This window comes from Anomaloglossus baeobatrachus, chromosome 2, assembly GCF_048569485.1.
Source record: "Anomaloglossus baeobatrachus isolate aAnoBae1 chromosome 2, aAnoBae1.hap1, whole genome shotgun sequence".
NCBI lineage: Eukaryota > Metazoa > Chordata > Amphibia > Anura > Aromobatidae > Anomaloglossus > Anomaloglossus baeobatrachus.
This window is the reverse complement of record NC_134354.1, coordinates 140,158,953-140,447,310: the sequence shown is the minus strand read 5'-3', so window position 1 is coordinate 140,447,310 and position 288,358 is coordinate 140,158,953. Positions and strand designations below refer to the sequence as shown.

At 45.6% G+C, this 288,358-nt stretch overlaps 2 protein-coding genes across 2 annotated transcripts; one reads left to right on the top strand and one right to left on the bottom strand.

The window, feature by feature from the left end:
* The first annotated feature begins 74,485 nt into the window (after positions 1-74,485).
* Positions 74,486-226,722, top strand: GDPD1 (glycerophosphodiester phosphodiesterase domain containing 1). Its single transcript, XM_075335398.1, has 10 exons — positions 74,486-75,044; positions 153,465-153,507; positions 168,411-168,546; positions 181,344-181,389; positions 186,147-186,268; positions 206,371-206,460; positions 217,047-217,180; positions 220,197-220,256; positions 222,087-222,138; positions 225,021-226,722. The coding sequence occupies exons 1-10, from the start codon at positions 74,909-74,911 to the stop codon at positions 225,141-225,143; spliced, it is 942 nt and encodes a 313-aa protein (XP_075191513.1). The 5' UTR covers positions 74,486-74,908; the 3' UTR covers positions 225,144-226,722.
* An 11,049-nt stretch (positions 226,723-237,771) lies between these two features.
* LOC142286541 (eosinophil peroxidase-like) lies at positions 237,772-268,714 on the bottom strand. Its single transcript, XM_075333369.1, has 13 exons — positions 268,633-268,714; positions 266,194-266,287; positions 265,600-265,775; positions 262,459-262,579; positions 262,146-262,275; positions 260,694-260,900; positions 252,461-252,782; positions 251,012-251,172; positions 248,563-248,815; positions 246,535-246,705; positions 244,137-244,374; positions 239,127-239,338; positions 237,772-238,075 (listed from the first exon to the last, which is right to left on the bottom strand). Exons 1-13 carry the CDS (start codon positions 268,706-268,708, stop codon positions 238,053-238,055), a joined length of 2,184 nt encoding a protein of 727 aa, XP_075189484.1. The 5' UTR covers positions 268,709-268,714; the 3' UTR covers positions 237,772-238,052.
* Positions 268,715-288,358: the final 19,644 nt, after the last annotated feature.

The window sequence follows — 288,358 nt, the reverse complement described above, 5'->3', positions numbered from 1 at the left end:
TACCCATGGGGACTGCTTTAGGTCATCCGATGGTCTCCTTTGTCCTCCAATGAAATGATAAAGAATAGCAAATTTTTGGGTACTCACTGTAAAATCTCTTTCTTGGATCCTTCATTTGGGGAACACAGCTCTCCCGCCCTTGTGTTCTATTGTTTAATAGGTTATGTTGTTACTTCGCCTATTGCTTTCTCACTAACTTATGATCTCCACACCAATTGGTGGGTGCATACTACTGAGCTGAGTGTCATTAGCATGTTGCATCAGATGCCATACGCTCATGTGACCCCGGCCTTCAAGGGAACCTGTCACCTTGGGAAGATGCATACCCGCAGATATAGGGTTTATCTGTAGGTAAATGGCATTAAAATGATGCCCAACCGCCTTACTGAAAGTGTGGTGGCTGGTAGAAAAATAACATTTCCTTACAGGAGCCAGCGGCTTTCAGTCATAGGCAGAGTGCAAATGGCGATTACAGTTATTGCGAACAACAGCATAGCAAGCTGTAAATCAAAATGCTGGCGCGTGCTTACAGCAGTAGAGTGAGCTGTGCTGTAAGCGAAGACTGTAATTGTTCCTTGCATCGTATGATTAACAACAGTCTGCTCTCAAGAAGAAATAAGTTCATTTTCTCCATAGCCACACTTTCAGTAATGTGGCCAGAAAGCATTGTACCTGTAAAGTAACTTATTTACAGATAAATAGCTTTTTCAAAAGTGACAGGCTGCTTTTAAATACAGATGCTTACAGCGGCATTTAATTGTATTCCACTATGCATGCACATGCCAACTCCTTGCAGCCTGTTCACAATACCATTGTAGGGAGTTGGTGGATTTCCATGGTAGCCCAGGGCTTCCTGAAGACCTCCAAGGCTGTAATTTTGGTCCTGTGAATTGCCTCCTCGGACCGGTCTTCATAGTCTCTTAAAAGACTGCTCCCAACCCTCTGTGTTTTTCTTGTCTCTGGAGGACGGAACACAAGAGACAGGTACTGCAGTGCGAAAACGTACCTATGGATAGACTCGTGGGAGGGTCCATCCCTCTTCTTCCTCCTGGCAAGAGGTTCAGGGCTGACCTCTCTTTTAGAAAGGTCCATCAGCCTGCACCAGTAGATTTGGACGATGCTCCTGACGCCGAGCCACTTCCCTCTGCATGAGGGCTCTCTGATTCCTGCAAAGATGACCGTAATACAGCTTCCGGAGCTGTACATTGCATGCATTCCACCATGTACTATATGGAGCAGGAGGATGACTGGAGGGCAGCAGTTACCCTAAAGTAATATAAACTTGAGGGGTAAACTGCTTTAGGCTGGGCTGTGTGGAGACTTTCTTACTGATGCAGCTGGTGTGCAGAGCTGATATTAAGTAGTAAACATAGAAGATTTTACCTGCTTGGCCACCCTTGGTTCATGTAAGCTGCCCAGAGATCTTGTGTTCCCGCATGAGAGTAGGTTCCTATCTCTTAGACTGCCCTTATGATTTTTTTTTTTTTTTTTTTTGGTTCCTTGGCGGGGTCTGGTGCAACTGTGAAAAAAATAATCTAGGAGAGTTGCAGGGAAGACAGAGATGTGCGGTGTGCATTTCTAGAGGCATACCATCTGTGGCGACATGATAAATCGTCAGAGAGGAACAATCATCTTTCCTATTGGACATGAGGTTCATGAGTAAAGAGAATGTAGAGGCGGCGGTCTCCGGCTTAATCCTTCCTCAGGTATCACATTCCAGCTCCCGCCATAAAAGACCAAGAGCGGAGATGGAAGAGGATCAATCCATAGACTCAGACCAATATGACGAAGAGATGACGGTGGTCCCTCCAGAGGAGGGAAAGAATTATTACTTATAGCTGTCAGAAACACCATAAAGGTGGAAGAAACTGAGAAATCTCAGTTCATACAGGATGAGATGTTTGGGGGACTTAGGACCCAGAGGAATAGTCTTTCCTGTCAATGATCATATTCAGGCCATGATCATGGAAGAATAGGAAGACACAGAAAAGAAATTAGTCATCCGAAGGGACTTCAGAGACAGTCTAGCTTTCGAACCGGAAGAAGTGAGCATATCGGAGGAAGTACCGAAGATTGACATTTCAGTGGTCAGGAAGACCTCCATATCCTTTGAAAACTCGTCCAGTCTTCGAGATCCAATGTACTGGAAAACTTGATGACCTTTTAGAATGGACCTGGGAAACCTCAGCGGTGGTAATCAGGGATAATATAGCGGCCACCTCGGTGGCTATATCTATGCATCTCTAGATTAAGAACTTGGAAAATCACCTGAAAAGTAAAACACCCAGAGATTATTTTAAACTCCTGCTACTTAAGATGATGATGGCGTTTCTGAGGGATGCATTGCCAGAATCTGTGAGCTTTGGAGGCCAGGAACAATGCCTTCTCAAACTAAAAAGTGTTCTATCCGCTAATCAGGTCTGAGAGTGTTCAGCCCTGTATTAGATGAGATTCTAGAACAGGTGTCTGATAAAAACAAAGAGTTTGGGTACCTTCACACTTAGCGATGCAGCAGCGATCCGACCAGCGATCTGACCTGGTCAGGATCGCTGCTGCATCGCTACATGGTCGCTGGTGAGCTGTCAAACAGGCAGATCTCACCAGCGACCACTGAACAGCCCCCAGCCAGCAGCGACGTGCAAGCGACGCTGCGCTTGCACGGAGCCGCCGACTGGAAGCTGCGGAGACTGGTAACTAAGGTAAACATCGGGTATGGTTACCCGATGTTTACATTAGTTACCAGCGCTGTGTGCAGGGAGCAGGGAGCCGCGCACACTGAGCGCTGGCTCCTTGCTCTCCTAGCTACAGTACACATCGGGTTAATTAACCCGATGTGTAATGCAGCTACATGTGCAGAGAGCAAGGAGCCGCGCACACTGCTTAGCGCTGGCTCCTTGCTCTCCTAGCTGCTATACACATCGGGTTAATTAACCCGATGTGTACAGCAGCTACATGTGCAGAGAGCCGGAGCCGGCAGCACAGGCAGCGTGAGAGCTGCGGAGGCTGGTAACTAAGGTAAATATCGGGTAACCACCTTGGTTACCCGATGTTTATCTTGGTTACAAGCTTACCTCAGCTGTCAGACGCCGGCTCCTGCTCCCTGCTCGCTTCATTTGTCGCTCTCTCGCTGTCACACACAGCGATGTGTGTGTCACAGCGGGAGAGCGGCTTTGAAGAAAACGAACCAGGGCTGTGTGTAACGAGCAGCGATCTCGCAGCAGGGGCCAGATCGCTGCTCAGTGTCACACACAGCGAGATCGCTAATGAGGTCACTGCTGCGTCACAAAAAGCGTGACTCAGCAGCGATCTCGGCAGCGAGCTCGCTGTGTGTGAAGCACCCCTTTCCAGAAGAGAAATCTAAAAGATACCAAACCTTTTGTAGGTCCTATCCCCCTGCAGAGCCAGGAAAACAAAGGGAAAGGCAAGTCTGGGAGATGGAGCTATCCAAAAGGGAGTAAGGGTAAAATTTCCATGTTTGGGTCAAGATCAGGCCTTGGTAGATAATGACGCCATCGGGGTAGGCTGAAGACTTAACTATTTTTAAAGGGGTGAGTGGGTGCTTCACTCAATTGCAGAGGGATACAAAATAGTATCTTCTAAGTTACCATCAACGTCCTCCCAGTTTCCGTGTCATGATTCATGCACAGCGCTGCCGTTCCTGAGCCAGTGCATGTATCCTGCCTCCGAGAGGGGCCTGTTTGTTCTGGTCTTGTTTCAGGGGTCACGCTACCATATCTTGGTGCTGTTGCCTCTGAGACGACACCAGTGATATTTCTGCTCTGCTGTATGCTCCGTTCCTGTGAGACGTTCTCTGATTCTTGTCCTGCTACCTGGTACTGTTTATCCTAACTTCTCCTCCCCTTGACCGACCTGGCTTCCATCACTCTTGCCTTGCCTGACCTCCACTTCCCTTGACCGACCTGACTTCCATCCCTCTTGCCTGACCCGACCTTCGCTCCCCTTCACTGACCTGACTTCCATCCCTCTAGCCTGACTTAACTTCCGTCCCCCCGACCTTACCTGACCTCCGTTTCCCCAGCCTGTCCTTATCTCCGGCCTGTCCTCATCTCTGTCCCTTCTGCCCGTCTGTAACTCTGTCCCTCCTAACCATCCTTTTGTCCATACCTCCCTGTCCTCCAGGGTCCTGTGTTCCCCACATCCTCCCCTATGCTTACTTGCTCTCCCGGTTTCAGATCTCGGCTCTGGTCTTTGAATTTGGCTTGTTTTCTCCTCTGTACCGACGTGACATCCCGGCTTAGACCCTGACTGATCAACTATCCCTGCTCTTATTAGTAACCTCTAGTGGGCTATTATCTAACTACACTCACGAGTTCTTTTCCTACCTGAGTCCCTGCGCCCCCTAGTGGTAGCTTGACACTCATCAGATATGGGCAGATGGTCAGAAGCTGTTACAATCTAAGGTGATAGCCCCTGTCCCTGCGGTGAAGCAATACAAAGATCATTTACTCTAGTCCCCTCTATAAAAAAAAAAAAGCCTTCGAGAGAGTACCGTCCGATTATCAACTTAAAGTCTTTGAGTCAGTGGATAGTGTGCAAACAATTTCAGATGGAATCAATGATATCAACCATCCCCTTGATAAACAAAAAATCAGTTGTGTACGCTAGATTTCACCCCTTAATGACTCAATTTTGACCTTCAAGACCAGGCCAAATTTTAAAAATCTGACCAATGTCAGCAATGCATGAGATCTGCGTCAGTGACTCCCTGACAGCCTTGAAGACCGAGGAGGTACAGCTGACATCTGCGGGATTTCCACATCGGGGCAGTGGTATTTACTTATTACTCAGAGCCATTAAAAAGCAGCACTGAGGAATAAGGCCCCTCAACGACCACCGTTAACAGCTGCCTGTTACCTTATTTTCATATTTTTATGGGTTTAATCTCAGTCTCCGCACTCCCCTGAGTTTCCCCAGCTGTCGCGTTCCTAAATTTTGTCTTTGGCTTTTGCCGGGCCTACTCCTGTGGTCAGACCATGCATTCGGTAGCCTGGCCAATCATACACAATGGTTCTTGCTCGCCCCCCTGCTCCCAGCCTATTGGGCCGCTTGTTTCAGTCTGCCGTGCGAGTATTCTGCTCGTGCATGTCCCTACTCCAAATTTGTACAATGACTTTTTCATACTTGCTGCCATGAAATCCACTAGATGGCAGCAGAGGGGCAGACAGATCTCTTCTAGATGCATGCTTCTTTTCAGTGTTCGGCACCCACTGAATCCGAAGCGAGCAGTAATATACATAGGCATCTACTTTTGGCTTGTACAGGAATTAATTTTTATCTACACCCAAACAGGCTACAAAATGGGGTATACTACGCAACTCCCACAGGAGCCCCCCACTGCCTAAATATAACATGACCCATTTTCCCTTACTGCGAGGATGACCGATTCATTTTCTACCACAAACCTCAGGTCTGTTGGGGTCTACAGAGGTAGGTGGTCCAAGAGCTCTGACCTCTATCCAGTGAATCAGACCCACTAGCTTCCATCGGCCACAAAGCTGACTGCAGTGTGGTCCAAGTGGCTTTGATTGTTGTCATTGCCTCAGCTTCCCTCTGTGTTTCTTGGCATTTACTTTTTTTTTTACAGAGATTGGTTCACAGAGACAAACTTTGAGGGCCTCTTCAACGCTCTATCCGATTTCCAAACTTTGTGGAAGTGGGTTCTCCCCTCCTGCAAGAATTAATTTTGATCACGTGTTCTTCACAAACAATAGACTTGGTACGGGTGCTTCTTCAGCCCAGTATCCCATTCCTGAACTTCATAAAAGCGGGTCCTCTCCTCCAACAAGAAATTGTATCCTTTTTTAGTATCTTTGGTAGTATTTTGGTCCTCAGCTGAACAGCCCATACCCGCATGCAGGATCCTTGACTAAGTCTGCACCTGTGGCTCATAGGGTTAGCTTACATGTCCATTGTTTAGTGCGGGTTGTGATGGGGATGGCATCACCATCTTTCCAGTTTTCTACTCCAGGTGTCCTTTCGGGGTCCCAACAACTTGTTGTCAGACCTCACAGAGTGGCCTGCTCATAGGAGTAGGAGAGGAATAGCTCTGGCTTATCCCAACCCTTTAGGGTTGCGTTAGACTTCTTCTGGTCCTAAGACTGGACAGTTTCTCTAGTCCTATTCTGGATCCCTGAATTTTCATTATGGTATGTCCTACGCCCTCCAGGATGGAATCTCCGATACTTAGAATTTGTCCCTGGAATCATCAGGCTTCCTCCACTTAGCGGTCCTTGAGGTTGCCTCTGTTCACCTACTTTTCTGGACTGCTAAATAGTCCAAAATTCTCTCTCTTAGCTCATGACCATGCGGCTTGCCTCTTCTTTTCCTTACAAGTAGAGATTAGCGAACCTGAGGTTCGGTTTTCGAACTGAACACCAACTAAAAAAAAAAGAAAAACAGGGCTCGGATTTGGTGTTTTGAATGCTTTACTTGCTAACTTAACTCGCGTGAGCAATGCTGTGCTCAAGTATGCTTGGTGTGTTTGAACGGCCCGCACTGGGGCTAACAACAACATTATCACATGTAGTGTGCATCCAAAAATAGTTTTTTGAAAATGCCCGTCTACCCTCCCCCGCAAGTGATCTGCTTATGGCTAGCTGTATGTGGGCGGAGACTCAAACTGCCAATCATTGTTTACGAACCTCCTCAAGCAAGGTTTGGTTCATTTGCTGCCAGCGAACCAAACTTTCACAGGTTCGCTTATCTTTGCTTACAAGGATCATATCAGTGGCACAAGCCTTTCTTATTCCTCAGGGACCTTAGCTTTGTTAATAGAGATCCCATATGGTTGAAGGTTTTTTTGGTCAGCACTCTGCAAGAATTTTTCATGTGTCTCGAAGCATCAGCATACACTGTCAGAAGGTCAAAGTCGTCTCCAGTTCCAACCCAGTGTCTAGTCTTTCGGAGCGCGCTGTTTTCTTTATACCCGAGCAAGAGTTCCTCTCCCTGTTGAATAGTTTTCAACTCTTCTTTGTCAAACTTAATCTCTCTGAATTCCTTTTTCATCTTCATCCCAGTGATTCCATTTGTATAACAGTCTCTTCCCTGGTGACGTAATCTTGGCCCAGTGATGGTGTTCTGCTCTTATGCTGCACTAGAGACCCTCCAAATCGTTGATGGATCGTTACAATAGACGTCATTTTCTTCAGTTGCGAATTGTATTCGAGTGTCACACAGTTCAGGATCCCTGGAAGCCTATGTAAGCCTTCTCTCACTACTTTATCTGGAGCACAAAACCATTAATTTGCCTCTCCTGGTCAGGTTTCTCTTTTGACCCACTTTCTGCATTTACTTTGACAACACCACGCCTTTCTTCCACCAAGGTGGAATCCTATCCCAATCGATCTTGGCAGAGGTATCGGGTCATGGACGGATCATGGTCTGCCGTTGCTTTTAGCAGTTCACGTCAGAAGTAAACTCCGGACCGTCGACTTCCTAACCTGCAAAGTCCTCTGACAGGAGTGTGGACGAGCGTTTCTCATCCATAGTCATTTACAGTGCAGCATACCCGGCTTTGATGCAATGACATCCAGGCTGCTCTACAGGGTCTTTCAGCCCGCATCCAAGTTCTGTGACTTGCAGCCATTGCTCTACATCGCTTGGCGGTCTCCTGGACTCCCCATCATCAACTTTCCTTCCGTCACCTCTAGTTCCGAAATGATGAAAACATTTTTGGCCTACGGATGTAGTCTATCTTCTGGCAGAATCCTCATGGAAACTTCCCTATCTTTTCCCCAGATCCCCCTCCTTCCTCCATCAGGATTTACTTCTCTCAGTGACACGGCTTGGCTGATGCACTGCAGTTCTCAAATCTTCCAGTTTCTCCGATGTAATTAATGATCGTGATCTAAGGAGGGAACCAATTTCATCTTTACTGTCCCTCTCCTTCCTTCTAGCCTTCTTGCTGTCGGACCTTGAGTCTCATTTTCTCCTGAGCTCTCCAAGGTCTGCTGCCTGCCTTCATTTTTAAAGGAAACTAGTTTCCCACTCCCCATTCTAAATTTCCTGTTTGGTTCACACACTTGGTAAATCTATAGCGGCCTCCCATCAGATGTTGAACGCTCTTTAGCATTTTTTCTTTGTATCCTTTCTAATCATTCTACCTTGTTTCCCGGAAATCTCTTCCATTGACGATCACTTTCATGGGCTTGTATCAGAACTGGCAGCCCTGTCTTGTCGCTCTATACCCTGACTTTCATCTGGCCTTGGTGTGTTCTGCATTCCCTTTTCTATTCTTTTCACTTTCTTTTCCCAAAGGTAGTATCTCCCGTTCTATCCGTTCTCCCTCTCGTCCTCCTGACTGGTCTCTTAGTTATTGTAACTGGTCAGAGTGTGACTAGCGCCCCTTTCTGTCTAGGGCAGTTTTTTTTCATAGTGATCTAGAAAGTAATCGTAATGCTCTTCCAGTCCATTTCACCCTGCCATTCTGGACGCATATTCCTAAGGGTCAGAGCGCCATCTCTTCATTTCTTTTCCCTTCACCTGTCACTGGGGCCCCCTGCACTATTCGTCGCTAGGCCTCTTTTGGCAGTTTTCTAGGCTGCTCCTAGTTAATTGTTCTTTTTCCAGGTTCTCCAGAACACTGAATTTACCCTTTACAATGGAGGTTTCGGGCCTGGGCAGAAGGAAGTTTACACGTCTCAGTGGCCGGTTTCAAACCTGAGATTCTTGCCTCTGTCCTTAAATTTTTACTAGTGCTTTCTCTTCCTACCCTTGGGGACTGCTTTTGGACATCCCATGGTTTCCTGTGTCCCCTAATGAAGCGATAGAGAAATTATGCAATCATGCTTTTTAAATGTCTATGGGCCAGTCTGTATTCTATTTAAGGTTGCTTCTCCTACTGCTTTCACACTACCTGATCAACTTGACTCCCGTTGGTGGCAGAAGCTAAATTTTTTTTATTGCTTAGTGTCAGCCTCCTAGTGGCCGAAGCATACAACCATGGTTTCCTCTGCGGCCCCCCCCGCCCCCCCATTTAATGCTCCGAGAGACAGTTTTTACGGTGAGTACCCACATTTTTTTTTTTCCAGTAGCTGTAATTCACCTCTTCTCCAAAAAAAAACAAACCTGTAATAAAAAGTTATCAAAATGTTGTATGTACCCCAAAATGGTATCAATGAAAATTGCAGCTCAGAGCACAAAATACAAGCCCTTAAGTACATTGATGGACAAATTATAATTTTACGGGTAAATGGAGCAGGATTGGCTCCTGATGTTGCTACATCCAACTCCATCCAATGTCTGTTGGAAATTTGTTGTACAGGATTAGAAAAAAAAACATGGCTGCAACAATATAAAACCAGCACCACTCCTGCTCATAGTGTGGTATTAAAGTGACACTGTGATGAGGTGGCACAATGGTATGCTATTTATTACCATATCTGTGTTAGCTGTGCATGTTAATCACTGGCTTGTGGTATTTGATGTAGCAGTTTACGTAACGTGAAAAAATGACCAAAATATGTCACATATCCAATATTCCTTTTTTAAAACTCGTTCCATGCTTTGATTGCATAATTGGAAACGAGGTAATGAACTCTCTTGCCATGTTAGGGGCTTTCTAAAACGAGGTTTTGCTGTGAAACCTGGCTTGTCTGTATGGCAAGCTAAGCATCTCCTCTAGATCCAAAGGGTCATGGGATGCCAGATTAATTTTGAGGACAATGTGCTACACGGGTAAGCTCTGACGGTAGCTATAAGCATTCCTAATCTCTCTTGTCTTTCTTGTAGTTGTTGTATCTGTTAGTGGTGTGAGATCAGTGTTTGCCTCCTGGCCATCCAGTAGTATTTGAGAAGGAACCGTAAAAAAAAGAAAAAGATGACCTAATGAAATTTAGTCCCTCCTCTGGTGCAGAATTGTTAATGTGTGCACCTGTTCCTCGTATCATGAAATACATCTTACGTGAAGCACTATGAGACTAAGAAATGAAAGGGTTATTCCCATTGCCGGGCCTCGTAGTTTCTGCAGCTCCAATTTATCTCTGAGAGTTCCTGAAAGAGCATAAGTCTGCCTTGCCCAGTAGTTTCTGGTGGCCCCCACCTTCTAGGCTAGGTGCTTTGATGCTTCTATTCTTGTCTTAGCCATAAACTGCTGAGATGGGACTAACCATTTCAATGTTCAAAGTGTTGTCCTGTGATAAAATATTACTCTACGTTTGTTAGAAATGTATCCTGTATGGTCCCGTTGAGCAGAAATCAATTGAAATATTGTTTTTCAATTTAATCTAGGTATAACTATTGCTATTAAAAGGGTTGTCCGACATAACAAAAAATTTTGAGTTTAAGCTAATCTCTGCTGTATTGTCATATAAAACACCCCTACATTGTTATTTTTTGTTTTCTAACTTTTGTTCTTCTTGAATTATCCCTTTATTCTCTGCAGCCGCTTGTTTACATTCAGCACAAGCAAACTGACCACTTCCTGTGCTGAACCTCCCAGTCACAGTTGGCACCGCCCGGCCTCAGTGTCCAGCCCCACCCCAGTGTCCAGCCCCACCCTCTGCCCGCCCCCTGCACACACAGTCCCTGTCAGTATATTCTGCCCCAGCACTGACCTCTCATCACTACAGCATTGCAAATAACAGCCCCACATCGGGCTCTGCACCCCCCACCACATCAGGCTCTGCACCGCATACACACACACACCAGGCTGTGCACCGCACACACACACACCAGGCTGTGCACCGCATACACACACACACACACATACGCACACACACACACCAGGCTGTGCACCGCATACACACACATCAGGCTGTGCACCGCATACACACACACCAGGCTGTGCACCGCATACACACACATCAGGCTGTGCACCGCATACACGCACATCAGGCTGTGCACCGCATACACACACATCAGGCTGTGCACCGCATACACACACATCAGGCTGTGCACCGCATACACACACATCAGGCTGTGCACCGCATACACACACATCAGGCTGTGCACCGCATACACACACACCAGGCTGTGCACCGCATACACACACCAGGCTGTGCACCGCATACGCACACACCAGGCTGTGCACCGCATACGCACACACCAGGCTGTGCACCGCATACGCACACACCAGGCTGTGCACCGCATACGCACACATCAGGCTGTGCACCGCATACACACACATCAGGCTGTGCACCGCATACACACACATCAGACTGTGCACCGCATACACACACATCAGGCTGTGCACCGCAGACACACACACATCGGGCTGTGCACCGCAGACACACACACACATCGGGCTGTGCACCGCATACACACACACACACACATACACACATCGGACTGTGCACAGCATACACACACACACACACACACATCGGGCTGTGCACCGCATACACACACACACACACACACCAGGCTGTGCACCGCATACACACACACACATCAGGCTGTGCACCGCATACACACAAACACATCGGGCTGTGCACCGCATACACACACACACATCGGGCTGTGCACCGCATACACACACACACATACACACATCGGACTGTGCACCGCATACACACACACACACACACACACACACACACACATCGGGCTGTGCACCGCATACACACACACACACACACACACCAGGCTGTGCACCGCATACACACACACACATGAGGCTGTGCACCGCATACACACAAACACATCGGGCTGTGCACCGCATACACACACACACACATCGGGCTGTGCACCGCATACACACACACACACACATCGGGCTGTGCACCGCATACACACACACACATCGGGCTGTGCACCGCATACACACACACATCGGGCTGTGCACCGCATACACACACACACATCGGGCTGTGCACCGCATACACACACACATCGGGCTGTGCACCGCATACACACACATCAGGCTGTGCACCGCATACACACACATCAGGCTGTGCACCGCATACACACACACCAGGCTGTGCACCGCATACACACACCAGGCTGTGCACCGCATACGCACACACCAGGCTGTGCACCGCATACGCACACACCAGGCTGTGCACCGCATACGCACACACCAGGCTGTGCACCGCATACGCACACACCAGGCTGTGCACCGCATACGCACACATCAGGCTGTGCACCGCATACACACACATCAGGCTGTGCACCGCATACACACACATCAGACTGTGCACCGCATACACACACATCAGGCTGTGCACCGCAGACACACACACACATCGGGCTGTGCACCGCAGACACACACACACATCGGGCTGTGCACCGCATACACACACACACACATACACACATCGGACTGTGCACAGCATACACACACACACACACACACATCGGGCTGTGCACCGCATACACACACACACACACACACACACACACACCAGGCTGTGCACCGCATACACACACACACATCAGGCTGTGCACCGCATACACACAAACACATCGGGCTGTGCACCGCATACACACACACACATCGGGCTGTGCACCGCATACACACACACACATACACATCGGACTGTGCACCGCATACACACACACACACACACACACACATCGGGCTGTGCACCGCATACACACACACACACACACCAGGCTGTGCACCGCATACACACACACACATGAGGCTGTGCACCGCATACACACAAACACATCGGGCTGTGCACCGCATACACACACACACACATCGGGCTGTGCACCGCATACACACACACACATCGGGCTGTGCACCGCATACACACACACACATCGGGCTGTGCACCGCATACACACACACACATCGGGCTGTGCACCGCATACACACACACACATCGGGCTGTGCACCGCATACACACACACACATCGGGCTGTGCACCGCATACACACACACACATCGGGCTGTGCACCGACCCCCCCCCATCAATAGGGAGTACATACTCACCCGTCCTCGGTCCCCGCCGCTCCTGCACGTTCGCGCGCTGTCTGTGCTCTGGCCATATCAGCACAGTAGTGACGTCACCGCTGTGCTGAAGAGAGCACAGACAGCCGGGCAGTGATGAGAAGCAGCGCTGCGCTCCTTCTCATCAGCGTTTTCAAATATATCGGCATTTGTGATCTGTGATGCCGGTATATTTGAATGTGCGATCCTTAGCAGGGGGCCGGTGCTGGCGGTGACACAGTGTGCAGCTGCCGCCAGGGCCCGCCCCCAGGTCACGGGTCCCACAGAAGTGCAGGGGGAGGTTGTGGGCAGAGTACGGTGTGCGGGGGAATGTGTTGGAGGGTGCAGGGAAGGGGGCGGGGCTCATCGCACTGTACCCGCCCAGCAGGGAGGCGACATGCTGTTTCCAGATTTGCATGTCAAAGGCGCTCTCCCGAGAGAGCGACGAAATGAAGCGAGCAGAGAGCAGGAGCCGGCGTCTGGCAGCTGTGGTAAGCTGTAACCAAGATAAACATCGGGTAACCAAGGGAAGCCCTTTCCCTGGTTACCCGATATTTACCTTCGTTACCAGCCTCCACCGCTCTCGCTGCCAGTGCCGTCTCCTGCTCTCTGCACATGTAGCTGCAGTACACATCGGGTAATTAACCCGATGTGTACTGTAGCTAGGAGAGCAAGGAGCCAGCGCTAAGCAGTGTGCGCTGCTCTCTGCACATATAGCTACAGTACACATCGGGTTAATTAACCCGATATGTACTGTAGCTAGGAGAGCAGGTAGCCAGCGCTAAGCAGTGTGCGCGGCTCCCTGCTCTCTGCACATGAAGCTGCAGTACACATCGGGTTAATTAACCCGATGTGTACTGTAGCTAGGAGAGCAGGGAGCCAGCGCTAAGCAGTGTGCACGGCTCCCTGCTCTCTGCACATGAAATAACAGGAGGAACGGGAGGAACAAAGTTTATTAAAGTGCATGATAAAAAGATACACAAACAATCGGGATCATAATTAAAAGGAATTTAAAACCACATGGATTGGGATGTTCAATGGGGCTCAAAGTGTCTTGTGCAAACTCTGATTGTAAAATCATGAAAACCATGGAACAACTCATAGGGACATGATAATGTTCAATGCAAAACAGTCATGGTACGTAACAGTTTGAATATAATTATAGACTTTTGGTCTGATATTAGTAATCAATTAAAGTGCATGTGCTGGATCACAAATGGCAATAGGTATCATGAAAAATAGTTAATGGAGCAAATGTCCTGGTAAGAAAGAAACACATGGTTTTAAGAAAACAAGGAGCATCCAGGGGAATAGTACCACCCAACCTGCCCAAAAGCCATCCTTCAACGTACGTTTCGCTTGATAATAATTTCACAGTGGCTTCAGCTTCATCAGGAAGAGGCTCGCTGCTCTCTGCACATGTAGCTACAGTACACATCGGGTTAATTAACCCGATGTGTACTGTAGCTAGGAGAGCAGGGAGCCAGCGCTAAGCAGTGTGCGCGGCTCCCTGCTCTCTGCACATGTAGCTGCAGTACACATCGGGTTAATTAACCCGATGTGTACTGTAGCTAGGAGAGCAAGGAGCCAGCGCTAAGCAGTGTGCACGGCTCTCTGCACATGTAGCGACGTTATGATCGCTGCTGCGTCGCTGTGTTTGACAGCTAAGCAGCGATCATAACAGCGACTTACAAGGTCGCTGTTACGTCACAGAAAATGGTGGCGTAACAGTGACGTCGTTGTCGCTGTCGCTATGTGTGAACCCAGCCTAAGGAGAGCCTTGCAAAAGATGATACCAGGGATGAAGCTGAAGAGTTCCTGACTGTGTTTGAAAGGGTGACAGGACAGGAGAAATTGCCTCTGGCGCAGTGGGAAGAGGTTTAGGCGCCATATCTAATGGGGGAACCACAGAAGGCCTATTATGACGGCCTATTAAGAACGCCTATTATGACGCAATGGGTGCACCTCTGGGGCTATTGCAGTGACAAACCTCCTTGTTCCAAATGTTTGACTTATTACATCTGTTTTAGAAGTGGTTGCAACCAGAATCCTTCTCTCCAGCTTAGATGTTGGAGCAGGTTGTCATGGACAGGTTCATACACTCCTTTCCAAAGCTGGTGCAGTCTTGGGTAGCCCAGGGAGATCTCTGGAATGCTGATGATCTTGTGGGACTGATGGCAAGGTACCAGGTGGTTGAGAGTAACTTGGGGAAACAAGGAGGCGTAGTATCTATATACTGGGGTTCCCATTGGGAAGCTGACACCCAAAAGAAGGGAACTAGAGACACAAATGGGGGGCGTCTGAGTTATTGCCGAAGGACCCAGCTAATGTGATTTGTTGGACGTGTCACACTCCAGGTCACATTGTCGCCCGATGACCGCCAAGCTGATGGACTGCAACATGAGTTGACACAGCTCATATAATAAATATTCAGTCTGCAGTGCTGACTCACCACCCATTGAGGAACCGCAAGCATGTTCCATGTCAGTGAATGGATTGATATGGAACACTTTTGAAAGGGAGTGATCAGCTGGTGGTCGGCTTTTATGAGCGATCAGCCGGCGGCCGGCTTTTATGAGCGATCAGCTGATCACTCAAAAGCTGTTCGCCGGCTGATCAGCTGATCGCTCATAAAAGCCAACCGCCAGCTGATCAGCCGGCCGCCAGCTGATCGCTCATAAAAGCCGTCCGCCAGCTGATCACTCCATGTCACCCCATGTCCATGGAGTGACATGGAACACTTTCAAAAGTGTTCCATGTCACTCCATTCCCTGATATGGAACATGCTTGCGGTTCCTCACTGGGTGGTGAGTCAGCACTGCAGAATATCTCTCTCTCTCCCAAGACCAGGATCGTGGAGGGGTGAGAGGGGGTAATAAAGATGGAGTCTCTAAGTGTGTCTATGTAATTATTTCTAATTAAGTTTTTTTTCTCTGTGTGTTGTCTTTTTTTTAACCCTTTATTGGAGATTCTTAATGGCCGGATCAAACTTGGCCTGACATTAAGAATCTCAGGCTTAATATCAGCTTAATATCAGCTGGTAAAACAAAGCTGGTATTAACCCCTTATTACCCAGCGTGCTACCGGAATCAGGGCTGCTGGAAGAGTTGAATACAGCGCCAGAAGATGGCTCTTCTATGAACGCGCCATTTTCTGGGGTATTTGCGGACTGCAATTCACAGCAGGGGGCCCCAGAGAGCTTGGGCCACCCTGCTCTGCGGATTCCAATCCCCAGCTGCCTGGTTGTACCTGGCTGGACACAAAAATTGGGCGAAGCCCACGTCGTTTTTTTTTTTTTTTTTTTTTTATAATTTCATGAAATAATTAAAAAAAGCGGTTACCTATACTTTTAGTTCCCAGCCCGGTACAAATAGGCAGCTGGGGGCAGGCCGTACCTGCCTGCTATACCTGGCTAGCATCCAAAAATATGGCGAAGCCCAAGTCATTTTTCTTTTACCCATAACCGTAGGGTTTGGGTTATGTGTTTGGGGTTTTTGTGGGGGTTTTTTTGTTGTTTTTTTTTATACTTATCAATTAAAAAAAAAATCGACATGGGCTTCGCCCATCGAGCACCCGAGCATTTTACTGCTCCCTCATCCTTACTGCTGACCACACAGCCAGCAGAACAAGTAATCAGATCAGCTGACTCCAGTGTCGGCCGATTACTTGTTTTGTGTACCACTGCGGATGCAGCGTGTGTGGGTTGTGAGTTCAGCTGAGTTCGGCCGGCACTAGAGTCAGCTGATCTGAACTCAGCTGACCTCACAGCCCGCACACGTTGAGATGGATGCAGCGGTACACAGAGCAAGTAATCAGCCGACACTGGAGTCAGCTGATTGATTACTTGTTCTGCTGGCTATGAGGTCAGGAGTTCAGATCAGCTGACTTCAGTGCCGGCCAAACTCAGCTGACCTCACGCTGCAATGGATGTTGCGGTACACAGAACAAGTATCGGCCGACGCTGGAGTCAGCTGATCTGAACTCAGCTGAACTCCTGACTCCCAATCAGCTGACTCCAGTGCCGGCTGATAAATTCCTTGTGCCGCTGCATCCACGATCCGGTAAATAATTGCGGTTGCATGCGTTGGACATTCCATCTGCAGGATCCGGTCACATGATGTGAAACCAGACTAAGAAGTTCTCCTGTGTGGAATCTCCATATTAAAGGCCCAGCCACACACAACGACTTACCAGCGATCCCGACAAAGAGACTTCCTGATAAGGATCGCTGGTAAGTCGCAGTAGCAACCTGTATAACGATCTCTGCTGTCATTGGGACCCTGTCACACAGTGTCAAACATATCGATGCGTCATGCCCAGCAGGACATTGCCTTTGAAGAAAATGGTCCAGGACATTCAGCAACGACCGGCAACCTCACAGCAGGGGCCAGGTCGTTGCTGGATGTCACACACAGCGACATCGCTAGCAAGATCGCTGTTGCGTCACGAAAACCGTGACTCAGCAGCGATGTCGCTAGCGATGTCGCTTAGTGAGACGTGGCCTTTAGACTTGTCTGCTGGATTAAAACTTTATTGCCTTTGTTACGACTGTGTATCCTGTTTCCCTGTAAAGAAAGGCCACTTATTTTGATGGTTTGTGGCTCGCTTTATGGAGTTTAAATAAAGCAGCCTGATAGTATTGTTTAAAGTCACCTTCCATGTCTACCTCAAATGCCACTGAGTGATCCGTATACCTACACTACATTCAAGAAGTTTATTAACCCTTTAGGTGCTTCACAGGAATTTAAAGCAATGTGGGAGGAAAAAATGAAAATTTTTACTTTATTCAACAAAAATATTGCTTTAGGCCTAATTTTTAAATTTTCACAATGGTATCAGGAGAAAATAGACCATACAATTTGTTGCATAATTTCTCCTGAATACAGGAATACACCATATGTGGTGGAGAAATACTGTTTAGGCGTATAGTAGGACTTGTAAGGGAAAGAGAGCTATTTGAAATTTGAAGCGCAAAATTGACAGCATATGACTATACAGTACTGTTTGGCCACACTGCAGGGCTCGGCAGGGAAGGAGTGCTATTTGACTTTTTGGAGCACAGAGTTTCCTACAATACTTTGTGGACTCCTTTTGTAGAGCCTCTAAGAGCCAGAACAGCAAAAATCCTCACAAGTGACCACATTTTGGAAATTACAGCCCTCTGGTAATTAATCTGCGGTTGTTGTGATGATTTTGTCTCTGGAAAACACCCTTTGAGTCAAACGCAGTGAATGTTGCAGAATTAAAAATTGCAAATCCAGTCATGCCCAGTACATTGTAGTGCAGCTTGTGCCTCTGGAGACAAACGTACTCCATAAATTAAGAGGGCCTTCCTCACAAAAAAGGAATGGAGGGATGGGACTCAGCACCAATACTGTATAATAAAACCTGGAATCTTTATTTCATAGATTAAAATGGTCACAGGTCATCCAGAGAAAACGCCATGCGGCTTGACGCGTTTCGGACAGAGAAGGGGGAAATTTAAAACCAGTCCTTCCTTAATCATAAGCCATGTTATATGGAAGGCAAGAAGTATATATAGCGCTTCAAAGGCAGAAAAAAGCAAGTAAAGAAACAGGAAGGGTGTTCCCTCAGAAGATGCAAACGAGAAGAAGGAGAGATGGGGGAAGGTGATTTTATTAACCCTTACAATGGCATATAATACAATGAAAGAAGATATAGCTTGCAGTAAGTGTGCAATCATAAAAAAACGCATGGGCGTTAGTTATTAGTTTTTAAATAGTTTTTGAATTATCAATAATGGGACCCAGGCCATTAGAGGTATAAATATATATGTTATAAGACACAAAAAGTGGGTGTTTAATGAAAAATCGCATGAAAAAAAGGATATTCTTATTACAGGGAAAGATTTTGGGTCTGATGCTTGGCGCCATCACTTAATGATGTTCAAAATGTTACCCAAAATATTTGTCTATTTGAACTAATGTCCATATCACTATATGTATGTAATAAAGAAATACCTATCATATATTGAGTTCTGTCATTTATTTATAAATTAATCCCATTAACCCGTTAATTCAAAAAAAATATTTTAAGGATTTTAGATGGATCAAGCAAATTATATATAACTGGAAGAATACGAAATGATGAAATAAGCTAGCATTCATTTACCTATTTGGTTACATATATTTATTTTGTTTGTTTACGGCACTAAAATATTCGAAGGGTATCTGCCAGAGCAATTATGAGAGCAACAATTATTATGCTGCTTAAGACTAGACCATAATAGGTAAAGGAATGAAATAATGAATACCGTATAATATAATGTGTCCCTTATTCAGTAGGAGGCTATTGTGATATCATGAAAAATATGCAAAAAATATGTATATATGTATGTAAATCTATATATGTATTACAGGTGATAGAAGGAACCTCTGACACCTGTATCCTATTTTATATGCCTAGACTTTAATCTGTAGTCTGATGGAAAATGTTATTAAAGAACGATGAAGGGAGAAGTGAGAAAACACAAAAACAATGACAAAAATGTGGACAGAAAATGTGGTTTAGGCACACTGTAGTGCTCAGAAGGAAGGGGGCATTTGGATTTGAGAGTGCAGATATTGCTGGATGTCTATTTTTGGTGGGAGCCATCGCACTTTCCCAGAGCCTTTGTGCTACCAGTAACGTGAAAGCTCCCTATATTTCTGTTTAACAGATAACAGATCTGAGTGGGGACTCTTTTTTTTTTTTTTTGTGGGTTGAATTGAATGCTATTGGTGGCAAATTGTGGTACAGAATACCATATTTTTCAGATTATAACACACACTTTTCCTCCAAAAAATTTGGGAGGAAAATGAGGGGTGCGTCTTATAATCCAAATGTAACTTACCGGAAGGTGGTGGAGAATGGTCCTGCAAATGGTGGTGTGGGCTTCAAATAATGGCGCCTAGAGCTAGTGCATACGCAGATGGAGCTCTTGGCTCAAGATATCATCTGTGCACGTGCCGCCTCCGACCTATTGATGTTCCAGCAGCAGATGTAAGGAAAATGGCGCCTGGAGGTGGAGCGTGCGCAGATGAGATCTCAGATTGTCATTCAACCGATAGCTCAATCTGCAGACGAGCCAACTTTGGACACCATTTCTTTGAAGCCCCTACCACAGACAGTTTCTAGTTGTTCCCTACCTCACTGCATCCACAGTTAGCGTCTTGGACACCCGCCGCACCGCCTGCAGCATTGCCCTACTCCACCATTACCCCGCCTCTTGTGACCCTGCTTCACCACTTCTAAGGCTTTTATTGGTACTATTTTGAGCCAAGTAATATTTTTTTTCTCTGACGCCTCATTGGGGGACACAGGACCATGGGTGTTATGCTGCCTATCCATAGGAGGACACTAAGTAGATGCAAAAGCATAGTTTCTCCTCTGCAGTATACACCCCCTGGCCGGGGAGTGTCGTGGAGTGTCGCCTCCACGTACCCCCTCCTGCGACGCTGGATCCTGGGCTGGACGACGGGTTCCACAGACACTGATTTTCCAAAGCCCAGGGTAGAGGCCTGTGCCCCTATAGCCCAATTCCTCAGCCCCTCTTTGCAGGCTCTGAGTTGAATATGGCACCGGTGTGACCGGACACAGCAAGCTGACTGCTATTTTCACTGCCTGGACTGAAGCAGCGTTTTACGGTGAGATCCCCCCTGACTGGTTTCCCAGACAAAGGGAGAAAAGACACTGCAGGGAAGGCTCCCAGGACATTTACAGTATTTATTATGAGAAAGTCCCTTAGGAGAGCCCCAAGGATCCTGCACACACAGTGTTAACTTTTCTCTAGCTTGCTGGCTGGAGGAGGGGGGAAGTCACTCCAGTTTGCAAAAAGTCCTGCAGATAATTTCCCGGTGGCAGGGGAAGGGCCCAGGGCTCAGGGACTCACCTGTTTATTTGCTCTGTTTATTTGCTCTAGCAGAAAAGCCGGCTGATAACCACCAGTGACAAGCTGTGTGCTGACTGGAAGGAGAGGGAGGAAAACTATCAGAAGCTCCCTTCCCGCTGTTTTTTTACTACCCACAGCAGGGGGGGGCACACTGACTTCATCTTCGCGCTCTTTTAGCGCTAAGCCCCGCCCCCCGCGGCTGCGATAAACCCCGCCCCCCAGGAAAGCGTGCAAAGATCTCCATAGAGCTTAATCCTTCCTGAGGACAGGGCCATCGGCTGATTCTGGTGAGGTGCTTGCTTCACTTGTAGCTCTGCTGAGCATTGCTCCCCCTCCTGGCATACTCCTATTAGGAACATGCAGAAGTCTAAGGGCACTAAGAGTGCTAAGACCCACATAGTCTATTATTCAGCCTGCACTGCCTGCCACGCTGAGCTACCATGTAAACACACCTCTTCTCTCTGTGAGTTCTGTGCCCCTATAGCCCCCCAAGTCCCCCCTGCCACCACCGCCGCAACCATCAGCCCAGAGCCTAGGGCTCCCAGCCCACCGGAATGGGTACAGTTTCTGTCCCAATCCATGGAAAAACTGTCACAGAACCTGGTGCTGGCTATGCAATGTCGTCCTCCACACCCATCTGGGTCCCTGGACGGAACGCAGCCTTAGGATACCCCTATGGAGGATCCTTCTGAGGTAATCCGGGCACATGCTTCACCGGTTGCATGGATCAGGAAAAGAGCACATGGCCGGGTGTCTCCAGCGGGCTCTCCCTCGGGAGCACACAGGGCAGGCTCTCCCACACGCTCCACGGCTTCTGAAGAGCTGGAGGAGGGAGAATGCTGTTTATACCAAGAGGATTCCTTGGTTTCAGCCTCCCCAGATGATCAAACTGCAATAGACTCCCTTATAACAGCAATCAACCAAACTCTGCATGTGGAGGATCCCCCATCCACTACCACTGACCATGCGGTCTCCTTTAAGAGGGCAAGGAAACCCCAAAAGGTTTTCGCTGATCACCCAGAGTTTCAGGATATCCTCACAAAGCAAAGAGAGAAGCCTGACAGGCGCTTCGGTAACCGAAAACTCATGGAGTCCCGGTACCCTTTTGCCTCACCTGCCCCTAAGGGCTGGGCCGATCTGCCCTCAGTCGACCCCCCCGGTCTCCCGCCTTACCACAAAGACGCTCCTGTCTTTACCCGATGGTTCCTCCATCAAGGACCCGACAGACAGACAGGTGGAGCACCTCGCCCGCTCTGCTTTTGAGGCTGCGGGTTCCTCCCTCTCGCCCTCCTTTGCCGCTGTGTGGGTCGCAAAGGCGATCTCGGTCTGGGCAGAATCCCTTAACACTTCGCTTGAGGAATCCCAGTTCACTCATACCTTCACAGAGCTAACAGCTCAAATCGCCGCTGCAGCGGAGTACCTCATGCAGGCCTCCATGAACGCTGCTACCTGCGCAGCGTTTGCCGCCTCAAATACCATAGCCATCCATAGAGCTCTCTGACTCCGACAATGGCGAGCGGACTCTGCCTCCAAAAAGTCTCTCACGGGCCTTCCCTTTTTTCCAGACCGATTGTTTGGCGAACGTCTGGACAAGCTCATTTCTGATGCCACGGGAGGAAAGAGTACCTCCCTCCCCCAGCTGAAGTCCAGGACGTCCTTCACCAGACGTCCACAGTCCTCGTTCCGCTCCTTTCGGAACTCATTTGGTTGGTCGACATCCCGTGCTGTGCCCGCCACCAGCCGCGGACTACGCAGGGACCGACCTTCTCAGCTCTCCCCGAAACCCACTTCGTCATGGCAGCCTAGACCGAAACAGTCCAGTACTAGGGAGACTCGGCCACGACGTTTTCCCCCCTCATGACTCCTTCGGCGCCCCGGAAGACACACTCATTGTAGGAGGTCGACTGCGGCTCTTTCATCACATCTGGGCTGCCGCCTCAGACGACAAATGGGTGCGAGACCTTGTGTCTTCCGGTTACCAGATAGAATTTCAGACCCGACCCCCGAGTCGGTTCTTTCTCTCAAACCCCCCAAAGACTCGAAAACGACGCAAAGCTTTTTTCTCAGCAATCCACTCGCTCCAAACAGCAGGAGTGATAATACCTGTCCCAGACGACGAGAAGTTCGGGGGGTTTTATTCCAACCTCTTTGTGGTCCCCAAAAAGGATGGGTCAGTTCGACCCATCCTGGACCTCAAACACCTAAACAAACATGTGCACGTACGGAGATTCAGAATGGAGTCCCTAATGTCCATTATTGCATCCATGGTCGAAGGGGAATTCCTCACCTCCATAGACATCAAGGACGCGTACCTGCACATACCCATCGCCCCAGATCACCAAAAGTTCCTCCGCTTCGCAATTCAGGACTCCCACTTTCAATTCGTAGCTCTACCCTTCAGCCTTGCCACTGCACCAAGGGTCTTCACCAAAGTCATGGCGGCCGCCATGAGCGTCCTTCACGCCAGGGGAGTAATCGTTCTCCCTTACTTGGATGACCTCCTCATCAAGGCCCCCTCCTTCCGCGACTGCTCAACCAGCGTACAGATCACTGTGGACACCCTATCCCGCTTAGGGTGGCTAGTGAATCTGGACAAATCATCTCCGATCCCATCGCGATCCATCACCTTCCTGGGCATGTCCCTGGACACCCGTCGGGGCTTGATTCTTCTCCCTCAGGACAAGGCGATCGCTCTTCAACGAGCGGTACGTTGCCTTCTACGTCCTCCGTCTCGCTCTATTCGATTCAGCATGAAAGTGCTCGGCAGGATGGTGGCAGCTATGGAAATAGTACCCTTTGCTCAACTGCACCTCCGCCCACTGCAGCTAGCTCTTCTAGCGGCCTGGGACAAGAGCCCCTTCTCCCTGGACAGACATCTTCACCTGACGCATTCAGTCAGGTACGCACTCCGCTGGTGGCTTCGGTCCTCATCCCTATCGAAGGGGAGATCTTTTCTCCCAGTGAACTGGCTGGTCCTGACAACGGACGCCAGCCTCCTAGGCTGGGGAGCAGTGTACCGGCACCACACTGCTCAAGGACGTTGGACGCCCCAGGAGTCTTTCCTACCCATAAACATCCTGGAACTCCACGCGATCTTCCTCGCGCTCAGAGCGTTCTGCTCTCTGCTAGCGATTCGAGTCCAATCGGACAATGCGACAGCTGTAGCCTATATCAATCGGCAGGGGGGCACCCACAGCAAAGCGGCTTATCTCGAGGCCCACAAGATCCTCAGCTGGGCCGAATCGTCGGGATCAGTGATATCAGCAGTACACATACCGGGGGTAGAAAACTGGGTAGCACACTTTCTAAGTCGCCAAGGCCTGGCCGCCGGAGAATGGTCTCTTCACCCAGATGTGTTTCTACACATCTGCACTCGCTAGGGCACACCAGACATGGACCTAATGGCCTCAAGGTTGAATGCAAAGGTACCCGCGTTCATAGCCAGGTCACGCGACCCGCAGTCCATCGGCGCGGATGCTCTAGTCTGCTCCTGGCACCAATTCCGCCTGCCTTACATATTTCCACCTCTATCCCTGCTGCCGCGGGTAATCAGGAAGATCAAGGCAGAGGGAGTCCCAGTGATACTGATAGCACCGGACTGGCCCAGGCGCGCCTGGTACGCCAAATTAGTACAAATGCTCACAGACGCACCGTGGCGCCTTCCAGACATCCCAGACTTGCTGACCCAAGGGCCCATTTCCCATCAGAACTCCAGAGCCCTGAAGCTGACGGCATGGCCATTGAGACCTGGGTATTAACAAGAGCGGGATTCTCCCCAGCGGTTATTTCCACCATGATCAGCGCCCGAAAGCCTGCTTCATCCCGCATTTACCACCGTATGTGGAAAATCTTCCTTTCATGGTGCAGGGAAACTAACGTCCAGCCTATGCCTCTGGCCATCCCCAGAATTCTCGACTTTCTACAGTCTGGCTTGCAAGCAGGGTTGGCTCTAAGTTCCCTTAAAGGGCAGTTCTCAGCGCTCTCAATCGTCTACCAATGCCACCTGGCTCAAAAACCGCAAGTCAAGACCTTCCTCCAGGGCGTTTCCCATCTAGTTCCCCCGTACAAACGGCCGCTGGAACCATGGGACCTCAACCTCATTCTGGACGGTCTCCAGAGGTCTCACTTTGAACCCCTCAAGGAATCCTCCCTTGCTCTTTTGTCCTGGAAGGTAACATTCCTGCTGGCAATTACGTCCATCAGACGGGTTTCGGAGCTAGCAGCACTCTCTTGCCGCAAGCCTTTTCTGATCTCTCACCAGGACAAGGTGGTTCTGCGCCCCCTTCCGGATTTCCTTCCAAAGGTTCTTACCCCGTTTCATTTGAACGAGGACATTGTTCTGCCTTCCTTTTGTCCACACCCGGTTCACAGGGTGGAAAGGTCTCTGCATTCGTTAGACCTCGTCAGAGCTTTCAGATATTACATATCCAGGACAGCCCCCTTTAGGAAAACGGACTCTTTGTTCGTCATTCCTGAGGGGCCTAAGAAGGGACAGGCAGCTTCAAAGGCAACTCTGGCTCGCTGGATTCGCTCTGCGATCCAGGAAGTCTACCACTTGCAACTCAAGCCCATTCCTAGTGGGCTGCGGGCTCATTCCACGCGAGCAGTTGGCGCTTCGTGGGCCATTCGGCATCAGGCTTCAGTGGAACAGGTGTGTAAGGCTGCGACCTGGTCTAGCCTACATACGTTTTCAAAGCATTACAGAGTCCATACCCAGGTTTTCAACTGAGGCAAATCTGGGTAGGAAAATTCTGCAAACGGCAGTAGAGCACCTCTCTCAGTAGGCGCTGCAGGCTGTCTGGGACTGGTTCCTAGTCCTTGGGTTGTGTTGTCTTCTTTTATGTTTCCCACCCATGGACTGCTTTAGGACGTCCCATGGTCCTGTGTCCCCCAATGAGGCGTCAGAGAAAAATGGATTTTTGTGTACTCACCGTAAAATAATTTTCTCTTAGCCATCATTGTGGGACACAGCACCTACCCTGTTGCCCTGTGGGGCCTTGCTTCTCTCAGTACCTTATTTGGTTATGACTCTTCTTTTCTCATGTTCCTCTGTTGAGAAGTTTTTACTGTTTTTTTCTCCTACTGCTTGTGTACTAAAACTGAGGTTGCCTGGCCTGGCCCGGCCAGGGGGTGTATACTGCAGAGGAGGAGCTAAGCTTTTGCATCTACTTAGTGTCCTCCTATGGATAGGCAGCATAACACCCATGGTCCTGTGTCCCCCAATGATGGCTAAGAGAAAACGATTTTACGGTGAGTACACAAAAATCTGTTTTTATTGTTTTCTATTCTGCTTTTTGTGAGGCAGAATCACGATGAAACTGCATTATGCGGGAGAATTTTTCCGTGCTCTTTGGGCCTTATCTGGGAGTGCTATTTCATTTAGTATTCTCCTACCCTCCCTCTCTCTCCCCCCTTTCCTTTATCCTCCCCTCTTTTCGTCATACTTTTTCTTCTGCTTTTTTAATTTTTTATCTGGTTTTGTTCTACTTTTTTGTAAGCTGTATGATTAAAAGACATAGTTTTTGCTGCTCTTTTATTTATATTTTTACGGTGTTAACCAAAGGGGTTAACTAGTGTGACAGTTTTATAGATCGTGATTTTCCGGACGTGGTGATACCAAATAATATGTTTTATTTTTATATTTACTTAACATATGTCTCCTGTTATTTGACTGCAGCTATTATCATGAGACTCCCTGTTACCAATATCAGGAAGCACACCCCTGATGTGTGATGTAAGGTCCCAGAACAGAGGGGGAAGCAGTGAGAGCAGCTTCTGTCACACTGAATTACAGGTATTCTAGTAGAACTGTACTGAACAGCTCATCTTATAGTTTAAAGGAATGGACTGTGGGTGAAAAATATATCAACTGAGTACACTTTTAATGCTTCAGTATACCAAGACATTTTGGACAGTACTATTCTGCCACCTTTGTGGGAATAGTTTGGGTAACTCCATTTATTTTGTTCCAGCATGAATGTAACCTAGTGCACAAAGCAAAGTCCTCAGGAGCATGGTTGAGTGAGTTTGGCATGGAAGAGCTTGACTGACCCACACAGAACCCTGACCTCATCCCCAATGATCACCTTGTGAATAAACAATAGCAGATTGACCAGCCCCTTCATCCAACATCAGTTTTGACCTCACAAATGCTCTTCTGCATGAGACACACTACAAAATCTTGTAGAAAGCCTTCCAAGAAGAGTGGAAATTTGTGTTGTTTCATAATTAGACCAATTCCATGCTAATTCCAACACATTTCGAATGGGTTGTCATAAAAGCTGCTGTAGGTGTAATGTGTAAGTGTCTCAGTACTTTTGTCCTTAAAGTATACCTCTTATGGTGTCCCTCGTGTTATTTTGAGTGTCTTTTAATGGGTGTCCATCAGAAAATTACCTATTGTTTAAAGCATTTTTATGTTGTATGTATTTAAAAAAAAAGGAAAAAATTGGCAATGTTGTGGGTTTTTTTTTTCATAATATCTATTCTAATTTTATTTTCCTCTCGCAGTTTTCACTCTGGCCACTGGGGCTTTTTCCGGCTACTACTTCTTGCTCTTTCTGGAAGAGTTTATAGCAAGGCTCCAGATTATCACATGCAGGATTACAATGACTGATAACAACTCTATATGCAACTGATAATACCGGGTCCACCAATCACAGTTGTCAATGTATCTCATGACCCTGTTCCTTCTCCCTTCACAGTGACCTTTGCACAGGCTCATTAAATACTTCAATACAATCTATAGAGTCAGGATCCAAGCAGTGTGACAAGTTTCCTGTTTGTTTTTTATTTTCAATACAGATTGTGACATGTGAAAAGAAGAAAAATACATTTTAAGCTGGGTTTACACACTGCAACATCGCAAAGGACATCGCTGTAACGTCACCGGTTTTGTGACGCAATAGCGATGTTGTTTGCGATGTTGCAGTGTGTGAAACCTATCAGCGACCCGGCCCCTGCTGTGAAGTTGTAATCGTTACAAATCGTTCAGGACCATTCCTAGGTCCTTTGTTTCCAGCTGTGCAGCATGCATCCGTGTGTTTGAACCCTTTACAACGACATCACTAGCAACTTCGAACCCGGCCCGTAGGCGTGCTATAGCGTTCCCTTTCCCGCCCCCTTACCTCCGATTGGTGGTCGCTGTAGCGTTTATGATTGGTGGCTTTGAGTGAATAGAAGGCAACTTATTTCTGTTCTGTAGAACAACCTCGCTGGTCTTTGGGGACGTGCGGTGACTCCACACTGGTTTATCTATCAATACAGCTTCTCTACAATACTCAACTCCATCTACAAGGTACATCGTTACTGGGTCTCAAATATGTATGAATTTTTTTAGCGATTCCTTTTTTTCCCCCTTTCACATTTGAGGTCTCTGTAGCGATTCCGTTGTTGCTACTTAAACAGGCTGCCAAATCATTTGAGGTCTCTGTAGCGATTCCGTTGTTAATACTTTATAGGAATCTGCGATCAGGCTGCCAAATCATTTGAGGTCTCTGTAGCGATTCCGTTGTTACTACTTTATAGGAATCTGCGATCAGGCTGCCAAATCATTTGAGGTCTCTGTAGCGATTCCGTTGTTACTACTTAAAACTACTTAATTAACTCTGCGATTATGCTTAATTAACTGTACATTTAGTATGGTCGGCCATTTTCTGCCACGTCCTACAAACACTAGTGCGGTTTGACTTTTTTTTTTTGGTACTATGAAAAGGAAATGGAGGCCTACTGTGCATTCCCTTTAGCGTGGGCGGACATTTTAGCATGGGCGGCCATTTTCTGCCTAGCATTTGAGCGTGCTGGTCTGCGATATTATACAGTCAATATATATTACGGTAAGCATCATTTTTTTAGCGATCACATTCAGATTTTTGTAGCGAACGCATTCTGATTTTTGTAGCAATCACATTCTCATTTTTATAGAGTTTCCATTTTATTTTAGGACATGTGCAATCCATAACTCCTATTCTGTATTGTTGTCATGCTTCTACACTGGCTACCAAATGGAGGGCTTGCCTTCTATCTGTGCAAACACCCATACTGGAGGTCCGTGCAGTATCTGATCTCAACATGGAATACAGTTGTCATTGACATTTAACATGTACATGTGTAATGATTTTGTTGCAACTTCTCTCATCTTTACATTGTATTTTTGCAGTTTGCACATCATGACCGATGCAGAGCGTGCTGTTGTTGCTGCATTGCTGATGGAAGAATCACGGCGAGAAGATAATGCAAGGATGCTTGAGAGGCGTTCCAAACGAAAACGTCGCATGTGGACCAGAGAGTGGTTGCTGAAGAGGTCCGAAATATCCCACATCCAACTTCTGCGACAGCTTCATGGCAAGGATCCTCAAGATTTCCGAAACTATCTGCGGATGACAGAGGAGTCCTTCAAAATGTTGCTGGAAATGGTTACGCCACTCATTCAGCGGAAAGATACACTGATGCGTGCTGCTGTCCCTGTAGACGAAAGATTGGCAGTCACGCTGAGATTCCTAGCCACTGGCCGCTCACTGCAGGACCTGCATTTTTCAGCAGCAGTATCAAAATCCCTTCTGAGCGGTCTAATTCCAGAGACATGCAGAGCCATTGTTGAAAGTCTACGTTCCTACGTACGGTTTCCAAAAACACAGGATGAATGGAAAAAAATTGCTTCTGATTTTGAACAAACTTGGCAGTTCCCGAACTGCGGTGGGGCATTGGACGGGAAACATGTGCGCATCACCCAACCCCACAACTCCGGATCCTATTTCTATAACTATAAAGGATATTTCAGCATCATCCTGATGGCCCCTGTTAACGCCAACTACGAATTCATAAATGTTGATGTTGGCATGAACGGGAGGGTTTCCGATGGTGGTGTTTTGGAGCACACACGTTTTGGAGAGCGATTGCTGAACGGTGACCTGAACTTGCCTCCAACCTCTCATCTTACTGGCAACCTTAATTTTGTTTTTATCGGCGATGAAGCCTTCCCGCTTCTTCCAAATCTAATCAAACCATTCCCCCAGAAAACTCTTACGAATGAAAGACATATTTATAATTATCGTTTATCAAGGGCGCGACGTGTTGTAGAAAATGCCTTTGGTATTATGGCAAATCGCTTTAGAGTGTTCCACACGTCTATTAACTTGAAGCTAGAGTCAATAGACTCTGTTGTGCTGGCGTGTTGCGTGTTGCACAACTTTCTACGCCAGCGCGATACTGTTGCGTACAGTCCACCTGGCTTTGGGGACTCTGTGAATACAGCCAATGGGGCAGTGGAGCCCGGTGAATGGCGTCAAGACACTGCTGCTATTGCAGACCTGCAAACATTTGCACATGGCAGAAACACGCATGATGCGAAGACCTGCCGTGAAAAGTACTGTGAATATTTTACCGGTCCAGGTGCTGTTACTTGGCAGCAGCAGATATTATAGTTTGCGAAGCAGATGTTAGAGTTGCCTACTGATACCCGACTTTTTATTTTCTGTATTGATACGTGCAATAAAATTTTTTTTTTATTTTACCACTGCTTTTTTTGTCATTGTTTCTCTACTAAGCAGTTTGTAAATATGTATACACATGCGTGTTCAGCTCCATAAATATATATACACCGACACGCATATACATCCGTGTACTCTTATGTAAACATTCATTCATGTACAAATACATATTTATATGAATATGTATATGCACACACAGAAACCAAAACAGATATATATTATACATTACATTATATATCCCTTGGACAGTCAAGATCATTGAAAAAAAAAAAAAAACCTTGTTGCCACTCTACAGTCTTGATGTCCTCCCGTTTTAGTGGGGAGGGGGTGAGTGGGGTCTGATTGGCTGGTGTGTGTTTGTGTGTGGGAACCTCCCCAAGGGAGAGTGAAATCAGCATCAAAAACATGGATGCAGACCTCTGTGACACCCTGGTTTTGCCAGGGCGGCACAGTGTTCTTTGTGCTGCCAACTACTGCTCAGGGTGATGTATATACCCCGTACTCCTATGGGATGTATATGACGCAGCCTCTCCTGGGATGTATATGCCTCAGTGTTTCCTGTGATGTATATGCCCCAGCTTCTCCTGTGTTGTGTATGCCCCCAGCTTCTCCAGACCAAGACAAACATGGAAATGTAGTGGTGAGAATCAAAATGATCAATATCACCGAACATCACAGTCTCTCCAGCCACCACGCTGGGGCTGATTTTATTAATTATTTTAACAAATATAGCCTGGTCGTGTTCAAGTTGATAATTTGGTGTGGCCCCCGTTGGTTGGTAGAAAATTCCAAATGGCCCCCGGCAGTAAATAGGTTCCCAAACCCTGTTTGAAAGTTTTGTCCAAAAATGTAAGCAACAGCGAAAATAAACTAGAAAGATTTATGTGACATACAAAACAAAAAAAACATTTAAATCACAAACATTCACATTTAGTGGCCCTGCTGTTGGGCTGCCAAAAACTGTTCCAGCATCTCCCCATGACGCCGGACGGCTTCCGACAAACGCCGTTGCGATTCCACCAGGTCCTGTAGTGTGGGGATTTCTGTGGAGGGAATGGGAAAAGTTAACCATCCTTGTTCCAACATCGAACTGTCAGGTATATGTTTTTTGTTGACCACTTACGGTTCTGGGGTTCATCACCTTCTTCCTCTGAGGCGCTGATGGCCCAACCAGATCCTGTGGCTAGGGAACACAAATCAATTATTAGTACACGACAGCCCACCATCATTTTAACATCCATGTATCCTTTACAACTTGTAGGGACACCATGTTATGTGCATAAATTACAGGAAGGGTAGCCTGCACAAAACTCACCAACTGATGCGGGGGAGAAGGCATCGGTAGAAGGAGAAGTATGGGGAGACAGGGTAGAAGGTGGTGATGGGGTTGAAGGAAGAGATGGGGTTGCAGCAGGTGATGGGGTTGGAGAAGGAGAGGGTGTCCCAGCAGGTGCAGCAGGCGGAGGTGGTGGATCTGCAGCAGGAGATGGTGGAGCCGGCGGGGATGGTGGATCCGCAGCAGGAGATGGTGGAGCTGGCGGAGATGCTGGATCCGCAGGAGGAGATGGTGGAGATGGTGGAGCTGCCTGTGCAGCTGGAGGTGGTCCTAGGTATAGGAGAAAACTTTTATTGAGCGCATAACTCCAGGCCACCATGGCTTACGCCTACTTTACACCATACAATTCTGCATACGATATCGTATGTGATGTGACACGCCCCCATCTTATGTGCGACAACTGAAATTTGTTGACCGTGTCGCACCTATGCTTTGTTCCTGTCACAGGTACTTACCCTTCTATACGACCATCCATACCTAAGAAGCGGGACGCAGGTAAGTTGCAGTTCATCATTCCCGGGGTGTCACACACTGCGATGTGTGCTGCCTCGGGAACATTGTGCAACCAGACGTTCAATTTTTAGTAACTGAACGACGTGTATGCGATGAACGGTTATTCGTTTAATCGTAATCGCATGTAGGTTTTACAGACTACAATATCTCTAACGATGCCGGATGTGCATCACTTACAACGTGACCCCGTCGACACATCGGTAGATGTATTGTAGCATGTAAAGCCCGTGTAAAGCCTGCTTTTTTACGTATGTTTGACAAACCTTTTTCTAGGGGTACCAGACACATGGGGACCACTTGCCTCAAAGCAGCAGACATGCTGCATTCATTGGAAAAACAAGGCACAAAAATCAATCACTTAAATTCTTCAATTTTATTCTGTTCTGTAAATAGTATAACATATGGCTTGTACTCAAGGCTTCTAATGTCACTCTGATATGCACCGAGATAACAATGATAATCAGGTCAATGGACAATACTCCAAACGCGATTACACAGCATGGTTTATTGTGAAATGGTTTTTGCAAAGACTGATCAAATGATAATATATGCAAAGAGAAAATGATCCCATTATACCCCAGGAGCATTGAAGTTTTTAGGTATCTGAAATTTACCTATGATCAAGTTTGCATACCATAACGTTTACAAAGGATAATTAGCTCTTTTTCGCCACCTTGTCCCTCTGATATGCACACTAGATATCTTGGTTTAATGTTATTATTTTCTTTGGAATATATTGCATTTGAACTACAATGTGCTTTCCAAACAACCTTGCTCTAATCGCGTTTGGAGCATTGTCCAGTCATCTGACTATCCTTCTTATCTCGGTGCATATCTGAGTGAGCAAGTTTAGAAGCCATATGTGTGTGTATATTTCTAGTGCATATGTTTCAGAAATAAATCCCCTCCTTTGGGTCCTCGCCAAACTACCTCATATTTTACACAATTGTATTATTATTGTTTGTAAATTTTATATAAATTAAGATTTTTTTTTTTTATTTTAATGATTGGTCATTGGCATTTTGTGCCATGTTTTTGCAATTGTAATCACTGGGTCACCAGTGTCGGGGAAGAATATCCCAGTTAATGTCCATGTTATGAAAGTATGTATGCTGCATTCATTGCTGCACTTATGCATGCGTGGGGAGTGGGTGACAGGTCCTCGTTAACTCGTTCAGCACCCATGTGTTCTATTTTTTTTGTTTCACTGATTTTTTTCAATACCTTTCATTTTTCCACCAGACAGAACTTTTCAGTTTTTTCAGTCAATGTTCCCATATGTTTTCTGCGGGAACCTCACACCACTTTTTATTGCTGTAAGCTGCGTCCAACACCATTAAAGGGGGCTTTACACACTACGACATCGCAAATATAAGTCGATGGCATCACGGAATTCTTGACGCACATCCGGCCGCATTAGCGATGCCGTCTGTTGCGTGTGACTCCGATGAGCGATTTTGCATCTTTGCAAAAACGTGCAAAAACGCTAATCGGCGACATGGGGGTCCATTCTTAAAAATCGTTAATGCAGCAGTAACGAAGTTGTTCCTCGTTCCTGCGACAGCACACATGGCTGCGTGTGACGCTACAGGAACGAGGAAGCTCCCCTTCCATGCCTCCCGGCCACATTGCGTAAGGAAGGAGGTGAGCGGGATGTTACGTCCCGCTCATCTCTGCCCCTCCGCTGCTATTGGGCGGCGGTTCAGTGACGTGGCTGTGACGCCGCACGGACCGCCCCCTTAGAAAGGAAAGTATACCCAATACTGTATATAGCATATATACTATCCCTTCATACACAAACAGTAAGTTACGGACTGTGTGACCCCTCGTGGCCCTGCACGCACACATATCCTTTTTTTCTCTGGCAGCACAGGTGTCACACGGATCGCACACTGATGTGATCTGTGTGACATCAGTGTGACAAATACCAGAGAAAACACGGGTCTTTTTAATAAAAAGATTTTCTATATTTACCTCTCTCCAGCGCTGCTGTCTCTGGCTCTGCTGCCTCCCGCTCCTTATCGCTGGTAATTATACTCACTGAATATTCACTGCAGTGAGCAGCTGGAAGCAGGGACAGCGCTGGGGACCGCATCGCTGGGTGATTATACAGGTGTGTGTGTATGTTGAGAACCTGGAAGCCGGAGCATCTCGGGGACTCGTCACAGTTCCCAATGAACTCTGATGAACCCATGACGCTGTAACGTGGGTGTCGCAGGATGGTCATCAAAGTTCATTGGAAACTCTGATGACCTCCTGGAGGCCACTGTGCTTGCAGAATACTCACCTGTCCCTGCGGTGATGCCCTCAACGGTGCTGTGCCCGGTGCTGTCATCGCGATGCTCCGGCTTCCAGGTCCTGAGTGCGGTGAATAATCAATGAATGAGCAGTGGTCAGGAGCGGGAGGCAGCAGAGCTGAAGAAAGCAGGTAAATATGGAAAATCTTTTTATTTCACAGACTCGTGTTTTCGCCGGTACCTGACACATGTATGCAAACAGGTACCGGAGAAACATAATCAGGCCCTGTAATGGCGGTATGGCGCTGCAGGGGGCGGGGAGAGAGCACGTGGTACCACTCGCAGTTACGGGCTTTTCTCTCTGAACGCACGCACACATACATACACACACGATAGACATATATACACAAACAATCCCCATATACTACATCCCTATACCCCCATATACACCTGTAATATACATAACTACACCCCTATATACACCTGTAATATACATCACTACACCCCTATATACACCTGTAATATACATCCCTACACCCCTATATACACCTGTAATATACATCACTACACCCCTATATACACCTGTAATATACATCACTACACCCCTATATACACCTGTAATATACATCACTACACCCCTATATACACCTGTAATATACATCACTACACCCGGGCTCCCGCTGACATCCTTCTTCTCTTGTACGGCTCCCCGCTGAGCTGCCTCCTCTCTCCGTACGGGCTCCGGCTGCGGCATCTTCTTCTCCTGCCGGAGCGGGAACTTTTCAAATGACACACACGCGCGACGTACTGACGACATCAGGGCGCGTGCGTGTGTGTCACAGAGAAAGTGCCGGCAGGAAACAGAGGACAGATTCCTGCGTTCCGCTGCTGCACTGTGCGGTGCTGCAGTATCTGTCCTCTGTTCCCTGTCGGCACGCAGCGTGTGATGAGGGCAATCTGACCTCGGGCCGCCCGGAGCCTGGAGCTCAGGACAACAGGTCAGATTGCCCTCATCAGTGACCGGCCATCAAGGATGCCCGGAGCCAGGCGGGCCGGTCACAGAGAGTAGGCGGGCCGGATGTGGCCCGCGGGCCGCCCCTTGCCCAGGTCTGCTCTAGGCCATAAAAGGTGATCCTACAATATATTTTTGGGGATATTATATTTAACATGTTTACTAAATGGTAACACCGATGTTTCGATCCATGATCCATGAACCATAAAGTCATGGGTTGTTCATGGGTAAACTAAACCGAACTGGAGCAAAGCCACTAAACAACACTCACCATGACGCCTCTCGATGTCTGCGCGGATGCTGGCGATGAGATCACTGCACTTATAGCGCAGGTCCGCCAGTTTCTTCCTGATTTGGGTTGTGGATCGCTCCACCCCAAATCTACGGGCCAGGCCTCTGCTAATTTGCCTCAGCACAGCCTGCTTGTGAAGCATGGGATGTTCATGCTGTGCCTCACAAAAATAATCCTTTTTGAACATCATCCTAATCAGATAATTAACCTCCACAGGCCCCCATGGAGAACTGCGCCTCCTGTCCGCCATGTTCCCGCCTCTGACAGAACATGTACGCCGCCCAACAGACTTCAAAGGCGACGTGATAACGTCATCACGTCACGTTCTGAACAACGTCGCAGTAGCGATCCCGCTAGCGGTCTCGCTGTTAACGAGCCGCTCGAACCGCGTCACAGTAGCATTCCTGTTCGTGAAACGAGCGGTCTGAATAAAGCTAGCACAGAGTCAAAGTAGCGTTCCCGTCTGCGATCCCGGCTGTAACCGAGTCAGACAGCAAAAGGCATATAATAGCACTTAAATCATTGATTTATGTTTGTGTTTTGGATTTTTGTGTTAGAAGGACTAGTCTTTAACAATACCCACACCAAAGGTCACTTCTGGCCGGCGGCGCTACTGCGTTCCCGGCAGACGGAGACGCGGCTAGCTGACAATGAGACCGCTAGCGTGATCGCTACTGAGACGCTGTTCATAATGTGACGTGATGACGTTTCTCCCGTCGTCTTTGAAGTCTGGTGGGCGGCGTGGATGTTTTGCTATTCTCAGAGGCGGGAACATGGCGGCAAGGAGGCGCTCTTCTCCCTGGGGGTCTGTGGAGGTTCACTATCTAGTGAAAATGGTGGTAAAACATGATTACCTTTGTGAGGCCCCCCGTGAGCATCCCATATTGCATAAGCAGGCAGTGCTGGAGAAGATCAGCCGAGGCCTGTCCCGTCGATTTGGGCTGGAGCGGTCCACAACCCAAATCAGAAAGAAGGTGGCGAACCTGCGCTACAGGTCAAGTGATCTGTTTGCCAGCATCCGGGCAGACATCATGAGGCGTCGTGGTGAGTTTTGTTTTGCGGCTGTGGCCTGGTTTGGTTTTGTTAACCCCTAAACAACACCAGACTTTGTGGTTCATGGATCTTGTTCATGGATCTGGTTTGCTTAATCGCCAACTCCTGCCGTGTGCATGACGTGTTGATCCATATAGATCTAATTTAGTTTCAACAATTAACATGTGTAGTCGCGGTTGTTTAGGGTGCTACCCACGACTATTAACCCCTTAAATTTCATTCAGACAAAATCTGGCAGCAAGAGCTATATGCGTCTCGCCATTACGGTAACTTCCCCCGGCCCAAAAAACAATTTATATAACATTTTTAAAAAACAATTTGTATAACTTACCTTACGGTTGCGCTACGGTGGAATAGGGTCATGGAGGCGTGTACGTTGTTCAGGTCCGCCGGCGCCTCTTTCAGCCATCTTCGTCCTCCTATTCCACCGCAGCGCGACGGCTAGGACAGTTAGATAAAGTATTTTTTATGTTGTCACAGCGGCCAGGGCTCTTATATACAGCATGTTAGAATGCAGTATATAATGGCAGTATATAATGGCTTTAGGGGTACTTTGCACGCTGCGACATCGCAAGCTGATGCCGCGATGCCGAGCGCGATAGTCCACGCCCCCCTTGCAGCTGCGATATCCTTGTGATAGCTGCCGTAGCAAACATTATAGCTACGGCACCTTCACATGGACTCACCTGTCCTGGGACGTCGCTCAGGTCGGTGACCCGCCTCCTTATTAAGGGTGCGGGTCGTACGGCCTCACTGCGACGTCACATGGCAGGCTGCCAAGAGGACCGGAGGGGCGTAGATGAGCGGGATGTAAACATCCCGACCACCTTTTTCCTTCCGCATATCCTACGGGAGCCGCGGTGACGCCGATAGTAAATTTCCATCGCTCTTGCGGCTTCATACACAGCGATGTGTGCTGCCGCAGGAACGATGAACAACATCGGACCGTCGCGTCAGCGTAATTATGGATTACGCCAACGCTACAACGATGATACGATTACGATTCTTTATGCGCTCGTTAATCGTATCATCTAGGCTTCACACACTACCATGTCTTAAAATCTGAAAAGTTATGTCTGTTTAAAAAATGAAAGTGAAACTAATTTAACTTGTCGCACATACGATGGGGGCATGTCACATCGCATACGATATTGTATGCAGAATTGTATGGTGTAAAGCGGGCTTAAGCCGTGGAGGCCTGGAGTTATCCGCTCAATAGAAGTTTTCTCCTATACCTAGGACCACCCCCAGCTGCACCACCACCGCAACCGGCTCCACTATCTCCTGGTCCGGCATCTGCTGCGTCTACCCCACCTCCACCTGCTGCACCATCTCCTGCAGAGGCACCCTCTCCTTCTCCTCAACCATCCCCTGCTGCAAACCCATCTCCACAATCAACCCCATCGCCCGATGTGGCCTTCTCCCCCGCATCTCTTGGTGAGTTTGATGCAGGCTACCCTTGCTGTAATTTAAGCACATAACATGATGTGCATACAAGTTGGAAAGGATACATGGGTGTTAAAATGATGGAGGGCTCTCGTGTAATATTAATTGATGTGTGTTCCCTAGCCTCAGGATCTGGTTGGGTCGTCAGCCCTCCGAGGATGAAGCGGATGAACCCCAAAACCGTAAGTGGTAAACAACAAACACTTACCGGTCAGTTCGATGTTTGAACAAGCCTGGTTAACTTTTACCATTCCCTCCACAGAAATCCCCACACTACAGGACCTGATGGAGTCACAAATGCAGTTGCTGGCATCACATCGGCGTTTGTCGCAAGCCATCCGCCAACATGGCGATTTGTTAAACAAGTTTGTGGCAACCCAACCACAGGGCCACTAAATTTCATATTATTTGTTCTAAACAGTTTTTGTTTTTTTTATTACACATAAATCTTTCAAGTTTATATTGGGTGTTGTGTCAATTTTTTGAAAAACCTTTCAAACAGGGGTGTCACAGAGGTCTGCATCCATGTTTTTGGTGCAGATCTCACTCTCCCTTTTGGCTCGAGCTGGGTTCGCCGAACGGAGCTCCCGTTCGAGTTCGGTTCGTCAAACGTTCAACGAACCGAACTCGAACTGCATAGGAAACAATGGCAGCAAACACAAACACAGAAAAATACCTAGAAAACACCCTGAAAGGTGTCCAAAAGGTGACAAACAACTCACAACACAACACAAACACATGGGAAAGCACTACCTACAACAAGACCCTCGGATTGTACGAATTCGAAGTAATGCTAGCTACTGGGTTGCCACACTGTTAGATCCCCGGTACAAGACAAATTATGGCAAAATAATTCCTGCCATAGAAAGGGACGCACGTATACAGGAGTATCTGCAGAAGGCGGTACGGATTCTTAGATCTGCTTTTCCAGTAAACACCAGTGCTGCACAGAGTGAATCTCAATGCTTTGTCATGGATAGAAGGAAATGGGCTTTTACTTGTCCACATCTGAGGGACCGAGGGCTGGCTGCTGGGCTGACCACGAACCGCGCTCAACTCTAGTGGGAAGAGGACCTTAGAAAGAGCAGAGTTTGAGCTGTAGTCAGTCTGCAGGAGGAGAGAAGTCTGGAAGCAGCCCTTGTGTGGGGCTGGGGAGAGTGGTAGTCAGAGCCTCAGGAATAGGCCAGCCGCTTGGGGTACCCGAAGTGGACCAGGAGAGGGGAGTGGCCACCCTGGTGCCAGCTGTCGGGACCGAGTCCGGACCAGTGTGCAAAGGAGACACAGACCTCGTGCAGGAAAAGAGCACCTGAATTACACAGCAGCCGTCCGTTGGCACCAGTTACCAGCAACTTGGTTAATTCCTGGACTCGTGTCAGTTATTGGTTTATACTGTGCGTATAGTGGATCAGTCCTATATACAGTATATAAGGCCTCAGTCCTATATACAGTATATAAGGCCTCAGTCCTATATACAGTATATAAGGCCTCAGTCCGATATACTGTATAGAAGGGCTCAGTCCTATATACAGTATATAAGGGCTTTTTGAAGGTATGTGAAATAACGTGTGAATTTATATACACTATTGTCTGAAGTCCTTATTCACCCCCAAAAAAACATCTTTCATCACTCTCAACCATTATTTAATTCATGCCCACAGGCCACAATTTTGAAACAAAATAAAATGTTTTATTTATAACAAAACACATATGGTAAAAATACAATCAATAAAGTAAAAAAACAAAACAAAAAAAAAAACAAAAAACAACAACATATCAAAAGAAGTATGAAAACCAGAAAATTTACAATACAGCTACAACTCTTGGTAGTAGCTGTCTGAGTTTCCATATTGTTGGCTGGGCGTTGAGCGTAACAAGGAAGAGCTTGGAAAGAGTGGAAACTGTGGGGGGCCAGGATGCGAAGGTGGCGGAGGCTGCATTATATGCATGGGTGTGCTGTTGCTGTACTGTGGGTACTGAGAATACATATTTTGCGGAATGCTGTCAGTTACAATGGAAGTGTCTTTTAGTTTTCCTGCTGCTGCTTTTGCCAGTGCATCAAGGACGATCCTTTCCAGGTGGTTCCTTTGCGTCTCTTCGACCTTGGACATTCTCTCGTCCATAAGTTTGGCAAAGCAGCCTACAGTGGGGCTGTTCGGCACACTTAATATTTTGTTGGCCAAACCTATGAGATCTGGAGATGGTGGCCGGCCAGCCTTTCGTTTGCGCGATGCTATAAGGCGTTGAGGTAATGGACATGGTGGAGCTTTGTCAGGAGTGTCCTTGCTGGAAATTTGCGTGCTGGCTATGTCACTAATTTCAGAAGTACTTGTGGACAATTCCTCTACCGCATCTTGCATATGCTCCTGCGTGAACAGAAAATTCATGTTAACGCCAAACCAAAATATTACTTCACATCTTTCAACACCAACCCACCACAGAAATGTGTTTGCATTGGATATCATGAGCAGCATTCACAAGGGTACACGTGCACTGGAAATCAATGGTAGGCTGGGATTAGTTCTACGGGATTTGAAATTGTAGTATAACGGGATATGGAATACTACTCGTACGGGCTATGAAATGGCATTTAACGCTTTGATAACTGAGTGGGCAGAAACTAGTGAAGGGGTATACTTTTAGTAAGTGAAAGGGATAACTTTAGTAATATGCATAATTTATCATTGAAACCCATAGTTCAAAATCTTCTAGTAAAGTTAACCATATACCTACAAACTTTTTTTTGAATTAGTTTGAAATGCTGTTTCAAGGTCTAAAATAAGGTACTTACATCACCCACAAGGGGCAAACTCCCCGTGTCAGGGTTTTCATCCATGAGGTCTTCCATTCTCCGTGGTAGCTCTTGGTCTCTGGTGAAGGAAAGGAGCTCATAGTACCACAACGTTGGTGTATAAACGTCCTCCGTTCCGGTACCAGACTTAATTGACTGCTCCACCCTTTTTAGCTCTCTCCTATAAACTGTGCGTAGAGCTTGAATTTTTCGTTTCACAAAATTTTCATCAACGGGGGTATCAGGCTGGTGTAGCTTAAAAAAGGCTACAAGCTTCTCATAGGCCTCTTTTTTTTTATATCGATTTGTATAATCGGCCGATTTTATCCTCCAAAGACAAGGTAGTGAGCGATATAGCTCTATAAGTTCTCTGGTAAATTCCTGAGAAGAGGGCATCTGAAAAAAATAACAATAAACATTGAGAACGGAACATACTTATTACATTTTCCAAAAGTGCAGAAAATGCCCATGGCCGCCCACGCTAAAGGGAATGTACAGTAAAGTCAAGGCCTCCATTTCCTTTTCATAGTACCAAAAAAACAAGTCAAACCGCACTAGTGTTTGTAGGACGTGGCAGAAAATGGCCGCCCATGCTAAAATGGCCGCCCATGCGAAATGTACAGTAAATTAAGCATAATCGCAGAGTTAAGTAGAAACAACGGAATCGCTACAGAGACCTCAAATGATTTGGCAGCCTGATCGCAGATTCCTATAAAGTAGTAATAACGGAATCGCTACAGAGACCTCAAATGATTTGGCAGCCTGATCGCAGATTCCTATAAAGTAGTAATAACGGAATCGTTACAGAGACCTCAAATGATTTGGCAGCATGATCGCAGATTCCTATAAAGTAGTAATAACGGAATCGCTACAGAGACCTCAAATGATTTGGCAGCCTGATCGCAGATTCCTATAAAGTAGTAATAACGGAATCGCTACAGAGACCTCAAATGATTTGGCAGCCTGATCGCAGATTTCTATTAAGTAGCAACAACGGAATCGCTATAGAGACCTCAGATGAGAAAGGGGAAAAATAGGAATCGCTAAAAAAATTCATACATATTTGAGATCCTGTTGCTTACCTTGTAGATGGATTTGAGTATTGTATAGAAGCTGTATTGATGCTATATAGATAAACCAGTGTGGAGTCACTGCATACAGAACTCTACAAAGATCCGCTTAGCAATGAGAAGCTCAGGACCAAGCTCAGGAGAACGCCCTAGCGTTAACCAATCGGAGCTGAGGGGGGCGTGTAAAAAGGACTCCACCACGCCTACACATAGTTGGGAGTCGTCAAGTACCTGCTGTGTGACACGTCCCCTAACGACCAGCGAAGTTGCTCAGCAGGTCTGTATCGCTGCTTAGTTGTTGGCCAGGTTTGCCTGTTTGACAGCTCACCAGCGACTTAGCAGAGACTTAGGGAGGTGGCTGTTACGTCACCAAACCGGTGACGTTACAGCAATGTCCTTTGCGATGTTGCAGTGTGTAAACCCAGCTTAAGGCTATGTGTGGATGCTGCATCTTTGTGATGACCACAAAGATGCACGTTTTTGGTCCCAAAAAACGCTCCCTCGGCATGCAATTTTTGCCGCGATTTACTGCGTTTTTTTTACCAGGTTTTTACCCAGTGCGTTGTTAGTCAGATCTATTGACTGGAAGGGCTCAAAAACGCAGAAAGAATTGACATGCTGCATCTTTGTGGTCACCACAAAGACGCAGCCAAAGAAAAGCTGCAACGTGCACACAGCAAAAATGAAATGTCATAGACTTTGTTGGGGAGGGAAATGCCTGCAGTTTTGGGACCAAAACTGCACCCAAAAAAACGCAGAAAAAAAAGCAGCGTGCGCACAAGGCCTAAGACTAAAACCAGATTTAAACAAATAGGTAATTCTCTGATGACTCATTCCCTTTACGTTCTCTTAACATGTCCATTCCATGTGGGCATATATTCCTAGTAGCTCACTCTCACCACCTAGATTCTTTACATAAACAGGTGGTGAAGTAATTACTTCTATAATGAAGCCCATCCAATAAGAATTAGCAATGTAAGGCCATGTGCCCACGGGAGCTTTTTGCTGCGGAGTTTGCCGCGGAAAACCTGCGGATTTATCTGGATTTTCCAGATAAATCCGCAGGTTCTAGCATGTACAGGCACTCCCCATGTTACCCTATGGGACATGGGGAGTGTGTGTCCACGCTGCGGAATGTGCGGCTGCAGAATCTCCTGCGGAGATCCCTCAGCCGCACCTAACTGCATGTCAATTATTCATGCGGATTTACTTGCGGAGATCCCGCCCTCCACTATGGAGATAGAGGCCGGGACGTCCGCAGGTAAATCGCGTGAATCTCCGCATGTTTCCCGCAGCTATTCCGCTGGAAACTCACAGCTAAAAATAGCTGCGGCTGCCGGCGGGCAGCTGCGGGAAACATTTGGCCGTACCTGCGAATATATCCGCAGGTACGAGCGTCCCGTGGGCACATAGCTTAAATGTCTGAACAGTAGCATGCACCAAAACCTATTCAGTTTGGTCTACTACAGACCTAGGCAAAGAGCAGCCTGTGCACCACATGCGAACCATGGCTATTCTGGTGCAGCCTGCTGACTATGTGCTGTGGGGCTGTGTGTGGACATAATGCATGGGGGCTGTGTGGGGACACAGTGCATGGGTGCTGTGTGTGACATCATACTGTGTAGTGAACTATGTGGGGAGATCTTACTGTTTTAGGAGCTATGTGGTGACATCCTACTATGTGGAGGAACCATATTTTGTGTGAAGATTCTGGGGGCATCAAAAGATATAAGGGCTGAATAACAGAAGCTATATGATTTACTGCTTTATATAACCTTTATAAAAGCAGTAAATTATCTGTATTTTAGTCACTACTTCAGGTAAGAATACATGTTACAATAAGCCTTACCGTATAATGTATTACTAAATTACCATACTCAGGGCCCCATACTGGCAACATTTTTGGGCCTCCTTGAGACTCCGCCCAGGCTCCACCCCAGCTCCGCCTCCACCACTCAAACCTTCCACACTCTCACCACCATGCTTGGAAAAATTTTCATATATACACACACACACACACACACACACACACACACACACACACACACACACACAGTCATGGCCAAAAGTGTTAGCACCCTTGAAGTTGTTCCATAAAATAAAGTATTTCCCTTAGAAAATTAATAATAAACCTGCTACACCGTCCCTGTCCATAATACACACTCTACACCGCCCCTCTACACAACATCTTGCCTTCAATGCCCCATGTATAATATCCCCCCAAACACACTGCCTCTCTGTATAACATACCTACACACAATGCCCCATGGATAATATCCCCACATGCACACTGCTCCTCTGTATTATTTTACCCCCACAAATTGTTCCTCTGTATAATATTTCCCCCCACACACAGCTCCTCTGTATAAATACCCCCCCACACGCACAGCTCCTCTGAATAATATCTCTCCCACACACACTGCTCCTCTGCATAATGTCTCTCCCGCACACACTGCTCCTCTGTATAATATCCCCCTTACACACACTGCTCCTCTGTATAATATCACCTTTACACACACTGCTCCTCTGTATAATATCACCTTTACACACATTGCTGCTCTGTATAATATCCCTGCACACACACTGCTCCTCTGTATAATATCCCCCCACACACTGGTCCTCTGTATAATATCCCCACACACACACACTGGTCCTCTATATACACACGTGGTCAAAATTGCTGATACCCCTTATTTAATGAAAGAAAAACCCAGAATGGTCACAGAAATAACTTGAATCTGACAAAACTAATATTAATAATAACTATGACAATGAACAAATGAAAGTCAGACATTGCTTTTCAACCATGCTTCCACAGAATTTTTAAAAACATAAAACTCATGAAACAGGCCTGGACAGAAATGATGGTACCCCTGAAAATAATGTGACAAAAGGGAAATGTTAAATCAAGTTGTGTCCACTAATTAGTATCACAGGTGTCTACAATCTTGTAATCAGTCAGTGGGCCTGTATATAGGGCTACAGATACTTACTGTGCTTAGAAACTCAGAAAGAAAGGAGCTTTTAAATTTTGCCAAGAGTAGACATAGTATCCTATACTATCCTATCCTATACATAATAAGCAACACCATAATATTATAATAATAGTTTATTTAATTTTTGCTCCAGAATACAAATAATTAAACAAAATAGGGATGGGGTATAGTGCAAAAGGGGAAAAAAAAAATCACGTACCCCCCGGAATAAAAGGGCCAGTAAATATGATGTATAAATTCAGTAATGGGATACAGTGGGAACTAACATTAAATGGTGCCGAACAATTGTGACCAACAGGATTACATCATAATGATTGTAGCTCACTACAATCCATGAATAATCACACATAAGGGCAACCAATATCACTCACCCATAAATTAGCAGCTCAATAACCGTCTGATACCGGGGTTAGACATGGGGACCGAAAGTCAGACATTGCTTTTCAACCATGCTTCCACAGACGTTTTAAAAAAATAAAACTCATGAAACAGGCCTGGACAGAAATGATGGTACCCCTGAAAATAATGTGACAAAAGGGACATGGTAAATCAAGGTGTGTCCACTAATTAGCATCACAAGTGTCTACAATCTTGTAATCAGTCAGTGGGCCTGTATATACAGCTACAGATACTCACTGTGCTGTTTGGTGACATGGTGTGTACCACACTCAACATGGACCAGAGAAAGGGAAGGAAAGAGTTGTCTCAGGAGATTAGAAAAAAAATTATAGACAAGCATGTTAAAAGTAAATGTTATAAGACCACCTCAAAGCTGTTTGATGTTCTTGTGACTACAGTTGCACATATTATTCAGAAATTTAAGATCCATGGGCCTGTAGCCAACTGCCCTGGATGTGGCCGCAGGAAGAAAATTGATGAAAAATCAAAAAGACTGATAATATGAATGATAACAAAAGAACCCAAAAAAACCTTCTAAAGAGATTAACGGTGAACTTCAAGCTCAAGGAACATCAGTGTCAGATCGCACCATCCCTCGTTGTTTGAGCCAAAGTGGACTTCATGGGAGACGACAAAAGAGGACACCATTCTTGAAAAAAAAAACAAAAAACATAAAAAAAGCCAGATTGAAATTTGCCAAACTACATGTTGACAAGACACAAAGCTTCTGGAAGAATGTCCTATGGACAGATGAGACAAAAATGGAACTTTTTGGCAATCGGCTCTATTTTCACAGATGGAAAAATGAAGCATATCAAGAAAAGAACACTGTCCCAACTGTGAAACATGGAGGAGGCTCTGTTATTTTCTGGGGCTGCTTTGCTGCATCTGGCACAGGGTATCTTGAATCTGTGCAGGGTATAATGAAATCTCAAGACTATAAAGGGATTCTGGAGAGAAATGTGCTGCCCAGTGTTAGAAAGCTTGGTCTTAGTCCTAGGTCATGGGTCTTTCAACAGGATAATGACCCAAAACACACAGCTAAAAACACCTAAGAAAGGCTAAGAGGAAAACATTGGACTATTCTGAAGTGGCCTTCTATGAGCCCTGACGTGAATCCTATTGATCATCTTTGGCAAGAGCTGAAACATGCCGTCTGGGAAAGGCAACCTTCAAACATAAGACAACTAGAGCAGTTTGCTGTTGAGGAGTGGCCAAATTACCTGTTGAGAGGTGCAGCAGTCTCATGGACAGTTAAAGGAATGGTCTGATTGCAGTGATTGCCTCAAAAGGTTGTGCAACAAAATATTAAGTTAAGAGTACCATCATTTCTGTCCAGGCCTATATCATGAGTTTTATTTATTTATTTATTTATTTTTTTTAATTCTGTGTAAGCATGGTTGAAAAGCAATGTCTGACTTTCATTTGTTCATTTTCATAGATTTATTTTATTTATTATTACTTTTGTCAGATTTAAGTTATTTCTGTGACCATTGTGGGTTTTTCTTTCATTAAACAAGGGGTACCAACAAGTTTGACCACGTGTGTAATATCCCCCCCACACACACTGTCCCTCCATATGATACACACACACACACACACACACACACTGCCCCTCTGTATAATATTCCTACACACACTGCCGCTCTGTATAATATACCCCACACACACACACTACCCCTCTGTATAACATCCCCACATACTGCCACTCTGTATAACATCCCCCCACACACTGCCCCTCTGTATAATATCTCTCAAGTACACTGCCCCTTTGTATACTATCCCCCACACAAGCTGCCCTTCTTTTTAAAATATATATATATATATATATATATATATCCTCACACACTGCTCCTCTGTATACTATCCCCCCTCACACACATTACCTCTTTGTATAATTTCCTCTTGGTATATATGTCCCCTTCCTGGTATATATGTCCTCATCCTGGTATATATGTCCCTATTTTGCGCCTTTCCTGGTATGTACAGTTAGGTCCAGAAATATTTGGACAGTGACACAAGTTTTGTTATTTTAGCTGTTTACAAAAACATGTTCAGAAATACAATTATATATATAATATGGGCTGAAAGTGCACACTCCCAGCTGCAATATGAGAGTTTTCACATCCAAATCGGAGAAAGGGTTTAGGACTCATAGCTCTGTAATGCATAGCCTCCTCTTTTTCAAGGGACCAAAAGTAATTGGACAAGGGACTCTAAGGGCTGCAATTAACTCTGAAGGCGTCTCCCTCGTTAACCTGTAATCAATGAAGTAGTTAAAAGGTCTGGGGTTGATTACAGGTGTGTGGTTTTGCATTTGGAAGCTGTTGCTGTGACCAGACAACATGCGGTCTAAGAAACTCTCAATTGAGGTGAAGCAGAACATCCTGAGGCTGCAAAAAAAGAAAAAATCCATCAGAGAGATAGCAGACATGCTTGGAGTAGCAAAATCAACAGTCGGGTACATTCTGAGAAAAAAGGAATTGACTGGTGAGCTTGGGAACTCAAAAAGGCCTGGGCGTCCACGGATGACAACAGTGGTGGATGATCGCCGCATACTTTCTTTGGTGAAGAAGAACCCGTTCACAACATCAACTGAAGTCCAGAACACTCTCAGTGAAGTAGGTGTATCTCTCTAAGTCAACAGTAAAGAGAAGACTCCATGAAAGTAAATACAAAGGGTTCACATCTAGATGCAAACCATTCATCAATTCCAAACATAGACAGGCCAGAGTTAAATTTGCTGAAAAACACTTCATGAAGCCAGCTCAGTTCTGGAAAAGTATTCTATGGACAGATGAGACAAAGATCAACCTGTACCAGAATGATGGGAAGAAAAAAGTTTGGAGAAGAAAGAGAACGGCACATGATCCAAGGCACACCATATTCTCTGTAAAACATGGTGGAGGCAACGTGATGGCATGGGCATGCATGGCTTTCAATGGCACTGGGTCACTTGTGTTTATTGATGACATAACAGCAGACAAGAGTAGCCGGATGAATTCTGAAGTGTACCGGGATATACTTTCAGCCCAGATTCAGCCAAATGCCGCAAAGTTGATCGGACGGCGCTTCATAGTACAGATGGACAATGACCCCAAGCATACAGCCAAAGCTACCCAGGAGTTCATGAGTGCAAAAAAGTGGAACATTCTGCAATTGCCAAGTCAATCACCAGATCTTAACCCAATTGAGCATGCATTTCACTTGCTCAAATCCAGACTTAAGACGGAAAGACCCACAAACAAGCAAGACCTGAAGGCTGCGGCTGTAAAGGCCTGGCAAAGCATTAAGAAGGAGGAAACCCAGCGTTTGGTGATGTCCATGGGTTCCAGACTTAAGGCAGTGATTGCCTCCAAAGGATTCGCAACAAAATATTGAAAATAAAAATATATTGTTTGGGTTTGGTTTATTTGTCCAATTACTTTTGACCTCCTAAAATGTGGAGTGTTTGTAAAGAAATGTGTACAATTCCTACAATTTCTATCAGATATTTTTGTTCAAACCTTCAAATTAAACGTTACAATCTGCACTTGAATTCTGTTGTAGAGGTTTCATTTCAAATCCAATGTGGTGGCATGCAGAGCCCAACTCGCGAAAATTGTGTCACTGTCCAAATATTTCTGGACCTAACTGTATGTCCCCATCCTGGTTTATTGGTTCCTTACTAGTATATATATCCTCCTCCCGGTATATATGTCCCGATCATGGGACCCTCCTGGTATACATATCCCCATCCTGGTATATATATCCCATCCTGGAATGTATTTCCTCCTCCTGGGCATATTCTAGTATAATGTCCCAATCCTGGTTTTTGTCCCTTTTCTTGTATATATGTCCTGCTTCTTCTATATATGTCCCCTTCCAGGGGCCCCTCCTGGCATACATATATATATATCCCCTTACTGGGCACATTATGGTATATATGTCCCAATCCTGGTTTTTGCCTCTTTCTTGTATATATATCCTCCTTGTATGTACGCCCCCTTCCAGGGCTCCTCCTGGTGTATATATATCCCCCTCTTGGGCACATTCTGGTATAATGTCTCCATCCTGGTTTTTGTCCCCTTCCTTGTATATATGTCCTGCTCCTTCTATGTATATCCCCTTCCAGGGCCCTTCCTGGCGTATATGTATATCCCCCTCCTTGGCAAATTCTGGTATAACTTCGTCTCCATCCCGTTTTTTGTCCCATTTTTTGGTATATATGCCCTACTTCTTGTATACATCCTCTTCCAGGGCAACTCTTTTTATATTTGTCTGCTGCAAAAAGAAAAAAAACATTTCACTCACCTTCCCCGGTTCCCACGTTGCATGGTGTCTTCTCTGAGTCGCCTTGAATTTAGGTTGGATGTACACCCTCTGACGTGCATCCAGCTAAAGGCAAGGCAGGGGCCCCCACCACCCCCAGTGATCTTTAGTTCTTGGAGCGCCTACCTATCCTCGCCACCTCCGCGTTGCCCGCAGCACTGTGATGAGGTGCAGAATGACCTCATCATGCTGGGCTGTGGGATGCGTGGTGCTGCCTCCCTGCTCTGCTCCACTGCCTTGCTTCCGGCCACATGGCTAATTTGCATTCGATGCCCTAGAAGGGCTTCGCGTGCACCAGAGTCATGTGTAGTGGCTGAAGCGACACTGTCAAGCCTGTCCTCTGCGGCTGTGACTGGGGCCCAGTGAAGACGGGGGCTTGATAAAGCTAAGTAATTTAATTACCCCAGGCCCCCCCTCTTCACCGGGTCCGGTACACCAGTCACGGTTGTAATGCCCTGATGGTGGCCCTGAGTCCATACTTAATTCTATTAAGTGATAAAAACAATATAAAACAATAATAATGAGCAGTGTTAAGGTTCTGCCCTCCACAACATTCATAGTTTCTCATTTGACGCTTGGAAAAATTAATTCCCCACCCCTGGTCTAGAAATATTTGTAAAATTTACATATTTCAGCCACCTATAATACAATACACTAAATTTGTAATTGCAGTGTAGATGTACAGTTTTAACCTCTTCTCGAAATTGGATGTACTTGTACATCCAATATTGTGGTGCATTCCCACAAATGGTCATATCGATATGTTCTAGCGTTCATGCAGGCACTAGAGCTGTCTCCCGGCCGCTTCTGCTTCCACGTCCGATCATTGCTGTGCCTCCGGGTAACCACCACTGACTAAAGGACTTTCCATGGCATCTGAGGGTAAGATTTCACTTGTGGATGACTCATGCAAGTCTCGCATTGCGTCACCCCGCATGGCTTGACACTCTCCTGAAAGGAGCACCTCAGCAGCATGGAAATACATGCAGCCAACCTGCTCCTGTCGGGAAAGTGTGCACCGTGCGGGATGATGCGTTGCGAGAATCGCACACTGACAGTCAGGGCGAACACGGCCGAAAACAGCCAAAGACTGTTGAGTGACGAGCAGTGCAATGAATACCCCCGGAAGTTAACAGGACCTTCCGTGACGTCATAACCATGTGACCAGTCTGTAACCCAATGTATGTACAACATTCATACCAGACTGGTCACATGGCTATGACATCATGGAAGGTCTTTTTAGTCAGTGGTGCTTACCCGGGGGCACTGCAATGATTGGACCCAGAAGCTAGTCCAGGAGACAGAGTGTGCAGGACGCATCGCGGAACCTGTAAATATAATGGCAATGTTTATTATTAACTGAATTCTTTATTTTACAGCCCCCCCACACCATCCCATAGCTGTAAAGTCCAAGTTCGGTGTTCGGACGCAAGTTCGCGATATCTCAGAACCCTACCTCGAATTTTATAAAACATTCGGGCGAGGCTCCCAAACACGATCATCACTAATTATTCACTGTTGGATGCTGGTATATACTTATGTATACTTTTTTTTCATGCTGATATTTACAGCTCTGACAAAAATAAAGAGACTAATGCAAAAATTTCACTTTTTCCGATTTTTCTCTTTATAGGTATATTTTTGATGGAGATGTAAATTGTTCTTTTATTCTATAAACTACTCACAACATGTCATGTTTTTTTCTATATGAAGAGGGTCATACCTTCTGACCGTGCACCCTTCCCCCAGTTGCCACAGGTAATCTCATTCTATATAGCAGGTTCCTACTTGCCCATACACAGGAGGTTTTTAACCCAGAGAGAGGCTTCAGCATAGTGTATGTACCCAGTTACGAGATATGACGTGAAGGGGCAACTGGGCAGATATACAAATGGCCATTTATATATGCTAAATATCTCATTTTTCTCAGATTTTCCTTAGCAGTAATGCAGGTCCATGTTCGCACATTTATGGTTTCCATACTTTAGCATTATCAGAGTGCAAACTGTCTTTTTGTATTTTATGTCATGTTCAGTTATGCACCTGTTCACACGTCAGGTCGAGGAGTGCAGTCAGTCTTTTTTGACAACATGTCTCCGAATTTCCAAGCAATAAATTTTGTATTAATTTTCTGATCATGACAAATGGTCAAAATAACAAAAAAAATGCATTGCTTTCAAACACTTCGAATAATGCAAAGAGAACAAGTTCATAATCATTTAGAAACAACAATAATAATGTTTTAGCTCAGCGTTCAGAAATCAATATTTTGTGGAATAACCATGATTTTTAATCACAGCTTTCATGCGTCTTGGCATGCTTTCCACCAGTCTTTCACACTGCTTTTTGGTGACCTTATGCCACTCCTGGTGCAAAAATTGAAGCAGTTCTTCTTTGTTTGATGGCTCTTGACTATCCATCTTCCTCTTGATTACATTCCATGGGTTTTCAATGGGGTCCAGGTCTGGAGATTGGGCTGGCCATGACAGGGTTTTGATGTGGTAGTCCTTCATTCACACATTGATTGACCTAGCTGTGTGGCATGGTGCATTATCCTGCTGGAAAAACTAATCCTCAGAGTTGGGGAACATTGCCTGAGCAGAAGGAAGTAACTGTTTTTCCAAGATAACCTTGTATGCGGCTTGATTCATGCGTCCTTTGCAAAGACTCCTGCTGTGAACTCCTTCCTCCTTCTACCCAGGCCCATATGGATGACTCGTTAATGTCATCCACACAGGCCGACATTGCAGTCCTGCGCAAGCGCACTTTGATCTACCCTGCTGAGGGCAGATCAAAGTCCTGTAATGCACAGGATGGAAAGGTTAAAGACCGCCCGCGCATGCACACTACAATACTCTGAGCTATCCTGAGCAGGGCATTCCCGCAATGCCGGCGTGTCTGGATGATGTAGGACACGTCATGCACATGGTCCTCGGAAGAAGGAGGACAGTGATTGCCGCAGAGAGGAGGCGCCGGACCAGAGAGCAGTGACACCCGTCGGACTGGAACGCACCTTAGGTAAGTATTATAAAGCTGTTTTTTTACGTTATACAGAGCGGCCTGGGCTTTTATATACAGTATTCTAGAATGCTGTATATCAGGGCTCATTGGTGGCCGCAGTTTATAGGGGCCAAATCTGGTGGCAGGTTTCTTTTTAAGAGCATTAGGAACCATCATAAATGGGGTCATTTTGTCACAGTGTGATGGCTTTTACGCTTTGTTAATTAATATGTCAACCAGGGCCAGACTGGCCATAGGGCTAGTCTGGCAAATGCCAGATGGGCCGGTTCCTGTAGTGGGCCGCTCGATCTACGGCTACTCTCTTCTCTGCAGCATGCACGGCAGGCAGCATTTGCCTTGAGCACGATCATGCTGCGCTGCACATCTAAAATCAGCAGGAGCAGTGGGTGGAATGCTCCGTGACACCCCCTGCTTCTGCTGATTAGATAGTGGACGTAGATCCAGACTCTATCCGGCCCGCGAGATGCGGGAGTCCTACTTTGCTTCCTGCTCAGTGCAGCGCGGTGACTGGGCCCTGAAATGCGGCAGCGTCATGATGACAGTACATTGCTGACATCATCACATGGCGCTCAGAGACACGTCGGGTACAGGTAAGCGCTCCACGGAGCCGAAGATGAAAAGTTATCTATGTGGACGAGAGAGGAGGGGATTAGGGCACAAGATGGGTGAAAGGGGGCACAGCTTTGCAAGATAAAGTGTTGGGAGTACTTTATGCGGATGGGCAATGTGTTTCTGTAAGGGGGAGGATTTTGTACTGGAGCAGTGTGGGGAGAAATATTTTGGAGAGGAACTCTGTGTGTGTGTGTGTGTGTGTGTGTGTGTGAAGCAGTGATATTATGGCAGCCGTGTGGGGGGGATATGATGGTGAGGGGTATCATGGGGGAATATGATGGAGTGAGGCATCATTGGGGGAATATGATGGAGGGGGGGATATGATGGAGAGGGGCAATCTGGGGGGAAATATAATGAAGAGGGGCAGTCTTGGGGTAAATATGATGAAGAGGGTCAGTCTGGGGGGAAATATGATGAAGAGAGGCAGCCTGGGGGGAAATATGATGGAGAGGGGCAGCCTGGGGGGAAATATGATGGAGAGGGGCAGCCTTGGGGGGGGGGGAAATATGATGGAGAGGGGCAGCGTTGGTAGAATATGATGGAGAGGGGCAGCCTGGAGGGAATATGATGGAGAGGGGCAGCCTGGGGGGAAATATGATGGAGAGGTTCAGTTTGTGGAGGGGGTATTTTGTGAAGGAAGCACTGCAATTATTTTTTCAGGAGTGCAGAATAGGAGACATTTATGGGGCAGTATAATGGTTCTTTTATTTTTAAGAGTGCCATGTTGGGAAGTGAGGCGGAAGGTGGAGAAGAGGGAAATCTGGACACATGAGCTCTCTGCACGTGATCTCATCATGGCGTCTTTACTACATGGAGACACAAGGCACGGGAACAACTCTGATTTGAGATGACATCACCTATAAGGTACTTGCATGTAAATAATATTAATACTGCCTGAATCTCATCAGTACTGTGGTTCCTGTATGCTCCACAGTCTGATGATGCCTGATAACAACTCCCAGCATCTTCTTACCATTGTTCAGGACAATCTGGGAGTTGTAGGTTTCTACAATACAATTGTACATGGGGCTAAGCTTGGTTATTTATTCATGTGCTGATGGTAATTCTGTGCCTGCATTCATGTGCTGACGGTGGTTCTGGCACTACATTTATGTGTTGACGATGGTTCTGGCATTGGATTCATGTGCTGACCTTGGTTCTGGCTTTGCATTCATATGCTATCAGTGGTTGTGGCATTGCATTCATGTGCTGACCTTGGTTCTAGCTTTGTATTCATGTGCTGACCCTGTTTCTGGCTTTGTATTTGTGTGCCAAGGGTGGTTCTGGCTGTGCATTCATGGGCTGACCTTGGTTCTGGTGCTGCATTCATGTGCTGATGGTTCTTGCGCTGCATTTATGTACTGATGGTGGTTCTTGAGCTGCATTCATGTACTGATGCTGATTCTGGTGCTGCATTTATGTACGGATGGTGGTTCTGGTGCTGTACTTATGTAATGACAGTGAATCTGATCTTGTACACATTTAACTTTGTTTTGAGATTATGAGCAGAATTTGGCGAGATTCTTATCCAAAAACAGTGTAAATTAGTGTATGTTCATATTTATTTTTTGAGCAGAAACTGAGCATAATCTCACCAAATCCTCATGAAATCCTTAAAACTTTATTCCAGGGATGCATTAATGTACTGATGGAAATTCTAGTGATGTATTCATGTACATACCCCTAACATGATACTAACTGCTCACATCCTCTTGATGTCTGATGCTTCCTTTTTGTTATAAAAATTATAAACTGCTGTTGTGCCTGCTGTTTATTATTGATGAGTTGCAACGCCGTCATGGTGACGGGACATCAGCGTTGCAGACAATAGCAGGCCTGGGGGGAGTCAATAAAGCAATTTGTTTTCAAACAAACAATCCAAGGAATGGGTTTTCAAAACCGGAAAACCACTTTAACCCCTTCACAACCGGCCGATTTTTCGCTTTCCGTTTTTTTTCCGTCATTCTCCTTCCGCGAAACATAACTGTTTTTATTTTTCTGTCAATATGGTCATGTGAGGGCTCATTTTTTTGCGGAACAAGCTGTACTTTTAAATTAAACCATAAGTTTTACCATATAGTGTACTGGAAAACTGCAAAAAAATTCCAAATGCGGAAAAATTGCAAAAAAAAGTGTGATAGCACTATTGTTTTTGAGATATTTTATTCACTGTGTTCACTATATGGTAAAGCTGATGTGTCAGTGTGATGCCTGAGGTCGCTGCGAGTTCGAAGACACCAAACATGAATAGGTTTACTTTTATCTAAGAGGCTAAAAGAAATTCAGAAGTTTGTCCAAAAAAATTGGCGCACGTTTTGCGCCATTTTCCATAACCCGTAGCGTTCTCATTTTTCGGAAGCTATGGCTCAGCGACAGCTTGTTTTTTGCGTCTCAAGCTGCCGTTTTCAATGGTACCATTTACCAAAAAAATTAATTTTGGCGTTCGGATGTTTTTGCCGCTACGCCATTTACCAATCAGATTAATTGATTTTATAGTTTGATAGATTGGGCATTTCTGAACGCCTGCAATACCAAATATGTGTATATTTTTTTTAAAACTTTAATTTTCAATGGGACGAAAGGGGGGTGATTTGAACTTTTGGGTTTTTTATTTTTTCTTTAATTTTTTTAAAACTTTTTTTTTTTACTTTATTTTTGTATTTTACTAGTCCCCCTAGGGGGCTATATGGATCAGCAATCTGATCGTTCTGCCATATCTGCTGATCACAGATATACAGCTGTAAACAGCAGATATGCTCATTTCCTGTCTCACCCAGTTCTGGGCCGGGTGAAACCAAAAGTAAATAATGTGAGCTACAGGAGTCATCACATAACCATGTGCTACCATGACAACCACCGGAAGTCACGTGACTTCAGGTATCAGCCGGTGAGTAAATGTTTACCGCCAATGCCGTTATAATGGCGCTGTCACATATTGACAGCGTCATTTAAGGCAGAGGTTCCCAACTCCAGTCCTCAAGGTACACCAACAGTGCATGTTTTCAGGATTTCCTTAGTATTGCACAGGTGATAATTTAATCACCTGCAAAGGTGCTGAATCCAACACCCATGCAATGCTAAAGAAATCCTGAAAACATGCACTGTTGGTGTGCCTTGAGGACTGGAGTTGGGAACCTCTGATTTAAGGGGTTAAACGGCATGGGCAGTTAACGATTCTGCTTGTGCTTGGCAGGCACACATCTCAGCTGCCAAAATCAGCTGAGATGTGCACCGATCGCTGCATGCTGCCGGCTGCAGACTGCGGGCAGTAACACTATGACCGCTAGGACGTAATATTACTGACCGCGGTCGTTAAGGGGTATATGTACACAAGGTATTTTAAACTCAAGCAGAACCACCAAGCTTTTGAAGCAGAATATGCTGAAAACCATGATGATATTTTCCGGACCCATCTCCTGTGTACAGTAGTTTCCAAGGCATATTTTCTGTTTTTTGACCATCTTTGTTTTTTTTGCTCAGAAGCCTGAACCTGTGCACAGCAAGTAGATGCATATGGTCATTCGAGTATTTTTCATAGTGGTATCAATGGTGGGATCTGCCCCCAAAAATGTCATTGCGCATTCCCTGAGTGGTAGGCACCCAAAATTATCACCAGTGAAAACTACAGCTTCCTTCCATTTACCCCTTTCCAAAAAAAAAAAAAGCAAAGTTATGGGTCTCAGAAATTGGTGGAAAAAAAATCTGATTTTGTATCCCTGCCCATCAGCAATATGAAGAGGCTGCAGCACTATGGAGGGCAGCATCCTCTTCATTATCTGTGGAACCCAGCTCTGTAGGGAAAATAGCAGCAAATAGAGCAATAGATAGGCCTGAGCTGTAATACTGGACGCAGCCGTGACTACATGTTATATGGTCGTGTTACACAATCTACAAGTGCACAAAGATACTACACATTCACCACGCGAAAAGTGGGCCTGTGCACCCCCAAATGCCAGGGCTGAATTTTAGTCCCAGTCTGGCCCTGGTGTCAACTAAAGCCTGCTTCACACGCTGCAATTAATCGTGCAATCACATTTGCGATCGCACCCGCCCCCATTGTTTGTGCGGCACGGGAAATTTGTTGCCCGTGTCGCACAATGTTGTAACCCCCCGTCACACGTACTTACCTCCCGAACGACCTCGCTGTGGGCGGCGAACATCCACTTCCTGAAGGGGGAGGGACGTTCGGCATCACAGCGACGTCACACAGCGGCCGGCCAATAGAAGCGGAGGGGCGGAGATGAGCGGGACGTAACATCCCGCCCACCTCCTTCCTTCAGCATTGCCGGCGGGACGCAGGTAAGCTGCAGTTCAGTGTTCCCAGGGTGTCACACGGAGCGATGTGTGCTGCCCCGGGAACAATGAACAATCGGCGCGCAGAAGGGCGTCCGATATTTTGAAAATGAGCGACGTGTCAACGAGCAACGATAAGATATTTTTGCTCGTTCACACTCGCTCGTAGCTGTCACACGCTATGATATATCAAACGATGCCGGATGTGCGTCACTAACGACGTGACCCCGACGGCATATCGTATAATATATCGTAGCGTGTAAAGCCCGCTTAAGTCCCCTACATCATTTACATGCACTATTGCTATTTGCTAATTGTTTTTATCCTACGTTCTGTCTGTTTATGGCCACAGTGTGAATATGCCCCTACACATTGCACTTACACATGTGTGCCGGCTCATTTCTTTGGTTTTGATCTACTTGTGTGTGAATTATTCATTGCTGGTATATATTTCTGTAGTGCTGGTATCTGGCTGTATGTGCTGTAGTCATTGCTGTATCATTGTATATAATTGTGCACGGTTTCTTCACTGCTGATGTGTACTCTTTTTTTTTTTTCCATTGCTGCATGTTTTTTTATAGGATGGGGTACGGGTACGATTTCAATTTCCGCTTCAGGCAGCAGGTACGGAAAATCTGCAAAACAGATCTGTATAGAATTGGGTGGATTTCGCTCTGTATTTTCATTCTGAAGCTGAAAAGTAATTTCCATTTATTTATCAGCCACACGAGATTATTTTGCTTGTAAAGGGCTGTTCAGATTACGTTTACGTTTGTGAGCAGAAACCAATGTAAATCTACAAATATGAAACAAATGTGCAATCTCTATTCTCCGCCCTCTATCAGATTAGATGTGATAAGTCCCGTACACACTGTGCAGACACTGCAACTCCCGCTATCACTGTACACACTGTGCAGACACTGCAGCTCCCGCTATCCCCGTACACACTGTGCAGATGTGACGCCCTGGACAAGCCAGGGGTCACAGGTAATGACATCACCACACCCTACACCCCGGTTAGGCACACCTAAGCTAGACCTGAAATCCTTGTTGCTTTCCTCCAGGGGCTGATGTCCACACCAGGGGGTGGAGCCAGGCGGTTGGTCTCTACCCACAAAGGAGTTCACAGTCCTGGAGGCAGGAAAACCAGGCTGATGAGGTTTGGAGTTTGAAGTAGGAGGGACAGTAGTGAAAGAGGAAAAGTAACAGTTTGAAAGCCTGAAGTTGGTCCGGGTGTGTGCCCCGGACCGAGACAGCAAGGTTAGCAGACAGCGGTGACCATCTGCAGGAGTGGCCTATCGGAGTTACCGTAAGGACCACGGACGGGTGGTGGCCCGGCGGTACCGGACCGGTACACAAGGAGAAGCCAGCACCATTGGCAGGGGCCTTTCGGATCCCGGCAAGGCTAGGAGTCGCCGTGAATTTGCCAAATCCGTCAGTGAAGGGGACCTCCGGGTCTCCAAACAACTAAGTCCCAATTGAAGGCAACCGTCCAACCGTATGAGAGAGACACCGTCACCGCCAAGGCACCAGTTTCTCAGGGCCAGCGCCTGCGGGCAAAGAGGGGCTCCTCCGGCCCATATCCAAGTCGGGGAGCGGGTTATCGGTGGGAATCCATTGCTACCAACATTGAACATAGGTGCAGGAAAAGAGACAGTCACCGTTACCTACCGGGGAAAAGCAACAGCAGCCGTCCGTGGGAACCGTCTTTCCAGCCGTTTGTTTTACCGAGAACAGTGTCATCGTCTCAGGCTGAGTGAGTACCACCGTGCCGTGAGGCACAGCGCTGCCCCCGCGACCCTGCACCTCACCAGGCCCCGCACCTGGCCTGCCATCCCTCATCCTCCACCCCATCACTGGGCCCCGGGACAACCAACCCCTACCCACGGAGGGGAGAACTAACGACTCTGCTGCTCCCTGTCACCGCTCCCGGGATCCCCATACAGAGCAGCGGTGGTGTTACCAAAAATCACCACAACCGTGGGTGGCGTCACGGACAATAAATCCCCAAAACCAAACCCCTTTTCACTCACGGGCGAGGAGCGCCGCTCAAGTCCCCGGGATCCGGCCCATCGCTCGAGCCACCGAGCAGCAGCGGCCGCAGCAGCAGCAGCAGCCGGACCCGAGCAGTGGGAGAGCGCAGCGTCCCCTCCTCCGCCCGTGACAACTTGGCGTCACGAACAGGATCTTATGGCTCTGCCGTTGGGTAGAGGTGCGCCTTGTTACCGCCGGAGGTGTCCGGACGGAAAATTTCAGAAGCCGCCATCTTTGGCGCGAAAAGTCCCCGCTCGAGCGTCTCCTCGAGTAGTGGAGGCGCGAAGGCCAAAACCCCGCCCCGATAGAGGAGGAGCCGGAAAGAGGCTAAGGGGGACGAAATGGCGACTGGTCGCATGTAGCCGCGGCTATAAAAGCAGAGACGCCAGGACTCTGCAGCAATACTGGGTTCCTGGAAGGCTCGATTGTCAAGATGCACAGTCCGACCGCCAACGAGGACGCTCCCGCACCCGGCACGGCGATGTGGCTGAGAGACCGGACGGCCCCGTTAAATAACCATCTGCCAGCCCATATGCAGCTCCTCCTAGAGGAGTGGGAGACCGACATGGCGGACGTAGTGGCTGCTATGCGGAGACGCGAGGTGGAAGAGGATTTGGAGGAGCGGGTAAGAGACCCACGCCCCTGTATTCCCGAGCGATCGGCCACTGAGGCTGAGGAGCCCGGCCTGCATCCGCTCACCCTGCCTCTCTCCCCGCTACCCGTGTTAGCTGCTGCCGCCCCGCCACTAGGCCCGCTACCTGCCCAACCGGTAGCGATACCCTGCCAATCCGCCCCGGCGGACCAACCGGCTGCAGACGCTCAGGACGTCCCTGAATCACTCCCGGGGGAACCGCTGGGGCCGCGGCCCCTTAATACAAATGTGCCAGAAGTCCCGGCAGTGATTGCGCCAGACCCCGAGCCCGGGACCGTAGCATGGATGAAGGCCCGAATGATTGCGTTCCACCAACAGGATAAGATCTTCCGGATGATGGAGCAGTGGACCAACGAGGTGGAGATGCTGATTGCCACTGCCCCGATGAACGGGAGGGGAACAGATGTAACAGAGCTGACTGGTGACCCACGTCCCTATGTCCTACCAGGACCGGTCACTGTGGCTGAGGGGCCCGACCTAGTCTCGACCTATGCATCATCCCTGCCGTTACTCATGGGGCGCCTCAGTGTAAACTCGCCTGACCTGCTACCCCGTGCTACTGCAGAAAGATCTGATGTGCTGGATGCTGGAGGCCAGGAAGCTGCGGCAGCTGGCGGCAACCCGCCTGACGCAGATGCAAGTGATGGTGACTCCAGCGACTCCAGCTCTGGTGTTGAACCCGCCCTTGAAGGTGAGGAGGCAAGTGAGCGTCTCCGCTATGTGGGGGAACCGGTAGTTTATTACACCGCGCGTAATGGTGGGAATGGATACCGGGCGCCCATGTCACAGCAAGCCTGTCACTGCATGTTTGATATGCTGGTGGCAGAGGGCCCAGCAGACACAGAAGAGTCACAGTAAGGGCAGCGGAGCACCGTTGTCACAGTCCCCGTTGGGACCACCTGTATGTGTTAAAGTTAAAAGTTTTTGAAAATGATAAGAGAAATGAAACCGTGTAAAGTCATCTGATTAACCTGCTGATTGAAGCGGTCGTTGCCGGCACCGTTGTCCCTGTGGGGACCGATTGAAAAGTTGCGTAAGGGACTCCTTACGGACAAGCCCGTGAACTTGCAGGGCAACCACAAACTTGTGGAATGTAAATAAAAAAAATGTTTTGTTGCAGCTTACCGTTACCGCCTCCGGAGAGGCAGGTTGGAGGAAGGGCCCGCAGTGTAGCAGGCTGGGGCCCAACCACCATCGGAACCGGTGGCTACCCTCTGGGGGTTCCAGGGGCTCCCCATGGACGTGGGTCCCCTGGAAAGGACAGATCCCGCTCGGGTAACTTGGTGCAGGACTGGAGTCAAGGGGTGCTGCCTGTTTTCTTAGGGGCAGCATCAGGTCCAGGTTACTTGGGTGGGTGAGAGCGGAAAGCCGTAACCGTTTGAAACTGTTACCGTAACGTTTAAGAAAAGTGCCTCCCGTTGTGGGATGATGTTCTTCTACTTGTATTGTTTTCTTATCTTTTTTTCAGAAAAATAAAACCGGTGTTGGACGGGCAGCCCGCGGACGGTCTGCATTTTGCTAAGGGGGAATGTGACGCCCTGGACAAGCCAGGGGTCACAGGTAATGACATCACCACACCCTACACCCCGGTTAGGCACACCTAAGCTAGACCTGAAATCCTTGTTGCCTTCCTCCAGGGGCTGATGTCCACACCAGGGGGTGGAGCCAGGCGGTTGGTCTCCGCCCACGAAAGAGTTCACAGTCCTGGAGGCAGGAAAACCAGGCTGATGAGGTTTGGCGTTTGAAGTAGAAGGAGGGACAGTAGTGAAGGAGGAAAAGTAACAGTTTGAAAGCCTGAAGTTGGTCCGGGTGTGTGCCCCGGACCGAGACAGCAAGGTTAGCAGACGGCGGTGACTGTCTGCAGGAGTGGCCTATCGGAGTTACCGTAAGAACCGCGGACGGGTGGTGGCCCGGCGGTACCGTACCGGTACACAAGGAGAAGCCAGCACCATTGGCAGGGGCCTTTCGGATCCCGGCAAGGCTAGGAGTCGCCGTGAATTTGCCAAATCCGTCAGTGAAGGGGACCTCCGGGTCTCCAAACAACTAAGTCCCGATTGAAGGCAACCGTCCAACCGTATGAGAGAGACACCGCCACCGCCAAGGCACCAGTTTCTCAGGGCCAGCGCCTGCGGGCAAAGAGGGGCTCCTCCGGCCCATATCCAAGTCGGGGAGCGGGTTACCGGTGGGAATCCATCGCTACCAACATTGAACATAGGTGCAGGAAAAGAGACAGTCACCGTTACCTACCGGGGAAAAGCAACAGCAGCCGTCCGTGGGAACCGTCTTTCCAGCCATGTGTTTTACCGAGAACAGTGTCATCGTCTCAGGCTGAGTGAGTACCACCGTGCCGTGAGGCACAGCGCTGCCCCCGCGACCCTGCACCTCACCAGGCCCCGCACCTGGCCTGCCATCCCTCATCCTCCACCCCATCACTGGGCCCCGGGACAACCAACCCCTACCCACGGAGGGGAGAACTAACAACTCTGCTGCTCCCTGTCACCGCTCCTGGGATCCCCATACAGAGCAGCGGTGGTGTCCACACAATCACCACAACCGTGGGTGGCGTCACGGACAATAAATCCCCAAAACCAAACCCCTTTTCACTCACGGGCGAGGAGCGCCGCTCGAGTCCCCAGGATCCGGCACATCGCTCGAGCCACCGAGCAGCAGTGGCCGCAGCAGCAGCGGCAGCCGGACCCGAGCAGTGGGAGAGCGCAGCGTCCCCTCCTCCGCCCGCGACACAGACACTGCAGCTCCCGCTATCCCCGTACACACTGTGCAGACACTGCAACTCCCGCTATCGCTGTACACACTGTGCAGACACTGCAGCTCCCGCTATCCCCGTACACACTGTGCAGACACTGCAACTCCCGCTATCCCCGTACACACTGTGCAGACACTGCTGCTCCCGCTGTCCCCGTACACACTGTGCAGACACTGCAGCTCCAGCTATCCCCGTACACACTGTGCAGACACTGCTGCTCCCGCTGTCCCCGTACACACTGTGCAGACACTGCAGCTCCAGCTATCCCCGTACACACTGTGCAGACACTGCTGCTCCAGCAATCCCCGTACACACTGTGCAGACGCCCTTAATACTGTCCAAACCGACATTTTCTGTAAGAAATAGGAATAACGTTTGGAACACCATTCTAAGTCCGAACTGGGTGCAAAAACCTTAAAAAAACATCACTATGGGGAGTTAAGGTATGCACACCAGTGACTATGTAAGGGGAATACATGTAATAGCAGAAACTGCTGTGTGAATACTGACTTGAAAAATCCAATAGCTATATGCAAGAGTGAAAATGTGAAAAATGGATTCTGCATTACTGCCATGAACAGTTCATGGCAGTAATGCAGAATCCATTTTTCACATTTTCACTCTTGCATATAGCTATTGGATTTTTCAAGTCAGTATTCACACAGCAGTTTCTGCTATTACATGTATTCCCCTTACATAGTCACTGGTGTGCATACCCTATTTTCCGTAAGAAGACTGCTGGTAATGTGCTGTTGCACGCATCCTCCTCACATCCTGGCCACATGATTCGATCCATTCCAGTGGGCCAGTTCCTGCGTCTCCGCAGGATCTGCTCCACTGATTTGGATTTTGAAGCCCGAGCCCTAGACCTCAAGCATAGATTTTATGATAGGGGTTACAGTAAGCGGTGTGTGTAAAGAGCTTACAACAGGGCGAAACATTCTACTCGTCACTCCCTGTTGTATGCTCCCCAAAGACCTCAATCAATCGCGGGAAACCCTGAGATTTGTCACTGACTACCATGGCCAATTTTCGGCCATGAGATCGTGCCTGCAAAAATTTTGGCCAGTTTTGCAGGCCGATCCGATTTTGGCTCAGATGATCCCCGATAGGCCAATGCTGAGTATTCGCAGATCTAAAAATCTTCGTGACCACCTCATTGCTAGTCACTACGACGAGGGTACTCAGCCGCCTCCTTTTGGTCCTGTGGCCCCCCGCACTGGCTGTGCACCTTGTGGTCGTTGCGTGGCCTGTCCAAATGTGGACAGGACGGACACGTTTACGGACTCGACAGGTGAAAATATTTTCTCCATTAAGAAATTCTTTTCCTGTACCACGTCGGCGGTCATTTATTATGCCATCTGCCCCTGCCCCAAAATATATGTCGGTTTGACAACTAGGCAGTTTAAAGTACGTATTCGGGAACATGTTAACGGGATAGTCGCAGCGGCTAACTGTCCCGATATTCTATCACTTAAAACTATCCCACGTCACTTTAGAAAATACCACCAATGTGATCCGACGGTGTTAAGGGTCAGGGGCATTGACCGCCTTGATTCGAATATTCGTGGGGGAAAGATTAGTCATAGATTGGCCAGGATGGAGACAAGATGGATCTGGACATTGAAAACTCTTCACCCTCTGGGCCTAAACGAGAATATTTCCTATGCCCCATTTTTGTGATATCCGTGGTCCTCCTTTAAGATACTGTCACACATAACGAGATCGCTAGCGAGATCGCAGCTGAGTCACCGTTTTGGTGACGCAGTAGCGATCCCGTTAGCGATCTCGTTATGTGTGACTTACCAGCGATCAGGCCCCTGCTGTGAGATCTCTAGTCGTTGCTGAATGGTCCAGGTCATTTTCTTCAAAGGCGACGTCCTGCTGGGCAGGACACATCGCTGTGTTTGACACTGTGTGACAGGGTCACAGTGACTGCTGAGATCGTTATACAGGTCGCTACTGTGACCTGTATTGTTCCTGCATCGCTGGTAAGATCTGACTGTGTGACATCTCACCTGCGACCTCCCAGCGACTTACCAGTGATCCCTATCAGGTCGCATCGTTTTCTGGATCGCTAGTAAGTCGTTGTGTGTGACTGGGCCTTTAGCAACAGGAAGGGGTTGTTGTGTTTTTCTGTTTTTATACTTATAAAATGGTACTTATTTTAATCTTGTTATATTTTAGGCGTCTTCTTCTCGTTTTTATGATCTAATATTGAGGATGGAAGTTGGAGTACTACGTCATTTGAAGATGTTATCTCATCTTTCTCATGAGGATATTGGGCTACACCGCGCCAGAAATATAATGACTTTTGACAATTCGTGTCACATATTCATTGTCATGTTGGACACACATGGATGGAAGTGGGAGTACTGCGTTTATTGTCATGTTGAACACTATACATGACAGATACTGTATATGTGCTATTTTATTTCCTAGTGCAAAATAACCATCCATACCATTTACTATCTATATTGCCATCTTTATTTATCATCTGGCATGTCCTCTGATATTTCATATATATAATGTACTTATAGCCTCCGGTATCGCATAAAAGATATATAAATTTATGTTTATATCTATAACTACAATCTCATTGCGATACCTGGCGGCTATCTTGAGATATATTTATTTATCTCCATACTCCATTCTCTATATATAAGTGCTAAATCCTATTTTCTACATTGCCCGTTTGAGTGCTGGTGCGCATGCGTCCGGGAGCGGTGGTGGTCATTGCGCCGCCGCGCCGCCTTTTCCCTGTGTGACGTCCGCTCGCATGGCGGCCACGTGATGCGCACACGTGGCGGTCATGTGACCGGAACTGTCGGACGGGTGGCGGCGCGGTTAGGCGCTATGCGTCCCGCGCTGCCTTGGATACCATTTGCGTCACTAGCACGTCAACCGGTGCTGATTGGTTGACGTTCCTTTTTAAACCCACACTTCCCCTCACTTGTCCACTCCCCTGACGAAGGCTTCACCGCCGAAACGGCCGTCGGGAAGGACACGAACGCCTCTCTCTGACCTCCCCAAGTCTCCCAGGTATAGTGTGCCACTTTTATTCCATATATACAAAACTTTGAATTGTTTCCCTGACTCTTGATGTAATTTTACACGCAGTTCTGGTATGGCAGTGTCCAACCTTAATTTTTTTAGCTATAGTTTAGCCTTGATCAGGGACTTTCATAGATAGGATGTGAATGAATTTTCTCTTCCGTCCTACAGTGTCACACTCTTACCTGTTTGACTTGTGTGGTCATATATTCACTCAGTTACCATCTTCTGCTACCTTCATATTTATGATGGATATCATATGTGTACAATTGGTCCCAGGGACCTATATGGATATGATGTGAATGAAATATTTCTTCCATCCTACAGTGATACATCTTTGCCTGGTTGAATTCTATGTTCTTTGTGGTTATATACCCACTTTTTCCAACTTTTTGTGGTTTACATTTACGATTGATTGTACATATATGTGCAGATCATCAGACTATATGTCAGTATATAATAATTCTTGAACACTGTCTATATATTTTGGTCGGAGATTGATGGTTCGTGCCCTCACTTGTTCCGTGCCGCCCCGCACCTACCCCTTTGTTAATAAAAATTATCACTTTGCAATTTGGATACTTGGTCGTGTGTTTCTCTTTACTTCATAATTATTACGACTCATCCTCAGTCCCCATCCAGTCCCTTATACATAATATGGTTTTCACCGTTTATATATGTATCTGGTAAATCATGGTGTGGCTGTGGCTTTATGTGACTGTGCAGACACTGCAGCTCCCGCTATCCCCGTACACACTGTGCAGACACTGCTGCTCCAGCTATCCCCGTACACACTGTGCAGACACTGCTGCTCCAGCTATCCCCGTACACACTGTGCAGACACTGCTGCTCCCGCTATCCCCGTACACACTGTGCAGACACTGCAGCTCCCGCTATCCCCGTACACACTGTGCAGACACTGCTGCTCCAGCTATCCCCGTACACACTGTGCAGACACTGCAGTTCCCGCTATCCCCGTACACACTGTGCAGACACTGCAGCTCCAGCTATCCCCGTACACACTGTGACTGCAGCTCCCGCTATCCCTGTACACACTGTGCAGACACTGCAGTTCCCGCTATCCCCGTACACACTGTGCAGACATTGCAGCTCCAGCTATCCCCGTACACACTGTGCAGACACTGCAGCTCCCGCTATCCCCGTACACACTGTGCAGACACTGCAGCTCCCGCTATCCCCGTACACACTGTGCAGACACTGCAGCTCCCGCTATCCCCGTACACACTGTGCAGACACTGCTGCTCCCGCTATCCCCGTACACACTGTGCAGACACTGCTGCTCCCGCTATCCCCGTACACACTGTGCAGACACTGCTGCTCCCGCTGTCCCCGTACACACTGTGCAGACACTGCTGCTCCCGCTGTCCCCGTACACACTGTGCAGACACTGCTGCTCCCGCTGTCCCCGTACACACTGTGCAGACACTGCTGCTCCCGCTGTCCCCGTACACACTGTGCAGACACTGCTGCTCCCGCTATCCCCGTACACACTGTGCAGACACTGCTGCTCCCGCTATCCCCGTACACACTGTGCAGACACTGCAGCTCCAGCTATCCCCGTACACACTGTGCAGACACTGCAGCTCCCGCTATCCCCGTACACACTGTGCAGACACTGCTGCTCCAGCTATCCCCGTACACACTGTGCAGACACTGCTGCTCCCGCTATCCCCGTACACACTGTGCAGACACTGCAGCTCCCGCTATCCCCGTACACACTGTGCAGACACTGCTGCTCCAGCTATCCCCGTACACACTGTGCAGACACTGCTGCTCCCGCTATCCCCGTACACACTGTGCAGACACTGCAGCTCCAGCTATCCCCGTACACACTGTGCAGACACTGCAGCTCCAGCTATCCCCGTACACACTGTGCAGACACTGCAGCTCCAGCTATCCCCGTACACACTGTGCAGACACTGCTGCTCCCGCTGTCCCCGTACACACTGTGCGGACACTGCTGCTCCAGCTATCCCCGTACACACTGTGCAGACACTGCTGCTCCAGCTATCCCCGTACACACTGTGCAGACACTGCTGCTCCCGCTATCCCCGTACACACTGTGCAGACACTGCTGCTCCCGCTATCCCCGTACACACTGTGCAGACACTGCAGCTCCCGCTATCCCCGTACACACTGTGCAGACACTGCTGCTCCAGCTATCCCCGTACACACTGTGCAGACACTGCAGCTCCCGCTATCCCCGTACACACTGTGCAGACACTGCAGCTCCCGCTATCCCCGTACACACTGTGCAGACACTGCAGTTCCCGCTATCCCCGTACACACTGTGCAGACACTGCTGCTCCAGCTATCCCCTGTACACACTGTGCAGACACTGCTGCTCCCGCTATCCCCGTACACACTGTGCAGACACTGCAGCTCCCGCTATCCCCGTACACACTGTGCAGACACTGCTGCTCCAGCTATCCCCGTACACACTGTGCAGACACTGCAGCTCCCGCTATCCCCGTACACACTGTGCAGACACTGCAGCTCCAGCTATCCCCGTACACACTGTGCAGACACTGCAGCTCCAGCTATCCCCGTACACACTGTGCAGACACTGCTGCTCCAGCTATCCCCGTACACACTGTGCAGACACTGCAGCTCCCGCTATCCCCGTACACACTGTGCAGACACTGCAGCTCCAGCTATCCCCGTACACACTGTGCAGACACTGCAGCTCCCGCTATCCCCGTACACACTGTGCAGACACTGCTGCTCCAGCTATCCCCGTACACACTCTGCAGACACTTCAGCTCCCGCTATCCCCGTACACACTGTGCAGACACTGCTGCTCCAGCTATCCCCGTACACACTGTGCAGACACTGCAGCTCCCGCTATCCCCGTACACACTGTGCAGACACTGCTGCTCCCGCTATCCCCGTACACACTGTGCAGACACTGCTGCTCCAGCTATCCCCGTACACACTGTGCGGACACTGCAGCTCCCGCTATCCCCGTATACACACTGTGCAGACACTGCAGCTCCAGCTATCCCCGTACACACTGTGACTGCAGCTCCCGCTATCCCTGTACACACTGTGCAGACACTGCAGTTCCCGCTATCCCCGTACACACTGTGCAGACACTGCAGCTCCAGCTATCCCCGTACACACTGTGCAGACACTGCAGCTCCCGCTATCCCCGTACACACTGTGCAGACACTGCAGCTCCCGCTATCCCCGTACACACTGTGCAGACACTGCAGCTCCCGCTATCCCCGTACACACTGTGTAGACACTGCAGCTCCCGCTATCCCCGTACACACTGTGCAGACACTGCAGCTCCAGCTATCCCCGTACACACTGTGCGGACACTGCTGCTCCCGCTATCCCCGTACACACTGTGCAGACACTGCAGCTCCAGCTCTCCCCGTACACACTGTGCGGACACTGCTGCTCCCGCTATCCCCGTACACACTGTGCGGACACTGCAGCTCCCGCTATCCCCGTACACACTGTGCAGACACTGCAGCTCCCGCTATCCCCGTACACACTGTGCAGACACTGCAGCTCCCGCTATCCCTGTACACACTGTGCAGACACTGCTGCTCCCGCTATCCCCGTACACACTGTGCAGACACTGCTGCTCCCGCTATCCCCGTACACACTGTGCGGACACTGCAGCTCCAGCTATCCCCATACACACTGTGCGGACACTGCAGCTCCCGCTATCCCCGTACACACTGTGCGGACACTGCTGCTCCCGCTATCCCTGTACACACTGTGCAGACACTGCTGCTCCCGCTATCCCCGTACACACTGTGACTGCAGCTCCCGCTATCCCTGTACACACTGTGCAGACACTGCAGTTCCCGCTATCCCCGTACACACTGTGCAGACACTGCAGCTCCAGCTATCCCCGTACACACTGTGCAGACACTGCTGCTCCCGCTATCCCCGTACACACTGTGCAGACACTGCTGCTCCCGGTATCCCCGTACACACTGTGCAGACACTGCTGCTCCCGCTATCCCCGTACACACTGTGCAGACACTGCTGCTCCCGCTATCCCCGTACACACTGTGCGGACACTGCAGCTCCAGCTATCCCCGTACACACTGTGCGGACACTGCAGCTCCCGCTATCCCCGTACACACTGTGCGGACACTGCTGCTCCCGCTATCCCCGTACACACTGTGCAGACACTGCAGCTCCAGCTATCCCCGTACACACTGTGCAGACACTGCAGCTCCAGCTATCCCCGTACACACTGTGCAGACACTGCAGCTCCCGCTATCCCCGTACACACTGTGCAGACACTGCAGCTCCGCTATCCCCGTACACACTGTGCAGACACTGCAGCTCCCGCTATCCCCGTACACACTGTGCAGACACTGCAGCTCCCGCTATCCCCGTACACACTGTGCAGACACTGCTGCTCCCGCTATCCCCGTACACACTGTGCAGACACTGCTGCTCCCGCTATCCCCGTACACACTGTGCAGACACTGCTGCTCCCGCTATCCCCGTACACACTGTGCAGACACTGCTGCTCCAGCTATCCCCGTACACACTGTGCAGACACTGCTGCTCCCGCTATCCCCGTACACACTGTGCAGACACTGCAGCTCCCGCTGTCCCCGTACACACTGTGCAGACACTGCAGCTCCCGCTATCCCCGTACACACTGTGCAGACACTGCTGCTCCCGCTGTCCTCGTACACACTGTGCGAACACTGCAGCTCCCGCTATCCCCGTGCACACTGTGCGGACACTGCAGCTCCAGCTATCCCCGTACACACTGTGCAGACACTGCTGCTCCCGCTGTCCCCGTACACACTGTGCAGACACTGCAGCTCCCGCTATCCCCGTACACACTGTGCAGACACTGCTGCTCCCGCTGTCCCCGTACACACTGTGCAGACACTGCTGCTCCCGCTATCCCCGTACACACTGTGCAGATACTGCAGCTCCCGCTATCCCCGTACACACTGTGCAGACACTGCAGCTCCCGCTGTCCCCGTACACACTGTGCAGATACTGCAGCTCCCGCTATCCCCGTACACACTGTGCAGACACTGCAGCTCCCGCTGTCCCCGTACACACTGTGCAGATACTGCAGCTCCCGCTATCCCCGTACACACTGTGCAGACACTGCAGCTCCAGCTATCCCCGTACACACTGTGCAGACACTGCAGCTCCCGCTGTCCCCGTACACACTGTGCAGACACTGCAGCTCCCGCTGTCCCCGTACACACTGTGCAGACACTGCAGCTCCCGCTGTCCCCGTACACACTGTGCAGACACTGCAGCTCCCGCTATCCCCGTACACACTGTGCAGACACTGCAGCTCCAGCTATCCCCGTACACACTGTGCAGACACTGCAGCTCCCGCTGTCCCCGTACACACTGTGCAGACACTGCAGCTCCCGCTATCCCCGTACACACTGTGCAGACACTGCAGCTCCCGCTATCCCCGTACACACTGTGCAGACACTGCAGCTCCCGCTATCCCCGTACACACTGTGACTGCAGCTCCCGCTGTCCCCGTACACACTGTGCAGACACTGCTGCTCCCACTATCCCCGTACACACTGTGCAGACACTGCAGCTCCCGCTATCCCCGTACACACTGTGCAGACACTGCAGCTCCCGCTATCCCCGTACACACTGTGCAGACACTGCTGCTCCCGCTGTCCCCGTACACACTGTGCAGATACTGCTGCTCCCGCTGTCCCCGTACACACTGTGCAGACACTGCAGCTCCCGCTATCCCCGTACACACTCTGCAGACACTGCAGCTCCCGCTATCCCCGTACACACTGTGCAGACACTGCAGCTCCCGCTATCCCCGTACACACTGTGCAGACACTGCAGCTCCCGCTATCCCCGTACACACTGTGCAGACACTGCAGCTCCAGCTATCCCCGTACACACTGTGCAGACACTGCTGCTCCCGCTATCCCCGTACACACTGTGCAGACACTGCAGCTCCCGCTATCCCCGTACACACTGTGCAGACACTGCTGCTCCCGCTATCCCCGTACACACTGTGCAGACACTGCAGCTCCCGCTATCCCCGTACACACTGTGCAGACACTGCTGCTCCCGCTATCCCCGTACACACTGTGCAGACACTGCAGCTCCCGCTATCCCCGTACACACTGTGCGGACACTGCAGCTCCCGCTATCCCCGTACACACTGTGCGGACACTGCAGCTCCCGCTATCCCCGTACACACTGTGCGGACACTGCAGCTCCCGCTATCCCCGTACACACTGTGCGGACACTGCAGCTCCCGCTATCCCCGTACACACTGTGCAGACACTGCTGCTCCCGCTGTCCCCGTACACACTGTGCAGATACTGCTGCTCCCGCTGTCCCCGTACACACTGTGCAGACACTGCTGCTCCCGCTATCCCCGTACACACTGTGCAGACACTGCTGCTCCCGCTGTCCCCGTACACACTGTGCAGACACTGCTGCTCCCGCTGTCCCTGTACACACTGTGCAGACACTGCTGCTCCCGCTATCCCCGTACACACTGTGCGGACACTGCAGCTCCAGCTATCCCGTACACACTGTGCAGACACTGCTGCTCCCGCTGTCCCCGTACACACTGTGCAGACACTGCAGCTCCAGCTATCCCCGTACACACTGTGCAGACACTGCAGCTCCCGCTGTCCCCGTACACACTGTGCGGACACTGCAGCTCCCGCTGTCCCCGTACACACTGTGCAGACACTGCAGCTCCCGCTATCCCCGTACACACTGTGCAGACACTGCTGCTCCCGCTGTCCCCGTACACACTGTGCAGACACTGCTGCTCCCGCTGTCCCTGTACACACTGTGCAGACACTGCTGCTCCCGCTATCCCCGTACACACTGTGCGGACACTGCAGCTCCAGCTATCCCGTACACACTGTGCAGACACTGCTGCTCCCGCTATCCCCGTACACACTGTGCAGACACTGCAGCTCCCGCTGTCCCCGTACACACTGTGCAGACACTGCAGCTCCCGCTGTCCCCGTACACACTGTGCGGACACTGCAGCTCCCGCTGTCCCCGTACACACTGTGCAGACACTGCAGCTCCCGCTATCCCCGTACACACTGTGCAGACACTGCAGCTCCCGCTATCCCCGTACACACTGTGCAGACACTGCAGCTCCCGCTATCCCCGTACACACTGTGTAGACACTGCAGCTCCCGCTATCCCCGTACACACTGTGTAGACACTGCAGCTCCTCTATTCCTGTACACACTGTGCGGACACTGCTGCTCCCGCTATCCCCGTACACACTGTGCAGACACTGCAGCTCCTCTATCCCTGTACACACTGTGCAGACACTGCAGCTCCCGCTATCCCCGTACACACTGTGCAGACACTGCAGCTCCCGCTATCCCCGTACACACTGTGTAGACACTGCAGCTCCCGCTATCCCCGTACACACTGTGTAGACACTGCAGCTCCTCTATTCCTGTACACACTGTGCGGACACTGCTGCTCCCGCTATCCCCGTACACACTGTGCAGACACTGCAGCTCCTCTATTCCTGTACACACTGTGCGGACACTGCAGCTCCCGCTGTCCCTGTACACACTGTGCGGACACTGCTGCTCCCGCTGTCCCTGTACACACTGTGCGGACACTGCAGCTCCCGCTGTCCCTGTACACACTGTGCGGACACTGCTGCTCCCGCTGTCCCTGTACACACTGTGCAGACACTGCAGCTCCCGCTGTCCCCGTACACACTGTGCGGACACTGCAGCTCCCGCTATCCCTGTACACACTGTGCAGACACTGCAGCTCCCGCTATCCCCGTACACACTGTGCAGATACTGCAGCTCCCGCTGTCCCCGTACACACTGTGCGGACACTGCAGCTCCCGCTATCCCTGTACACACTGTGCAGACACTGCTGCTCCCGCTATCCCCGTACACACTGTGCAGATACTGCAGCTCCCGCTATCCCCGTACACACTGTGCAGATACTGCAGCTCCCGCTATCCCCGTACACACTGTGCAGACACTGCAGCTCCCGCTATCCCCGTACACACTGTGCAGACACTGCAGCTCCCGCTATCTCCGTACACACTGTGCAGACACTGCTGCTCCCGCTGTCCCCGTACACACTGTGCAGACACTGCAGCTCCCGCTATCCCCGTACACACTGTGCAGACACTGCTGCTCCCGCTGTCGGGGCTGTGGCTGTGACTGGAGCGGAAGAGGTTACAGTACAGATAGCTCTGCGCCGTCTGCGAAACGCGATGGAAACCTTTCAAGTGCGCATGCGTACACCTAATCTTTGTTGTATTGTCGCCGTCATGGAGGGAGTGCGCATGCGCTGTGCACCGGCAATGACAAGTGTAGATAAACCGGCTAGGAGAGGAAGCTGCTGCAGTGCACCCAGCCTGCCGGCCAGAGCACAGACACTGCATGCAGATTCCAGACACCGCAGGAATAAAGCACAGGAGAAGATTATCACTGCATATTCTGGATCAGCACCACGTCTGTGCAAGGTGCCATCCTAGACCTTGCCTGTGTAGGGACAGCGGCTGGGGCTTTCTTATGAGCAGCCTGAAGAATCAGCAGATCACTGGGAGGAGATACTGTGATCAGCAGAGGGATCTGTAGCAAGAATGATCAGATACCAGTCTGCCATGGGATCTCACTGACCAGCACCGACCGACTGCCCGGATACTAACCACCCTACTGTGGTATTATCGCCCGATCTGATCGCATCATCCAGACTTTTACAATTGTGTTCATATCCAGCAACATGTCAGCGGTTTGCTACCTACTGACCACCCTGGGGGGTTATCTGCTCACATCAATCCTGCTCCTGAAATTCCCCAACCTCCTCCATAAGAAGAAGCAGCAGAGGTTCCGCTGCAGACACATCTCCCACCGGGGAGGTAAGGCACCCACTGCCAGGGCATGAGTGGGCACAGGGGGCTTCTGGGGGGGGGGGGCTCTATCTACTGTTATTTTATATGACCTTGAGAAGTGATCAGAAATAATCTATTACTAAATAATGGCCAGAATATAAGATATAGTCCTAAAGAAACCCCAAACAATAAACTCCCCAATACCTGATCATTCCTATATAGCAATAAGAAAAGACTGGTGTGAACCCTGAAGATTCCCCTCTGCCCCTCACTTAAGAAATCAATCATCTTAAATGTAGATTATGCCATTTTCATTTATAGTTTCTATACCCGAATTGTTTATCATCCGACAGAAACCTATTCTATCTGTCATGAACAGGTATCATATTTGGTCTGAAGTAGTCTAAAACTAACCTCCCCTCTCCTCCCTGCTGTACACTGCAGCTCTGCTTATTAAAGTGGAGGTCAGCGCCTTAATAATAACCCCAAACTGCAGAATAGTGTAAAAAAATATATTACACTCTATACTAAGGTGCTCACTTTCATCCGTGTTCCTCGCCGGTCTACCAACCTATATAATGTCATGTGAGTTCAAGAAGAATGTTATATGACAGAAACGTTGACATTGTTGCTGCTGATTGGCTGCAGCAGTCACATGACATTATTTACAGCAGAGACCGCCGAGTAACACAGGTCTGGGAGAGGAGCATCAGCGCCATTCTGGGAAATAAGTATATATTTTTTACTTTATTCGGCCCCCTGAGGTTATTGATAAGGGGTTGTCAGTAGTAGACAATCCCTTTAAATTTAACTTTTTTTTTTCTATGCACTGGCCCAAGGGACTTGATGCTCAGAGAGCGGATTTCCTTTATGGAAAATATATATTGTGGGAATAAACTATAAGCAACTAAGATGGTAAATGAACTGACGATCTGCAATGGAGTAATATTATGGCTCTATACATACAAAATAATCCATAGAAGTCTATGGGGTCCTACGATACCTATGTGTGCATTATTGCAGAATCCGTCAGAAATGACCGGTCCGGCATGCTTCATCGGATGCTCTTTAGTCAGGTATTCTCGCCTCTCGGCATTGCTTCTAGGGGAGCGGAGGCAGCAATCTGCAGCACATGGAGTGTACATGATGCCTAACTAGACCTCCTCTGACCTCTACATGAAGGTGGTCTTAATAATCTGTTTTATTTTATACATTTCTCTCACATTGATCATAGCTTTATATACAATCATTCGTGATCAGTCGGTGCTACAGTATATGTGAGCGATCTTTATTGTACTGTTGTCCTTCCTATTTTTTTGACGCTGCGTTTTTGTGGCAAAAACCGCACAAAAACGCACCCGCGGCAAAAAACCGCGGCAAAAAACGCACGCGTTTTGCCGCGATTTGGTGCGTTTTTTTGCTGCGTTTTGTTGCGTTTTTGCTCACTGCGTCTTTATGCGTTTTTTATCAGTGAACAAAAAAAAAAGGTCTGATGTCATTTCCTTCTTCAATGTGTTCTTCATTCTCCACTAGTGTATGCAGAAGAGCAGACAGCTGCAGAACTACAAGGCTCAGCATGCTCCATCCAGGACTGTATGCTTGAGGGAGAGTCAGGGGGAGCAGACCTACAAGGCTCAGCATCCTCCATCCAATAGTGTATGCAGGAGAGCAGACAGCAGCTGTCGAACTACAAGGCTCAGCATCCTCCATCCAATAGTGTATGCAGGAGAGCAGACAGCAGCTGTCGAACTACAAGGCTCAGCATCCTCCATCCAATAGTGTATGCAGGAGAGCAGACAGCAGCTGTCGAACTACAAGGCTCAGCATCCTCCTTCCAGGACTGTATGCAGGATTTCTTTGCCCCCCCCCCCCAAACAAAAAAAATGACGGGGGCTTCGCCATACTTTTGTATGCTAGCCGGGTACAGCAGGCAGGTACGGGCTGCCCCCAACCCCCAGCTGCCTATTTGTACCCGGCTGGGAACCAAAAATATAGGGAAGCCCTTTTTTTTTTTTAATTATTTCATGAATTTCATGAAATAATTTAAAAAAAAAAAATGACGTGAGCTTCGCCCAATTTTTGAGTCCAGCCGGGTACAACTAGGCAGCTGGGATTGTAATCCACAGTGCAGGGCAGGGCTGTGGAGTCGGAGTCGGAGTCGTGGAGTCGGAGTCGGAGCTCATTTTGGTGGAGTCGGAGTCGGTATAAAATGCACCGACTCCGACTCCTAAAATATATAATAAATTGGGGACAGGAGTGCAATGCAGAATGTGCTGAATATTTTACTAAATAATAACATTTAGTATAATGCTTATATTTAAGTGAAAAATTTATTGTAGTACAATGTGAACATCAGACATTTAATTGTTTTTATGATACAATAATCAAGATATTTGGATAGAACATAAAATATTTATTGGAATACAACTTTAGAACACAAAAAACTAATAAATTTTAAATATGTAATATATATATATATATATATATATATATATATATATATATATATATATATATATATATATATATATATATGTGTATATATATGTATATATATATACAGTGTATATACACACAAGATATATATGTAATCTACTGTATATTACATAGTGTATTACATATTTACAATTTATTACAGTTTTTTGTGTTCTAAAGTTGTATTCCAATAAATATATTTTATGTTCTATCCAAATATCTTGATTATTGTATCATAAAAATTATTAAATGTCTGATGTTCACATACACATATTCATGTACTACAATAAATTTTTCACCTAACTATAAGCAATATATGTAGGAGTCGGAGTCGGAGCCGGAGTCGGAGTCGGAGCCGGAGTCGGAGTCGGTGCAAGAGAATTTGAGGAGTCGGAGTCGGAGTCGGAGTCGAAGGTTTGGCTTACCGACTCCACAGCCCTGGTGCAGGGTGCCCATGCTTTCTGGGCTGTGAATTGCAGTCCCGCAGCCACCCCAGAAAATGGCGCTTTCATAGAAGCGCCATCTTCTGGCGCTGTATCCAACTCTTCCAGCTGCCCTGATGCCGGGTGGCTCGCTGGGTAATAATGGGGTTAGGTCTAGCTGTATAGCTGGCCCTAAGCCCGAAATTCATGGTGTCACGCCAATATTAGACATGGCCACCATGAATTTCTAGTAAAGATAAAAAAAAAACCACAACACACAGAAAAATATTTTTATTAGAAATAAAACACAACACAATTAGTGACTCCATCTTTATTGAAATAAAGAACCCCCCTCCGCAGTAATCCTGGGTCAAGGGTCCCGCGCCGTCCAATCCGGATCCAATATCATCTGATTGGTTTGCTGGAAGGCAAAGCGATAAGATGATGTGTCAGGTTCTAGGGGCTGAATCACATCACACAGCAGCTGATTGTATAAAAGCCGATTATACAATCAGCTGATGCATCGGTGCAAAAAAAAATACTCACTTATGTGCTGATTACCGGCAGCTCCTGGAGCGGAGTCTGATCCCGTCCGATCGCTGCAGCAGCTGCCGGTAATCAGGGATGAAGTCTCCTGACGCATCCGCTGATAGGTGAAGCCGGCCGGGCGCTGGCGTCAGCGTCACCCCGAGACTTACGATCACTTGATGCGTCAGGTGACTGCATCAGGTGATCCATCGCCAGGTCCTGCATCTATCGTACTGCCCGGGGAGACTGCACACACCCGGAGCGGCGATACCGTGAGAGGAGCTGGGAGCGGGCATGGCACCGGGAGTCTGCAGACAGGTGAGTATAACTTTTTTTTTTTTTTTCTACTGTTCACTTTTGTTTTCGCAGCCGCTTCCACCTCCCGCCCAGACATGGCGCCGCACGGCAGCATACATGCATAGGACTGGAGGTGGACGCAGCGGTGACGGTACCGGGAGGATTCACGCTTCTGTGTTTACTGACAGAAGGAATCCTCTTCCTGTACATGTCACTTTACTACCCACCTCCTGCGTTTATAGCTGCGTTTTTGGTCTTAGAAACGCACCAAAACGCAGCTATTTGCGTTTCTCATTGCGTCTTTCAACATCCCATTACACTCAATGGATGAAAACCGCAGTGAAAAACGCGGGAATAATTGACATGCTGCGTTTTTGTGGCACCACAAAAACGCAGCTGAAAAAAAACCGCTGTGTGCAGACAGCAAAAATGAAAAGTCATAGACTTTGCTGGGGAAGCAAAGTCATGCAGTTTTCTGAGCAAAAAAGCACCCGAAAACAGCGCAAAAACGCCGCGAAAAACGCACTGTGTGAACTTACCCTTATGTATTTGTATTATTACTGATTAACAATGTGGCGTACAGTACACTAGATTTGGATTGCTGGATTTATGACCGGGGGAGGGGGTTATAATTGTATTATGGGGTGTCGCTTTTCAAGTGCAATAAGGCGTTACGTACTGTATGCATCCCAATGTGAGCACCTGCCGTCCTCCATTAGCCAGGAGACCCGCACATCAAATTGTCATTTAGGCACTTGATCTCCTTATTCACTAAAAGGGCAGCTGCAATGTGCTGCTCAATAGGCGACACTATGGTCTGGAGCACAGCTGCAGAGCGCAGCATACAAGATATGCCAAGCACAACATGGCACCTATGTGACCGCCTCTGTGCTCCACACACACAACTAAACATGTGGGATTGCTTTTCTGAATTTACCAGTTTATTCACCGTAATAGAAGTACATCCCAAGAGCTGACTTTTAAAGGGAACCTGTAATTTAAAAAACGCTATTAACCTGCAGATATGGGGTTAATCTGCAAGTTAATAGTGCTCTGACACTGCCGTCGCACTTGAGAGCCCAACTACCGGGATGAAATTAACCTTATTCCTCCTGACAGCCTCTGGCTTCAGTCATTGCTTTCTGCATAGTAAGTGGCGGCTGTAACTACTGCTGCACTGACTGACAGCCGGCTCTGTACTAATACAACACTGACCCAACTGTCAGTCAGTGCCGGGTCGTTTGTACAGCCGGCGCTCACTGGTGCATATAGCGGTGACTGAAACCACACCAGCCATTCCTCTATGACTGGAAGCCCAAGGTTGCTGGGAGTAATAAAGTTCTTTTCTTCCCGGCAGTGGGACTCTCAATGCAGTGGCAAAACAGTGTCAGAACACTATTATCCTACAGATATGGGGTTAATCTGCAGGTTAATAGTGTTCTGATGCCGTGCGGACTGGACGCCGAGAGCCCCGCTGCCAGGAAGAAATTAATTCTATTCCTCGTGGCAGCCTCTGGCTTTCAGTATAAAAAACAGGCCTTCAGTCATTACTTTATGCGTAGACAGTGGTGCCCGTAACCACGTTCGGCACTGACTGTCAGCTGACTCTGTACAGATGCAATGCTGAGCCAGCTGTCAGTCAGTGATGGGTTGTGGTTACTGTGCACAGAGCGGTGACTAAGGCTGCTTTCACACATCCTTTTTTTGCTGAGCGGCACAATACGGCGCTTTGCAGAAAAAACACAACCGGGTTTTTTTGCCGCTGGTTGCGTTTTTTCCGCAAAGACTTGCATTAACGCGTCCCTTTTTTGCCGGATGTGGCATATTTATCCCATGCGGCGGCCGGATGGAACGTTGCCTGTCACATTTTTTTGTGCGCGATTTACAATGCAAGCCTATGGCTGCCGGATGCGGTTTTTTGAACTGCGCATGCTCAGTATCGAGCCGCATCCGTCAAAAAACGGATGGGCCACATGGAAAAACTTATGCAACGGATCTGTTTTTTTCCGCCGCATCCGTTGCATAGGTTTTTGAGCCGGATTGTGCCTGATGCAAAAAAACTGATGTGTGAAAGGAGCCTAATACCGCGCCGGCCTCGTCTCTATGGCTGAAAGCCTGTGACTGCCAGAAGGAATACAGATCATGTCCTCCCGGCAGTGGGGCTCTCAGTGCGGCAGCCAAACGGCATAAGAACATAATTAACCTGCAGATTAACCCAGTTTAATAGCATTTTTTTACTTGTCAATTTCCCTTTAAATAAACATTTCTATGATGTAATAAAAGGAATATTTCACATCAGTTTTGAATATAATCGTGCTGGGATAGGGTGCAGCCAAATTGTCAATAGGTATATGCCTGATAATAGATTTGGCGCATCTTTGGGATGTCCGTGTGCTACAAAATGAGATTTCTGCTGTATTACATCAATATCTCACATAAATTGTAGCAGATCTGGAATGTCGTGGATCGCCATCCCCCTTCACTAACTTTTTAGAAAAGTGCCGATGCCAACACAAAATATTAAACATACTTTTATACAAGATCACCCGCTACTCCCCACTGGTTAAGTCGTACCTCCCAACCGTCCCGGATACAGCGGGACAGTCCCTCTTCTGAGCCTTTGATCCCGGGTCCCGCCCGTGAGGCTGTTTATCCCGGGCTCCACCCACCCACTGTAGCCCCGCCTCGCTGTTTCTCCCTTCTATTCATTACAGAGCCGACCGCGCACCTACTCCTGTGACTGCTGCTGAGGTATGAATCACCCCCTGCAGCAGAGCGATCCCCCTGCAGCAGAGCGACCCCCCCTCCCCCAGAGCCGACCCCCCCCAGTCCTGGAGCCTGCGTTTCTCTGCAGCTGTTCTCTGACTCCCCCTGTGCGGCTTCTCACTGCTGCAGATACACGGGGAGTCAGGAAGCTGAGGAGACCGTGCAATCAGCACTTCTCTCTCCTGCAGATAGCACTGGCCAGTAATAACCTATGCAGAGTGACATCTGCAGGCTTCTATTAGCTTACCGATCAGTGGTCTCCTGCCTGTAGAGCTGCTGGGTCCTAGCTTCCCAACAACTTCAGCTCTGCTTTATCCTGGCTCCCCTACCAGTTAAAGGGAACATGTCAGCAGAAATTTCACAATAAAAGTAATAGATTCCCCTCTGCAGCTCCTGGGCTGCTTCTAGAAAGGTTCCTGTTGCTATTGTGCCCCCTTTGAGACCTACAAAAATACTTTATGAAGTCTTACCTTTTTGTATGCAAATGTGTTTTTATGGTCACGGGGGCGGGCTGTCTGGCGTCCGTTATTCCCCCTCCTGCCGCTTTACGCAGTCCCCCATTGCTCATTTACATACACAAGAACGCCTTCCTCATGTAACTGTCCTCCCGAAGATTTGCGCATGTGAACGCTTTTTCAGGTGATTGCGCAGGCACGAGATTATGGGCGGCGCTGTGATTGTCATCAACAGCGTTAACCAAGTACCCGCCCATAATCTCGTGCCCGCACTTTTCCCTCTGACTCCACCGTTATGCGCAAGTGCTGGCCATATGAACCATGTTACCTATTACCGCTTGCACGAGATTATGGGCGGGTACTTGGATGACTTTGCTGATGACAATCACAGCGCCGCCCATAATCTCGCGCCCACGGTAATAGGTAACATGGTTCATATGGACAGTGCTTGCGCATAACGGTGGAGGCAGAGTGAGAAGCGCGGGCACGAGATTATGGGCAGGTACTTGGATGACGCTGCTGATGACAATCACAGCGCCGCCCATAATCTCGCGCCCATGGTAATAGGTAACATGGTTCATATGGACAGTGCTTGCGCATAACAGTGGAGGCAGAGTGAGAAGCGCGGGCACAAGATTATGGGCAGGTACTTGGATGACGCTGCTGATGACAATCACAGCGCCGCCCATAATCTCACGCCTGCGCAATCACCTCAAAAGCGTTCACACTTTGCACAGTGCTCAGTCCCGCGAGAGTGGCACTGGGCATGCACAAAACTTCAGGAGGACAGTTACATGAGGAAGGCGTCCTCATGTATGGAAATGAGCAATGGGGGACGGCGTACAGCGGCAGGAGGGGGAATAACGGACGCCAGGCAGCCCGCCCCCGTGACCATAAAAACAGATTTGCATACAAAAAGGTAAGACTTCATAAAGTATTTTTTTAGGTCTCAAAGTGGGCACAATAACAACAGGAACCTTTCCAGAATGCAGCCCAGGAGCTGCAGAGGGGAATCTTTTATTTTTTTTGCTAAATTTCTGGTGACAGTTTCCCTTTAAAGGGAACCTATCAGGTGCAATCTGCACTCAGAGCCAGGAGCAGTTCTGGGTGTATATTGCTAATCCCTCCCTAACTGTCCCTGTATACACTAGCATAGATAAAGGCATCTATAGAAAAAGTATTTTTAAAGAGCTTATATCTTATGCTAATTAGCGCGGGGACTAGTCCCAAGGGCGTTACTTCACTTGGCTAGTCGGCTCACATAGCGTATTAGTACTCACACAGGGGCGTAATAACATGCTAACATGCTATGCGAGCCGACTAGCCAAGTGAAGTAACGCCCTTCGGACTAGTCCCCGCGCTCATTAGCATAAGATATAAGATCTTTAAAAATATTTGTTCTTGATCTCTTTATCTATGCTAGTGTATACAGGGACGGTTAGGCAGGGATTAGCAATATGTGCCCAGAACTGCTCCTGGCTCTGAGTGCATATTGCACCTGACAGGTTCACTTTAAAGGGAACCTGTCACCAGATTTGGGGCCTATAAGCTGCGGCCACCACCAGCGGGATCTTATGTACACATTCTAACATGCTGCATACCTCCCAACCGTCCCGGATACAGCGGGACTTTCACGCTTTACGTTGTTTGTCCCGTTGCCACGGGCGGGACGGCCGGCTCCCGGGCTCCGCCCACCCACTCTCTCTCCGCCTCCCTGCTTTTCCCTCCTACCATCCTAGTAGACGTGGCATAGAGAGGAGCGCTGCCTGTGCTGCTGCTGGTACAGTAAACTAATCTCCCCAGCGCTGATTTCCCTCCCTCCCCCCTCACCCCCGGCCGGAGCCTGTCTGTGCGGTCGGCCGGCCGCCTGTCTGTGCGGTCGGCCGGCCGCCTGTCTGTGCGGTCGGCCGGCCGCCTGTCTGTGCGGTCGGCCGGCCGCCTGTCTGTGCGGTCGGCCGGCCGCCTGTCTGTGCGGTCGGCCGGCCGCCTGTCTGTGCGGTCGGCCGGCCGCCTGTCTGTGCGGTCGGCCGGCCGCCTGTCTGTGCGGTCGGCCCGCCACCTGTCTGTGCGGGCGCCCCCCTGCCGCCTGTCTGTGCGGGCGCCACCCGCCGCCTGTCTGTCCGGCCTCCCCCCGCCGCCTGTCTGTGCGGGCGCCCCCCTGCCGCCTGTCTGTGCGGGCGCCCCCCCTGCCGCCTGTCTGTGCGGGCGCCCCCCTGCCGCCTGTCTGTGCGGGCGCCCCCCTGCCGCCTGTCTGTGCGGGCGCCCCCCTGCCGCCTGTCTGTGCGGGCGCCCCCCGCCGCCTGTCTGTGCGGGCGGCCCGCCGCCTCATTGTGCGGGCAGCCGGCCGCCTCTCTGTGCGGGCGGCTGGCCGCCTCTCTGTGCGGGCGGCCCGCCGCCTGTCTGTGAAGGCGACCGGCCGCCTCACTGTGCGGGCGACCGGCCGCCTCACTGTGGCTGCCTGCGTGTCCGTGCTGGAGGCCCGCCGGCTGCCTGCGTGTCCGTGCTGGAGGCCCGCCGGCTGCCTGCGTGTCCGTGCTGGAGGCCCGCCGGCTGCCTGCGTGTCCGTGCTGGAGGCCCGCCGGCTGCCTGCGTGTCCGTGCTGGAGGCCCGCCGGCTGCCTGCGTGTCCGTGCTGGAGGCCCGCCGGCTGCCTGCGTGTCCGTGCTGGAGGCCCGCCGGCTGCCTGCGTGTCCGTGCTGGAGGCCCGCCGGCTGCCTGCGTGTCCGTGCTGGAGGCCCGCCGGCTGCCTGCGTGTCCGTGCTGGAGGCCCGCCGGCTGCCTGCGTGTCCGTGCTGGAGGCCCGCCGGCTGCCTGCGTGTCCGTGCTGGAGGCCCGCCGGCTGCCTGCGTGTCCGTGCTGGAGGCCCGCCGGCTGCCTGCGTGTCCGTGCTGGAGGCCCGCCGGCTGCCTGCGTGTCCGTGCTGGAGGCCCGCCGGCTGCCTGCGTGTCCATGCTGGAGGCCCGCCGGCTGCCTGCGTGTCCGTGCTGGAGGCCCGCCGGCTGCCTGCGTGTCCGTGCTGGAGGCCCGCCGGCTGCCTGCGTGTCCGTGCTGGAGGCCCGCCGGCTGCCTGCGTGTCCGTGCTGGAGGCCCGCCGGCTGCCTGCGTGTCCGTGCTGGAGGCCCGCCGGCTGCCTGCGTGTTTGTGCTGAATGGGTGTGGATGGGGAGTGGATATGGGCGTGACTGTGAAATGGGTGTGGTTAGTGGGCGTGGCCTAAAAATTTGCCGCGGCGCGCTACGCGCGCCGCAAACTTTGTCCCTCTTTTCCTTCTTTAAAAGTTGGGAGGTATGGTTAAGTGTCAGTGACCTACTAGTGCCGTGAAGTCTCAAAAATTAGACAGATTGGTTAATTGACTTTCTAAAAAATTGTCAGTCTGATTCAGGTAAATTAGATTGTGATCCCAAAGGGGCCAGGAAAAGAGAATCTTGTCATGTTCCATCGCATGCTGTATTATGGAGGCACCATGTGGCAGCATACAGCGTGCCATCACCTCTATGATATGGAACCTTAGGAAATCCTTTTTTTGGCACTTTAAAGGATATATGCCCTTTGGTAATTGGCGAAAGATCGTTAAGGTTTTATACTTTTTCGGACTATGTGTCATGGATGACTCGAGGCATGAAATAGTGGCTAATCCCGGGCCCGGTCACTTAAACGGACAGGTCTATCCATATACATAAACCCGTCAGGCCAGGGAGAAACCACCATGGCCTGCCTCTGACTAGGCCTCCAAGGCGCCTGATTTTCAGTCAGTATTCTCTGAATTGCTCAGTGCCTTGGAGTAAAAGGTGCTTTACACGCTACGATATCGGTACCGATATCTCTAGCGAGCGTACCCGCCCCTGTCGGTTGTGCGTCACGGGCAAATCGCTGCCCGTGGCGCACAACATCGCTTACACCAGTCACATGGACTTACCTTCCCTGTGACGTCGCTGTGGCCGGCGAACCATCTCCTTTCTAAGGGGCCGGTTCGTGCATTGTCACAGTGACGTCACACGGCAGCCGTCCAATAGAAGCAGAGGGGCGGAGATGAGCGGAACAAACATCCCGCCCACCTCCTTCCTTCCTCATTGCGGGCGGCTGCAGGTACTAGGTTGTTCCTCGTTCCTGCGGTGTCACACATAGCGATTTGTGCTGCCGCAGGAACGACAAACAACCTCACTACTGACCAGACAACGATTTTTGGTAAATGAACGACATATCACAGACCAACGATTTTTGACTCATTTGCGATCGTTTAAGGTCGCTCATAGGTGTTACACGCTGCGATGTCGCTAACGACGCCGGCGGTGCGTCACAAACATCGTTAGCGATGTCGCAGCGTGTAAATGGCCCTTAAGGCTACATGGGCACGCTGTATCTTTTTGTGTTCATAAACTGCAGCCAAACCTGCACCTTGTCAGAGAGAGCCGGGAAATGTCACAAAAAATGCTTGTAATTGTAGGTGCATTTTCCGTGCATTTTTGGTGCGTTTTTCACAACATGCGTTTTTACTGCGTTTTTGTGACAAATGTTGACAAAAACGCAGGAAGAATGAACATTCTGCATTTTTTTTGTCACAAACTTTTGACAAATAAAACGCTGACAAATAAACTGCAATGTGCGCATAGTAATACTGACTTCTCATAGACTTTGCTGGGAAGTCAAATGTCAGAAAGTTCTGACAAAAAACTGCAACAAAAAACGCAACAAAAAAAAGCAGTGTGCGCATGTAGCCTAAAAGATACAAGATTGCAATACCGCACAGTGTCTGATTCCATTATTCGGGCAGGATTCCTTTAAGGGTCTATTCACACGTCAATGTTTGTGTTTACTTTTTTTTATGTCCATCAAGTTAACACATTATATTCTATGGGGCTATTCATGTTTTTTATTGTTGCTGTGGACCGATGGTTCACATGAAATTACATGTTCTGCAGACAGGACTTGGTAATTCAAGTGAATGGGTCAGTGAAAAAAAAAAGAAAAGACTCGTTACTGGAAGAACGTTGGGAAGCCTCCATCCAATTTTATTTGCATACAGGAAAAGTGGATGACGTAGAAATGCAAAATGTCTACAGATGTGTGATTGATGCCAGGTTCGGAAGAACGTCAGCATTTCAGATAGACCCGTGTGTGAAGTGCAGACATGACGCCATTGTCTCCTTGTACTGCGGATGGGTGCAGGGACTGCCTACTATAACACAAGGACTGTCAGCCCTGAATCGGAGAATAGTGCCTGCTACAAGGTCTTCTACAAGATGATGTGAACAAATGCTGGTGTACGGTCATTAATTAATATTGACCATTGTAGGGTCCAATGTGCACACAGACAGCACAATGGCTGAAAACCCAGGCGTTTGACCCAGGATAAGGTTCGGTTCCGTCAGTATGTGGAAAATCGCTCACTTGCACATTTTGTCTTTTAGACAGAAAGCACGCGGATAAAATGCTTAAAGGGAACCCATCATGTCTCTAAACACTAAACCTACAGCTATGGGCTTAATCTGCAGGTTAATAGCATTAAGGCTACTTTACACACTGCGATATCGGTCCCGATATCGCTAGTGTGGGTACCCGCCCCCATCTGTTGCGCGACACGGGCATATCGCTGCCCGTGCCGCACAACATCGCCCAGAGCCGTCACACATACTTACCTGTCCGGCGACGTCGCTGTGACCGGCGAACCGCCTCCTTTCTAAGGGGGAGGTCCGTGCGGCGTCACAGCGACGTCACTGAAACGTCACTGAACCGCCGCCCAATAGCAGCGGAGGGGCGGAGCTGAGCGGGACGTAACATCCCGCCCACCTCCTTCCTTCCGCATAGCGGCCGGGAGGCAGGTAAGGAGAGCTTCCTCGTTCCTGCGGCGTCACACGCAGCGATGTGTGCTGCCGCAGGAACGAGGAACAACTTCGTTACTGCTGCAGTAACGATTTTTGAGAATGGACCCCCGTGTCGCCGATTAGCGATTTTGCACGTTTTTGCAACGATGCAAAATCGCTTATCGGTGTCACACGCAACGGCATCGCTAATGCAGACGGATGTGCGTCACAAATTCCGTGACCCCAACGACTCCGCATTAGCGATGTCGCAGCGTGTAAAGCCCGCTTTACAATGCTATCCGGACGCTGTAGGCTGGGCCATACCATAAGTTTTTGTTGAGTTTTTGACGCTGCATATTTTTGGTGCATTAAAAATGCAGCGTCTTATAGTTTCGCAAAGTGGATGGGCTTTACAGTGTTACTGTTACTTTTTTACACATTGTAAACTGACCTGTGCTGCGTGTTTCCAATCCGCAACATGTAATTTTCTCTTACAATAAAACCGAGCTTTATGCAGCTTTTCCCCATAGCATTGAATTTGAGGCGGAAAATCTGCAGGAAAAAATATGGAAACGCACTTAGGCCCTGTGCGCATGCTGCGGGGTTTTTTTGCCATGTTTTTGCGTGGTTTTTGAGTGCAGCTTTGGTCTCAAAGCTGCATGCAGCGTTCCTTCCCCAGCAAAGTCTATGAGATTTCAGTTTTTCTCTCCACACATTGCAGCTTTTTTTTGGCTGCATGTTTGTGGTGACCGCACAGATGCAGCATGTCACTTCTTTCAGCGTTTTTGAGCCCTTCTAGTCAATAGATTTGAATTAAAAAAACACGGTAAACAAAACGCATTCAAAACGCATATGTTTTTGCCAAAAACGCTGCTTCTTTGTGGTCACCACAAAAATGCAGCATGCGCACATAGCCTAAGGCTATGTGCGCACGTGTGCGCTCTGCACCGCACCGAAAATGTGCGCTTCAGAGCGCAGCTGAAACGCTGCGTTCTGAAGCGCATGGTGCCGGCAGATTCGTGCGCTCTGCATGCTGCCTCTCCCTATAGACAGCATGCAAACCGCACGAAAGAAGTGACATGTCACTTCTTAGAACGCAGCGATTCGGCAAGCAGCCGAATCGCTGCGTTCTAACATGCCACGTGCGCACGTCTCCTGCATAATCTCCATAGATTGTGCAGGGACGCAGGACGCATGCAGTTACGCTGCGGTGCAGAACGCAGCGTAACTGCATGTAATACGCACACGTGCGCACATACCCTAAAACAGCGTTTAACTTGTACACGATTGTATCAATAAAGTTTTGTCACCGTCAAATACCAGAGCATGACATACCAAAAGGAGACAAAAACCACTGCATCAAAAACATTTAAAATGCATGTAAAAAGCACAAGTAACTTTATTTACCTAATAGGTGCAGAAAATCTACAGCATAAATTCACCAAATCCTCATCATGGGACTGTAGCCTTAGGCCGGTGTCACACTTGCCAGTGACTTGAGCGAGAATCGAGTCACATCCCCCGACACGGCCTGCCGCTCTCTAGATAGGAGCATGCAGCTTCATGTAGTTCTAACCAGTTGTACGCTCCTGTCCAGAGAGCGGCAGGCCGTGCCTGGTTAGGCTACTTTCACATACTTTAGCCTGTCCTGGTAGCCATGCTTTCAGTAAGGCCGGTGTAGCACTTGTAAGTGACTATGGCTACTTTCAAACATCCGGTTTTTGCTCTGCGGCACAATACGGCGTTCTTCAGAAAAACCGCAACCATTTTTTTTTATGCCGGTTGCGTTTTTTTTTGCATAGACTTACATTAGTGCCGTATTGTGCCGCAGGGGCTTGCGTTCGGTCCGGTTTTTGCCGCATGCGGCAGATTTAGCCGATGCCGCGGCCGGATAGAACGTTCCCTGCAACGTTTTTTGCTCCGGCAAAAAAAAACGCATCGCGTCGCATCCGGCCACTGCGGCGCATTTTCAATGCATGCCTATGGACGCCGGATGCGGCGCGATGCAGAAAAAACCGCAACCGGTCGCCGCATGCGTTTTTTTCCACTGCGCATGCTCAGTAGCATGCCGCAACCGGAAAAAAACGGACGGGCCGCATGTAAAAACTTATGCAAAGGATGCGGTGTTTTCGCCGTATCCGGTGCATAGGTTTCACAGCCGGATTGAGGCGCACGGCTCAACTGGATGTGTGAAAGTAGCCTAAGTCTATGCAAAAAACCCCGCAACCGGCGTAAAAAAAAAACGGTTGCGGTTTTTCTGCAGAACGCCGTATTGTGCCGCAGAGCAAAAACCGGATGTTTGAAAGTAGCCATAGTCACTTACAAGTGCTACACCGGCCTTACTGAAAGCATGGCTACCAGGACAGGCTATAGTCATGCACAGCGATGGCTGTAAGCACGACCCTAAAGCTGGCTTTACACGTTGCGACATCGGTAACAATATATCGTCGGGGTCACGTCGTTACTGACGCACATCCGACGCCGTTAGCTACATTGCAGCGTGTAAACCCTAGGAGTGACTATCATCGATCGCAAAAACGTCAAAAATCGTTGATCGGTGACACGTCGCTCCTTTCCATAATATCGTTACTGCTGCAGGTACGATGTTGTTTGTCGTTCCTGCAGCATCACACATCGCTGTGTGTGACCCCGCAGTAGCGACGAACATTTCCTTACCTGTGTCCACCGGCAATGCGGAAGGAAGAAGGTGGGCGGGATGTTATGTCCCGCTCATCTCCGCCCCTCCGCTTCTATTGGCCAGCCGCTTAGTGACGTCGCGGTGACGCCAAACGCACCTCCCCCTTGAAGGAGGGATTGTTCGGCGGTAACAGCAACGTCGCCGACCAGGTATGTGCGTGTGAAGCTGCCATAGCGATAATGTTCGCTACGGCAGCGATCACCACATATCGCATGTACAACGGGGCGGGTGCTATCACGCTCAACATCGCTAGCAATTGCTAGCGATGTCGCAGCGTGTAAAGCCCACTTTACACTTTGAGAACTTGCTCCATAGAACGTCTGTGCAGAGTGAGCTATCAATCATTGTGTCAGGGAGGGCTTAAAGGGGTATTCCCATCTCCAATATCCAGTATGTAGTAGGTGTAATAATAAGACTATTAGCAAATATCTCCAATTTGAACTTTCTCCTGATACAGCCATGTCTCTTATCTCATGTGCAGGACATTGCAGCTTAAGTATCCATGGTTATGTCCACTCATATAGTGACAGTCAGTTTCTTGTTTTTGAACATAACCATGGATACCTAAGCTGCAATGCCCTGCAGATGAGGTAAGAGACATAGCATTTCTAATTGGAGGTATTTTCTAGTATTCTTATTGTTACACCTACTACATATTGGGATTGGATCCTGGAGATGAGAATACTTTAGGCCTTGTGCGCACACTGCGTTTTTACCCGCGGTTTTACCCTCGGTTTTGCTGCAGAAATTTCTTGAGAAATGTTTGTAACCTTTCTGCAGACATTTCCCAGCAAAACCTATGGGAAAAAAAATAGCTGTGCGCACACTGCATTTTTTTCTCAAGAACATTCTTTCTGCAGAATTTCTTGAGAAAATGTGCATGTAACTTCTTTTCCGCAGGTAGCTGCGGTATTTCACTCCATTCACTGTAATGTAATAGCGAAATACCGCGGGTATACCGCAGGTAGCAAATGATGTGCGGTATACCCCCGGTATAGCCGCGGTTTATCTGCAGTAATGTTCATCACTGCCTACGTTTTTCAGGGAAGTGATGTCATTATGACAGGAAGAGGAAGCGGAGCAGAGAGTAAACACACACACATCACAGACACAGACATAGAAAACACACACACATCACAGACACAGACATAGAAAACACACAGATCACACTCACACACAGACACAGACATATAGAATACACATAGAAATCAAACGGACATACAAAAATAAAAAAACTCGGGCTCCGCCATATTTTTATTTTCCAGCCGAGGTAAACACACAGCGGCGGCCCGGTATTCTCAGGCTGGGGAGGGCGAGGGGCAGGGTTAACGCTCCCCCTCCCGCAGCCGAGAATATCAGTCCGCAGCTGCCCCGGGACTGTCACATCCATTATGTGGCAGTCCCGGAGTGTCCCCGGCTCTTCCAGATTGCCGTGATGCTGGGGCAATCCAGGTAATAAGGAGGTAAATGGCAGCGGATCGCTGCTATTTAAGTGTCGGCTTAATCATGGCAGCGTCTATGAGACAGCTTTCATGATTAACCCGTAAGTAAAGTGAAAAAACACACACACACACACCGAAAAATCCTTTATTTTAAATAAAATAACAAAAAAGCCCCTCTTTCACCCCTTTATTACACCCGCCCAACACACAGCTCCGGCGTAATCCACGGAGGTCCCACGATGCTTGCAGACTGATCCAGCCGCGTCTGACACACTACTGAATGCAGCCTCGCAACGAGCCTGCAGAGTAACCACAGGTCATTTCTCACGGTTGGTAATGTGAACAACACATTACCGCTCGGGAGAACTGCAGTGATCTGTCCTCTATCTATCTATCTATCTATCTATCTATCTATCTATCTATCTATCTATCTATCTATCTACAGTATCTATCTATCCTATCTATTTATCTATCTATTTATCTATCTATCTATCTTAGAAGGAAATGACTTTTTTTTCTCAATGTGCTTTATTGCATTGAATGCAATTTAATGGTAAAATGCGCGGGGACCAACTTGCGGAAAATCCACGGTAAATCCGCGGCGAAACCGCAGCAAATCGCGGCAAAAATGCGGCTGCGGTTTTACCACGGGTGCGGGATTCTTTCAGAGGGTCCGTTTTTTTCTTAAGAAAATAGCACTTTCAAGTGCGCACATAGCCTTAAAGCCTCACAATGTGAGCAATGACTGTAACCGCTTTGGGCACGCCTCTTTGACTGAATGCCGCCGGCTCCCTGTTGGAGTAAATGTAATTTTTTTCTCGGTAGCTGTGATTTCAGTAAGATGGCTGGACAGTAATATAACGCTATTAACCCCTTCACGACCTTGGACATATATTTAAATCCTAGGTCGCATCCACGTGGTTACTGCGGTAATCCCCGCACACGTCTGCTGATCCGATCAGCAGACATGTGCGCCTGCTAACCACTTAGATTGCGCTGCCAAAATCTGACAATGTTAATTAAATGGCTGCGACGAGGATCACACTGTTTCTCACTGCCTCCGTGACGCGATAACGGGGCGCCATGGTGTCGCCAGCTGATCACCCCTGATGCTACCATGATCTATTTCCCTGAGACCCGACAGAGCGCCAGCACTCACAGGAACAAAGGAACAATGCATTTTCGCTGATCATAGCGATGCTGCAGCATCGCTCTGATCACCACAAGTGATCCGTGCAGTGATAAAGTCTCCTAGGGAGACTAGTAAAATCAAATAAAAAAAAAGAAGTTTTTTTTGAATAAAAAAACGCTAAAAGTTAAAATCACCCACTTTCAGCCTATTAAAAAACAATAAAAAATATACACATATTTGGTATTGCAGTGTTCATTGCCCTATCTATCAGGATATAAAATCAATTAATCTGATCGGTACACGGCGTAGCGATGAAAAAAAATTCCAAATGCCAAAATTACGTTTTTTGCCCACTGCAACATTGCATTACAATGCAATAACAGGCGATCAAAACGTCACATCTATACAAATATGGTATAACTAAAAACGTCAGCTCGAGATGTAAAAAGTAAGCCGCCACTGAGCCCCAGAGCCTGAAAAATTAGATCACTACGGGTCTCGGAAAATGGCGACAAAAGTGCTATTCTTTTTTGGACAAACTTCTGAATTTTTTTTCACCACTCAGGTAAAAGTAAAAAGTATGCATGTTTGGTACTGCCTTGCGAAAGTATTCGGCTCCCTTGAATTTTTCAACCCTTTCCCACATTTCAGGCTTCAAACATAAAGATAAAAATTTTAATGTTATGGTGAAGAATCAACAAGAAGTTCACAATTGCGAAGTTAAATGAAATTTGTTGCTTATTTTAAACTTTTTAAAAAAAATAAATAACTGAAAATTGGGGAGTGCAATATTATAAGTCCCCTTTAAGTTAATACTTTGTAGCGCCACCTTTTGCTGCGATTACAACTGCAAGTCGCTTGGGATATGTCTCTATCAGTTTTGCACATCGAGAGACTGAAATTCTTGCCCATTCTTCCTCTGTAAACAGCTCGAGCTGAGTGAGGTTGGATAGAGAGCGTTTGTGAACAGCAGTTTTCAGCTCTTTCCACAGATTCTCTATTGGATTCAGGTCTGGACTTTGACTTGGCTAGGGATTAAGCCACACACTACCTTATGCCTACATGGGTTTGATGGGGCACATTCTTGCTTGGGCTACATTGGATTATATAGAGAACCTATGATATTTTTCTGGCAACATTATTTATTGCTATTATTTTTGCATATATGCTTTCTTTATACTCGGGCATACGAGCCTTCTTTGTGTTGTACAGAAATTGCTGTAATTCATACTGCCTGTACTGGTATCATTCACACGTGAATATTCATATATTCTACATCTTACTGTACAGGCTCTTATGCATGTTATTCAGGTGGTTGCAGGCTTTTTATCCTCGTGGTATTTACACAATTTGCACTGTGACAAGTGATTGTTGACCTTTTCTTACTACAAATATTTTGTGGGTGCCTGGTGTTGGCAGTGTGTTCATGTTTTAATTGTTTTTATATGTACAAGTGTACTTTAAATAAAGGGGTTGTTAATTTTGTATATAGGTTGTGCGGTTATGTGCAATGTCTTTTTCTCCTTTTTCTTCTGTGACTTGGCCATTCTAACACCTGGATACGTTTATTTGTGAACCATTCCACTGTAGATTTTGCTTTATGTTTGGGATCATTGTCTTGTTGAAAGACAAATCTCCGTCCCAGTCTCAGGTCTTTTGCAGAGTCCAACAGGTTTTCTTCAAGAATGGTTCTGTATTTGCCTCCCTCCATCTTCCCATCAATTTTAACCATCTTCCCTGTCCCTGCTGAAGCAAAGCAGGCTCAAACCATGATGCTGCCACCACCATGTTTGACAGTGGGGATGGTGTGTTCAGGGTGATGAGCTATGTTGCTTTTACGCCAAACATATCGTTTGGCATTGTGCCCAAATAGATCGATTCTGGTTTCATCTGACCAGGGCATTTTCTTCCACATGTTTGGTGTGTCTCCCAGGTGGCTTATGGCAAACTTTAAACAACACTTTGCCACTCTTCCATAAAGGCCAGATTTGTGCAGTGTACAACTGATTGTTGTCCTATGGACAGACTCTCGCACCTCAGCTGTAGATCTCTGCAGTGCATCCAGAGTGATCATGGGCCTCTTGGCTGCATCTCTGATCAGTCTTTTTGTTTGAGATGAAAGTTTAGATTGACGGCCGGGTCTTGGTAGATTTGCAGTGGTATGATGCTCCTTCCATTTCAATATGATCGCTTGCGCAGTACTTCTTGGGATGTTTAAAGTTTTGGAAATCTTTTTGTATCCATATCCGGCTTTGAACTTCTCCACAACAGTATCACGGACCTAATCAGTCATTTAGGACAACATTGAATCATTCAGAGATCCTCAATGAACTTCTGGAGTGAGTTTGCTGCACTGAAAGTAAAGGGGACGAATAATATTGCACGTCACACTTTTCAGTTTTTTATTTTTAAAAAATTTAAAATAAGCAATAAATTTTGTTCAACTTCACAATTGTGTCCCACTTGTTGTTGATTCTTCACCATAACATTAAAATTTTTATCTTTATGTTTGAAGCCTGAAATGTGGGAAAAGGTTGAAAAATTCAAGGCAGCCGAATACTTTCACAAGGCACTGTATCTACAAACTAATACCAACGTCAGGCATCAAATGGACACATCAGTTTTATCATATAGTGAACGTGGCAAGTGACCCTCAAAACAATCGTGCAATTGCACTTTTTTTGCAATTTTACCGCACTTGGAATTTTTTTTTGTGTATTCCAGTACACTATATGCTGAAACTAATGGTTTCATTCAAAAGTAGAACTCGTTCCTCAATAAAGGCCTCATATGGCAAGATTGACAGAAAAATAATAAAGTTATGGTTTTTGGAAAAAGGGAAAGAAAAAGCGAAAATATGAAAAATCGCTGGGAGGAGTGAAGGGGTTAATCTATTAACAGTATTTGGGGATATAACCAGTTCACTTTAACCCGGCCTTAGGCCTAAAAGAAGTAAAATGGCAATATAACAAATATAAAGGCAAATAGCTGAAGATTGCAGAATAAATACGGATGCCCTTGACATTTTGGAGTTTCAGTACTAAGTATCTGAATGTTTTGTCTGATTTTAAGCAGAAGTCTTCCCTGCATTATACAGTATATATAATCTGACGGCCAGCATGTGTCAGCTGTGTATTATCAGGATCCCGTGTGACAGGTGCCCGGCACCACATTGCTATTCCTTGTGACATTCTGCATGGTCTGGTCTACAATATTGTTAGCTGTATATCTATACAATGGCAAACCAGGGAAGTCCCGCAGCACAAGGGCAAACGGAGAACGTCATAGTATAGTAAGAGACATCGTGGATATAGCCATATTTTATCCCGATTTATCTTCCTGTACTAATGTGTCATTTGACAAATCGTCCTTTGCACCTTTCATCAGCGCGTGTACAGCGTGTCATAAAACACTTTACCATTTGTGTCCATTCTGTTCATGGCCGGAGAATCGTTACAATGAAGAGCCTGAAAGTCTGACATCCAAAACATTTCTAGTTAAAGCCTACTTTGCACGTTGCAATTTCGCATACGATATCGTATGCGATTTGCAACGCCCCCATCGTATGTGCGGCACGTTCAATTTGTTGAATGTGTCGCACACACGAGTAACCCCCCCATCACGCGTACTTACCTTCCATACGACCTTGATGTGGGCGGCGAACGTCCACTTCCTGGAGTGGGAGGGACGTTCGGCGTCACATCAACGTCACGCGGCGGACGGCCAATAGAAGCGGAGGGGCGGAGATGAGCGGGACGTAAACATCCCGCCCACCTCCTTCCTTCCGCATTGCTGGCCGGGAGCCGCAGGACGCAGGTAAGATCTGTTCATCGATCCCGGGGTGTCACACACTGCAATGTGCGCTACCCCGGGTATGATGAACAACCTGACGTTCAATTTATGAGGAATGAACGACGTGCGTGCGATGAACGTTTTACCGTTCAATCGCAATCGCACGTTGCTGTTCCACACTGCAATGTACCTTACGATGCCGGATGTGCGTCACTTACGACGTGACCCCGCCGACACATCGTAAGATATATTGTAGCATGTAAAGCGGGCTTAAGATGTATTTACACAACTGTACTTCGCGAACCGTGATGCCCGGACTGGCTGTGGGTCTGAACTTAACAGCCTCATAGGCCAGGACGTAACCAGGGGGTGTGGGCATATGGGGGCGAAGTCACCAAGGGGCACCGTCAGGCCACTTGGTGAAATTCACATCTTCATTAATGCAATGGTCTGAGGTTTCGCCCCTAGAATGACCTCCTTCTTGGGGTAGGATTCGGCCAAACAGGTAAAAGGCAGGCTTCCTATTGTCGATTGTACTCTAGTCTTTCAGACTGGTTATTTTGGGGATTTCCTCAATTTTTCCACAACACTAGTGATATGGGTTTGGCTAAACCATTTATGTTTGCTTTACATGTTCTAATCACATAAATTGCTGTGGTTTCATGGTAAGCGCTGGTGACGCTTATACAAACTGTGTGCTTCAGCTGTACTTTTCCTGAACTACCAGAAGAAACAGCGTATGTGTAGGCGTTACTAGGACTATTGTTCATTGTTGGTAAAAGTTAAAAGGAGTCTGTCAGTACAAAATCACTGTTCAAACCAAGCACAAGTGTTGGTGCAGCCTTAACATAGCCAAACTGATTGTGCACCTTCTAACTACTTGCTTTGCATCCATCTCTGCCCCACTCCTAATTGATTGACAGCTCTGGCTTTATAGAGTCAGAGAAGAACAGAGATAGATGGAAAACAAGTAAGTGGGAGGTGCACTGTTTGGCCAATCAAAGGATGCATCGAGTACCTGTGCTTGGTTTGAACAGTCATTTTGCTCTGACAGATTACTTTTATGTCATTATGGAGACTTGGGCTGTTTTCTTGTTGATAGGGTGGCACGGTGGCTCAGTGGTTAGCACTGCAACCTTGCAGTGCTGGGGTCCTGGGTTCAAATCCCACCAAGGACAACGTCTGCAAGGAGTTTGTATGTTCTCCCCGTGTTTGCGTGGGTTTCCTCTCACACTCCAAAAACATACTGATGGGGAACCTAGATTGTGAGCCCCAATGGGGACAGTGTTGCCATTGTATGTAAAGCGCTGTGGAATTAATAGCGCTATATATATGAATAAATATTCTATTATTATCCTGATGTCATTAATGCTGATAGAGCACATTAGGTTTTTATTGGGAAATCTAAAGCCCCCGTCACATTTAGCGACTTTCCAGCGATCCCGAAAACGATGCGACCTGATAAGGATCGCAGGTAAGTCGCTGGGAGGTCGCTGGTGAGATGTCACACAATCAGACCTTACCAATGACTCATTAACGATACAGGTCGCAGTAGCGATCTGTATAACGATCTCTGCTGTCATTGGGACCCTGTCACACAGCCTCAAACACAGTGATGTGTCCTGCCCAGCAGGACATCGCCTTTGAAGAAAATGGTCCAGGACATTCAGCAACGACCGGCGACCTCACAGCAGGGGCCAGGTCGTTGCTGGATGTCACACACAGCGACATCGCTAGCAAGATCGCTGTAGCGACACCAAAACTCAGCAGCGATGTCGCTTAGTGAGCCTTAAGGCCCTGTGCGCGGTAAAAAAACGCGGCAAACCGCACCCAAAAACCGCATGCGGTTTGCCGTGGTTTGCTGCGGTTTTACTGCGGTATTGTTTGCGGTATTGCCGCGGTTTTGCCGCATGCGGGTTGGTACATGTGCTTTAATGCATTCAATGCAATAAAGCACATTGAAGAAAAAAAAAAATGTAATTTTCTTCTATGATAGATAGCAGATAGATAAATAGACAGAAGAATAGATAGATAGACAGTAGAATAGATAGATAGACAGAAGAATAGATAGATAGACAGTAGAATAGATAGATAGACAGAAGAATAGATAGATAGACAGTAGAATAGATAGATAGACAGTAGAATAGATAGATAGACAGTAGAATAGATAGATAGACAGTAGAATAGATAGATAGACAGAAGAATAGATAGATAGACAGTAGAATAGATAGATAGACAGTAGAATAGATAGATAGACAGAAGAATAGATAGAGGGATAGATAGAGGGATAGATAGAGTCCCTGTGAGCACACGCTGCATTTCTCCCATGGGAAATGTCCTGTGGTTACCTCTCTGCTGTCTCGTTGCGAGGCTGCATTCATTCAGCGCTATGTGTTAGTCGTGGCTGGATGCAAGCATCGCAGGATGTGGATTACACCGGAGCTGTGTGTATCGGGGGGGGTTAATAAAGGTGTGAACCAGGGGCTTTTTTGTGTTTTATTTAAAATAAAGGATTTTTCATGGTGTGTGTGTTTTTTCACTTTACTTACGGGTTGATCATGTCCGCTGTCTCATAGACGCTGCCATGATCAAGCCTGGACTTAAATGGAGGCGATCCGCTGTCATTTAACTCATTATTACCTGGATAGCCACCGCATCACGGCATCTGGAAGAGCCGGGGACACTCCGGTACTGCCGCATAATGGATGTGACAGTCCCGGGGCATCTGCGGGCTGATATTCTCGACTGCGGGAGGGAGGGGGGGCATTAACCCTGGCCCTCGCTCTCTCCAGCCTGAGAATACCGGGCCGCCGCTGTGTGCTTACCTCGGCTGGAAGGTAAAAATACGGCGGAGCCCGCGTGTTTTTTTTTCTAAATGTCCGTTTTCTTTCCATGTGTATTCTGTATGTCTGTGTGTGAGTGCGATATGTGTGTGTGATCTGTGTGTGTTTACTCTCTGCTCCGCTTCCGCCTTCTGTCATAATGACATCACTTCCCTGCAAACCGCAGGCAGCGATGCACATTACCGCAGGTAAACCGCGAAATACCGGAGGGAATAACGCAGGAAAACGCAATGACCCGCACAGAAATTGCTGCCTGCGTTATTCCCTGCGGGATTTCACGATTACATTACAGTCAATGGAGTGAAATCCCGCAGCGACGTGTGGAAAAGAAGTGACATGCAATTGTTTTTACTGTGGGAATCCCGCAGCAAAACATGCAGCTGTCAAAATCCACATAGTGCGCACAGGATTTTTTTCCCCATAGGTTTTACTGGTGAATCACTGCAGAGATGTTATGAACATAACATGCAGCGAAACATGCAGCAAAACCGCAGGGAATCCGCGGCAAAAAACGGCAAGTGTGCACAGGGCCTAAGGCTTTTTTTCCTGGATAACCAAAATTGTGATTGCATAACAATAATTTCACGGTATATAGTAGCATTGTTTTCATGATGTTCATGCATTTATTTTTTACAGATTGAATAGTGTTTGGGTGAAAGATCTTGTTGTAATGTCTGAAATTTGAGGCTTTAAACCCAAGTGAAAATTGTCTTCTCCATGTAACTGTACAAGGCTAGAATAAAGCCTCTTGTGATTCCTGCCTGCACCATTGTTAATATATACAAGTTATCAGGCCATGTTTAGACATGTGGTGTGGCTGAATACTTGCGACCAGCTGTGAGTGTAGTGGATACAGCTGTCCCATAATCACTTTTGCACACTGCATTTAACATGGACAGCTGTTTGGAATTCCGGATCTTAAAGGGGGTTTCCTTTTTTTTCCAAATCCATACTCTTGAAGGGTTAAATAGGTTGTACACTATCCTAACTCAGTTACTCTTTTTTCCATAAATGCTTAAAGGTCATGCCCCATATACTTTTTTGTGACAGTTCCATGTTTTTTGTACCTTTCTGCTTCACTGCCTGCCCTGGCATCAGATCTAGTGTCACAACCAAGTGTTTCTTTTCAGATTCATCTGCTCCCTTCTGCTTACATCTCCCATATTCAGTTGTGCTGGGGTTGCAAGCCAGCAGTGAGCACAGACCTGTAACTCCGCCTACAACTCACGTAGCGTCACACAAAGCATCAGCATAATGTCCTGCCCTGGAAAACTGTTACAGTGGTTAGAAGTAATGCACAAAGCACCAACTCTGACGATAAAAGATAGCCCACGTTCCCCCGCACTGGCTATGGGATGGTTGAGCGCATAGGGGCAGCACGGTGGCTTATTGGATAGGTCTTACCACAGTGGTGTTCTCCTAGGTTCAAATCCCATCAAGAACAACATGTGCAAGACATTTGTATGTTCTCCCCATGTTTGTGTGGTTTTCCTCCAGTACACGCTGCGATATATCAAACGATATGTCGTCGGGATCACGTCGTAAGTGACGCACATCCGGCACCGTTTGATATATCGTAGCGTGTGACAGCTACGAGCGTCTGTTAACGAGCAAAAATACTCACCCTATCGTTGCTCGTTGACACGTCGCTCATTTTCAAAAAATCGCACGTCCTTCTGCGCGCCGGTTGTTCATCGTTCCCGGGGCAGCACACATCGCTCCGTGTGACACCCCGGGAACAATGAACACGGCTTACCTGTGTCCCGCCGGCAATGCGGAAGGAAGGAGGTGGGCGGGATGTTTACGTTCCGCTCATCTCCACCTCTATTCGCCGGCCGCTGTGTGACATCGCTGTGACGCCGAACGTCCCCTCCCCTTCAGGAAGAGGATGTTCGCCACCCACAGCAAGGTCGCTCGGGAGGTAAGTACGTGTGACGGGGGTTACTGACTTTGTGAGACACTGGCAACAAATTGCCCGTGCAGCACAAACGACGGGGGCGGGTGCGATCGCAAATGCGATCTCACGATTTAATTGTAGCGTGTAAAGCAGGCTTTAGGCTATATGAGCACGCTGCAGTTTTACCTCCACCCAAACTGCAACCAAAACTGCACCTTGTCACAGAGAGCCTGGAAATGTAAAAATAAACCGCTTGTAATGATGGTGCATTTTTGATGTGTTTTTGTTAATGCGTTTTTCATGGAGAAACAAAATATGATAGGATAGGATAATTGATAGAGAAAAAATATATAGAGTAGATAAAAAGAACATATAAAATAGATAAGAAAAAATAGATGGAAATAACAGAATAACTAGATAGAGGGATAGCTAGCTTGGACAGCTGTTTTTTAATTTTTTTTTTGTAAAAAAATGACGTGGGGTGACCCATATTTTTTAGATTCATCACAGGAACAGCAGCAGCTGCAGGCTGCAGCCCTCAGCTGTACCTTGGCTGGTTATAGGGGATCCCACGCTTTTTGTTTTAATTATTTGATTTATATATTTTAAATGGTGTGGGGTCCCCCCCATTTTTCTAAAACCAGCCAAAGTACAGCAGACAACTGGGGGCTGATATTATTAGGATGGGAAGGTCCATGGTTATTTGGCGCTTTTTAGCCTAACAATAGCAGCCCTTCAGCCGTTCCAGAAGTGGCGCATCCATAAGATGCGCCAATTCTGGCATGGGACCCAGCTCTTCCTGTTGCACTGGTGCAGTGGCAATTGGGGTAATAAAGAGTTAATAACAGCCCACAGCTACTACTAAGCCCTAGATTTGCGATGGCAGGCGTCTATGAGACACCCCCCATCATTAATCTGTAAGTGAAAGTAAATAAATACAAACACCCCAAAAATCATTTATTTGAAATAAAAGACAAAAAAGCACCCTCTTTCACCACTTTATTAACCCCAAAAACACCTCTGCAAGTCGGACGTAATCCACATGAGGTCCCACAACGCTTCCAGCACTAATACATCTGGTGCTTACAGCGAGCACTATAGAACATGACTGCCTGCTGTGAGCTCCACCCTCACTCAGGTTAGCCGCGGCCACAGCGGGAGTCAGCCACCCGTGACAGCAAAGCACCCGAGTGAGTGAAGTGAGCCTCGCGATCAGCGATGACGTCACTCGGGAAAAAGAAAGAGAGACTCCAGAACAAAGTGGGTGACCTGTGTTTTTTGGCACAAAAATGCAAGTACCCCCTCATTGATTTCAATGGGTGACAAAACGTGATAAAAACACAAGAATGAACATGCTGCTTCTTTTTTGTCGCACAGCTTTGACAAATAAACTGCAGACAAAAAAACTACAACGTGCGCACTGCAAAACTGAATTCTCATAGCATTTGCCGGGAAGTCAAAAGTCAAAACTTGCTGACAACAAAACTGCACCAAAAAAAGCGGCAAAAAACGCAGTGTGCGCGTCTAGCCTTACACTCCAAAGACATACTGATAGGGAATTTAGATGAGTCCTTGTGGAGACAATTAAGATGATGTCTATAAAGCGTTGTAGAATCAGTATACAGTATATCACAAAAGTGAATACTCCCCAAAACATTTTATAAAAAATTTAGTACGTTTTCATGGGACATCACTGAAGATATGACACTTTGATACAATGTAGTCAGTGTACAGCTTGTACAACTGTGCACTTTGGTGTGCCCGCTAAAAAACTGAAACGGCCATCAATGTCAAAACCACTGGCAGTAGAAGCGAGTACATCCCTAAGTGAAAATGGCCAAATTGTGCCCAATAAGACATTTTCCCTCCCCATTGTCATGTGACTCATTAGTGTTACAAGGTCTCGAGTATGAATGGGGAGCAGATGTGTTAAATTTGGTGTTATCGCTCACACATTCTCTCATACTGGTCATTGGACCTTCAACATGGCATCTCATGGCAAAGAATTCTGGATCTGAAAAAAATAATTGTTCCTCTACATAAAGATGGCCTAAGAGAAACCAAGGGAAAAGTTGTGAAAATATACCCTGCTGTAACTAAATAAAAGCATAGTGCATATAAACATAGGGTACTTAGTATACACTGTTTTTGATCAAAAAAAGCATAAAGCCATCCCACCAACAACAAGGTGTACCCAGTTGGGATAGTACCTACACTCTCTAATATTAAAACCTTACCATGGGTCTAAAATAGGCCTCAATGTGGCTAAGGGCTGAGAGCGACCGTGTCCCAACAGGACACACACAGTCGGGGATTCACAGAATGAAATGTCCAGCTCACCAAGAGGGAGGGCCACACCCCATTTGTACTGAATACAAAAAAACTACATAAAAACAAAAAAGTGAGCTGGAGTATGAGATGGTATACATGGAACCTGTGAGCTCATGTTCACACTGGCCATAAGACAAAGACCGCTCTTGTTTCTGGGTGCATACAGGAACTGACAGGTTCCCTTTAACTCACCAGCAGCTTATCCAGTGGCGGTTCTGTGCTACTGCTCTTGGTTATTATTTACGGGCTGCAAAGGGGATATCATCCACCATGCAAGAAGTTGTCCGGCACCAGAGAGCAAACACCTACCTAGCTTATTTTAAAAAGTAAAATCTATTATGTATCAATATCAGAACCCGGGTGGTGCTCGACCTAATAGTGAGCCCACAAATCCATATCCAGTAAGGAAGAATTTCATCCAAAAATTAAAATTACAAGGGAGGGAGGCGGGAGATGTCTCGGACGAGGGTGACTGTTTCGCGCACAGCAATGCCTCGTCGGATCCTGACAAGGCGCCGCTGTGCATGAAACACTCATTGTCGCCCAAGACGTCTCCCGCCTCCCTCCCTTGTAATTTTAATTTTTGGATGAAATAAAGAAGGTTTTTTATTAAGGGTGAGTGCCACCAGTTTTCTTTTCTTCCTTACTGGATATGGATTTGTGGGCTCACTATTAGGTCGAGCACCACATAATAGATTTTACTTTTTAAGAGGAGCTAGGTATGTGTTTGCTCTCTGGTGCCGGACAACCTCTTGCATGGTGGATAGGTTTGAGTGCCATCGGTTTTCATTTTTCCTTACTGGATATGGAAAGGTGATATAATTACAGCGCATGTCACTGCTGCAGCCAATCACTGTATCAGCCGAAATTCAGATGTAGAGAGCATGTGACACTGTGGCTGAAGAGGTGCCCTGTATTTATGATATTACTGCTACAACCTATAGTTGTTCATAGAAGTGTTTATTCGCTCATATTTATGGCATTGACATGGGTGAATAAACACTTCTACTCGCTATTCCTGGAGAGCTGCAATTCCTCGTATGTGAAGGATTGAGACCCTGGATCAAGGTAAAATGCGCTGGCATCCTGAGCTATTATTTGCCAAACTGCTTCTGCTTCCCAATTGAATATATTCTGTTATATAGTTATGGTGTATTTATAGATGACAGATACTTTTGGGGACATTTATCAGGAGAGGCATACTTTATGACAGTCTTTGGAAAAAAAAAAGCTTGCTGGCCTAAAATGTCAGAATTATTAGTGTGTACGCCTTTTACTACATCTGTCATAATACTTGCAATGGATACACAAAAAAAACCCCAAATCTACGTAAGCTGGTGTGATTGGCTTTATAATGAACGCCACTTTCTGCAGTAAATTATAATATGTGTCAGGACGTTTGTGGCCCCGCACCCATAGAGCTCCAACCACTCTTATGAAAAACATCATGAGCAGGGTGAATGTATAAAATGTCGCAAATTGTGGCACTCATATGGCATACATGATAATTTGCTATTTTTTGTATGCCATAAAGTGGCATAAATGCAATAAAAGATATCACTATTTCCAAGGGTTGTCTACTACTCAGACAAACCCTTCTCAATCAGTATGTTTCCTCCAGGTAAAACAATAGTTATACTCACTTCCAATGCAGGTGCAGTTCCAGTGCTATTGGCATTAGCTCTCCCAATGCTTGTGTGACATTGTCACATGATCCTTGCGGCTACTTAACTGTCACCTCCTTTGGACATAATTCACATTTGGAGGAAATCAGAGCTGCAGCTTCTCTCTTATGTCCCCTGGATGTCTGATTTGTCTGAAGGAGGGGACCGCTGATTAGCCAAAGAGATTGCGTGACATAACAATGTCACGCAAGACCCAGGAGAGTTAATGCCGACAGAGCTGGAGCTGCACCTGTCGTGTTATTATTTTACTTGGCGGAATCGGTAATTGAGAAGGGGTTGTCCAAGTAGAGGACAACTCTTTAAGTTCATGCCCATTATACTTGTTAAAACACAAGTCCTGATTGTTGCATTAATTATGCTCGGTAGCTGACAGGGAAAAGCAGATCATGATCAGTAAAATGCACTTTATAACCAAAAAATGTCACCAGATTTTGGAATAATGTAGAAGGTTAGAAAGAATTTGTGTAAGCTGGCCATACACATTATATGTACAGTGCCTTGCGAAATTATTCAGCCGCCTTGAACTTTTCAATCTTTTCCCATATTTCAGGCTTCAAACATAAAGATAAAACATTTTAATTTTTTGATGAAGAATCAACAACAATTGGGACACAGTAGAACTATATTTATTGCTTATGTTAAAATTTTGTAAAAAATAAACTGAAAATTGGGGCGTGCAATATTATTCGGCCCCTTTCTGTGCAGCAAAATCTCTCCAGGAGTTCATTGAGGATCTCTGAATGATCCAATGTTGTCCTAAATGACTGATGATGATGATTACACACACAGGTGGCTTATATTTAAGTCTCCGTATAAATGCACCTGCTCTGTGATAGTTTCAGGGTTCTATTTAAAGAGCAGAGAGCCTCATGAAGACCAAGGAACACAACAGGCAGGTCCGTGATACCGTTGTGGAGAAGTTTAAAGCTGGATTTGGATACAAAAAGATTTCCAAAACTTTAAACATCCCAAGGAGCACTGTGCAAGTGATCATATTGAAATGGAAGGAGTATCATACCACTGCAAATCTACCAAGACCCGGCTGTCCCTCTAAATTTTCATCTCAAACAAGGAGAAGACTGATCAGAGATGCAGCCAAGAGGCCCATGATCACTCTGGATGCACTGCAGAGATCTACAGCTGAGGTGGGAGAGTCTGTTCATAGGGCAACAATCAGTTGTACACTGCACAAATCTGGCCTTTATGGAAGAGTGGCAAGGAGAAAGCCATTTCTCAAAGATATCCATAAAAAGTGTTGTTTAAAGTTTGCCACAACCCACCTGGGAGACAAACCAAACATGTGGAAGAAGGTGCTCTGGTCAGATGAAACCAAAATCAAAGTTTTAGGGCACAATGCCAAACAATATGTTTGGCGTAAAAGCAACACAGCTCATCACCCTGAAAACACCATCCCCACTGTCAAATATGGTGGTGGCAGCATCATGTTTTGGGCCTGCTTTTCTTCAGCAGGAACAGGGAAGATGGTTAAAATTGATGGGAAGATGGATGGAGCCACATACAGGACCATTCTTGAAGAAAACCTGTTGGAGTCCGCAAAAGACCTGAGACTGGGACGGAGATTTGTCTTCCAACAAGACAATGATCCAAAGATAAAGCAAAATCTACAATGGAATGGTTCTCAAATAAACGTATCCAGATGTTAGAATGGCCAAGTCACAGTCCAGAACTGAATCCAATCGAAAATCTGTGGAAAGAGCTGAAATCTGCTGTTCACAAACACTCTTCATCCAACCTCACTCAGCTCCAGCTGTTTGCAAAGGAAGAATGGGTAAGAAATTCAGTCTCTCTATGTGCAAAACTGATAGACACATACCCCAAGCGACTTGTAGCTGTAGTCGCAGCAAAAGGTGGCACTACAAAGTGTTAACTTAAAGGGAACGAACAATATTGCACGCCCCAATTTTCAGTTTTTTATTTTTTACAAAAGTTTAACATAAGCAATAAATTTTGCTCTACTTCACAATTGTGTCCCACTTGTTGTTGATTCTTCACCAAAAAAAATATCATTTTTTATCTTTATCAAGGGGGCCGAATACTTTCGCAGGGCACTGTACATCGCTGAAACCTGCTGGGCAGTAAGAGCTGAGTTCCAGCGTAACATCAGCCGGAGACCCAACGGCGATTGCGGGGGTACAGCACCTGGTCCCCTGCAATCGCCATGACTTAAAAAAAAGAAGCAGGAAAAAATGGAAATGAAAAAATGCCCAAACGCAATAAAAAATGCACGTATTTCTTGCCAAACCATGCTTTTTTATGTGCAGAAAAGAAGCACATAAAAAATCAACATGGGCACATAGCCTTATTAGATCCAGACTCCAGAGTTCTTGCTTTATATTCCAGCTCTGCAATACATTGACTGAGTCACCCCCACCAAACTGGGCCATAAGATATACAATATTATAACAATGTGCAGCAAATATTTTAACACACAACTGATCAAGATTTGTTACAAAGTGGAGTCAGGAGAGATGGTGGTCAGACAAGTGCACATTGGTCTATTTATTTATTTGACTGATCATCACTTTCCCCATTGCGGCTCACAATCTAAACTCCTTATTAGGCTTCCAACACACATCCGTGCCGCTGGTACGTGTTTGGTACGTTTTTGCACGTACCGGCGGCACGGAGATACATACACCAATGTTACCCTATGGTAACAGGCACACACACGTAAAACCACATGGAACGTGCGTTTTTCCACACGCTCAACATGTCCGTTTTTCTCCGGCATCACGCAGGCATGGACCCGCTAAAGTCAATGGGTCCGTGTCTGCATGTATGTGACACGTAGCATGTCCATGTGCTACCTGTACCGCCCGTGTGCGTTTTTTTTGTGAATTCTGGATGTGATGTCGGTCAGTCTCCCTCTGTCGGTCAGTCGGTATCTTTCTCTGTCTATCTCTCTGTCTGTCTCTGCCTGTCCCTCTCTCTGTCCGTCGGTCGGTTTCTCCCCCTCTCGCATACTCATCGATCCCCGATCACCAGCGCGGCGCTGCACAGCTGTTAAAAACCTCCAGCGGGTTTTACTATTTTGAAAATGTCGGCCGCTCATTATTCAATCCCATATTCACTGCTTTCCCCACCCACCGGCACCTATGATTGGTTGTAGTCAGACACGCCCCCATGCTGAGTGACAGATGTCTCACTGCAACCAATCACAGACACCGGTGGGCGGTTCTATATCATGCATTAAAATAAATAAATAAACAAAAATGACGTGCGGTCCCCCCCAATTTTGATACCAGCCAGGGTAAAGCCACACGGCTGAAGGCTGGTATTCTCAAGATGGGGAACCACGTTATGGGGAGCCACCCAGCCTAACAATATCAGTCAGCAGCCGCCCAGAATTGCTGCATCCATTAGATGCGACAGTTCCGGTACTCTACCCAGCTCATCCCAAATTGCCCTGGTGTGTTGGCAATCGAGGTAATAAGGGGTTAATCATGACAGGCTTCTCCCCGAGACACCTTCCATGATTAACTTAAGTTAAAGAAAATAAACACACACATCCAAAAAATCCTTTATTTGGAATAAAATACAAAAACAAACACCCTCTTTCACCAATTTATTAAGCCCCAAAAACCCATTCGGGTCCGGCGTAATCCACGGAGGTCCCTTGACACTCTCAGCTCTGCTACATGACTAAAGCTAAAAATTCTGATTGTCAGAATGGCTGCAGCCAATAATCTAAGTGATACATCATTGCATTTAGGGTCTCTTTGCCTACATTATGCTGCTCTCAGATGAGGTAGCAAAAACCTGCTGACAAATTCTCTTTAAGGCCCTGTTAGACAGGAAAACATTTTTTAATGATAGCGATTGATGAGCGAATAGTTATGTTGTTATTGTGTGCACAAGCTTATTACACAAGAAAATGTTCGCATGAAAGATGGCTGTTGCAATCAATGGAAAGTTACTAGTCGTTCATAAAAGCATGTATTACACCTTAAGATCAGACCAAGATTTTAGCACTTGGGGTGGTGTTTATGTCAATTGTGAGTATGTGTATTGTAATTGTAGGTGTGTATAGTGTGAAAAAAGGAGGAGTGTCTATACCCTCAGTATAACTTCTAATGAACCGCCAAATAACCCTCAGTAAAGTGTGTATAGTATAGAGATATCTACTGGCCTTAAGAATTGTGCTTCACTTTAATGAGGGGGAAATAGCTAAGGTGTTTTAAATGCATTCGCTATTCATACACTCACGTACTTTCAAAATCAGCCAATGGTGACACATTGTAATTTAGTAGGCACGTCTATTCGCACACCCACAAAGACGAATCCATTCCTCTAGTGCGATGTGTTGACGAGGTGGTAGCGACTTTTTACACGATGAAATTTTATACTGACGAACGATAACTTTTAAGCAAGTTGAAAGATCTGGTTTCACGAGAATAACGATATTACGATCGCTAGCAGCAATTAAGCACTACGCACAAATATCACTCTGTTTCGAACAACATTGTGATTTTCCAAGCGAATTTTACATTGTCTAATAAGGTCTTCAGAAATACTGGACTGTGACTATCTATTATCTTTAATGGGATCTGGAAAAAAATAATCTAGTTTAGCACAAAGGATTTCACAGTTTTATATAATTCACAGATTCTGGTAACAAATTAGCAAAGCGCTCTTTTGTCAGGTGAAATGATTTTTAAGCTTGGTTAAAAGTCATCTTTCTCGGCAGGACATTGGCACGTGTAAATATGGCCGAGAACATGATACAGTGTGCGCAGAATGATTGTATTAACAATTATTCTGTGCGTATGAAAGTGCGCTCAGCTTGCCTAATCAGCCCAGTAACTGACCTCTGATTGCCCGGCATGTAGCCGATCGGTGGTTGTTTACCAGGTCCATATTAAATGGGCGCTTATAGTCCTATTGGAAACTACACAAGTTGGTTTGGATAAAGATACCTCTTGACTGTAGAATCCAGATGATTTGCAATTTGAGACTATCTTAAAAAATAATTACACCCTATTATGTGCATGTTTGGTGATGTTTCATTATCTGACAAAAAGTTAAGCATGTTGGGGTAGAGAATAAGATATGCTATAATAATAATAAATTGCGATACAGTTTTAACCTGTCCTTCTGTTATTAGAAATGACTATGGAATCATTAGGCCTCATTGAGACAACGGTGATTTTTCTGATGTGCAAAAAGCGGTCAAAGTTTCATCAGTATTTGGTCAGTCTCTCAGTTTTAATCTTCAGTGTTTGATCAATGATTTTTCTTATGAAAAAAATAAATAAAAAAAAAATGCCATAAATTGAAAAGTTTCTTCTACTTAGGGAACCTGTCAGGTGAAATATGCACCCAGCACCACAATCAGTTCTGGGTGCAAATTTATAATCCCTGCCTAACTGTCCTGTATATAGTAGCATAGATAGAGACCTTTAGAAAACATATTTCTAAAGATCCTTTATGATATGACAATGAGGCCAGGGACTAATCGCAAGGGCGTTAGTTCCTGCGCTCATTCCACCCTCTTAGCATGTTAGCATGCCCAAAGGGGGGCACTATGAAGCTGGGTGAATGCGTCCTGGCTTCAGAGAGGTCTAGTGTGCATGACCGGAAGTGTTGGGACTTCTGATCATGCGCACTGACCCTAAACCCGGTGTTCTGAAGCGGTGATAACGGACACATATACGCGTGTCACCGCTGATGACTCTAGGCAGTGGGCATTGAATAGCATGTTATCATGCCCCTGTGGGCGTGCTAACATGCTAAGAGAGCGGAATGAGTGCAGGAACTAACACCCTTGCAACTACCGTATTTTTCGGACTATAAGACGCACCGGACTATAAGACGCACCCTGGTTTTAGAGGAGGAAAATGGGAAAATAAAACTTTAAGCAAAAAATGTGGTCATGACACACTGTTATAGGGCGAGGATCTGCTGCTGACACTGTTATGGGGGTAATGTCCCCAAATTCTCTACTAAGGTACCCCATCCTGGTAATGATCCTCCTGCCTTGTATATGATCCTGCTATAAACCCCCATCCATCCTGTTCACATACCCCCCCATCCAGCCTGTTCACATGCCCCCCCCATCCAGCCTGTTCACATGCCCCCCCCATCCAGCCTGTTCACATGCCCCCCCCCATCCAGCCTGTTCACATGCCCCCCCCCATCCAGCCTGTTCACATGCCCCCCCCCATCCAGCCTGTTCACATGCCCCCCCCATCCAGCCTGTTCACATGCCCCCCCCATCCAGCCTGTTCACATGCCCCCCCCATCCAGCCTGTTCACATGCCCCCCCCCCATCCAGCCTGTTCACATGCCCCCCCCCATCCAGCCTGTTCACATGCCCCCCCCATCCAGCCTGTTCACATGCCCCCCCCCATCCAGCCTGTTCACATGCCCCCCCCATCCAGCCTGTTCACATGCCCCCCCCATCCAGTTCACATGCCCCCCCCCATCCAGTTCACATGCCCCCCCCATCCAGCCTGTTCACATGCCCCCCCCCATCCAGCCTGTTCACATGCCCCCCCCCATCCAGCCTGTTCACATGCCCCCCCCCATCCAGCCTGTTCACATGCCCCCCCCATCCAGCCTGTTCACATGCCCCCCCCATCCAGCCTGTTCACATGCCCCCCCCATCCAGCCTGTTCACATGCCCCCCCCATCCAGCCTGTTCACATGCCCCCCCCATCCAGCCTGTTCACATGCCCCCCCCATCCAGCCTGTTCACATGCCCCCCCCATCCAGCCTGTTCACATGCCCCCCCCATCCAGCCTGTTCACATGCCCCCCCCATCCAGCCTGTTCACATGCCCCCCCCATCCAGCCTGTTCACATGCCCCCCCCATCCAGCCTGTTCACATGCCCCCCCCATCCAGCCTGTTCACATGCCCCCCCCATCCAGCCTGTTCACATGCCCCCCCCATCCAGCCTGTTCACATGCCCCCCCCCATCCAGCCTGTTCACATGCCCCCCCCCATCCAGCCTGTTCACATGCCCCCCCCATCCAGCCTGTTCACATGCCCCCCCCATCCAGCCTGTTCACATGCCCCCCCCATCCAGCCTGTTTACATGCCCCCCCATCCAGCCTGTTCACATGCCCCCCCCATCCAGCCTGTTCACATGCCCCCCCCATCCAGCCTGTTCACATGCCCCCCCCATCCAGCCTGTTCACATGCCCCCCCCATCCAGCCTGTTCACATGCCCCCCCCATCCAGCCTGTTCACATGCCCCCCCCATCCAGCCTGTTCACATGCCCCCCCCATCCAGCCTGTTCACATGCCCCCCCATCCAGCCTGTTCACATGCCCCCCCATCCAGCCTGTTTACATGCCCCCCCATCCAGCCTGTTTACATGCCCCCCCATCCAGCCTGTTTACATGCCCCCCCATCCAGCCTGTTTACATGCCCCCCCATCCAGCCTGTTTACATGCCCCCCCATCCTGCCTGCTCATATACTCCCATCGTGCTCATATACCATCCTGGTATATGGCCTGTATCCTATAGCACAGAGAAAAAAATAAACGTTTATACTCACCTTTTCCTCACTCCCTGCAGCACCGATCACATCTTCCTCTCTGGCACGCTGATCTGTGTGTGTGGAGCCGTTCCCCTGCAACATCGCGATGTCTTCCTGTCTGTGCCGATCAGCTGACCAGCTCAGCACAGATCAGCTGACCGGCACAGACAGGAAGTCATCGCGTGCAGCAGGGGGGCGGCTCCACACACGGGGACGGGTGAGTGCACTGATTCACTGCACCCCGCGCTGGTAATGACGCGCGGAGAGCAGTGAATACAGCCGCACATGATCACTCCAGGCTGTAATTGCCAGGGGTGATCATGCCGGCTCTTTACTATGCGCGCGTCCCCGCTCATCCTTCCGCCCACCTGTCAGTGCCGGCTTCAGCGCTGAGAGATGGGCGGGAGGATGGGCGTGCATATGTAATGAGCGGGCCCACGTGGTCACGAGCAGGCGCTGCTGCTGCCTGCTCGTGCCCCCGATGACCCGCAGCACCCTCATTCCCAGCCGCAGCCCTATAGTCAGACCATAAGACGCACCCCCAACTTTCCCCCAACATTTGGGGGGAAAAAAGTGCGTCTTATGGTCCGAAAAATACGGTAGTTCCTGCGCTCATTATCATTAAGGATATACTTTTTCTAAAGATCTCTTTATCTATGCTACTAGATGCTGGGACAGTAATGCAGGGATTAGCACTATGTACCTAGAACTGCTCATGATTCTGGGTGCATACTGCACATGACAGGTTCCCTTTAAGGCCTCTTTCACATGTCCTTGTCTCCGGTACGTGTTTGGTCCTTTTCCTCACATACCGGAGACACGGGCACACGTAGACCGATTAAAATCAATGGGTCTGCTCTCACGTGCATATTCTGGCATGGACCGTGTGTACGTATGGAGCATACGTGTGCTCGTGTGCTCCACAAGTCATGTCAATTTTTCTCCGGCATCACGGGTGTCACACGGAACGCAAACTGACCACACGGAGGTGTTCCGTGTGACACGCACCGGAGAAAACACACGTGTCTGAGAAAAAAACTTTACTCAGCTTCTCCAGCACTGCTGTCTCTGCCGCTGCTGTCACTTGCTTTCGACCGCCGCTCATTATTCTCATTGCATATTCACTTCACTGCGGCAGGAAACTGCAGCAGCGGGGAGTCGGCAGGACCGGAGACTGAAGATCAGAACCATTGACAGCGATGCTAGGGGCAGGTGAGCAGAAAGTTCCCGTTCTCCGTCTATTATCACGGATAACACATGGAGAACACACGTGTGCCATAAACACGGCTCACGCAGGGCAATACGCACCTTTGACACGTCCGTGAAAAACGTGCGTGATTTTCACAAACGTGTGAAAGAGGCCTAAGGCAGTGTTAATCATACAAAACCAAAAGAAAGAGTCCGAATGCATCTGAGAATTCATTCAGTCATGGGTTAATGTAACAGCCACTGTCTCGTCGCCAGCAAGAGCAACTAGTAATACAACAAAAGTATAGAGACAAAGTAGTGGCAAAAAGTGTTTTTAAAAAATAAAAACTTACTTTATTAGGGTAAGTTCACACATGGCGTTTTTCGTGGCGTTTTTGTGCGTTTTTCGGGTGCGTTTTTGCTCAGAAAACTGCATGAGTTTGCTTCCCCAGTAAAGTCTATGCGTTTTCATTTTTGCTGTCTGCACACAGCGGTTTTTTTAGCTGCGTTTTTGTGGGCACCACAAAAACGCAGCATGTCAATTATTTTTGCGTTTTCCACCCATTGAGTTCAATAAGATGTTTATAAACGCAATGAAAGCCGCAAATTGCAAATATAGCTGCGTTTTAGTGCGTTTTTATGACTAAAAACGCAGCTATAAACGCAAGGGGTGGGTAGTAAAGTGACATGTACAGGAAGAGGATTCCTTCTGTCAGTAAAATCAGAAGCATGAATCTTCCCGGTACTGCCACCGCTGCTTCCATTTCCCGCCCGGTGCCATGTCCGCTCCCGTGCAGGAGGTGGAAGCGGCTGCTAAATCAAAAGTGAACAGTAGAAAAATGTCATACTCACCTGTCTGCAGACTCCCGGTGCCATGCTCCCAGCTCCTCTTCCTGGTACCCGCCACCCCCGCTCTGGCTGTGTGCCGTACGATAGCTGCAGAACCTGGCGGTGATCACCTGATGCAGTCACCTGACACATCAGCTGATCGTAGTCTCGCAGTGACGGATTCCCCGGCGCTTGCAAGTCAGTTCATGACAGCTGCAGACAGGCCGGGGTGATCTCCGGAGTTCAGGTGAGAGCACCGGAGATCACCCCAGCCTGTCTGCAGCTGTCATGAACTGAACCGCAAGTGCCGGGGAATCAATCAATCACTCGGCGCTCGCTGTAAAGTCCAGGCTGCACGCCGGAGCTCAGGTGAGAGCTACGGAGTGCAGTGCAGGTACCTGAATCCAGGCCTGGCATTACTGGAGTTTCCTCCGGTAGCCAGTCCGACGCTGCACAGAAGTGTTTAGTTTTTATTTTGTTTTTTTTGTTTTTTGCACTGATGCATCAGCTGATTGTATAAAAGCTGTTTATACAATCAGCTGATGTGTTATGTGATTCAGGCCTTGAACCTGACACATCATCTGATCGCTTTGCCTTCCAGCAAACCGATCAGCTGATATTGGATCCAGATTGGACGGCGCGGGACCCTTGACACAGGATTACTACGGAGGGGGGTTCTTTTTTCAATAAAGATGGAGTCACTAATTGTGTTGTGTTTTATTTCTAATAAAAATATTTTTCTGTGTGTTGTGTTTTTTTTTTTTATCTTTACTAGAAATTCATGGTGGCCATGTCTAATATTGGCGTGACACCATGAATTTCGGGCTTAGGGCCAGCTGATAATACACAGCTAGCACTAACCCCATTATTACCCAGTGAGCCACCCGGCATCAGGGCAGTTGGAAGAGTTGGATACAGTGCCAGAAGATAGCGCTTCTATGAAAGCGACATTTTCTGGGGTGGCTGCGGACTGCAATTCGCAGCGGGGGTGCCCAGAAAGCTTGGGCACCCTGCATTGCGGATTCCAATCCCCAGCTGCCTAGTTGTACCTGGCTGGACACAAAAATTGGGCGAAGCCCACGTCATTTTTTTTTAAAATTATTTCATGAAATAAGTAAAAAAAAGTGCTTACCTATATTTTTGGTTGCCAGCCAGGTACAAAAAGGCAGCTGGGGGTTGGGGGCAGCCCGTACCTGCCCGCTGTATCCAGATAGCATACAAAAATATGGCAAAGCCCACGTCATTTTTTGGGGGGCAAAGAAATCCTGCATACAGTCCTGGAAGGAGGATGCTGAGCCTTGTAGTTCGGCAGCTGCTGTCTGCTCTCCTGCATACACTATTGGATGGAGTATGCTGAACTTGTAGGTCTGCTCCCCCTGACTCTCCCTGCAGCATACAGTCCTGGATGGAGCATGCTGAGCCTTGTAGTTCTGCAGCTGTCTGCTCTCCTGCATACACTAGTGGAGAATGAAGAACATATTGAAGAAGGAAATGACATCAGACCATTTTTCTTTTTTTTTTTAAGAATCTTTAATGGCAATGTTCACTGATAAAAAAAAACCGCATAAAAACGCAGTGAGCAAAAACGCAGCAAAACGCAGCAAAAAACGCACCAAAACACGGTAAAAACACATGCATTTTTGCCGCGTTTTTTTGCCGCGGATGCGTTTTTGTGCGTTTTTTTGCATCAAAAAACGCACAAAAACGCAGCGTCAAAAAAACGCAGTGTGTGAACTTAGCCTTAGTTCATTAAAAACAGAGTAAGAGTAAGTTCACACAGTGCGTTTTTCGCTGCGTTTTTGCGCGTTTTTTCAGGTGCGTTTTTGCTCATAAAACTGCATGAATTTACTTCCCCAGCAAAGTCTATGAGTTTTTATTTTTGCTGTCTGCACACAGCGGGTTTTTTTAGCTGCGTTTTTGTGGGCACCACAAAAACGCAGCATGTCAATTATTTTTGCGTTTTTCACTGCGTTTTCCACCCTTTGAGTTCAATGAGATGTTCAAAAACGCAATGAAAGCCGCAAATTGCAAATATAGCTGCGTTTTAGTGCGTTTTTATGACTAAAAATGCAGCTATAAATGCAAGAGGTGGGTAGTAAAGTGACATGTACAGGAAGAGGATTACTTCTGTCAGTCAACACAGAAGCGTGAATCCTCCCGGTACCGTCACCGCTGCTTCCATTTCCCGCCCGGTGCCATGTCTGCTCCCATGCAGGAGGTGGAAGCGGCTGCTAAATCAATAGTGAACAGTAGAAAAATGTCATACTCACCTGTCTGCAGACTCCCGGTGCCATGCTCCCAGCTCCTCTTCCCGGTACCGCCACCCCCGCTCTGGCTGTGTGCCGGCTCCCAGGCACGTACGATAGCTGCAGGACCTGGCGGTGATCACCTGATGCAGTCACCTGACGCATCAGCTGATCGTAAGTCTCGCGGTGACGGATTCCCCGGCGCTTGCAGTCAGTTCATGACAGCTGCAGACAGGCCGGGGTGATCTCCAGAGTTCAGGTGAGAGCACCGGAGATCACCCCGGCCTGTCTGCAGCTGTCATGAACTGAACCGCAGGTTCCGGGGAATCAATCACCCGGCGCTCGCTGTAAAGTCCAGGCTGCATGCTGGAGCTACGGAGTGCAGTGCAGGTACCCGAATCCAGGCCTGGCATTACTGGAGTTTCCTCCGGTAGCCAGTCCGATGCTGCACAGACGTGTTTAGTTTGTTTTTGGTTTTTTTTGTTTTTTTTTGCACTGATGCATCAGCTGATTGTATAAAAGCTGTTTATACAATCAGCTGCTGTGTAATGTGATTCAGGCCTTGAACCTGACACATCATCTGATCGCTTTGCCTTCCAGGAAACCGATCAGATGATATTGGATCCGGATTGGACGGCGCAGGACCCTTGACCCAGGATTACTGCGGAGGGGGGTTCTATATTTCAATAAAAATGGAGTCACTAATTGTGTTGTGTTTTATTTCTAATAAAAATACTCTGCACTCTGCACTCTGCATTGCGGGTTCCAATCCCCAGCTGCCTAGTTGTACCTGGCTGGACACAAAAATTGGGCGAATTCCACGTCATTTTTTTTTAATTATTTCATGAAATTCATAAAATATTTAAAAAAAAAAAAAAGAGCTTACCTATATTTTTGGTTCCCAGCCAGGTACAAATAGGCAGCTGGGGGTTGGGGGCAGCCCGTACCTGCCTGCTGTACTTGGCTAGCGTACAAAAATATGGCGAAGCCCACGTCATTTTTTTGGGGGGCAAAGAAATCCTGCATACAGTCCTGGAAGGAGGATGCTGAGCCTTGTAGTTCTGCAGCTGCTGTCTGCTCTCCTGCATATACTAGTGGATGGAGCATGCTGAGCCTTGTAGTTCTGCAGCTGCTGTCTGCTCTCCTGCATCCACTAGTGGATGGAGTATGCTGAGCCTTGTAGGTCTGATCTCCCCCTGACTCTCCCTTCAGCATACAGTCCTGGATGGAGCATGCTGAGCCTGAGTAGTTCTGCAGCTGTCTGCTCTCCTGCATACACTAGTGGAGAATGAAGAACATATTGAAGAAGGAAATTACATCAGACCTTTTTTCTTTTTTTTTTTCAACAATCTTTATCGGCAATATTCACTGATAAAAAACGCAGCAAACGCGGTAAAAACGCATGCGTCAAAAGAACGCACAAAAACGCAGCGTCAAAAAAACGTAGTGTGTGAACTTAGCCTAAGAGGGTAGTGACAAGTCAGTTGATGTTTTTCAACTGTAACATGGTCTTAATGGTAAAATAGTCATCACAGGATTACCACTTCCCTTTAAAGAATAAACCACACCCTGACACATGACATTACAATCCAAAATTAATTCCAAAAAAGTAATACAATAATTAATAAATATATATTAAATCACTGCAGTAGTACATGCCTTGAGGTTGCCTAGTATTTGCTTTTAAAATCCAAAAAGCTTGAAATGGATATCATGCAAACAAAGAAATTGAGATTTTGGAGTGCTATGGATGACTACAAGGAACATAAAGTGTACAGATCAAGTCGTTTCTCACCAAGATCCATCCTTAAGAACAATAGAACGAAAAGGAGACATTACAAAAATAATCACGGACATTTCAATTTCAGTTCCACTGATATTGACTCTTCTAATTCCAACCTAGATTTATCTGAATCAGATCTTTGTAGATCGGAAAAGTCCTCATAGTGGATGCTCTTTCTCTGCATCAAAAAACGACAGTGAAAAGAGAAACATAAATCCACCAGGGAAACAGTATCCGATCCGGAGCCGGTACTGTCATCAGTGAACACACTTCCCTCAGATGGCGATGTTATTGTCTTTTCACCATATATTTTGTCCAATACACAGTCCTGTTCAGCGGTTTAAATTTCGTGCCTACATGTAAACTTGATCTTTTCACACTATTTTGGATGTGAACCGCTTTGCACGACTGCTTACCTTGTCACTTTTTGATGCCGGGGGAGGATATGGATGCCAATGCATGTATGAAAACAGCAGAATCTAATATTTATGCAGCTCATGCATTTGAAGAACAAATTGCACTATGTGTATTGTGTGATTTACAACACGAAAGTGACGCACGAGATGACATTGTAACCAAAGGTAATGGTTTTGTAGCATCCAATTCCCAATATTACCCTTTGCAGTCTAGAGTTCCAGTATGGATCAGTTTCTAGCTATGGTTGAGAGAGATTTGGTTGAGTTATCTAGATCCATTACTACGAACTCATATTTTTTTTTAAAATACAGAATCAAAAGAAATATCTAATTCAAAATCTAACAAAAAATGTAATCAGTAGTGCTTCTGATAACGGTGGATCCGTGGTGATTTTAGACTCTGATCTGTACTCTAAACTAGTCTATGATATTTTGGACGAGGAAAACGCCTATTGTAAGTTAACTCCTGATCCCCCTTAAGGCTTCTTCTGATAGTCTCAAAACATGTGATTGAGAAACCATCTAACTAGTTATTGCCTGATCATCCTGTAACAGAAATGTTTTATGGCTTACCTCAAGTGCACAAAGGTATAATCCTGTCATGAGTGTGCCCCGCTCTGGGGAGACCTCGGGTGAGTCTGGGACCAGAAAATCACAACGCCTTTTCAAGCACAGGTCTACAACTTGTATTTGAGGGAATCTACTTTCTTTTAGTGCTGTAGTGGTTAAGGATTCTTTCCCATATGGCTGTCCTTTGTAGCCTCAATCTCAGGTGCAGCCCTTTTGTGACCACTTGCCTTCGCTATAAAAAGTCTCATGTCGTACCATCTGCCATCGGTTATAGAATCTCTTTCTTATGATGACCACTTTGGATGGAGGCTGTCTCGGAGAAGCTGATGAGTCGTGATTATTGCAGTTGTGCATTTAGCTGCATTGGAAGAACTTGGAGTGTTTTCCTTTTTGTGTCTGTTTCCTCTGTCCGTCTCCCTTACTTTGTGTTGTATCATTGCAGTAGTGATACTAGTGTTCTGGCCGGATGTCTCACTGGCCAGGGTCAGTTCAGGGCAAGTGAGGGCCCAGGCACATGATGGCGACGGGGGGTAGGACCTTTATAGGGATGTTAGAAAGGGTACAGACCCAGGTGAGTTGCAGGAGGTGTCCCCTCTGCCTATTGCCAGGGCCTTCCTTCTGTACCATTCCGTTGTTACCTTTCCGTCGCCACGAATGCTGAATATCTGTACACTCTGCCGTGAAAATTTTCTCCTCCATGAAGACCTATAATTTCAGGCATTGGGCTCTCTCTGAGAGACTTAGGCGGGCTTTGCACGCTGCGACATCGCAAGCCGATGCTGCGATGCCGAGCGCGATAGTCCCCGCCCCCGTTGCAGCTGCGATATCCTTGTGATAGCTGCCGTAGCGAACATTATTGCTACGGCAGCTTCACATGGACTCACCTGTCCTGGGACGTCGCTCTGGCTGGCGACCCGCCTCCTTATTAAGGGGGCGGGTCGTACGGCATCACTGCGACGTCACATGGCAGGTGGCCAATAGGAGCGGAGGGGTGGAGATGAGCGGGATGTAAACATCCTGCCCACCTTCTCCCTTCCGCATATCCTACGGGAGCCGCGGTGATGCTGGTAGGAGATGTTCCTCGCTCCTGCGGCTTCACACACAGCGATGTGTGCTGCTGCTGGAGCGAGGAACAACATCGGACCATCGAGTCAGCGTAATTATGGATTACGCCGACGCTACACCGATGATACAATTACGACGCTTTTGCGCTCGTTAATCGTATCATCTAGGCTTTACACACTATGATGTCGCCTGCGATGCCGGATGTGCGTCACTTTCAATTTGACCCCACCTACATCGCACCTGCGATGTCGTAGTGTGCAAAGTACCCCTAAGTGCCTAGATTGATGTTTTTTTACAACCACTTACGCGTTATATTCCTGGCTTTCTCAGAGATCACGCTCATGTTTTGTCCTACTTGAGTGATTTCAAATGGATACAAAATATGAATTTTCTTTCTTCGAATATTATTCATCTATATTCCTGTATTCCACATGATCTGGCATTAATTGCAATCAAATTTCACCTTGCCACATAAAGTGTCTTTTCCATCCAATTAAAACTGTTTATTTTATCTGCAGTTGATTTTTTGTTAAGCCATAACTTTTTTTTTGTTTAATAATCAATATTTTTTGCAGATACGAGGTGCCCCAATAGGATCCAAATTTTCTCCATCTTTAGCTGTACTGTATGCGGCATGGAGGGAACTGCATTTTATTTTCTCAACATCCAATCCTTTTTTCATTCATTACTTTTTTGTAATTAATTTTGGATTGTGATGTCATGTATTAGGGTTTGGTTTGTTCTTTTAAAAGGAAGTGGTAATCCTGTGATGACTATGTTACGATTACGTTCGTGTTACGGTTGAAACGCGTCAGCTTACCCGCCACTATCCTGTTACCCTGTTTTTAATAGACTAATAAAGTAAGTTTTTATTTTTGTAAAATAATTTTTTGCCACTTCTCTACTTTGTCTCTTTACTTTTGCAGTGTTAATCATACACTACACATGAATGGCAATGTATGCTGTCAGTGACTTTCTTGCATGAATAATTTATCTCTGTCACTCAGATCAAAAAAGGACACGTCCACATAATTTTTTTACAGTTAATTTTTGTCCGCAAAAAGCACAGACATGTGAACACCGTTCTTTTTCTTGCTTTGTGTGGATGACTCGTCCTACGTCATCCAAACAGAGTCCGCCATTGTGCTCCTGTGCACTTCTATCTTCCCTGCTGCGGGATGCCAAGGGAAAGGTCAAAAAACGATCTACAGTATTTTGACCAGCCCTTAGCAGGACAGAGAAGTGTGCAGGAGCACAATGGAGAACTCTGTGTGGGTTGACATAGGATGCATCATCCACACGGTGCAGGGAAGGAGAACGGCGATCGCAAGAAGATAGTAGGCACTGGATCAAAATCAGCGATGCCCATCGGACCCGAGCGAGATAGACGAGTATAATAAAAGCTGTTTATTATGTTACACAGATCACCCTGGGCTCTTATACACAGTGTACTAGAATGATGTATGTAAGGGTTGACTGGTGGTTATTCACAACTTATAGGGGACATATCTGGTGACAGGTTCCCTTTAACACTTATTATGTTAAAAGGGTTGACTAGGTTAATGTAGAGTTACTGAACAAAGCACAAGCTGTCCACAAAGTGGTTGGTCAATGTTTTGCTTATATTCGGAGACAAGCTCAGCAGCCGCTTAGTTTTTTGTTAAATAAAATAAAAATCACTTATTTTTTATTTCATGTCACATTTTTCACACATGCTAAATTCACCTAGTTCTAAATTGTGAGCCATTCACACTTAAAGGGGATGTCTTACTAAGACAACTACATTCTATATGGCCTTTTGGAGAATATGGACATGATGGAGGTTGGATTCCTGCTGATGTCCCTTGTGTGAGTCATAGCATAGAGCTCTGGACCCATGTTCTCCATGTAATACATTTGTGTGTCTACTATGACTCACTTTTGCTTATAGAATTTTATTTATTTTAACTTTCTCACCCATATAGCACCATTGATTTCCACAGCACATTAAAGACCTCACTGTCTCCTTTGGGGCCTAGAATCTAAATTATCTATCAGTACATCTTTAGAGTGTCGAAGAAAACTAGAGTATGCAGAGAAAACCTCTGCAAACACCGAGAACCAACAAACTCCTTGCAGATTGTTGTCCTAAGGAACATAGTTGCGCAAGGGTCAGGGCCGTATTAGCCACTAGGCACCCGTGGTCCCGTGCCTAGGGCGGCACGTTGCGGGGGGCGGCACTTTCTGGCAGCAAAAAAAATAAATATTTTTTTTACATCCCCGCCCCCCGTCCCTCCCTCCGTTACACTCGGCTGTGTTCGGGGGGGGGGGTTGAGAGGGAGGAGAGGCGCACTTCTGTCTATTTAAATACATGGCGGGCGCCAGGCATAGTGAGCTGATTAACTCCGGAAGTTCCATCGCCTGCACTTCCGGGGTCAGAGGCGCGCGGGCGCGACAATCAGCTCACTGCCCCTTGCTGCAGCGTCCAATGCTGCAGACGACACACGTCGCGGAGGACGCGTCTTCTGAAGCTGGAGCCAGCCAGAAGAGGAGCCAGCCAGAGCAGGGCGGCGGGCACCGGAGCAGGTAAGGCAGAGCCTAGAATGTATGGGCACCTTACAGGTTAGTTGATGATCGTTGCGATGCCTCTTTTTGTCCACTATAATCATGCAAGGGGAGGCTGGGGGGAGAGAGGCTGAGGCTGGGGGAGGCTGGGGGAGGCTGGGAAGAGAGGGAGGCTGGGAAGAGAGAGAGGCTGGGGGGAGGCTGGGAAGAGAGAGAGGCTGGGGGGAGGCTGGGAAGAGAGAGAGGCTGGGGGGAGGCTGGGAAGAGAGAGAGGCTGGGGGAGGCTGGGAAGAGAGAGAGAGGCTGAGGCTGGAGGATGGCTGGGAAGAGAGAGGCTGAGGCTGGGGGATGGCTGGGAAGACAGAGGCTGAGGCTGGGGGGAGGCTGGGAAGAGGGAGGCTGAGGCTGGGGGGAGGCTGGGAAGACAGAGGCTGAGGCTGGAGGGAGGCTGGGAAGAGGGAGGCTGAGGCTGGGGGGAGGCTGGGAAGAGAGGCTGAGGCTGGGGGGAGGCTGGGAAGAGGGAGGCTGGGGGAGGCTGGGGAGAGAGGCTGAGGCTGGGGGGAGGCTGGGAAGAGAGAGGCTGGGGGGAGGCTGGGAAGAGAGAGGCTGAGGCTGGGGGGAGGCTGGGAAGAGAGAGGCTGAGGCTGGGGGGAGGCTGGGAAGAGAGAGGCTGAGGCTGGGGGGAGGCTGGGAAGAGAGAGGCTGAGGCTGGGGGGAGGCTGGGAAGAGAGAGAGAGGCTGAGGCTGGGAAGAGAGAGAGACTGAGACTGGGGGAGGCTGGGAAGAGAGAGGCTGAGGCTGGGGGGAGGCTGGGAAGAGAGAGAGGCTGGGAAGAGAGGCTGAGGCTGGGGGGAGGCTGGGAAGAGAGAGGCTGGGAAGAGAAAGAGGCTTAGGCTGGGGGGAGGCTGGGAAGAGAGAGAGGCTGAGGCTGGGGGGAGGCTGGGAAGAGAGGCTGAGGCTGGGGGGAGAGAGGCTGAGGCTGGGGGAGAGGGAGGCTGGGGGGAGAGAGACGCCGAGGCTGGGGGGAGAGAGAGGCTGAGGCTGGGGGGAGAGAGGCTGAGGCTGGGGGGAGAGAGAGGCTAAGGCTGGGGGGAGAGAGAGGCTAAGGCTGGGGGGAGAGAGAGGCTGGGGGGAGAGAGAGGCTGAAGCTGGGGGGAGGCTGGGGGGAGAGAGAGGCTGAGGTTGGGGGGGAGGCTGGGGGGAGAGAGAGGCTGAGAGGAGAGAGGCTGATGCTGGGGGAGGCTGGGGGGAGAGGGAGGCTGGGGGGAGAGAGAGAGGCTGAGAGGCTGAGGCTGGGAGGAGAGAGGCTGATTCTGGGGGAGGCTGGGAGGGGGAGGCTGATGCTGAGGGAGGCTGATGCTGGGGGAGGCTGGGAGGGGGAGGGTGAGGCTTGGAGGAGGGAAGCTGATGCTGAGGGAGACTTGGAGGAGGGAGGCTGAGGGAGGAGGGAGGCTGATGCTGGGGGAGGCTGGGAGGAGGGAGGCTGATGCTGGGGGAGGCTGGGAAGAGGGTGGCTGATGCTGGGGGAGGCTGGGAAGAGGGTGGCTGATGCTGGGGGAGGCTGGGAAGAGGGAGGCTGATGCTGGGGGAGGCTGGGAAGAGGGAGGCTGGGAAGAGGGAGGCTGATGCTGGGGGAGGCTGGGAAGAGGGAGGCTGATGCTGGGGGAGGCTGGGGGGAGAGAGGCTGATGCTGGGGGAGGCTGGGAGGGGGAGGGGAAGGCTTGGAGGAGGGAGGCTGATGCTCAGGGAGGCTGGGAGGCTGATGCTGGGGGAGGCTTGGAGGAGGGGGGCTGGGAGGAGGGAGGCTGATACTGGGGGAAGCTGGGAGCAGGGAGGCTGATGCTGGGGGAGGCTTGGAGGAGAGAGGCTGATGCTGGGGGAGGCTTGGAGGAGGGAGGCTGATGCTCAGGGAGGCTGATGCTGGGGGGGCTGGGAGGCTGGGAGGAGGGAGGCTGATGCTGGGGGAGGCTGGGAGGAGGGAGGCTGATGCTGGGGGAGGCTGGGAGGAGGGAGGCTGATGCTGGGGGAGGCTGGGAGGAGGGAGGCTGATGCTGGGGGAGGCTGGGAGGAGAGAGGCTGATGCTGGGGGAGGCTCATGCTGGGGGAGGCTGGGAGGAGAGAGGCTGATGCTGGAGGAGGCTCATGCTGGGGGAGGCTGGGAGGAGAGAGGCTGATGCTGGGGTAAGCTGGGAGCAGGGAGGCTGATGCTGAGGGAGGCTGGGGAGAGAGAAGCTGATGCTGGGGGAGGCTGGGGGGAGAGAGGCTGATGCTGGGGGAGAGGCTGCTGCTTGAGGCGGGGGGAGAGAGGCTGCTGCTGGGGGAATGGGAGAGAGGGGCCAATGCTAGAGACAGAGGACAAGGGTTGAGGGATAGTGCAATGACAATATCAATGGGGGGGGAGTGTAAGGACTCAGAATGAGAGGGGGGCAGCATTGGGAGCTCATTATGGAGTGGAACAATGTAGGAGAGTCAATATCAAGAGTGGGGTAGTGTGTGTGTGTGTGTGTGTGTGTGTGTGTGTGTCTCAGCATAAGCGCTAGTGTGGTGGTCTTAGTATGATGAATGGGGCAGCATGGAGGTGTCATTATGGAAAAGAGGAAGGCAGCATTAGGAGCTCATGGAGAGAGGCAGCATGCACGTGACACTGTGAGGAGGGGGCAGCATGCATGGGACATTGTGAGGAGGGGGCAGCATGCATGGGACATTGTGAGGAGGGGGCAGCATGCATGGGACACTGTGAGGAGGGAGCAGCAAGCATGGAACATTGTGAGGAGGGGGAAGCATGCATGGGACACTGTGAGGAGGGGGCAGCATGCATGGGACATTGTGAGGAGGGGGCAGCATGCATGGGACACTGTGAGGAGGGGGCAGCATGCATGGGACATTGTGAGGAGGGGGCAGCATGCATGGGACATTGTGAGGAGGGGGAAGCATGCATGGGGCACTGTGAGGAGGGGGTAACATGCATGGGACATTGTGAGGAGGGGGCAGCATGCTTGGGACATTGTGAGGAGGGGGCAGCATGCATGGGACACTGAGGAGGGGGCAGCATGCATGGGACATTGTGAGGAGGGGGCAGCATGCATGGGACATTGTGAGGAGCGGGCAGCATGCATGGGACACTGAGGAGGGGGCAGCATGCATGGGACATTGTGAGTAGGGGGCAGCATGCATGGGACATTGTGAGTAGGGGGCAGCATGCATGGGACATTGTGAGGAGGGGGAAGCATGCATGGGACACTGTGAGGAGGGAGCAGCATGCATGGGACACTGTGAGGAGGCAGCATGCATGGGACACTGTGAGGAGGGCGCAGCATGCATGGGACACTGTGAGGAGGGGGCAGCATGCATGGGACACTGTGAGGAGGGGGCAGCATGCATGGGACACTGTGAGAGGGGGAAGCATGCATGGGACACTGTGAGGAGGGGGCAGCATGCATGGGACACTGTGAAGAGCGGGCAGCATGCATGGGACACTGTGAGGAGGGGGCAGCATGCATGGGACATTGTGAGGAGGGGGCAGCATGCATGGGACATTGTGAGGAGGGGGCAGCATGCATGGGACATTGTGAGGAGGGGGCAGCATGCATGGGACATTGTGAGGAGGGGGCAGTATGCATGGGACACTGTGAGGAGGGGGCAGTATGCATGGGACATTGTGATGAGGGGGCAGTATGCATGGGACACTGTGAGGAGGGGGCAGCATGCATGGGACATTGTGAGGAGGGGGCAGCATGCATGGGACATTGTGAGTAGGGGGCAGCATGCATGGGACATTGTGAGGAGGGGGCAGCATGCATGGGACATTGTGAGTAGGGGGCAGCATGCATGGGACATTGTGAGGAGGGGGAAGCATGCATGGGACATTGTGAGGAGGGGGCAGCATGCATGGGACATTGTGAGGAGGGGGCAGCATGCATGGGACATTGTGAGGAGGGGGCAGCATGCATGGGACATTGTGAGGAGGGGGCAGCATGATGTGAGGACAATGTGCAGATCATATTTCATAATTGAGGAAGGTGTGGTGGGTATAATTTATAAGGGAGGGCAGTGTGTAGTTTATTAGGGGCAGTGTGACAGTCACAGTATATAAGTGGGGATGGTGGGAATATTTTATACTCATGCTATGTTTTGGTGTGCCTGTGGTGATCCCCCTTGGGGGGGGGGGTTAGTGCCCTTCATTTCTCATTGATACTTTTTAAAGTGTTTTACAGAGTAGATCTGCCTTAAACAGATGTCGTGTGTGAAAACTCAGTGTTACGTTGTCACTAAGGGGCGCGACCACTTAAAGTGCCTAGGGCAGCACGAAGGCAAAATACAGCCCTGGCAAGGGTACTGTGCTAACCAATGAGCCACCAGGCTGCCATAGCAGTTAGCTTTGATTCAAGCCACAGTTGTCATGGTTAAACAACCCTTGTAAAGCTTCCATACACATAATGTAATGTTTATGGGAGCTCCATGACGTTCCCATAATGGCAAATGGGAGTCACGATAGATAAACCACCACAAGGGGTGACTGGCAGTAGCTTTCTCCACTTTTCTAGTTGATAGCTTTGAGAACACAGGAATGCTCAGTATGGTGGTGGTGGGGAAAGGTCTGGCTCAGACCTAGCTTTCAACCAAACAAGCGTTACACTAACCCATGTGTGGGCAGCCTAACAGGTAGTGTTGCGCTTCACTCTTGAGCAATCCATTATCCTTGTTGTAACAGTTTGTACCTTAAAGCTGGGTTTACACACTGCAACATCTCAAACGACATCGCTGTAACGTCACCGGTTTTGTGACGCAATAGCGATGTTGTTTGCGATGTTGCAGTGTGTGAAACCTATCAGCGACCCGGCCCCTGCTGTGAAGTTGTAATCGTTACAAATCGTTCAGGACCATTCCTAGGTCCTTTGTTTCCCGCTGTGCAGCATGAAGTTTCAGTGTGTGAAGACTTTGCAGAGACTTTGTTAGCAACTTCCCTTTCAAAAGGCTGCTTATCAACGTCCCCAAACAACCAGCTAGGTCGCTCTGCAGGTCCGGATCGCTGTTGAGTTGTTGGCCAGGTTTGCCTGTTTGAACGCTCACCAGAGACTTAGCAGAGACTTAGGGAGGTCGCTATTGCGTCACCAAACCGGTGACGTTACAGCGATGTCCTTTGCGATGTTGCAGTGTGTAAACCCAGCTTTAGACAAGATGAAAAAGAAAGAGATAATTTAATTTTGTAGGCTTTGATGTTTTTTTTCTCTCCCATGGTGGCTAAAAAGAATTAGACATTGGTCAATATGCCAAAACACTTATAGTCTCTTTTTGTTCTAGAGCAATTTCACATCCGTTCTTGATAGGAAGCCATCATCGCTTTATCTGAGCCCATAAAGTTACTGATTGGATCTTATATCCCATTCATGGCTGATGTCTCACAAATGCCCTAGTTATCCTTGAGAAATAATGGACTAGATTATTTTTCACATTTCCAATTTACATCAAGGTTGTATTGCAAATGCTCCATGACTGCACGTATTCTGTTACTCTACGCGCTCCCAGTTTTGTGCTCTCTTGCTGAGCTCACCTTCCATGCTTGCCTTGCCGACTGTTTTAAACATTGAAAATTGCAGAGTTTGTAAGAAAATGACTGCATTGCAGTCTGCAGCATTCTCTCTGTGTATTCTTGATTAGTAGATCAGCAGACGAGTGTAAGTAGGTGCATTCCTCGAGTATGAATGAGGAGATGTCTGTCTCTCCACTTGTGCCACAAAGTCAAATGTTCTGTCCTGATAATGAATACAGAGATTATACTAAACCCCTTGTTCAGCCCAGGCTTTCATTAGATACGGCCTTTTTGTCTTCCTCAGGAAACTAGTTTGACCACTTTTTTTGGACTTCTTAAAATGAAACATGTGCCAATGAGACCTTGTCTAAAATAACTGGACATTTCAGTGTAAAGGTGGTGTCACACACAGCGACGACGACAACGACGTCGCTGCTACGTCAGCATTTTCTGTGACGTTGCAGCGACGTCCCGTCGCTGTCGCTGTGTGTGACATCCAGCAACGAGCTGGCCCCTGCTGTTAGGTCGCCGCTCGTTGCTGAATGTCCTGCTTCATTTTTTCGTCGTCGCTCTCCCGCTGTGAAGCACACATCGCTGTGTGTGACAGCGAGAGAGCGACGAAATGAAGCGAGCAGGGAGCAGGAGCCGGCGTCTGGCAGCTGCGGAAAGCTGTAACCACTGTAAACATCGGGTAACCAAGGGAAGACCTTTCCCTGGTTACCCGATATTTACCTTCGTTACCAGCCTCCGCCGCTCTTGCTGTCAGTGCCGGCTCCTGCTCTGTGCACATGTAGCTGCAGTACACATCGGTTAATTAACCCTATGTGTACTGTAGCTAGGAGAGCAAGGAGCCAGCGCTAAGCAGTGTGCGCGGCTCCCTGCTCTCTGCACTGTGACATGTAGCTGCAGTACACATCGGGTTAATTAACCCGATGTGTACTGTAGCTAGGAGAGCAAGGAGTCAGCGCTAAGCAGTGTGCGCGGCTCCCTGCTCTCTGCACATGTAGCGACGTTATGATCGCTGCTGCGTCGCTGTGTTTGACAGCTAAGCAGCGATCATAACAGCGACTTACAAGGTCGCTGTTATGTCACAGAAAATGGTGACGTAACAGCGACGTCGTTGTCGCTGTCGCTTAGTGTGACACCAGCTTAAGGTATTGAAAGGCAGCAGAATTAGATCAAAAAGTTATTGATCATATGCAGTTTGAATGTAATTCTAAGGAAGGGACCTACATTGTTGGTGTGTATATTTGTGTGATGTGCTGTACTTTTTTGGGGACATGTGAAAAAAAAGCACAATTTTGAGCCTTTCTAAAAAAAAATGCTCACGGCAGTTGCTGTGTAAAGCCATTACATACTGGTTAGGGCCATTTTGCCGTACTGGTGTAATATGATACAGGTAAAATATATCTTTGGACCGTGTTAGCCAGTAGAGATAAAAAATTGTTTAAAAGAACTGAGAGTCCTCAGTGGTTGATACCTTTTAATGGCTAACTGAAAAGATGGTAATAACAGCAAGCTTTCGAGACTACTCAGGTCTCTTCATCAGGCTCAGTATAACACAAAACCTGAAGAGTCACATATTTATACACAACAGGACATAGAATGGAGCAGTAAATAAGACAAGTTATGTGAGGCAGAATTATCAGTATGGCAAGGGAACAAACTGTTGTGGCAGTAAATATTGCAGCAGTTCATAGATAAGGAGTGTGAAAGTTTTATTGTCCTCTGATTGGGGTCTGGTCCAGGCTGTGATGCCCCCAGATGCTCTGAGGAGCACATTTTTAATTGATGTAAAAAGACATAAATCTATGTGACACATTAATTCCTGCTCTAGTGTAATATGAACGTATGTTTGTGTAAATAACGTTTTATTTTTGTAAAACTCATCCACACAACTGGTTGCATGAGATCTTAACATTAAACCGAGATTTACGATATTAGGGCTCGCTCATACAATAAAATAATACAGACGTGTGCTGTAAAAATCAGACAGCACGCTGACCAATGTAAATCATTAAGGATGTTTAGATGACAATTTTTTTAACATGAACTGTGTCCTTATGAAATAAATCTCATACATTACTCTCTTCCAAATCTCAAACGTGACTCTCATATTCGGGTCTATGGGTGCACTAAAAAACAAATATGTATCCCATATGGAACATCTGTATTGCATCCAATTTTTAATGATTTATTGCCATTATTAATCTAGGAAACCATATTTGATAATGGAAATTTTAAAATGATTAGAGATGAGTTGACCAAAACTTTAAAGGTGCACTACAAAGCAAAGTGGCCACATCAATGTAAGCTGATACAGAAGGCTATTTCTAAATACCTTCTGTTGTCCATTGTGCCTGTGAGTGGCGCTATCGCTGTCTGCTCATACCCCATCATGTGACCTGGGCTGCAGTGACTTCTGATGTCCGGTGATGTCACGTAAACTTCCGAAACTGGAAGTTGACCCAGCATCAGTGAAGCGGGCTCTAGTCTCCGTGAGTGACTGAGCTATGGGAGGAGTTTCATCGCACATCACAGCCAATCATCTCGCGCGTTATCTTCTTCACCACAGAGCGGCGCAAGCACAAGCAATGTTGGGTTGTGATGTGCGGTGAAACTCCGCCCACAACCCAGTCACGAAGACTGGGTCCCGCCTCAGTGATGCTGGGTCAAATTCCAATTTCTGAAGTTGACATGACATCACCGGACATCAGAGGTCACTGCAGCCCGGGTCACATGGTGGGATGAGCGGACAGTGATAACGCTGCTCACAGGCAGAATGGACAACAGAAGGTATTTAGAAAAAGCCTTCTGGTCACAGCTTTATATTGATGTGGCCACCATGCTTTATGGTAGACCACCTTTTTAAAGTTCAGTGCTCTTATCGAACACAGACTGTTCAAAGAAATCAGTATTTGGAGTTCAGGTGCTTTACGTATGCAAAACACTTGATCGAGCATCTCTGTGCTCGGGTACGCTCGGTACTCGGCCCAGTGCAAGCCGCTTGCTGTGTTTATACTGCTCCACTGGGGGTAAAATCAGCGTGATCGGATGTAGTGTGTACAGAAAAAAAAAAGAAAAACCCCTCCCTCCCTCGGAAGTGCTCTGGCTGGCTGAATGTGGGTGGAGACCTGAACTGACCAATCAGTGACTTTCAATGAAGTTCGGGTCCAGAACAGAAGTTTATCTAAAGTCTGGCTGAACCTGCCAAACCCGAACTTTCATGGGTCTTCTATGGGTCATCTCTAAAAATTATATATAAAAAGAGGTAGCATACAGATGTCACATAAACGGAAGAACGGACACACAAATATTCTTTATTGAAAGTGCCATGCACAGGTAGTGAAACTTATGTGTCAAGAAAAAACATTTTCCAAGGATTTGCTGGGATGGTTCTTAGTTCAGGTCTTCTGGGATAGTTCTGCTAACTGCCCCCATACACACTAGACAAAAGTCTTCCGAAATGTCCAAATTTTTATATAACAAATCTTTAGCTGTTTTGGTAATGCGAGTTATTCTTCATTTTCACTGAGAACCAAACAACAAACAATCGTTATTGTTAAAATACCCAGTTAGATATTTTTGATTTCTGCGGCTGATGATAAGTAAAGGCTGAATCAATGACCAAAAAAAACAGCCGATAGTCTGAGTTTTTGGTGTGCCCAAAACAACCATTCATTCAAACATTCAGCCGATTTGTCTAGTCGTGAAGTTAGAGAATAGAAATCGGAATCACTGTTTCATCGAAATTGTTCACAATTTTGGCAAATGAGACTCAAATTTCAATTTCACCCCAATAATTTGACGATGAAATGCTTTCAGATTTTATATGTTGAAACTTTACTATTTTATTGGAGGTGTGTTTAATCTATACCACTATTATTGGCGTTTGTGAGTTGACTTGACCTGCTCGGAGATGCTAATTAATTATTTGCAGCTCTTCAGCTTGTCGAGGAGAAGTAATCTGTCCCCTTGCGTAAAAAGACACGATAACCGTGGCATTTGATGCTCGGTGTCTCCATGGCTGAAAGGTTCATGTTGCAAACTTGCTGTTCCCTTTACATCCAAATTATTGATGATGTCACTAAAACGTCTCCTGTCTGCTGTAGCTGGGTGCTAAATAATTCAGTCCTCAATGGTATCAGTTTTGTTTCCAGAATGATATTAAATCTTTGTATAAGAGACCTATATATTAACTGGCAATTTGGTGAATAATACTATGTCCTTGGACATCCATGTTGGATAACAATTAATGTTCATATTTGTCTATAATAGATTTAAGTGGAAATATCCTGTTGATTTACGTGTCTCTAAATAATAATTGTGTACCATCATATTCTAATGTCAGAAGCATATACATATGTACGATGGCTCTGCTTATCTCTTCAGGTGAGGGTTGTCCCCAATTACAGAAATATACCGTATTTTTCGTTTTAAAAGACGCACCCCAAATTTAGAGATAAAAAAGGTAAAAAATAAAAATGGGGTCCGTCTTATACTCCGGCGTTGTCTTACCGGAGGGGGGCAGCAGTGGTGGTGAAGCGGGTCACAGGAGGCAGAGGTTGTGCTGGTGGCAGCGGGTCCGTGGCAGTAGCAGCGGTGGCGGTCAATGGCAAAAGCGGTCAGTGACAGCGGCGGTCAGTGCCAAAAGCGGCGGTCAGTGGTGGCAGCAGCGGCGGGTCAGTGGCGGCAGCAGCGGGTCCGTGGTGGCAGTGGCGACAGCAACGGCGGGTCAGTAGTGGAGCAGGCCGGTGCGGTGAGTGTCCCAGTGTCTCCAGTCCCGGTTCAAATGATGGCGCCTGGAGCAGCGCATGCGCAGATAGAGCTCTCATCCAAGGGCTTCATCTGCGCACGCGCTGACTCCTGGCGCCATCATTTGAACTGGGACACTCACCGCACAGCCACACGCACGTAAAGAGTGGCAGCCAACAGGCCGCCAGCCCACCCGCACAGAGAAGCAGCCGGCCTACAGGACAGATAGGGAGCCGGCACCGACAGCCACCCGGCTGCCCGCACGCAGCCACAGGCACCAGGCCGTCCGAACGCACCCGGTCGCCGCACAGACAGCCCCCCTGGTGAGCTATATTTGGATTTTAAGAGGCACCCTTCAATTTCCACCCAAGTGCGTCTTATAATCCGAAAAATACGGTATACAGTTCTCAGCATAAATGATTACACTCCGTTGAAGAATAAGATTTTAATCAATACTTAATGAACACAAGAACAATTTCCAATATTTTGACAAAGCTGAGTTTCATTTACCATTGTTTTTTTTACCAATAAAATAATGGTTAATGATATAACTTTCCAAATCTTTAGTTTTACTCAAATTAGTTTATGCAAAAATCAATACACCTCACATCAAAAACGCCAACATCTAGTATTATGTATATTCCATATTGCAACTTTCTTTTTACATTCTTGGAGATCGACCTTCAGCGCCTGGATGCTGAATGGAGAGTGATGCTCATCTTGTCCCTTCAGAACTCCAATAGGTGTTTTGTTTTGGTTTAAATCAGCAGACATACTTGGTCACTGAATCACATTCACCGTTCTTGTTAAAAATTCAACAGTTGCCTTAAATATGCATTTTGCATCACTGACATGTTGAAAGTGCACGTCCACCAAGCGCACGGAGTGATGGTAGCACCTTCTTTTTCAATATGGAAAAGTACATCTGTAAATTCATGATGCCATCATTGAAACGTAGCTCCCCAACACCAACAGCATTTATGCAGCGTGTAAGGACAAAGCCACAAATATGTGTCACTGTAGGCACCATGCATTTTTCTTTGTACTCCTCTGATTTGTGACACCATACAGTTTTGAAGCCATCAGTTCGAAAAACATATGTATTTTGGTCTAATCACTCCAGAGCATAGAGTCCCAGTAGTCTTCATATTTTTCAGCATGGGCCCTGGCAAATTGTGGGCAGGCTTTTTTGTGCATGGGCTTTCCCTCATGGATGACACCTATGCATGACATTTGTCTACAGTGTACATGGTATTGTGTCATAAGAAACACTCACCCCAGTTTCACTTTCCACTTTAGTGAACTACAGGGAACTTGCATGTTGATTTTCTTCAACCTTTCGCATCAAAACCTGTCACAAGATTTGTCCCATCTACGCTGCGGACACCACCAGTAAGCTCTTATATGCTGTATATAAGTGCCAAGACCACTCCCTTTAACGTAAAAAACATATTTTCATATATTCACCTGCAGGGCGGTCAGGTCCGATGGGCATCGTTGGTCTCAGTCCGGAGCCTCCTCTCTTCCTTCCATTGCCGTCCTCCTTCCCAGCTACATCATCCACACAGAGCCTGCCATTGCGCTTCTGCACACGCGCACTTTCTTCTCCCCTGCTGAGGGCTGATCAAAGTATTTAAGTGTGCATGCACAAGTGGTCTTTGACCTTTCCCCGCACCTGCGCATTACATTACTTTGAACTGCCCTCAACAGGTCAGGGAAAAGTACGCGTGCACATGAGTGCAATGGAAACATCTGTGGATGACATAGGATGCATTATACACACGGAGCTGGGAAGGATTACGGGGATGGAAGGAAGACCGAGACCAGCAACACCCATCAGACCCAACCACCCCTAGGTGAGTATAATCAACATGTTTTTTACATTATACACAACGGCCTGGACTCTTATATATAGTATTCTAGAAAGCTGTATATAAGGGCTTACTGGTGGTGGCCGACAAATCTTGTGACAGATTCCCTTTAACTTCCGTGGTCAGCCTGGACGTCTCTGTGAGATGGTTGCAGTTTCATCTTTGTTAAAATTTTGTATCACTTTTGCTACAATATTGTGACTGATAAGAAAAGTTTTGCTGCTCTTTTTATAGCCTTGATGTTTCTTGTGTAAAGAAATTGTTTTCTTTCTCAGGACTTATGACATTTTTCTTCCATGTGATACTATTGCTGACAGCTTAAATTGGAAGGGGTTTTCTTTCTTAGGCTAAGGACACACACCCGGCTTTTCTCCAGTTTGTCGGATCCGGCGCACTCTCGTACAGTGTATACAGTACAGTGGCTGCGCTGCAACTTCCTGTTCACATGCTCCGGTCCCATGATAGCACGTGACCGGAACTTGTCGCGCCGCCACTGTACTATATACACTGTACGGGAGCGCGCCGGATCCGACAAACAAGAGAAAAGCCGGATGTGTGTCCTTAGCCTTAGGTAACACACTATCATAGTCAACTGTCTGCACTTACATGTGGTTAAATTCTTGTCAATTAGAATACTGTAGTCTAAACTTTGGCTTTGCTCCTAAAGCTGGGTTTACACACTGCAACATCTCAAACGACATCGTTGTAACGTCACCGGTTTTGTGACGCAATAGCAATGTTGTTTGCGATGTTGCAGTGTGTGAAACCTATCAGCGACTGGGCCCCTGCTGTGAAGTTGTAATCGTTACAAATCGTTCAGGACCATTCCTAGGTCCTTTGTTTCCCGCTGTGCAGCATGCATCGCTAGAAAGCAGGGCTGTGGAGTCGGTAAGCCAAACCTTCGACTCCGACTCCTCAAATTCTCTTGCACCGACTCCGACTCCGACTCCGACTCCGGCTCCTACATATATTGTTTATAGTTAGGTGAAAAATTTATTGTAGTACATGAATATGTGTATGTGAACATCAGACATTTAATAATTTTTATGATACAATAATCAAGATATTTGGATAGAACATAAAATATATTTATTGGATACAACTTTAGAACACAAAAAACTGTAATAAATTGTAAATATGTAATACACTATGTAATATACAGTAGATTACATATATATCTTGTGTGTGTGTATATACACTGTATATATATATATATTATATATATTACATATTTACAATTTATTAGTTTTTTTGTGTTCTAAAGTTGTATTCCAATAAATATTTTATGTTCTATCCAAATATCTTGATTATTGTATCATAAAAACAATTAAATGTCTGATGTTCACATTGTACTACAATAAATTTTTCACTTAAATATAAGCATTATACTAAATGTTGTTATTTAGTAAAATATTCAGCACATTCTGCATTGTACTCCTGTCCCCAATTTATTATATATTTTAGGAGTCGGAGTCGGTGCATTTTATACCGACTCCGACTCCGACTCCACCAAAATGAGCTCCGACTCCGACTCCGACTCCACGACTCCGACTCCACAGCCCTGCTAGAAAGTTTCAGTGTGTGAAAGACTTTGCAGAGACATTGTTAGCAACTTCCCTTTCAAAAGGCTGCTTATCAACGTCCCCAACAACCAGCTAGGTCGCTCTGCAGGTCCGGATCACTGTTGAGTTGTTGGCCAGGTTTGCCTGTTTGAACGCTCACCAGCGACTTAGCAGAGACTTAGGGAGGTCGCTGTTACGTCACAAAACCGGTGACGTTACAGCGATGTCCTTTGCGATGTTGCAGTGTGTAAACCCAGCTTAAGACTTTAATTGGGTTGTACTCATTTTTGCATCATAATCTTGAATGTATTTGTTAGGAAAATTACTTTTTTTGGATGTGTAAAATAACAAATCCCACCATGGCCCACATTTGTGGGAGTATTTTGTGCTATGGAATCCCGTAGAAAATGTTAATTCTGAAAGGAATAAAAGGTTTTCTTGCAAATCTGTTGGGGTGTACTGAATATATGCTGAGCGCTCTATATATAGCATACAGTGCAAAAGGTTTTGGTAGGTGTGGAAAAAATGCTGCAAAGTAAGAATGCTTTCAAAGAGAGTTAATAGGTTTTTTTTTTAAATTAACAAAACGCAAAGTGAGTTAATAAAAGATAGATCTAAATCAAATCCATGTTTGATATGACCACCCTTTGGCTGGTGCCACACGGGGATTACTGCAATCCCCTCGCATGACACTCGGCTTACACTGGCAGTACAGCAGAGCCGAGTGTCATGCGAGTGTCTCTGCGACTGTGGGGGGCAGGCCGGCGCTGCGGAAGGGAGTGAGGGATTTATCTCCCTCTCTCCTCCGTAGCCGGCTATTGCCATTCTCGCCCTGCATTTGCAGTATACCGGTGTAATGCGAGTGCAGTGCGATTTTTCTCTCGCCCCATAGACTTGAATGGGTGCGAGAGAAACCAGGATCGCATTACAGTCGCAGCATACTGCGATTGTTTTCTCGGTCCGATTAGGGCTGAGAAAATAAATGCTCATGGGTGCTGACACATAGAGTAATATTGGTCTGAGTGGAATGCGATTTTTTTTTTTTTTTTTTTTTTTTTTTTATCGCACTTCACTCGCACCAATTTTCATGCCATGTGGCTTAGGCCTTAGCTTTCAAAATAGCATACATTCTTCTAAGTAGATTTGATCACAGTTTTTGAAGGAATTTTGCAGGGAGGTTTTTTAGAAACATCTTGGAGAACCCACCACAGATCTTCTTTGGATGTATCCTTGCGCAAATCCATCTGAATTTTTATGTCATCTTAGACAGACTTGATGATGTCGAGATTAGGGCATAGTGGGGCCATATCATCACTTTCATCCCCTTCGCGGCATTAGGCTATGTGCCCACGTTTGTGCTCTGCACCGCAGCGTTTTTTCACTGCATGTCCGCTTCAGAGCGCAGCTGAAAAGCTCCGTTCTGAAACTTTGGTGACTGCAGAATTCGTGCGCTCTGGATGCTGCCTCTTCCTATAGACAGAATGGAGACAGCATGCAAAGCGCACGAAAGAAGTGACATGTTGCTTTTTAGAACGCAGCGATTTGGCAGCCTGCAAATCGCTGCGTTCTAAAACGCAACGTGAGCTTGGATTATGCACAATCTTCATAGATTGTGCAGGGGACGCAGGTCGCATGCAATACGCACACGTGGGCACAGAGCCTTAGACGTACATGTATGTCAGAGGTCATGTCCCTGCCTTTGATCTGGGCTTACACGCTGAGTTTGCATCTTTCAAGGCAGATGATGGCTGATTTAATGAGCCAACATTTTTCTTTTAAGGGCTATGGGTGGCTGATAACCTCTTAAATGCTGCTGTGAATCTCTGACAGCGACATTTAACACGCGCCGGCAGAGGGGTGCATCATCCCACGTGCGTATTGACGTTCTCCTGCCGTTATCGTGGGGCGTTGATGGGTTGTCGTGACATTCAAGGGTCTGCTGAAGACCCTGTGCCTCTCCTTATGATTGTCCTATGAAGTCAGCATTTAGCTGGCCTTCATAGCAGATCGTGATTTTAGCTATACATAGCATTATAGCATTATTTATGCACTGCTGTGTATAGCACAAGCAATCAGACAATCACCGCTTCAGGTCCCCTAAGGGGACTATTAAATACAGTAAAAAGTAAAAAAAATGTTCTTAAAATTATGAAAAAAAACCCCAAACTCCCACAAGTTCAAATCACCCCCTTTTGTCCCATTAATAATAATAGTTACAAAAAAATACACTTATTTGGTATCACGGTGTTCGTAGAGATGTAATCTATCAATCTTAAAATAAATTAATATAATTGGTAAACGGCGTAATAAGAACAAAAAAAAATACAGAACTACGGGGAGGGGGGTTGACCACCGCAACATTGCAATAAAATGCAATAAGAATCAAATGCAATCATAAATGCAATCAAAACATCACATCTACCCCAAAATGGTGTGAGTAAAAACATTAGCTCAAGGTGCAAAAATCCTTATACAACATTACTGTATATCCCCAAAATTTAAAGTTTTACGGGTCTGGAAACATGGATACACAGGCAAAACAAAATATATTTTTTGTTTTTTCCAAAATTCCAAATTTTTTTTTACTACTTAGCTAAAAAAAACTATACATGTTTGGTATATGTATAATCATACTAACCTGGAGAATCATATTACTGGGTCAGTTTTACCATGTAGTGAACACGGTAAATAAAAAAAAAACTAAAAAAACAATTGTGGAATTACACTTTCAATGCATATAATCAATTTATTTTCCCACTTTCCGGTGCATCACATTATAAAATGAATGGTATCATTCAATAGTATAACTCGTACCGCAAAAAGCAAGCCCTGATATGGTTATGTGGCCGGAAAAATAGTTATAGCTCTAGGAAGAAAGGACGGAAAAAACTAAAGTGCAAAAATCACCCGGTTGTGAAGGGATTAATCCTCAGCAAATCTTGGACTTTATATGCTAAAATGGACTCCAAACTTTCAAAGAACCTCCACCATGTTTACTTGCAGGTTCACATTATTTTATCGCGCTTTAGCGAACAAATTCCCTTTTGTTGCAATCAAATATTGCAAAATTTTGACCTTTTTTTCATTTATTTTACATGAGATGGGAGCAGCTATGTAAGTTCCACTGGTTACTGACAGTTCAGAGCTTATCCAAGATTATAAATAAATTCACTACACTCATAGATTGTGATGCAAAAAGTCACTTAAAGATGGATGCCTGGTATATAGAAATTTGACTGGATTATAGGGTTGGTAGAGAATACCATGAGGATAAAGGTCCTGGGTTTAGCCAGCGCAGCAGCGCTGTGGCTGGTGATATGGTATATCCAGTATCCCATCTTTAAGCGACTCTTGACTAAGACCCAGGCAGGGTCGAAACGTTGAATGACTTCACAGTCGCCTCAATAAATTTAAATATTTTTTTGCATCACAATCTATGAGTGCAGTGAATTTTTTTATTATCTTGGATTGGACCCATTTTTCACTTGCACCACCACCCACTTGTCTGAGTGCAGACCAAATTTTTTGATCTATACCAGTTCACAGCCTATGGCACTGCGGGATATGTAAGGAATGTAAGCATGATGTGTCTTTCATCTACTGCACTAAGTTTCACTGGAAAACCATTGTGTCCTCAACGTTTCCCATATCTTGGTTGTCCTAAATTCCCGCAGCACCATCTTGTAACAGTAACTTCTGACTTGTTGGAAGTGAGACGTTACATCATAAACTCCCAATACAAGTTTATGAGAGCCAGAACAAGGCTCTCATAGAGATGTATTGAGTTGTGACCTTCTGCCATCTCCATGAAACACTGGAGCTGCTGGCAGGTCACAAATTATCAGAGTCTGACGGAGCGGCCGTGAGAGCAGGTGAATCCATCAGAGAGTGAGTATCACACAGTGGGCAGAGGTTTGCATTTAAAACACCACTCCAACAGTAAAATAAAAATAAACACTGGAGTGGTGCTTTAATGCAGAGAAATACAGGCAGAAACTTATTCATTAGTGATGAGCGAGTACTAAAAAGCTCGGGTGCTCGAGGCTCGGGCCGAGCATCCCAAGATACTCGTGTACTCGGCCCGAGCACCGAGCCCAATGTTATCCTATGGGGGACCCGAGTATTATTCTGAAATGACCACCGGCAGCATGTAGAAACCATAAAACTGTAAATTAAAAAAAAAACGTGCGTGTGTGTGTAAGCGTGCATATATATATACACGCGGAGTGGAGTGCGGGAGGGGCCGTAGCCGAGCGGGGAAGTGTCGGGCTAAAGGCACGGTCATGCTGTGCGGGCCGGCCAATCACTGCAATTCCACAACAGGGCTGTGGCATTGCAGTGGTCTGCCAGCCAATCCCTGCATAAGGGCTGGCTCTAAAAAGAGCGCCAACATGAAGACCACGAGTACAGCACGAGTATTGCGAGATTACTCGGTCCCCGCCGAGTAGACCGAGTACAGTGATACTCGTGCGAGTACCGAGTAGTAACAAGCATACTCGCTCATCACTATTATTCATCATACACTACAATCAGTTATGCGTCTGAATGCCTCCATATTTATTCTGCAGCAGGATAATGACCCCACACATACAGCCAACGTCAAGCTATCTTCAGCATAAAGAAGTTCAAGGAGTCCTTTAAATGATGATATGACCCCACAGGGCCGTCCTGTTGACATCATTAAGTCTGTCTGGGGTTACATGATGAGATATAGGGATTTGTGCAATTATACCTCCACAGAAGATCTGTGGTTAGTTCTCCAATACGTTTTGCACAATCTCCCTGCCAAGTTCCTTCAAAACCTATGTGCCAATGTACCTAGAAGGATTGATGATTAGATGCTGTTTTGATAGCTAAGGATTTGATTTAGATTTAGCTTTTGTTCATTTACTTTGCATTTTGTTAATTGATACAAATAAACTATTATTAAACACATCTATTACTTAAAGCACTCTTGCATCTCCGCATATTTTCCACATATTTTGCCCTCATAGGAAGAGACCTGTCAGTCTAGTGCGGAGAAGCCTCCAGGGATCATCCTTAGGTCCTGTGCGCACGCTGCGGATTTACCACGGATTTGCCGCGTAATTGCTGCAGAAAATGTGTCTAACATTGCTGCAGTCATTCCCCAGCAAATCCTATGGGTTTGAAAAAATGCTGTGCGCACACTACGTTTTTTCATGCCCACGGATTTTCCGCTGCAAAATTAATGAGCATGTCACTTCTTTTCCGCAGGTACCTGTGGTTTTTGCCATAGATAATGGTAAAAACTGCGGGGACCAATTTGCGGAAAATCCGCGGTAAATCTGCGGCAAAAACACGGGTGCGGTTTTACTGCAGGTGCGGGATTCTTTTAGAGGGTCCGTTTTTTTTCTTTAGAAAAAGGCACTTTCTAGTGCGCGATTAGCCTTAGACAAGTCATCCAGTTAGGCTATGTGCCCACGGGGAAAGTGTCCTGCAGATATATCAGAAAAGCACAGCACAATTTTGTCTGTTTACATGCTGCGGTTTTATTGCGGAATGTCCTGCGGCATTCTGCATTGAGGATACAGTACCATGGCTTCGGCACTGCATCCTCAATGCAGAACAAGTGCTGCAGTGATCGAAGCGTTCATACTTACCTCCATCACGCAGCACTTCACTTTCCGGCCGTGTGTGTGTTTGCACTGTGCAGGAGAAGGTGGGCGGGCCTGAACTAGCTCTGGCTGTCACGTGACCGGAGCCCGTTCAGGCCCCAGCCACCTCCTGCTCCTGGCTCCACCGCGCTCCTCTGCAGCGGAGGAAGTGACTCTGGTGTCTGCTATCAAGGCAGGAAAGAATGGAATCGTGTGAAAAAATCCGCAGGAAGAATTCACATGCTGCAGATTTCTCCGCAGGGAAATCCGCACTATTTCCGCTGCGGAAAAAAATGCAGCATGGGCCCAGCAGTTCCTAAATGCCATAGAAATGGCTGGGGACTCGCTGTACTGCGGATTTTTGAAAAATCTACAGCATTTCCGCGAAAAAATCGAGGCAAATTCCGCTAATTTTCCGCAGCGTGGGCACATAGCCTGGAGTTAGGTTAGCTGGCTTTTCAAAGAATGTTTAGTCTGAAATGCCACAGCATGTTTCAGGCAGCATGTATCTCCTGTTAGGTTCCCGTTAACATTACTCCTCGGTTTAGATTTGCTTACAAACTTCGAAAGCATTGTATATACTATGTATACTTCTAGTGATGGTGATCGTGAGTTTTTTTATATTTTCAGTTGGCCATGCACATATAAAAGTTTTTTGATCTGACAGTAGGCCCAATATAGACATGTATGCTCAGCCAAGTTGTTATGTCTTTCAAAAGACAGCGAGAGGCGAGCCACTGCCAGACCACTAGTGGCGACTTATCTCTCGTGAATACAAAGGATTGGGCATGTAAAATTAACATGCCCAATCTATCTCTCCCTCTAAGGGTACTGCTCCACTTGCGATTTTCCTGTGCGAGTGTGATCCGATAAAACATCGGATTGCACTCGCACCAGGGCAAAACTATGGGCAGTGTCCATGTGCGATTGATTTCTCATGCCATATCGGCATGCGGAATGAATCACAGCATTCTGCATTTAGCAACAAGTCTCGGCTCACGCACCCCCACACAAGCCTATGGGAGCGTGTGAAACATCGTACTGCACTCGCATGTAATCTGAGTGAGTGCGATATACGCAGAGACAGGCAGTGGAGGAGATGGGGAGAAAGTGTTCCCTCCCTCTTCTCCACAGCTGTGATCCGATCGCAAGATCGCATCACAGTCACATGACCCTCGACTGACGCTCGCAGCAGAGGGTCATTAGCATATCGCTTCCGAAGCTCTCGCATGGGAAGCTGTACGCAAGAAAAAAGTACCTTAAATCTGTTACTAGGAAGTCCCCAAACACAATAAAATGTCCACCAATCCTGCATGAAATTTTGGATCTGTCTGATTTTCATCTAATGAAACTACCAGCCAATCGGGCACTTCTCTCACCCCCCCCACCTTCTTTCACAATCTAACGGCCCGGTTGTCCCCTCAACATCTGCTTTTGGGGAAAGCCAGAACGTCCTTCATCCCCTCTCCTGTGAGTAATTGTTTATGTTTACATTCGAGCACGGGGAAATGCACATCAATACATCAGCAATAATACCCTGTGGGCCTTCACCGGAGAGATGTTCTGCATCCTCCAGCTAATAGTGAAGACTCCTTATGAGGGCCCCAGATCTTTACTTAATGCAGAGTCATCATTCTATGTACATTTTACGGAATGCAACACATTTTATAAAAGGTTTGGATCAAACAATGTCTGGTTTCAGATGCCATTAATAAAAACACAAAAATTAACGAAGACAATAGGGGATGAAAGATAGAAAAGCATACTGCATAGTCATTATGTAATGTAGATTTCTGCAATATTACCCTGACCATAGCAGTTTAAATTACTGATAATGATTTAGTTCTATAGAGCCTGGATGGAGCATGGAGCAGAGCATGCCGGCTTCTCAGCTCTGTACTAAAGAGTCACAGAGGCTCTGCGGAGATAATCTGCTACAATCCAACAGGAAAAATAAATGTGCATGGAATCAGCCTCATGCTCCTATGGGGTTGCTCTATTTTGGCTCTATACAATGGACAAGAGTTGTAAAACTATATTTTTTGGATTCTAGCTATCTAGCTAATCTTAAAGGGAACTTGACAAAGCTTATACATGCTGCCCGATCTGTGAGGAGCATGTATTAAAAACTGGGGGCATATATGTGTAGCTCTGAAACGCTACAGCGTTTTAAAACATAGCTTAATAGTTGCTGGCGACCGAACCACACTGGAGACTAGTCAGACAGGTGGGTCCACTGCGACTTTTCCCCTCCTGCTGCCCTGAACTGACAGGTCTATCCATTCATGTCTCAATAGGGAGAGACCTGTCACTCCAGAATAGCGGGCAGGAAAAGCCATCAAGGACAATGAAAATATGTTTTTCTATTATACACTGCAGCGTTTTAGCAGTAAACATACATAGCTAAAATCATACAGCCAGCATCGGATGCATGCTGCCCATGGATCAGGCAGCATGGATCAGCTGTCAGGATCCCTTTAAGCTCACCGTACACATTAGATGAATGTAGATAGGATGTTGCTACGACTCTCAGCTAACTCTCTCATATACAAGAGGGTTTGTTCGGTCGAGTGTTACTGTATTCTCATTCTACGGAAGAACAGTTTGATCAGCAGTCCAAAATCGGACGTTTAAGATCGACATCTTCCCCCACCCATCAGTTGACCAGCACCACCATACACATTAGACCATCGGTCAAACCCGTCGACCTCGGTGACTTTGGTCGACACTAGTCTAATGTGTATGGAGGGCTTTAGTCTGAATCTACTCATTTGAAGGTTTTGTGTTTTATCACTGATAGGTTCCTTATTATGTCACAAAGGAGATTTCTTCAGGTGTAAACATAAATTTCAGTAAGGAATTGTGTTCTAGGGAAATTGTCTTGAGAGTAGGAGCCTCTGACAATTCCATTTTTCATTTTCATAAATATATGCATTTACATCTAGAGGCTAATTATAATGTTACAATGTAAGACCACTATCATTTACCTCAGCTAAGCTTTAAATTCACTTATAGCAATTCTTTAATCCAGTTGGAAAAACTTTAAGCTAGAATCTTCGTATGCCTCATAAACTTTTCAGATGTGAACTCAACTTTTTTCTCAAGTGGATCTCACACTGAAAGTGGCCTGAAAAAGCACTAACCAAAGCTCAAATGAATGAGCAGAAGCTTTTTCCACAAAATGCCCTATAATATAATTAAAATAAAAAAAATATGCCCAGAAGACATCCAGTTGTCTTTTTGAGCATGTTGTCAGTGTTTGTGTTTGAAAATGAAAGGTGAATGGGGAAAAATGCAAAACGCTCAAGAAACAACAAAACAAAAGCTTAAAAAATGTGAAGAAAAAAAATGCTGGTGAATTGTGAAGCGTCTCTTTGACAAACTCAGCAGATTTCATCCCCGCACTGCCTCGCCTCCTCTTCTAAGCAGGGATGCCAACGTACTCACCACCATAGCCAATCAGCTCTCTCCCCTGCTCCTTCTCCGGTCTCCAAGCTCCAGCGCAGGTCTCCTGGCAGCGTTCTTAGAGCACATACATGTTCATTCCCTGCCTCTTAAAGGGGCAGCACGCGCACTCTTAAGTGTTTTCATCCTAAGGCTAGGAGCCACTGGGTATTTAAGGCACCTTCCCCTGTAGGGAGTTGTCTGAGTAATTAGCGTCCCAATGTGCCAGTTTCCTCTTGTACAACAGTCTGCTGTCTGCTCCTGTTACTGACCCTAGTCTGTAGATCCGATCCCGTCCTGCCAGTTCCAGTGGTGACTCAGTCCTGCCTGGCTCCTGTACACACTCCGTCCTGTCTGCTTTCCGTACCTGCGTCCCTGACCTTTGGGTCAACTGCTGCAGTACCAAGGACTGCCCTGAAGTGGTGCCTTGTGTCTACGCGCAGCACAGTCCATCCTCACCATCAGATACTCTGATGAATTTCTGGTAGACACTTAGTAATACCCCTTATGGGTAAACCCGATTGATGGCGCAGTGAGCCCACCCCCACTCACGTAACATGCTACTGTGCACATACCCATATTCGGTTTAATACTTCTGACATTCATGATCCAAGCACAGACCCTTATGACTGGGACTAGCTGCGGGTCTCTTGACTATAACTGAACATCCACATAGGCAAATGTGTTGACTGTTCATAAGGCCTAAAACACACTTCCGCAAAAAAAACGTACGTGTCTTACGGTCCGTTTTTCAGGGTCCGTGTTCCGTTTTTTTGGGGCGTTTCTCCGGTACGTATGGCATCCATGTGATGGCGTATGCGATCCGTGTGTACGTGTAAAATGTCCGTGTTTGTGTGTAAAATGCCCGTGTATGTGTACATGGAATGTCCGTGTGGAATGTCCGTTTTTGTGTTGCACAATGTCGTTGATACATGTCGGCTGACAGCAGACAGAGTTGCGCGATGAGAATGAACTCGGGTGAACTTCACCCGACTTCATTGTCATGCCGCGGCACTGTCTGTGTGCCGCGTACTGATTTAGCGGTCACCTGTGAAGGATTCACCAGTGACCGCTAATCCCCCGAGTGACTGAAGTGAGCAGCCCTCTCTCATACTTACCGTTCCCCGATCACCAGCGCGGCGAGGAACAGCTGTGCAGAGAATACGCGGCAACAATTACTTTGAATATGCCGGCCGCTCATTAATCAATCTCGTATTCCCTGCTTTCCCCACCCACAGGCGCCTGTGATTGGTTGCAGTCAGACACGCCCCCCACGCTGAGTGACAGCTGTCTCACTGCACCCAATCACAGCAGCCGGTGGGCGTGTCTATACTGTGCAGTAAAATAAATAAATAGATCATTAAAAAAAACGGCGTGCGGTCCCCCGCAATTTTAATACCAGCCAGATAAAGCCATATGGCTGAAGGCTGGTATTCTCAGGATGGGGAGCCCCACGTTATGGGGAGCCCCCCAGCCTAACAATATCAGTCAGCAGCCGCCCAGAATTGCCGCATACATTATATGCGACAGTTCTGGGACTGTACCCGGCTCTTCCCGATTTGCCGTGGCGCGTTGGCAAATCGGGGTAATAAGGAGTTTTTGGCAGCCCATAGCTGCCAATAAGTCCTAGATTAATCATGTCAGGCGTCTCCCCGAGATACCTTCCATGATTAATCTGTAAATTACAGTAAATAAACACACTGTCACGCTGTACTCTAAGATGTACAATAGCAGTACAGCGCAGTAATGTGGGACTGAGAGGTTATCTGAGAAGGTAGTTAGCTGGTAAACCACTAGGGGGCGTAAAAGTGGAGGAAACGTATGAGCAGGAAATTCCCTAGCAGAGGTAATACTAGTCAAGCCCACCAGATGGCAGTAGAATCGTCAGAAAGCCGTGTCACAACATGAGGTCTTGTAAGTACACAAGGGCAAAGTCTAAACGTAGTCAGAGGGAAGCAAATAGCCAGTAGCCGGGAAATCAGAGCCTAGAAGCGAGGGGGAGTGGGAAGACAAGACAGAATTAAGGTAAACAGATAAGGAACGAACAGGGAGACAGCGGGAGAGACACTGATGGAAACAGACAACAGAGGAGGTTAACAGGTCAGGTGAACACGGAGGTCAGGAGGGGCAGGGCAGACAACAGGACACTCAAGAGCAGAACACAGCAGAGCCAGAAGTATCACTGGCGAAGTCCAAGAGAAACAGTGCCCTAATAGCAGCCTGACCTCCAGAACGAGGCAGAAAGGATTAACCCCTAACGTGACTTGCATCAGAAGTGAAACTAAAAAAAAGGCTCAGCTCCAGCTGAGCCAGGAGTCAATCATGACACACACACACCCGAACAATCCTTTATTAGAAGAAAAACCCCACTAACAAATTGCCTTGTTCACCAATTTAATAAGCCCGAAAAAGCCCTCCATGTCCGGCGTACTCCAGGATGGTCCAGCGTCGCATCCAGCTCTGCTGCATGGAGGTGACCGGAGCTGCAGCACACACCGCTGCTCCAGTCAGCTCCACGCAGCTAATGAAGGGAATAGCGCGTGCTGCCGTCCAAAAACGGACATGTTGTCCGTGTAGAAAAGCGCACACACGTACTTACCACACGGACACATGTTCCGTGCGATTTTACGTGTGTGTGCCATCTACCATAGAATAACATGGGTCTCCGTGTGTACGTGTCTCCGGTACTTGCAAATACGTACCGCACACGTACAAATTAAACGGATGTGTGTTGCGGGTCTAAGACCCGCAGCCACTCCGGACATCGCGTTCCCTACTTGGACCGTGAATATTGAACTTGTGGAACTAGTTTTAGGATGAAACCAGAAGTGCGGTTGGCTACTGTAGTCTCTTGGCTATGAGTCGTTTGTACTACTCCTATCAGCCGAACATCAAGGAGTCAAATTTATCAAAATTGTCTAATATTGTCCATAGCAACCAATCACAGTGCAGCTTCAATTTTAACACAGCTGATTAGTCGCTTTGGGAATGATGGACAGTTTTTCCTTTGAGAGAGCTTTGATAAATGAGGCCTAATGGTTTGTTTTTGCGCAACTACTGGTAGAATTGACCTATCCCTATAATATTCTGCCAAAAACATGAATACACTTTTTATAGGGAATCCGTCACCAGGTTTTTGCCACCTAATCTGAGAAAAGCATAACATAGGGGCAGAGATCCTGATTCCAGTGATGTGTCACTTACTGGGCTGCTTAGTGTAGTTTTGATAAAATCACTGTTTAATCAGCAGTAGATTATCATTAGAGGACTACTTGGCGTGCTGCCAGGTAGTCCAGCATATTCATGAGCTTTGTATAACTGCTAGATCTGCAGCAGAGAACCTTGTTTTTATCAAAATGACAGCAAACAGCTCAGTAAGTGACACATCGCTGGAATCAGGGTCTCTGTCTCTACATTATGCTGCTCTCAGATGGGGGAGCAAAAACCTGGTGACAGGTTCCCTATATACCCAGCAGTTTTGGGGTTCAGAAACATGAGCATCATTTGTTACTGTTCTACTTCAGCCTATAAATGCTGACTAGGCTTAAATACATTATTAAAATCATAGATAAATTCTTTTCATTAGGTTCCTTTGATTTTACTTAATAATTTCGGCTTGATCTCCGCAAGCTAGACATTTTTGTCAGCATTCTTTCGCCTTTGGTAGCAGCTTACACTTATTGAACAAAGCCTTGCATTGTATATGTATTACTAATGTTGTTGAGGTCAACTCTGGGAGGAATGTAGACATACTATATGCTTATGTGAAATATTTAATTATTTTAAATAGGGTTACAGGGCACGTCAGTATATTTTTACAAAAGTCGTCTTGTTCGCAGCTGTATGTGCTTCTGCTGCACTATGTGGCCCTATGAGATGGGAGTTCTGCTTACCAGACACTTTCTCAGTCATTGTTGCTCAGAGCTTCACTTGTTTGTGTTTAATGTCTCATTTAACACATCAATATGACTCTGCAAATCCTTAGATGACTCGCATGTGCGCTGAGTTGTGTAATTCATATAGGAAAGCATTGCACAGAAGGCATCACAAAGGTAATGCTTGTTTAAGGTAAATCATTCTATACCAGGGCTGGGCAAAGTGCGGCCCACAGGCCACATCCGGCTCTCTTGTGTTCCAGTCTGGCCTGCGAACCGATACAGCCGAAGGGATGAAAACAGTGGCCACTGGGCCACCCTATGCCCTCCCTTGCCACCCATCCACCGCTACCTGCTTCATGATGTCACCGCAATTTGCATCCTCAGGATGCAGAAAGTGAACACATTAATGGAGGACAGGCCGCTCCGTTTCCACCAATCAGCATCAGGCACAGCAGACGCGATGACATCACATCATCGCGTGTGCTGTGCGGAGCCTCAATGCATCGAAGGCCGGAGCAGAGAACCAGGGGAAAGGGAGTGAGGGTTGTGGTATTTTTTTTTTTTTTTTCATGTGTATGGTATGCTTGCATGTATGTAAAAGGCTGTGTGGGGGCTCATAATCTCTATAGGGGAATATGCAGGGGCTCATAAATGTATATATGAGGCTCAGAGATGTATATAGGAAGCTATGTGGGGTCTCAATCTGTATGTATGAAGCTATGTGGGGCTCATAATGTAGATAGGAAGACTATGTGAGGGCTTACACAGTATATATAGCAGGCTATATGGAGCTCATAATGTATTAAGGAAGCTATGTGAGGGTTCGTGCTGTATTTAGGAGACTGTGTGGGAGCTCATACTGTATTTAGAAGGCTATATGGGGGCTCACAGTGTATATAGAAGGGCTATGTAGAGGGTCACATTGTATAGAGGGGGTATATGTTGTGGCTCATACTGTATATAATGAGACTATGTGAGAGGCTTATACTGTATTTAGGGATTTAGGGGACTATGTGGGGGCTCATAATGTATGTTGGGGGGCCATGTGTGATCTCATATGTTATATAGGGGGCTCTGTGAGGGCTTATCCTGTATATAGGGATCTATGGCGAAGTCTCATTCTGTATACAAGGGGGGCTGTGTGTGGGCTCATACTGTATATAGACAGGCTATGTGGGAGGCTCATACTGTATGTAGGGGCTGTCTGAGGCCTCATTCTGTATATTGGGGGGCTGTGTGTGTGCTCAAACAATATATAGGGGGTTCTGTGAGGGCTCATCCTGTATGTAGGGAGCTAAGAGAAGGCTCATACTGTATATAGGAGGATGTCCGTATATTCTGCTCAATTTTTAAATGATGAAATAAATAATAATATAAAATAATAATTATAATATATTAATATTGAGCAGAATTAATTTCAGCCTATTTGTTCGGCTCTACAATAATCTACAAATAGTCTCTCGTGGGTCCTTCGAGAAAATTAATTGCCCACCCCTGTTCTATAAGGAACCAAATTACTTAACACAATGAGGCTCCGTTCACGAGAGCATTTAAAAATTCTTCTTATTTTAATTGAGAAAAAAAATGGATTATTTTTCCGAGAGTATGTTTTTTTTGCATGGACTGCACTCGTATGGATAATATGGTGGTGTGTAAATGTAAGTAATCCAAGGTTTCATATTTTATTGCTTCAATGGGGCACTGAGACACCAATTCTGGCTTTCAATTCACCTTATTAGGTGCTGATTAAATATATAAGAAGGCATTCGGCATTCATTTACTGGCCTGTTTACACAAGACTACAAACAATGATGGCGACAAAATGAGCGCTAATTAGGCATTCTGTTCCCATACAGAATCATGTTATTGGCAACAGAACCCCTGTTTACACTGGGTGATGTAGCAGAACCCCTGTTTACATTGGGTGATGTGCTGATGATTTTTTTGGGCACATGAACAATACAAACACCCGATGAATTAATATTTTGCACACTAGTAGGATGATTTCCTGCTGTTCCTACAAATGGTTGTAGATTACCACTCATCTAATTACACGTACGTGTGTGTAGATACCGCCTTATGTGACCACCCGCCTAACCTGTCGTGCTAGCTGGGATGATAGCTACATTTGGAAATCAGTCCACAATTACATTACTTCACTGATATAAATAGTATAACTTTGTAGCCTTAGTTTAGTGAAGAGAAATTGCACAGTTATTATCAGACCCTTTGATCCTATCCAGTAAATAAAGATGAGTAAACTGAAACTGTAAAATTTGGGGTTCGTAACAAACATAGACTTTTAAAAAACCTCAGCGTCCGAGTTCGGGTGCTCTTTGTATGCTAACCACTCAATCGAGCATGGGTACTCTCAGTGCTCGGCCAAGAGCGAGGTGCTTGCAGTCTCCGAATGGCTCTGCCTTGGGGTATAGACAGTGTTTTCGGATAATGTGTCTCCAAAAAAAAAAAAAAAAGACAAAAAAAAACCCTGGTCTTCCTCCACCAGAAGTGCTTTATTTCAGGCTGGCTGTATGTGGCCAGAGAGCCGAACTGCCCAATGTTGTTTGGGCTCCAGGATCAGGTTAAGGTGAAGCCCGGGTCCCGAAACTGAACCCGGTCCAGCTGAACCCGGAGAACCCGAACTTCCATCGGTCCGCTTATCTTTACCAATAAAGCATTGACGTTAGTGGGCAAGAAGAGTAGAATCATGACGTCTTATACATATTTTGCTTTTTTTCTTTTTCCCCTTAAATCCGTTATTCAAAAAATAAGCATAAGTTCACTTATTCACAGAATACAATGGAACTCTAAGTAGGGGTTTTAACATTTTTTCTTTCAGGTTTCAACTTGTTGGCACTTAGGTATTTTCCTAGATATGTTCTACACCACATACAGTATATGCTTATACACATACTACACAGAAAATGCCAATGACAAAGCAGAATTTAGGATGAAAGCCGTTAACTGTATAAAAATTTGAATTTTAAAATATAAAATTCAAAAAGAATAACCTCACGATGTATAAAATAAGCAATTCATTCATGTTTTATATAAAATTTAAATATATATTTATCTCTTTTTTAAGGTGCTGGAGAAAATCTGGAAAATACAATGACTGCTTTCCAACAGTGAGTATACTAAAAATCTGCTCTCAAAATATAATGTTGCAAAACTTCTTAAAAACGACACCAAACTAAATAATGTTAGCACAAAATAAAGCTCGTTCTCAGGTGTGGCAAAGTTAGCAACAATTTTAGAAGTGTTGGGAAGAAAGGTTTCAAGTGAAAAATCTGAAAGTGCTGTGTCATGATGAGAGACGCTGTACACAAAGGTGTAGTGTATACTGTATGGGTGACAAAAGTTCTCAAGTCAAGAACCATGACTCGGACAGAAGGAGAAGGCTTCAGTCCCTCGCTGATTGTCTGCAGCCGTTATGTCACACTCCATGATGAATGTCTGTTTCGCTATTTTCTAAAACACACCACTTTTTTATTTTCTGTTCATGGAGTTGTGTGAGGGCATGTTTTTTTGCACCCTGATCTGATGGGTTTATTTATACTTTTTTTTGTCATATACGTATATGACGTATTGATAGATTTACATTGTATTTTTAGGGGAATGTGCAAAACAATGGAAATTCTGTCTTAGGCCTCTTTCACACATCCTTGGAAAACACTCACGATTTTCACGGACGTGTTGAAGGTGCGTATGCCCCTCCGTGTGCCATGATTTTGGCACACGTGTGTTCTCCGTGTGCTATCCGGATAGTACATGGAGATCAGGAACTTTTTACTCACCTGTCCCCAGCGCTGCTGTCTGTGGTGCTGCTGTCTTTGGCGCTGCTGCTTCCTGGTCTGCGGTGCAGTGAATATACATGAGCATAATGAGCAGGCCCTGAAGCAAGTGGCAGCAGCGCCGAAGACACCAGCGCTGGAGACAGGTGAGTATAGAAAATCATTTTATTTTAAAGACACATGTTTTCTACAGTACGTGTCACACAGATCACACCACTGTGTGGTCCGTGTGACATCAGTGCTGCTGGAGAAAAACAGACTTGTTTCTGTGCGGAACACATGGACACGCGTGTACTCCATATGAACACACGGTCCTTTATGAGAACATTGATGTGTGCACAGACCCATTGATTTTAATGAGTCTACGTATGTCCAAGATTTCGGTACGTGTAAAATCGGTGACATACGTACCGGAATCACTGACGTATGAAGGGAGCCTTACTGTTTTTTTTTTGTTTTTTTTTTTGTTTTTTTTCAGTACTTAAAGGGAATCTGTCAGCAGGTTTTGGTACCTCATCTGAGAGCAGTATGATGTAAATAAAGAGACCCTGATTCCAACAATGTATAACTTAGATTACTGGGTGCAGCCGTTCTGACACAATCGGAATGTTTAGATTTACTCATGTAGCAAAGCTGAAAGAGCTTCCCCCACCCCAGGCTCTCTATGGAAATTGTACATTGACAGTGAGGTGTCAGTCAGAGGAGGGGTGTGCCGGACTGCCGTGTGCATGACTTTATAGTCAGAGCAATGAGAAGTCCTGCTGATTAAATAAACACAGCAAATAAATAACAAATAACAAATCCAGATCTTGACAAGAGAGGCATCGCTGAATTCTATATTTTAGGCTAAGTTCACACACTGCATTTTTTGACACTGCATTTTAGTGCGTTTTTGGCAGCAAAAAACGCACAAAAACGCACCCGCGGCAAATAACGCATGCGTTTTTAGCGCGTTTTGGTGCGTTTTTAGCTGCGTTTTTGCTCACTGCGTTTTTGTGCGTTTTTTATCAGTGAACAATGCCATTAAAGATTGTTGAAAAAAAAAAAAGAAAAAAGGTCTGATGTCATTTCCTTCTTCAGTATGTTCTTCATTCTCCACTAGTGTATGCAGGAGAGCAGACAGCTGCAGAACTACTAGGCTCAGCATGCTCCATCCAGGACTGTATGCTGGAGGGAGAGGCAGGGGGAACAGAACTACAAGGCTCAGCATACTCCATGCAATAGTGTATGCAGGAGAGCAGACAGCAGCTGCAGAACTACAAGGCTCAGCATGCTCCATCCACTAGTATATGCAGGAGAGCAGACAGCAGCTGCAGAACTATAAGGCTCAGCATCCTCCATCCAGGACTGTATGCAGGAGTTTTTTGCCCCCCCCCCCAAAAAAAATGACGTGGGCTTTGCCATATTTTTGTATTCTAGCCTGGTACAGCAGGCAGGTACGGGTTGCCACCAACCCCCAGCTGCCTATTTGTACCCGGCTGGGAACCAAAAATATAGGGAAGCCCTTTTTTTTTTTAATTATTTCATGAATTTCGTGAAATAATTAAAAAAAAATGACGTGGGCTTTGCCCAATTTTTGAGTCCAGCCAGGTACAACTAGGCAGCTGGGGATTGGAATCCGCAGTGCAGGGTGCCCAAGTTTTCTGGGCACCCCCGCTGCGAATTGCAGTCCGCAGCCACCCCAGAAAATGGCGCTTTCATAGAAGCGCCATCTTCTGGCGCTGTATCCAACTCTTCCAGCTGCCCTGATGCCGGGTGCCTCGCTGGGTAATAATGGGGTTAGGGCTAGCTGTATATTATCAGCTGGCCCTAAGCCCGAAATTCATGGTGTCACGCCAATATTAGACATGGCCACCATGAATTTCTAGTAAAGATAAAAAAAACAGAACACAGAAAAATATTTTTGTTAGAAATAAAACACAATACAATTAGTGACTCCATCTTTATTGAAATAAAGGACCTCCCTCCCCCCTCCTCAGTAATCCTGGGTCAAGGGTCCCGCGCCGTCCAATCTGGATCCAATATCGGTTTGCTGGAAGGCAAAGCGATCAGATGATGTGTCAGGTTCAAGGACGTGAATCACATCACACATCAGCTGATTGTATAAAAGCCGTTTATACAATCAGCTGATGCATCAGTGCAAAAAAACCCCAAAAAAAGACACACGTCCGTGCTGACTCCCGTCCGATCGCTGCAGGAGCTGCCGGTAATCAGAAGTCTCCTGACGGCCGGGCCGTAAGCCGGCCAGGTGGTAAAAAGCAGGCGTCACCGTGAGACTTACGATCAGCTGATGCGTCAGATGCCGCATCAGGTGACCGCATAAGGTCATCCACCGCCAGGTCCTGCAGCTATCGGATGTGCCTGGGAGCCGGCACACAGCCGGAGCGGCGGTATCGGGAGAGGAGCTGGGAGCGGACATGGCATCGGGAGTCTGCAGACAGGTGAGTATGACATTTTTTTTTTCTACTGTTCACTTTTGTTTTCGCAGCTGCTTCCACCTCCTACTCGGCCATGGCGCTGCACGGGAGCAGACATGGCACCGGACGCGAGGTGGAGGCAGTAGTAACAGTATCGGGAGGATTCACGCTTCTTTATTGACTGACAGAAGGACTCCTCTTCCTGTACATGTCACTTTACTACCCACCTCTTGCGTTTATAGCTGCGTTTTTAGTCATAGAAAAGCACTAAAACGCAGCTATATTTGCAATTTGCGGTTTTCATTGCGTTTTTGAACATCTCATTGAACTCAATGGGTGGAAAACGCAGTGAAAAACGCAAAAATAATTGATTGACATGCTGCGTTTTTGTGGGGAAGCAAAGTCATGCAGTTTTCTGAGCAAAAACGCACCCGAAAAACGCCGCGAAAAATGCGCTGTGTGAACTTACCCTTAACCCTTTCAGCATGCTGGTTTCAGATTATTCAGATTGCTTGGACCTGTCCCGCCCACAGCCATGACTCAGTCATGGGTACGGGATTGAAATAGACCAGGTGAGTGCTGCTAAGAACAGTTCTACTATTCATATGTGAGGCCGTATGGCACATTTTATAAAAATATTTTAGTGTAGGACTGCCTCAAATGAGATTTGCCGTGACGTGGCGAGGCAGCTCAAGAAATTGCAATTTTTTCCAAAAATCTCAAAATTTTTATAATAAGTACAGTTTGGAATGTTTAGTGCTGAAGTGCACATTTGGTGCTGGCTTTTTGTTTTTCTTCATTGGTTTCAGATTACGTAGCTAAACACCTGCTGACAGATTCCCTCTAACGCGGTAATTTAGTAATGTTATATTTTGTTATATCTGTCTTTTTCGAACACGACAGTGACCAAATATGTTTATAAATGTCTTTTGTTATTTTGAAGGTGCAAAGAAAGGATAATTTAACATTTTCTAGATTTTTAATTTTTTATGTTTTTAACCTTTTTTCAAAAAACAGAGAGTCCTCAGTGGTTGATACCTTTTAATGGCTAACTGAAAAGATGGTAATAATTGCAAGCTTTCGAGACTACTCAGGTCTCTTCATCAGGCATGGTATAACACAAAATCTGAAGAGTCACGTATTTATACACAACAGGACTTAGAATAGTGCAGTAAAAAAAAAAAAAAAAAAGAACAAGTTATATGAAACAGAACTATCTCTATGGCAGGGGGACAAGCTGTTCTAGCCATAAATACTGATGCAGTTCAGTGTGAAAGTTTTATTGTCCTTTGATAAGGGTCTGGTCTAGGGCTGTGACATGCTCGGATGGTCAGAGGAGCACATCTTTTAACTGATGTAAAAAGACATGAATCCATGAGACACATTCATTCCTTCTCTGAATGTGTCAAAGGTCATCATAAGTTTGTACTCCCATAGTCTCCTGTCTCTCTGGGACTTGAAGTTTCCTTTCAATACCAGCAATTTCATGTCCATGATGCTGTGGTCTGGGTTACAAAAATGTTTGGCCACAGGTAGATCCATCCTTTTTTCTCTAATTGTGTGGCGGTGAGAATTCATCCTTGTCCTGAGCTGTTGTCCTGTCTCCCCTACATACAGACCCCCAGTTGGACATTTGGTACATATAATTAAGTACACCACATTGGTTGTGGTGCAGCTGAACGTACCTGGGATCTTGTAGTCCTGATGTGATCTGGGAATCTTTATCTTGTCCGTTGTCAATATTAATGGACAGGTCTTGCATTTTTTCTGGTTGCAGGGAAATGTTCCTGTTGGTGTTGGAGAGGACAGGGAGCTTCTGACAATGATGCTTCTTAGATTTGGGGGCTGTCTAAAACACAGAAGTGGGGGGTCTGGAAAAATAGATTTTAACCGGGCATCTTTTTGCAGTAATGGTTGTAGTTTCCGTGCAGCTCCTCTAAACACCTCCAGATGTGGATTGTAGGTGACTACAAGAGGGACCCGGTTGTTCTCTTCTTTGGTTTTATAATGTAGAAGATGGTTTCTTGATATTCTGGTGGCTCTTATAATCTGGTTTTCAATTGTTCTTGGGTGGTAGCCTTGATTCAAAAAGGTTTTTCTGAGGCCCTCAAGGTGATTGTCTCTATCTGTACTGTTGGAACATATCCGATTGTACCTGATAGCCTGGCTGTATACAATAGAGTTTTTTATATGTTTTGGATGAAAACTGTCCCATTTCAGGTATGTTGGACGGTCAATTGGCTTCTTGTACAGGGATGTCTGTATTTCATTGTTCCGTAGTTTAATCATGGTGTCCAAGAAGTTGATTTCCGTGCAGGAGTAGTTGAGTGTTAGGTTGATGGTGGGATGAAACTGATTAAATTGTTCATGGAAAACATGACTGCACTATTCTAAGTCCTGTTGTGTATAAATACGTGACTCTTCAGATTTTGTGTTATACCATGCCTGATGAAGAGACCTGAGTAGTCTCGAAAGCTTGCAATTATTACCATCTTTTCAGTTAGCCATTAAAAGGTATCAACCACTGAGGACTCTCTGTTCTTTTAAACAATTTTTTTTATCTCTACTGGCTAACACGGTACAAAGATATATTTTACTTGTAACCTTTTTTCAACATTTGACATAGTACATCATATTTTGTAGTGACTTCCCACAAATGGATGTACCAGTACATCACAAGGGAAAATGATCAGTGTCAAAAGAATTTCTGAAACTGCACTAAAAATGGACTGTGTGGAGGTCAGTAAAAAAAATTACTGAAAGACTGCAAGTCCGATTGTTGTCATGGCAAGCCGAGGTCATGATGACGACCTAATGTGTCAATCAGTTACGCTAAGCCTGATAGACCATAACAGGAGCATGGTCTAAGAGGCTTCTCTCAGTGCAGCACTGACCAGTATAATGTATTGCAATGCTTGCGTATTGCAATATATTACACCAGCGATCATAATAATAAAAGAGTAATAAAAGTTAATGTTCCATATAAGTAAAAAAGTAAAAACAAAAAATTGGACAAATTTTTTTTTTTTTTAAATCAGCCAATAAAGAACAACAAAATGATAATAAAATATATATTTATGTAACAAAAAAAGAAAATACACACATTTTGTATCTTCACGTCCAGAACAACACACTTTCTGAAACTGTCACAGTTAACCGCTTCAGTGAACACCGTAATTTTTTTTTTTAAAGTCTTCATACAGCTGAAGAAAAACTGGAATAAAATGAGATAAAAAGTCATATGTAAATAAAAATGGTATCACTAGTGTACATGGGTGATGATGGTCTGACCTGAAGTGTGTAATCAAAGGACTTATTATGAAAGTAGAAAAGTGTTGTATTACTTATTACCTCCAAGATTTGAGTTATTCTACTGTATATCATATGTTGCATATCCTATAACTTGTAAACATGTTCTTTATTCGAATAAAATCTGATTTACACAAAAAATGGTATCACTAAAAACATTATCTTGTCTCACAAATAAACAAGCCGCCATACAGCTCCATCAGCACAAAAATAAAAAAGCTCTCAAAATACAGCAATACAAAAACTATTTTTTCTTTTATAAAATTGATTTGTGATGTAGTTGTGGGTTGTAGTTTTGAAAATGGGGTCACTTTTGGGGGGGTTTCCACTGCTTAGGCACATCAGGGGCTCTGCAGATGCAACATGGCGTCCGCTATCGATTCTAGACAATTTTGCGCTCCAAAATTTAAATAGCGCTCGTTTCATTCCGGGCCCTGCCGTGTGCTGAGTTTTCCTCCACATATCGATTATCCCTGTACTCAGGAGAAATGATATCATTTTTTGGCGAATTTATCAAATACCGTATGTTTTCTTGTTCAGTTTTGCTTTCGCTGATCATTGGAATTTTGTACCTTGTAGGAACATTGTGAAAATACATTTTCCACCCTTGGGGTTGGAAAAGACATGCCTGGAACCATTGTTGCTAATCTCTTCTATTTTGGTAGTTATTACGTAACAATAGCACATGCTTGAGGGGAGTTGTCAGCATTAAACTCTAGGGATGGTACTGTTTCTAAGTATGACATGCAAGAGGCACATTTTGGGTTAACAATATCTTCCTGAGAGTTGCCCACCCCTTGTCTTTCTAATAAGCAGAGTGGCATGATATAAGAGCTTAATGGTGTCCTAGAGCCGCCAATCAGTGGCAAGAGATGCGCAAAGTGCTGCAGGCTTTCTGATCCCCAGCTCCACTGATTACACATCTCTCTATCATCAAGTTTATATTAATAAAAGAGCAGAGTAAGCCTTAGGACAGATCGTATTATAGATATTTTGTAAGAAAAAGAGTCCCTAGGTGACTGAGAACATACAGTGTATCTCCTTCCTGAACAGTTCTACCCAGAATATATCTTCTTCTGTTTAATCCAGTGCAAATAAACCAGAATAATATTTTATAAACATTGTATCTACAGAACTTTCACCAGGGATCTCAGAGCCAACAGTTGCTTAGTCACTTGATGCAGTGTTTAACCCCTTCACCCTCGGTGATGTTCCGTTTTTCGTTTTCATTTTTTCCTCCCCGTGTTCCAAGAGCAATAACTTTTTTATTTTTCTATATTGCTATTGCACAATTGTTTTTTTTCTACATATTCACTATGTGGTAAAATTACGAGTTCGTAGATACCAAACATGTATAGTTTTACTTTTATCTAAGTGGTAAAAAACCTCAGAAATTTGTCCAAAACAAGAATTGTGCTTTTGTTGCCATTTTCCGAGACCCGTAGCGTTCTCATTTTTGGGGTTCTGGTTCTCAGTGATGGCTTATTGTTTGCATCTTGAGCTGGCGTTTTTAATTATAGAATTTTCGCATAGATGCAATGTGTTGATCGCCTGTTACTACATTTTAATGTGATGCTGCAGCGACCAAAAAAACGTAATTTTAGTGTCTGGAATGTTTTTTCGTTATGCCGTGTACCGATCAGATTAATTGATTTTATAATTTGATTGATCGGGCATCTCTAAACTTTGTGATACGAAATGTGTGTATTTTTTTGTTATTATTGTTTTATTCTCAAGGAGGTGATTTGAAATTTTAAGGTTTTTTTTAAAACTTTTTTTCTACTTTTTTTTTTTTTTTACTTGTCCCCCTAAGGGACTTTGTAATTGATCAGAGCAATTCCTCAGCATCACAATGATCAGCAGAAATGCTGTGTTCCTGTGAATGCCCGCGCTCTGCCGGCATTCACAGGAAGGGAATCATAACAGCGACAGGGTCATCTTCTGATCCGATGGCGGTGGAGAACAGTGTGGTCCCTGCTGGAGCGCGTTAGATCGTGCTTTCAGAGTTTGACAGCACAATCTAAGGCGTTAACAGGTGCGGGTGGATCTCTGATCCACCTGTGCCTTTTAGCTGCAGTTGTCTGCTGATCAGATCAGCAAATATGTGCAAGGATTACCGCAGGTACCAGCGGTAACCGGGGGGTGCCGACCTACCACGTACATATACTTTGAGGGGTTATGAAGGGGTTATAGCAACATAATATCTGAATTGCACCCCCATTTTAATACCATTGCATACTGGCCTTTGTTTGGAGGGTGAATAAACATCCCTTACAGAGCAGAAAAAAAAAAAACAGGGAATGAGAAGAAAAAACGGGGAAAGAGTGGAGAGTCCTGAATGAATACCTGCAAAAAACAAAATGAAGCCTAAATAATAAGGTCAGGGCATATGGGCAGTGGATACATGAGGATGGGCTTAATTGATTCAAGGTAGGTTGCCATATTTTAGGAAATTTATCATGTTTATATCTATTAAGATGGTAGAAAAGTTTGTTTTTTTATTATGAAAAGCATGTCCTTTCTGGACTTGACCTCTTGTGACTGGAAATTCCATTTCTTCCATTAATGGGGTACAAACAGTTATGACGCCAAGAGTAGCAATAGAGGAGGCAAAATTGCCTTTGTGTGAGTTCTGGTGCTTCTTGGTGCATAAGAGCAACGCAGAGGTTACACCAGATAACGGCTCTCAAAAAGTCTGTGTATCACCTAATAAATGCTGAACCAGAAGAAAACTATGTTAGGACAGGTCCACCAACTATGCAACATGTCCCTAGGGTCAGACTCGAAAGCAAAGAACAGGGTCACAAGGTTTATTAGAAGTGTAGTAGAAAAAAGGAGCACTGCACTTCCATCCAATAAAAAAGTTTGTTTCAAGGGTTAGTTGTGCTTTTAACTTCTATTAACTCTTAATTAGTCGGGTGGGGTCCTTTGGATCCCAAGTGAGTTTGTTTCCATGTCCACAAGTATGGAAAGTAAGTAACTGTTAGTTTTAGTAGCTTTCTAGCTTGGGTACCCCACCCTCCTCAGTGCATTGCGAGATGCTGCATCACCTACATTTGCCACAGCTAGGTCCTTATGACTAATGATGTAATTATTTTGGCGCAACTAACTAAAAGTTAAAGGGGTGTCCACTATGATGTTGATGACTAACCGTTAGTATAGATATAGATTGGCAACCTCAATGATAAGCTGTTGCAAGTTCTAGAAGTGCAGATCATATATTCATAGTTATCCCCTCCTCCTGTTAGAATTAGCATAAGTATTATACAAATGAGTCTCTTTGTCTCTTGCAGGACCTGTGTGAGGTCATACCCATGTGACCAGAAGGGGCGGGGCCTCAGCCAACAAAGCTGGATATCAAGTCACATGGGTATGACCTCACTCAGGTCCTGCAAGAGACAAAGTGACTCATTTGTATAATGCTTATGCTAATTCTAACAGGGGGAGGGGATAACTATGAATATATTATCTGATCCTTTGCAGCTGTCACTCAACAAGCAGCTAATTTTATAAACTTAACTTTTTTGGATTTCAAAACCTATATATCCGAGCTGATCACTGCAGTTATGTAGAGAATCAGCCTGATAGTGCCAGTAGAGCACTGGCTTTAGGTTATATACGAAAATCCTGGTGATTGGTTCCTTTTAAATGTATAGTGTAGAGTCAAATAGAGCCTCATTCCTGTTGATTAGGTTTTTTTTGTGACTTTTATCCTTGTGCAAATGATAAAGAGGAAGTTATATTTGTCTTCACACATCGATTTTGGTTAAAGCTCTATGTTTTTAGTTCTGTTTTTATGTCGTGGTTTTTTTCTTGTGAATAGTCAGAAGATAAAAACACACTGCATACAAAGATCAGTGTTGGTGGGGAAAACAGACGTTTAGGTCCCGCCTGAGAATGTACCCGAACTGCAATTTTTCGGAGGAGTTTCCTTTCAGCCTGGAACGACCTGAATTTTCTGGCAACTAGAGATGAGCGGACCCCGATTAGTTCAGTTTCGCGGATTCAGCTTGACTTCAGATTTAATTTGATTTGGGACCTGGACTTGACCCAAACTTTATTTGAAGTCACTGATTGTCAGTTTGGGTCTCTGCCCACGTACAGCCAACCATAAGCAGAACACTTCCAGGTAGGGAGGGTTGGGTTTTTTTAACATATTTTTTTGTGTTTGTGCACACTACATCCGATAACGCTGATTTTACACCCAGTGCAAAATGTTCAAACACTGCAAGTGGCTCTCACTGGGCCGGGTACCGAGCATACCTGAGCACAGTGCTGCTCACTCGAGTGGTTTGCATACGTAAAGCTGTGTCGGTATGACACCAAACTTTACATTTTAGGTTCTCTCATCTCTACTGGCAACCGCATCTAATAATTCAGGACAGTAACTGCAAATCTGGGACAGTTGACAAGTATGCATTTTTGCAGTGTTGCTGTTGTAATATTACTAAGATTTTTGGCTTTTGGTTTCAGAAGAGCATTGTGAGATATATACACTAATGGGATTTTCCATGGAGAAGAGTTTTTGTTACCTGAGCAGACCATTTTAGTAGCACAATCAACAATAGTTGTAGAGGTTTTCAGAAAATACAAGTACATGACCTATCCTTAGAACAGGCCATAAATGCGGGATTGGTGGAGTCACCAAATCAAATAGGCGGCATCCCTCTCTGGAGCACAGCTACCACTGGAATATTTATCCGCACTTGCAGCTGTGCATGGTGCCACATTTCGGCCCCATTCTCATAATAATTGATAACAAGTATTATTGTATGTGGCCACTTTACCAGATGTATCATGCTTAGTGATGGGCGAATAGTAACTAATCGTGTTCGGATTATTCGGAACAAATTCCAAAGTACTATTCCAGTATTCATCACGAATAACGAACCTAATGCAACTCCATGGAGAACCTGAGCATTTTTCGTGAAGATTTCCCAGAAAAATGCTCAGCACTTTGCATAAAAATGCTTACTATGAATTTTTGGGGTTTCTGCCTTTCTCTAGACAATGTAAACAGAAGTGTACACACAACTCCACTTTTCTGTTAAATCAACTATTTATTTGTTATGAACAAAATCAGATATTGTATACTTCCATATTCTATAAATAGTTTTTTTATGATTTCTTAGTAGTAACATTCTTACAGAGTAGACTTATTATTTCCTGTTTATTTTTTTTATTTTAGTTATAAAGTTGTACTTGTGTAAAACCATACATCTGGCACAACCATGTTATTGCAAAAATAAAGCCTAAAGTACTGTTTAATACTGAACTATTTCACTGATACTGTATCTATATTAATAAAAAAAAACAGAAGTGTTCTTTGCAGGAACTTTACGACTATTAATATCCCTTTATATTTGCATATACTGAATGTTTGCTGAAACATTATGGTTGTTTTTTTTGCATGTTCTGGTTTAGTAGCTATCAGCTGTTATTTTGTTAGGCTATCCATTGATATTTGCTACAATTGGAGCTCACCTAGATCTGATAAGACCCAGTAGCTCCCATACTTGGTAGCAATTGAGTGGTCTTTGGATCAATCGTTTCATTAATGAGACTTAGGGGTACTTTGCACACTACGACATCGCAGGTGCGATGTCGGTGGGGTCAAATCGAAAGTGACGCACATCCGGTGTCGCTGTCTACATCGAGTATGTGAATCTTTTTTACTCTGATTAACGAGCGCAAAAGTGTCGAAATCATCGGTGTAGCGTCGGTCATTTCCATAATTTCGGAAGGACCGATGTTACGATGTTGTTCCTCGTTCCTGCGGTAGCACACATCGCTGTGTGTGAAGCCGCAGGAGCGAGGAACATCGCCTTACCTGCGTACCGGCTGCAATGAGGAAGGAAGGAGGTGGGCGGGATGTTTACGTCCCGCTCTTCTCCGCCCCCCTGCTTCTATTGGCCGCCTGCCGTGTGACGTTGCTGTGACGCCGCACGACCCGCCCCCTTAAGAAGGAGGCGGGTCGCCGGCCAGAGCGACGTCGCAGGGCATGTAAGTGCGTGTGAAGCTGCCATAGAGATAATTTTCACTACGGCAGCTATCACAAGATATCGCAGCTGCGATGGGGGCGGGGACTATCGCACTCGGCATCGCTACCATCGGCTTGCGATGTCGTAGTGTGCAAAGTGCCCCTAAAACTACAGGTTAGATAATGTCATCCAAAAGCTCATTTGTCCGGTATCTGTTTCTCCCAACTCTCCCTATAGTTTTAAATGTTTGTCTCGTGTTTTCAGTGGGGATAGGGAAGAAAGCAGCAGCCACAGAACTTTAGCATTGGCTTATCTGCAGGACAAAAAAAATCAGGTGGTTAAATTCAAACTGCACCATTGTTCTATGAATGTGACCCCTATACTTATTTGATAACTAGTGTCCTCGCGCATTTAGTCTAATACAGCGGGACAAATAAGTATTGAGCACGACACCAATTTTCTAAGTAAATATATTTCTAAAGGTGCTATGACGTGAATTTTTTACCTGATGTCGATAACAACCCGTCCAATCCACCCAGGCAAAAAAATCAAATCATAGATGTCTGTAAATTTAGTTTTGTGTAATAATGAGAAATGACACAAAAAAAAGTATTAAACACATGAAGAAAGAGAGGTGAAAAAAAGCCTTGGAATGTCATGATACCAGCTGAAATCTATCAATAATTAGAAAGCAATCCTGCCACTTAGTGAAAAATAATATCAGCTGGTTCAACTGATGACCTATAAAAAGGTGTCTCATTACCAAGGTGTAACAAGAAACATCTCATGATGGGTAAAACCATTGAGCTGTTACAAGAACCTTGCAAACTTATTGTTGCAAAACATACTCATGGTATTGGTTACAGAAGAATTTCTAGACTACTGAATGTTCCAGTGAGCACTGTTGGGGCCATAATCTGGATGTGGAAAGAATATAGTTTCACCATAAACCGGCCACAACCAGGTTCTCCCTGCAAGATTTCAAACAGAGCAGTGAAAATAATTATTAGAAAAGTTGTCCAAGAGCCAAGAACCACCTAGATATAAGAAAAATATGGATGTTTATGGAATAAAACATTGGATCATAGATATCAAGGTATAGGGGTTTTTTTTTTAGCTTCCTGTGACCTACATGCTGATATAGATGGCTTAAGAGGATTGATCCTACTGACAGATTCCCTTTAAAGTTATGTCCAAAGGCACAAACAATACAATTGTTGCCCTCGTGCTCAAACAGTATGGAACTTACTAAAAACCATCCCTAGTCATCATCCTCTTCCCCTCCATCTCTGTTCTCCCGCCTTCTCACTATCCTCTGTAGTAAGGTATTAGCCTGTTTCATCTATATATCAATGCACCATGATCCCAGGTATTTGGTTTGTACCCCACATTGTCAGTGACCCTCTGACATACAAGAGAGGGCGAGGCAGTTCCCTAAGATGTGCAGCTATTATGCATTTCTGAAAAACAGCCTATCAACCAGGATCTCAAAACCTTCGCCTCCATTTTGGCTACTAGGGCTAATTTACTAAGGATAAAAAAATACTAAATTAATCGTAAATTAATTTCTTGCATTATCTGGGGCATAGTCTAGACTTTCATCGATGGGATGCAGTTGATGGGCATGGGCAACTGAAAAAAATCCAACTCTGCCGAACTTTTCGACAGATATCAACTGTGGGTCAGCAGCTGTATTACTCACTTATGGCACGACAAAGTGCAGACGGTTGGCAGAAAAATGGTGTAACCCAACTTTTCAGCTGTCTAACATCTCCAAAATGGTCAACTTTACTTTTCGGAGTTAGTTTTGCCTGACTTGTCAAAACACAAATTTTGGTACACCATTATATGATCTGTATAAGTAATTACCTGTGGTGTCTCTAGGTCAGAATTTGTATTAAAGTGAACCTGTAACGTAGAAAAATGCTATTAGCCTGCAGATTTGGTGTTAATCTGCAGGTTAATAGCATTCTAAACCTGCCCGGCGCCTGCACATTAAAATCCGCTGCCGGGAGGAAATCAACTTTAATCCTCCCTGCAGTGTTCTGGTTTCAGTAATGAGGGTGACGCCGGTGCAGCTCAGTCCCCGCTCTGTGTATGGAGAGCAGTGGCTTGTAACCACACCACTGACACTGATTGACAGCCGCTCTGCCTTAGAACCAGCTGTCAGTCAGTGCTGGGGACGTGTTAAAGCCGCTGCTTTCCATACACAGATCGGTGACTGAACTCGTGCCATTGCCGCCCCCTTGACTGACACCTGAACGCTGCCATAGGGATTAAAGTTAATTTCCTCCTGCCAACGGCGTTTAACGTGCAGGCGTCGGGCAGGTTTAGAATGTTATTAACCCCATATGTGTAGGTTAATAGAATTTTTCGTCTTGACAGGTTTCTTTTAAGAGTGTCAATGAGTGAGGTATATAGATATTGATAATATACATTATGCATTATTCTTTTAATGCTATGATGATCATACACTATGCAAGAGAAAGTTTTAATCTGACAACTAACATTATTTATTTCTACCTTGCAGCGCGGTCAACCTTGGAACAGATATGCTAGAACTTGATTGCCATCTCACGAAAGATGAAGAGGTTGTGGTGTCTCATGATGGTAACTTGAAGAGATCGACTGGTGTTAATGTCAATATATCAGAGACGAACTACAGTGTGAGTATTGATATATTGATGTGACGTGTTCACTGTATGACTCCCATTAGCGCTACTATCATCATTATAGAACTACTATAGGTAGATATTAGTATTGTTTCTTGTTGGTGTTATTAACTTGCCATTATAATTATCTATAAATATTATCATTAATTAAAATTATACAACAGTAGCCAAAACTATTATTTGATTAATTCAATTTTTTATGTGATCCAAAATATCCTTTATTTATTCATTTTTTATTAATTCATTTTTTTGTACTTTTAAATGCTTTATAGAAATATACTAACACATATACTGTATAATTACATTCGTTCACCCAAGATACACTATTACCCTTTAAAGCACAAACTAGAATTTCATTAGCTGATTAAGGGTAGCCCAAAACTAACCTAGATTTAACCCTAAATAACTACCTATTTAGTGTAATAATATTGCTTTTGTAATACACTTTACTTAAAAATTCCCTGCCGTTCCATCTCTACTTTTACTGCTACACTAAAAGCAGAGACCAGCCTTGTCCAAAAATGAATGTCAATTCTGAGGGTGGTCTCTGTATTTCTTGCTCTCTGAGGTCTCTCCTTACAATACACAGTGACAGTGCGCTCACTTGCCGGCTCATCACTTCTCATCAAAGTTTGTGAGGGAGCGCACTGTCACTGTGCATTACAAGGATTATTGCAAAGTGACAATTGCTACTGAGCATATGTCGGAAATGACAATCTATACATGCTCAGTATAGCAGGGACTAGGCCAGCCCCTGAAATGGATGTCATTGATGACGCTAAATCTATGTGCGCACGTTGCGTAAATACATGCAGTTACGCTGCGCTTTGTAGCGCAACGTGACTGCATGAGTCCTGTGTCCCCTGCACAGTCTATGGAGATTGTGCAGGGGCCGTGCGCACGTGGCGTTTTAGAGCGCAGCGCTTCGGCTTCTGCCGAAGCGCTGCGTTCTAAGAAGTGACATGTCACTTCTTCCGTGCGCTTTGCCGGCAGCTCCTGCTCTGTCTATGGGAGGAGCTACAGGCAGAGCGCATGGAATCGGCTTTTTTTTTTCTCACTACGGACATTTCTGCAGCGATTTAAAGCGCACATGTGCTCTTCAGATCGCTGCAGAAATTTCTGCAGTGACTGTACGCAACGTGCGCACATAGCCTTATTCTCAGGGTGGGTACAGAGGCTTCAGCAGTGGCCAGAGCCTCTGCCCCTGATTAGGCCTCGTTTCATTATCCCAGCGTGTACTGGGGATTCTCAAACTAAATGTTATCAAACGGGAAGCTGGCAAAAAAAAATAAAATAAATAAATCAGTTGGAGAAGAAAAAAAACAGTAGAGAATTCTTACTTTAGAATATTACATTAAATTGACATTTGGGTTTTAATTAGTGTTAGTTTAAGATTATTTTTTAAAAATCTACGAAAAAAATAGAAACTGTTTCTTTTACCTATTCTTGTGTTTCTCTAACACATCTCCATTTACATCATATACTGTATATTCTTTACATATTTGTTTATTTCTTATTAAACAGATGGATTTTGTGTTTCTTCTCAAAAGTGTATTTCTCATTTGTGGCCATTCAATTACCGTACTATATTGAAGAAAAAAACAAAAAAGACAGCTGAACTAAAAAATGGCATGTATTATAAGATGTGCACTGCACTAAAAATTCCAAACTGTACTATTTTAAAATTTACAATTACTATATTAGGGTAAGTTCAGACAGTACGTTTTTCGCTGCGTTTTTGCACGTTTTTCGGGTGCGTTTTTGCTCAGAAAACTGCATGAATTTGCTTCCCCAGCAAAGTCTATAAGTTTTCATTTTTGCTGTCTGCACACAGCGTTTTTTTTTAGCTGCGTTTTTGTGGGCACCACAAGCGCAGCATGTCAATTATTTTTGCGTTTTCCACCCATTGAGTTCAATGAAATGTTCAAAAACGCAATGAAAGCCGCAAATTGCAAATATAGCTGTGTTTTAGTGCGTTTTTATGACTAAAAACGCAGCTATAAACGCAAGGGGTGGGTAGTAAAGTGACATGTACAGGAATAGGATTCCTTCTGTCAGTAAACACAGAAGTGTGAATGCTCCCGGTACCGTCACCGCTGCTTCCATTTCCCGCCCGGTGCCATGTCCGCTCCCGTGCAGGAGGTGGAAGCGGCTGCTAAATGAAAAGTGAACAGTAAAAAAATCTTATACTCACCTGTCTGCAAACTCCCGGTGCCATGTCCGCTCCCAGCTCCTCTTCCCAGTACCGCCACCCTCGCTCCGGCTGTGTGCCGGCTCCCAGGCACGTACGATAGCTGCAGGACCTGGCGGTGATCACCTGATGCGGTCACCTAACGCATCAGCTGATCGTAAGTCTCACGGTGACTGATTCACCGGCGCTTGCAGTCAGTTAATGACAGCTGCAGACAGGCCGGGGTGATCTCCGGAGTTCAGATGAGAGCACCGGAGATCACCCCAGCTGTCTGCAACTGTCATGAACTGAACCGCAAGTGCCGGGGAATCAATCAATCACTCGGCGCTCGCTGTAAAGTCCAGGCTGCACGCCGGAGCTCAGGTGAGAGCTCCGGAGTGCACTGCAGGTACCTGAATCCAGGCCTGGCATTACTGGAGTTTCCTCCGGTAGCCAGTCCGACGCTGCACAGACGTGTGTAGTTTTTTTTTTTGTTTGTTTTTTGCACTGATGCATCAGGTGATTGTATAAAAGCCGTTTATACAATCAGCTGCTGTGTCATGTGATTCAGGCCTTGAACCTGACACATCATCTGATCGCTTTGCTTTCCAGCAAACCGATCAGATGATATTGGATCCGGATTGGACGGCGCAGGACTCTTGACCCAGGATTACTGCGGAGGGGGGTTCTTTATTTCAATAAAGATGGAGTCACTAATTGTGTTGTGTTTTATTTCTAATAAAAATATTTTTCTGTGTGTTGTGGTTTTTTTTTTTTTTTTCAATCTTTACTAGAAATTTATGGTGGCCATGTCTAATATTGGCGTGACACCATGAATTTCGGGCTTAGGGCCAGCTGATAATACACAGTTAGCCCTAACCCCATTATTACCCAGCGAGCCACCCAGCATCAGGGCACCTGGAAGAGTTGGATACAGCGCCAGAAGATGGCGCTTCTATGAAAGCGCCATTTTCTGGGGTGGCTGCGGACTGCAATTCGCAGCGGGGGTGCCTAGAAAGCTTGGGCACCCTGCATTGCGAATTCCAATCCCCAGCTGCCTAGTTGTACCTGGCTGGACACAAAAATTGGGCGAAGCCCACGTCATTTTTTTTTAATTATTTCATGAAATTCATGAAATAAAAAAAAAAGGGCTTACCTATATTTTTGGTTCCCAGCCAGGTACAAATAGGCAGCTGGGGGTTAGGGGCAGCCCGTACCTGACTGCTGTACCCGGCTAGCATTCAAAAATATGGCGAAGCCAACATCATTTTTTGGGGGGGCAAAGAAATCCTGCATACAGACCTGGAAGGAGGATGCTGAGCCTTGTAATTCTGCAGCTGCTGTCTGCTCTCCTGCATGCACTAGTGGATGGAGTATGCTGAGCCTTGTAGGTCTGCTCCCCCTGAATCTCCCTCCAGCATACAGTCCTGGATGGAGCATGCTGAGCCTTGTAGTTCTGCAGCTGTCTGCTCTCCTGCATACACTAGTGGAGAATGAAGAACATATTGAAGAAGGAAATGACATCAGACCTTTTTCTTTTTTTTTTTTCAACAATCTCTAATGGCAATGTTCACTGATAAAAAACGCATAAAAACGCAGCAAAAAATGGAACCAAAATTCGGTAAAAACGCATGCGTTTTTTGCTGTGTTTTTTTGCCGCGGGTGCGTTTTTGTGCGTTTTTTGCGTCAAAAAACGCACAAGAAAGCAGCGTCAAAAAAACGCAGTGTGTGAACTTAGCCTTACTCCAACTCTTTTTGATCTGATATTTTTCTCACCTTGGATCAAAAGGTAAGAAAGCATACTTTGAAAAGCTAGCCGGGGTTCATGCGCCTCAGATAACTAGTCTAAGAGGCCAGTCCTTTGCAGCTTCTCCCCTCTCTTTTAGATTGACAGGTCTCTCTCTATTAGTCTATAGAGTAGCCAGGGATCTGCCTCTTGGACTTATCATCTTGATCCCTGGTTGACTTTTCAGACCATGTTTTCTCCCAAATGTCAAAAAGTGTCAGAGTAAGGCGGGCTTTGCACGTTGCGACATCGCAAGCCGATGCTGCGATATCGCACGCGATGGTCCCCGCCCCTGTCGCAAGTACGATATCGTGTGATAGCTGGCGTAGCGAAAATTATCGCTACGCCAGCTTCACATGCACTCACCTGCCCTGCGACCGTGGCTCTGGCCGGCGACCCGCCTCCTTCCAAAGGGGGCGGGTCGTGCGGCGTCATAGCGACGTCACACGGCAGGCGGCCAATAGCGGCGGAGGGGCGGAGATAAGCAGGATGTAAACATCCCGCCCACCTCCTTCCTTCCGCATAGCCGCCGGCGGCAGGTAAGGAGATGTTCCTCGCTCCTGCGGCTTCATACACAGCGATGTGTGCTGCCGCAGGAACGAGGAACAACATCGTACCTGTCGCGGCACCGGCATTATGGAAATGTCGGTGAATGCAACGATGATACGATAACGACGTTTTTGCGCTCGTTCATCGTATCATCTAGCATTTTCACAGTACGATGTCGAAAGTGACGCCGGATGTGCATCACTTTCGATTTGACCCCACCGACATCGCACGTGCGATGTCGCAACGTGCAAAGCCGCCCTTAAACATTTAGTGACTAGGCTAAGGGCAAAGTTTCACCGCTCATCACAGCCCAGCATCGCTCGTGTCACCTTCCAATTCCAGAAGTTGATGATATCACAGGACATTAGAGGTCACTGCGGCCCGGGTCACGTAATGGGGGATGAGCGGACAGCGATAGTGCCGTTCACAGGCAGAATTCACAGCAGAGGGTATTTAGAAAAAGCCTTTTGTTTAAGGTTTACGTTGATATGGCGACTATTCTTTGTAGTGGACCACCCCTTTAATTCCATCCGGCAAGCTGCTGTTCTTATATAGTTTTTTTTTCCTTCTTGACTGTGTTTTGCTTATCTACTTCACATCATTGAATTTCAGAAGTAAATGGCAGTGAAACACCTGTGATAAAAGTGAATTAGAAGTTATAAGCATTGCAACTGGGTGCCAATGTTCTGTGGACTATTATTTAGTCACTATTGATTCATGCTTATGTCAAATACGTATTGGACAAAATGCTGCTGTGTGTACTGTACTGTCTGCAATCCACACCACAGTCATCTGTCAGGAAGTGCTACATGCAGCCTGACTTTTGAACTCTTAAAGCAATCTACATAAAAGAAAAAAGGCCATCATATTTACCAACACAGGCCACAAAACTAAAGCACTTACAGGATACAGCAACCCCCCTTTTATAAAGGAAGAGGCAACACAGGTGTAAAATACTGACAAAATAACCACATCCACCATTCATACTGATCTGCCTGGTATTACAATTGTTCATACAACAAGGGCGCCAGTCACATACAGTGCCTTGCGAAAGTATTCGGCCCCTTTGAAATTTTCAACCTTTCCCACATTTCAGGCTTCAAACAAATATAAAAAAAAAATAATTTTATGGTGAAGAATCAACAACAAGTGGGACACAATTGTGAAGTTCAAAGAAATGTATTGCTTATTTTAAACTTTTAGAAAAAATAATAAACTGAAAATTGGGGCGTGCAATATTATTTGGCCCCTTTAAGTTAATACTTTGTAGCTTCACCTTTTGCTGTGATTACAGCTGCAAGTCGCTTGGGGTAGGTCTCTATCAGTTTTGCACATCGAGAGACTGAAATTCTTGCCAATTCTTCCTTTGCAAATAGCTCAAGCTGAGTGAGGTTGGATGGAGAGCGTTTGTGAACAGCAGTTTTCAGCTCTTTCCACAGATTCTCGATTTGATTCAGGTCTGGACTTTGACTTGGCCATTCTAAAGCGGGCTTTACTTGCTACAATATATCTTACGATGTGTCGGCGGGGTCACGTCGTAAGTAACGCACATCCGGCATCGTAAGTTATATTGTAACGTGTGACAGCTACGTGCGATTGCGATTGAACGTTAAAATGTTCATCGCATGCACGTCGTTCAATTGCTAAAAATTTAACGTGAGGTTGTTCAATGTTCCCGAGGTAGCACAGATCGCAGTGTGTCACACCTCGGGAACGATGAACAGATCTTACCTGCGTCCCGCGGCTCCCGCTGGTTATGAGGAAGGAAGGAGGTTGGCGGGATGTTTATGTCACGCTCCTCTCCGCCCCTCCGCTTCTATTGGCCGGCTGCCACGTGACGTCGATGTGATGCTGAACGTCCCTCCCACTTGTGGAAGTGGAAGTTCTCCGCCCACATCGAGGTCTTATGGAAGGTAAGTACGTGTGACGGCAAATAATCATTTGTGTGACATATTCAAGAAATTGAACGTGCCGCACATACGATTGCGGCGGTTACGATCGCATACGTCATCGTATGCTTAATCGTAATGTGTAAAGCAGGCTTAACACCTGGATACGTTTATTTGTGAACCATTCCATTGTAGATTTTGATTTATGTTTTGGATCATTGTCTTGTTAGAAGACAAATCTCCGTCCTAGTCTCAGGTCTTTTGCAGACTCCAACAGGTTTTCTTCAAGAATGGTCCTGTATTTGGCTCCATCCATCTTCCCATCAATTTTAACCATCTTCCCTGTCCCCGCTGAGGAAAAGGAGGCCCAAACCATAATGCTGCCACCACCATGTTTGACAGTGGGGATGGTGTGTTCAGGGTGATGAACAGTGTTGCTTTTACGCCAAACATATTGTTTGGCATTGTGCCCAAAAAGTTCAATTTTGGTTTCATTTGACCAGAGCACCTTCTTCCACATGTTTGATGTGTCTCCCAGGTGGATTGTGGCAAACTTTAAAGGACACTTTTTATGGATATCTTTGAGAAATGGCTTTCTTCTTTCCACACTTCCATAAAGGCCAGATTTTTGCAATGTACGACTGATTGTTGTCCTATGGACAAACTCTCCCACCTCAGCTGTAGATCTCTGCAGTTCATCCAGAGTGATTATGGGCCTCTTGGCTGCATCTCTGATCAGTCTTCTCCTTGTTTGAGATGACATTTTTGAGAGACGGCCGGGTTTTAGTGGGTTTGCAGTCGTATAAATACTCTTTCGATTTCAATATGATCACTTGCACAGTGCTTCTTGGGATTGTTAAAGTTATGGAAATCTTTTTGTAACCAAATCTGGATTTAAACTTCTCCACAACAGTATCACGGACCTGACTGTTGTGTTCCTTGGTCTTTATGATGCTCTCTGTGCTTTAAACAGAAGACTGAGACTATCACAGAGTAGGTGCATTTATACAGAGATTAGATTATACACAGGTGGCTTATATTCATCATGATCAGTCATTTAGGACAAAATTGGATCATTCAGAGATCCTCAATGAACTTCTGGAGTGATTTTGCTACCCTGAAAGTAAAGGGGCCAAATAACATTGCACACCCCAATTTTCAGTTTATTCTTTTTTTTTCAAAAGTTTAAAATAAAGAATAAATTTCGTTCACCTTCACAATTGTGTCCCACTTGTTGATTCTTCACCTTAACATTAAAATTTTTATCGTTATGTTTGAAGCCTGAAATGTGGGAAAAGGTTGAAAAATTCAAGGGGGCCGAATACATTTGCAAGACACTGTAGATGAAGTGCACAGTGACCGGCTATAAGTTACACCCAAACTATTAGATTATTCTGGCTGCCCAGCATTATCTAAGCGCAGCCCATAGGGACAGGCACCCTAGTTTGCAAGGCTAATATTGATGGGCCTATATGCATCTTGTGTGTGAATATGAAAAAATGAGCAGTAAAATAATATAATATGCAAAAGGAAAAAATACCAATCACTATTTAAAGGGAATCTATGACTCAATTCATGCTGCCCAAATAGCTGACAGCATGAATCAAAACATCCATAAAAAGTAAAGAAATCCAGCTTCAAAAGGCTCAAGTCCAAAATATATTTAAAGGCATTAAAAAGGGAAAACAGATCCAAGATGTAATCAATAAGCTGCGCTTTACAAGTAGCAACAATACATAGATATGCATTTCAGATGCAGCAGAGCTTGGAAAAACGATGGTCCTGTGTGCCTACCATAGCCCCATTATAGTAGGATAGTCCCCCTCACACGGTTTATGAGCACCACAGCTCACAAACCCCGCCGTGATATTTATCTAGTCTAGTCTCTGCGTTAACTGCAGGTGCAGTCTCCTCTTCTGTCCTGTCTTGCAGTTTAAGCAGGAGGCATGATGCAGTGACATCATCGTGCCATATGACATCATCTGCACGGTGCCAGCCTCCAGCACGCCATAGGCTGGAAGTATCCTGCTGGAGTAAGTGACTGAGCATGGAGCAGTAGATCCTTGCTCCACACCAACTGTTAGCAGTATCAGTGTCCTGTTATTGTGATGTCACCGCTGCAGCTAAAACACAGAGCCCGGCATAGAAGCAGAGAACTGTATAGATTTTTATGTATAGAAGCTTTTGGGGACAACTTTAAAAACCTTTAAAGTTTATGGAATTAACATAAAAGATGTAAAATCCAATCTAAAAGAAAATGTCAGATCGCTTTCTATGAAAATACAGTGCAAATGATGAACTTTATGAAGTTCTAGAGCCGAGGGGATTTACATTTCTGGAGGCTGGATGAGCGCATGCTGATTTATCTAAAAGCACGTCTATGTTAGAAAATAGGAGAAAGGTCGGGAATTGTTCCACTGGTGCTGACGGTGTAGAAATATAGTTGCAGTATGAGGTATATTGTCCCATTTGTACTTCCACTTTGGAGCTTTTGTGAAAAGTACCGTAAATTATATTTTCAATAACATGTTTTATAATTAATATTATTTGGCACACAACATTTTATTGTAGTGTGTAATAATATCCACAATTTAAAGCGACAATTCAGACTATTTGACTCCTGCTGTCCAAAAACCATCAATATGCTTTACTCATAAATGCTGTGGTGCTCAAGAAAATAAACAGCCGAAAGTGCAGCCAGGACAAGGTGACTCGTCTAAGAAGCATGGCCCCTATGGACACATTGGGAGAGACCTGTTAGTCTTGGAGAAGAAGCAGGGAGCAGCCTCTTGAACCTGTCTCCTTGTGTCCATGCGCTTTCAACTATACTTGAACCTGTGGTAGATCGGCTCACGCGGCTTCTTGATGAGGTAGACAAGGGAATTCTTTCTGTTTTCAGCTGGTTTATTCAACTCCATGAACCAGCTCAAACAAAGCAAAACAAAACAACCTTTCTGTCATAGAGAAGATAAAACAGTGCACGATTAGTCATATAGCTGTGTGGTCCATCTGTTCAGGTACAGAGTTTTACTGTTTGCAATATGAGCACAGCTCTGGAGGTCTGCTTCCTCCATACACAGAACACTGAATGGGTCTAGAGGCCTTCATTTTACCTGCTGGACCAAACCCTAAGGTGGAGATATGAATATTGCCATAAACACATCATGCTTACTTGCCTTGAAAATTGGAAGATGTACAACAGTGTCATCAGATCAAATTGGTAGCAACCAGTGGGACCTAGCTACATTCAGCTATTATTTAGAGAAGTCTGGCCAGAAGTGGCTGGAGACTAGTAAAATATGAATATCTTCAGGAAGCAGTGAAGCATGGTGCAGGTTTCTTCCAAGTTTATGGTTGTATTTCAGCAAACGGAGTTGGGCATTAGGTCAGGATTAATGGTTTCCTCAATGCTGAGAAATACAAAAAGATAATTGTCCATCATCCAATATCATCATGGAGGTGTCTGATTGGTTACAACAATGGGCCCAATCTCATAACTATCTTCAGCATAAAGAAGAACAAGGATGTAGCGCCAGCGTCCCTGCAGGAACGCCAACTTACTCACTGCCCTGACCGGGATGTGTCCTCCCCAGCTGCCCAGCAGCCATCTACATGTGCTCCTGCTCTCTCATTTCCTTGGGGGGGTCTGTGCATGCTGCACAGGCTCCCCGGAATGCGCTTAGGGCACACGCACACACACCAGCTTTTCTCTTAACCCCTTAACGACCGTGGGCCGTAAAATTACGTCCTAGCGGTCATAACATTACTGCCCACGGTCTGCCGGCGGCAGCATGCTGCGATCGGCGCACATCTCAGCTGATTTTCACAGCTGAGATGTGTGCCTGCTAGGCACGAGCAGAATCGTTATCTGCTCGTGCCGTTTAACCCCATAAATGGCGCTGTCAATATGTGACAGCGCCATTATAAGCGCGATCGCGGTAAACTTTTACTTACCGCCCGATACCGGAAGTCACGTGACGCGATCACGTGACTTCCGGTAGTTGTCATGGTAGCACAGGGTCATGTGATGACTCCTGTACTACACATGAATTGCTTTCACTTTCGCTGTGCCCGCGGGACAGTGAAAAAGAAAGTGAGCGTATCTGCTGTTTACAGCTATGTAGCTGTGATCAGCAGATAGTGCAGAGTAATCGGACTGCTGATCGCAATAGCCCCCTAGGGGGACTAGTACAATAAAAAAAAAAAAAGTTAAAAAAAGTTTAAAAAAAAAACAAAAAACCCTAAAAGTTCAAATCACCCCCCATTCGCCCCATTGAAAATTAAAGGGTTAAAAAAAAAAAAAAATACACAAATTTGGTATCGCCGCGTTCAGAAACGCCCGATCTATCAAAATATAAAATCAATTAATCTGATTAGTATACCGCGTAACAGCAAAAAAATTCCAAACGCCAAAACGACGTTTTTTTGTCGCCACAACTTTTGTGCAAAATGCAATAAGAGGCGATCAAAACGTAGCATCTGCGCAAAATGGTATCGTTAAAAACGTCAGCTCTAGACGCAAAAAATAAGCCGTCACTGAGCCATAGGTCCCGAAAAATTAGAACGCTACGGGTCACGGAATATGGCGTAAAACGTGCGCCACTTTTTTCGGACAAACTTCCTATTTTTTTTAACCCCTTATATAAAAGTAAACCTATACATGTTTAGTGTCTACGAACTCGCACTGACCTGAGGCATCACACCCACACATCAGTTTTACCATATAGTGAACACAGTGAATAAAATATCTCAAAAACTATAGTGCTATCGCACTTTTCTTGCAATTTTTCTGCATTTGGAATTTTTTTGCCGCATTCCAGTACACTATATGGTAAAACTGATGGTTTCATTTAAAAGTACAGCTCGCTCCGCAAAAAATGAGCCCTCACATGACCATATTAACTGAAAAAGAAAAAAGTTACCTCTCTCAGAAAAAGAATGGCGGAAAAAAAAAAACGGAAAGCGAAAAATCGTCCAGTTGTGAAGGGTTAAAGGGCCTGTGCGCCTTTTCCCTGAAATGCCTCTCAGCTTATGGTTGAGAGGCACTATGTATTTAAGACACCCTCCCATTAGGGGAGGTGCCTGCGCAAGCAACATCTTTAATTAGTCAGTCTTCCGTCTGCTAGCTAGTTGTCAGGTCCCATTATCCCTGTGTCCGTCACCTGTACCTGTGCCCTCCTTCCAAACATATCTGGCCCTGCGGTGCCACCATTCACCTCCGTACACACTTGCTTGTCTGCCTCAGGCATCCCGCCAGTACCTACCTGTGTCTGCACCTGAATCAATCTCCTGTTGTGGGGGTCAGCTGCCACAGTCCCGGTCACTGCCCTGAGAGTAGTACCTAGCGTCTGCCTCGTGGCGGCCACTCAGTTAAGCCTCTTCCACTAAAGGGTAAGCCTGGGTTCCCCCTGTGGTCCAGTGGCTCTATCTCGCTCACCGCCTCTACAACTCCGGCGATGAGTGTTACAATGGAGTCCTGGCAGTGATGATATGGCCCCCACAGAGCTCCAATCTCAACATCATCCAATCTATCTGTGATTACATGAAGCAAGAGACAGAAGGATTTGCTCAATTCTACCTCCACAGAAGATCTGTGGTTAGTTTTCCAAGATGTTTAGAAAAACCTTCTTTTCGAGTTCCTTCAAAAATTGTGTGCAAGTGTACCTAAAAGAATTAATGCTGTTTTGAAGGCAAAGTGTGCTCACACCAAATAATGATTTGCTTTAGATTTCACCTTTTGTTCATTCACTCTGCATTTTGTTAATTGTTCTGTTTTTAAAAGCATTCTTATTTTGAAGATGTTTTTTATTTTGCACACCTGCCTAAAACGTTTGCACAGTACTGTATACTATCTGGTGGAATTTATGATCAGTACAGTTGGCCAACATCTAGGCCTTTCACAGTCTTTCACAATGATCATTTCCTCTTATGATACAGTATGTTTCCGCACATTTTCTGTAACCTGACGTGCTTTGAAAGAGAAATCATTTTGCCCTAGTAACGCTCTGAGCTATCTTGTGTTTTTTTTGATGCCCAAGATCATTTCCTGTGGTCATTTGGTAGTGGATATGAAAGCAATGTATTTACCCACATGTTAACATAATTGCTCTTGACTAGCATGAAATAGTGACAGATACATTGGTAGATAAAGAGCATGGAGTAGACGTGCACAAAGAAGCAGTATCTAAGCATGTACAGATCACTAGTCTGTAGATGTCTGGACCTCTTTATTTTAGTATTTTGGTCATTATTATCCAATATGAGCATATCAATGGGTAGCGATGTCACATTTTTGTTGATGCTCCATCACCCTTTAAAATTCCATGTAAATTGCATTGATTCAATTGTGCCAATGAGGATGAAGACAAATCTTCAATAACATATTGTGTCATTTCAGGATCTGCCTCCATATTTGTGCCAGCTGGATGTGACATTTGAAAAAGGTAAATCTCTTGTTTGAACAGCATAGTCCATGTTTACCAGCGGTAAATAGCTGTAGGTTATTGTGTAACTCAGCTGGATGTAAATGTATCATTATTCTAACAGTACAGTCCCATACCAGGGAGTTATGTGCCTGCGGGGTGCCTCCATATGGTGCTGGATTTTTCCTAGGAGATGCCGTGCTGCACAGAAGTGTAATGTGGCCATGTGAATTATGCCTTATTTTTGCGGTAATCTGAGTCCAGCTTATTCTTTGTCTTTATGCCACATTCACACATTTCTTGATAACCCAGGCATATATGATGCTGACATGATGAGGTCAGGAAACAGTCCATGCATTACGATCAGTACTCATACCATGATACACGGAAGTGTGAATGTGGAATAATTCAGAATATCATCAGTGTTATTATGGTTGATCTGAGCTGCTTACTTACACAAGCATAACAGAAAAATCAAACCCCTCTACTCACCATAATAAGTCATTTCTTGGTCCTCATAGATTACACTTTACAGATGAAAATACTATATATACTTGAGTATAAGTCAACCCGAGTATAAGCCAAGGCACCTAATTTTACCACAAGAAACTGGGAAACTTATTGACACGAGTATAAGCCTAGGGTGGGAAATGCAACAGGTACTGGTAGTAAGGGGCCCATACTGTCCCCTTTAGTAACGTACCCATATTGTCCCTGTAGTAATGTGCCCATATTGTCCCCTGTAGTAATGTGCCCATATTATCCCCTGTAGTTATGTGCCTATATTGTCCCCTGTAGTATTGTACCCTTAATGTCTCCTGTAGTAATGTGCCCATATTGTTTCCTGTAGTAATGTGCCCATATTGTCCTCTGTAGTAATGTGCCCATATTGACCCTGTAGTAATGTGCCCATATTGTCCCTTGTAGTAATGTGCCTATATTGTCCCCTGTAGTATCGTACCCATAATGTCCCCTGTAGTATTGTACCCATAATGTCCCCTGTAGTAATATGCCCATATTGTTTCCTGTAGTAATATGCCCATATTGTCCCCTATAGTAATGTGCCCATATTGTCCTCTGTAGTAATGTGCCCATATTGACCCTGTAGTAATGTGCCCATATTGTCCCTTGTAGTAATGTGCCTATATTGTCCCCTGTAGTATCGTACCCATAATGTGCCCTGTAGTATTGTACCCATAATGTCCCCTGTAGTAATATGCCCATATTGTTTCCTGTAGTAATATGCCCATATTGTCCCCTATAGTAATGTGCCCATATTGTTTCCTGTAGTAATGTGCACATATTGTCTCCTGAAGGAATGTGCCCATATTGCCTCCAGTAGTAATGTGACCATATTGTCTCCTATAGTAATGTGCCCATATTGTCTACTGGAGTATGAGCCCTCTAGTTATGTGCCCATCCTTTAGTAATGTCCTCATTCCGGTCCCCTTCTTGTCCCCTATCAGGCCGTTGTTCACATATACAAGCAAAAAAAATTATTCTCCCGCGGTGTCCTCTTACCTGCTTCTTGCGGACCACAGTCACATAAACCCCTCGGTGATCTCAGCCGGTACAAGGGGTCGCCGCTGTTGTCTTCTGCGCTTTACTTCACTTGAATACTATGCGGCGCCGCAAATAATTCAAGTGAAGTAAAGCGCAGACAACCACAGCAGCGGCCCCTGCACCGGCCGCGATCACCGAGGGTCTATGTGCCTGCTGTCCGCAAGAAGCAGGTAAGAGGACACTGCGGGAATGGAGGACAGGTGAGAATACATTTTTGTGGGGCACTCACTTGAGTATAAGCCGAGGGGGGCGTTTTTACCATAAAGAAATGGGCTGAAAAATTTGGCTTATACTCGAGTACATACGGTGCTATTGTCAGAGAATTGTAAGCAGATTAGTAGATTTTGTTTGGTCCATTTAGGAACATTATAGTTCTACCTATTTTGATTTAAAATGTGGAAATGTTCCAACTGTTTATTAATCACCAAAGAGCACAGAAAAAATGTACGATAATTTGTTAAAGAAAAAAAAAAGACAAAGGTTTGTTAGTTTTTTATGCCTAATCCAAGCACAATTGATGACATTTTTGTGCTTTTTTCTGCCTTTGGCCAGTCAGAAAAAGTGCAATCAATGTGTTTCTGTCCAGCACAAGGAGATGTCCCGATGCGTTAGATGACAAAACTGTTCCCGTTGAATTGTATAGAATCAAATTTGGCATTGCTAAAGTAAAAAAAGTAATTTAAATCACCCACTGAGCTATGTGAAAACTCTGTCATAAAGTGTAACGTGGGCCTTTCACCTGTTGACCCACAGGACATGCAACAAAGAGGATAAAGATTGGCACGATGTACAAAATTGTTAAAAATGAAATTGTCAAAGTTTAATCATAACAAAGATGAAAACCACAAAAAGAGGATAGGTATATGTATGGGAATAACGCCTCCGGATCGCCAGTTGGTATCATTTATGGTCAGAACTCTGACGGTATCTGATCGTCTTCAAACCTGTGACCTTTGTTCTTGATTAATGAAAACATTCTTGGCAAATACTTTTGCTTTGGTTCGTCTTGTGACGGTTCCAGAATTTCACCTCTAGTAGCGCAATGATGTTATGATTTACCCCTTTATCTGACACCCTCTCCCCCCCCCAACCTGGCAATTTTTTTTTTTTTTTCCTTCTCTTTTTACAAGAGCCATAACTTTTTTATTTTTCCATGATTATTGCCATATGAGGGCATGTTTTTTTGCAGGATGAGTTGTACTTTTGAATTGAAATTGCAAAAGTGCAATCACACAATTGTTTTGGGGGTATTTTATTCATCCTGTTCACAATATGGTAAAATTTATGTGTCAGTATGATGCCTCAAATCGGTACGGGTTCGTAGATACCAAGCATGTATACTTTTACTTTTATCTAAGTAGTTAAAAAATTCAGAAGTTTGTCCAAAAAAAGAATAGCGCTTTTGTCGCCATTTTCCGTGACTCGTAGCATTCTCATTTTTTGGGATCTGGGGCTCAGTGACTGCTTATTTTTTGTGCCTTGAGCTGACATTTTTAATGATACCATTTTTGCGTAGATATGACGTTTTGATTGCCTGGTATTGCATTTTAATGCAATGTTGTGGTAACCAAAAACTGTAAGTTTGGTGTTTGGAATTTTTTTCTCGCTGTGACGTGTACTGCTCAGATAAATTGATTTTTTATTTTGATAGATCGGGCATTTCTGAACACGGCGATACCAAATATGTGTATACCATTTTTTCTGGCGTATAAGACGATCCCCAACTTTTCCAGTTAAACTATAGAGTTTGGGATATATCGTATATACTCGAGGATAAGCCGACCCAAGTAATGTGCCCATTGTTTAGTAATATCCCCTGCAGTAATGTCCCCTGCAGTAATGAGCCCATTGTTTAGTAATGTCCCCTGCAGTAATGTGCCCATTGTTTAGTAATGTCCCCTGCAGTAATGAGCCCATTGTTTAGTTATTTCCTCCTACTGGTCACCTTTTTGTCCCTTATTATGCCATTGTTTACACACAATAAAAGATATTCTCACCTTTTCTCCGTTCCCACGGTGCCTCCAGCTGTTTCTTGCAGACCCGCAGGCACACAGACCCCTCCTTAACAGCGTCCGGTACATGTAGCAGCTGCTGCAGGATGTCGTCATGGCTTTACTACAGTTGAATGCTTTACAGCGCCACAAAGAAGTAAACTGCTATAAAGCGCTGACAGCAGTGGCGGCCTTGTGCCTTGGACGCGATCATGAAGGAGTGCTTCTTGTGTTCCGGAGGGCACATAGATCCCCGACGTATAAGACGACCCCCGACTTTTGAGAAGATTTTCAGGGGTTAAAAAGTCGTCTTATACGCTGGAAAATATGGTACTTTTTAATTTTTTTATTGTTTTATTTTCATTGGGGTGAAAGATTTGAACTTTTACATGTTTTAATTTTTTCAAACTTTTTTTTTTACTTTTTTTAATTGATTTTAGTGTAGAGCAGAGCTTGTGCAGAGTCTTTAGGCTATGTGTCCACGGTAGAATGTACCTGCGGATTTTTCTGCATGAAAATCCGCGACTTTCGCGGCAAATCCGCACCCGCGGATTTACCGCGGATTTGCCGCGGATTTTGATGCGGATTTTTTTTTTTTTTCCCCATTCTATACCCAAATCCGCACCAAAATCCGCAACAAATAATTGACATGCTGCAGATTTTTCCGCATCAAAATCCGCGGCAAATCCGTAGCGGAAAAATCCGCAGCATGGACACAGCATTTCCAAAATGCCATTGAAATGGCTTGGAAGTGCCGCTGCTGTAGATTTTCGGGAAATCCGCGGTAAATCCGCGGCAAATCCGCGGCAAAATCCGCGGTAAATCCGCAGCGTGGGCACATAGCCTTAAAGGGGTTCACTGGGCATATGATTATGATGACCTATCCTCTGAATAGGTAATTAATATAAGATCAGTGGGGGTGCCAAGTCGTTGCCCCTCACTATATTGAGGACCTATCCTGAGGATAGGTCACAATAATCATATACCTAGAGAACCCCTTTAAAGACTCTGCACAAGCTCTGTTGTACAAAGCCTATCAGCTGCCAGTAGCTCCAGTGATGATTGGATATAGACATTGGTGACTAATCCTAATTATATGTCATCAATATCATATTCCTGGATATCCCATTAATCTTAGATACCTCTGTATACTGTGGACTATTTTTATGATGATTGTGCATTTTGGGTGCAATAATAATAAATGTTGACCCACGTTCTCTCCAGATTGTTGTTGTGACGGTGGTGACGACAGACAAATCCCGCTGCTGAAAGACGTGTTTGAAGCATTTCCTGAAACACCAATAAACATCGATATCAAAGTGAATAATGATATTCTTGTGACAAAGGTACTTATCATGTCGAATTATTGGACAAGTGTCATTATTGTTACTAAATAATTGTGTTTGTCTTTTGTAACCATTACCCCAAAAGTACACAAACTTCTGCACTAAAATATATGAGATTTATGGGCTGTCTTAGATGCAATTTGTGACATTTTTAAATGGGTTGTCTACTGTGGAGAATCCTTTCTTATAAGGCTGCTTTCACACTTGCGTTCAGCGTAATCCGCCACTATGGAGAATAGCGCAGTCCGTTAACGCACTGCGCTATTCTCCATAGACTTGTATTGACGACGCACTGTAATGGAAGTGTCTGCGTTGTATCCGCTGGACGACGCTGAGTCATTATTTTGACGCAGCGTCAGGTGGAGGGAACGTTACATGTAGCGATTTTTGGGCCGGTAAAATAACGCACCTTGACGGATTCCTCTAGGATCCGTCAAAGTGTCTAATGATTGTCTATGGTGGCGGATTCCGCCGCAATGCGCTAAGCAGCGGAATCCGCTGGCGGATTCCGTTACATCCTGCTGAGCATGCTCAGCATATCCAGCAGAACGATCGAAATCGTTTAAAATCACTCCTGGCTTCTCTATCTTTCTCTATTGGTCGGTCTCTCCCTCTCTACCCCTCTCTCATACTCACCGATCACTGGCATGGCGCTGCACAGCTGTCACACTGCTCTGGCGGCTTCTCCTGCTTTTTAAAATGCCGGCTGCTCATTATTTCATCTCGTATTCCCTGCTTCCCCTGACCACCGGCGCCTATGATTGGTTGCAGTCAGACCCGCCCCCACGCTGAATGACAGCTGTCTCACTGCAACCAATCACAGCCGCCGGTGGGCGGGTCTATGTAGTGCAGTACAATAAATAATTTAAAAAAAAACGGCGTGCGGTCCCCTTCAATTTGGATACCAGCCAAGATAAAGCCACACGGCTGAAGGCTGGTATTCTCAGGATGGGGAGCCCCCCGTTATGGCGAGCCCCCCAGCCTAAAAATATCAGCCAGCAGCCGCCCGGGATTGCCGCATCCATTAGATGCGACAGTCCCGGGACTCTACCCGGCTCATCCCGAATTGCCCTGGTACGGTGGCAATTGGGGTAATAAGGAGTTAATGGCAGCAGCCCATAGCTGCCACTAAGTCCTAGGTTAATCATGGCAGACGTCTCACCGAGATACCTTCCTTGATTAACCTGTAAGATAAAGAAAATAAACACATACACTCAAAAAATCCTTTATTTGGAATAAAAGACAAAAAAAACACCCTCGTTCACCACTTTATTAAGCCCCAAATACCCCTCCAGGTCCGGCGTAATCCACACGATGTCCCACGACGCATCCAGCTCTACTACTTGAAGCTGACAGGAGCGGCCACAGACCACGACCGCTCTCTGTCAGCTCCACGCAGCAACTGAAGTGAGCCGCACGATCAGCTGTGCCCTCATTCAGGTTACTCGCGGCCACCACTCTCAGGTGGAGAACTTCAGCTGTGGCTGCGGGTCACCTGAGTGACGGCACCACTGATCGCGCGGCTCACTGCAGTCACTCAGGGGATTTGCGGTCACCTCTCCCTCTCTCTCTCCTCCCGACCGCAAATCTCCTTTCCCAGTGAAACATTAAAAAAAAAAAAAACGCAAAACATTCTTTCACAGGAATCTGTTACCTTTATTAGCACACTATTTTCAACGCATCCGTCACATGCGTCACACAACGCACTGTGATGGATGCCTCACAACGAAAGTGTAAAAGCAGCCTAAGACAACTATCACAAAAGTTAGATAATAGCCGGGATCCTACAGTCTGGATTCTTGTGCGCTCTTTGTTGTAGGGTGATTATACAGCAGCTATTAAAATACTGTGTTTCCCCCTAAAATAAAACAGGATCTTACATTATTGTGTGGTCCAAAAGATCAAAAGATAGATTAGGGCTTATTTTCAGGGGATGTCTTATATTTTATTCCATAAACAAATATGACATCTATTTTTGAGCAAAAAAAAAAAAATTATTTAAATTTATTTAAAACTCTCCAAAACCCAAATTCCGTCATGAATTTCTTGAGATTCTATTTCCTTTTTCGATGTACAACAATATACATTAATCAGTATATATGAACAAAAAATGTCCAGGCAGGTACCAGGAAACGTAAAAAAGACCTATTCACAAATGATATACAGCCATGAATAAATTATAAAAGTTTATCTTTATTACTCATGTCAAATGTTTATATTTGATACAAGTAATAAAGATATACTTTCATAATTTACTCATGGCTATGCATCACTTGTGAATAGGTCTTTCCAATGCCATTTGATTTATAGCCACCTCTATCATTAAGGTTATGTAAAACGTGTCCAGGGTACCACTATTGATACTACCTAAACATTACCCATGTAATACCTGTATATATATACTGTGTGTATATATATATATATATATATATATATATATATATATATATATATATATATATATATATATATATATATATATTCTGCTAGCCTAATTTTTGTTATGGACAATGTAAAATAGTAACTAGAATAATACAGCCGGACAGGTACAGAAGACCTTCAGCAAGGAAAGCAGACGCACCCAAAGACAGAAAGTAGACACTCCCAAAAGAATCACACTCAAAAGAACCTCTAAGACACAAAACAATTGGAGTTGGCTAGTGCCAATAGGGGATGGGCTCTCACACACAGATCTGCGTCACTCTTGTCAAAGGCGTGTCATTGTCAGATCCTTTGCCATTCCAGCTGTGTTCGCTGCAGGCAAGTATAGTGGTTGGCTCCCCCTGGTGACCGTAAGCAACCACAATGCTCAGATGTGGATTGATGCTAGTGGTACTACCTGATCTGTGTACGAGAGCCCAGTACTAGCTAACCTTTATTATTGTGGGGTCTATTGAGTTTTGATTCTTTTGGGGGTGTCTGCTTTCTTTTATGGGTATCTGCTTTCCTTGATGAAGGATCTACTGTATCTGTTCTGCTGTATTCTATTTACATTTTTTTTTTTTTCCAAAACGTTTTTTATTGATTTTTCAAATTTGTAAAAACATGACAAGTATCATTGCAAAAGAAGAACATTCGTCTGACAAAATGTGACATAGAGGTGGGTGATACCCCAATTTGGAGTTCCATGTTGCTGTTCGATTTAAGATAGTATACAGTAACATTAAACCAAAACATAGGTAATGAAATATAATATAACATATGCAATACAATTCGTTAAATCTCTGTGTCGTCCCTGAATGATTTCAATTTTGCTAGCGTGTCTTGGTATTCCCAACCGTCTCGTCTCCCCCTCCCGCCAGAGCCCCCTCCTAGGTGATTCTCAGTTTACCCAGGCTGTCCTGAATATCGCTCAGGATATACCACTCCGAGTGAACAAAAGGTGCCATCAGGTTAATTATTTCTCCCTGTGTGAAATGGCTTTCAATAAAATGTCTCCATCTCACAAAAAACTTGGCTGTCAACCCATCTTTATCCCTCTCCGCTTCTAGTTTTTCCCACTTCAGAAGGTTGTGTAGTTCGCCCACAACCTCCTTTATGGATGGGCCCTCCCTTTGAATCCAGTGTTTTAAGATGCAACGCTTAGCTATCATGGCTATGTCATGCATTATTGCGTATTTCCTCTTTTCCTGCGTGCTCGGTCCTCCTCCTACTCCTCCCTCAAAGGAGTGGAAAATCCACACCATTAAGTCTAGTTTGCTGAAAATTCCCCATGTTGACTGGGCAAATAGTCTGACTTGGTTCCAGAACCTAGCGATTGTCTCACATTCCCATAGCCCATGCAGCATATCCGTTTTTTCTTTTTGACACTTAGGACACCACCTATCCCTACCTGGTATGTTGAAACCTATAATGGCCCTATGTAGAATTCTGAATTGAGTGTCTCTCCATCTCTCATTGGTAATATGTTTCCGCACTTGTACCCATCCTCTCAGTATATCATCCACCACTTCTTCCCTTCCCAATTGTTTCCCCCACGCTTTTAAAGTCCGACTATCCTCCCGTGAGATAAGCACCCCCCTTAGCGATCGATAAATTTTAGAGACATTTATACTTGTTACATCACATTCCAGTAACTCATCAATCGAACTTCTGTTCAGCTCTCTTCCAACCACACCCAGGTCTCCTATTATTCCATGTTTCAATTGTTCATACTGGATGACATGTGAGCTATTAAGGTTGTACTTATCCAACACTTCCCGACCTGTCATCCACCTCCTGTCCTCCACATTCATAACATCTATCATTCTCCTGACTCCCCTCTCTTTCCATCTAGTAAATAGCTTGTTTTCTCGTCCCAGGGGAAAATTTGGGAATGCCCAGGGGTTCAAGTACTTGGACACTTTCCATGAGAGCCCCAGTTTTTTCCTTACCGACTTCCATGTTAGCATGGTGTCTCGGAATATAATTGAGTTCCTTATGTGCCCTTCAACCCTGGATAGTGGGGAGTGCAGAATGGACGTCAGATCCCACGGTGACGCATATTTAGTTTCCATCGCATGATCTGAGTGCCTACTCGTTCCTCTCACCCAATCAATTACATGCCTCATGATACATACAAGATTATACCCTTGGACATCTGGAAAGTTTAGACCTCCCTCCTCTGCTGACTTCATCAGCGTACGCAGCTTTATTCTGGGTTTCCTTCCCCTCCACAGAAATTCTGTATACGCGGAGTTGAGCTTATTCACATCCTTTAGTTTTAGCAATAGCGGGATTGTCTGGAAGGGATACAGCAGCCTAGGAAAGCTCATCATTTTTATCAGGTGGCATCTTGCCAGTAATGGAAGTGACAGACCTTTCCATCCCTTTAATTGAACTATAATTTTCCTGATTAGCGGTCCATAATTCAAGTTATAGATTGTTTCCACCGATCTTCCTATATGCACTCCCAGGTATTTAATTGAAGATTGTGCTATAGGAATTCCACATAGACAGCCATCCCTTATTTGTCCCCCCATTGTCCCATGATGCCCCTTTAGGAACATGATCTCGCATTTTTTTTTGTTCAGTTTGAAACCGGAGAATGAGCCAAATTTTTCAATCAAGGCAAGAGTCTGTGGCAAATCCGCACCGGGGTCCCCCATATAAAGTATGATGTCATCAGCAAAAAGCGCTGTCTTTACTTCTGAACCCCTTATCTTGATTCCTTTAAAGCTATTTTGTCCCTGTAGTATTCTTGACAACGGCTCGATTGCCAGGTTGAATAAAAGAGGAGATAATGGGCAGCCCTGTCTTGTTCCCTTCATCAAAGGGAACACGTCTGATAGAAAGCCCGGAGTGTGTACCCTAGCTCCCGAGTTGGCATAAAGGTTTCTAATGTAAAGTCTCATCTTGCCTACAATCCCTATGGCCTCCATTACCCTGTCTAACCACCCCCAATTTACATTATCAAACGCTTTTTCTGCGTCAAGTGTAACTAGGGCAGGTCTAGCCCCTCCCTCAGTGAGACCCAGTCTAACCGCGTCTACCACTAGAATTGTCTTTCGGATATTGGTAACGGCATTTCTCCCCTTGATAAACCCCACCTGGTGATTCGTAATGATCCTAGGTAAGATCTCGGCCAGTCTATTAGCCATGATCTTGGACATAATTTTTAAATCCTGATTTATGAGCGATATAGGTCTATAACTAGAGGGATCATCCAGGTCCTTGGTTCCCTTGGGGAGTAATTTAATATATGCTATGTTGGAATTTTTGGGTATTTCCGCCCCTCCCAGGAAAGCATTAAAGACTGAGGTTAGATCCGGCGAGATCAGATCCTTCAGAGCCTTATAGAATTCACTATTGAAACCGTCAGGTCCCGGTGCCTTGTTGGTGTTAAGCTCCCCAATTGTTCTCGTCACCTCCTCTACTGTGATATCTGCGTTTAAGGCACTCAAATCTTCCTCCGTCAAGCTAGGCATTTGGGCTTGTCTTAGCCACTCTGCCTCATCAGTCATGTCGTTATTCCCTGACCCATATAGTTTTCTATAGTAATCTCCCAACAGTTTATTAATGTCCTTAGGATCCGTAGTCACCTCTCCCCCCTTTGTTTTCAGTTTAGAGATCACTGTCATCTTTCTGCTGCCCCTTGCCAGATTGGCCAACATCCTTCCCGCCTTGTTGCCAAACCTATGTAAGTCAACCTCCTTGTGCGACCAGAATAGTTGTTCCTTTTTTTTGGCCCATTCGTCAAATCCCTCTTTTGCCTCCAACCATCTGCCTTTTGTCATGGGAGATCTATTTGTCACATAATTTGTATATGCTACCCGTACTGCTTCACTATGGAAATTATAATTCTCATTGGTTTTCCGTTTGATCATGGCTGCGTACCCCACCAGACGGCCCCTTAGGACCGCTTTTGCCGTTTCCCAAAATATCACTGGGGACTCTCTATGTTCCTTATTGTCCTCTGCGAATTCTCCCCACCACTCCTGTAGCACCTTATGGAAATTATCTTGCCTGAGAAGGAACGATGGGAATCTCCATATGATATCTGTACCTCTCCTGAATTTCTCTCTAATGCCCAATCTCACCGGACTATGATCAGAGATCACCATATTCTCTATCACACAATCTTGCGTTCCACTCAGTAAGTCTTGCGAGATCCAGAACTGATCAATACGTGACCAGCTATCATGAGGGTGAGAGAAGTGTGTATACTCTCTGTCATGTGGGTGAGTTAGTCTCCAGATGTCTTTCAGTCCTACGTCTTCTAATGTTACATCCCTATTGTCTAAACTCCTGCCCACATTAGCTGTCCCTTCCTCGCCCCTCCTCCTATCTTCAGCTGAGTCTGGGACAGTGTTAAAATCGCCTCCCACTATAATGTTAGCCTCCCCATCTGCTAATATGGTGGCCTTTATGTCATCATGAAATGTGATTTGTTGTGAATTTGGGCCATAGACATTATAAATACTGAGTTTACCCGCTGGACTAACGATTGTTAAGTGCTGCCACCTTCCATGGTCGTCTGCCTCATGTGCCACTACCTCATGACTGAATTGTTTATTTATTAGAATCATAGTGCCCGCTTTTCTACCTTGTGCCGCTGCCCCGTAAACGGTGCCCACCCAATGTTTCTTCATGCGGAAAAAGTCCTCCCCCACCAAGTGGGTTTCCTGTAATAAGGCAATGTCTGTCTTTAGTCTTTTCAGATGTCTCAATATCATTGCTCGTTTGTTAGGTGATCTCAGCCCTTTAACATTCCACGTAGTTATCTGTATCATGTTAACCTGTGTATTCTGCTTTTACTACTCCCTCCCCTATGGGCCCCTGCATCAAGGAAGACGAGATGTTCGACACTAGAATCACAGTTGGTACCACAAAATCGACACTCCCTTTCCCCACCTTGCAAATATAACAAATACAACAAAAAGCATGTAACTGTAAAACATATTTTCCCTTCCGAGAAATCCACGGCGCTTCCCGCCACGTTGGTGAGCTCCCCTATTCCTAGCCAAAATATGTAGCTCCCTAATCACCCCCCAAAAAATATATGTTCTATCCCCGGACTAACTTGAATAAGCCTTTGAAAATTATGCAAAAATTAGCACAGTATGTCAAAACCTCAGCAAGATTCTCCAGTCCTACTTATCTCTGACTCCAGGTAGCCATCAGTCCGCCCAGAACAGGCCCACTTCATTTGAATTTGGATGATGTTCCTGGACAAAGGAGAAAAAGAAAAAAAGAAAAAAAAAAGACCAAGGGGAGAGAAGATGGAGAAAGAAAGGAGAAGAACAAAAAAAAAAAAAAAAAAAAAAAGAGAGGGGGGGGAAGAGGACCCAGACTTTGGGATGTTTTCCTCTCTTTTCTCCCTTCCCCCTCCTCCTCTCACCTCCCCAACCCTCTCTCCGTAATGCATCCTCCTCAACGCCTCTCCCTGTTTGGGAAGAGAGAAAAAAAAAAAAAAAAAAAACAGGCAAAAAAAGGAAAAACAATGAGCGAGTTCCAGTTCAGGTATCATGGTTTCTCTCCAAGGGTTGGTTCCTGTGTTCCAGGCGAGAATTATGCTGTCGACCCGGGCTTGGCCTCCTTTCCTCCCTGGTCTCGACTTGCTTTTGTCCCCCAAAACGTCCCACATCTCTTCCTGAGCTTGTGGGGGATCTTCTTCTATTATTCCCTTCTCCACTAGCTCCTTTTTCTTGCCTTTCTGACCTAGTCTTGTCGAGCTCTGCCATGAGAATGTTTTCTGCTTCTTTGTAGTCCTTGTAGTATACAAACGAGCCATTGGGGTTTCTAACTTTCAGTGTAGCAGGGTATAATAGCTGGCACTTTACTTTTTTGTTGTACAGAAATGAGCAAATTTTGGTAAATTCTTTTCTCCTTCTGGATACTTCCGCTGAATAATCCCCAAAAATTAGCAGTCTGTTGCCTTGATATTGTAGTGGACGCTTTCGTTCTCTAAAGGCCCTCAATATTTCCTCCTTATGCTTATAATCAAGGTATTTGACAATCACCTGCCTGGCTCTTATCGGGGTATTCTTGTTTGAGTTTTGGCCCTCTCCCTTATTCGCCTCCTGGTGTCTCAGTGGACCCACTCTGTGGGCTCTTTCAACTCTGAATTTCGCCTTTATGCCCAGGGCCTGCGGTAGCTCCAACTCGCATATATTATCCAACTGTCCAATCGATACAGACTCTGGCAACCCGACTATACGTAGGTTGTTTCGTCTCGATCTGTTTTCCAAATCGTCTGCTTTATCCTTCAAGTATTCATTAGATTTTGCTAGAGCTGCTATTTGTGCCTGCATAGCCAGTATTGTCTCCTCGGAGTCAGATATTCTCTGCTCTGATTCTGCCAGTCTAGAGGCATGGGCATTTATCTGTTTTTGCATATTAGCTAATGATGTTTGTATGGCTGCCTCAATAGCCACTTTAACCTCTTTTGACAAGTGTGATGTCACTTCTTCAGCCAGTTTTTTATAGTCCACATTAAGCTTTTGTGTGTACTTGTCTTGGCCTGCAGGTGGTGCTGTTTTCTTAGTTCTCTTTGTCTGGACTGGGCCACCACCTCCATCCCCCAATAGCTTGCAGGCTTGTGATATTGGTGTAGTAGGCTGCTTTTTGTTTCCTTTGGAAGGGGTACTATGAATTCTTGCATTTGACTTCCTGTGAGTCTGAGTGGGATTAATCTCCCTGTGCTGTTTGTCAGTTTCATCCTCCAACACTGCTGTGTCTTTGAGCTGCCCTGCTTTGTCTGCATCCTCTCTCCCCTCTGCCTCCATATCTCCTTCATCCTCCCATTGCGATCCACCATCATCAGTCCCCTGCATCCACCTCTCTCCTGCTGTGTCCTCCTGTGACTCCTTGCTCATATCTTCCTTATCTCCTGTCTCCTCGCTCATATCTCCCTTATCTCTCCCCTTCCAGCTCTGTGTTTGCTTTTCTGAGTCTCTCACCATGCGTTCAGGCTCCTCCCCCATCAGGCTCGGTGCCATTATCTTATCTTCTCCTCTGTCCATATCAAAGCTTCTCCAGGCTGATTCACCGCTCCCAGCACTTCTCAGGAGGTACCTTTCCATAGCTGTCTGCTTTAGGTAACCTCCTGTGCTGCTCTCTGTTTGGTGGCTCGTCCGGGGGGTCTGTTTTTAGTCGGTTTCTGTGAGGGGTGGCAGGAGATTCTCCTCTAAGCTTCCACCTCAGCCAGGACAGGAACAGGAAGTCTATTTACATTTTTTACATTAATAGAGGTAGCTGCCTGGACACCTTTTTACTGAACTGTAACTATAACTTATTTTTAGAGTAGGGCTTACATTTCAAACATACTCCCAAAATCCAGAGAAATCATGCTATATGGGCTTATTTTCGGGGTAGGTCTTATTTTCAGGGAAACAGCTAACTGAGCCAACCATGTGATACACAGAGCTGCCGAATATTCCAAAAATGATTTCCCCCTTACAGCAGCTCTGTACTCTGGCTAACGGGAGTTCTAAGAATGTACCGTATTTTTCGGACCATAAGACGCACTTTTTTCCCCCCAAATGTTGGGGGAAAGTGGGGGGTGTGTCTTATGGTCTGAATGTAGGGCTGCGGGGAATGAGGGTGCTGCGGTGGAGCGGGTCATCGGGGGCACGAGTAGGCTGTAGCAGCCTGCCGTGACCACGTGGACCCGCTCATTTAATATGCACGCCCATCATCCCGCCCATCTCTTAGCGCTGACAGGTGGGCAGGATGATGGGCGAGGGATAAACAGCCGGCCCGCATGATCACCCCTGGCAATTACAGCCTGGAGTGATCATGTGCGGCTGTATTCACTGCTCCCCGTGCATCATCATGAGCATGGGGTGCAATGAATCAGTACACTCACCTGTCACCGTTCCCCTGCAGCACCGCAATGTCCTCCTGGCTGCCGCTGAGTGGAGCCGTCCCCGTTCCCCTGCAGCATTGCAATGTCCTCCTGTCAGTGCCGGTGGCCGCTGAGTGGAGACTAGCGGTGCGCACCGCGATGACGTCATCGCTGTGCGCACGTGTCCACACGCAGCCACTGGCAGCCAGGAGGACATTGCTGCAGGGGAACGGGGACGGCTCCACTCAGCGGCCGCCGGCAGCCAGGAGGACATTGCGGTGCTGCAGGGGAACGGCTCCACTCAGCGGACGCCGGCAGCCAGGAGGAGATCGTGGTGCTGCAGGAGAACGGGGACGGTTCCACTCAGCGGCGCTGACACAGACGGGAGGAGGAGCGATGCTGCAGGGAGTAAGGTAAGGTGAGTATGAACGTTTATTTTTTTTATGTGCCACAGGATGCGGGCCGTATACCAGCATGGGGGTGTATAGAAGGATGAGGGTATAATATGAGCAGAATGGGGGTATATTATGAGCAACGATGGGGGTATATGAGCAAGGATGATGGGGGTATATGAGCAGGATGATGGGGGTATATGAGCAGGATGGGGGTATATGAGCAAGGATGGGGGTATATGAGCAAGTATGGGGGTATATGAGCAGGATGATAAGGGTATATGAGCAGGATGGGGGTATATGAGCTGAATGGGGGTATATGAGCAGGATTGGGGTATATGAGCAGGTTGGGGGCATATAGCAGGATGGGGGTATATGAGCAGGTTGGGGTTATATGAGCAGGATGGAGGTATATGAGCAGGTTGGGGGTATATGAGCAGGATGGGGGTATATGAGCAGGATGATGGGGGTATATGAGCAGGATGATGGGGGTATATGAGCAGGATGATGGGGGTATATGAGCAGGATGATGGGGGTATATGAGCAGGATGATGGGGGTATATGAGCAGGATGGGGGGTATATGAGCAGGATGGGGGTATATGAGCAGGTTGGGGGTATATAGCAGAATGGGGGTATATACTGTATATACAAGGCAAGAGGATCATTACCATGATGGGGTATCTTAGTAGAGAATTTGGGGACATTACCCCATAATAGTGTCAGCAGCAGATCCTCGTCCCATAACAGTGTGTCATGACTCCATTTTTTGCTTAAAATTTTATTTTCCTATTTTCCTGCTCTAAAACCAGGGTGCGTCTTATAGTCCGGTGCGTCTTATAGTCCAAAAAATACGGTATTTAAAATCTCTATAAGCAGACAGCCCCTTTAAAGGGAACCTGTCACCAGATTTGGCGACTATAGGCTGCAGCCACCACCATTAGGCTCTTATATACCGCATTCTAGAATACTGTATATAAGAGCCCAGGCCGCTGTGTAGATGATAAAAAACACTTTTATAATACTCACCTAAGAGGCAGTCCAGTCTGATGGGTGTTGCTGCTCTCCGGTCCAGCGCCTCCACTCTGCGGCGATCACCATCCTTCTTCTATCCAGCCCAGGCCAGCATTGCGGTCCTGCGCAGGCACAGTTTGATCTGCCCTGCAGAGGGCAGATAAAAGTACTGTAATGCACAGGTGCAACCACCGACGAATGCGCACTACAATGCCCTGAGCTGGGCAGATCAAAGTGCGCCTGCTCAAGACTTCAATGCCGGCCAGTGTGGATGACGTGGAACGCGTTATGCACATGGGCCTCAGGAGAAGGAGGACGTAGACTGCCACAAAGAGGAGGCGCCGGACCGGTAAGCAGCGTCACCCATCGGACCAGACCGCCCCCCTAGGTGGGTATAATAAAAGTGTTTTTTATGTTCTACACAGCGGCCTGGGCTCTTATATAACATTCTCTATGCTATAAAACACTCTTTTATAGCATTCTGGAATACAGTATATAAAGGCTTACTGGTGGTGGTCGCAGCTCATAAGGATAAAACCTGGTGACAGGTTCCCTTTAACCCTTTGTAAAGCAGATTCCAGCATTGAGTGCCCCAAGTTTTTGTATAGGGTTGTGCAATACTATTTCTCAATTGCTGGTTCATTGCTCTGGGTAAATTTAGAATTTCCAGCTGCTTCTGATCATTTCCTTCCTATGCGGCTTAAACATGGAAGAACGACTCCATCACTAAAACAAACAGTTTCTAAGACATCACCTCCACTTCCTTTCTATCTATTTTTGAGAAGGGATTTGACGCTGGGGAGTTTGCATGCTGTTTGTTGATACTGGGCTTTTTTGTTGTCTGAGAATTCCCTCCGTCATCTGGGACTTCTGATATTCCTTCATTTAGCAGGCAGCACTCCGCAGCTGTCAGGCAGCAATAATTCAGCTTGTTTATTGGCCTTAAGTGACGGTAACAAATCCTCGGGCTGCAGCTTTCCTCTGTATCAGCATTAGTGCTGAGGAAATCTAATAAAGGAGTCAGCGAATATAATAAAATGATGCTGATGGAGATGGAGATGCACACAGGTTACTGATCTATTAAGTGCTTCGTCAGAACATAACATATTAACTATGTCTCCCCCTTATATATTGATACATGTAAACTAAATCACCTTTCTTTCATTTAGACATTGTTTGCCAGGACTATATTTATACATTGGCTTTATAGCATTGTCATCTGTCAACAGATTAGCTGTTTTCTATGTAATCTGAGAGCAGCATGATGTAGGGGCTGAGAGCCTGATTCCAGCGATGTATCACATAGTAGGCTGTGTATTGCTGTTTCAATAAAATCAGTGATTTATCTGTAGATTATCACTACAGTACTAGGTGTCTCGTGCCTCCTAGTCAACTGTGTAGTGTGGCCCCCCCTAAAGATGGGCGAACCCGAGGTACCGAACACTGACTTTACCAAAAAAAACATGGTTCGGAGTACGGGTGCTTATGTATGCTGACCACTTGAGTGAGCATCGCTGTGCTCGGGTACACTCAATAGGGTTATCGGCTGTAGTATGCACCCCCAAAAATAAAAAAATTTGAAAAACCTGCTCACCCACCCCTGGAAGTGTTCTGTTTATGGCTGACTGCATGTGGGCACAGACCCGAACTGCCCAATCAGTGACTCACATTGGGATTCAGGTCAAGTCCAGGTCCCAAACCAAACTTTATCTAAAGTCCGGCAGAAGCAGCCGAGCCAAACTTCCACAGGTCCGCTCATCTGTAGCCCCCACCACTGATTAGCAGCTTTCTGTCAATGTACATTGTACACAGAAAGCTGCCAATCAGTGTTGTTGGTGGGGTTATACAGGTCTCAGCATTCTGGGCACTGCTAGATCCGCAACAGAAAAAACAATGATTGTATTAAAATGACTGTAAGCAGACCAATCAGTGACACATTGCTAGAGTTGGTATCAGCCCCTAACATCAAGTTGTTTCAGACTACAAAGTAAAAACCTACTAACAGATTGCTTTTTTATGCCAGTTGGAGGTGAACCTTTAGGATATATTCCCACTATCCAAAATGCTGCAAACCCTGATCGTATGCACCCACCTTTACAGTTGTTGAGTCAGGAGTAGATATGAGCCACCCCCTGGTGTTCGAGTTCGGTTCGTCGAACGGAGGCTCCGATCGACGAACGTTCGACGAACCGTTCGAAGAACCACTCAAACCCCATTGAAAACAATGGGAGGCAAACACATAAAAACACATTATACATATACACATACAGTTAATAAACATTGCCATAACACTTACTGATCCCCGCGACGCGTCCTGCACTCTGTCTCCCGCCGCTTTTCCTTCCGATAATCGCTGCGTCCTCCCGGTAACCAGCACTGATGATAGGACCTTCCGTGACGTCAAAATAGCATGTGACCAGTCACGTGTCTATTATCTCATTGGCTACAGATTGGTCACATAGCTAGACGTCATGGTAGGTCCTGTCAGTGCATCTCTCCGTTACGCGGTGCTTGTTTGAGCATGTAAGTGTACCGGCGAGATGCTCTGGCACATGGTCGGCTTCCCCGTCCATGCATGTGGGCGCTCTTTACAGAGTCAGCCCACATGCAAGGACTAGATGCCACAGCCGGTGAATTGCGGCACCGGGAATCGCGTGATCGGAGCACCGTTGCTATGGTAACCCACCTGTCAGCGGTGACGTCACTGCTTACAGCACGCAGCTTCTGCTCACTCACTGAGTGATTAGACTGCACGGGGAGCAGCAGTGTCTTCCTCCCATGCAGTGCTGTCTGATATAGCAGAGCTGCATGGGTTGAAGGAGAAAGAAGACAGAAGAGCAGGATCGTGGCGGGATGACAGGGAGTAATAAACATGGAGTCTCTAATGTGTCTGTGTATTTATTTCTATTAAAGTATTTTTTCTCTCTGTGGTGTCTTTTTTTTAACCCTTTATTGGCGATTCTTAATGGCCGGGTCAAACTTGCCTGACATTAAGAATCTCTGGCTTAATACTAGCTAGTAAATCAAAGCTGGTATTAACTCATTATTACCCAGCAAGCCACCTGGCTTCAGGGCTGCTGGAAGAGTTGGATACAGCGCCAGATGATGGCGCTTCTATGAAAGCGCCATTTTCTGGGGCAGCTGCGGACTGCAATTGGCAGCAGAGGCGCCCAGAAAGCTCGGGCCAACCTGTGCTGCAGATTCCAATCCACAGCTGCCTAGCTGTACGTGGCTGGACACAAAAATGGGGCGAAGCCCATGTCAATTTTTTTTTTTAATTATTTCATGAAATTCATGAAATAATTAAAAAAAGGGCTTCCCTATTTTTTTTAGTTCCCAGCCGGGTACAAATAGGCAGCTGGGGGTTGGGGGCAGCCGTCCCTGCCTGCTGTACCTGGCTAGCATACAAAAATATGGCGAAGCCCACGTCATTTTTTTGGCAAAAAACTACTGCATACAGTCCTGGATGGAGTATGCTGAGCCTTGTAGTTCTGCAGCTGCTGTCTGCTCTCCTATATACACTAGTGAATGGAGCATGCTGAGCCTGGCGTTCTGCAGCTGCTGTCTGCTCTCCTGCATACACTAGTGAATGGAGCATGCTGAGCCTTGTAGTTCTGCAGCTGCTGTCCTCCATACAGACAGACAGCAGCTGCAGAACTACAAGGCTTAGCATACTCCATCCAGGACTGCATGCAGGAGTTTCCCCCCCCCCCCCTCCCCAAAATTTCGGGGGCCTCGCCATGCTTTTGTATGCTAGCCAGGTACAGCAGGCAGCTACGGACTGCCCCCAAACCCCAGCTGCCTATTTGTATATTTGTATCCAGCTGGGAACCAAAAATATAGGGAAGCCCTTTTTTTTTTATTTATTTCATGAAATAATTAAAAAAAAAATGACTTGGGCTTCGCCCAATTTTTGTGTCCAGTCAGGTACAACTAGGCAGCTGGGGATTGGAATCCACAGCTCAGGGTGCCCAAGCTTTCTGGGCACCCCTGCTGCGAATTGCAGCCCGCAGCCGCCCCAGAAAATGGCGCTTTCATAGAAGCGACATCTGCTGGCGCTGTATCCAACTCTCCAGCTGCCCTGGTGACGGGTGGCTCGCTGGGTAATAATGGGGTTAGGGCTAGCTGTATATTATCAACTGGCCCTAAGCCTGAAATTCATGGTGTCACGCCAATATTAGACATTGCCACCATGAAGTTCTAGTACAGATAAAAAAAACACAACACACGGAAAAATATTTTTATTAGAAATAAAACACAACACAATTAGTGACTCAATCTTTATTGAAATAAAGAACCCCCCTCCGCAGTAATCCTGGGTCAAGGGTCCCGTGCCGTCTAATCCGGATCCAATATCATCTGATCGGTTTGCTGGAAGGCAAAGCGATCAGATGATGTGTCGGGTTGAAGGTCCTGAATCACATGACACAGCAGCTGATTGTATAAATGGCTTTTATACAATCAGCTGATGCATCAGTGCAAAAACCCCCCAAAAAACTACACACTTCTGTGCAGACTCCTGTCCAACAGCATCAGCTGATAGTTTAGCCGGCCAGGCAGTAAAAAGCCGGCCTCACCGCTCGACTTATAGTGTCAGCTGCTTCCGTCAGGTGACCGCATCAGCTGATCATCGCCAGGTCTGAGAGAGAGAGAGAAAGAAGAGAGAGAGAAGAGAGAGGGAAAAAGAGAAAAAGAGAGACTGAGAGAAAGAGAGAGAGAGAAAGAGAGAAGAGAGAGGAGAGAAAGAGCGGAAAAAGAGAGACTGAGAAAAAGAGAGAGAGAGGAGAGGGAGAGAGAGAGGGAAAAAGAGAGACTGAGAAAAAGAGAGAGAGAGAAAGAGAGATGAAAAGAGAGACAGAGAAAAAGAGAGGGAGGGAGAGAGAGAAGAGAGAGAGGGAAAAAGAGAGACTGAGATAAAGAGAGAGAGAAAAAGAGAGAGAGAAAGAGAGAGGGAGAGAGAAAAAAAGAGAGAGGAGAGAGAGAAAAAGAGAGAGAAAGAGAGAGAGAGAGGGAAAAAGAGAGACTGAGATAAAGAGAGATAAAGAAATAGAGAAAAAGAGAGAGAGGAGGAGAGAAAAAGAGAAAGAGAGAGAGAGGTGAGAAAAAGAGAGAGAGAAAGAGAGAGAGCAATGTAGTCTCATTCCGTGAACTGCTCTGATTTTAGAGGTGTGTCACAGCTGATATCCAGCTCCTCCCCTCAGTGCATAATTAAATTAAATTATAAATAAAAAAGATTATAGTTTAAAATTAAAAATAAATTAATTTTTTTACTGGGACGGCTGGGATTTGAACTCTTAAACTAATGCTTCTTAGACGGGAGCTCTATCCATTGAGCCACTGGCTCTAGTGAGAAACATAGGCAGATTTGGTAATCTTGACGTCTACATTGCAGAGTGAATTCTGGTGACAGCGCGGCTCACTTCAGGTGCTGCGTGGAGAGGACACAGATCGCTCCCTGTCATCTTCATGTAGCAGAGCTGACAGTCTCGTGTGGATTACTTTGGACCTGGAGGGGTATTTGGAGATTTTAATAAAGTAGTAAATGAGGTGTTTTTTTGTCTTTTATTCCAAATAAAGGATTTTTCGTTGTGTGTGTTTAATTACTTTCACTTACAGTTTAATCATGGAAGGTATCTCGGGGAGACGCCTGGTATGATTAACTACTTATTACCCCGATTGCCACCGCACCAGGGCAATTCGGGATGAGCTGGATAGAGTCCCGGGACTGCCGCATCTAATGGATGCGGCAATTCTAGGCAGCTGCCTGCTGATATTGTTAGGGTGGTGGGCTCCCTATGACGTGGAGCTCTCCATCCTGACAATACCAGCCTCCAGCCGTGTGGCTTTATCCTGGCTGGTATCAAATAAGGAGAAAACCGCATTTTTTTAAATTTATTTATTTTACTGCACGATATAGAGCCGCCCGCCGGCGGCTGTGATTGGTTGCAGTGAGAAAGCTGTCACTCATCGTGGGGGCGTGTCTGACTGCAACCAATCATGGGCACCGGTGGGCGGGGAAAGCACGGAAAAACTAATTGAATAATGAAGCGGCAGCCATTTTCAAAAGAGGAAATGCCGCTGGAGATTTATGACAGCCGTGCAGCGCCGCGCCAGTGATCGGTGAGTAGGAAAGAGAGAGGGATTGTGCTGGGGAGGCAGGACGCATGCAGATACGAAACGTGTGCACATACTTACTGTAAAAATCCACGCTTTTGATGCTCGAACCGTTCTCGAACGTAACTCGAACTGCTGAACTTTTACCAAATTGTTAGAGTTCATTGAACGGCTCGAACACCCCCCAAAATCACTCGAACATGAAATTGGCGAACCTCGAACATCACTCATCTCTAGTCAGGAGGGATCCAGGAATCCTAGTATAAGTAACTTTGTGTGCTCTCTATTTCACGGCTTACTTGGTGCAGTTTCTTGCACTTTTCAATAATACCTGGCTCTCTGCCCCTGCAACATTTCGCTCTCAGATGAGATGGTAAAAAAATCTGCAGATAAATTCCCTGTAATGCATTTCTCGAATTTATTTTTCTGTCCAAATTTACAGCAAAATGAGATATTAATTGGATTCCCTCACATCCTAAATATTGACTCCAGATGGAGATTTGCAAGGTGTGGTGACTGCCATGTTGGTTTTTCAGGCACGGTTCACACTTCATATCTGCCACTATATGGTCATGTGATCCCGGCCTTAGGGCTCATGCACACGTAACTGCTGAATATTCTGCAGCGATTTGACAGCACATGTGCGCTTCAAATCGCTGTAGAAACACTGCATAATGGATGCAGTTTTTTTGTAGAAAAAAGCCGATTTCATGCGCTATGGCTGCTGCCCCCACCATAGACAGAGCGGGAGCTGCATGCAGAACGCACAAATAATTGACATGCTCATTTTATGAACGCACGGATTTGGGTCAAAATTTTAGCACCCAAATTGCTGCGTTCATAAAAGCAACGTGCGCATGTATCATGCACAATCTTCATAGATTGTGCAGGGGACGCAGCACGCATGCATTTACGCTGCAGTGCTATATGCAGCGTAAATGCATGTAAGCACGCAATGTGCATACGAGCGCTTACTCTGCTGGGATGCTCAGTACCTGCACTTAAATAGTGAGACATATGGGCCGCACTGGTTTCTAGGCCTCACTACAGAACCTCCAGGACTTTGATATTGATAGCTTATTCTTAGGATATACATTATGATTGGTTCCCTTTAGTGACACTGCTCCATGCATTTTCTTAGTGACTGTTCTTGATATTGCAATTTAGTCCCATTTACTTAAATGTAATTGAGCCTCAGTTGGGTACAATACAAGGCACAGCCACTAAAAACATACAGAGCTGTGCCTGGCAACTATGAAGGGGGACCACCGTCACCGGTCTGCCACAGCCTCTTCAATCAGCTAAGCAATGCTGGTGCTGGGTGTAGGATCGCACCGATCTAATATTGATAACCTATCTTATGAATGGGTCTCAATAATAACACGTCCCAAGCAACAAGCCTCTGTCAGATTACTAAGTTCCCAAGGTGCAACCCATTCACATCTGAATTTACTTTACCTAATATTACTAGATCTGGTTACTTATGGTAAATTTAATTATTTAAATGTAAAGACTATCAATCTTTTTGTTTAATAACTTATCTAAACTTAACTTGTGAAAAAAATAAACCTTGCCGTGGTTGATGGGCTCACATAATTGCCAGTTTATGTCTTAAGTACCTTCATTTTTCTAAAGTATATTCTATATAGTAAGTTTACATTTCATGTATTCTATTTTTGCATATATCGTTGTGGCTTTCTTTTGCTTGTGTTTTGTAATCCTAACTTGTGCAGCAGATTGGTGGGATCCGGGTCCTGAGACCTCCACTGATTGCACAAAGATCTGCTCGGCTTATCAGGCAGAAGAGCTGGGCTATGGCGGGACACACATCGAGCATTGTGTAGGCTCATAGCCTTCTAGTGAATCTGTCCACCACTGTCCAATTTTTTAAGCTATTGAGGGAGAAGGAGGTTTTCGCAGTACCCAAACCCCACCAATCTACTGCACATATTGGGAAGGGGCTACATACATACCACACATACAACCCTTGAAAACTTTGGTAGTCCACATTACTGCATCTTCTCCCATTACTCCATGCGGTTGCCTTTTTATAAAATGTATTACACTATGGTACTTGCTGCAGTCACAGTAATCGCTTGTAGTTCTTCCTGGAATCTTTGCTGAATACCTATGTTCTCGTTATTATACTGGTTAAAGATTTTCCCATCTCGTTCCCCTGAATTCCGCGATTAACGTGAGAGGGAACAAATACAGAGGGCGGCATTCCCTGTTGTGCCATATTGTGCAGTAACCTTTTGGAAATCTAACATGTGGGTGGAAATGTTCACTTTAATGTGAGCTTTGTATATTCCGGCAGGTCTCCGAGCTCGTGAAAGAATACAAGAGAGAGCACCTTACTGTGTGGGGTAACGCCGACTACGAGATTGTTCAGAAGTGCCACAAAGAGGTAGGGCACATTAACTGTGTACGGCACAAATCACTGTATTACCGTGTGCCGCTGGTACCGAAAACACTTAATATGTAATAGAGTTAAAAACGGGGATTTAAAATGTTGCTCTTATCTGTGCTCTTCTATGGAGGGAATATCTCTCTGTTCTGTTTTCTATATACTGTAATTCTTTGTATTCATTCCATTGTGATTACCTTCTAACCATATGATTATAGGCTTTATGTTGTATGCTTCATGTTTATTGTAGTATTTTGTGTTTATTCTTATTATCACAAGGATTTCTCTATAAGACTGTGTTCCCACTATGAGATTTCGGTGAGTTTTAGACTCTGCATGTTTTCACGGTGTCAAAAACGCAATGTCTTAGGCTGAGGCCACATGGGGATTACTGCAAGTCCTCGCATGACACTCAGCTCACGCTCGCAGCACAGCAGATGCCGAGTGTCATGTGACTGTGGTCCGATCGTGCGATCAGACCACAGCTGCGGAAGGGAGGGAGGGATTTATCTCCCTCTCTCCTCTGTTGCTGGCTGATGCGAGAATCGCACTGCTCTCGCGTTACACCGGTGTACTGCGAGTGCAGTGCGATGTTTCTCTCGCCCCATAGACTTGAATGGGTGCGAGTGAAACAAGATCGCACTGCACCCGCAGCATGCTGCAATTGTTTTCTTGGTCCGATTAGGGCTGAAAAAATAATCGCTCATGGGAGCGGTCACATGAAGTAATGTTGGTCCGAGTGGAATGCGATTTTTTTTTTTATCGCGTTCCACTCTCTCCGAATTACTCGCCGTGTGTGCTGACTCTTAGGGGTACTTTGCACGCTGTGACATCGCTAGCCGATGATAGCGATGCCGAGCGCGATAGTCCCCGCCTCGCCGCAGATGCGATATCTTGTGATAGCTGCCGTAGCGATCATTATCGCTACGGCAGCTTCACACGCACTTACCTGCCCTGCGACGTCGCTCTGGCCGGCGACACGGCAGGCGGCCAATAGAAGCGGAGGGGAGGAGATGAGCGGGACGTAAACATCCCGCCCACCTCCTTTTTTCCTCATTGCAGGCAGGACGCAGGTAAGGAGATCTTCCTTGTTCCTGCGGCTTCATACACAGCGATGTGTGCTGCCGCAGGAACGAAGAACAACATCGTACCTGTCGCTGCAGCGAAATTATGGAAATGACCGACACTACACAGATCACTAATTTTCGACGCTTTTGCGATCGTTTATCGGTGCTTCTAGGCTTTACACGTTGCGACGTCGTTACCGGCGCCAGATGTGCGTCACTTTCGATTTAACCCCGACGAGATCGCAGTAGCGATGTCGCAACGTGCAAAGTACCCCTTACAGTTACAGCAAAGTGGATGGGATTTGTAGAAATATGATGCCCACTGTGCTTCCATGTTGCTTAGTGTAAGTTGAGCTGTGGTGCGTGTTTACAATTCACAACATATCAAGATCTCTAGCGGGAATGCTGAGTTGTATGTGCAGATTTTCCCCACAGAATTGCATAGGAGCACAGAAATGCACCAAAAACGCATGTAATCCGCACATGACTGTATTAATAAAGCTTTGTCAACGATAAATCCTAGGAAGTATCCTAGACAAATCTGTTTTATTTAGGACATGGCAAGCCAAAAAGAGACAAAAACAGTAGCGTCAAAAACACATTGAAAAAAACGCAAGTAACCTAATTTACATAATAGGTGCAGAAATTTTGCAACATCAAAAGCTCACCAAAGTCTCATTGTGGGAACGTAGCCTTAGGGTACAGCCACATGGGACTAATGTGTTATGGACATTCAGAATTCTACAAAATGTGCAGGTGTTTTTGTAGGTTGGGTTGCAGAAATGCTGCGGATTTACCATTTTTGCATTGCAAAGTATAAAATCCATCCCGAAAATCTGACTCCTAAGTTGTCTTGCTGGTGATTTCCTATTTACAATGCAGGTCCATTTTTTCTGCAGATTTTTTTCCATGTTATGGGAATGAGATTTTGTAAAATCGGATCAGTGGCGTAGTTACTGCTTTTGCCGCCCGGGGCGGTCGTCAAATTTGCCGCCCCCCTCCGTTGGCCGTTGATAATCCAGAAATTTTCAAAACTTTGGAAAACCATCAAAATATTTATTTTTCATGGAACTACAATCAAAGATCTAATTGTAGACTGCTGCTATTAGTTCTAGACTTTCACCTTTTTACACACATGTAGGCCTATTATACACACACACAGCTCTGCTGCATACATACAGACACACACAGCTCTGCTGCATACATACAGACACACAAAACTCTGCTGCATACATACAGACACACACACAGCTCTGCTGCATACAGACACACAACTCTGCAGCATACATACAGACAGACCCACAACTCTACTGCATACATACAGACACACAACTCTGCAGCTGCTGCATACATTACATACAGACACACACAACTCTGCTGCATACATACAGACACACACAGCTCTGCTGCATACATACAGACACACACAGCTCTACTGCATTTATACAGACACACACAGCTCTACTGCATACATACAGACAACTCTGCAGCATACATACAGACACACAACTCTGCTGCATACAGACACACAACTGCATACAGACAGACAGACACACAACTCTGCAGCATACATACAGACACACACAGCTCTACTGCATTTACACAGACACACAGCCCTACTGCATACAGACAGACACAAAACTGCAGCATACATACAGACACACACAACTCTGCAGCTGCTGCATACATATATATACATACATACAGGCACACACAACTCTGCAGCTGCTGCATACATGCATACATACACACAACTCTGTAGCTGCTGTATACATACATACAGATACACACAACTATGTAGCTGCTGCATACATGCATGAATACAGACACAACTCTGCAGCTGCTGCATACATGCATACATACACACAACTCTGTAGCTGCTGCATACATGCATACATACAGACACACACAACTATGTAGCTGCTGCATACATGCATGAATACAGACACAACTATGTAGCTGCTGCATACATGCATGCATACAGACACAACTCTGTAGCTGCTGCATACATGCATACAGACACAACTCTGCTACATACAGACAGACACACACAGCTCTACTGCATACATACATACACACACAACTCTGCTGCACATATAGACACACACGCGGCTTTTGGGGGCCCGCCCACGCGGCTGCTGCAGAGCTGAGCCTGCACCAAGCACAAGGCAGATGTAGCGGAGCTGAGCCTGCACCAAGCACAGGGCAGATGTAGCAGAGCTGAGCCTGCACCAAGCACAGGGCAGATGTAGCGGAGCTGAGCCTGCACCAGACACAGGGCAGATGTAGCAGGGCTGAGCCTGCACCAGACACAGGGCAGATGTAGCAGAGCTGAGCCTGCACCGAGCACAGGGCAGATGTAGCAGAGCTGAGCCTGCAGCGAGCACAGGGCAGATGTAGCAGAGCTGAGCCTGCACGGAGCACAGGGCAGATGTAGCAGAGCTGAGCCTGCACCAGACACAGGGCAGATGTAGCAGAGCTGAGCCTGCACCAGACACAGGGCAGATGTAGCAGAGCTGAGCCTGCACCAGACACAGGGCAGATGTAGCAGAGCTGAGCCTGCACCAGACACAGGGCAGATGTAGCAGAGCTGAGCCTGCACCAGACACAGGGCAGATGTAGCAGAGCTGAGCTGAGGCTGCACCAAGCAGAGGGCAGATGTAGCAGAGCTGAGCTGAGGCTGCACCAAGCAGAGGGCAGATGTAGCAGAGCTGAGCCTGCACCAAGCACAGGGCAGATGTAGCAGAGCTGAGCCTACACCAAGCACAGGGCAGATGTAGCAGAGCTGTGCCTGCACCAAGCACAGGGCAGATGTAGCAGAGCTGAGCCTGCACCAAGCACAGGGCAGATGTACAGAGCTGAGCCTGCACCAAGCACAGGGCAGATGTAGCAGAGCTGAGCCTGCACCAAGCACAGGGCAGATGTAGCAGAGCTGAGCCTGCACCAAGCACAGGGCAGATGTACAGAGCAGAGCCTGCACCAAGCACAGGGCAGATGTAGCAGAGCTGAGCCTGCACCAGACACAGGGGAGATGTAGCAGAGCTGAGCCTGCACCAGACACAGGGCAGATGTAGCAGAGCTGAGCCTGCACCAAGCACAGGGCAGATGTAGCAGAGCTGAGCCTGCACCGAGCACAGGGCAGATGTAGCAGAGCTGAGCCTGCACTAGACACAGGGCAGATGTAGCAGAGCTGAGCCTGCACCGAGCACAGGGCAGATGTAGCAGAGCTGAGCCTGCACCGAGCACAGGGCAGATGTAGCAGAGCTGAGCCTGCACCAGACACAGGGCAGATGTAGCAGAGCTGAGGCTGCACCAAGCACAGGGCAGATGTAGCAGAGCTGAGCCTGCACCAGACACAGGGCAGATGTAGCAGAGCTGAGCCTGCACCAAGCACAGGGCAGATGTAGCAGAGCTGAGCCTACACCAAGCACAGGGCAGATGTAGCAGAGCTGAGCCTGCACCGACACACGCGGCTCCTGGGGGCCCGCACACGCAGCTCCTGAGGTGGGGAAAGCCCATGCAGCTCACTGTGGCCCATAAACCGGGTGGCTGGGAGGGAGTATACAGGTCGAGGGGGGAGGGGGGTAGCACTTACCGCTCAGACACGGATGAGAGGGGGCTTACACAGCGCCGGAGGCCAGCGCTGTGCTGGGGGTTGCTGGCTGGCACTCCATCTCTGTGGGACAGAGCAGGATGCTGTGCGGTAGCTACGCCCATAGATGAAGCTCAATCCAGCAGGACACTGTGGTCTGCATGCCTTAAAGAGACAGCAGCCACAGTTTCCTGCTGAGGACTCCGGTCCCCGGAACTCGGCCCGGGGGCAGCAGAACTGAAGGCGAGTGGCCAAAATGCTGCCCCCCTGACACGTGCCGCCCGGGGCGGACCACCCCCCCCTTTGCTACGCCACTGAATCGGATTTACAGTGCTGCTATTCTAATGCTACAAACTTTCTGCACACAATTCTGCAGCGGATTTCCAGCATATATTCGCTAAAGGGAAAAGTACTTCTCTACTCTCTTTGCTGATAAATTAAGCTTACCCCAATACCTCAAGAGATTTTCTTTTTTTTACATTTAGTGAAACTCCTAATATATTTGTAGATTTTTGTACTCCAATATCCGTTGTGCTGCAGATCAATATGCAAATCCTTGACTTTTCTGTCCAAAATAATGTGCCATCGCCATCTGCTGGTCAATATAGTATAATGCAAATGTAATAATAATTTTTATTTATATAGCACCAAAGGTAAGCTAAGAAAGTGTATTGATCAGTCATTGGTGGATCCAGTGACCAGTGTTTGTTAACGTTCCCACCTTAGTGCTAGGGCTACACAGTGATGTGTCTCGTGATACTAAAATCACAGCAACACTGTGCAACTGTGGATGTAATGATTCCCTATGGTGTAGTGATGCGGCCTGTTATATACTGAGTCACAAGTGTTTCCAAATATGTTAGATTTTCTGTCTCTGATCTCAAGTCGCATGAGACACACTTGCCATAAACAAAACTCAAGAGAAAAATACAAAATGAATGTTTACCCTATAGTAAGTAAATAGTAGAGCATGTAAATAACGCGGGATACTTAGCTAACATTATTTGACATAAAAGCCATCCCACCGCGACAAGGTGTACCCAACAGGACGGTCCTACTCTAGTATTACAACCTTACCTTGTGTCAGTGACCTCAATGTGAATATTGGTGGTTAGTTTCTGGTGGTGATGGTCAGTGGTTGGGTCATTTTTAGACCTATGAGATGGCCATCGCAAGGGAAACTAGGGTTTGAGTAGCAGCGAACAGTGATTGGGTCTATGTTTTTTGACCTATAAGGGGCAGGGGCAAATCTTTTTGTCTACCTCAGTAACAGTGGGTAGTTGGATTTGGTAAATCCCAGGTGACCCACAGTTTGTTTTTTTTATTGAAAACAGGAAAAATCAGTAGTGAAACAAGAAAATCCAGTGCACTGTGACATAATGCAGGCTAAAAAGCGGCACACAAATATAATAACATGTAGCATACATAGCATGAAAGGACAGCACACAGTCACATCATATAGCCCAAACAGCCTTTGTCTGACTCCAGAGAGTACCACAAAGAGGGCAGACTTTGTCTGACCTCAGAGAGTATCGGAAAGAGAACAGCCTTTGTCTGACGCCAAAGGGTACTGGAATGAGGACAGCTTTTGCCCCCACAGATAATACCAGAAAGAGGGCAAACTTTGTCTGAGTCAAGAGATAAAAAAAATTGTTTTAGGCTATGTGCGCACACTGCGTTTTTTTGACGCTGCGTTTTTGTGCGTTTTTGGCCGCTAAAAACGCACAAAAACGCACCTGCGTCGAAAAAACGCATCAAAAAACGCATGCGTTTTTACCGCGATTTGGTGCGTTTTTGGCTGCGTTTTGCTGCGTTTTTGATCTCTGCGTTTTGCTGCGTTTTTCCAATGCATTGCATGGGCGAAAAACGCAGAAAAGAATTGACATGTCCATTTTTTTTTTCAAGCTCAAAAACGCAGCTTAAAAAAACAGTTGTGTGCGGACAGCAAAAATGAAAACTCATAGACTTTGCTGGGGAAGCAAAGTCCTGCAGTTTTGAGGCCAAAAACGCACCCGAAAAACGCGCAAAAACGCACTGTGCGCACATAGCCTAAAAGGACTGAGGGAGATGCATAAAGAGGGCAGGCTTCATCTAATCCCAAAGAGTACCAGAAAGAGGGTGGCCTCTGAACCCAGAGAGTACCGTAAAGAGGGCAAACTTTGTCAAACTCCAGAGAGTACTGGAAAGAGGATGGACTTTGACCTCAGAAATTAAGGCCCCGTCACACTAAGCAACATCGCTAGCAACATCGCTGCTAACGAACAACTTTTGTGACGTTGCTAGCGATGTTGCTGTGTGTGACATCCAGCAACAACCTGGCCCCTGCTGTGAGGTCGTTGGTTGTTGCTGAATGTCCTGGGCCATTTTTTAGTTGTTGCTCTCCCGCTGTGAAGCGCACATCACTGTGTGTGACAGCGACAGAGCAACAGCTAAATGTGCAGGCAGCAGGAGCCGGCTTCTGCGGAGGCTGGTAACCACGGTAAACATCGGGTAACCAAGAAGCCCTGTCCTTGGTTACCCGATATTTACCTTCGTTACCAGCCTCCTCCGCTCTCACTGTCAGTGCCGGCTCCTTCTTCTTGCACGTGTAGCAGAGTATACATCGGTAATTAACCCCATGTGTACTGTAGCTAGGAGAGCAAGGAGCCAGCGCTAAGCATTGTGTGCTGCTCCCTGCTCTGTGCACATTTAGCTGCAGCACACATCGGGTAATTAACCCGATGTGTGCTGTAATTAGGAGAGCAGGGAGCCAGCGCTAAGCGGTGTGCGCTGCTCTCTGCACGTGTAGCTGCGTGCGCTGGTAACCAAGGTAAATATCGGGTTGGTTACCCGATATTTACCTTCGTTACTAAGCGCAGCATCTTCCACGCGGCGCTGCTGGCTGGGGGCTGAAACACTGGTTGTTGGTGAGCTCACCAGCAACTCGTGTAGCCACGCTCCAGCGATCCCTGTCAGGTCAAGTTGCTGGTGGGATCGCTGGAGCGTCGCAGTGTGACATCTCACCAGCAACCTCCTAGCAACTTACCAGCGATCCCTATCAGGTTGGATCGTTGTTGGGATCGCTGGTAAGTTGTTTAGTGTGACTGGGCCTTTACTGGAAAGAGGATGACCTTTGTTTCAACCCAGAGAGTACCAGACAGAGGCTGGCCCTTGTCTGACCCCAGAGAGTACCATTCATGGTGGCTATGTGAGTTAAGCGTTTTCTACATAAAGTAATTATTTATGTACATTTCAATCTGACCTCTAGTACCAATCACCGTGGATATTCCCTCCACTTCAACCTCTCACGGCATTAGGGATTACAGTTGCCTCTGATTGTGGCTCCCTAACTTTGATGTGGGCTTACAAGCCAAACCTGCATCGTTCCCAGTAGATGATGGCTGTAATATATAGTCTCTAACAGCCGTGCATAAGCAGATCTCTAGCCACGGTTGTTAAATTGTTATTTGCCACTGTCAATCTCTGACAGTGCCATTTTGCACTCTGTGGGGCAGGAGGCATATTGTTGTAACATCCCATTGCCACTCCTATAACGTAATTGCGGGACGCCTATGGGTTACCATGATGGCCAGGGGGTCTGCAGAAGATCAGGGTGGCCGTCATGATTGTTCTGTGAACGCAGCACAGTGGTATTGCTGTATGTAGCACAAGCGGAAAGACCATCTCAAATTCAAGTCCCCTAAGAGAACTAACAGGTTCAGTGAAAAGAGGAAAACATAGGTTTTTAAATAAATAAGTAAAGTTTGAATCAACACACTTTTTTCCCCCATAAAAAATACACATATTAGGTATCCTCTAGATATATAAAGCAGAAAATCTGTATGTGGAGCCCGTTGAATACAAAACCACAGTTTTCACCTGATTTGAGTGAAATTTTGCACGGCCCGACTTTAATAATAATAATTTTTATTTCTATAGCACCAACATATTCCGCAGCGCTTTACAATTCAGAGGGGACATGCACAGACAATATCAGACTAATACAAAATAACAAAATTCAGATACCAGTTGGAGTGAGGGCCCTGCTCGTAAGCTTACAGTCTATGAGGAAATAGGGGAGGCACAAAAGGTCAATGCGGGGGGAAAGCTTGTTATATATGGTCCAGCCATTGATTTAATAGGGTATTCAAAACCAGCTGCATGAACCCGTCGGTGAGAATTTATACAGGTACAGGGGACGAGAACTGGAAATAAATTTTAGAATCGGGCGGTGAGGTGAGAGGCTAGTCTAAAGAAATGGGTTTTTGGGGCCCGCTTAAAGGTGTGGATGTTGGGAATTAATCGGATTGCTCTTGGTAGTGTGTTCCAGAGCATAGGCGCAGCTCGTGAGAAATCTTGAAGACGGGAGTGGGAGGTTCGAACTTTAACCTCAGAATAAAATTACTGCTAAGATTAAAACTCAAAATCTCCCCCCTTACGAGATTTGGCCCCTGAATTTAAGCTCTATAAATAAAGGAGAGATTGAGTATCTGTGTGTTGAATGCAAAACCACAGGTTTTGCCCAAAGGTCTTAAAGAATTAACGCTATGGCATCCAAAGAGTTGCTGTTAAAGGGGCAGCAACAATATATTCACTAATGTGAGGCAACCTGATAAGTCGCTCTAAAGTCTGTAATTATAGCAATGGCTGTCAACAACCAGTGCAGAAGTAACTGGGGCCTCATCTATGAGAATTACGTCACAGTAAGATCGTTCTGGTTGCCTATAGCCACTGCAGAAGTAACCGGGGCCTTATTTAAGAAAATTCATCCAAGTAAGATCGTTCTGGTTGCCTATAGCCACTGCAGAAGTAACCGGGGCCTTATTTAAGAAAATTCATCCAAGTAAGATTGTTCTGGTTGTCAATAGCAACCAGAGTACAGCTTTCAGCATTGAAGCTGCTGAGTTAAAGTGAAAGCTGAGCTCTGATTGGTTGCTATGGACAACTAAAAGAGTCTGACTGTGAGGCAGCTTTCATAACTGAGATATGAGCGCCTTCAGGACACACATTTTCTGCTTTTTATATAGATTCACCTATTAGATCTCTGATCAGTGTGAGGTGATTAGTAAGGGTCATAATACTCAGGACTGCATTTTGTTCTCAGTTTTATGGCAAATTTGTTAAAATAAACAACTGAACACAAAAGTAACAAAAAAGAAGAGCTAAAAAAACAAATTTTAAACCTTGAAGATGTCAACATCAGGGTGAAAGTGAAAACTTAACCTTAGCAAGTGTAACCAATAGGGATGATCAAATACCTCATATTTTCGGCTTCGTGAAAATCCGACGAATAGCTCGCCACTATGCGAATATTCAATGCAGAATGTAAGTCTATGGGAAGCCCGAATAGTTCCGAATATTAGTTATTCAGGTTTCCCATAGACTTACATTGCGCATCGAATATTCGCGAATAGTCGAATAGCGGCGATTTATTCAGCAAATATTCGCGAAGCCGAATATTTGAGGTTTTCGAACATCCCTAGTAACCAACAATTCAACATATTTTCCGCTAGCAAAAATGCTGGTATTTTGCTACTTACTTCAATAAGTCTGATCAAAATATGAAATCAATTAACCCGATCTGTAAATTTTAAAATGAAAAAATGAAAAAAAATCAAAACACCAGAGTTTGCGTTATTTTGGACGTCGCAATACCAAAAATGCAATAATAGGCTATTAAAGCATTCCACAATAACCAAGCCCTCACAACTAAAAAGTACAACTCATCCCGCAAAAAACAAGCTCATATTGCTATGTCAATGGAAAAATAAAAAACTAATGGCTCTTGGAAGAAGGAGAGGGAAAAACGAAAACCATGGAAAATGGAAACCAGCCATAGTGTAAAGGGGTTAAATTAGTGTTTATATGTATTTATCTTATAGAGTTATTTATGATGGAGGTTTTGGGGGGCACCATATAATCCAGCAATGCTTCTGTTTTCATTCTAGAACTGCAGCATTCCTCTGCTTTTCTGCTTTCAACGGGTTTTGCTCCTGGTGGGATTATTCTATACAGGACTCCTGCCCTTCTTTCCAATTCGGGAACAGTTCTTAGAAATTCCAATGCCTTCTATAATCATGAAGTAAGAAATATTGAGATTGTCTGTCTGCAAAACTGAACTCTTACATTTTAGAAGAAAAAGTTTATGTTTAAAGGGAATCTGTTAGTAGATTCAACCCTCCTAAGCCGTCTATATGGGCAAGTAGGTCATAGGAAGCTGAATAAAATGATATCTTGATATCTGCAATCTGATGTCTTATTTCAGAGAAATCCTAGTTTTTCTTTATATGTAAAGGGGCTGTTAAGATCTATGGGCCGGACACGGAGAACCTGCCTCCAGAGCCTATTTTAAATGAAAGGGATCATTACCAGGGTAAGACATATAGATCAATAGAACATGCTGTCAGTCATTACATGTCTCACATTGGTAACGATCTTTTTAATTTTCAGGGAGATCTGCGTCCAGACCATACATCTTAAAGGGAACATGTCACGTGTAAAAACGGTATTATCCTGCATATATGGGGTTAATCTGCAGTCTAATAGCATGGGAATTCTGCCTGGTGCCTGGACATTGAACCCTGCTGCCGGGAGGATAAAAACTTTAATCCTCCCCGCAGTGTTTGGGTTTCAGTCTTGGAGGCAGCATCTTTGCAGGTTCAGTCACCGCTCTGTGAATATAGAGCTATTAACCTGCTGATTAACATCTTATCTGCAGGATTATGGCGTTCCCTTTAACAGTTAATTTACATATGAAGAAAAATGTGAATTTCTCAGGAATAAGAAATTTGATAACAGACATCAAGGTGTCATTTTATTCAGCTTCCTATGAGCTACATACCAATATAGACGTCTCAGGAGGATTGATTGTATTCACAGATTCCATTTAATCATCCACATGAATGCTATGTATGTAATATATTTATGCATGCACGTATATAATGATCAACCATAAAATGAAAACATATTGAATATCATTAATTATATCTTTACAATGGCACTTGTAAAGGTGTAGATATTTTAGCCAGTAAATGAAGTCAATTTGTGAAGCGATGTGTTTGGAGCATCATTGACAAGGACAAAGACCAAATTGTGATGGCTAGATGGAAGATGGTTGGGTCAGAGCAGGTTGTTCGTTCCAAAAGTGGTCCAAAGAAGGACAATCTGCGAACCAACAACTACATGGAAGTCATGGGTTCTCAAGGCTCATTAATGTGTGTGTGGGAAGCAGAGAGTACCTTGTCTAATCCCACAGAAGAGCTATTGTAGCACAAATAGGACAGAAAGTTAAAGTAGTTGTCCACTACTCAGACAACCCATTCTCAATCGCCATATTTGCCCTTAGTAAAAATAGCAACGCTTATCACACCTATGGTACTGATGCCGTTCCAGCAGTGTCGGCGGCACTGGATCTTCCAGGACACACGTGACATTGTTACGTTACACGTGCCCTGTGCACAATCAGCTCCGGCTTCACTCTCTCCATCTTAAGACTTATCAAACATCAATAGGAAGTGAGCGGCCAGCCTCAGGTCTAACTAAGGCTGGGGCCACTACTGCGATGCTCGCATGAGACTCGGCTCGCGCTGGCAGCACAGCAGGAGCCGAGTGTCATGCGAGTGTGCCTGCGTCTGAGGTCCGACCCTGCGAGCGGACCTCAGCTGCGGGGGGCGGGCTGGCACTCAGAAGGGGAGGGAGGGATTTCTCTCCCTCTCTCCTCCGTAGCCGGCTATTGTGATTCTGGCTCTGCACTCGAGGTACACCGGAGTACTGCGAGTACAGTGCGATTTTTCTCTCGCCCCATTCACTTGAATGGGTGCGAGATAAAAGGGTCTCACCTTACAATTGCAGCATGCTGCGATTGTTTTCTCGGTCCGATTAGGGCTGAGAAAATAATCGCTCATGTGTGCTGTCACACAGGCTAGAATTGGTCCGAGGGGAATGCGATGTTTTATCGCACTCCACTCGCACCGATTTTCTCGCCGTGTGGCTTAGGCCTTACTCTCAATGTTCATTTGTCTGGAAGAGGAAACAGTGAAACTGGCACTGATTGGATGCAGGGCTTGTGTGACATAATAATGTCATATGATCCCAGGAGAGTGTCAACACTGCTGGAACGGCGTTAGCCTTGTGTGTATTGTTTGTGTCTGTGTTATGCATTGAGTCTGTATATTATGCATGTGTGTATATGTGTGTGTATACCGTGCATTGTGTGTGTGTGTGTGTGTAACATGCAGTGTGTATACGTGTCTGTAACATGCAGTGTGTGTATACATATGTGTGTAACATGCATTGTGTATACGTGTCTGTAACATGCATTGTGTGTATACGTGTGCACGTAACATGCATTGTGTGTATACATATGTGTGTGTAACATACAATGTTTTTGTCACATACTGTGTGTATGTAGCTGTAGCATCCACATTGATAAATTCCTGCAGTGCATAGCTGTGTACATGTCAGCAATCGCCCAAAGACAGAGACAAATTATTGTCATTCATCGGGTGATTGGATTGTTTATACCGGAACACACATTTTTTCTCAGCTGCAGATCGCCCGGTGCAAACTGCAGCTGTGCTGCTGATAACATGATACTGTAGGGGACAGATTGATTTTCTAGTGATCGTTCTGTGCCGATCATTCTTCATTAGCCTGTATAAACACGCCGGGAAACAAGCGCCGAACGACTTGAATATTGTCGTTCGCGCTCATTTCACAGCCTTAACTTATCACATATAAATGCAACCTTAATGCTTTTGTCTAAAATGGGCCCGGCATATACGGTATATCATCTCCCTCTTCTAGCCTTTACTATCATTGCTCTCCAGCCACCTCTGACAGCTACTTATCTACCCAGAAAATAAAGCACCATATTAGATTCCATCTTCTATAAAGGAACGTTATATTTATATATTTATATTACAGTATCCAGCCATCTAATATGTATGGCCAGCATTAGTCCCCTTATAATATGAATTATTATATTACTTAGATTTGGACCAGTGTGAGAGGAAATTTATTTTAATTACATGTAAAATACGTTCATCTAACTGTAAATTCTAATTTTACTTATATTTTTTCTTTTTATCTTCCTACAGGCTTAAAGATCCCTCAAAAATGAGCAAAAGTCACAAGTTTGTTGTGTGGCTGGCAGATGCGTAAGCAATGCTTTACCTGTATTTATTTAAGATGTGATTTCTGAGTTTATTACATATCAAAAATAGTCATAACCCTAACAACACCTAAGTCCACTAACAGCAGTCTGGTCTGCTGAAATAATGTACAGTAGCTGTCTGGTCTGCTGAAATAATGTACAGTGGATTGGTCTGATACTGTCATCTGTATATTGCAGTACATCCCATAACTTCCAGATCTAGTTAGACAGCATTCACACATCCATGTGTCATGGTCCATGCACAGTCTGTGATGCACAGGATAACAATCAAAAAGACTGCTGGAACACCATTGCAAATGTGAACAGGGTGCTAGCCAAAAAATACACAATCTATATGAAGTGAAAGCTGCACACCAAATTCAGAGAAATATGAACAAGCATAACTGCTTTATAATACATAAGGAATGAAAAATACAATTAGCCATATGAAAAATTGTAATGTCACATTGCATAACTGCTGAGGATTATTTGAAAAATGAGATATTTAGCTAATGTATTGATCAATTCATTACTGCCCCATACCCACTTCACGGTAATCTCTTACCAAATGTTACCTCTATATGCGGTTAAAACCTGCTCGTGTATGGGAAGCAGGTCCCTTGCTTCCCATACACAAGCAGGTTTTAACCACATATAGAGGTAACATTTGGTTAAGGACCCCATAAATAAGAGATTACCGTGAAGTTGGTATGGGGCAATAATGAATTGATCAATACATTAGCTAAATATCTCTTTTTTCAAATAATCCTCAGCAGTTATGGAAAGTCACTTTTCAATTTTTCATATGGCTAATTGTATATTTCATTCCTTATGTATTATAAACAGTTATGCTTGTTCATATTTCTCTGAATTTGGTGTGATGCACAGGATGTCCGCGAGTCTTCTGACTCAAACTTGAAAGCCTGATATATGTCTGTAAGACTGTCAAGTTCAGATTAGGAGACCTGGATCGGTCCGTGAACATTGTCCATGCTCAGACCATGACGCAGAGTTCAGTTTTCATGAATGTGTGAATATGGCATGACTGAAGTCCCCAAAATATCTAGTAATCTACATTTAAATGAGACTGAATGTCCTATTGAGGGCTTTAGATTGAGAAATTAATATTGTAAAAATAGTAGTAAAATTAGTAAAACAAAAAGTCAAAATATTAACAGAATAAACTGAGCATTTTTATAAATGGGTTGTGACATGCACCTCTTAGGCTACTTTCACACATCCGGTTTGAGCAGTGCGGCTCAATCCGGCTGTGAAACCTATGCAACGGATGCGGCGAAAACACCGCATCCTTTGCATAAGTTTTTACATGCGGCCCGTCCGTTTTTTTCCGGTTGCGGCACGCTACTGAGCATGCGCAGTGGGAAAAAACGCATGCGGCGGCCAGATGCGTTTTTTTCCGCATCGTGCCGCATCCGTCGTCCATAGACATGCATTGAAAAATGCGCCGCAGCAGCCGGATGCGGCGCGTTTTTTTTGCCGGACAAAAAAACATTGCAAGCTACGTTGCCTCCGGCCGCCGCTTTAACTAATTTTGCCGCATCCGGAAAAAAACGGATGCAACGCAAAGCCATGAGGTACAATCCGGTAACAATGCAAATCTATGGGGATAAAACGGATGCGGTACCGGATCCGTGTTACCCGTTTTTTTCTGGATTGTACCTGATGGAAAAAAACTTATGTGTGAAAGTAGCCTGACTTCTGCATCTTTGTTGAAAGACAGTGTTGCACACTGAGGGTAAAGTTAACGAAACAACAATCCTACTCTACATGTCTTAGGCCCTAGATTTGATGATATGCATTTTATTTGTTCCAGATTAATTATGCGAAAGTCTCTATTTGAACATCTGAAAGCTCGAGGAATCCAGGTATGTTAAAAAATAGTACACATTTCTAAATGTGTATATGTGTAAATGTGTAAATATATTTCCACAACCCATCCAATATATGTGTAGTAATAATAATGAGAAATGACAGAGGGATAAAGTATTGAACACATGATGAGGTGCAAAAAGCCATGTAATGACATGATACTAGCTGAAATCATTAGAGAACAATACTGCCACTTAGTGAAAAATATATTAACTGGCTCAGCTGAGGGCCTATAAGAAGATCTCTCGTTACCAAGAGGCCTCACAAGAAACACCTCATGATAGGCAAAACCAGTGAGCTGTCTTATATCTTTGCAACCTTATTATTGCAAAACATACTGATGGCATTGGTTACAGAAGAATTTCCAAACTAATGAAGATGCCAGTGACCATTGCTGGGGCTATAATCCAGAAGTGGAAAGAACATCATTTCACCATAAATCGGCCACGACCAGGTACTCCCCACAAGATTTCAGACAGAGGAGTGAAAATAATTATCAGAAGATTTTTCTAAGAGTAGTTTGTCATCTGTGGAAAGGTACAGAAATACTTTGAATCAGCAGGTGCAATTGTTTCAAAGAAAACAAGTAATGCACTCAACCTCCAAGGCCTGTTTGCACGCTCACCACGCAAAAATCCATTGCTGAACAAAAAACTTGTTCAAGTGTGTTTAAAGTTTGCTTATCATCATTTAGACAAGTCTATGAACTGCTGGAAGAATATAATCTGGTCAGATGAAACCAAAATTGAACTCTTTGAATGCCATAAAAGAATCCATGTTTGGATACCAAAAGGCACTGCACATCACCCCCAGAACACCATACCAACATACTGATGTGGTGCTGTTTTTCTGCATATGGCACTAGAAAATCTCATATATCATATTTATATTTACACTACAGTTCAAAATTTTAAGGTCACTTAGATATTTCCTTATTTTTGAAAGGAAAGCACATTTTTTTCAATGAAGCTAACATTAAATTAAACAGAAATACACTCTATATATATTGTTAATGTGGTAAATGACTATTCTAGCTTCAAACATCTGGTTTTTAATGCATTATCTACATAGGTGTATAGCGGCCCATTTCCAACAATCATCACTCCAGTGTTCTATTAGTACATTGTGTTTGCTAACTGTGTTAGAAGGCTAATGGATGTTTAGAAATCCCTCGAAAACCCTTGTGCAAGTATGTTAGAACAGCTGAAAACAGTTTTGCTGATTAGAGAAGCTATAAAACTGACCTTCCTTTGAGCTAGATGAGAATCTGGAGCATTACATTTGTTTGTTCCATTAAACTCTCAAAATGGCCAGGAAAATAGAACTTTCATGGGAAACTCGACAGTCTATTCTTGTTCTTAGAAAGGAAGGATATTCCATGCGAGAAATTGCCAAGAAACTGAAGATTTTCTACAACAGTGTGTACTACTCCCGTTAGGGGAGAGCACAAACAGGCTCTAACGAGAGTAGAAAGAGAAGTGGGAGGCCCCGCTGCACAACTGAGCAAAAAGACAAGTACATAAGAGTCTCTAGTTTGAGAAATCGACGCCTCACAGGTCCTCAACTTGCAACTTCATTAAATAGTACCCACAAAACGCCAGTGTCAACTTCTGCAGTGAAGAGGTGACTCTGCAAGGCTGGCCTTCAGGGCAGAGTGGCAAAGAAAAAGCCATATCTGAGACTGGCTATTAAAAGAAAAAGATTAATATGGGCAAAAGAACACAGACATTGGACAGAGGAAGATTGGAAAAAAAGTGTTATGGACAGACGAATTGAAGTTTGAGGTGATTGGATCACACAGAAGAACATTTGTGAGACGCAGAACAACTGAAAAGATGCTGGAAGAGTGCCTGACACCATCTGTCAAGCATGGTGGATGTAATGTGATGGTCTGGGGCTGCTTTGGTGCTGGTAAAGTGGAAGATTTGTACAAGATAAAAGGGATTTTGAATAAGGAAGGCTATCACTCCATTTTGCACCGCCATGCCATACTCTGTGGATAGCGCTCGATTGGAGCCAATTTCATCCTACAACAGGACAATGACCCAAAGCACACTTCCAAATTATGTAAGAACTATTTAGGGAAGAAGCAGGCAGCTGGTATTCTATCTGTAATGGAGGGGTCAGCCCAGTCACCAGATCTCAACCCTATTGAGCTGTTGTGGGAGCAGCTTGACTGTATGGTATGCAAAAAGTGCCCATCAAGCCAATCCAACTTGTGACCCCTATGTGTATATATGAAGAAAGGATGAATGGATAAATGTACCAACACATTCTTAATAACAATTTGCTGCCATCTACCAGGATGATAAAGATGAAATGAGGGTGGACAGTTCAGCAAAACAGTGATCTCAAACACTCAGCTAACCAAACTAGCAGTCCGCAATAAGGGTATATGTACAGTACATGTTAATCTTTTTGATATCTTCTCCAAATCTGAAAGTCAAAATGAGCAATGTATTAATGATTCTCATTAACTTTGTTGGCATCAGGAAACCTATCAGGAGACAAATCTGAACAGAAAAAATACAAGGTGTGCATACAGCCTTACAGTCTCATAAAGGTCCCTTCAGTCTTCCTCCATCCAAAGTTTAAACACTGCTCACCTTTGTAAACCCAGTAATGAATCACTACAATATCTAAACTTACTGAGGGCTACAGAGAAAATCAGGACAGGAATGAAGGACAGGCTCCGCTACCAAAGCTGCCCATCATCCAAAAACATCCAGCCCGAAGAGCAGAAGTTACCAGAGCCATTAGAAAAGAATACTTTACTAGGGATTTCCAACTTTCTTGGATTCCTTATTGCTCACCCAGATTTTCCTACATGAAATATATATTTTTTGTTACAGTCATTAATTTACATTGTCTCTTATAGGTTTACATTTGGGTGTTGAACAATGAAGAAGAATATAAAAGAGCCTATGATTTGGGGGCCAATGGTGTAATGACCGATTATCCTACGCGACTGATGGAATTTCTGGAGCATTATTCTCACTGAGACAGGTTTAACGAGTTAAAGAGCCAATCACCTGAGTGACATTACTGTACAATAAGGTCATCATACCTCATGCACGGCCGTCTAGTAAATACTTAGATACTTATACATATGTATTTAAGGGGATCTTGTATAGTTTACATTTGTAAATAGATGTAGCAGGACAGAACCACTATGCTGTAAAGTCAACATCATTTCCTATGGACAGGTTGACATGGAATGTATACAGTATTTACTTATGGAAATTGTAAATTATCACATAGAATTAGGTCAGATTCATATTATTATTGCAGGAGAAGAGTGTGCACAGATGACAGAATCATGGCCTTGTGTTAAAAGGATATTGGCCCTGTACTGCTGTGGGCCCATCTGGCCTCGCTCACATTTTGTAATGATTTCCATGTAGCCATTATGTCTTAAGAACATCTTAGATATAGACACTCCTGTATTTAATAGAGGTTTTGCCATAATCAAAACTTATCAGCTATCCACAGGGTAGGAGATAGATGTTTAATCCTTGGTGGTCTGACCTCTGAAACTACACCATCAGAACGGGGGTCTTCACTAAAGGAGTTCTCTGAGAAATGCACTAAAATAAATACAATAAATGGTACACATTTGAATATTGAACATTTTTCTAAATACCTTTATATACCAAAAGATATTCTTTACTGCACTCTGTCAGGATTCTCAGATGGCAGCTGTCATACATCACAACCCTTCCTAGAGTTCAGATGACAAGTAGTAGGACAGGCTGTGTGACGCTTAAGGCAGAGTTAACATCAGTACAGTGAACTCATTCCTCTGTTCAGTCAACCTGACAGGACACTGAGCTGCTACCAGACTAAAGAAGAAGAGAAACCCCTTTCTTTACTGTGAATGAACATGATCTCAATCAGCCTGACAGTTTTAATGTGGCTGTCTCGTGCTTCACGTACTCCGTCCTACTAAATTGTAGTTGCCATATTTAAACTCATGACAGTGCAGTAGATAGAGCATACCTTTTTGCTAAATAAAGGAATTTACAAAAATGTTTAATACAGTGGAACCTTGGTTAATGAGAACAATCCGTTCTGGGAGTGTGCTTGTTAACCAAGTTACTCGTTCAGCAAAGCAAGATTTCCCATAGGAAATCATTGCAATGCAGACAATTCGTTCCACAACTTGTTAAATGTCCCATTCTGGTGCCCTATTTGCTATTCCACACACGTACAAACACACACAAACACGCACAAACACAGATTATGCTCACCTTACCTTCCGTTCTCCCGCCGGTCTCCTGGAACTTGCAGTTCACCCGTACAAGACGTGTATCGGGTAACCAAGGCGACCGATGCCGGACCTTCCGTACTCAGCGCGCTGATGTCAAAGGCAGGAGCCGCTTATCTCTGATTGGCCAGTGCGCTGCCTTTGAGTAGTGCCTGGAAGGGGAAGTTCCTCCCTCATCGCGATGGTTACCGGGTACACATCCTGTTGAGGGAGGGCCTTCCTCTGTCAGCCGCTACTCAAAAGCAGTGCGCTGGCCAATCAGAGGCTCCTGCCTTTGATGTCAGCGCGCTGGGAGCTGAAGGTCCGGCATCGGTCACCTTGGTTACCCGATACATGCAAGTTCCAGGAAGCCGGCGAGGGAACGGAAGGTAAGGTGAGCATAATTGTGTGTGTGTGTGTGTGTGTGTGTGTGTGTGTTTGTATGGACTGCAAGAGCGGGTTAGAGCGCGGTGGATGTACGGAACCGGAAGTGTGTGCGGTGAGTATTTTGCTCGTACAGCAAGGCTTTCTCGTAAACCGAGTTACAAATTTCCAGAAAGACTTGCTCGTTAGGCGAAATACTCGCTAACTGGATTACTCGTTAAGCGAGGTTCCACTGTATTTATTTTATTCCATTTCTTGGAGAACATCTTTAATTCAGTAATATCATGAGCTGCAGGCTTTTGCTGGAGGGACTTTGTTCAGCAGATGATTGTTAACTGTTAGAGCTTGTTATTGAGTGCATTGCCTCTAGATTGTACAGTTTTGGTTTTGTCTGCTTTTGTCTATATCCTCGTTGTTGTTGATGATGGTGATGATGGTGATGATGGTTGTGGTAATGCTTGTTGTATGTCACAAGTAAAACAGTTCATTCTCCCATTCTGTCTGATTCTGCTGAAAGCTGAAATATGCAACCTCTATGTGTCTTAATGGAGCAATAGTTCGTATGTATTACCAACTTCTCCGTTCATTGTCTATGAGGCTGTGAGAGATAACCAAATACTGTTCTTGGCTGTATTCAGCTACTCTATAGACTATGAATGGAGCTAATAACTGTATTAGAGTAGACCTAGTGACCCCTCATCCCTCATTACCAGTGAGGATCCCAGTTGTCAGTCTTCCCCACTGTTCAGTACATGTAAATCCAATGCTGTGGGCAATTGATAAATTTGATTATGGGAAAACCTGCTTTCATGTGGAATGTGTCTACAGTCGAGGAATGTTTCCATATTTCTCCTCTATAGACACACAGTATTTATGTTCACGTCACTAAACTCTTTTACTCCGGGAGGATCCCTTTAGACCTCAGGGAGGTTTTGAGCCTTGTTGTATATTAGGTGCAGTATTGATGCACTTATTGATGAGCAGCTGTCCATGGTGATTATACATAATTGTAATTGTCACTTTTTGATGACAAATTTCATAGTAGGAGAAAAAAACTTGTAATATTTATTGAATAACGTGTGTGGTTTTATTTAGAAGATGTGATAGTCATTAATTACTCAGAGCTAGAATTGAATTTAAAACAGTAAAATTAACATTTGGTTGTTTACTATGACTTTAATTCAAATTTGTCTTATGCTCTCGAGATTCTTTTCCTAAGATGTTATTGAATTACACTTCTGTACTAAACTCAATCTATAGAATGTGTACCAGAACAGTCTGTACAAATCCATTGTTAAAGTAGCACTCCTGCATTTCTTTTTTATTACTCATATAATACTCTCTCACCAGCAATGTTCTAGCTGTGTAATTTGTTACATCTCAGCTCAGTTGCATCAATATATTTTGAAACCTTTCATTATGGGCTGATGTGTCATGTGATCTCCAATCTGACAACCAGCCCTGTACATGCTGTCCTTTATAGACAAGAGGTTAATGTCTGAACAGGATAACAACATCATCTATCAAATCACTCCTTGCAACTCTCACACCCTTCCCTAACCCTTTTAGCTCAACCTTAATTACTCTTCTGTATGACCTTGTGTTGATTATATCATTTATTCCTTATACAATAGAGTCCATTCAATGAGTAGCTCTTGATTTATAAAATTCCTTAAGTCTGTCCACACTGTGTACTGTGTGTAGGTTCACTAATGTACAGTGGCATGCAAAAGTTTGAGCACCCCTGGTCAAGTTTACTGATATTCTGAACAATTAAGCAAGTTGAAGATTAAATTATCTGTAAAAGACATAAAGTTAAGGATAACACACATCCTCTGCATTTTAGACAAAAAAAAATAAATATATATATATATATATATTATATTTTTAAAGTCACAACAAAAAATAAAGTTGGCCAATGCAAAATATTGGGTACCCTGCATGGTTAGTACCCTGCAGCACCCCCTTTGGCAAGTATTAAAGCTTGTAAATGTTTTTTGTAGTTAGCCAAGAGTCTTTCAATTCTTGTTTGAGGGATTTTCATGCTTTCTTCCTTGGAAAAGTCTTCTGTTGTTCTGTAAGATTCCTGGGTCCTCTTGCATGCACTGCTCTTTTGCGGTCTAGCCACAGATTTTCTATGATGTTCAGATCAGGAGATTGTGAGGGCCATTGTAAAACCTTCAGCTTGTACATTTTGACATACACTAATGTGGATTTTGAATTGTGTTTAGGATCCTTATCCATTTGTAGAAGTCATCTTCTTTTCAACTTCAGCTTTTTTACAGATGGTGTTATGTTTGCTTGAAGAATTTGTTAAACTTTAATTGAATCCATTCTTCCCTCTACCCGTGAAATGTTCCCAGTGCCATTGGAAAGAACACAACCCAAAGCATGATTAATCCACCCCCATGCTTAATGGTTGGCGAGATGTTCTTGTCATGACATTCTGTCTCCTTTTTTTCCAAAACATTTGGTTTGATCATTGTGGCCAAGGAATTCTATTTTAACCTCATCAGTTAACACGACTTGTTTCCAAAATACATCAGTCTTGTTTAGATGTTATTTTGCATACTTCTGATGCTAAATTTTATGGTTAGGACGCAGGAGAGGTTTTCTTCAGATGACTCTTCCATGAAGGCCATTTTTCTGTAGGTGTCTCTGAACAGTAGAACAATGTACCACAACTCCAGAGTCGGCTAAATATTCCTGAAGGACTTTTACAGTGAAGTTTCTGATTTGCCACTCTAGCAATCCTACGAGCAGCTCTCACAGAAATTTTGCTTGGTTTACCAGACCTTATCCTGACCTCCACTGTTTCTGTAAGTGCCATTTCTGAATTACTTTTCGAACTGAGGAAAGGGCAACTTGAAAACGCTTTGCTATTTTCTTCTAGCTTTCTTCTGCTTTGTGGGCCTTCAGCATTTTGATTTTCAGAGTGCTAGGCAGCTGCTTTGAAAAACCCATGGCTGTTGTTTTATTTGCACCAGGTTAGAGGAAGCTGGGTTTTTATAAAGCCGTGAAATTTGCATCACCTGCCCTTTCCTAACTATGATAATGAACAAGACACAAACCTAACAGGCTAATTAAGGTCTGAAATGATAGTCAAAGTTATCTGAGCACAAAAATCTCCAAGGGTGTTCAAACTTTTCATTGGCCCATTTTCATTTTTGTAGTTTTTAAAATGTTAAAGATGAAAATATTTTTTTTGTTCTTGCCTAAAATATAAAGGAAATGTGTCATCTTTAACTTTATGCCTTTTAGAGATCATTTCATTTTCAACTTGATTAACTGTTAACAGTAACAGTAATTTTGACCAGTGGTGCTCAAACTTCTGCATAGCACTGTATGTGAGATGTAGCTTCAGTCTGTCTATCCTTCTGCCTGCTTGTAAGATCTGAAATGGAGAAACTTATCACCAGCAGGAGGCAGAGGAGACAAGCTGAAACTGCACGAGATAGTATAATACAGGACAGCAGTACTAATCACTGAACTATCAGTGATGTCATCATATAAGACTCAAGCAACTGACTCACTCAGACAAGCGTAAAAATTAGACGTTTTATCTGATAGCACTCGCTCCGATGTTATACTATAGAGCAGTAAACACTAGCAATATTTTTTTCTCATATTGATTCGGCAAGAGAAAAAAAAAATCAGCATGCATTAAGTCTATGGGTGTATGGAAATCATCAGACTGAACTCGGATGTTATCAGCGTGGAGTCCAATATACACTAACACAGACAATGGAGAAGATGGAGAAATTATGTTCTCCATCTTCTCCTCAGCTATGCTCTGATTAGAGCTACGGATCACAGTAAATGACATTCGGCTCATACTCTGATCAGAGTTTGAGCCGAGTGACATTTATATAATCAAGCTGATTCTCTTACATGAGAGGATACATAATCGTGTGGCCCTAGCATTAGTGGAATCATATCACAAGGGAATAAGGAATAAAACTGGCAGACAGTCCAGAATGGTACACCACCTAAGACTGGTATACAAGGTATACACAAGAGCCTCTACATTATTCTTTAGTAGTAGCCCATGCTGTGCTACACAGGCAAATATTGTATGTGCTACTTTAACAACCATTTTTTATATTAGCGATTTACTTTTTATCAAATATGCATTTTTTATATGTAGAAAATATCAATGTAATTTAAATGTTTATTTGTAAATTTTAATTTTAGTTCACCCAAAGATATTTACAGTTTGCCTCCACTTTCTATTTAATTGTGCTATGTGTCCCTTTAATGGTTATGTATTTTTGTGGACTGCGGGTCCTTTTTTTGATCTGAATCATAGATCAAACTCACAAATGCAAATCTACGGTTCTTGAAAAACTTGAACAGAACCCGTATGGAAACCTATAGTTGTATCCTAGTGTTGTCCACTTTTCCATGACTATCTGTATAAAAAATGTGTTTGCATTTGAGAAAAAACTGATGAAACACTTAGTAAAAATTGATTCACTGACCAGACACTGATGAAGGTCTAAGCAAGCACAGTGGTTACAATCGGTCCATTACTTTCACATACTAGAATGAGGCCGAGCAGATACAGGCATGCACTGACACGCATGTACATGCACATATAGACATACAGGCATACACTGACACGCATGTACATGCACATATAGACATACAGGCATACACTGACACGCATGTGCATACACTTGGACATAAAGGAATACACTGACACGCATGCTCGTGCACACAGACATACGGGCATACACTGACACGCATGTACGTGCACATATACAGGCCTAGCGTATTCAGACATACATTGACACTCATGTGAGTGCATATATAGACATAGAGGCCAAGCACAAACAGGTATACACTGACACAGATGTGCTGGCACATATAGACGTACAGGCCGAACACATACAGGCATACACTGACACACATGCGCAGGCACATATAGACATACGAACATGCACACAGATGTAAAAAAATGGGAAGGCAACGGTCATTATTATAGAACAATGAACCAAGTCATGAAGTAACTAGCATAGCACATGACTTTTCCCTTTAAACAAGTGGAGGTACTCTTTAAATTAAAGCTGTGATTAGTAGAAAACATATTTAGCTACAACTGTGGAATGTGTGTCTTTAATCTTTTAACATTAATTAATGATTGTTAACAAATTGACTGATAACAGTGAGCAATAGTATGCTATTCATTTTTTAACTAAAGCGTATAGAATGACAATACCTCAAGCATTATGGAAGGCAAGAAAATTATCTGAAAATACGAATAGGACTTAATTTAAAAGGAACCCGTCATGTCCCCAAACGCTATTAATGTACAACTATGGGGATATCCTGCTGGTTAATAGCATTCCAATGCTGTCCGGCCACCTTACTAAAAGCATGGTAAACAGGGAGAAAATGAACATTATTCCTCCCTGGAGCCGCTGGCTTTCTGTCAAAGGAGCTTGCATGGAGTAGCTACAGTCGCCGCTCAGTTCATATTGAGCAGTTGATGTAAGCACTTTGATTGACAGCTTGCTCTGTAGTGCATCTGCTCAGACTGAGCTGTCAGTCAATGTGCTGGCGAGTTCTTACTCCAATACCTTACCTGCAGGTTAATAGCGTTTGGGGACATGACCGGTTCCCTGTAAATAAGACAGTTTGTTAAGAAGAAATCTTAACTATTGTATAAAGTAGATATTTAGGAATTATTTGGGAATACAGCACTATTCACGTCTATTCAAAGAATAGAGATAGCAGGTTAATTATTTGTTAACCCTGGTTGAATTTTTCTTTTCTGCATGTATGAGATGCCATGTTGTGCATGTGTCCATAACACCGAGGTCACAACCACTTTCCTGCATTAGATATGTTAGTGGATACCGTCCACAATCGCATGGTACGTCTGCTAGCATGCCATTATCCCTCTACATTCTGTGTCATCATAGCTCATGGATCTGTGCCTACGACTTCTACATCATGTAGATCTAGTGCATTGCTATAAGGGATTCTTGCTGATCTTAACAAAAAGCCATGAAATATGAAGAAAAAAAAACGACAGCGGCAAGTTATCACCTGGCCTGCAAAAATGTCTTTACTCTATACTAATTGTTCTATATAGAATTCAGTTCATGGGAAAATCCTGTAATAAAATCTTTTATACATAAACGGTGTCTTTTGTTGTCTTTTCATTAAATATATTTAACAAACTTTTGATATATTTTGATGAAGTGAAGTCCAGTTGTTAAGACTCCCACTACTGGCTAAAATGAGAGCACGGAGAGTGGAGCAGGGGGTCTGCCAGCGGAGCAGGGGGTCTGCCAGCGGAGCAGGGGGTCTGCCAGCGGAGCAGGGGGTCTGCCAGCGGAGCAGGGGGTCTGCCAGCGGAGCAGGGGGTCTGGCGTCATACAAATCAGTTCCACATAACTTCAATCAGTTGTTGGAGAGTGCAATGCTGCCACCTAGTGTGCAATTTTATGAATTGATCCTACAATAAAGGATACAGTCATTGTAGATCAGAGGTGGCCAGCTAATTTTCCCAAGGGGTCACATGAAAACTCGAGACTGATGATGAGCGCTGAACTTCTTAATGTTCAATATTGATTCCTGCAGATGACTAGGGGATTATATCCATCCTTTAGTAGTAATAATCCCTCAGATACCATTTCCCCATTCTCGTCCTTCCAGATTAGAAGCCGTGCATCACAGTTGATTCAGCATTAATAAGTCATATGCTCTTCTCCGGTGACCGTGGCGAGAGGCACTGATCATCTAGCCAAACAGGGCAAGTCCAGAAGTGCACAGCATTGCATATGCCGTGTGGGCACCTGACCTGCTTCTAAACATCAGGTCTACCCAGGTCAGGTGCACACTGTATCCAAGCTTAGTTTTAAGGTGTGACAACCTCAATTTTTAACCCTTTAGGGCAATGTTTTATTTTAATCTGTGATTCATTCCTTCATTCTTTGATGTTATCTTGAGCTTCATGTACTTGTGACTTCCATATTACTCGTTGGAGTCCTGTCACAGTTGCTGTCATTATGTAGCCACAACTAAGGAATAACCAGTCCACAGTTGCAGCAGATTTTATTCTTTTGCACATAGGACTTGTTGTAGTGGATTATAGCTGTAACTTCTAGAATGGAAATGCATTAAAGCAGGGTTGTCAAACTCAAGGCCTGTGAGACAAATCCAGCGCGCCACATAATTTTATTTGGCTCATGAGGTCAAGACACAGAGGGATTGGCTTTGCCACTTTCCCCATACAGAGAGCCGGTCCTTCTGTGTCCACTACATGTGAGTTTCTGTAAAACAGCAGTGCCGACACTCAAAATTCAAGATGGCAACCACCCCCTGTGCTGGCGCCACCCTCTCTACTATGTACTAGCTCCATTTTATATGGACACAGGCAGTGCTTAGCAGAGGGGTAGAGCCAACAAAAGGGGGCTGCTGCCATCTTTGAAATTGAGGGGACGCAGTCAGCAGGCACTTAACACTAGAACTACTAGACTCGTGAAACCTATATAGAAATACATGGTGCAAAGTAGTCAAAATGACTACCTCAGTAGTTCTAGTGTTAACAAAGGGGGTGTCTTAAGCACAGGGAGCATGATTCATCTTTGATCCTTGAAATCAGCGCAGATGCAGCAAATACTTAGTATAGGGAGCAGACTATTTGGGGCACTGAGATCTGGGACAGCACCCTTACCATTACAACCCAGGGCCAACCCCCTTAGCCCCACAACCCAGGGATAGTGCTCTCAGCCTTAAAACTCAGGGACAGCTGTTGGATAGCCTTACTACTCTAGCCCTAGTATCCAGGGACAGCTCTCTTATAGTCCTACTAATCAGGGACAAATCTCAAATAGCTCTACTACCCAGAGACAGTTTTCTTATAGTCCTACTACCCAGCAGGGACAGCTCTCTTATATCCCTACTACCTAGGGTCACCTGTGGTATAGCCCTACTATCCAGGAACAGCTCTTCGATAGCCCTACTACCCTAGCCGTAGTACCTAGGAACAGCTGTCATATAGCCCTACTATGCAAGGGCAGCTGTCCTATAGCACTACTTCCTGGGAATAGATATCGTATAGCACTATTTCCTGGGAATAGCTGTCATATAGCCCTACTACCCAGGGAAAGCTCTCTTATAGCGCAACTACCAAGGGACAGCTACCTTATAGCCCTAATACACAGGGATAGCTCTCGTATAGCTTTTCTACCCAGGGACAGCTCTCGTACAGCCCTACAACCCAGGGACAGCTTTTGTATACTCTTTCTACCCAAATCTCATATAGCCCATGGCCAGTATGTGCATTGCAGTCCATACTCCTACCATGTTGCATGGAGATCTGCATGAGCCCTTACAATTACAAGCAGCCTTTTGAAGGCAACCATAGTGCTGAAGTGGCCCTGGATGAAAATGAGTTTGATATCCCTGCATTAAAGGGTTACCGCTCAGAAGCCAGTTTCTGTTCCAATAACCTCCTCTGTCTGATGCTGCAGAGGCAAAGCTGCCACTACTTGCAGTTCCAGAGAGCACATATTTTGGACCAGCAGTAGACCAATGCCGCTAGTCCGAGCTATCAAACAATCAGGAGTGCACAACCCATAATAGGAAGCCAGGAGACAGCCGCTTTAACTTTAATAATGAGACAACCCTTATAACTGTGTAATCTTCTTGGTTTTGACCCAAAATACTAATAAACGTGGAGTTACAGATTTATAGCTTAAAGAGCTATACTTTACAGGGGTTGTGCAGTTTAGAATACCCATTTTCATTTTCAATATTAAAGGAGTTGTTCGACATAAAGTACAATACATTTTTAACTAATCTGTGCTGTATTGTTATATAAAACATCCCTACATTATTTATTTTCGTTTTCTAACTTTTGTTCCTCTTGAATTATCACTTTATTCTCTGCAGCTCTTTCTTTACATGCAGCTGAGCCAAACATGACATCTTCCTGTGCCAAACTTCACAGTCACAGCTGGCACCGTCCGGCCTCACTGTCCAGCCCCGCCCTCTACACACATTCCCTGTCAGTATTCTGCCCCAGCACTGACCATTACTACATTATATGTGAGGTGATTGTGCTGCACAGATGAGATATCACTGCTCTGTATATCCAATCATTGGTAGTACAGAGCAGTGATCCTCACATCCACTGCACATATAATGTAGTAATGTCCCCTTCCCTGTCCCCATACTATAGTACTGTGCCCATCCCTGTCCCCATACTATAGTAATGTCCCCTTCCCTGTCCCCATACTATGGTACTGTGCCCATCCTATAGTACTGTGCCCATCCCTGTCCCCATACTATAGTACTGTGCCCATCCCTGTCCCCATACTATAGTACTGTGCCCATCCCTGTCCCCATACTATAGTACTGTGCCCATCCCTGTCCCCATACTATAGTACTGTGCCTATCCCTGTCCCCATACTATAGTAATGTCCCCTTTCCTTAGGCTCCTCTTCTTATAGCAATGTTCCCTTGGGCTCCTCTTCTTGTAGCAGTGCTCTCTCCTGGAGAATTGCCGCCTAGTTTGCCAGTCTTCACACACACAAAAAACCCCACATCTTTCTCACCTGTCCTGGTTCCCTTGGTGGCCTGTGTTCTGCCTCTTGCGGCCGCAGCCTCCTCCTTGCTGTTCGCTGCTGGTGCAGGGGCCGTGCAGTCAGCACTTTATATCAGAGGACTGATCTCCAGGCACTCTGCAGGGACCCGCTCTCTATGCAGCTTCCCTAGTGATCTGCTGCTGGCTTCTGATTGGCCGGCTGCTGATCATAGCGGTATACAGAGTTCGGCTCTGCAGAGCGCCCAGGAATCTGTCATCTGTTATAAAGCGCTGACTGCACAGCCCCCTGCACAGGCCGCTGACAGCGCTTGATATCAGATGCAGATTCCAGGGAGCTCTGCAGAGCCGAGCTCTGCGTACAGCTAAAGCAATGATCCGCTGCTGGCCTCTGATTGGCCGGCGGCTGATCATCGCTGTATACAGCGCTCCCATCTGCAGAGCGCCTGGGAATCAATCATCTGATATACACCACTGAGTGCACGGGCCCCTGGACAGGTAGCGTTCAGCAAGGGGACACTGCCTGCACGCCGCCAGCAGCATTTAGGGGCTGCATGAAGCGTACAGGCAGCGAGACCCCTGGGATATGGGACGGTTGGCGGCTACATGATGTCGGCTGGGATGCCCGTCGACAATGCAGCATAAGTGCATGCCCAGTCGTTGTGACATCACAGGAAACTGCAAAATCACAGCAGGAGTGGTCACATGACCGCTCTGAGCCGGGAGGGAGGAGCTGACAGCAGGGCAGGTAGGTAGTTACTATCTACTTACCTGCCCCAATGTAGCCTAATAGTGTAATTACAAAAAAAAAGTCAAAATAAGCCAGGTAACCCCTTTAAGGATCTCTGAGTTAATAGTGGGGTTCCTCTATTCAAGGTCCTCATCTTCTGGCAAGAGCAGCTTACAAAGAGCATCTCTCCAGAGGACATGTTAAGTCCTGCATTGCAAAGACTATGTAATGCTTCACTCTTCCTCTGGAGGCACTGCAGGGAGATTAAACACTTACTGCTAGATACCTACACAGAGTAGCGCTAATGGCTGGGGGGGGTCCCAACAGGAGGATACTTTGTAAAGACCCCCTTATAACAATAGGAGATTGTCCAATGTGAATAAGGCCTTATGTCATGTTGGGGATGATAATCTGAGCTGCACATTTATAAAGAATGTGATGTGGGAACAATGTGAAGGGCAAATGTATGTTTCCATGATAGTGAAATATAGGCCTGCGTGTCCTTACAATGATCTTTTCTTTAGCATTTATGATCATAACAATAAATGTAAAAATATTTTGTCAGTCAAATCATTTTCTGTCCAGGGATCCCACAATTTGTACATTTCCATGTAGATACAAATGTAGTTAACTCAATTTACAGCATTACTATATAAGGATAATCATTTCATTCCTTCATATTGATTTTTATTAAAGGATTAAAATAGCATTGTGAATATACCTGAAGTAACAGTAATATACAGTAATGAAAAGTAATGTCATTTCTTATATATAGTCCTCACAGGTAAATGTCGCACAGCCAGTATATTGCAAAGTGGCATCTCTTGCTGATAGCAGCTCCAGCCTAACCAACGTCTCACTTTACACACTCCGCACAATACAGACTTTTCTCGTCTAGCATATTACAGTGATCAGCATTCTGTAACATCAGGAAGATGCTCAGCTCTATATAACACATGGCATTGTCATTGGCATATCATCTGTCATTGCTTTATTCTTCAGGATCTTCAACTTCTGGGAAACAAAATGACAGAAAAAAATTATAAACTCACATATAAAGCAAAAGGCCACGATAAGTTATACATCATTACCCACGGGCCAGGGTACGACTATAATAGGTGCAGGGGCTGCAATCACACTCAGGCCCTTAAGACTAGAGAAGCCATAAATGTCCCTTTGGCCCATAAGAAAAGTTTATTACTATTAATGGTTCATTATACCGTGTTTCATATGAGGTTTGGAAAGTGCTTTGACAGACACAGAGCACTTAAGCCTCATTTTCTTAGGTTAATAATAATTTACTTATGAATTGCATGAGTAAAGGTGTGGATGACATTACCTGACCAAATAAACCATTTAGGACTAATGGATGATTCTAACAGATTCTCTTTAACTATTGAAATCAGCAATTTAGCCAGCCCCCTTCACAAACAGCTGGAAGTGTAGATGTAGAACCTTAAGCCCCCATCACACATAGCGAGATCGCTGAAACGTCACAGGTTTTGTGACATATCAGCGACCTCGCCAGCGATATCGCTGTGTGTGACAAGCAGCAGCGAGCGGGCCCCTGCTGCGAGGTCGCTGATCGTGACAAAACGATCAGGACCAGTTTTTGCTCGTTGGTCTCCCGCTGTGCAGCATGCATCGGCGTGTTTGACGGCAGGACACCAACGAGCACCGGTTCTGAGTGTGCAGGGAGCCGTCGTTACACGGGTCGCTGGTGGCTGATGGCTGGTCGCTGTGGAGATCTACCTGATTGACAGCTCAACAGCGACCATGTAGCGACATTCTAGCAATCCCTGCCAGGTCAGATTGCTGGTGGGATCGCTGGTATGTCGCTACGTGTAACGGGACCCTTACACTTTTCTTAATATTAAGTATATTACTAACTTATTTTTAAAAAAATTAAAAAATATATATTTTTTCAAGTGGACAACCCCTTTAAATATTGCAGGTTCCAGAGGCAAATGGGCAGCAGAAAAACATTAGCAGGTGAAGGATGAGAAAAATGTAAATAAAAGGTCTATGTGACTGGCTATTGGCATTTATACAATGAAGCTCATACCTGATCCGCTCTTCCTTTTCCTCCAAGGACTCAGATCCAACTTGGAAGTCTGGGAACAATTTACAAAATCTCCTGGAAACGTGTTTGCTCTAAACACATTGCGAGGAACTTGGGAGATAGCGGTGTTGTCACAGATCATTCGAGCCATCGTCGCTTTATTGATCGCTGCTCTCTGAGCAATTGTAAACTCGGAAGATCTTTCATAGTAAAACCTGACAAAGAAAATGTAAAATGCATTTTAATGATCAGCACTTGGTTTTCATGTTTGCATTGGAGAAGCATAAGTTATGTTCTCAGGCTGTCTACACCTACAATAATGCATACAATCAGTGATCTGATTACTATCTGCACTGCTGACACTTTTCATTATAGCTCCCAACTCTGCTGAAATGTCCATGAGGTGCCCAGATTCTTGTAAAAGTTAGCTGATCCCTTGGGCACCACTAAAACCACATGGAAAGCATGACCTGAAAAGTGGTGTGGCAATGAGTACTAATTTTCTATGACGCATACCTGATAGTTGGCAAGTATGAAATAATAGTTTATCAGCTTTGAACAGTGGCACTAATAAGCAATGGTGTCTAGACCCCTACCACAGGCTTCTCACTTAGCCAAATCAGACCTCCTGCTTTGCACTGATGAATGGCAAAGACTCCAAAAAATGTGTCTGCAAGTGGATTGTGTTGTTTATCTTGTTAACCTAAGTCATCTGGCAATGCTCATTAAAGGGTCCATATTGTCTTTTATGATTGCTACCCCAATACCTTCACTTGAATTCAAGTCCTCTTCCCCTCTGAGGAGCCTATTTGCATATTTAATTTCCCAGAGGAGCATCACATGGTTTATACTGGCTTGGCACTCAAAAGGAGAAACATTACCCCTTAAACCTTTTGTTGGGACGCCTTTCACCGCGTCAAATTCAACATAGTGCATTGCACTGATCAGGAGCAAATACCCCAAACATGTCTACAGATGGAGTGTCTTGTTTGGCTTCTTATCCTAAAGGTACTGTCACACATAACGAGATCGCTAGCGAGATCGCAGCTGAGTCACCGTTTTGGTGACGCAGTAGCGATCCCGTTAGCGATCTTGTTATGTGTGACACCTACCAGTGATCAGGCCCCTGCTGTGAGATCGCTAGTCGTTGCTGAATGGTCCAGGTCATTTTCTTCAAAGGCGATGTCCTGCTGGGCAGGACACATCGCTGTGTTTGACACTGTGTGACAGGGTCCCAGTGACTGCTGAGATTGTTATACAGGTCGCTACTGCGACCTGTATTCTTCCTGCATCGCTGGTAAGGCCTGACTGTGTGACATCTCACCTGCGACCTCCCAGCGACTTACCTGCGATCCCTATCAGGTCGCATCGTTTTCGGGATCGCTGGTAAGTCGTTGTGTGTGACTGGGCCTTTAGTCATGTGACAATGCTTGTTAAAGAGTCAATATTGACTTTTAGGATTTCTACCCCCAATAAGTAGAGTTCAAGTCCCCTTCCTCCCTGAAGCGGCTATTTACATACCAGAAGCAAAACATGATGTTTCCGAGTCCTATTGCAAAATCTGTAGAGGGCCCCCACCTCTAATTATTAATAATGGCATTTAATGTGGCATGAGGGCTTTTGGGTTCTCATAGGAATTAGAACATATATGTAACTGCTACTTCTACAACTCCTATAACCCTGTCTACAGGGAATACAGTCATGATAAAAACTAAGTACACCTTTATTTCCATTGTCTTACGTATCAGGACTAGGGATGATCGAATACTTCAAATATTCGGCTTCGCGAATATTTTCCCAATAGGTCGCCGCTATGCGAATACTCGATGCGCAATGTAAGTCTATGGGAAGCCCAAATAGTTCCGAATAGTTGTTATTTGGGTTTCTTGTAGACTTACATTGCGCATCGAATATTCGCGAATAGTGGCGACCTATTCGGAAAATATTTGCGAAGCCGAATATTTGAGGTATCGATCATCCCTAATCAGAACATAAAAAAAAAATATTTGGTCTTCAGAGAGTCTTAAAATTAGGTAAAACAAACTCAGATGACAATTTACACCATGTAATGCTTTGTGTAAATTATTAAGTACGTCCCATGAATCAATAAGCTTGTACATCCAACTTCCATCAATACATTGATGTAGTTGTTTTTTGTATGGCTTTATTAGTCTCTCAGATTATTCTGTAGGAAATTTGGCCCAATTCAACGTTGCAAATTATGAATTGTTTATTTCAGGATTTTGTGTTAAATGTACGGTATTTTTTTTTTAATCAATCTAATAATGTTTATTTTTATTTCACACATCACAATCTTGATTTAAAATTAGAAATATTTAAACTTCACACTTTCCACGGGGACTCTTAGACTTTAATTTCCTTTTGTTTCTCACATTCTTCACAAATTCTCTGAGCATTGCCCTATCTGACCTTGGGGCGAATGTTCTGGTATGCCCACTTGGGGGAAAATGGTCGAAAGTCTGAAATACCGTAATCTTTCTCACTATAGAATGATAACGTCCAAATTGTCTGGAAATGGCCTTATAATCCGAGCTTGATGGGCAGCTACAATTGCTTCTCTAACTTGATTGCTGTCTTTCCTCCTTGCTATTATGTGAGATCATTTCTGAATGCTTCAGAGCAGCAAACGGACAAATCTCCTTTATAGAGGTGAACTATTCAGCAATGGATTAGCTGCATCTGCCTGCTACCTACCCTCATAGGCCCTGTGCGCACTTGCCGTTTTTTGCCGCGGATTTCCTGCGGTTTTGCTGCATGTTTCGCTGCATGTTATGTTCATAATATCTCTGCAGTGATTCACCAGCAAAACCTATGGGAAAAAAAAGTGCTGTGCGCACTATGTGGATTTTCACAGCTGCATGTTTTGCTGCAGGATTCCCGCAGCAAAAACAATTGCATGTCACTTCTTTTCCGCACATCGCTGCGGGATTTCACTCCATTGACTGCCATGTAATCGTGAAATCCCGCAGGGAATAATGCAGGCAGCAAATTCTGTGCGGTTCATTGCGTTTTCCTGCGTTATTCCCTCCGGTATTTTGCGGTTTACCTGCAGTAATGTTCATCGCTGCCCTGCGGTTTGCAGGGAAATGATGTCATTATGACAGGAAGAGGAAGCGGAGCAGAGAGTAAACACACAACACAGACATAGAACATACACACATCACACTCACACACAGACATATAGAATACACATAGAAAGCAAACGGACATATAGAAAAAAAAACACGTGGGCTCTGCCGTATTTTTACCGTCCAGCCAAGGTAAGCACACAGCGGCGGCCTGGTATTCTCAGGCTGGGGAGGGCGAGGGCCAAGTTTAATGCCCCCCTCCTCCCGTAGCCGAGAATATCAGCCCGCAGCTGCCCCGGGACTGTCGCATCCATTATGCGGCAGTCCCGGAGTGTCCCCAGCTCTTCCTGTTGCCGTGATGCGGTGGCAAATCAGGGTAATATAAGGAGTTAATGGTGGCGGATCGCCGCCACTAAGTCCAGGCTTGATCATGGCAGCGTCTATGCGTCTATGTGACAGCTGACATGATCAACCCGTAAGTAAAGTGAATAAACACAAACACCGAAAAATCCTTTATTTTAAATAAAAGACAAAAAAGCCCCTGGTTCACCATTTTATTAACACCCCCCCCCAAAAAACACACAGCTCCGACGTAATCCACGTCCTGCGATGCTTGCATCCAGCCGCGAGTGACACACAGCGCTGGATGCAGCCTCGCAGCAAGACAGCAGAGGTAACCACGGCATTTCCCACGGCCGGTAATGTGAACACACATTACCGCTCGGGAGAAATGCAGCGTGTGCTCACAGGAACTCTATCTATCTACCCTATCTATTCTTCTATCTGTCTATCTATTTATCTGTCTGCTATCTATCTCAGAAGGAAATTACTTTTTTTTTTTTTTTTCAATGTGCTTTATTGCATTGAATGCATTAAAGCACATGTACCAACCCGCATGCGGCAATACCTCGAACAATACCGCGGTAAAACCGCACCAAACCGTATGCGGTTTTCGGGTGCAGTTTGCCGCGGTTTTTTACCGCAGGTGCGGTAATCTTTCAGACCCTGCGGAATTTTCTTAAGAAAATTCCGTTTTCCAGTGCGCACAGGGCCTTAATGCTGATGGAAGCAGTAAGGGTCTACTTAAAGGGAACCTATCAGGTGCAATATGCATCCAGAACTACGAGCAGTTCTAGGTGCACATTGCTAATCTCTGCCTAACCGTCCCTGTATTAGCATAGATAAAGAGACCTTTAGAAAAAGTATTTCTAAAGATCTTTTATCGTATGCTAATAAGCACAGGGGGTAGCCCCAAGGGCGTTGCTTTCCTTGCTAGTTGGCCGTATTAGCATGGTAGCACGCCCCTGTGGACGTGCTAACATGCTAATGAATGTGCAGTGTCAGAGGATGATCTCACTCATCTCTCCACTGCCATCGCCGCTTGATTTCAGCTCAGTGCGCATGATCCCGGAATTTCGGTCATGCGCACAACTTCAATTTGAAGCCAGGACACAAACACACGGCTTCATAGTGCGCATGACTGAAACTCCCCGAGCTTATTCGCATACAATAAAAGATCTTTAGAAATACTTTTTCCAGAGGTCTCTTTATCTATGCTACCAGATGCAGGTACCGTTAGGCAGGGAATAGCAATATGCACCCAGAACTGCTCGTGATTCTGGGTGCATATTGGACCTGACAAGTTCCCTTTAAGTTTTTGTTAAATAAGCAATGACAAGTAATTTTTCTTATTTTGTTGTTCATCTAAGGTCAAATTTACCTAATTTTAAGACCTTCTAAAGAACAGATCTCTTTTATGTTTATATTACCTATACCATAAGATTCACCAGGCCTTATTTAGTACTTATAATTGTATTTACACATGTGGACAGTAGGGCTATAAGCGTTGAAGAAGTAGCTGTCAAAGAAGTGGAATTAGTTTTTCTCGTAAGTGTAGACGTCATATGTTTCCGGTTGCACTCACCTGTCTCCATCACGGGTTCTGCGGAACTGATTTCCAATTAAACAAGATAACAGTTCACCAACTCGGGCATTTGGCAACAGAGGTTCGGCAACAGCTCCTATCCAAATATCAATATTATTCGGTGTGCCATAAAGGGACATGAATTTTTCAGCTAGTGGTCTGTTTCTCAAAACCTGTGCTAGTTGAGCTACATTACTGGGCTGAGAGAGTCCACAAAATCTTCTCCATGCATTGTATCCTACAGAACAGGGAGACAACATGTAAATCATTTCATATAACTTCTCAGCAAATGATGAGGATGGTGTTTAGCTGACCGGTTGTTATAGAAAGGACATTCAGAATATTTATTTTAACAAGGATGAAAAAAATATTTTTATATAAAAGACCACAATCCAATATACAGGAACATGGACTACTAGTCCTAGAATAGTAATTACAGCTTTTCTATTAAAGTTGGGGGCATTTATTGTATTGTTATTAAATCATAGTTTAAAAGGAGCTTGTCACCCCCCCAAAAACTAAAATTTAACTATTTAGACCTTCATATAGGGAACTTAGCCCTTATAAAAAATTATACTGGTGCAGTAGAGTTTAGCAAATGTGCCTTGGAGAAAAACAGTTTTATTCCACATGTAAATGAGGTTCTTTGGAGCACGTTGGCACGGTCAAAGACTGAATGCACCTTTCTGCCCCCTCAATTACTATATTCCACCCCTCTCCTCATGGTGAATGGAAGCGATTGCCATGGAGCACTGCTTAATCTAACTCCTCAGCTCTACACATACTGACACTGGAGTTGTACACATCCTCTCCTCTGTATAGCGGCTGTTTGATACACACAGCGACGGCCAACGCTGACAGAAGAGGGAGATGAGAACAAGTATAATTTCAGTGTGTCTTTGTGTTCACATCTCCTTCTCCTGTGTATAGCGGCCACATGCTGCTGTGTGAGTCTGAGGCTGTGCACACAGTGTGAGTGTGTGAGTGTTCCCATATCCCCCTCCTGTGTATAATGGCCGCATGGTGCTGTGTGATTGTAGGTTTAAGGTCCTGTGCGCACTTGAAAATTGAATTTTCTTAAGAAAATTCCGGACCCTCTGAAAGATTACTGCACTTGCGGTAAAAAACCGTAGCAAACCGCACCCGAAAACCGCATGCGGTTTTACCACGGTGTGCCGTGGTTTTGCCGCGGGTTGTTTCCTGCGGTTTTTGACCATTATCTATGGCAAAAACTGCAGGTACCTGCGGAAAAGAAGTGATATGCAATTTTTTTTGCTGCACAAAACATGCACCAAAACCTGTTGGTTAAAAAAAACCGCAGTGTGCGGACAGCATTTTTTTTACCATAGGTTTTGCTGGGGAAGGACTGCAGCAAGATTATGAACATTTTCTGCAGCAAAACATGCAGCAAAACCGCGGCAAAACTGTGGTAAAACTGTGGTAAAAACCGCAGCCTGCGTACAGGGCCTAATATATGGCTGCTATACACAGGAGAGGGAGATGACTGCGCACCTCTACCAACATGCAGGGGCTGAGGCTGTGCACACAGTGTGAGTGTTCTCATCTCCCTCTCCCATTGGCATCGGCTGTCACTGCTGTGCAATCCTGTGTAGGACAAAGGGCTGCTATACACAAGAGGAGATGAGAACTCATGCCCTGCTTGCTCTGACATTGTATATGCAGGCTCTTGGCCGCTCCAGTGTCATTTTCTGTAGGGTTGGGAGGTAGATCAGGCAGTGGTACAAATGATGGCTGCCAATTACCATGAGGAATATTGTAACTAAAAGGGCGGAAAGTAGCACTGAGCCCTTGGTCACTGAACCCTTTGACTTACATATGTAATAAAACTAATTTGATGTAAAATACTTTTTAAAAGTTACAGTATCAATATGATTTTTTTAAGTGGCAAAGTCCTTAAAATAAATAATTTTGTGGGTGACAGACCCTTTAACAACATACTCTATACTAAGAAAAGCTATCTCTTCAGACCCTCTTAGATGCTTGCAGTCGCGGCTTACCAGAATGTGATTCGGCATGATGAAAGCAAACATATCTGACCCTTCTCTTCCCAAACATCTGCCATCAAGGGTGGAGAATCTAGCCAAACCCACATTATTGTAAAATGGTGATGTCCACCTTGGTGTAGAAGGAAGGCTTTATATTACAGTTTGGGAATCTTTCTCTTCTACTGCAAATACATTCTGGCATATAAATACATATATACTGTATACATATGCTGTGTACATATACTGTATGTAATATATATATATATATATATATATATATATATATATATATATATATATATATATATATATAACACACACACACACACACTTTGTGAGAGCGCAGTATGCAGTATATTGTACAGAAGCCTCACAGATGCACCTCTAATTACCTGGCAAACCATGATCTCGTCCTCGCTGCAAATTGATGGCTCCTAAATCAAGGCCAAGACGTTTGAACAACTCAAACAGATGTTCTCGAAGTTCATCAACCAAAATCTGGTTTTGCCTGTTCAACTTTGCTTGATTTGCCATAAGTCCTCGAAATAGAGGGTCAATGCCTCCTGTAATAGTAAAGAAAGTTGTGTATGTGAAATAGTTTAGGCCTAATTCAGATGGCAAAGATTTTTCTCTAACATTAAGACACAAAACTGCTAATCATCAGTGTTTGGTCAGTGTGTCAGTGTTTACCATCAGTATTTCATTAGTGATTTTCCCCTATGCAAAAATTTAAATTACAAAGCTTCACCTATCAATTACAGTGTTGGAAATAGACAGCACACATATGGCAATGTGTGCAGTCATTCATTTTTCACCAACCCATAGACTTGTATGGGTGATTTTTATTGGGTAAAAAAAAAACCGGACATGTCTCTGTGATTTGAGGGCAATTCATTAAGACTAGCATAGCGCACACCAGTCTAAATGAAGCGTCCGCTGAAGTACACTGACCTGATTCAATGAATCAGGCGCATCTGATACCCAACGTGCGTTGCCCCCAGAAATGTACGTCAGCCAAAGGCTGGCATACATTTCTGATGTAACTTATGATGAAATTGACAAGCGGGCATGACCACGCCACGTCTATATTGGTGGAGCTGTTTGGGGCTGGTGTGTAAACACCAAAAGTCGTAATATTCTTAAGCAACAGCCAAGAAAATCACGGACATATGAACAGCTCTCTAGATTTAATGCGCACATGAAAATGTATGCTTGAATAAGACCTTAAAGATGTACATACAGCCAATGTGTACATACAGGTTTGTGTCCTTTTAGGTAGCTACAAATTATTACGTAAAACATATACCTTTCGGACTAAATGGGGTTCTGTTGGAAAATGTTATAATCAATAAATTCCTAAATAACATTTATTAACAAATCACACATCACTACAGAACATTAAAATTGTTGTCATCTTGTTACACTGACAGAACCCTGTTATAGAATGTTAATAGGAAAAATGCCTTTGAGCATGTGCAGTATGAAGCTCCACACCCCTCCAATCATGTTTGTGCTCCAAGTAGATATTGTGAACTAATACTGAAGATACCAGAGAAGATGAGGTAAGAAGGGTCTGCTCCTATTGCTGTCCACCTTGTTTTCTGATTTAATACTGGTGATATCAGGAACACTTCAGTAAGAAGAGGCCATGCACGGGATTTCCACCATGTCTTTCTGATCTAATACTGGAGAGTACTAAGCTGAGAAGAGGCGCACACTGTTGCCCACCCTGACTTTCTGATCAAATACTGTACTAGAGATACCAGGGTGCTTAGGCAAAACGAGGCTGCTCACACTGCTGTCAACCATGTCTTTTTGATGTAATACTAGATATACCATGGCATGCTGAGGTAAGAAGAGGCTGCTCACACTGCTGTCTACCCTGTCCACTAGATGTACTACTGGAGATACCAGGGTGCTGAGGTAAGACGAGGCGGCTCACACTGCTGTCAACCTGATGTACTACCGGAGATACCAGGGTGCTGAGGTAAGAAGAGGCGCCCACTACTGTCCACCTGATGTAATACTGGAGATACTAAAGGTGCTTAGGTAATAGGCTGTTCACACTGTTGTCCACCCTGTCTTTCTGATTAATACTAGAGATACCAAGGGTGCTGAGGTAAGAAATGATGCACATACTGCTGTCCACGTTATTTGTCTGAACCAAAACTAAAGTTACCAGGGAAGCTGAGGTAATAAGAGGTTCACACTACTGCCCACCCTGCCCATCTGATCTGATATAAAGTATCTATATATTTGTTTTAGAGGAGGTATTCATAGTGAGCTCAAATTTTACTCTTTATAGGATCAGAAGAGTATATTATCAAAGTTCTAGGTTGGGTGACTTTACTTAGAAACATTGAGAAATAATGCTGTCTGTCTATCTGATTACGCATAAAATCCGAAGTATAGTTAAGTACCTTCTCTTACAACTCTCCATGTATTGAAGAATGTAAGGTGCAGAGGGACCGGAGGCAACCTTTGTGAGGTCCTGTAGTTATCCACCAATCGATAAATAAATGGCTGAATCATTGTGTGACCCATACGGAAGACCAAACTGAACACATTAGATGCTCCTGGATTCACTGATTCATTGTAAGCACGGTATGGAGGAAGTACCCGAGATGTAGACGACCCCAACAGCAGGGGAAGCCAATCCTTATAGTTTATTTTCTGAAGAAAGAAATGTAAATAGAAAAAAAAAATACATTAACCTGTTAGTTAAAGTTTACACAAGTAAAGAAAGCCATATCTTCACATCTTGCCTATGGAAATCAAAATAGTAAAATATTTTAGGTCTAATTTATATATCAAACATTGCATATATGTTCTATCCGTTTTTCAAACAGATAGCACTTGGACACATTATAGGCTATGGAATTGTCTCTCTTCACATTACTGTCTCCATTTACAGACTGATGGTCCTACTAGGTGTTCCATTGTGGTCTGACTGGTGGATCAAACTTGACCATTCTAATAAATGGGTCTTCCTTTCAAACAGACAGCCCATGTATGCCATCCATAATGCAACCATGTGTTGTGCTATCCTTTTAAAAATAATTGTGTGAAAAATCCTGAGACTTGTTCGTAGAGATTCTTTTTAAATGATGGTCTACTTGGTGTAGTTTTGATACAATCACAGTTTTATCAGCAGGAAATTATCACTACAGGATTAGTAAAGCTGCTTTTGGGAGTTCTGTATAACCCCACCCCCACAATTGATTGGCAGCTTACTGCTTATACAGAGAGCTGCCAATGAGCTGTGAGTGGAGTTTTACAGAGCTCACCATTATGAGAACTAGAAGAGAAAACTTTATCAAAACTGCAGTAACCAGCCCAGTAAGTGACACATCGCCGCTGGAATCGGGGTCTTTTTCTCCTACATCATGTTGCTCTCATATGGAGTAGCATAATTCTGGTTACAGATTCCCTTTTAGTCAGGGGTTACACAGACTTTTTTGTTGATTGTACTGTATCAATAAGAAAGGCATTTTATGAGAACAGTTTTGTTAAAACTTCTCTCAGGGTCAGTAACTATTGCTATTACAGAGGATTCTGGGACTCTAAATGTCATGATCAGGATATACCATAGCATTGCTAATATTATTTGGTGGCTTTGATGGGGGTCTTTTCAATCAGGGTTTTTCCAATCAACATATTTGGTAACAGAGAAGAGGGTTTCCCTCGCACTCTTCTTTTAAAGAGGATCTGTCACTTGCCAGAATTAGAAATATGTAATGATGTGATCTGTTGTAAATGCTGCCGTTCTCCTGAATCTGGTGTCATTTGTCTTTATTTCTGAGGCTTTCTGTTCTTATGGCCCCCCCTTGTTTGTTTTTAAGACGTCTGGATGTGGTCCTCAACTCTTCTGTTTCAGAGAATTTTTGAGAACCACGCCTAGTTGGCTAAAAAGACTAAATTTACGTATAGGAAAGAGAGAGCCATATCACAGGGATAGAGAGGCGTAGAAACAAAAAATAGACAATGCCACATTAAGGAGAACAATGGCTTTCTGGTCATGGCTGCCAGGTCTTGCATTCCGCTTGGCTGGAAGTCCACTACCCCCCCCCCACACTGACAGAGTGGGTCTCAAGGATGAACGATCTCATGCATATGGAGGACCTGACATCCTCTATCAATGACCGTCAGGACGAGTTCCATAGGACTTGGTTTCCCTGGTTGGAGTTCACCTATTCGGCGGACTACACTAGACTGTTCTCCGTTCCGCGGCAGTCGTGAGGCTCCGGAGAAACACCCCCCCTCCTGCCTCCTTTTCCCCCCTTCCTCCCCTCTCCGCATCTTCTTCTACCCCACCCCCTCTTTTCTTTTTTCCTTTCCCTTCTCTCTTTCTTCGCTTTAAACTTTTTTCTGGCTTTGCTATCTTCTTTCAGCTGTGTATTCTATCTTCTTTTTGTTGGGTTGGTTTATAAAAAGTTTAAAATGGGTCAGACTCGAGCAGGCGCGGGGTCGAGAGCTGTGTTTGTGAGCAGACTGATACTATGCATGTCATTGTTAAATGTTAATTTTTCTATAATGATTATTTGATGCCCTGTGTGGAGCAGGAGATATCCTGTACTGATTCGAGTTTAGCTTTAAAATAAAGAATTATAAATAAAAAAAACGAACAATGGCATCAGCCCCAGGCTAAAAAAAATGACATATGTATAATAAGTGACAGGTCCTGTTTAAATTCACCTGAATTGTGATACACAGTCACACACCCTTAGGGTCATACACTGGGCAAGGTTACCACTCCTGTGGGACTCTGTTATAAAACATTTTGTATGTTACATGTTCCTTCTGACAGCAGCATATTAACCGAGGTCATTGTACACAATAACTGCTGTCCATAAATACAGAAAGTCTCACCTGTGAGATGGCGCCAAGTATTTTCCTGGTTTCTTGGAACAGTGTTTCGCCATTCCATCTTGGATTCATCCTGCGTAACTCTCCAGCTATACGGTTGTGCTCTCTGACGAAGAGTGTGTGAAATGCAGTTAAACCTGGCTGCTCACTGACACGGCCATCACCTGGAGTGAAAAAGTCTAGATTTTAGACTATTATCATAAGTCAGTTTTGTTTTTAATGCTACATTAAAAAACAGTCTGTGTTTTTTTTTATTCAGTGTGATGGACCCACATTATATTCGAGTGTCAGTTCTTATCATCCTTGTTGCATAATTTTTGCTCATGAAAAAAATAAACAAATTCTTAGCGACTCCTACACATTTAACTGTAAAATACAGACAGCACATGGCTGACATTTGTGTGCTGTCCGTTGTTTTTTTCTTTTCACGGGGCCATTGACTTGCATTGGTGAATATGACCAAATAGCACTAAATGGAGATATTAAAACATAACTTTGGAATATAACATATGAATATGGTCTGTCCTTTTTTTGGTTGACAATCAATCCTCAAAAAATAAGGACACGTGAAAAGACACAGTGACCGTAATGGGTCCAAGGTCTTGCCACAAAAATAATGCATGTCACACGTACCAAAGAAAAACTGTTGTGTGAAGGAGCCTTAAGGCCACTTGCACACAATGAACATTTGGTGAGTTTTTTACCTCCGTATTAGTAAGCCAAAACCAGGAGTGGGTGAATTATACAGAAGTGGTACCCATGTTTCTATTATACTTTTCCGCTGATTACTGAGGTAAAAAACTCACCAAATAATCAGCGTAAGCATGTAGCCTAAGGCCACATGAATATGTTGAGTATTTGGTGACGTTTTACGTCAGTATTTGTAAGCCAAAATCAGGAGTGGGTAAAATATGCTTGTGTTTCTATTATATTTTTTGATTGTACCACTCCTGGTTTTGGCGCATGAATACTGAGGTAATAAGTCACCAAATACTAAACGTGTTCACGTGGCCTTAGGTTGGTATTTGGTGAGTTTTTTACCTCATTATTTATTTGTAAGTCAAAACCAGGAGTGATACAATCAAAAAGTATAATAGAAACATGAGCATTTTTTACCCACTCCTGATTTGGGCTTACAAATACTGAGTTAAAAAGTCACCAAATACTCAACGTGTTCACGTGGCCTTTGGTTACATGTTTATGCTGAGTATTTGGTGAGGGTTTTTTTACCTCAGTATTTGTGAGTCAAAACCAGGAGTGGAATAATCAGAGGAAAAGTATAATAGAAACATGGGCACCACTTCTGCATTTTTTTTACCCACTGCTGGTTTTGGCTTAAAAATACTGAGGTAAAAAACTCACCAAATGTTCAACGTGTGCATGTGGCCTTAGTCAAGAAAATAGCAGGAAATTATTAGACAAATGATAATACATTTATCATTCACCGCTTACCAGCTAAGAAGCATGGAAGACCAGATGTCTTATTAGTCTGCCGACAGAAATCTTCTTCAATTCCATTTGTACTAAAAGGTAGGTAGGGGCGGCCATTATCAAAAAAGTTTTTATTAACAGCCATCAAACCCAGTTGATTTGTGTTGTTACGCAGCCTGCTTGCCAACTCATTAGTGCTCCCATATACTTGACTGGCATCAACATATGATGTGAGAACATTCATCTGTTCGCGTATAGGTGAACCTTGCTGAAAAGCAGGGCTTGAGCGGAAAAGGGGGATACAGTCACTGCGGTTAGCAATACGAGGGTCATTTGGCGGGATCTGCAGAGTTAAACACATAATAGAATATCAGTCACATTTTATTTTCTGCTTATTTTTCGTGATGATGATGACGGACGGTGCAATTTGTTACATTTCTGCTATGAATTAAAATATCCCCAGGATGTCAGCACAATGCTAAAATGAATGTTTCTATGTATTAGCCAGGATGAGACTATTGATTTAAGCAGGATCAAACAAACTAATATAAATGGGAAAAAAAACAACTCCTAAAATTACGTTTATTCATATATCAATAAAATGAGAAATCCTCTTACAAAACACCACAAACAAAAATAACAACCAATATGAAGACCAATTAGTTACAATACAAGGGGGCTGTCCCTAGTCCACCCTATCCTCGCAAGTGGAACCGGACCCTTACTAAGAAAACAGTTAAACGACTGCAATGTGAAATAAAAAATTGATCTGCACTAGTGATGAGCGAGTACTAAAAAGCTCGGGTGCTCGAAGCTCGGGCCGAGCCTCCCAAGATACTCGTGTACTCGGGCCGAGCAACGAGCCCAATGTTATCCTATGGGAGACCCGAGTATGTTTGTGAAATGACCCCCCGGCAGCATGGAGAAACCCTAAAAATGTCACAAAAGTCTCAGAAGAGTGCTCAAATGACATGGCAACAGCATGGGGAAGACCCCTTGAAGCATTTATCACTCAAAAGTCACAGCTGTGAACAATTTTGTCCGCGTTTCACGCCATTTTTACGGACTCACCAGAAAACCTTCCAAAATGACCCCAAAATGATTTTTCATGGCAGAAATGTTAAGGGCACATACCCAATAGTGAGATAGAGCTGGTGTATGTTACTTTTTGAGATTAATACATGAAAGATTTTACGTGAAAACATTGTGTGGCACTCCGATGTCCCTGAGAAGAGACGTACATGAAGGCCTCTTGAGTCTAATGTGCCCATTTTGAGGAAGTGAGTCTTTGTAGTATTTTCCTTTGCCAGGGCAGTCCAAAATTGTGAGGTTCACCAATGCCCCTGCATACAGACGTGCATGAGGGCCTGTAAACCTGAAGTGCCCATTGTAAGGAAGTGGGTCTATTGTAGTATAGCCCTTAGGCAGGGCAGGCAAAAATTGGGAGGCTCCACGTTGTCCCTGGATAGAGACGTGCATGATGGCCTGTAAACCAGAAGTGCCCATTGTAAGGAAGTGGGTCTATTTCAGTATAGCCCTTTGCCAGGGCAGCCAAAAATTGGGAGGCTCCACATTGTCCCTGGATAGAGACGTGCATGATGGCCTGTAAACCTGAAGTGGCCATTGTAAGGAAGTGGGTCTATTTCAGTATAGCCCTTTGCCAGGGCAGCCAAAAATTGGGAGGCTCCACATTGTCCCTGGATAGAGACGTGCATGATGGCCTGTAAACCTGAAGTGCCCATTGTAAGGAAGTGGGTCTATTTCAGTATAGCCCTTTGCCAGGGCAGCCAAAAATTGGGAGGCTCCACGTTGTCCCTGGATAGAGATGTGCATGATGGCCTGTAAACCTGAAGTGCCCATTGTAAGGAAGTGGGTCTATTTCAGTATAGCCCTTTGCCAGGGCAGCCAAAAATTGGGAGGCTCCACATTGTCCCTGGATAGAGACGTGCATGATGGCCTGTAAACCTGAAGTGCCCATTGTAAGGAAGTGGGTCTATTTCAGTATAGCCCTTTGCCAGGGCAGCCAAAAATTGGGAGGCTCCACGTTGTCCCTGGATAGAGACGTGCATGATGGCCTGTAAACCTGAAGTGCCCATTGTAAGGAAGTGGGTCTATTTCAGTATAGCCCTTTGCCAGGGCAGCCAAAAATTGGGAGGCTCCACATTGTCCCTGGATAGAGACGTGCATGATGGCCTGTAAACCTGAAGTGCCCATTGTAAGGAAGTGGGTCTATTTCAGTATAGCCCTTTGCCAGGGCAGCCAAAAATTGGGAGGCTCCACGTTGTCCCTGGATAGAGACGTGCATGATGGCCTGTAAACCTGAAGTGCCCATTGTAAGGAAGTGGGTCTATTTCAGTATAGCCCTTTGCCAGGGCAGCCAAAAATTGGGAGGCTCCACGTTGTCCCTGGGAAGAGACGTGCATGAGGGCCTCAAAACATTAAGTGTCCATTTTAAGGAAGTGGGTGTATTATAGTATAGCCCTTAGGCAGGGCAGCCAAAAATTGGGAGGCTCCACGTTGTCCCTGGGTAGAGACGTGCATGAGGGCCTCAAAACATTAAGTGTCCATTTTAAGGAAGTGGGTGTATTATAGTATAGCCCTTAGGCAGGGCAGCCAAAAATTGGGAGGCTCCACGTTGTCCCTGGGTAGAGACGTGCATGAGGGCCTCAAAACATTAAGTGTCCATTTTAAGGAAGTGGGTGTATTATAGTATAGCCCTTAGGCAGGGCAGCCAAAAATTGGGAGGCTCCACGTTGTCCCTGGGTAGAGACGTGCATGAGGGCCTCAAAACATTAAGTGTCCATTTTAAGGAAGTGGGTGTATTATAGTATAGCCCTTAGGCAGGGCAGCCAAAAATTGGGAGGCTCCACGTTGTCCCTGGGTAGAGACGTGCATGAGGGCCTCAAAACATTAAGTGTCCATTTTAAGGAAGTGGGTGTATTATAGTATAGCCCTTAGGCAGGGCAGCCAAAAATTGGGAGGCTCCACGTTGTCCCTGGGTAGAGACGTGCATGAGGGCCTCAAAACATTAAGTGTCCATTTTAAGGAAGTGGGTGTATTATAGTATAGCCCTTAGGCAGGGCAGCCAAAAATTGGGAGGCTCCACGTTGTCCCTTGGTAGAGACGTGCATGAGGGCCTCAAAACATTGTTCCCATTGCAAAGGAGCGGGTCTCCTGTCGTTGTAATGTCCATTCTGCAAAGAATGGGCGAAAAAATTTACCACTGGGGGTATACCTGAAACAAAGGCCTAAGTATTGCAATTTGTAACGGTCATCATCATGGTGGCGCATGAGGAGAAGGAGGAGCAGTCCAGCGATTATCCAAAGTCCAGAAGTGTGTACCCATGGGTGAGTGGAGGTACATGGCAAACTTTAAATTCCGCTCTCATTTGCTGGTGGTGTGGTGAAGTCTGGCCCAATCCAACCCTTGTTCATCTTGATCAGAGTCAGCCTGTCAGCATTTTCAGTTGACAGGCGGGTGCGTTTATCTGTAATGATTCCACCTGCGGCACTAAAAACACGCTCTGACAAAACGCTAGCGGCAGGGCAGGCCAGGACTTCCAAGGCGTAGAGAGCCAATTCATGCCACGTGTCCAGCTTGGATACCCAATAATTGTAAGGCACAGAGGAATGTCGGAGTACAGTTGTTCGATCTGCAAGGTACTCCTTCAGCATCTGGGCAAACTTAGGATTTCTTGTGGCACTACCCCGCACCTCAGGGGCTGTGGTACGTGAGGGGCTGAGAAAACTGTCCCACATCTTAAAGACTGTTCCCCTACCTCTAGCGGATTGGACTTGTGCCTCTCTCGGCTGTACGCCTCGGTTGTCCACTGATTCCTGACCTATGCCGCTAGCGTTTTGTGAGGGGAATGCTTTGCCTACTTCCGTGAGTATGGCCTTCCGGAACTGCTGCATTTTGGTTGACCTCTCCTCCACGGGAATAAGAGACAAAAAGTTCTCCTTGTAGCGTGGGTCTAACAGTGTTACCAACCAGTAATGATTGTCGGCCAAGATGTTCTTAACGCGAGGGTCACGAGACAGGCAGCTTACCATAAAGTCAGCCATGTGCGCCAGACTCTTAACAGCCAGGACTTCAGTAGCCTGACCAACAAGATGACTGAACATGCTGTCTCCTCCTCCTCCTCCTCCTCCTCATCTACCCTGTCCTCTGGCCAGCCACGCTGAACCGAGGATATGACTGGTGTGCATGTCATATCCTCAATTTGGCCGGAGAGTTGCTCCATGTCTTCATCCTCCTCCTCGTCATAGTCCTCCACTGCACGTTGTGATGAGACGAGGCTGGGCTGTGTATTATCACCCACACCCACTACTGTTTCTTGCTGCAACTCATCGCGCTCCGCCTGCAATGCATCATGTTTGTTTTTCAGCAGAGACCGTTTTAGAAGGCAGAGTAGCGGTATGGTGACGCTAATAATGGCGTCATCACCACTCACCATCTTGGTGGAGTCCTCAAAGTTTTGGAGGATGGTACATAGGTCTGACATCCATCTCCACTCCTCAGGTGTTATGTGTGGAGTTTGACCCATTTCCCGACGGCTTAGGTGATTTAGGTACTCAACAACTGCCCTCTTCTGCTCACATATCCTGACCAACATGTGCAGAGTTGAATTCCAACGCGTGGGGACATCACACACCAGTCTGTGAGCCGGAAGATGCAAACGGCGCTGAAAGCCGGCAAGGCCGGCTGAAGCAGTAGGTGACTTTCGAAAATGTGCAGACAGGCGGCGAACTTTTACCAGCAGATCAGACAGCTCTGGGTATGACTTTATAAACCGCTGAACCACGAGGTTGAGCACATGGGCCACGCATGGAACATGTGTCAGCTGGCCTCGCCTCAAAGCCGCCACCAGGTTCCGGCCATTGTCACACACGACCTTTCCTGGCTTTAGGTTCAGAGGTGTGAGCCAGTGATCTGCCTGGTGTTTCAGAGCTGTCCACAGCTCTTCTGCATTGTGGGGTTTGTCACCTATGCAGATTAGCTTCAGCACAGCCTGTTGCCGCTTCGCCGAGGCAGTGCTGCAGTGCTTCCAGCTTGTGACTGGTGTGGAGGGCACAGTGGATGAGGATGCGCAGGAGGAGGAGGAGGCTGAAGAGCATGACATTCCGGAGCTGTAGAGTGTGGGTGAAACACTGACTGAGGTAGGGCCTGCAAACCTTGGTGTGGGAAGGACGTGTTCCGTCCCTCGCTCAGACTGGGTCCCAGCTTCCACAATATTAACCCAGTGTGCCGTCAACGAGATGTAGCGGCCTTGCCCACAAGCACTTGTCCACGTGTCTGTGGTTAGGTGGACCTTGGGTGAAACAGCGTTGTTCAGGGCACGTGTGATGTTTTGTGACACGTGGTTATGCAACGCGGGGACGGCACACCGGGAGAAATAGTGGCGGCTGGGGACCGAGTAACGTGGGACAGCTGCCGCCATCAGGTCACGGAATGCTTCTGTCTCCACCAGCCTAAAAGGCAACATTTCCAGCGCAAGCAGTCGCGAAATGTTAGCATTTAGAACTGTGGCATGTGGGGTGTTGGCAGTGTATTTGCGCCTGCGTTCAAAGGTTTGCTGAATGGATAACTGAACGCTGCGCTGGGACAAGGACGTGCTTGATGATGGTGTTCTTTCTGCGTAGGCAACTGCAGGTGCAGGAGTGGAGGAGGCTTGTTCGCAGGCAGCATCGACAGAGGATTGGCTCGCATGCACAACCAGCGAAGACGTAGCAGTGACATCAGCAAGCACTGCTCCTCGACTCTGTTGTACTTCCCACAAAGTCGGGTGCTTGGCTGACATGTGCCTGATCATGCTGGTGGTGGTCAGGCTGCTAGTTTTGGTACCCCTGCTGATGCTGGCACGGCAGGTGTTGCAAATGGCCTTTTTTGAATCATCTGGATCCAACTTAAAAAACTGCCAGACTCGGGAAGACCTAACATTTGTACAGGCACCTTGTGTCGTCGTGTTGTTCCGGGGAACGGTTGCCTGACTTCTGCCTGGGGCCACCACCCTGCTTCTTACTGCCTGTTGTGATGCTACGCCTCCCTCCCCCTGTGCACTGCTGTCCTCGCTCTGCATATCCTCCTGCCAGGTTGGGTCAGTTACTGGATCATCCACCACGTCGTCTTCCTCTTCCGCACCCTGCTCCTCCTCCTGACTTGCTGACAATTGTGTCTCATCATCGTCCACCACTTGTTGAGACGCATTGCCAACTTCGTGAGAACGTGGCTGCTCAAATATTTGGCCATCTATACAGACGATCTCCTCATGACCCACTTCAATATGAGCTGGCGAGAGGCCAGAATGTGTGAATGGAAACGTGAACAGCTCTTCCGAGTGTCCAAGTGTGGGATCATTAATGTCCGAGGAGGACGTGTACTCAGCCTGGTGGTAGGAAGGAGGATCAGGTTCAGAAATGTGCGGTGCAGTATCACGGCTACTGACACTTGACCGTGTGGAAGACAGAGTGTTTGTGGTGGTGCCAATCTGACTGGAAGCATTATCTGCTATCCAACTAACAACCTGTTGACACTGGTCTTGGTTCAAGAGCGGTGTACTGCTGCGGTCCCCAAGAATTTGGGACAGGACGTGCGAGCGACTAGATGTGGCCCTTTGTTGTGGCGAAATTAGAGCTTGCCCACGACCTCGGCCTCTGCCTGCACCACCATCACGTCCACTTCCTTGTTCCTTGCCAATGCCCTTGCGCATTTTGCAATGCTGTGCACTGCTGACGTGTATATTCACTACTTGTGCGTTATATCAAAGTTTGTGGAAATTGCACACAAGTGCACCTGTACGCTGCCACCAACAGGCACACACGTGCGGTTTTAAAAACCAAGCACGGACGCAATAAGAACCTAACAGGTTTTTTTGGGGAGCGACAATTACAGACAAGTCAGACACTATCTGGACTGTTTTACACTGTGTACACCAGCCCCAGATATGATGAAGGCTGGTATACGGTCACCACTACCCTGCCTGCCTGCCTGCCTGTATACTGGTACAATAGTCCTGACAAGGACTCTTTTGGTCACTAGCCTGTATTCAGACCTGGCTATACCCTGCCTGTATATAGCAACAATAGTCCTGAGAAGGACTCTGCTACTGTACTCCGACCTGGCTATACCCTGCCTGCCTGTATACAACTAGAATAGTCCTGAGAAGGACTTTTGGTCACACTGTTTGCAGCCCTGCAACTGAAAAAGCTATAAAGGGCCGCAAAGCTTTCCCTGAATCAGCGACACTCTCCCTGCACTCACTGTCTAGATAGCTGTGAGCAGAGCACAGCGCGCCGGCCGATATAAAGGCTCGGTCACGCTGTGCAGGCCGGCCAATCACTGCAATTCCACAACTAACAGGGCTGTGGCATTGCAGTGGTCTGCCAGCCAATCCCTGCATGAGGGCTGGCTCTCAAAAGAGCGCCAACATGCAGAAATGAAGACCACGAGTACAGCACGAGTATCGCGAGATTACTCGTTCCCCGCCGAGCAGCCCGAGTACAGCGATACTCGTGCGAGTACCGAGTAGTGACAAGCATGCTCGCTCATCACTAATCTGCACATCCTAACAGACAAATGTGAACAGGTACAAACCGTAAATACAATAAACTAAAAAATAGACAGCTGCACTCTGTAGTACTGAAGCATGCACACATTAAATAAGGGAATAATGGGCCTGCATTGTTGCTACTGAAAATAGAAAAATTTAGATACTTAGAGCATAATGTGGCCATATTATGATACGGACCCAGCAAAGAGATACGCCTTGTCACTGGTTGCTGGGCTGTCAAAAATCAAGATACTTAACACATAAAGTGGCCAATTTTTCTATTTTCAATAGCAGTAATACGGTTCAATAATTCCCTTATTTAATGTTTGCATGCTTTAAGGTTACAGAGTGCAGCTGTCTATTTTTTCATGAAACGACTGCAGACATGTAGCTAATCAGTGGTTATTTAGTGCCTCTGATAGGCTGGGGTAAATTACCCCATAGGGCAGAGACACATGTAGAGGTAACAGCTCAGTTGAAAGCAGTGCCAACACGCGGTTTACCACAAATCAGCAGTGTTCTAATTGACTGTTCATGTCTGTGCAGTGCGGCTGGTAAACAGAGGTCTGTATTTATCATCAATGCGTTATCCCCACTGACCCTAATCTTTGTGTATTTTTTATCTATTCTTATTGCCTCCATTTTAATGTAATGTAAATATACATTACTTATATAAATTATAGATAATTTTAAATGAAGGTTACCCTTAGTGGGTAGCATGGTGGCTCCCGGGCGCAGCTGTGATCGCAGTCAATGCCTCTTAGAAAGGTTGATCTTGCTGGTGTTTCTGGTGCCAGGTCAAGGTCATGATCAATCCACTGTCCCCACTGCATGAACATGAGAGACCGCTGTTTGTCCAGGGTCTGTTGTCGCTCCGGGAATTGGATAATCTGATTCGATACAGCTCTTGCCTGCAATACAACAGCACTGCTTCAGAAGTAGTAAATGTGAATGAGGACTTAGGTAAAAAAAAGCAATGTAATATGTTCAGTCTAATTACCAGGCTATGAATCCTGCCATCTACTCTTTTTGAGTGAGCAGTTCATCTATAGGCTGTGTTGCGTTGTGCATGCTTTTATGCTGCGTATTGCACTGCAGCGTAAAAGCATGCATCCTGCGTCCCCAGCACAATCTATGAAGATTGTGCAAATTCCATCCACACGTTGCATTTTAGAACGCAGCGTTTTGGATACTGAAATATTTTGCCAAAACGCTGCATTCTAAAAAGGAACATGTCACTTCTTTTGTGCATTCCGGATGCTTTTCCCACTCTGACTATGGCAGAGCAAGCATCCAGAGCGCATGAATTCTGCAAGAATTCTGGATTCACAATGCATTCAAAACGCAGCTTTTTGGCTTTCTTTTGAAACACACATGCAGTGACTTAAACACTGCAGAATAGAACGCAGACGTGCGCACATGCCCTTATTCTTCTATCATTATAGGTGCTGCAACTTCCTTTCCCTCAGTTCAAGCCATTGTCCAATAATTTGTCTGCCCCAAACTGAATACCTGTTCCTACATTATACAGGTAGACAAACATCCACCCATAATAGCTGTAATCTGTGTCTCTGCTGGTAGACAGATTACACTTCACAACAGGCAGTAGACAGCAAATTCGGCAAAAGAGGGAAAGGTAGTGCCTGACGCTTTAAATTGATTTTTCCAGGATAAAACAACATAGCTTTTAATTAAAATGATTGTAGTTTGTCCATTTACCATGTTACCTAATAAATGAGATCAAGTGTCTGAATGGACAGTAACCATTTCATTTAATGTAAACAAAATGTACCCCATGACATTTGTTATGTAGACATCAGAATATTACGTTGGTGGTAGAGTTGAGCGAGTATCGAAATATTTGTGTTCGAGATGCTCGTAACGACTACTGTGTAATATTCGCGTATTCGTTCCGAATAGTGTGTGCAATGCAAGTCAGTGGGAAATGCGAGTAATTTTCTGTTGGAATCCTACAGGAAATTACTCACATTTCCTTTTGACTTGTATTGTGCTCGCTATTCAGAACATATACGCGAGTATTACACAGTATTTGTTACAAGTATTGCGAACATGAATATTTCGATATTCGCTCAACTCTACTTGGTGGCTTACATGTAACATACATGACCCTAACCATATATAGTCTGTATACTCACCAGAGGTAAACGGAAACCATTGATCCTACGATCTTCTGTCCAGCCTTGAGGGAGCCCTCTCCCATCCTCATACTGGGCTGGTAGCAAGCGTGTGTATGGCCTATTGGACACTCCAAAGTTCGGAAATCTCCTGAACACAAGTGAATGAAGCAAAATGTCAGTTTTATTGAATTATACTGTATATTGAACTCACATAGGTAATATTTTTCTGTCCCTGCCTAAACCAGAGTGGGCCTCTAGGGCCACAGTTACCTCATTTTCATTGCAGTTACATTAGGTTTTCTAGGTGGACATTGGGTTTAAGTCTTCTCACCTGTTGTTGCATTCCCCTGTGAAGGTACGATACTGACTTTGTTGACAATTTTTTTGAAGATGTAGGAATGCATATCCAGAAACCTTATGCAGCATGTCTATCTGGTTGGCAGTCAGCACATCTGTTAAACACATGATAATATGATGTGATGATTGTTCATGTTAAGTGCTACTGATAGTGCCCAGCCGACGCCAGACTATCAAACATTTTTTAAAGACTGAAGAAAAATAAAGATGACTTTCGCTGGATATTGAACTCAATAGTAAATTTGGTCAACACCTTTAAAGGTTTGTCCCGGATTAGAAAAACATGGCTGCTTTCTTTCAAAAACGGCCCTTGATAATGGGATGTGCCTGGTATTGCAGCCCAGCTCTATTCACTTCAATGGAGCTAATTGGTACTACTAGACACAACCCATGGTCATAGGTGGCACTGTCACTGAGAGAAAGCAGCCAAATTTTTCTAATCCTGGACAACCCCTATGAACATGATAATAAAGTCTAATGTCTATAATTATGAATAGCAATGGTGGTAATGAACAAGTGGATGTATTATTAATTTATGAGTTGAAAGTAATTGTTAACAATCAAAATTAGCAATGGGCTTATTATCACAGACTAAAGCGGGCTTTACACGCTACGACATCGCTAATGCGGAGTCGTTGGGGTCACGGAATTCGTGACGCACATCCGGCCGCATTAGCGATGCCGTTGCGTGTGACATCGATTAGCGATTTTGCATCGTTGCAAAACAGTGAAAAATCGCTAATCGGCGACACGGGGGTCCATTCCCAATTATCGTTACTTCAGCAGTAACGAGGTTGTTCCTCGTTCCTGCGGCATCACACATCGCTGCGTGTGACGCCGCAGGAGCGAGGAACGTCTCCCTACCTGCCTCCCGCCCGCTATGCGGAAGGAAGGAGGTGGGCGGGATGTTACGTCCCGCTCATCTCCGCCCCTCCGCTGCGATTGGGCGGCGGTTCAGTGACGTCGCTGTGACGTCGCACGGACCGCCCCCTTAGAAAGGAGGCGGTTCGCCGGTCACAGCGACGTCGCCGGACAGGTAAGTATGTGTGACGGCTCTGGGCGATGTTGTGCGGGTACGCACACTAGCGATATCGGGACCGATATCGCAGTGTGTAAAGTAGCCTTAATTCCACTCAGTTTCTGAACATTCAGTTAAAGTGTTTTTATATGGGCCACAAAATTAAAGGGCTTGGCCCACCATTATGTATCACATGCACTTCATAGATCATTACAAAATACATATATATTTGCAACTTGCATGGTGTGAAAGGAAAACTGTCAATATGTTTTTACTTATGATGGCAGTGGCATTGCTTGATCCCCCAATAAAAGTGATTCCTTTTTGTAGCAATCTGATGAGTAGTCATGAGAAATCTATTAAGGAAATCCTATGCAAATCAGGCTGGAAGTGCATTGGCGTGTGCTGTTGCACGTAGACTGCTACCTCCAAGTGCATTGGGGTGTGCTAGTGTACTTAGGTTGCTACATCCAAGTGCATTGGGTGTGCTGGTGCACTTGGACTACTAGGAGATTAGAAGACAACAGCCCAATCCATTCGATATCCAAAATGTGCTTTATTTAATCCAAGAATTGCATTAAAAATCAGGGAGAGAGTCGGGTAGTGGACCCTTGGAAGCACTAGGAGGTGAGAAATGGCCGTCGTACCCTGGGGTCCTGCACCCGGCTCTCTCCCTGCTTTTTAATGCACTTCTTGGAATTAAATAAAGCACATGTTGGATATCGAATGGATTGTGCCGTTGTCTTCTGATCTCCTGGGACTCATATTGGAATTCTTTTCCCTCTTCAACGTGCACCCATGACCAGTGTGCTATTAGATAAAGACCCGAGCATTACCTACTCCTTCCCTACACTATTTCAAGGTATAACGCGGTGGTGCAGAACCACATCTGTTTTTGTATGCACTTAGGGTACTACCTCCAAGTGCAAAGGGGGTGTGCTGGTGCACTTAGACTACTACCTCCAAGTGCATTGTGGGTGTTCTGGTGCATGTAGGATGCTACCTCCAAGTGCATTGGGGGTGCGCTGATGCATGTAGTCTGCTACCTCCAAGTGCATGGGGGTTTCCGCTTGTGCACTTGGACTGCTACCTCCAAGTGCTTGGGGGGATGCTGGTGCACTTAGACTGCTACCTCCAAGTGCATTGACACTTTGCAAAAATCATAATTTGAATTGGGAGACCAGCTCCTGTACAGCCATTCCACTACTTCTATATGTTAAAATGTGCTGACAGACTCCTTTTTTATATAGTATGCCATCAACATATTGTTTTTTTTAGAACAAAACAAAAAATTCTTCATATGGGACTTTTTCCATTCTAAAATGACAGACACAAAATAGATATCCTAATAGTCAGTGAGGCCCCTCTGCTTCTCCCCTAACTTCTTCTCTGTGTCTGTTTCTAGAACAGACATACAGAATGTCCGAAGGTGAACAGAGTCTCATCAAAGCTGAAGTGTGAGGACCATATACAAAAGCATCATAGACTTGGGCTTCCTGGACCCCTGGATGTAAGGGAGTGGGAGCCTGGTATTAAATACAGTGAAGCCTCATACGCTGGCACTGTAACGTGCTACCTGAGACAAGAGACAATATTATACATTGAGCACGTACTCCTCATCAGTTCCTAAGTGTTACTCAGGCTTTACAATGGCTGATATTGAATTTGTATAAAACAAAAGAGAAGAGATGCAGTACCGCACTGCCATATTAGCTAGTTCACTGCTGCGAGGAGAAGGAGAAGCAATCAAAGCCCACCAAGGCTTCTGTATAGCGGTGCTCACTGAATGGAAACCAGTCCAAAGAGGATCAGTGAAGAAGAAGAAGTAGCCATGGTATACGCTATTGTATAAAAGGTCTTTACTTTATTGTAGATACATAAAAGGTGAGCGGGTCCAAGACCAGATGCTGGCACTCTGGAGAACAACGGCCGTTTCGCACTATTGCGCTTCTACGGGTTCTTGATCCGCTCACCTTTTACGCATCCACAATAAAGGAGCTTTTATACAATAGCGTGTGTCACGACTTCATCTTCTTTTTCGCTGATTCTCTAATGGCTGATATTGAGCTAAGCTTACATTGCCCTCCTGTCTGGTACCTGAGATATTGAAGGGACGACTGTAGATGCTTTGCACCTTCTCATTCAGCAGCTCAAGCGTGGTCTCCATGTAATCAGCGGCTCGGATGTGTGTTCTGCTTGTTGCCACAGGTTGCTTGAAGTATGACATGACATCAGATGGAGTCATGGTCCTTTTCCTAAGACGCTCTTTAAGGCTTAAAGTACAAGACGTTCAATCAGAATACACCTCCTTAGAATAATGTTACATAATTACATGATAAAATATAGTGTAAAAGAGTATGACCACAACAATCAATCACACTAAATGACACAATTCCCGGCACAACCCTGATTCTCCTAAGCTGATCTCACAGCATCATATGTGGTTACGATGATGGTGACCTGCAGTTGGGCCGGAAATTGTGGCCACAATGAGGATGTGAAACTACACATACTATACAGTAAAATTAATTAGCCCTAGCTAGAGCTTTGTATATTTTACAATTTTTTACCTTCGTACTTAGTACTTTAGTCTTGTAGTAATATTCTTACCAACAAAAAAAAAAATGAAGCAATATAGAAAATGTAATCTAATTATATGTTGTTTTAAATGTTTATGGTTCCTGGACTTACACATCACGGGTGCGCTTGTAGGCAAAATCCACCAGCTTCTTGGCTTCTTGGACTGAGCTGAGAATAAGATTATTATCCAGCTCCTCCACTCCATCTGGATAGTAGAAATATATGGAATTATACAAGTCAATGAGGAACAGCTCCCGGCTTATACTTTATCATTCCCATATGTTGATTCCACCAGAAGAAGGTTAAATGTGTGTAACCTTGGCCTGGCCGGTATGGAACTGCGTACAGTTTATTTAACTGAATATGGAAGCACAGCACAATTATAACAATATTAGTCAAATACATTACCTCCGCAATCAATGCTTTATTCACATTAACAAAATGTAAACAAACACCAAAGTCGTAGAACATGTAATTTTCATTTTCACTCATAAATGTCACTAATTCAAAAGAACCCATAGCATTTAAATATTACTGTCAACTACCGTGCCATACACTCCTGAATGTATTATTACTCACTAATACCTTCTTGATGCATTTTTTTTTCACATGCATTAAATCAATTTTAATAAAAGCGTAATAAACCTGGGGCCAAACATTTACATCAGAATAGCGAAATCAATAAATAGATATAAGATAGATGGATGGATGGATGGATGGAGATATGATGGATGGATGGATGGAGATATGATGGATGGATGGATGGATGGATGGATGGATGGATGGAGATATGATGGATGGATGGATGGGCTATATTGAGATCAACATACTATTGGAGCAGTCATGTAAATTCTGGATTTTCTCTGTATGGTCGTCCACATAGCGGACGGATGCAGGAGTGCCAACTATTTAAATACATACTATACAAGTCTAAAATCTAAAATGACCCAGACCTCTGAATGCTGCATTTTTTTCCATGTGGACCTGAGGTCTGTGTGTAAAGTCGCTCATATACACTAGCACATGGGCTACAATTAGTTCTTGTGATGGCCACATGCAGACCAAAACTACATTCGTGTGGATGTACAGAATGGTTATACAGTGCTTATTTATAATATGTTGTCTTCATATTTAGGCTGGAGTTACACAGAGAATGTTTGCAGCACTATTAACTGATTTTAACTATGGGCCCACCCCTGCAGTCCGATGGATTACAATACGCTGTACACACTCCTGTGCCCTGCAGATTACAATACACTATATACACACCTGTGCCCTGCAGATTACAATACACTTTATACACACCTGTGCCCTGCGGATTACAATATGCTATATAGACACCTGTGCACTGCGGATTACAATATGCTGTATACACTCCTGTGCCTGGCGGATTACAATACACTATATACACTCCTGTGCCCTGCGGATTACAATACGCTGTACACACTTCTGTGCCCTGCGGATTATAATACCCTGTATACACTCCTGTGCCCTACGGATTACAATACACTGTATACATTCCTGTACCCTCCGGATTACAATATCCTGTATACACTCCTGTGCCCTGCAGATTACAATACGCTGTACACAATCCTATACCCTGTGGATTACAATACGCTGTACACACTCCTGCGCCCTGCGGATTACAATATACTGTGTACAGTCCTATGCCCTGCGGATTACAATACGCTGTACACACTCCTGTGCCCTGCGGATTACAATACGCTGTACACACTCCTGCGCCCTGCGGATTACAATATGCTGTATACACTCCTATGCCCTGCGGATTACAATACGCTGTACACACTCCTGTGCACTGCGGATTCCAATACACTATATACACACCTGTGCCCTGCGGATTACAATACGCTGTACAGACTCCTGGGCCCTGCGGATTACAATACACTATATACACACCTGTGCCCTGCGGATTACAATACACTATATACACTACTGTGCCCTGTGGATTACAATACACTATTTACACTACTGTGCCCTGTGGATTACAATACACTATATACACTACTGTGCCCTGCGGATTACAATATGCTGTATACACTCCTATGCCCTGCGGATTACAATACGCTGTACACACTCCTGTGCACTGCGGATTCCAATACACTATATACACACCTGTGCCCTGCGGATTACAATACACTATATACACACCTGTGCCCTGCGGATTACAATACGCTGTACAGACTCCTGCGCCCTGCGGATTACAATACACTATATACACACCTGTGCCCTGCGGATTACAATACGCTGTACAGACTCCTGCGCCCTGCGGATTACAATACACTATATACACACCTGTGCCCTGCGGATTACAATACGCTGTACAGACTCCTGCGCCCTGCGGATTACAATACACTATATACACACCTGTGCCCTGCGGATTACAATACGCTGTACAGACTCCTGCGCCCTGCGGATTACAATACACTATATACACACCTGTGCCCTGCGGATTACAATACACTGTAGAAGATGGCAGAGACTGATGTTGGCAGGTCAATAGTATTATGCATTTAAAAATGGGTTACTTACCATAAAAAGAAGGTGTAACCATCTGCAATGATCCAAACACCAGAAGGAGACAACTAAGTCTCCGTAAGGAAGGCATGTTCTTACCCCTACAATGACAATTACTTTTTCATGAAATTAATGACATAAATATATATATAATATAGCAAACACATAATAACATACAATGATATATTGAAGCTATAATAAAACAAACAAGCATCTTTCTCTGCTGTGAAGTTACAAGGCTTTTAGATTCTTTTGTAAGATAATTCCTAGAATACAAGATGTCTCACCTTCTCTCTTTTGGATGAAAGTTCCTCCGAGGGAGATGCCTTTATAAAGACCATCTTCTAGGAGGGCCAAGAGGAAGTCGTATATGGAAGTTTCACTAACACAATTGCAAAAGCAAGAGAAAATAACTTAAGAAATTCACATAAACTAAACAGTTAATTACATAATATTCCTCACTAATACACTTAAAGGTTCCTTTGTTCCAACATCTTTGCTGGACTGCAAAACTTTACAAGGCTTGGGAGATAAGTTACTTTTGATAAACCCCAGAAGAGAAATCTTAAAAATGGAACAGTGCTCCTGAGTAATGAGATCAGCTCCTATTCATTAGAATAGTATCTGATCCACAGTTCCTAGCAATAAGAGAAAATAACAGGGGTGCCAGGTGTCGGACCCCCACCAAACTGATATTGATGACCTAGGTTGTAAATACTGTATGTCATAAATACTTGTATGATAGGCCTAAACACAAATGAACAGGCAGGATAAAATTCAACATCTTTCCACGTCATCTGCTGTATGTCTACCTTTACCTTTCTTTTACAAAATGTCCTTTACGTGAACCTTAGAACAGCTTAAAGGGAACCTCTCAGGTCCCTTATGCCCCCCAACCCAGCAGCATTCACATGTGTATGCCAAAATTCCATCCCTAACCAGCCCTGTATAATGCTATTTACTAAAATCAATGTTTTAAAAAAATAATTTATAAAGTGCGTTGTTCCAATGCTTATTAGGCCTTTGACTAGTTGAAGGGGCGTAGTTTCCCCAGATTAATTGGTCCTCTTTCCATGTTATCCCACCCCTTGCACTGCAGCGTAACTGCATGCGTCCCGCGTCCCCTGCACAATCTATGAAGATTGTGCATGAGACGTGCGCACGTGGCGTATTAGAATGCAGCGATTCGGCTGCGGCCCGAAGCGTGCGTTCTACGAAGTGACATGTCACTTCTTTCGTGCGCTTTGCATGCTGTCTATAGGGAGAGGCAGCATGCAGAGCGCACGAATTCTGCAGGCACCAGGCGCTTCAGAACGGAGCTTTTCAGCTGCGCTCTGAAGCGGACCTTTTGTGTGCGGTGCAGAGCGCACACGTGTGCACATAGCCTCAGTGTGTCTCAATGTTTCTTTGAGAAAGATCATGAAACGCGCGTTGGGAGCACCCCTGGGGTCCCTAGTATGTACTATTATTCTCATGCTGATATATGATTATTGGTTTTGAGTCAAATATCCTCTTTTGCTCTTTTGTATACAATATAAGCCTATATCATAGTGAGCATATTTATACTCCTTGTAAGGTCTTTATCTGTTGTAGTCAATACTAGTGTTGATCACTTCATTTATCCATGTCATATTGAATGCTGTATTTGTAACTTCCCATAGGGCTAAACCTGTTAGCATACAACCAAATATTATGTTGCTATTGTGATTATCATTATAGGGGTTTCACCCCAGGGAACTTTTTCACATGTATATACTCTTTGACTAAAATATTCTTCTTAAAATGTATTTATAACTTTTTCTTGATTCAATAAAATTTTGTGAATTTTCATATGCATTAGGCTAGGTTCACACCTCCGTTGTTTTGCATCAGTCACAATCCGTCACCTTGAGGAATTACGGTATCCTGCAAAATATTTTGCAGGAATCCAGTTTTTCCCCATAGACTTCTATTAGTGACAGATTGCGACTGATGATGCTGCGTTGCATCCGCTGCGTCGCGGTCAGTCATTTTTTAATGCTACTTGCTAATTTGAACATGTGAATAATGAATTGCATACCTGCTATGAATATTAGGAAAAAGGAGATATTTAGCAATCGCATAGATCAATGTAACTGAGCCCCAAAACCTCGTCAAGGTATATCTCTATATTGGGGTCCCTAGCTCTGTGACCCTAACTGTGTGTCATCTCATTGCAATTAAAAACTGCTATGGGTGGAGAGGGGTAACTAAGGACTTTCTTATATAGGAGATGGAAAAAACATGGCCGAAAGGGGCGGAGCTGTGTTCACATTCAGAAAAAAAAACTACATATAACTGAATAGGATAACTGAAGTGAGCACTAATATATATATATGAGTGCAAGCCAAAAATACATACTATATATAAGAATAAGGCTGCACATCAAACTTAGATAATGGTATAATGCCTCAAGCATATGGAAAAATATTGGAATATACAATGAAAAATGCTACTTGCTAATTTGAACATGTGAATAATGAATTGCATACCTGCTATGAATATTAGGAAAAAGGAGATATTTAGCAATCGCATTGATCAATGTAACTGAGCCCCAAAACCTCGTCAAGGTATATCTCTATATTGGGGTCCCTAGCTCTGTGACCCTAACTGTGTGTCATCTCATTGCAATTAAAAACTGCTATGGGTGGAGAGGGGTAACTAAGGACTTTCTTATATAGGAGATGGAAAAAACATGGCCGAAAGGGGCGGAGCTGTGTTCACATTCAGAAAAAAAAACTACATATAACTGAATAGGATAACTGAAGTGAGCACTAATATATATATATATATATGAGTGCAAGCCAAAAATACATACTATATATAAGAATAAGGCTGCACATCAAACTTAGATAATGGTATAATGCCTCAAGCATATGGAAAAATATTGGAATATACAATGAAAAATGCTACTTGCTAATTTGAACATGTGAATAATGAATTGCATACCTGCTATGAATATTAGGAAAAAGGAGATATTTAGCAATCGCATTGATCAATGTAACTGAGCCCCAAAACCTCGTCAAGGTATATCTCTATATTGGGGTCCCTAGCTCTGTGACCCTAACTGTGTGTCATCTCATTGCAATTAAAAACTGCTATGGGTGGAGAGGGGTAACTAAGGACTTTCTTATATAGGAGATGTTTTTTCCATCTCCTATATAAGAAAGTCCTTAGTTACCCCTCTCCACCCATAGCAGTTTTTAATTGCAATGAGATGACACACAGTTAGGGTCACAGAGCTAGGGACCCCAATATAGAGATATACCTTGACGAGGTTTTGGGGCTCAGTTACATTGATCAATGCGATTGCTAAATATCTCCTTTTTCCTAATATTCATAGCAGGTATGCAATTCATTATTCACATGTTCAAATTAGCAAGTAGCATTTTTCATTGTATATTCCAATATTTTTCCATATGCTTGAGGCATTATACCATTATCTAAGTTTGATGTGCAGCCTTATTCTTATATATAGTATGTATTTTTGGCTTGCACTCATATATATATATATTAGTGCTCACTTCAGTTATCCTATTCAGTTATATGTAGTTTTTTTTCTGAATGTGAACACAGCTCCGCCCCTTTCGGCCATGTTTTTTCCATCTCCTATATAAGAAAGTCCTTAGTTACCCCTCTCCACCCATAGCAGTTTTTAATTGCAATGAGATGACACACAGTTAGGGTCACAGAGCTAGGGACCCCAATATAGAGATATACCTTGACGAGGTTTTGGGGCTCAGTTACATTGATCAATGCGATTGCTAAATATCTCCTTTTTCCTAATATTCATAGCAGGTATGCAATTCATTATTCACATGTTCAAATTAGCAAGTAGCATTTTTCATTGTATATTCCAATATTTTTCCATATGCTTGAGGCATTATACCATTATCTAAGTTTGATGTGCAGCCTTATTCTTATATATAGTATGTATTTTTGGCTTGCACTCATATATATATATATTAGTGCTCACTTCAGTTATCCTATTCAGTTATATGTAGTTTTTTTTCTGAATGTGAACACAGCTCCGCCCCTTTCGGCCATGTTTTTTCCATCTCCTATATAAGAAAGTCCTTAGTTACCCCTCTCCACCCATAGCAGTTTTTAATTGCAATGAGATGACACACAGTTAGGGTCACAGAGCTAGGGACCCCAATATAGAGATATACCTTGACGAGGCCTTGGGGCTCAGTTACATTGATCAATGTGATTGCTAAATATCTCCTTTTTCCTAATATTCATAGCAGGTATGCAATTCATTATTCACATGTTCAAATTAGCAAGTAGCATTTTTCATTGTATATTCCAATATTTTTCCATATGCTTGAGGCATTATACCATTATCTAAGTTTGATATGCAGCCTTATTCTTATATATAGTATGTATTTTTGGCTTGCACTCATATATATATATTAGTGCTCACTTCAGTTATCCTATTCAGTTATATGTAGTTTTTTTTCTGAATGTGAACACAGCTCCGCCCCTTTCGGCCATGTTTTTTCCATCTCCTATATAAGAAAGTCCTTAGTTACCCCTCTCCACCCATAGCAGTTTTTAATTGCAATGAGATGACACACAGTTAGGGTCACAGAGCTAGGGACCCCAATATAGAGATATACCTTGACGAGGTTTTGGGGCTCAGTTACATTGATCAATGCGATTGCTAAATATCTCCTTTTTCCTAATATTCATAGCAGGTATGCAATTCATTATTCACATGTTCAAATTAGCAAGTAGCATTTTTCATTGTATATTCTAATATTTTTCCATATGCTTGAGGCATTATACCATTATCTAAGTTTGATGTGCAGCCTTATTCTTATATATAGTATGTATTTTTGGCTTGCACTCATATATATATATTAGTGCTCACTTCAGTTATCCTATTCAGTTATATGTAGTTTTTTTTCTGAATGTGAACACAGCTCCGCCCCTTTCGGCCATGTTTTTTCCATCTCCTATATAAGAAAGTCCTTAGTTACCCCTCTCCACCCATAGCAGTTTTTAATTGCAATGAGATGACACACAGTTAGGGTCACAGAGCTAGGGACCCCAATATAGAGAGATACCTTGACGAGGTTTTGGGGCTCAGTTACATTGATCAATGCGATTGCTAAATATCTCCTTTTTCCTAATATTCATAGCAGGTATGCAATTCATTATTCACATGTTCAAATTAGCAAGTAGCATTTTTCATTGTATATTCCAATATTTTTCCATATGCTTGAGGCATTATACCATTATCTAAGTTTGATGTGCAGCCTTATTCTTATATATAGTATGTATTTTTGGCTTGCACTCATATATATATATATTAGTGCTCACTTCAGTTATCCTATTCAGTTATATGTAGTTTTTTTTCTGAATGTGAACACAGCTCCGCCCCTTTCGGCCATGTTTTTTCCATCTCCTATATAAGAAAGTCCTTAGTTACCCCTCTCCACCCATAGCAGTTTTTAATTGCAATGAGATGACACACAGTTAGGGTCACAGAGCTAGGGACCCCAATATAGAGATATACCTTGACGAGGTTTTGGGGCTCAGTTACATTGATCAATGCGATTGCTAAATATCTCCTTTTTTCTAATATTCATAGCAGGTATGCAATTCATTATTCACATGTTCAAATTAGCAAGTAGCATTTTTCATTGTATATTCCAATATTTTTCCATATGCTTGAGGCATTATACCATTATCTAAGTTTGATGTGCAGCCTTATTCTTATATATAGTATGTATTTTTGGCTTGCACTCATATATATATATTAGTGCTCACTTCAGTTATCCTATTCAGTCATTTTTTAACTGACCACCGGACAGGAGCAACGCAGCCTGTAACGTTTTTTGAGCAGCGCAATCCGTAGGATTTTGCTGCGCATGCTCTCTCTAGCTCCCTGCACACGTAACCAGGATACACATCGGGTAACCAAGCAATGCGCTTTGGTTAGTTACCTGATATTTACAGTGGTTACATGTGCAGGGAGCCAGCGGTAAGCGGTGTACGCTGGTATCCAAGATAAATATCGGGTAACCAAGCAAAAAGTGCTTTGCTTTTAGTTACCCGATATTTACCCTGGATACGTGTGCAAGATGGCCGACACTTCCCCACTCGGCTCCTCCCCCTCCCGCACTCCGCATGTGTACACACTCACACACACACTCACACACTTGTCCCCAGCCCTGCAGTCCCCGCGGCACTGATGTCCTCAGCGCCACGGCCCCGCTCGGCTCCACCCCCTCGCGCTCCGCCCCCCTCATGCTCCACCCCCCGCACACAACGGAGTCCGACAATGATTTCTGTTCTTAGTCATCCGTTGTACAACGCATCAGTCACATACGTCAAGCAACGCATGTGACTGATGCAAAATAACGGAAATGTGAACCTAGCCTTACCTGTGAATTTCTTATATAGGTATGGTATGACAGCTTTTTTTGCCTGAGGTCATACAGCATAGAGTCTGTCAGTCAAGCAGAAGGAGATGCTACTGGGCAGGGAATAGAGCTGGAGTGACAGAGGCTTCAGATCTAAAAATAGTTCTTCATCCTCATTTGCATATCAATTCAAATGCTGATTTCTCACAACAGACTGGCCATGTACAGGTATAGCTCAGAATATAAGGAAAAAACATTAGCTCACCCTTTCTGTTCCTAATAGCGATGAAGCACTAGGCCACGCCACCACCCATTACTTGTAGAAGCTCAAGGGGGTAAAAAGTTCCAGCTTCTGGATCCAATTGGACATAAAGTCACAATTTTATTATTAATCCATTGAAAAGATATATACATTGCAAAAAAATAAGATAAATAAAGAGACCTCCAAGAAACCTTCAAGTTTGAAAGCCAAAAGTTCTTAATCCTGGTATGATGATATTATATATAATATAATAATATAATAACAGGATTAAGAAAATTTGCATTGGAAACATGAAGGTTTCACGGAGGTTTCCCCCTTCATTTATTTTATTTTTGCAATGTATGTGCTTTATAATGGATTAATAATAAAATCACAATTTTATCTCCAGTTGGATCTGCAAGCTGAACCTTTTTTTTCTAATTAATTATATTATCTTTGATCCTTAGATTTCTTCAGTCTCTACATTTATTAGAGATATTTTATAATCATTTCATATTTTAATATAAAGCAGTATAATTTAGATGGTAAAGTAGGCTTTGCTGATATGTCAGTTCAGTGAGTGATGTATCCAGGAAATCAATGGTGAGAGTGTAAAAATGGAGTACTATGATTAATCAAGCTTTATTGAATTTTTCCAATACAATAATAACAAAAAACATGAAATGAAAGTAAAAAAATAGGTGACCCAGGGACCAGATACATACTCCACTGCTGATATCCGTAAAGTGCAGGTATCACGAGTGTTAATGTTACAAACACAAAGATTCCAATAAAATATATACAGTTAGGTCCAGAAATATTTGGACAGTGACACAAGTTTTGTTATTTTAGCTGTTTACAAAAACATGTTCAGAAATACAATTATATATATAATATGGGCTGAAAGTGCACACTCCCAGCTGCAATATGAGAGTTTTCACATCCAAATCGGAGAAAGGGTTTAGGAATCATAGCTCTGTAATGCATAGCCTCCTCTTTTTAAAGGGACCAAAAGTAATTGGACAAGGGACTCTAAGGGCTGCAATTAACTCTGAAGGCGTCTCCCTCGTTAACCTGTAATCAATGAAGTAGTTAAAAGGTCTGGGGTTGATTACAGGTGTGTGGTTTTGCATTTGGAAGCTGTTGCTGTGACCAGACAACATGCGGTCTAAGGAACTCTCAATTGAGGTGAAGCAGAACATCCTGAGGCTGAAAAAAAAGAAAAAATCCATCAGAGAGATAGCAGACATGCTTGGAGTAGCAAAATCAACAGTCGGGTACATTCTGAGAAAAAAGGAATTGACTGGTGAGCTTGGGAACTCAAAAAGGCCTGAGCGTCCATGGATGACAACAGTGGTGGATGATCGCCGCATACTTTCTTTGGTGAAGAAGAACCCATTCACAACATCAACTGAAGTCCAGAACACTCTCAGTGAAGTAGGTGTATCTGTCTCTAAGTCAACAGTAAAGAGAAGACTCCATGAAAGTAAATACAAAGAGTTCACATCTAGATGCAAATCATTCATCAAATCCAAAAATAGACAGGCCAGAGTTAAATTTGCTGAAAAACCCCTCATGAAGCCAGCTCAGTTCTGGAAAAGTATTCTATGGACAGATGAGACAAAGATCAACCTGTACCAGAATGATGGGAAGAAAAAAGTTTGGAGAAGAAAGGGAACGGCACATGATCCAAGGCACACCACATCCTCTGTAAAACATGGTGGAGGCAACGTGATGGCATGGGCATGCATGGCTTTCAATGGCACTGGGTCACTTGTGTTTATTGATGACATAACAGCAGACAAGAGTAGCCGGATGAATTCTGAAGTGTACCGGGATATACTTTCAGCCCAGATTCAGCCAAATGCCGCAAAGTTGATCGGACGGCGCTTCATAGTACAGATGGACAATGACCCCAAGCATACAGCCAAAGCTACCCAGGAGTTCATGAGTGCAAAAAAGTGGAACATTCTGCAATGGCCAAGTCAATCACCAGATCTTAACCCAATTGAGCATGCATTTCACTTGCTCAAATCCAGACATAAGACGGAAAGACCCACAAACAAGCAAGACCTGAAGGCTACGGCTGTAAAGGCCTGGCAAAGCATTAAGAAGGAGGAAACCCAGCGTTTGGTGATGTCCATGGGTTCCAGACTTAAGGCAGTGATTGCCTCCAAAGGATTCGCAACAAAATATTGAAAATAAAAATATTTTGTTTGGGTTTGGTTTATTTGTCCAATTACTTTTGACCTCCTAAAATGTGGAGTGTTTGTAAAGAAATGTGTACAATTCCTACAATTTCTATCAGATATTTTTGTTCAAACCTTCAAATTAAACGTTACAATCTGCACTTGAATTCTGTTGTAGAGGTTTCATTTCAAATCCAATGTGGTGGCATGCAGAGCCAAACTCGCGAAAATTGTGTCACTGTCCAAATATTTCTGGACCTAACTGTAATTAAAGGACACATATAAGGCAGTGGGCAATAGCCCACACACCCAACTAAGCTCAGTAGATATAACCGATAAATATGTCTCAATCATCAAGAAATAAAGTAAAGAAAGAAGGAGGGGGAAACAAGAGAAGTATCAATGTGGGGGAGGCGGAAAGACAAGGCTAAGAGAAAAAGGGGGGAAAGGGGAGTGGTATTGTAAAAGAAAGGATATTGTCAAGCTAGGTACGGGGAAGTACCAAGCGAAGGGCGAAAGGGAAGGGAAACCTTGTGTCTAGGGAAAGAGAAGCTGATGACCTCTGACCAAACCTACCGCTGGTCCCTTGAGTTTCTCACCACCATAAGTTCCACACCTATGCACCGAGCCAAAAACCTGACCCTAGGTATCCCTGGTGCTGGGCCCTAAATAGGGTATGGATAGAATGAGCTCTTCATCAACACCACTAAACACTATAAAAGATACAAGGAGGACATACAGGGGGAAAATGCATGAACTACTTATGCACAGAGGACACTGGTAGCAGTTCTGCAACATTTTCAGCAACAATACCACAGAGGAGTACAAGCCACCTGCTTTTAGCCAAGGCTTGAATGAACTGAAAAATATCACCAGCACCATTCCAAAGAAGGAAGGGGTATTTAAGCACCAAGAGAATACAGATGATCAGCAGCTGGGTGGAAGGCGAGCTTTTGTTGGGTCCAAAAGGAGAGAGATTAATCTAGCATGAAAGCTACCTATATCAATGAATACTGACAGCAGGAATAATGGAAAGTCAGGGAGCATTTTGCGCAGACAAAAGCTGTGACCTTCTATGGCCAGAAACCACATGAATGTCTGTCACCCCGTGACACACCCGTTACAGATATATGTCACAAAAGAAGGATTAGAATTCGAGTGAATTCCTCAAAAGGATCCACGGTTGTCATAATACAGGTTTGCACAACTACAGTCCTCAAGGGCCACCTACAGTGCATCTTTTCAGGATTTCCTTAGTATTGCGTAGATGATAATTTAATTACCTGCACATGTGATGATTCCAACACCCATGCAATGCTAAGGAAATTCTGAAAATATATACTGTTGGTGACTCTTGAGGACAAATTTCTCATTGTCTCCAGTATCTTCTGCAGAAAGATCTTCCATATGGTATGTATGGGGGAATTATTTTTGCCACTCAGACATACAGGGAATTTCTGTTGAACACATGTATTTAGGTATCACTGAGCATGCTGTAATCAGGTAGAATCTCAGGAGACAACATTTTTGTACACTAATGGTACTTGGAAGCATAGACAGAATGGCTACCTGAGGAGAAGGGGCAGTTCTTTCTCCAGAAACCTTAAGATACGCAGTAAATATTTTCGGTCATTTCAGCCAGCGGTGTTGAGGTGGGTTCTTGAAGTTGGTGGAAAAAGTTGAAGTTGAGTGGTTGTACATCAGGTGGATGGTAACCTCTTCTTTTTTAATTGGTTTGGTAATTATCTGTCGGACTTTGGGTTCTCCAGGGTGGGGTCCCTTGGTAGTAAGTGTTAAGTGAAAGGTTTTCCGGCAACAGAGGTGCCCCCGAGCCTGTGGTCATGTCTGGGTGCAATGCTGGCTGGTTAATTAAACATTATATGGGCATTCACCAGGTTTTTGGAGCTCCAAGAACCTTCCTCGCTTTAAAAGTTATTTATTAATGCTATGTTTGTATAATTAAGGTGCCGATTTGGCCAATTTACAATCATATGAAAAAGTTTGGGCACCCCTATTAATGTTAACCTTTTTTGTTTATAACAATTTGGGTTTTTGCAGCAGCTATTTCTGTTTCATATATCTAATAACTGATGGACTGAGTAATATTTCTGGATTGAAATGAGGTTTATTGTACTAAAAGAAAATGTGCAATCCGCATTTAAACAAAATTTGACCTGTGCAAAAGTATTGGCACCCTTATCAATTTCTTGATTTGAACACTCCTAACTACTTTTTACTGACTTACTAAAGCACTAAATTGGTTTTGTAACCTCATTGAGCTTTGATCTTCATAGGCAGGTGTATCCAATCATGAGAAAAGGTATTTAAGGTGGCCACTTGCAAGTTGTTCTCCTATTTGACTCTCCTATGAAGAGTGGCATCATGGCCTCCTCAAAACAACTCTCAAATGATCTGAAAACAAAGATTATTCAACATAGTTGTTCAGGGGAAGGATACAAAAAATTGTCTCAGAGATTTAAACTGTCAGTTTCCACTGTGAGGAACATAGTAAGGAAATGGAAGAACACAGGTACAGTTCTTATTAAGCCCAGAAGTGGCAGGCCAAGAAAAATATCAGAAAGGCAGAGAAGAAGAATGGTGAGAACAGTCAAGGACAATCCACAGACCACCTCCAAAGACCTGCACCATCATCTTGCTGCAGATGGTGTCAATGTGCATCGGTCAACAATACAGCGCACGTTGCACAAGGAGAAGCTGTATGGGAGAGTGATGCGAAAGAAGCCATTTCTGCAAGCGAGTCGCCTGAGGTATGCAAAAGCACATTTGGACAAGCCAGTTACATTTTGGAAGAAGGTCCTGTGGACTGATGAAACAAAGATTGAGTTGTTTGGTCATACAAAAAGGCGTTATGCATGGAGGCAAAAAAACACGGCATTCCAAGAAAAGCACTTGCTACCCACAGTAAAATTTGGTGGAGGTTCCATTATGCTTTGGGGCTGTGTGGCCAATGCCGGCACTGGAATCTTGTTAACGTTGAGGGTCGCATGGATTCAACTCAGTATCAGCAGATTCTTGACAATAATGTGCAAGAATCAGTGACGAAGTTGAAGTTACGCAGGGGATGGATATTTCAGCAAGACAATGATCCAAAACACTGCTCCAAATCTACCCAGGCATTCATGCAGAGGAACAATTACAATGTTCTGGAATGGCCATCCCAGTCTCCAGACCTGAATATCATTGAAAATCTGTGGGATGATTTGAAGCGTGCTATCCATGCTCGGCGACCATCAAACTTAACTGAACTGGAATTGTTTTGTAAACAGGAATGGTCAAATATACCTTCATCCAGGATCCAGGAACTCATTAAAAGCTACAGGAAGCGACTAGAGGCTGTTATTTTTGCAAAAGGAGGATCTACAAAATATTAATGTCACTTATGTTGAGGTGGCCATACTTTTGCACCGGTCAAATTTTGTTTAAATGCGGATTGCACATTTTCTGTTAGTACAATAAACCTCATTTCAATCCAGAAATATTACTCAGTCCATCAGTTATTAGATATATGAAACTGAAATAGCGGTTGCAAAAACCCAAATTGTTATAAAGAAAAAAGGTTAACATTAATAGGGGTGCCCAAACTTTTTCATATGACTGTATCAAAGAAATGTTTTATGTGTTTATTTAAGGGAAGTTGGGAAAAGGAGAAGTCTATATTAGCTTTGGGGGTTGCAGTTAATGGGAAAGGAAGCATCTGCAATAATGTAGTCATGGTTCAATAATAAAAATCATCAACCATCTCCAGATAGCTTTAGTTACAAATATCATACTATATGGTTTGAACCTGGAACATACCAACCAGGTCTGGTTTATAAGAACCTTCTAAGGAAAATGTACTACAATGTCCTACTCTGATTTGCATCCGAATAGTGAGTATTTCTTGAAAGCACTATTCGTCAAATAGTAAACATAAAATGATGTTCAAGATAAGTTACATATATCTATCAGTATAATATAACAATCAACGGCATAGATGTGAAAAATCCTCAGTCAGGCGGGATTGGAATCTGCTGAATACTCTCCCTTCCTCTCGATCGAATGCCTACATTTTGTATTCTGGGTTTCTTCTGTCTCTGTGGGAAAGATGAGATGGATCCTCCCATTAAAGCCCCACGGGTAGAGAGGGCCAGTCTGATATTGTGACTGGAGGTATGTGTTGAGCTGCTGTGAATGTGTATATACCTCTTGGGTGGCTGAAGACATGAACTCTTCTTGCTTGATGAATCCTTAAACAAAAAGGAAAATCCCCCGTGTAGGATATATTGCTTTGATGTAATATTTCCAAAAGGGTTGTCAATGTTTTTTCTCTTTTGTAGAGTCCATATTGAGAGATCTGGAAGTATTTGTATTGTTTCCCCTTGATGTAATTTTGCCTGCAGTATGTGCCTGTGACAATATGTCATCTTTTTATTGATATCTATGTACCCGACATCACATCTCTTGGATATTCTGGATCTAGAGATTTGAGTCCCAAAGCTCTATAATCACGATCACGTTCCAAAGGGGTGTCCAGTGGGACGCTTAATTGAAGAGGTGGCAAAGTGGTTTATTTAGTTAATTTTGTTCCAATTATTTCAGGTAGACCTCAAACTCATATTATTTCTTCTGACACTAGTCTCTACATCATCCTTTTGATCAGCAAGATATTGTAGTTGATATGAGTGTGTCGACAGGTATACAATCTCGTATATAATGTGGATGTAGATGCCTCTACTGCTGTAACCCTTTCACCCCAATGTTGGACTTCATCTTTAGGGTAACCAATTCAGCCCTATATGAGTTCTCTAGGAGTGAAATGTATTTCTCCATATGCTCTCTGGTAGGAATTTTTTTGATCCCGGCACTTAAGTCCCTAAAGTCCATCATTAATGGTCTCATATCGTGTGTCTGTATGTGGTACATGGCATCACTCTTTGGTACTCCATTCATGAGAGTGTAATCTGGAGATATCAGAGTATTTTGTAGGGGAAATAGTGGAAAAGAGCATAACACACACTGTTCTGTAGAAGGTAGTTCATCTCCTAAACCAGAAGAGGCTGCCAAGACTGGAGAGGAAAAGGATATAGAGAGTGTTCCCATTGCCTTAGATCCTGTTATTATCAGGGAGGTATGATCTAAGGTAACCTCTTTTGAGATTTCTACACCCGGATATGCTGGTATATGGTCTGCTGGTAAGAAAGGGAGTACCTAATCTGTCCCTGCATCTTGCCCCTGTTATGTAAGTTGGATGCACCAGCTAATGCAGCTGAAGAATTCGGCCAGGTGCACAAGGCGCTCTCACCCTGGACCTCAGCTGCAGTGCCCACTGTGAGCGATCGACACTCCAGCTGTATTCGACCCCTTTTTTCTGCTGTAGTGAGGTACCCGCAATGTCTGACGTGTGCTGCAAGTGGCCGGGGGGCAGGGACCAAACAAAAAGCACTCAATACCTTGTATAGAAGGTTCTGGAGTACTAGGGGTAGTAGTCTGGGGTCCTCTCCTCTTTCTTACACTGATTTTCGCTAGCCCGGTTGCTGCCTGACTGTGTAGCATGGAGTTCCCTATGGCTTGTAACAGGAGCAAGGTGAATTGTGACTCTTCCATGGCCAGGCAACATCCCAAAAATGGAGTAATATAATAATAATAATAATAATATTAATCATCCTGATGAAGAAGCCTGATCTATCAATCTGTGTGTTCTTACCTGTGTGTTTCATCCATTTGAATGAATCCTGTTCATATTCCTGGACCGGCATAGTTTCTCTCCTTATCCCGGAAGTTCAATCCATTGTGGAGGGAAGGTGAATCTAGACTAGGGGGTACAGAGTTATAATTCTCCCCTCCTAAATAACTGGGTCTATAATTGTTTTTGTTGTGTCCCACTACATACCCTGGGTCAAGTTGGCTGGTGCTCCTTTTTTTGTTTTTCTATTTAGCTCATCCCTTTGAAAAATGGTCACACTAGAGGAGAGGATATTTAATCAGATGTCACACATTATTTTAATGCTGAAAATATTCCAATAAATAATTTTGCCAGTAGTACCACAGGTGAAGATCCGGCCTTCATTAGAGTTCAAAATAGATTTTTTAGCTCTTTGTAGAATGAATGAATGATAAAGAAAATAATTACTATAGCTATTATTACCTATACATTGGTGATTATATATATATATATATATAGTACAGACCAAATGTTTGCCCACACCTTCTCATTCAAAGAGTTTTCTTTATTTTCATGACTCTGAAAATTGTAGATTCACATTAACCATCAAAACTATGAATTAACACATGTAGAATGAAATACTTAACAAAAAAGTATGAAACAACTGAAAATATGTCTTATATTCTAGGTTTTTCAAAGTAGCCACCTTTTGCTTTGATTACTGGTTTGCATACTCTTGGCATTCTCTTGATAAGCTTCAAGAGGTAGTCACCGGAGATGGTTTTCACTTCACCAGAGTGCCCTGTCAGGTTTAATAAGTGGGATTTCTTGCCTTATAAATGGGGTTGGGACCATCAGTTGTGTTGTGCAGAAGTCTGGTGGATAGACAGCTGATTGTCCTATTGAATAGATTGTTAGAATTTGTATTATGGCAAGAAAAAAGCAGCTAAGTAAAGAAAAACGAGTGGCCATCATTACTTTAAGAAATGAAGGTCAGTCAGTCCGAAATATTGGGAAAACTTTGAAAGTGTCCTCAAGTGCAGTGGAAAAAAAACATCAAACGCTACAAAGAAACTGGCTCACATGAGGACCGCCCCAGGACAGGAAGCCCAAGAGTCACCTCTGCTGCAGAGGATAAGTTTTTTCCTTTCGTCACGACAGCACCCACGAGAGAGGGATCCGCCCCCTTCAGGACAGGAAACCTACAGATAAAAAGGGGCGGTCCCCCTCCCTCATCAGTTGGTTTCCTGTCCTGCATGGAGAGGAACCTACAGTACCTGGGTCCCGTTGAGTCCGTGCGGTCTCCGAGGGAACGGCGGAGCTCAGGATCCAGAAGCACGGTCGGTGGAGCTCCCCTCGTGGACTCCGTCCTCCGGTGCACCTCGTCCTCTTTCCTTTGGTCCGGCTTTGCCTCCAGGGAAATGACGCCTACACATGCGCGTGCCTGCTTCTTCCGGGTTGCTCTGCTCGTGCGTAGCAGGGGGGGCCCTGCCGCGTCAGCGCGCGCTCTCTGCTGCCGTGTCCCGGAAGTACACAGGAGCGCTTCCGGGGGAGTGGACCGGGAAGGTTCCTAGTGAAGCCCGTGGACCCCTCCTTCCTGAGCCGGACGCGGCATGGTCGGTAAGTTGCTGTCTGTCGCCGGCAGTGCACGGAGGCCGGCGCCTCTCCCTGTGTCGCGGGCTGCGCCTTCCGGCTGCACGGCGTGTGCGATGTGTCTGGGGCCGCGTCCGCGCTCTGTCTCCTCGACGGTGGCCCGGCAGTGCACGGTGGATCATCTCAGAGTCTCTGCCTGCCCTTCCCCCTGCCGCCCGTCCGGGTTCGGTGCGTTGCTTCAGGCCGGGAGCGGGCCTTTGGAGCTAGGATTCTGCCGCATGGACGGCGGCTGGGCCTCCTGACCCCTGTGTCCCCTGTGGTCTCCTGGCCTCGGTGGCCTCGGGGCCTTTTCTGGCCTCTGTGGCCTCCGGGCCTCTGTGGACTCCGGGCCCCTGTGGCCTCTGTGGCCTCCGGGCCCCTGTGACCTCTGTGGACTCCTGGCCCCTGTGGCCTCTGTGGACTCCTGGCCCCTGTGGCCTCCTGGCCTCTGTGGACTCCTGGCCTCTGTGGCCTCCTGGCCTCTGTGGACTCCTGTGGCCTCTGTGGCCTCCTGTGGCCTCTGGGCCTCTGTGGCCTCCTGGCCTGGCCCCTGTGGACTCCTGGCCCGTGTGGACTCCTGGCCCGTGTGGACTCCTGGCCCCTGTGGACTCCTGGCCTCTGTGGACTCCTGGCCTCTGTGTCCTTCTGTCCCCTGTGGCTCTGTGCCTCTTGGCCCCTGTGGTCTCCTGGCCTCTGTGTCCTCCTGGCCTCTGTGTCCTCTTGGCCTCTGTGTCCTCCTGGCCTCCGTGTCCTCCTGGCCTCTGTGACCTCCGGGCCGCTTGCCTTCTGTGGCCTCTGGGCCTCTTGGCTTCTGTGGCCTCCGGGCCTCTTGGCTTCTGTGGCCTCCGGGCCTCTTGGCTTCTGTGGCCTCTGGGCCTCCTGGCTTCTGTGGCCTCCTGGCGTCTGTGGTCTCTGGGCCTTTTTGGCTTCTGTGGCCTCTGGGCCTCTTGGCTTCTGTGGCCTCTGGGCTTCTGTGGCCTCTGGGCCTCCTGGCTTCTTTGGCCTCCGGTCCCCTGGTTTCTGTGGCCTCCTGGCTTCTGCGGTCTCTGGGCCTTTTTTGGCTTCTGTGGCCTCTGGGCCTCTTGGCTTCTGTGGCCTCTGGGCTTCTGTGGCTTCTGGGCCTCTTGGCTTCTGTGGTCTCTGGGCCTCTTGGCTTCTATGGCCTCTGGGCTTCTGTGGCCTCCTGGCATCTGTGGCCTCTAGGCCTCCTGGCTTCTGTGGCCTCTGTGCCTGTTGGCCTTTGTGCCTCTTGGCCTCTGTGCCTCTTGGCCTCTGTGCCTCTTGGCCTCTGTGCCTCTTGGCCTCTGTGCCGCTTGGCCTCTGTGCCTCTTGGCTTCTGTGCCTCTTGGCCTCTGTGCCTCTTGGCCTCGGTGCCTCCGGGCTTCTGTGTTTCGGGGTCCCGGTCCTCTGTGCCTCCGGGCCTCGTGCTTCTTGGCCTCGTGCTTCCTGGCCTCGTGCTTCTTGGCCTCGTGCTTCCTGGCCTCGTGCTTCCTGGCCTCGTGCTCCGGGCCTCGTGATTCCTGGCCTTGTCCTTCCTGGCCTCGTGCTCCGGGCCTCGTGATTCCTGGCCTTGTCCTTCCTGGCCTCGTGCCTCTGTCCCTCTGTGCCTCCTGGCCTTGGGCCTCTGTGCCTCCTGGCCTTGGGCCTCTGTGCCTCCTGGCCTCGGGCCTCTGTGCCTCCGGGCCTCGGGACTCTGTGCCTCCGGGCCTCGGGACTCTGTGCCTCCGGGCCTCGGTTCCTCCTGGCCTCGGGCCTCTGTGCCCTCTGGCCTCGGGCCTCTGTGCCTCCGGGCCTCGGGCCTCTGTGCCTCCTGGCCTCGGGCCTCTGTGCCTCCTGGCCTCGGGCCTCTGTGCCTCCTGGCCTCGGGCCTCTGTGCCTCCTGGCCTCGGGCCTCTCTGCCTCCTGGCCTCGGGCCTCTCTGCCTCCTGGCCTTGGTGCCTCCTAGCCTCGGTGCCTCCTGCATAGGTGCCTCCTGGCTTCGAGCCTCTGTGCCTTGTGCTTCCTGGCCACGTGCCGCTGTTGCCTCCTGGTCTCGTGTCTCCGGTCTCTGTGCTTCCAGGTCTTGTGCTCCCTGGCCTCTGTGCTTCCTGCCCTCCGGCCTTCCTGGTCTCTGGGCCTCCTGGCCTTTGTGGCCTCTGTGGATTCTTGACCTCTGTGGCTTCCTGGCCTCTGGACCTCCCGGCCTTGGGCCTCCGGACCCTGTGCCTCTGTGCCTCCTGGCCTCCTGCTTCTGTACCTCCTGGCCTCGGGCCTCTGTGCCTCCTTCCCTCTGTGTTTCCTGGCCTCCTGCCCTCTGTGCCTTCTGCCCTCTGTGCCTCTTGGCCTCTGTGCCTCTTGGCCTCTGTGTCTCTTGGCCTCTGTGCATCTGGGCCTCTGTGTCTCCTGCCTCTGGGCCTCTGGGCCTCTTGGCCTCTGGCCGTCTGGGCCTCTGGGCTTCTGTGCCTCTGGGCTTGTGTGCCTCTGGCCCTCTGTGCCTCTGGCCCTCTGTGCGTCTGGCAATCTGTGCCTCTGGCCCTCTGTGCGTCTGGCCCTCTGTGCGTCTGGCGCTCTGTGCGTCTGTGCCTCGTGGGGCCTCTGTGCCTCTTGGCCTTTGGACCGCGGGGGCCTGTGTTCTGGTTTTCCGCCTCTGCCGCCTTGCGCCTCCCTGGCCTTGCGCTGGGCCGGGCGCCTCGGGCTTCATGCTTCGCTTCTGGTGTTCCTTGCTGCTCCCTTCTGGCCCTGTCGTTCCTGGTTCTCTCTCCTGGGTGCCGTGCTTGTTCGAGCACCCCTAGGTTCTTCCGTCTCGGCCAGCCCTCCTGTCACGGAGTCCCTTCCTTCCCCCTGCGTCGCGGAACTCCCCTTGCCGGTGTGTTTTTTGTCGGGGCGTTGCTGCCTTCCCGTCCTTGCTGCGCTGTAGGCCGCCAGTCCGCACCCAACCTTGTGGTCGGCTGTGGATGCTCTTCCTGCCCTCCCTTCCTACCTTCTCATCTGCTGTATTCCGTTGTCCTCTGTTATGCCGTTCTCCTGTCGGGTAGGGTTATGGGTCTCTCGGTTGGTCCCCTCCGGGTGCCTGTTTCTGCCCGGGGCGCCCTGTTTGAATCCCGTCTTGCGGGTTCTGAGGGGGTGTGCGCTTCCTTCTGGCTGGGGGCCGCTGCCAGCCGGTCCGTATACCGGCTCTCCTCCCTGGGGTCTTGCTCTAGGGTTGGGCGCCCTGCCCTTTGCGCCCTTCGAGCCCCTCTCTGTCGTGTGCTCTTCTCCCTTCCTTCCTTTCGCGTCCTTGATTGGGGGGGTGCTGTCGCTCGGCGGCCCCTTGGCGGCTGGATGGGTTTTTTGTTTTTTGTCTTTCAGGGTTCCGGCTGTGCTCCTCTGGTGTCGTGCGGTCTCTTGCCCCGATGGCTGTGGGCTACTGTTTACCTCGCATCTGTGGTGCAGCCTGTTCTCCTGTCCTCCTCGGTGACGGATCGTTCTCCTGGGAGGTGGCCTCCTCCTTGGTGGCTGTGGCGGATGTCTCCTCGATGGTTTTGTAAGCCTGTGGCCTGGTCTTCTCCTTCCACTTTTCCGGGCTCTGCCGGCTGGCCTTTGGTTCTTCCACTGGCCTTCCATTTGGCAGCTTGGCTCTTAACGTGGTTATCCCGCCCTCAGTGTG

Excerpts from the sequence above, each read along its gene's own strand:
- GDPD1 (XM_075335398.1), top strand. The coding sequence starts at position 74,909 with ATGTCAGCGGTTTGCTACCTACTGACCACCCTGGGGGGTTATCTGCTC. Across the intron at positions 168,547-181,343 it reads TATCAGAGACGAACTACAGT|GATCTGCCTCCATATTTGTG; the intron begins GTGAGTATTGAT and ends GTGTCATTTCAG. Across the intron at positions 181,390-186,146 it reads GGATGTGACATTTGAAAAAG|ATTGTTGTTGTGACGGTGGT; the intron begins GTAAATCTCTTG and ends CGTTCTCTCCAG.
- LOC142286541 (XM_075333369.1), bottom strand. The coding sequence starts at position 268,708 with ATGCCTTCCTTACGGAGACTTAGTTGTCTCCTTCTGGTGTTTGGATCA. Across the intron at positions 262,580-265,599 it reads TCGTCCCTTCAATATCTCAG|ATGTGCTGACTGCCAACCAG; the intron begins GTACCAGACAGG and ends TGTGTTTAACAG. Across the intron at positions 239,339-244,136 it reads AGAACCCGTGATGGAGACAG|GTTTTACTATGAAAGATCTT; the intron begins GTGAGTGCAACC and ends TTTCTTTGTCAG.